A 288,358-nucleotide genomic window follows, 5' to 3' on the forward strand; every position below is an offset into this window, starting at 1 on the left:
GGCGTGCATCTTTGTGCATATGTGCGACTATATCTAGAAATGAAGCTATGGGTTTGGGAGTAAGAGCCCTGTAATTCTTACAGTCATTGCAACTGATCTTCCTCACAGAGTCCCCTGCTTCACCTTCTCCCACTCAGCTTCCGTTGTGCATCCCGAGGATCACTGATGGAACCTGACTCGAGGATGCTATAGGTGAAGAGCAAGTTGCGAGGCTGAAAAAGGAAAGGACCAAGTTTGTGCTTTTCTGTCAGCTTGCCCTTTATGAGACTCCCAAGTGCTTCACCAAAACTCCTGGCAAAAGCAGACCAATGTCAGACCTTCCTTGCCAAGAGGAAGCATGGCACACGGAGGAATGAGAAGTCTGGGAAGAGCCTGCTGTCGGCTAGCCTTGCCACTCAGCCCAGCCTCCTCTCTTTGACCTCAGTTTCCTTATTTGTCAGATGAATGTTTGGAGAGATGACCTCAGAAGAATGCTTGGGTCCAAAATTATTTAATCTTCACCAGACTCCTTTTGTTCTTTACCATACAATAGAAAGATCTGTATAGGAATATCTATAGAATTTGTAGGTCCCTGTACAAAATGATAATATAGGGGTCTCCATTTGGAAGTTATTAAAAGTTTTGCAATGGCCACAGAAGAGTATTAGGACAGGTATTGGTCTTCCAAAGGGTGGGACTTCTGTGCAACTGCCCTGGTGACAGGTCCATGAGGTCAACCCTGTTCCCATACAGATTCTTTCTTCTATTTCCTTCTAAGTATTTAGTGGTGGTTTGACAAACACTCGTCTGATGTGGGTGGACTTATTGCTGTGACAAATACTCCCGAGGACAATGTAAGGGAGGAAAACTCCTTTTGGATCACCATGTCAGAGGACTCAGTACATGGTTGTTTGCTCCATGGTTGAGGCCTATGGTGAGGTAGAACATCACAGCCATAGCAATGTGTGGTGGAGCAAAGTTGCTCCCCTCATGGGTACCAGGAAGCAGAGAGAGAGAGAGAGAGAGAGAGAGAGAGAGAGAGAGAGAGAGAGAGAGAGAGAGAGCCAGAGAGGGACCAGGACAAGATGCAACCAGCAAAGACAAGTCTCCAGTGACCCACTTCTTCTGGGACCATCTCTATAGTTTCCAGCATCTCCCAGCATGCCATTATGTTATGACTCCATGAGTAGATTTGTTTAGAACAGCTCTCCTGACCCACTCATGTTTCATTGATTAGTCTTTCGGGGGGGGGGAGGAAGGGGGAACACTTAGTAATAAGTCATAACATGCACAATAAGTCTGCCTTGGCCCACAGCCCCTTTTGCTTCAAGAGGCTGCCCTAACCCATACCTTGTCTAAAGGACACCTGCTGATTGGACCCTAGGTATACACCTCATAGAAGGACAGCCAGTTTGTAGGATGGTGAAACGCTTTCAGGAGACACTCTGATCAATGACCGTTAAGTGGTTAGCCTGGCAAATAGGCTTCCAATGGAATTTAATCCAAGGTATGTATATGTAAAGAATTAGCCAGCTAGATTGAGGGCCAGGGGAAGGTAGGGTGGAGGTGAAGAGGTAAGGAAAGGAGAGATAGCAGGCGTATGGTGATATGCACCTCAACACGGAACCCTTATTTCTTCAAGTAGCTTAATTTACTTCTATCCTTGGCAACCTAAAGAGCATAATTAACCTAGCATTATGCTAGACCATCACTTCAGCCTGTTAATGATTAAGCCGTCTAGGGAGTGTGGATTAAGGACAATTAGAAATGGGAAAATAGCTCTAAGCCCTTCATCTTTCTCTTCATCCGCCAGCTACTGCACTGGCATGAGTTGGCTGACTCACTTGTGTTGGCCGAGTGGGGGTGACCGAAGCCCTTTGAATGGGACTCCGCTATTTTTTTTTTTTTTTTTTGCTTTATTTATTCATGTGTTAGTCAACTTTATTATATATCCCCAGGGCTGTTTTATTTTTATTTTTTAACCTCCTAACTTCTCTTACGTTATGCTTGGCATCTTGTTCTACTTCCAGTGGGTTAGCCCTAGGGGGGAAAATGTAGCTGTCAAGTGTGCAGCAAGACACATATTTTCTTGGTGCGTATCTTTGTCTTTTGGTTGGGTTATGCTAATTGATCCCCAGAGTCTGCAGCAGGCTGAGGCAGGAGCTAGGCTAAATGAACTTGGCAGCCCTTTTTCAGGTGAGTCATGTTAAGGAAAGACCTTCAGATAGCTGCTCTCCAGCAGCTAGCTCATTATAAAACACACACAATGCTGGATACCTTCCCCTTTTCCCTTCATGGTTCACTACAGGCTGAATTTGTTGGTCTTTAGACGCATAGGCAACTAACTTGGTCAAGACTGCTGAAGAACACCATCCATAGCAATCTGTGCTGTAGGATGCAGTAAAACCTGTGGTGTGGGGTGTGTTGTGTATATTGACATATGCTGGCTAGAGTGACATGCTTTGTGGGCAGGGTCATGTGAAATGGGTCCCTGACTTGAATGGGTCCCTCTGTTGCCTCAGTACCTTGGAGAACATGGGCTAGGCCTCAGTGGCCATCTTCACAGCTGTCTATGAGTAGGATAGAGTGTAGCTGTGCTCATGGGGTGCATTGATCCAACAAGTGCTCCATTGGCATTAAACATGGAGACAAGAGATGTTTCGGTTTGCCTTTGTATGAAGTGACGGGCTTAGATGTTCTGCCTTGACAGGATTCAGGCCCAGAATGTAGAATAAAGGTGAAAAAAAAAATCTACTATTCCAAGTTCATTTTTTGCCTTAGGTACACCAACCATCAGGGGAGAAGGACTGGCTTGAGCCTGGCAGTTTTGGTGTAATTCCTATTGGAATGTGCTCGAGACAAATATGGCTGACACTTCTGAAAATGGAAAGGGGAAAACGAATCTGCCATGTTCCAGGTTCACTGTGTGGTGAATTTCAGTGAGCTAAACCTTCCCATGAGGGCCACAGTGTTAGCCAAGCAGAGGGTGGGGCAGGCGGATGTCACTTCTTTAGGCATTTAAAACATTAACATGCTTTAATTGAAAGCAGTAACTGTTTCTTAAGAGTCACAAGTGTAACCTGGCAGTGGGAGATGTGAGGGAGAGAACGCCTTGGTTAAAGCCTGAGTAACCTCAGGAGATCCAGGGTGAAGGGAAAGCTATTGCAGGAGGGTTAGCGGGACAGTGATACCCAGAGAGGCGGTGTGGCTTATTTATCACTTCTGTTTCCCATTTGGTTATGGAAACATGTCATACACTTTCATAGGTCACGCCCCATACTAAGTGCTGAAGCAGCAAGGCCATTTAACCTAAACTGAGCACAGACCTGTTACTGAACATTACCCGTTTTAGCTACTTTTCCATTACTATGAAGATGCCCTAGGACCAAGGAACCTTGTAGAAAAAGAGTTTATTGGGGGGTCTTAACTGTTTCAAAGGGAAGTCGGGAGGCAGGCATGGCAGTGGAGCAGTACCTGAGAGCTTACATCTTGATCCACAAGCACAAGGCAGCGGGAACTAACTGGGATCGATATGGGCTTCTGAACCCCCAGTCTGTGCTCCCTGGGGGGCATTTCCTAGTTTCACCAACTGCAGACCAAATATCAAGATATGAGCCAATGGGAGGCAATTCTCATCCAAGCCAACACACTGTGTATACAAAGTCGTAGTTGCATCTGGAAAGTCCTCAGAAAGAAGAGCTCGAATGCAGGCATAGGACCCACATTTTTCTCCCGTGAGGAGGAGTCACCTTCTTTATGTCATTCAGAGCCTTCTGTTGATGACAGATACAGGTCCCTGCCCCCTAGAGGCAAGGCACCTGATGCCCACATCAAGCCCTAAATCCGCAGCCTCTGGTGTGGTCTAAGGAAAAGCAAGCATACAATCTGAAGATTAAATAAAATGCCAGTGAACCGTAGAGTTTAGGCAAAATTGCAAGAGTTTCCACTGGTTAGAGTGATAAGGGGACTGGGCAATATGGAAGAAAGGTTTTCTCTTAAAATTTTGCCTTGGTCCCCTTAAGCCTGGTCTCAAAATGCTTAAGTAACATAAAATAAAAAGTCAATGTCCTCACTTTTCATTTCTCCTAGATTTTATTTCTCTCTTCATTGGCAACCACTGTTTGGTGATTTCTTCATATCCAAATGTGTGCATGGATTCAAGTATATAGGTTTTTGGTTGTTGTTGTTGTTGCTTTAAGTAAGTGGGATACTGCTGCACACGTGGTCATACTTGGCAACATGCCTAAGTGCAAATAGTCTATGACTTCTTTTAAGTTGCAGCAGTATTCTCTTATAGGTGGGACTTAACTTTCTCTTAAGCAAACAAAACTGCATCCTGAGTGTGGTGGCAAGTGTCATGACGCTAGTGCCTGTGAGCTGGAGGCAGGAGAATATGGCGTGCAAGTTCACCTTTGGCTGCTTAGAGAGCTTGAGGCTAGCATTGACAATGTGGAAGCTTGTCTCCCAAAACCAAAAACCAACTAACACAACAACAACAACAACAGCGACAACGACAACATACTTTGGTAATGCTCTCACTAATACCCTTTTAAGTAGAACTGGATGCACACACTCAGAACTACTGTGCTGTCAAGTTGCCACCTGAAAGAATATTCATTTTCATTCTACTATAGTGCATGATGGTGTCTATTTTTCCTACGTCTTTGGCAACTCTGGATATTATCAATCTTGCTAATTTTAGTCAATCTGGGAGACAAAGAAGAATGAGATAGTTGTTTTAATTTACACTTCATTGATTAGGAAATGTCAAATGTATTTTTCTGTACTAATTAAGGATTTTAATGTATTCTCCTGTGAATGTTTCTTATCTACATTTCTTGCATTTTTTGTTTTATTGATTTTATTATTTGTATATTAAAAAAAATATCATCATTGTGGGGTGTGGGGGATGGCTCAGAGGTTAAGAGCATTGCCTGTTCTTCCAAAGGTCCTGAGTTTGATTCCCAGCAACCACATGGTAGCTCACAACCATCTACAATGAGATCTGGTGCCCTCTTCTGGTGTGCAGGTGTACATGTATAAGTAATAAATAAATAAATCTTTAAAAATATCATCATCATCACTAATGTGTGTGTGTATGTGTACATGCACATGCATGTGTGGACCATAGTGTGCATCTGCAGGTCAAAGAACAACTTTGAGAAGTCAGTCCTCTCCATCTGCCTTTATGTACATCCTGGGGATTGAACTCAGATCATCAGGCTGAGGCAGCATCATACTGTCCCCAAAAGCCACTAATCGTGTATCTCCTTCGTATAATTTACTTAGACTTGATGTATTTCACATGCTTTGACATTTGTCATTTTCCTTCATCTTCTGTGTCTTATGAAAAGTACCTGTTGTCATCCTGTTCTTTTATGACTGTGGCATGTTATAACTGCCCTACCATAAGAATATTCCCCCTAAATACTTTTTAAGTAAAATTTTATTCACGCTTTCAGTGAATTTGATTTTTATTAAAATAGTAGTTTTGTATAATGTGTAATGCAAGGAAAATTTCCTTCTCTTCTTTACAGTCATGTGTCCTCTGATACCCTCTCTACTCCAAGCTGTTTCTATGTTAGACCCAGCAGTATGGATCCTTAGGATGTCTGTGGATTTAACCCTTTGAATCAAATATGGAATTTTGCATATAGGTATACACTTTTTCTTTTGTGGAGAAAGCACCTATGTTTTCATCAGATTCTCAAAAAGGTGCTTGATTTAATAAGGTTGGAGAGACTGGGGTCACATCATCTCTTCTGCCTCCCACCAGAAAGCCTTGCATCTTCATCTTTTTCTGTATCTCCCCTTTCATTTTTTCTGTTACTCTTAGCTAATACAAATAGTTGTGGTGGTTTGAATAAGGATGGTCCCCTAAAATTCATCTATTTGAGTGCCTTGTCATCAGAGAGTGGCAGTATTTGAGAAGGATTAGGACGTGTGGCTTTGTTGGAGAAAGTGTATAACTGAGGGTGGGCTTGGAGGTCTCAAAAGCCCATCTCTCTCTCTTTCTCTGGATCAAATGTAACCCTCAGCTGCTGCTCCAGGGCCATGAGTACCACCATGCTCTGGCCATGCCCTTGCCATAATGACAATGGCAAATAAAACAGGAAGCAAGCCTCCAATTCAATGTTTCCTTTGATAAGAGTTGCCTTGGTCACGGTGTCTCATCATGGTAGTAGGACAATGACTAAGACAGTAGTGCCCCCTAATTAATTCATTCAACAAACACCGAGTAAGCACCTACTACATAAGCTATGGAATTGTCCAAATTCACTAAGATGTGAAAGTTGTTCCCACCTGGCTGATAGTCTGGACTGGAGAAAAATAACCTAAGACGTAAGAGCACACTGTAAGTGGAATATCACAGATAGAGCAGCTCTTAGATTTGTGAGTGTTTGAGAATTTGTATGAGTAGTTTTATTTCGGAACTATGGAGAGTCAGGGGCAAACCAAGAGCCCAGTTAGACGCCAATGGAGAAGCATCAGGGGAGAAGCATTAGGGGTTACACTGTGGCTGGGGCTGTAGAGGAAGGAGTGGGAAAGATTCAGAACATGCCCAGAAGGAAAAACAGATTAGAATTCCTTACTGAAACACTGACCATGAGGACTCATGGGGAACTAGAAGTCAGAAATAACGGTCCGTTTCCTGGCTCAGGTGAGTGGTTGCCCGGTGGTGTCATCGCTGAACTAGGAAACAGAGCCAAGCACCAGATATTAGGGAAAATTTAGATGTGCACATTTGAAGTCTTGTGTATAGATGCAGAGCTAGAAATGTACATGACCATCCTGAGTCGGAATACAGGCACAGCAAAGACCTCGGGAGTGCCAGGGCTTTTGGAGATCACTGAGGAAGGAGAAAGTTATCTGGCTGAGAAGAAGAGAGATGAGAAACAGAGTGAAGAGCTGCAAATTAAACAACTGAGGTGAGGGTGAGAAAGACACACAGGTGAAGCCAGCTGGGGGCCACTGGAACCTCCCCAAGAGCACTTTCCAGGGAACCTTGGAGTAGAGGCTAGTGGGACATTTGATGTGGCTGCAAGGAAGGAGGCTGGAAGAGTGGATGAGAGGGGAGGTGGCAAGGATCCTGTATGTTTTACCCACAGCTTCTTGGTGAACCGTGATGGTAGCTAGAGTCTATGGATTAGTGGGTCATTTCTCATGTAGTGGAGACTATTTCAAGTGTTCATGAAGTTCTATGATGCTAACCCCCAAACCAATGAATTTACGTATCTGGTAGTTATATTTTAATTAACTTTTAATATAGTTTTAATTAACTTTTCTTTTTTTGAGACACCATGTCACTATATAACTTTTGCTGGCTTGGAATTTACTATGTAAGTCAGGTTGGGCTTGAACTCACAGAGATCCACCTGCTTCCGCCTCCTGAGTGCCCTTACTAGAGGTGTGCATCACCATGCCTGGGTACATTGTACAGTTTCGAAAGACTTGTGTTCTAGTTTTCTTTCTGTTTGCTGAGATAAACAGCACAATTAAATGCAACCTGGCATGAAAGAATTTATTTGGCTTATATATCCCAGGTCACAGTCCATCGCTGAGGGAAGTTGAGGCAGGAACTAAAAGCAGGAACCTGAAGTCAAGAACTGAAGCGGAGACCATGGAGGCATGCTGCTTACAGGCTTGCTCTCCATGGCTCATTTACCTCGCTGTTTATGCAACCCAGGACCATCTGCCCAAGGATAGCACCACCCATAGTGGGCTGGGCCCTCCCACATGGAGAAATAAGAAAAGACAGACTTGTCTACAGGGTAATCTCCTGGAAGCACCTTCTCAAATAAGCCTCTCTCTTCTTTAATGACTTTGTGTCATGTTGACAAAACAAAAACAAAAACAAAAACAAAACAAAACAAAAAAACCAACCAGCAGAACTTGATGGCTAAAATTGGCAGAATTCCTTTGTTGAAATGCTCAACATCCTTAGCCATCAGGGAAATGCAAATCAAAATGACTCTGAGATTCCATCTTACAGCTGTCGGAATGGCTACAATCAAAAAACTCAAGTGACAGCCCCTGCTGGTGAAGATGTTGGGTAAGGGGCACACTCCTCCATTGCTGGTGGGAATGCAAACTTGTGCAACCACTTTGGAAGCCAATCTGGTGCTTTCTTAGAAAATTGGGAATAGTTCTACCTCAAGATCCAACTATAACCACTCCTGGGCATATGCTTAAAAGATGCTCCACCACACAGCAAGAACATTTGCTCAACTATGTTCATAGCAGCTTTATTCATAATAGCCAGAATCTGGAAACAACCGAGATGTCCCCGTGGAAACTGTGGTACATTTACACAACGGAATACCATCCAGCTAGTAAAAGCAAAGACAGCATGCACTTTGCAGGCAAATGGATGAAACTAGAAAAGAGCAACCTGAATGAGGTAACCCAGACCCAGAAAGACACACTTACAAGCAAATTTTAGCCATATAGTACAAGATAACCATACTACAATGCACAGACCCAAGAAGATAAGTAACAAGGAGGACCCCCAAGGAAGGATGCTTCTCATGCATTGTTCACTCAGAAGTGACATAGAATAGACAGTGGTGGTGGATGAAGGGACCAGGTAGGAGAGGGAGTGCAGAGAGAAATGAGGGAAGAGACCAGACCTGGGGTGAACAGGGGGCAGGAGGACAGAGGCATGCAAAGAGAAACTGTGATAAACAATAAATTGTGATAAGCTGGAGACCTAAGTCAGGGCAGGCTTCTGGGAGGATCTGGAGGTGACTCTAGCTGAGACTCCTAGTAGCAGGGGCCATAGAGACTGAAGAGGACAGCCTCCAATTAGACAAGACTCCTAGTAGAGGGAGGGGAACACCAACCCACCCACAAAACCTTTGACCCCAAAATTACCCTGCCTACAAGATATACAGGGATAAAAATAGGGCAGATAGAGCAGAAACTGAGAGAATGTTCAGCCAATGCCTGACCGGAACTAAGACTCATCCCATGGAAGAAACGCAAACTCTGTTATGCTTGCAGACAGGAGCATAGCAGAGTTGTCCTCTGAGAGACTCCACCCAGCAGCGTTTCAAAATAGATGCTGAGACGCACAGCCAAGCATTGGGAAAAGCATAGGGAGTCTTGTGGAAAGGTTGGGGAAGGGAAAAAGGACCTGGAGGTGACAGGGGCTCCACAGGAAGACCAACAAGCCAACTAACCAGGTCCCAGAGGGGCTTGTGGAGACTGAAGCATCAACCAAGGACCTTGCATGGACTGGAGCTAGGCCCCCTACAGAGATGCAGTGAAAGGCCAGCTCAGGATTCATGTGGGTCCCTGAGTTAGGGGAGCAAAGGCTATCTCTGACATGGACTCTGTTGCCTGCTTTTTGATCACGTCCCCCTGGGAGGTCTGCCTTGCCAGGCCACAGGGGAAGAGGATGAACTCAGTCCTGATGGGACTTGATGAGCTGGCGTGGGTAGGTCATGGGGCTCCTCTTTTCTGAGGAGTAGGGAAGAGAGGATGGGGGAAGGGGAGATATGACCAGGATATAAAGTGAATAAGTAAATTAACTAAAAAAAAAAAAAAAAAAAAAAAAAAAGAGTTCCTTTGTGTATTCAGAGTGTTAAAAGGTATTTTGAAGCTGAGATGTCTTGGGCACTGGTCCACAGAAAAGAAGTAAAAACTTATCAGAACAGATGCTGGCTCTAAACAATGCATAGGGCAGTACCAGAGCAAACACGGCCTCTGCTCCTGTTGCCAGGTAACAGTCTAGGCAGATGGAGCCAGTTGGCTTTCTAAGGAGTACTTTGACCAAAGAGACTGATTTCCAGATCGAATTGGTTGGACTTCAGGGTCTCCAAAGGTCCAGATTACAGAATATTAACTATAGTTCAAAACACATACAAACACATCTGCTGAATTACATTGATGGCCACAATTATAGTCATAAAACTTAGGGGCAAAGTGAGCATTAAAGCGTACAGGAACAGTGGGAAAAATTTTTGGTTTTTATTCCTCTAACAGCCTAGGTTGAGCAGTGTACGACAAGTTTGAGAGGGAGAATAAAATGAACACAAGTCATTTGAAGTAGGGATTTTAAAGGCAAGAGAGATTTCACTTTCAAATTCTGGCTTCATTTTGAGCCGGAAGTAGGAACAAAGCAGGTGCCTTCTACAGCAGAGCCTGTGTGCGTGGAGATTTCCTTCCCTGATGGTTTCTCGGTGACTAGCGCTAGTGACAGAATTTAAGATGATGTGCTTTTGCAGGTCCTTGTATATGCTCTGTTTTTATGACAGGTCAGGGCAGAGGCCAATGGCTGAAAGTCAGTGCACTTTATCATTTTAGTGCACAGTGATGGTTCATTTTTTTTTTTCTCATCTGGTAAGTATACAATCTTGCATTATTCCAGGAAATGATTTTTTTCTCAGATAGGAATGGCAACACATCTTTTTCCTTTTGATGAATTGCCATATAGATAAGCCTCCCAGCAGAACTGGCTGTCTTTCAGGGCTTTCCCGGTGGCATATTTGTGGTGATATGTATGGTATACAAACTGACTTAATTATAGCTACTAAACTCTCCTCTATGCTTCTTGGTGATGGCTCAGAATATCACATCCCAGTGTGCTTTGAAGAAAAATTTTGGAGTTTAAAAGTTCATTTTTGAAAGGGAAGAAGGGGAAAAAACCCCCAAGATTTCTGTGGTATTCATAAAGCACTTAATGTTCTGTTAGTGAGGAAAGTCAATAATATTACCTTTCTTGAATGAAAGGAAGGGAGAGATGTGTTTGTTTACCTGGATTTTATGCTGTTGTCATTGTTATGAGTTTTTTTTGGGGGGGGGTCAATTTCTTTTATTTTTAACTGTGTGCTGATGTTACCTAGATAAACTAAACAAGAAACTATTCAATTGATGCCACTTCTTAGATGGAAACATTTATGTTGAAAGTATATAAGAAAAGAAATATTTTTCCAGGTGTGGTGACACACGCCTTTAATCCCAGCACTTGGGAAGCAGAGGCAGGCCAATCCTTGTGAGTTGGAGGTCAGCCTGGTCTACAGAGTGAGTCCAGGAAAGCCAAGGCTGTACAGAGAAATCCTGTCTCAAAATTTTTTTTTTATTTGTAGATATGTTACTGTTATTGATGGTGTTTCTAATTTTCTTTTTCCAGATCAGACCAGTCTGAGCAAATAGGCCTAGGACATCAAGACAGAGTGAGAGTCATGATCATTTTGACCTTGAGTATTTTCTGGGCAGTATTTATCAACGAAACCTCAACTCTCCTGCCTCCTCCACTTTCCAAAGTCTCCCTCTGTCTTGGTTTGGTTCCGACTGACCCAGGCAGCTTATCCGGGAAGACTCTCAGCTTCTCACAAATCCGCTCTGCTGTTTCCGGCTGCCTTGGCTCTGTGGGTTGCCTTCTTCAGTTGGGCTTTCACGGTCACCACATTGATGACCTTGCAAGTACCCGTACACTTTCCCCTTCTGCATTCCTCACCGTTTCTCCTCTGGAGCTGAGGAATATCCCAGAGGATAGTCTGCATCTGTCTGTCTCTCTAATGCTATTTTAAGCAACTTTACAGGTCCAACCCCTGGGATGAATCATCTTTCGACGTTAGTCAGTTCTCTGAGCTCTGCCTCTAACTCAGAGAGGCATCTGAATATTTGAGCAGTCTCAGCGCTCAGGAAGGGCTTTCTCTCTTCCTAAAGGGACTTCTGTGAGAAATTTGGGGCAGAGTCTCAGAGACTCTGCCAGTTGATCCCGTGGGCTAGGAAAGACATCAATTCCTCAGGTAAGAACATTGCTCGGGAGCTGCTCCCACTTCTCTGTAGCTCAGGAAACGGGGCTGCAAATTAAATTCCACTTCTGAAAATCTTTTGAAGCATTTTAAAAAGCAAAATTCCTCCATAAGTGTGCTGACCCATTATTTCACTTAAATACCTAGAGTCTTAATTAAACCATTTTTAAAAATCCATTTTCTAAGGCAATTCTCTAGGGGTGTCAATGCTTTCCTAACAGCTCCCTCAATTTTCTGCAAATAGTAATGAGATTATGTAAATGCAGCGTTTGTTTTTGAATTCTGACCATATCCCTGGTCTCTTGTCATAATATTTCTATCCCATCTTTGCTTTTGTTTTTAAAATTTTAACTCTGCAACACTAGAGTTTGCAATAAACAGTCCTAGATGTATAAGATGATTCGCACAGTGCCTTCCCCAGTCAAGGGCACCAGATGCCATTAAACACCCAGTCTCTCGGGAGGCAGAGGCAGGCGGATTGCTGTGAGTTCGAGGCCAGCCTGGTCTACAAAGTGAGTTCACCATAGTTAAAGCTACACAGAGAAACACTGTCAACAAACATACAAACAAACAAACAAAAAAAGAAGAAATCTCTGTGGCCGGGCGTGGTGTCATACGCCTTTAATCTTAGCACTCGGGAGGCAGAGGCAGGTGGATTGCTGTAAATTTGAGGCCAGCCTGGTCTACAAAGCGAGTCCAGGACAGCCAAGGCTAACACAGAGAAACCCTGTCTCAAACAAACAAACAAACAAACAAACAAACAAAACCCACCGAGTCTCTGATCCCAGACTTTCATAGTAAAGTTGACCCTGTTGGGGTCAGGAGGAGGCTAGGGTGTGTGGTCTGCAGGATATCAGGAGCCAGATGGTAGAAATGTTAAAATGCTGTAGGAATCCAGAATCCAGAATTCCAGGAGAGAGGTCCTGAAGCAAACAAGCATAGGGAATAGCATAGCAGTCTGGGTCTCTACTTGGCTTGGGCGATGTGTCTGCTCCTCTTCTAATAATGCATGTGCATCTGAATGATGGGCTTAGCAGCCTGTTGGCAGCTGGGACCTCCACCTGCATGGAGCTGCATACACACGCCAGTCCCAACAGCTTAAGGACTTTTCTCCTTTCTTAGTGTCCATTAAACAAACGGAGTCTACTCAAAATATATCCCAGTGCATTTGGGAACTATGGAACAAGGAACTATGGGAAAAAAAGGGGACGTGTATGTGAGAGAAATGGTTTCGTAATTCAGCCTGTTACTCAGCATAAGGAATCACTAGATATGCCCCTAAGCAACCGAACCCTTTCCTTACTTGAACTCTAAAAGGAAACCTTGAATAGTAGTCAGGCCTCTTGAGTACTTTCTCTCGTGTGGCCCATTGTCACTTCTGACCATGCTTATCTCTGAGCTCTGCTGCCACCTTGCTCTCAGTGAAGTTTCCCTGCTGTTTTACAATATGTGTGAACCGTTATTCTAGTTCTTTGAGTAATAGGCCAAGGACTTGGAACCAGCCACTCAGACGCTGATCACCGGTAGCAATACTGTGGTACAATTTGTCTTGCATCAGGTTTTCAAGTCAGCTGGAACTGGCCCCAAATTTACATTACTTGTTAATATGCATCTATCAGCCATGGGCTTTAGGAATGAATTTCTTTCTTTCCTTTTTTTTTTTTTTTTTTTTTGGTTATACTTCTTTTTAAATTGAAAACATTTTTCATACGGTACATTTTGATTATGTTTTTCCCTTCTCCCAATTCTTCCCAGATCTTTCTCCCAACCTACCCTCCCAACTTTGTGTTCATTTCCTGTCTTTCTTAACACACACACACACACACACACACACACACACACACACACACACACACACCCACCCTACAAAAACAAAAGTCAAATATACAAGGAAATGACCAACCAACAAAACAAACAAACAAAAACAACCCAAACAAAGCAAATTAGACAAAAGTTCTACAAAAACACCACTACAAGAGTACCAATGAGTTCATCTTGTGTTGGCCTAGGCATGGGGCCTGCCCTGAGGTAAGACTCTATTGGAGAAAGCAGATTTTTCCTTTGCCAGACCTGCTTGCATCTTGGTGTCCTCTTTTATAAAATGTAAATGATGGTATGATAGCACTTATCTAGAGGACTGTGGTACTCTTAATCATTAACTTGAAATGACTTCTAAGGAGTCACCATAGAAACAGGGTTCAGGGTATGCCTATGTGTTTTTATCTAGATTAGATTTCTTGAGGTGTGAAGAACTAGCCTAGATGAGTGGGGATTATGGACTGAAATAAAAGAAGATTACTTGCCATAAACATTCATCTTCCTCTGCCTCATGATGGCAGATGCAACATGGCTGGCTCCCGCTGCTGCCGTTTCCCACCGTGACAGACTCGTTGAGACACTGAACTCAATTACGCCTCTCCTTCCTTAAACTTGTTTCCTGTCTGATAATTCTAATCACAGCAATGAGAAAAGTAGCCAATATAAGGATTAAATAAAAAAGTTTTAGCACAGAACCTGGAACATACTGCCTAGTAGGTGGAGGCCATTATGTTAAATAGCCCATTGGCATCTTCTTGGCATCTATTTGTTGTAAGTGTCCAAAGACTGGAATAACTATAGAGGTATTGAACACTCAGGCATTTTTTTCCTATCGGGAGCTACTGACCCCTGATAGAGAAGGGTCAAGGGAAGACCTTGTAAAAAAGAAAACCAAATTTGCTTTTGTCCTTCAGGGAAATAGAAAATATTGAGTTTCTTGGCGTTTAAGAGCAAGGAATGCAACAATTTACTCAATAAACACATTGAATAGATTTCTAGAACTTTAAGAGGCCTCAGAGACTAGCCGGTCTAATTTCTTTATTTAATAGGGGAGACAGCCGAGGGCCAGAAACACAGGCCAGCTTTGTCATTCCCCTTGGACCTCCCACAGGAATAAACACTTTCCTTCTAACTCCTAGCGTTTTCTACCATGTGTTGTGCCTCCTTGTTTATTAAGACAAGTGGCAGATGCCTGTGATTCCAGATACTCAGGGGTCGGAGGCATGGGGACTGCATATTCAAGGCATGTTTAAATATACTTATTTGGAGACCTTGTTCCAAAGTAAAAGAAAGGAAATTGGCCTAGCATGTGTGAGGCTTTGGGTTCAATTCCCATCACTGGAGATGGAGATAGAGACATAGGTAGATGCAATTGCCAACAGCATTAAGCTTTCAATAAGTGACTATCATGCCAAATTATGCTTCCTGATATATCTCTGACACTCTGAATAAAGAGTTTATTATAATAATCACTGGGAGAAATGTTGGTGACTTAGATGAAGGTGGATTCTAGAGGAGCCATGTGGGATATTAAAATTTAGAGACACAGAAGGATATTATATCATTAGATGTTAGAAGATAAAGTGAATGGAAGAAAAGAAAAAAAAGAATTCAAACTTGTTTTTTTCTTTTTTTGAGGCAGGGTCTTATGTAACCCAGGTTGATCGTGAGCTCACTATGTAGCTGAAGATGACCTTCAACTCTCCATCCTCTTGTCCTACCTCCTAACCGCTGAGGTCACTGGTGTGTGCTTCCGTGCCCTGTATCCAAACATTTTTGACTTGAGTAATTAGGTAGTTGGTGATATAATTAATGGAGACTGAGACATCTTTGGACCTACCATGTTTGGCACACTCAGGGAAATTCTGAGTGCGTGTTGGAAGCTTGATGCCGCAGCTCAGGAAAGAGAGTTAGCACGAAGAAATGAATTTGGGAATTGTCAGTGCAGTGATATTTATGGGACTCGATGAGATCATCTAGGGGATGGGATGGAAATAGAAAGGAGAAGAAGAATGCTGAGGTCTGACTCTGGAGAATTCCATCTTCTAGAGGGCTAGCTGAGGAAGCGTGCCAGCCAGTGGAACCCAGGGGTTATTACTTGGGGAGATTTTTTGAAGATATGGTTTATTGGTACTTCTTAGGGTATTTGGGTTTTTTACACAAGTAGTTCAGTAGGACGGTTTCTTTCTTTTTTTTTAAACACATTTTTATTGAAAAATAAAATAATTCATATTACATCTCATTTGCTATCCCATTCCATGCATCCTCCCATTCCTCCCTCCCTCCCACTCTCACCCCATTCCCCTTCCCTATGACTGTGACTGAGGGAGACCTCCTCCCCTTGAATATGATGCTAGTGTATCAAGCCTCTTCTTGGTAGTCTGCTATCCTTCCTCCGAGTGCCATTGGGCCTCCCCAACAAGGAGACATGGTCAAATACGGGGCACCAGAGATCGTGTGAAAGTTAGTCCCCACTCTCCACTTAACTGTGGAGAATGTTCTGTCCCTTGGCTGGATCTGGGTAGGGGTTTGATGATGACTGCACATATTGTCTTTGGTTGGTGCCTTATGTCGAGCAGAACCCCTGGACCCAGATCCACCTATCATAGTGCTCTTCTTGTAGGTTTCTAGGACCCTCTGGATCCATCTATTTCCCTATCTCTGATGTTTTTCTCACCTAGAGTCTCGATAGGATGTCCTCCCCTCTGTCCCACTTATCTGGTAAGTGAAGACTTTCATGGGACCTGCCCCTTGGGCTAGTGGTAGGATGGTTTCTAATGAGAGGGGGCCATGTAGAATTATGTGGGATGGATAGCAGGGAAGGTGAAGGAATCAGGACCGTGTGTAACCAAGTCATGTCCAAGAATGAATTAGTAGGGGGCTAAAGAAGACCTCTAGGAGACTATCTCAGGTCCTGCTATTGTCCCCTGAGTGAGGCTAAAGCTCCCTTGAATGGAAAGAATCTGGGTTAAACATGAAGAGGGAAAGACTATATTATGCATCAGAATGAGAGTGGAATTTGAAAGACTTGGCGAGCTATAGAAGATGCTCTCTCTTGAAGTCTGATGTGCTAAGGCAAAGTGGGGGTGTAGTGAGGATCTGGCCTGGAAGCTGTAGGAGGACTGGGCTCCTGAGGCATTTGAAAAGGAAGAGCTGGCAGGGTTCTGAGGCCGACTGGACATAGGTGGTGAGCAAAGAACAGAGGCCTGTGTGGTTTAAGAGCCAGGTAATCACTGTAGGGTGATTTTTGAACTTCTTCCTTGCTTTTGAAAAATTCACGCATGTATACGATAAAATATGATCATACCTCCCTCCCATTTATCCTCTGATCTCCTTATCTTTCTAATATGTCCCCCCCAAATTCATGCCCCCCCTTTTGAATGATCCACCAAGTCCAATTAGTTCTGACTGTATGTGGATGCTTGTTGGACCACTAACCATACTGTGGGAAACCTACCGGAAAGGATAACTTTAAAGGAAACCATGAACAAGTAAATCTTCCATGTAAATGACTCTCTCTCTCTCTCTCTCTCTCTCTCTCTCTCTCTCTCTCTCTGTCTTTCTCTGTTTCTCTCTGTGTTCCTGTCTCTTTCTGTCTTTCTCTGTCTCTGGGTCTGTCTCTTTCTGTCTTTCTCTGTCTCTTGGTGTGTCTCTGTGTCTCTGTGTCTGTCTCTTTCTGTCTTTCTCTGTCTCTCTCTGTGTCTCTGTGTCTGTCTCTTTCTGTCTGTCTCTCTCTGTGTCTCTGTCTCTTTCTGTCTCTCTCTGTGTCTCTTTCTGTTTGTCTTTCTCTGTTTCTCTCTGTGTCTGTGTCTCTGTGTCCTTGTCTCTGTCTCTCTGATAGAGTCTCATGTAGCCCAGGGTGTCCTTGAACTCACTATGTAGTAGAGATGCTCTCTTCCCCTACCTCCCGAGTGCTACAATCACACACCTGAATCATTGTATGCAGTGCTAGGAATCAAACCCAGGGCTTTGTGCCTGCAAGTTAACCACTTTGCCAAAGAATGGAGTTGCATGCCCAGCTCTGTGATGCTTCCGCCTTCCCCGCCTTTTTTCCTTTCTTCTTTGTTGAAGCGCTGAGAATTAGCCATAGGCCCCTGCACATGCCAGGCAAACTCTACCACCGAGCTAAACCCCCAGCCCCTTCACACATTCTTTACCACAATTGCTAAGGAACTGATAGTTTGATTTCACATACTTTGTTCTGTATATTGACTGGATAATAAAAAAATTTAACAAAAAAAATATAGCGAGTTGATGCTTCAAATCTTAAAAGATAGCTAATTAGCCAATTAATGTGTTTCTGTTTCTACAAAGGCCTGTAGCTGAAGCCAAAATGATCTAATGAGATCAGCTCAGACTGGGGTTTTGAGGGCTTGCCAGGTGAATATTGACATGACTGCATTTATTTATGAGGTTGCTGGTCATTTGAATTGCCCTGTGAGGGCTTGAGTTATTCTGTATCACCGTTCTCTCCTGCTGAACTAAATGGCATTAATCTTACCCTTCAGATAGCAGTGACTGTGGGCCAAGGCGAGATGTCTAAGAGCTCTTAGTGACTGGAGTGTGCTCATACCTTGCCTGAAAGACCTGGAGTTCTTCCCACTCTTCAGAGACTCGTAAGCTCCTGACTGGGGTTCATGAGGTGGAACAGTCATGCTCAAAATTGCTTAAGGAAAGAGAAAGACTGGGGAAAAAAAACCCTCCTTTCAGGCACTTATTTATAGAAGCTCTCATTACCATATAATCGCTTGCCTACCCTGGTTTGAACGGGTGCATTTCCTTGAAAGGAATGATTGTTACTGCTTTAAAAATTCTCACATTTGGACTTTGCCAGCACGCATTCTCTCTGATATGAGTCCAAGTTCAAAAGCCTTACTACACAGGTCATTTTATGTACTTTCTGAATTGCTATGCAAGAACACCAGCCACTTAAATCTGAAGAAAAGCTTGCCTGCTTCCTCCTTGCCAAACTCTGGTCAGCATGGCACATATTTAGGTGAGTTTAATAAATATTAGAATAGCAGAAATGTAGACAGTGTCCATTCATTTCCTCTCTTTTTCAGATGAAGGAGCAAAGTATAAGGAGGTGAGGTATTTGGCCAAGTCATAGCTCAATAGATGACAGTGATGCTGAGTTTTCACTAGGCTCTGTCAGGAGCTTTATTGTTGTTTTTTCCATTGTTAGTAATGCTAACTTTGTATGCTGGTTACCTTTGTGTCGTCTTAGTACAAGCTAAGGTTATCTGGCAGGAGGGAACTTCAATTGAGAAAATGCTTCCATTAGATTGGCTAGTAGGCACATCTGGTAGGGCAGTTTCTTGATTAATGATTGATGCGAGGGGCCACTATGGGCGGTGTCCCCTCGTAAGCATGTGGTCCTGGGTTAAATGAGAACACAGGCTGAGCAAACCACGGGAGCAAGCCGTAAGCAGCATCCTTCCATGGTCTCTGTTTCAGCTATTGCTTCCGCACTTCCACCCTGCATTGACTTCCTGCCGCAGTGTCCCTCAGGGATGGATTGTGACCAGGATGTATACGACTAATAAACTCTTTCCTCCCCAAGTTACTGTTAGTTAATGTTGTCTTTGTCACAATAATAGAAACACTGAGACGCATTGGTTACTTGATTAAAGGGATGTTTGTCAGAGTTTTTTCAATAAGGAAGTTGTTCTTTTCCTTCTGGGATTGTTAGGCACTCGGTAGGGAAGTGTTTTGGGACTGTATCTATTTTCTCTCTAAACTTTGACTGTTCCCTCTGGGCTCTTCTTGGTTGGATTAGTTTTTAACTATGATGCTTACCAAATGGCCAATTTTCTAATTCTCTCATGCCTTCTACAAAGATTGGTTGGAATTTCACTGAAAAAGCTTTTTTCCCCTTTCTTTAGACTCATGGTTTTCCATTTTTTAAATTAATTTATTCTTGTTACATCTCAATGGTTATTCCATCCCTTGTATCCTCCCATTCTTCCCTCCCTCCCATTTTCCCCTTATTCCCCTCCCCTATGACTGTTCCTGAAGGGGACTTCCTCCCCCTGTATATGCTCATAGGGTATCAAGTCTCTTCTTGGTATCCTGCTATCCTTCCTCTGAGTGCCACCAGGTCTCCCCCTCCAGGGGACATGGTCAAATGTGAGGCACCAGAGTATGTGAGAAAGTCATACCCCACTCTCCACTCAGCTGTGGAGAATGTTCTGCCCATTGGCTAGATCTGGGTAGGGGTTTAAAGTTTACTGCCTGTATTGTCCTTGGCTGGTGCCTTAGTTTGAGCAGGACCCCTGGGCCCAGATCTGCCTATCATAATGTTCTACTTTATCCAATGGTTTATAATGATATTATAATGTATGTCCAATGAACTTCATCCTCCTGAGTGCTGGGATTATAGGTATGTGCCACTGTGCCCAGCTTATGTGATGCTGGATGTTGAACTCAGGGCTTTGTGACTGCCATGCAAGGACTCTGTCAACTGAGCTATAGTTCCAGCCTTCATTGCTAATTATTTTGAGGAACTGTTTCCCACAAACACTGAGGTGTCTTACATTCCCACTAGCAGCATGCAGGAGTTTCAACTTCTTTAGAGCTTTGCTAAACCCCTGTTTCCCCCATCATTTTAAATTATAGCTGATCCTAGTGAGGGGGATAAAATATTTTTCCCCTAATGACTAATGCCATTGAATATCTCTAAATGTGCTTTTCTGATGTTTCTGAATATTTGTTGCAGGCATAAATAGCTATACATTTTTAAAAAGTTGGGTTATTAGTCCCTTTGTAATTAATCTGTAGTATTCTTCATAGAATTTGGGCATCAGATTCTTATCAGATACATGGCTTGAAAATTTATTTCTCATTCTGCAGGTTGTATTTTCATTCTTGATGGTCTTGGATGAACCAAGTGTTTTTTAATTTCAATCAAGTACAGTTTGACTATTTTTTTTTTTTTTTTGTTGCTATCATTTTAGTGTTGTATCCAAGAAACCACAGACAAATGGAAGGTCATAAAACTTGTTCTTGTATTTTCTTGGGAGTTACATTTTGAATTTTATCCATTGGGAGTTGATATTTTTCTAAGTTATTTGCTAAGGGTCTCACCTTATTCTTTTGTAAATAGATACTCATATTGAAGAGACTGGTAGCCCATCCTCTCCCCCCCTTCTCTTTTCCAGGAAATTTCTTAACATTTAGACTAGTAAGTACTTCTGGCTTTTTCTTCCTAGCTTTGCGAATAGTTTTTTTTTTCCAAGAGAGTTTGGTTTCTTTTATGGAAGAATGGTATTCAGAAATCTGTATTTGGATTGGCAGTGTAGTTAAGTGCTGAAAAATTTATTCTTTGCATTCAAATTATATCTAGCACTGCAAAAAATTTTTAGAGGAAGTGGTGTTGCATTATCACTTTCCTTCCAATGCTCATTATTCCTAATTTAATGTTTTTGTTGGGCTGTTTTATAAAATTAATTTTCCAGCTATCAAATGTAGATTGTTAATTTTTTTCTTAGCAACCAGGTCCTCTCATTTACCTCTATGGATAGCATTTTAAGAAAAGACTTATTTATCTTTTTCTTTATATGTATGTTTGTGTGAATATATGCAACTATGTTATGTGTGTGTGTGTGTGTGTGTGTGTGTGTGTGTGTGTGTGCCTATAAAGGCTAGAGGATGGCTTCAAATCCCCTGGAGCTGGAGTTACACGCAGTTGTGAGCTGCCTGGTATGGGTGCTTGGAATTGAACTCTGGCTTTCCAGAGCCTCTGACCAGCATTTAAAAGTATTTATTTAGGGGCCAGAGAGATGGCTCAGAGGTTAAGAGCAATGTCTGCTTTTCCAAAGGTCCTGAGTTCAATTCCCAGCCACCACATGGTGGCTTATAACCATCTGTAATGAGATCTGGTGCCCTCTTCTGGTGAGCAGGTGTACATGCAGGCAGAACATTGTGTACATAATAAATAAATAAATATTTTAAAAGTATTTATTTATCTTTGAGATTATAATCATATCACTTCCTCCTTCCCCTTTCCTCCCTCCAAACCCTCTCTTATACATTTCCCTTTCCCTCTTTCAAATCCATGTCCTTTAAAAAAATTTGTTACACACATATATGTATATACATATTTATTCATAAACATAACCTGGTCAGTCTGTTTAATGTTACCTATATGTATGTTTTCAAGCTTGAGCATATTGTATAATCAATTGCTGTACTCTTCCCTGGAGAAGATTGATTTCCACACTCTTTTTTTTTGTTGTTGTTATTTGTTTTGTTTTTTTGAGAAATGTTTTCTCTGTGTAACCCTGGCTGTCCTAGACTCACTTTGTAGACCAGGCTGGCCTTGAACTCACAGCGATCCCTCCCAAGTGCTGGGATCAAAGGCATGTGCCACCACCCCTGGCTCAATTTCCCTACTCTTAGCATTTTTCAGTTTCCAGTAGTTCTTTGTGTAGGCTTGAGAACTTGTGGGCTTTCTCCTGCCCACCTTGGCATGTCTGTAGTTGCTGTCTTTGTTTGGCTCATGTTTAGGTAAGACTTCACAGGTGTAGTGTCTGACATTACTAGGAGACACAATCTCACAACAAACTCCTTGACCCTTTCCCTCTTAACAGCCTTCCCAATCCCTCTTCCACAGGGTTCCTGATCCTCAGGTGTGGGAGCGTTTTATAGATGTGTCCATTGGGACTGGGCTCCACAATTCTGCTTTTTAATTGGTTGTGGTTGTGTTGTTGTAAAGAAAAGTTTCCTTAATGAGGAATGAGGGCGACACTTAAACTGTGTGTAAAGGACAAATATAGTTAGGGATTATAAATGTATGCGCTTTCTTTTCTCCAGCTTATCTTTTGTCAAATATTAAGTGGCTGAAACTATGTGTACACATAATTTGGCCTTTGATTTTGTTCCATTGGTCTGTGTGTCTGTTTTTGTGCCAGTGCCATATTGTTGTTATCACAATGTCTCTGTGATATATCTTAAGATCTGGAATGGTAATCTGTTTAGCATTGTTCCCACTCCCCCCCACTCCCCAGGATTGTCTTGGCTCTTTTGGGGGGTCTTTTGTGGTTCAATATAAATTTTAGGATTTCTTTTCTATTTCTGTGAAAAATAAGATGGAAAATTTGACTGGTGTTACACTGAATCTATAAATAGTTTAAAAAAACTTTTTTTTTTTTTTTTTTTGTGAAACGGTTATTTTCACAATGTTAATTCTATCAGTCCTTGAGCATGGGATGCCTTTGTGTTTTCTAGCATCTTTCCCTCCCTGTTTCTTCAGAGGTTTGAAGTTTTCATTGTAGACACCCTTCATTTCCTTGGCTAGGTTTATTCCTAGATCTTTTACTAGTTTTTGAGGCTACAGCGAATGAGAGTATGACCATGGTCTCCTTTTAAATTGAGAAAAGTCCGAATCAATTCCACTGAACTCAGGGATGAGTCGGAGATACCTACTATCCCCACCCCGTCCTTGATTTTTGTGCTAGAAATACAGGCTGGAGTAATAAGGCAGGAGAAGGAAGTTAGTGGGATACAAATAGGAAAAGGTGAGGTCAAACCATCCCTATGGATAGGATACTATACCTTAGAAATTACAAAAACTCTACCAGAAAATTTCTAGAAACGATGAAGAACTTCAGCAGTCAGCCAGAATACAGAGCCACCTTGAGCAGATCAGTAGCTTATCTATACCCTAACAACTCAGTTTAGGGTGGCGTTGGCTCTTGGTCTTTCATATGCAGTTGTGGTGGCTTGAGTGGGTATGGTACCCACAGACTCGTGTGAGTGACATTAAGGAGATGTGGCGTTGATGGAGTAGGTCTGGTCTTGTTTGAGGATGTGTGTCACAGAGGGGGTGGGCTTTGAGGTCTCCTATGCTCAAGCTCCTCCCAGTGTGGGATCCACTCTTATTCTGCTACTGTGGATCAAGGTGTAGAACTCTTTCTTGGCTCCTCCAGCCCTATGTCTGCCTGTGTGCTGCCATGCTTCCACTATGATGATAATGAACTCAACCTCTGGGATTTTAAGCCAGCCCCAATGAAATATTTTCCTTCATAAGAGTTGCCTTGGTCATGGTGTCTCTTCACAGCAACAAAACCCTAAGACAATAGCTTTTTATTATATTGAGGTTGAGATGACAATGCAAATTTTGTCAAGTCCATTTGTGTGGTTTATCGTATTTGTCGACTCGTTTGTGTCCTCGCATTTTAGGGATAAAGCCAAGTTGGTCACAGTAGATGATTTTTTTTGATGTATTTTTGTATTTCGTTTGCAAACAATTCATTGAGCATTTTGAATCTATGTTTATTAGGGATATTGGCTTGTGGTTTTCTTTTCTTGTGTCTTTACCTGGTTTTGGTATTAGAGTGCTAGTGGCTTTATCAAAGAAGTTTGTGAGTTCTCTTTCTTTTTCTATTTTTAAAAATAGTTTAAGAAGGATTGGGTATAGATCTTCATCTAGCCCTGGGTGCTCTTTTTTTCCCCCAGAAGGATTTTTATTATTTCAATCTCCTATTTGTCAGGGACCTTCTTAGATTGTTGGTTTAATTTTGATAGTTTTGTTGAACCTAGAAATTCATTACTTCTTTTTAGGTTTTCCAGCTTTGTGGTGTGTAGGTTTTAAAAATATTTTCTTGTAGATGGCTGTGGTGCTCATATCTTTATTTCTAACACTCAGGAAGCAGAGGCAGGCAGATCTTTGTGAATCTGAGGCCAGCATGGTCCACCTAGTGAGTTTCAGGATGGCCAGGGCTATATAGAGAGATGCTGTCTTAAAAATACACAAAAATTCTCTTATAATATTCTGAATTTCTTTCTTTTTTTTGGGTAATGTTTCCGTGTTAATTTATGATTCTGTTAATTTGAGCTCTCTCTTTCTTTTGGTGAGTTGGGTCAAGTGTCCATGTTTGGATTTGGTTTGTTCTTATTTTTCCAAATTTTTGAGTTGCATCGTTAAGCCGTTTATTTGTTCTCTTCCAAATAATGTTTTTTTCTGCTTTTCTGTCACATGTATTCCATTATTCTATCCTTCTCCTGTCCTTAAAATCTTTTCATTTGTTTTCTACTTTCATCACACACCACACACACATGAGAGAGAGAAAGAGAGAGGGGGGGGGAGACGGAGAGGGAGAGACAGAGAGAGAGAGAGACAGAGAGACAGAGAGAGAGACAGAGACAGAGAGAGAGAGAGAGATCTAGAATCCACACAGAAGATAAAAATGTATCATTGTATCATTTGTTTTTTTGAGTCTGACTTATTTTGCTTAACATAGTGACTTCCTGTTTAACTATTTTCCTACAAATTTCACATTCCTATATGGCTGAAAAATTCTATTGTATGTATGTACCACACATTCTTTATTTGTCTGTCGATACCCACCTAAGCTGGTTTTATTTCTTAGCTATCATGAATAATGCAGCAGTAATCATGAATGTTCAGGTGCTCATGATGTCTACCCAGGAAAATAGTCATTCTGTTTTTACTTTTGTTTTGAAGAAGCGCTCTCTACACTGATTTCCAGAGTAACAGCAGTGAATGGGGGCTCCTCTTCCCTGCATCCTCATCAGCATTTTCTGTCATTTGTTTTCTTGATGACTGCCATTCTGACTGGCATGAGATGGAATCTAAAAGCAGTTTTAACTCAGATTTGCTTTATGGCTAAGGTTGTTGAACGCCTCTTCAAATATTCATTGGCCATTTGTATTTCTTCCATTGAGAACTACCTGTTAAGTTCACCAGTCCACCTATTGATTGGATAATATGTAGTTTTGAAGTTCCTTACATATCTGAGATAGCTACTGTCATGTTCAGTGTCATACAATGGCTTTACGAAGCCTGTTTGAAAGTATTAATGAGCATTTAAAAGTATTATCTTGATTTCTTCAGAATTCCTTTGATTTACTTCAGGCATTTCTTTTCCTTTTAGATGCTTTCTCAGAGGGCTGGTGGTCCCCAGGAGGCCAGTGAATATTGTGGATGACACACAGAAAAGCGCATGATTACTTTTTACATGCTTATCTTACTTTTATTAATGTGAGGCAGGAGAATTTGAAGTTATATATTTAAATTTTTATGTTATGTTTCTGTCAGTCAGTGTTACTTCAAACAACTATTTGGAAATGTGTCTGCACAATCCCCCAAGTGCCTCTAGGAAAACTTGCTCAATAAAATATGAAGACGTAGTCTCTGCAAAATAGTGAAGACTATGCAAAACCGTAGATAAGGGAATTGGAAGGGCAGAGGCAATAACTGAAGCATATTTTGGAAGCAGTTTTAAAAATCTTTTTAGAGCAAGGGTTGGCAAATTTAGTTTTGCCTTTTGGGTCAGCAGGTCTGCCTTCACTCTTCAACCCAAGTACTCAAAACAGAGGTGAGCCACAGGCAGTCCATGTACCGACAGGCACGGTTGTGTGCCAGTGAAACCTTTCCTGAGACAGGCTTCTGAGTTTTATCTCTATCCTCTAGTGTGTCAGCTCTTATCATTGAGCAAAGTGTTAGGAATTCATGTTTCAAAATCCCAGAGAAAATAAAATTTAAAAGTACCTGGTTGGTTCCAAACAGTATCATTAAAGTACAAGAAAGGTCTGAATCAGCGAGAAGGGCAATGTTGCCTTATTTGAAAAAAAAGATATATTTCACTAAATGAGACAGAAATGAGAAAAAAAATTAAAAAAAAATTTTTTTTTTGTATCTGGGATGATTTCTCTTGAAATCATGAACAAAAATGGGTCAAAGATGACAAACAAACAAAATCCTTCTGACATTGGAAGCACCTTCTTTTTCCTTCTGGCACTGGAATTACCCCTGGTCATGAGCTGCATAGGGTGCTGAGGAGCATGGAGGTTCTGGCATTCTCCTACATGAGCAGTCTCCATTAGAAGTGCCTTTGTCTAACTTGACTGTCCTTAGAGGGGAGAGGCCTGGACAATAAAGCTGAACTACCTAAGATGACCAAGATGAACATCTGCTACATATGTGTAGGAGATTAGGTTCAGTCCACGCATTTTCTTTGGTTGGTGGTCCAGCCTCTGTGAGCCCCCATGGACCCAGGTTAGTTAACTCTTCAAGTCTTCTTGTGCCGTTCTTGACCCCTCCAGATCCCTCAATCTTTCTTCCCACTCTTCCACAAAACTCCTTGAGCTCAACCTATTGTTTGTATGTGGGTCTTTGCATCTGTTTCCATCTACTGCTGGATGAAGCCTCTCCTCTCAGAAGACAGTTATGTAAGTGCTTGTCTGCAAGCATAGCAGAGTATTGCTAACAGTGTCAGGGGTTGGCTCTCTCCTATGGGGTGGGTCTCAAGTTGGGGCAATCATTGGTTTGCCATTACCTCAGTCTCTGCTCTTTATCCCCTAAACTTCTTGTAGGCAAGACCAATTTTGGGTTGAAGGCTTTATATGGGTGAGTTGGTATCCCCCTCCCTACACAGGTAGTCCCCCTGGCTACAGGAGGTGACTACTGTGGGCTCCAGATCCCTGCTGCTAAGAATCTCAACTAGAGTCATCCCCATAGACTCCTGGGGGACTCCTCTTTCCAAGAGATATACCCTCATTGATTTCTGAATTTTCTCCTGGTCCTCACCCACTCACCACAGCTGATTCCCATACTGTTTCCTTCCCCACCCCCTCTCCCACTTGGGTTCCTCCCTCTATCTACTTCAGATGTATATTTCAAGCATCTTCTCTTGGGCTCTCCTTGTTACTTAGCTTCTCTGGGTCTATGAATTTTAGCATGGTTATCTTGTACTTTACTGTTAATATCCACTTATAAATGAGTATATACCATGCATGTCTTTCTGGGTTAGCTCATTCAAGATGATATTTTTTTAGTTCCATTTATTTCCCTGCAAATTGCATGACTCGTTTTTAATAGCTGAATAGTATCCCATTGTGTAAATGTACCATATTTTCTTTATTTTCCCTTTTAGAGATGTCTAGGTTGTTTCCAGTTTCTTGATATTATGAATAAAGCTGCTATGATCATAGTTATGCAAATGTCCTTGTGGTATGGTGAAACATTTTTTGAGTGTATTCCAAGGAGTGGTATAGCTGGGTCCTGAGGTAAAACTATTCCCATTTTTCTGAGATACCAATAAGTTGCACTCCTACGAGCAACGGAGGAGTGTTCCTCTTGCTCCACATCCTTGTCAGCATGAGCTGTCACTTGAGTTTTTGATCTTAGCCATTTTTATGGGTGCATTTTATATTATTCATGGCTATTGTGAAGGGCGTTGTTTCCCTAAATTCTTTCTCAGCCTATTACTGCTTGTATAAAGAAGGGCTACTGATTCTTTTGAGTTAATTTTGTATCCAGCCACTTTGCTGAAGTTGTTTATCAGCTGTAGAAGTTCCCTGGTAGAATTGTGGGGGCGACTTCTGTATACTATCATACCATCTGAGAATAGCAATACTTTGACTTCTTTCTTTCCAGTTTGTGTCCCCCTCTTGATCTCCTTTAGCTGTCTTGTTGCTCTAGCTAGGGTTTCAAGTACTATATTGGAGAGCTATGGAGACAGTGGACAGCCTTGTCTTGCTCCCGAATTCAGTGGAATTGATTTAAGCTTCCATTTAATTTGATGTTGGCTATTGGCTTGATGTATATTTCCCTTATTGTGTCTAGGTATGTGCCTTATATCCCTGGTCTCTTCAAGAGTTTTATCATGAAAGGCTGTTGGATTTTGTCAAAGGCCTTTTCAGCATTTAATGAGATGATCATGTAGGGTTTTTTTTTGTCTTTCAATTTGTTTATATAGTGGATTACATTGATGGATTTTTGTATATTTAACCATCTCTGCATCTCTGGGATGAAGCCTACTTGATCATGATGGATGATGTTTTTGATGTGTTCTTGGGTTTGGTTTGTGAGTATTTTATTACTTTTGTAGCAATGTTCATAATGGAAATTGGTCTGAAATTCTTTTTATTTCTTGGTTCTTTGTGTGGTTTAGGTATCAGGGTGACTGTGACCTCATAGGATGAGTTTGGCAATGTTTTTTTTTTTTCTGTTTCTATTTTGTGGAGTAATTTGAGAAATATTAATATTAGCTCTTTTTTGAAAGTCTAGTAGAATTCTGCTGTGAAATCCTCTGGCCCAGGTCTTTTTTTGGTGGGAGACTTTTAATGACTGCTTCTATTTCCTTAGGAGTTATAGGTCTATTTAAATTTTACCTGACCTTGATTTAATATTGGTAAGAAAACCATCTATTTCTTTTAGAGTTTCCAATTTTGTGGAGTACAGGCTTTTGAAGTCAGATTTAATGATTCTTTGGATTTCCTCAGTGTCTGTTGTTGTGCCCCCTTTTAATTTCTGATTTTGTTAATTTGGATACAGTCTCTCTGCCTTTTGGTTAGTTTGGCTGAGGATATGTCTGTCTTGTTGATTTTCTCAAAGAACAAGCTTTTGGTTTCATTGATTCTTTGTATTGTTCTTCTTGTTTGTAATTTATTGAATCAGCTCTGAGTTTGATTATTTCCTATCTTCTATTCCTCTTGGGTATGTGTGCTTTTTTTTTTTTTTAAGCTTTCACATGTGCTGTTAAGTTGCTATTGTGAGATCTCTCCAATTTCTTTAAGAAAACACTTAGTGCTATGAACTGTCCTCTTAGCACAGGTTTCTTTGTATCCCACAAGTTTGGGCATATTGTGCTTTCATTTTTGTTGAACTCTAGAAAGTCTTTAATTTCTTTATTTCTTCTAATCATGAGTAGAGAGTTGTTCAGTTTCCATGAGTTTGTAGGCTTTCTGTTGTTTCTGTTGTTACTGACGACCAGCTTTAATCCATGGTGGTCTGATAAAATACAGGATTTATTTCAATTTTCTTGTATTAGTTGTGATTTGTTTTGTTACCAACTATATGGCCAATTTTGGAGAAGGTTCCATGAGGTGCTAAGAAGAAGGAATATTCTTTTGTATTCGGGTGAATTGTTCTGTAGATATCTGTTAGGCCAAATGTTAGTTTCATTATTTCTCTGTTTAGTTTCTGTCTTGATGTCTGATTGATGAGAGTATGGGTGTTGAAGTCTCCCACTATTAATCTGTGGAGTTCGATGTGTAATTTAAGCTTCAGTTAATGTTTCTTTTACAAATGCGAGTCCCCTTGCATTTGGGGCATAGATGTTCAGAACTGAGATTTTTCCTTTGATTAGTATGAAATGTCCTTCCCCATCTTCTTTGTTTAATTTTGGTTGAAAATCTATTTTATTTGATATTAGAATGGGTACTCCAGCTTTCTTCTTGGGTTTGTTTGCTTGGGAAACTTTTTTTCTGGTCCTTTACTCTGAGGTAATGTCTATCTTTGTTGTTGAGGTGTGTTTTTTATATGCAGCAAAATGATGCATCCTATTTTCCCATCCATTCTGTTAGCCTGTGTCTTTTTATTGGGGAATTGAATCCATTGATGTTGAGACATATTAATGACCAATGATTGTTAGTTCCTGCTATTTTTATGTTGGTGGTGTTAGTGTGTGTGTGTTTCTGTTCTTTTGATTTTGCTGGTGTGGAATTTTTTACTTTCTGTGTTTTCTTGGATGTAGTTAATCTCTTTGGATTGGAGTTTTCCTTCTGGTATTTTCTGTAGGGCTGGGTTTGTGGATAGATATTTTTTTCCCTTGGAGATCTTGTTTTCTCCATCTATAGTGATAGAGGGTATGGTCATTTGCGCTGACGTCTGTGGTCTCTTAGAAGCTGCAAGACCTCTGTCCAGACCCTTCCAGCTTTTAGAGTCTCTCTTGAGAAGTCAGGTATAATTGTGATAGGGTTGCCTTTGTAAGTTACTTAACCTTTTTACCTTACAGCTTTTAATATTTTTCTTTGTTCTGTAGGTTTGGTGTTTTGATTATTATGTGGTGAGAGAATTTTCTCTTCTGGTCCAATCTATCTGGTGTTCTTTAAGCTTTTTGTATGTTTATAGGCAAATCTTTTTTAAGATTGGTGATGTGGTTAATTTAAAAGTATGGTCTAATAAATGTTTATTATTAGGCTATAGTTTTTACGGCTGTATTTTCTAACCCACTATCAATAAAAAACACAGACACCTGTTATATTTTAAAATAGCCTTAGTTCACCTAGGGCAGGGCAGATATTAATCCCTAAAACCACCTCCCATATCTCCCTCCCATCTGCTTATAATAATTTCTATTGAGCTACCTTCCATTTATAATCTCAAGTGTTAGCTAATGTTCTTCATCTGGTCCGAATCCTCCATCCACAGCAGCCATGTGCTGCTTCTCCACCTCATGCATGGTGGTGGCCTCCTTCCTTGTCTTTCCCAAGATCCTTCACTCCCCCAGCAAGAGAGCCTTTGGCATGCCTACTTTCTTTCAGCTCTGCTTATGTATCAGCTTTTTGTTGGTGAAACAGGGAGGCAAGGTTACAAACATCACTTTGGGGTATGTGAGTGTCTGCTCATTTGGGCAGCAACCAGATCTTGGGGGACAATAATTAGCCACAGAATACATAGCACCAAACCAACCCCCAACAGGTTGGGGAAAGTTTCTTCTTTGATTTTGTTGACAATGTTTTTCTGGTCCTCAGAGCTGGGACTCTTCACCTTCTTCTATTCCTATTATTTCCTGGATGTTTTATGTCAGGAATTCTTTTAGATTTAACACTTTCTTTGACTGATGTATCAATTTCTTCCACCCCTGAGATTCTCTCCTCTATCTCTTGTATTCATGTCTACTGTTCCTGTTCTCTTCCCTAGGTTTTCCATCTCCAGGCTTCCCTCAGCTATTGCTTCTACTTTCATATTCAGGTGTTGAAACAGTTTTATTCATTTCCTTCACCTATTTAATTGTGCTTTTATATATTTCTTTAAGGGATTTCTTTGTTTTCTCTTTAAAGGCCTTGCTTGTTTGATTGTATTTTCATGTATTTGTTTAAAGGATTTATTCGTTTCCTCTTTAAAGGCCTCTATCTTTGTAAGATTGGATTTTCAGTCATTTTTTTCTTGTGTTTTGATTGTGTTAGGATACGCAGGACTTGCCGTAGTAGGATAGCCATATTGCTCTGGTTCTTGTTTGTATTCTTACATTGGCCTTTAGCCATCTGGTTGTCCCTGGATGATCCTGGTGTAGTAGGTATTGGGAGAGCGGGTCTAACCTGAATGTTTGTGGTCCAGTAGGCTTCTGGTGGGCATCGAGTCTGGTGAAGGAATGTGGAGCAGTGGCTGGACAGTGGAGCTCCGGAGGGCAGCATGCATCTCAAGGAAGCTGGGTAGGCCCTGGGGATTTGGGGGTGAAGGGATGGGGGTGGAGGAAGGGATTTAATCTGGATATTCCTGGTTTCTCTGGTCTAGTGAAGGCTGGTGGATCAGTGGCCAGACAATAAGTCGTGGGAGGGCAACATGCAGCTCAGGGAAGCTGGGTGTGCTCCAGGGGCATCAGCCACTATTAGGTCCAGCGGTTTTATTATCAACATGGCCAGAAGCATCACAGCCTAGACATTAGACATGGTGCTGGTAAGGAGGTAGCTTGAGAGTTCTACCTCTAAGATGTATTTTAAAATAGATCTTTGGGCTATTGCTGGGGAGGGAAGACACTTTCAATTCTTAACTTCTTGAAGACAAGAACTCAGTCGAGTCACACAGGAAGTTTAAGCTGAAGTTTATTTAATAAAATAAAGCAAATAGTTCAAAGAGAGTAGTAGGTAGTTGTTGTAGGTATCATCTGTTTATGAATGTTTATGAGGTGGGAGGCATATTCATAGAGCAAGGTGATCCTTTTCTCCTCTCTAATCATGGCAGATTGGGTCTCCCTTGTAGGGTATTTCCGCACCCCCCCCCCCATGATCCTCTAGAAAAGCCTCCAAAGGGACGAGGTATCAAAACCCAAGTAATGAAGCTTTTGAGGATCCAGACCGTTTGTTAGTACACATGTGTGTGAGAACATCCTGGTACCTTAGTTTTTGATGTAGTGGGGAAAATTTATCAGAAGCCTCAAGGACACTTAACCACAAAGTGATATTCTGATGGTCAGGAGACAGCTACCAAGATACAGCTGCACTTTTCTTGGTTACCTCATATCTCACTGCTTCTTGAGACTGCTCTGGACCCCATAGTAGATCTCAAGACTGTTGGGTTAAGGCATTCTTTTATTTTCAAAATTGGGGTTCTTATCCTGAGAGCTGGGACCAGATTGATTTTTTTTACAATAGCTTATGGGACAGGTGCAGGGCTTGAGTTGTTTTCTAGACCTTTCTTTTTTGAGCTCATCTACTCATATGTACCTTCCTTTATGTTTGCTCCCACGAGACTGCCCCTCCTTAGAGCACACAGGTAATTGTCTGTTGGTAAGATGCTTCCATTGGTGAACTGTTGCTCTGTGGCTGTGCCCACCCAGGGCCTGATAAGCTAGTCGGAAGCCAGGCAGGTGTAGATGAGGCCAGTTGAGTGATAAACCCTGCCTTTAGATCACTGTACCAGGAGATCTGCTTGATGGGGGATCTCCCTATCTTAATAAGAGGACTTCTTTTTGGCTGTTGCAAACATGAACTCACAGCATCCATGGTTATGTGCACAAGACCTACTAAGACCAAGTCAACAAAATATTGCAGCATGAAAGGGGAGCAGACTCCTGAGGCCCCACCACCAGCCGAGGAGCTACTAGAAGTTAATGGCTACTGTGGAAGGGGGAACTTCTTTTAAAAATTCAGACTTTCTTTCTTTGCAGTGTTTGTGATTTTGTTTTTAAAAAATAATTTATTCAGATCACATCCTGATTGTTATCCCTTCACTTGTATCTTCCTGTTCCTCCTCCCTCCCTCTTTCACCCTATTCCCCTCCCCTAGACCTGTGATAGAAGGGGACCTCCTCCCCCACAGTATATATGATCACAGCCTATCAGGTCTCATCTGGATAGCCTGTTTGCCCTTCCTCTGAGTGCTACCAGGCCTCTCTACCAAAGGGAAGTGATCAAATGGGGGGGGGGACATCAGAGCTTATTTCAAAGGCAGTCCTCACTCTCCACACAACTGTGGAGAATGTGCTGTCCATTGGGTAGATCTGGAAAGGGGTTCTAGGTTTACTGCATGCATTGTCCTTGGTTGATACAGTAATTTGTGCAGGTCCCCCTGGGTCTAGATCCACCAGCCTTGATGGTCTTATTGTAGGGTTCCAGGACCCTCTGGGTCCTTCTATTTCTCCATTCTTCCATACCACTCTCACCTGGAGTTCGACAGCTAGTCCCAGCATCTATCTCAATCCCCCGCTGAGTGAAGACTCTCAGAGGACATCCATGTTGGGCTAGTATCCGATTATAAGTGAGTATATACCATGTGTATCTTTCTGGGTCTGGGTTAACTCACTCAGGATGATCATTTCTAGCTCCATCCATTTGCCTGCAGATGTAAAGATTTTCAAAGAACAATGATTAAGAAAAGAACATAGGTGGGAGATGATTGTAAATTGGTAAATTATAACTATTATGATTTTTTCTTTTCTTTTTAAAATAAAAACACCTTCACAAAAGGAATGAGAGAAAGAAAAGAGTAAAGAAAGGAAGCAAGAGGGTTCTGTTAAAAAATAATTAATTTTATTTTATGTGTATTGGTATTATGGTGTCAGATCCCTTGGAACTGGAGTTACAGACACTTGTGAGTTGCCATGTGGGTGCTGGGACTTGAACCTGGGTGCTTTTAACTACTGAGCCATCCCTCCATCCCCAGTAAGAGGGCTCTTTGCAGTGGAACTGCAAAAGAAGTGCCTTCTGTTTCCAGACTCCCTTGTAGGCACTTGAAGGAGTTGAGAAAGGTTTGCAGTTGAACCATTCCTGTATACTTTCAGCCACTGTATGTAAGTTCAGCCCCAAATCTTGATCTGTACTGCACAGAGCTTTGTATCCTCAAATTTGTGTCTCTCCCTTTAATTTCCCTGGGGGAGTGACTGTCAAGTCTCTAGCTGCCTGAAGTACTTTGTGGCTGATGGAGTTGAGTGTGGGGAGGAAGGAGGCAGATCAACACTTGTTACATAAACTTCCGACTTACCCCCATTGCTCCTCTCTTCACCTTGTCTGTTGCTGCCCACTGCTATACTGGAGCACCTCTGGTGTTTTTCATGCGACATTGTCTCCATGAGCACATCTTCCCTGCACTGTCTCTTCTTTAAGTAGTTCTAAACCCATAGCATCTTCTTTGAGTAGATCATTGGCATCTCTGACTCTCGATCCAATGCATTTGTTTTTAAGACGAGACTTTCAAGCTTTAGCAAGGTTTGCAGTGGCTAACAAAACAATGGAGTTGTTTCTTTTGACCAGAGAAAATTGTTCCACAGTTTTTTTTTTTTCTGGCCGACTTCATGTGCTAGTCATAATCACATACATGAACATTAAAAGAATACAAACATAAATGAAAGGAAGTCACTTATAGCTCTGTCACATATTTGGTGTAAGTTCTAGCTCAAAAATGTACCTATCTGTTTATAAATAATAAATAAATAAACAGTAGGGTGTATTTTTCTGCAACAAATATTTTCCTCAGTTACTAGTAAGAGGGGGATTGTTCTTGGCTCAATAACTATGGATCTACATCATATTTTATTATACCTGTCATCTATTTTTAGTGTTTTGGTTCTGTCCAGTGCTCTGCTGTTTTAGATAATATTTCCAAGGACACACTGCTCATAGTTTTGTTGGTTTGTGAGAATTCTTACACCAGAGTTCTAGAGGCTCTCTCATTATCTCTGGACATGGAACAGAGAGGTAGCTGAGGGAAGGGCTGTGGAGACCATGCCCTGGGGACGCCAGGCACAGCACAGGACTTCAGTAGATGCTGTCGAACGAACAGTGTTAAATAAGTACGAGGGGTTCTCGTGAGATGGGTGAAGAGCTCTGAAGATGCCAAGGAAAACAATTCAGTCCTTCTAACAGAAGGCTCTTGTGGGTCTTTGGAAACAATGGCGCTGTTTCTTTTGGCCAGAGAACATTTTTCTTTTTAGATAATTTTTTTAAATTTTATTTTTAATTTTTAAAATTAATTTATTCTTCTTACATCTCAATGTTTATCCCATCCCTTGTATCCTCCCATTCTTCCCTTCCCCCCACTTTCCCATTATTCCCCTCCCCTATGACTGTTCCTGAGGGGGATTACCTCCCCCTATATATGCTCATAGGGTATCAAGTCTCTTCTTGGCAACTTGCTGTCCTTCCTCTGAGTGCCACCAGGTCTCCCCCTCCAGGGGACATGGTCAAATGTGAGGCACCAGAGTACGTGAGAAAGTCATATCACACTCTCCACTCAACTGCGGAGAATGTTCTGACCGTTGGTTAGATCTGGGTAGGGGCTTAAAGTTTACCTCCTGTATTGTCCTTGGCTGGTGCCTTAGTTTGAGCGGGACCCCTGGGGCCAAATCTGCCTATCATAATGTTCTACTTGTAGGTTTCTAGGACCCTCTGGATCCTTCTACTTTGCCATTCTCCCATGCTTCTCTCATCTAGAGTCCCAATAGGATGCCCTCCCCTCTGTCCCAGTTTCCTGGTAAGTGAAGGCTTTCGTGGGACATGCTCCTTGGGCTAGTATGCAGATATAAGTGAGTATATACCATTTAAGTCTTTCTGCTTCTGGGTTAACTCACTCATTATGATAATTTCTAGCTCAATCCATTTATCCACAAATTTCGGGAATTCCTTGTTTTTAATATCTGAGTAGTATTCCATAGTGTATATGTACCACAGTTTCTTTATCCACTCTTTTACTGAGGGGCACTTAGGCTGTTTCCATGTTCTGGCTATTATGAATAAGGCCGCTATGAACATGGTTGAGCAAATGTTCTTGTTGTGTGCTGGAGCATCTTCTGGGTATATTCCAAGAAGTGGAATAGCTGGGTCTTGAGGAAGCCCTATTCCCAGTTTTCTGAGAAAGCACCAGATAAATTTCCAAAGTGGCTGTACTAGTTTGCATTCCCACGAGCAATGAAGGAGTGTTCCTCTCTCCCCACATCCTCGCCAGCATGTGGTGTCGCTTGAGTTTTTGATCTTAGCCATTCTGATGGGTGTAAGATGGAATCTCAGAGTTGTTTTGATTTGCATTTCCCTGATGACTAAGGAGGTTGAGCATTTCTTTAAGTGTTTCTCAGCCATTTGATATTCCTCTGTTGAGAATTCTCTGTTTAGTTCCAAGCCCCATTTCTCAATTGGGTTATTTGGTTTGGTGGTATTTAGCTTCTTGAGTTCTTTATATATTTTGGATATTAGACCTTTGTCAGATGTAGGGTCGGTGAAGATTTTTTCCCAGTCTGTAGGCTGTCGCTTTGTTCTGCTGACAGTGTCTCCAGCCTTACAGAAGCTTCTCAGCCTCATGAGGTCCCATTTATTAATTGTTGACATTAAGGCCTGGGCTGTTGGTGTTCTGTTCAGGAAGTTGTCTCCTGTGTCAATATGTTCCAGGCTCTTCCCCACTTTTTCTTCTAAGTGACTTAGTGTCTCTGGTTTTATGTTGAGGTCTTTAATCCACTTGGATTTGAGCTTTGTGCAAGGTGACAAATATGGGTCCAGTTGCATTTTTTTACACATAGACCTCCAGTTAGACCAGCACCATTTGTTGAAGATGCTATCCTTTTTCCATTGAATGGATTTGGCTTCTTTGTCAAAAATCAAGTGACCATATGTGTGTGGATTCATATCTGGGTCTTCGATTCGATTCCACTGATCAACCAGCCTGTTGCTGTGCCAGTACCAAGCTGTTTTAATTACTATTGCTTTATAGTACAGTTTGAGATGAGGTATGGAGATTCCTCCGGAGCACCTTTTATTGTACAAGATTGTTTTAGCTATTCTGGGTTTTTTGTTTTTCCATATGAAGTTCAGAATTGAACTTTCAATGTCTTTAAAAAATTGTATAGGTATTTTGATAGGGATTGCATTGAATCTGTAGATTGCTTTTGGTAGGATGGCCATTTTTACTATGTTAATTCTCCCTATCCATGAGCAAGGAAGATCATTCCATCTTCTCAGGTCATCTTCAATCTCTTTCTTCAGAGTTTTGAAAATTTTTTTCAAACAAGTCCTTCACTTGCTTAGTTAGAGTGACTCCTAGAAATTTTATATTGCTTGTGGCTAATGTGAAGGGTGTGGCTTTCCTAATTTCTTCCTCTGCAAGCTTGTCATTTGTGTATAAGAAGGCTACAGATTTTTTTGAGTTAATTTTGTATCCAGCTAATTTGCTGAAGGTGTTTATCAGCTGTAGGAGTTCTCTGGTGGAATTTTGAGGTTCACTTATGTACACTATCATATCATCTGCAAATAGGGATAATTTGACTTCCTACTTTCCCATTTGGATACCCTTGATCTCCTTTTGTTGTCTTATTGCTCTGGCTAGAACTTCGAGTACTATATTGAAGAGATATGGGGAGAGTGGGCAGCCTTGCCTTGTTCCCGATTTTAGAGGAATTTCCTTGAGTATCTCACCATTTACTTTGATTTTGGCTATTGGCTTGCTGTATATAGCCTTTATTATGTTGAGGAAAGTGCCTTGTATCCCCGATCTCTCTAAAACTTTAAACATGAACGGGTGTTGGATTTTATCAAATGCTTTCTCTGCATCTAAAGAGATGATCATGTGGTTTTTTATTTTCAGTTTGTTTATATGGTGGATTACATTGATGGATTTCCATATACTAAAGCATCCCTGCATGCCTGGAATGAAGCCTACTTGGTCATGATGAATGATATCTTTGATGTGTTCTTGTATTCATTTTGCAAGTATTTTATTTAGTATTTTTGCATCGATGTTCATCAGAGAAATTGGTCTGAAATTCTCTTTCTTTGTTGAGTCTTTGTGAGGTTTAGGTATCAATGTGACTATGGCCTCATAGAATGAATTTGGTAATATTCCATCCATTTCTATCTTTTGGAGTAGCTTGAAGAGTATTGGTATTAGCTCACCCTTGAAGGTCTGGTAGAATTCTGCACTGAAACCGTCTGGCCCTGGGCTTTTTTTGGTTGGGAGATCATCAATGATTGCTTCTATTTCTGTAGGGGAAATGGGACTATTTAGCTTGTTTATCTGTTCTTTACTCAACTTTGGCAAATGAAATTGATCAAGAAAATCGTCCATTTCCCTTAGATTTTCAAATTTTGTGACATATATGCCTTCAAAGTAGGATCTTATGATTCATTGTGTTTCTTCAGTGTCTGTTGTTATGTCTCCCTTTTCATTTCTGATTTTGTTGATTTCAATACTGTCTCTCTGCCTTTTTAGTTAGTTTGGCTAATGGTCTGTCTATCTTGTTGATTTTCTCAAAGAACCAGCTCTTGGTTTTGTTGATTCTTTGGACTGTTTTCTTAGTTTCTAATTTGTTAATTTCACCCTTGAGTTTGATTATTTCCAGACGTCTACTCCTTTTGGGTGTTTCTGCTTCTTTTTTTTCTAGGGCTTCCAGTTGTGTTGTTAAGATGCTTATGTGCGATGTTTCCAATTTCTTTTTAAAGGCACTTAGTGCTATGAATTTTCCTCTTAGCACTGCTTTTAATGTATCCCACAAATTTGGGTATGTTGTTCCTTCATTTTCATTGAATTTCAGAAACTCCTTGATTTCTTTCTTTCTTTCTTCCCTGACCCAGGTGTCATTTAGCAGAGAGTTGTTTAGTTTCCACGTACGTGTAGGCTTTTTGTTATTTCTGTTGTTGTTGAATTGTAGCTTAAGAGCATGGTGATCTGATAGGATACAAGGTATTATTTCAATCCTCTTGTATCTGTTGAGGCTTGCTTTGTGACCTATGATGTGATCAATTTTAGAGAAGGTTCTGTGGGTTGCAGAGAAGAAGGTATATTCTTTCTTGTTTGGGTGAAAGGTTCTATAGATATCTGTTAGATCCATTTGACCCATGGCATTGGTTAATGATGTTGTTTCTCGGCTTAGTTTCTGTTTCAATGACTTATTCTTCAGTGAGAGTGGGGTGTTAAAGTCTCCCACTATTATTGTGTGGGGATCGATGTGTGGTTTAAGCTTTTTTAGCAGACCTTTTACCTTTGATGAGTATAAAGTGTCCTTCCTCATCCCTTTTGATTAATTGTGGTTGAAAGTCTATTTTGTTCGATATTAAAATGGTTACGCCTGCTTGCTTCTTGTGACCAGTTGCTTGGAATATTTTTTCCAACCTTTTACCCTGAGGTAATGCCTATTATTATGGGTGAGATGTGTTTCTTGAATGCAGAAGAATGTTGGATGTTGTTTATGCACCCATTCAGTTAGTCTGTATCTTTTTTTTTTTAAAGATTTATTTATTTTATTTATTGCATATGAGTGCTTTATCTGCAGAAGAGGCTATCAGATTACATTATAGATGGTTGTGAGCCACCATGTGGTTGCTGGGAATTGAACTCAGGACCTCTGGAAGAGCAGGCGGCGCTGTTAACCACTGAGCCATCTCTCCAGCCCTAGTCTGTATCTTTTTATTGGAGTATTGAGACTATTGATGTTGAGAGATATTAATGACCAGTGACTGTTAAGAGTCTTAATTTTGATGTTGGTTCCAGTCGAGCCTTTGTGTAGTTGTGTTTTTGCCATGGGATAGTTATCTATTTCCTGAGTAGTTTTGGTTGTAGCTTGACCCTTTGGGATGGAGTTTTCCTTCTAGTACCTTCTGTAAAGCTGGATTTGTGGATAGATACTGTTTGAATTTGTTTTTGTCATGGGATATTTTGTTTTCTCCATCAATGGTTATTGATAGTTTTGCTGGGTAAAGTAGTCTGGCCTGGCATCTGTGGTCTCTTAGGGTTTGCAGGATCTCTGTCCAGGCCCTTCTGGCTTTTATGGTCTCTGCTGAGAAGTCGGGTGTAATTCGGATAGGTTTGCCATTAAATGTTATTTGGCCCTTTTCCCTTGCAGCTTTTAATATTTTTTCTTTGTTCTGTATGTTTTGTGTTTTGATTATTATGTGACAGGCAGTTTTTCTTTTCTGGTCAATTCTATTTGGTGTTCTGTAGGCCTCTTGTATGTTTATAGGCATCTCTTTCTTTAGATTGGGGAAATTTTCTTCTATGATTTTATTGAGAATAGTTTCTGGGCCTTGGAGACTGATATCTTCCCTTTCTTCAATGCCTATTATCCTCAGATTTCTTCTTTTCATGTGTCCTTAATTTCTTGGATGTTTTGTGTCAGGAGTTTTCCAGATTTCGCATTTTCCTTAATGGTTGCTTCAAGATCTGTGATTGTATCTTCTAGACCTGAGATTCATTCTTTTATCTCTTGGATTCTGTTAGAAAAGCTCACCTCTGTGTTGCTTGCCTTCTTCTCTGAGGTCTCATGTTCTCGTTTTTCTTCTGTCTGTGTGTTTATCATTGAATTCATTTTTGTCTTCAGATCTTGAACTGATTTTTTGATTTCTTTCATCTGGTTGTTTGCATTTTCCTGAAATTTTTCCAGTTCCACTCTATGTGCTTCTTTTATGTCTCTCACCTGTTTGGCTGCATCCTCCTGCATTTGATTACAAATTTTATTTGTTTCCTCCATTAATATCCTCATTACTAAGGATTTGAGGTCATTTTCTTGTATTTCCGTTGTATTTGGGTTCTCTGGGTTGTTTTCTTTGGGATAGCTGGAAACTGGAGACGCCATGTTGTTTTGGGGGTTTTTGCGTATGCTTTTACGCTGTCCTTTAGACATCTTGGTGTCTTTGTTTTTGTTGGGTAGCTTCCAGAGTTGGATGGAGGGAGTCTGATGATAGATTCACTTGCTTTCTCATGATTTCTGTAAGCTGGAAGCTTTGATATTTCACTGGTGTGGATGGCAGGAGGTTAGCCCTGTCGTTTTGGTTTCTCACAGCCAGTGATCCTCAGCTCCCCTGTGCTGTGGGTCCTGCAATCATTCTGGGTCTCTGACTAAGTGTTTTGGGTCAGGCCAAGCTATCCACAGTCTTCTGTGTTCCCTGCCAAGACCAGCCAGGGACACTGGGCCCGAACCACGCGCTGAACTCAGCTAGATTCTCAGGGCCTGAACTGTCTGCCGAGCTCAGCTAGGGATTCTGGGCACAAAATGCACACAGGGTCCAGCCAGAATTTCGGGGGGCTGGGACTGCGCACCAAGCTCAGCAAGGGCTTTTGGCCCAAAGTGTGTGCTGTGGTCAGTTATTGACTCAGGGCCTGAACTGTCCGCCAAGCTCAGCCAGGAATTCTGGATTCATACTGCACACTGTGTCCAACCAGAGTCTTAGAGCCGGGACTGTGCCTAAAGCTCCACTAGAGTCTCTGGACCTAATCTGTCTGCCAAGCACAGTTAGGGACTTAGGCCCCAAACTGCACGCCGAGCTCCACCCAAGTCTCCGGGGCGGAATCGTGCACCGAGCTCAGCCAGGGACTCTGGACTCACACTGCACACTGAATTCAGCCCGGGACTCCGGGCCTATACTGCATGGATAGTCCAGCCAGAGTCTTGGAGCCGCCAAGCCTATGCGCACAGCTCAACTAGAGTCTCTGGGCCCAATCTGCCCGGCAAGTCCAGCTAGGGCCTCTGGGCTGAATCTGCGTGCTGACCTCAGCCTGTGTTAGCGCCCCAGAACTGCCCACTGAGCTGTGCTAGTGTCTTGGGCAGTACTGCTCGTTGATGTGAGCTAGTGCCTCTGGTAGAGCTCAGTGCTCTGCCCAGGCTATGTCACAGCTGGACAACTGCGCTGTGGCTGCGCTGAGCTGGCGCCTAGGGTGGATTTGAGTGCTCCGCCCAGCCTGCATCACAGCAGGGGAGCTGTGGGTGAGTTGAGCTGGTGCCTAGGGCAGAATTGCTTGCTGCGCTGAGACAGCATCTCCATGGCACTACACCCTGAGCTGAACCCGGGACTCTGGGGCTGAACTGTCCACCGAGTCCAGTTTGGGTCACAAGGCACCACGCGACCCAAATCCCGTCCAGAGTCCCCTCTTCCGCAGCAACTCCCACCGGCCACCACACTAATCGCCTCCACCGGAAGGCTCAGAGCTGCAAACCTCAGCCACTGCCACCGCTGACGCTGGTGCCGCTGGTGCCGCTGCTGTTGCTGCTGCCTCTGCTACTGCTGCTCCGATCCGAGAAAATCCGCGCTCCTCCCATGTGCAGGGGCATGCAGGTCCTCCACACCCTTGGTCCCTCCGAACCATGGCAAACTCCCGCTGCTGTGGTGTGGGGACCTTGGTGTTCCTGGCTCAGAAATCTGTGCAATTCCCTGAATTGTCCACTGGAGGCTCCAAACACGGTCCATACTGCTCGCCGCCATCTTGGATCTGTGGAATTGTCTTTATACCCCCATTGCATTAACTCTGGAAGAACTTTCCGATTTTTCATCATGTACCCGAGTGGTCTTACTGTGTCATCTGGAGGACCCAGGTTGAAGTAAGGAGGCAAATGCTTGAAAAGTTGAAGCAGCCAGTCAGCTAGGGAAGAAAATAAAACATGAATGCTTTACTCCGGATGAGTCATCCAGAAGTTCAGTTCAGCATAATCTGGTTAGGAAAGCAGGGAACACAGACTTTAATGGAGATGGATTTCCATTGTAACTGTGGGTGGCACAGACGTTTCAATGCCAGCAAGAGTAGAGTCTGGCTATCTAGAGAGCTGGGCGTTCCCCCAAGGATTCTGGGTACTTAATTCTAGGTAGTTGAAGTGATTATCTTTTCCCTGATTGTAGAATTAAAACTAGGACACATGTGGTGAAACATGGGATGTTGGTCCTTTCCCAGAGAGGTCCTTTCCCACACCACACCATGACTGAGCTATATGGAAAGTGGCTGAGAGGGAAGGTAATGTGGCCAGTTGCAAAAAATTATGCAAGTGTAAAGCAAAGCGCAGGGATGCTTGGCATTAGGCTCAGAGTGGGCACTGAATACCTATGTGTATGTAGAATCAAAGGGAGCCACTTTCAAAAGTGACCCTCCTCCAGAAGTATCTGTCTAGAGAGAATGTTCTGGAATGGTTAGAGGGGGAGATGAAAGAGTCTGCCTGGGGATTTTGGGCAGTACAGGCTCTAAGTTGAAGTGCGCTGGAACAGAGGCTGCTGGGGGTAGTCTGCCTTGCCTGCATCACCAGGTCCTGTAGTTGCCCCACTTGCTCAGGAGCTTAGCTAGCCTGCAGCTCTGCCTGTGAGGTGGGGCTGCTCTGCCATCCCTAGCCCTTCAAGAGGTGAACAAGAAGTTCCTGGTTATGCCTTGTCCTTAGAGGCCAACTGTGTGGATAGTCCTAAGCTTATGGGTTTTTTGTTTGTTTGCTTGTTTTATTTTTCCCTCTAGACAGGGTTTCTCTGTGTAGCCCTGGGTGTCCTGGAACTTGCCCTGTAGACCAGGCTGGCCTCGAACTCAGTAATCTAGCTACCACTGTCTCCCCAGTGCTGGGATTAAAGGTATTAGCCACCACTGCGTGGCTTGAGTTTATGGTTTTAAATCTAGCTTCTATTCCATAACCCTTACCCCAAAGCAAAATTATTTAGGCTATTAAAGTAGATTTGAGTTTCTTTTTTTCTTGAATTATTCACAAGAATAATCTCATAACAAATTTATTGAATATAAGAGAGGCAAGCTTACTGTGTGTGTGTAGGAGTTCATGTGTGTGTGTGCACATGTATGGGTGTGTGTACACGTGGCAGTCAGGAGATGGCATCAGGAGTGTTCCTCACTTTGCTGTTATCCTTATTTTTTGACACACAAGGTCTTTCTCTGAACCTAGTGTTTGCCAATTTGACTTGCCTGGCTAGCAAGACAGCATTCTCCTGTCTCAGTCTCCCCAACACTGTGATTACAGGTACCTGCCATGGTGTCTAGCTTTTTCACACACACACACACACACACACACACACACACACACACACACACACACACACACACAGGATTGACTCAGGCCCTCTTGGTGTGCCTCAGGCACTTTGCCAATTGAGATGTCTCTCATTCCCAGCTTTTTTTTTTTTTTAAAGAAAAAGGGAATTTGTAGGATTTTAATATATAAATTTCACCAAAATGCCCTCTATTAGTTCCCAGGGCATTGGTTTCTCTAAAGTCTTTGTTGTAAAAAACTGCACAAAGGTCATGATCATTTTATTGTATAATTTAAAACAATTGCTTCTTATTTACAGTCAATATTTCTTCTTTCTCCTCTTCTTCCTCCTCCCGTTGTCCTCCTCCCCCTCATCCTGTCTTCCCACCTCAGCCTTCCTACAGGCCATTTCTTTCATTTCCCTTTCTTCTTACTTTATTTTAAGTTTGCCGAGGACAGAAGCCAGGGCCTTGAGCGTTCTAGGCAGAGATTATACAACTGAGCCACATGCCGAGCTCTGAGTTTTCTGAGACAGGGTCTTGTAATGGTAGCTCAGTCTGGCTTTGCTCTCTAGACCCTTCTGTCTCCATCTCCTAAGTGCTAGCTTTGCAGGAATGCACCATCATGCTTGACATCTGACAGCCATTTCTTACTGGAATAATTTTAACTGAAAGAGCTTTGTGTGAAAACTACCATTGTTCCTGTTTTTACAGATAAAGTGAAATAAAACTCCCAGGGTTGAACTTATTGGCTCCAACAATTGCCAGAGAAAACTTAATTTTCTAAAAAAGGAAGAATATTTTTGATAGTTTTTGCTTTATCTTCAGGAGAGGGGAAAGACTGGCATTGCACTTTTCTTTTCTGTAAAGACAAAATATATCCTTCATATACTTATTTTGTGTTACTCAATAGCTTCTGAGAATACATCTTTTTGAGACAGGGTTTCCGTGTAGTCCATACAAGCTTTGAACTTGATACGTAGCCAAGGATGGCTTTGAACTTCTGATACTTCTACTTCTGACTCCCGAGTGCTGGGATTACAACTGCGCATCACTATACCTGGCTTTTGTCCTCTTAGCTTCTGAGCCATCTGCCCAGCTCACAGCTCTTTGTAACTCCAGTCTCAGGAGAGCCAAAGCTCTATGCTGGCCTCCATGGGCAGTACGCTCACACATGGTACGCAGACACACGTTCAGGCAGACACCCATATACATAAAGTAAAAATAAATAACATCTAAAAAAAAAAAAGACAGCACTTTCATACATTTCAGTGGTTTTTATGTTATTCTGTTAACAATGGTGGCCTTCTGTCACTCAGTTCCCCCGCTCTGTGCACACTTGAATCTTTGGTACCGCAGATCTCTGAGATTCTAGGCCGTTCTGTCTCCGCCTCCTATCTCACCATGGGAGTGCTGAGATCACAGATACGCACTATGGTATCTTGGCTTTTTCAATGTGAATTCTTGGGACCAGGCCTGCTCAGCAAGCACTTTTACCCACCGAGCCATCACGCTGGCCCTGTGATTAATTTTTGTGTGTGGAATAACTTCAGAGGGAAGCCCGGACTTTGGTACCTAGTTATAGGCACCTAATCATAAAACAGTGGCACCACATGGATGGAAAATAACTTTTGCCTCCAATATTTGAAACATTATAGCAACATGAAGAGTTGGGGTGGCGATGAAGTGTTCAAGAGAGGTTCCCTTCTAAGCTGGGAGCACATCCAAGAGGGAATTCAAAGAATACATGTAAAGTGCCGCTTCTTATTCTTCTCTGAAAATATTTTGCATATAGAATATTCGCAGGTCATTGCTCCAGGCACACTAAATGGTTTACTGGCAGAACAAAATGTTGGTCTCACAGCGGTTAGATTTCTTCAAGGGTTGGCGAGGATATGTGCTTAATTCATCCTAAGAGGTTGTGCAGTTCCACGGGTAGATGAAAAGTTAGACGTTTTGTCAGAAATCAAATTGCATGAAACTGCTCACTCAGTCTGAAATCAGAGAAACTGGGAACAGAAGTAGAGCAGAAAAACAGTCTCTTCTTCTTAAGGGTCTGTGGAGGAGAAAACAAATCTTCATCGCCCGTAGTCCTAACTGAAAGACTGAATTGGACAATGTGAAGCAAGTTAGGAGGAACAGGCAGGTTGTATAGGATAGGAATATGGCACCCCGTATTTCAGTCTGGGAAGTACTGAGAATAGGTGAGAGAGAGAGAGAGAGAGAGAGAGAGAGAGAGAGAGAGAGAGAGAGAGAGAGAGAGAGAGAGAAAAGAAGGAGGAGGAGGGAGAGGAGGAGGAGGAAGAGAGAGAGACAGAGACAGAAAGACAGAGAGAAGAAGGAGGAGGAGGAGAAGAGAGAGAGAGAGAGAGAGAGAGAGAGAGAGAGAAAGAGAGAGAGAGAGAGAGGCAATAATTCTTAGCTAGAGTGTATACCAGGACTGACACTATGACCCTGGAGCCAGCCCCGCCCCCGCATTTTTGTGCTCTTATGACATGCACTCACACATGTGTGCATACGAAAGGCATGTTTGTCTGATCAAAGTGAATGCAGCTTTAAAATCACTAGTTAGGGTTCCCCCAAACTTAACAAGGTACACTTCCTGGATTGTAAATTTCTGACAATCTCTAGTGCCAACTTTGTTGTGCTGGACAAACCTCTGGAGTGGCCTCCTGGATCACAGGTATGTGTGAGCTTAGGGTCCTATTGGTAGAGGCTTTTTTTTTTTTGTCCCTTAGTTTCCTTGCCTCTGGATTGAGGATGACAAGAATAGTTTCTGCCTTGCAGTGTGGCTTTGGGCAGTCAGATATATAAGTTAATATGTGAGTTAATAAATGCAAGGCATTTAGCATGATTGAAGATACTGTGCCATCAGGTCTATGTGAAAATGCTTGGAAATATTTTAAATTACGCGGGTAGAAGCAAATAGAAAGAAGCCTCCTACTTTTCATAGAAATGATAGCTCACATATATAATGCATATATACATATGAACTATATAGTTTTATTTCTTTTTAAAATCTTTGAGCTTAAAGATACATAGATTTTTTCCCATATAAATAAAGAAATTTTCCATTTTTAGAAGTTGCATAGTATTCCACTGTTTGGATGTACCGTAACTCAGATGCTCTTTTCCTCTTGGTGGATATTTATTTAGGCTGCTTGGAATCTATTCTAAACTTTCTGTGTGATGTTTTGTAGTCTCAAATAATGGATGAAAGTCTCTGTGTGAAACATTTCTATATCTTGTTTCCCATAGTAAACTATAGCCAGCTGGTGCATCTTATGGAATTTGAGCTTTGTATTATCCGCCTCCACTGAATCACCTTGTTATCCGCTTCTGCCATGGTTGAATGGTACCAGAAAACAACCATTAGGGAGCAGCTTGGAGGCACAGTCCGAAGTGGAACCCTTTCCCAGCAGAGTGTCAACTCGCCAGTAGAGGGCGCTCTCCTTTTGGGAAAAATCATGTCTCTGGGAAGAAAAATTCAATTTAAAACCCAGGCATGGATGCTGGTGTTCCTCTTCTCTGTAGGTTACTGGTGTGCCATTCCGCGGAAGATCTAGGGATTAGCGCATTACCTACCACGTGAGTCTGTCTTCTGGCTGTGCCGATGTACGTGCAGCTGTCGGGAGGAAGAGAGTCAGGCATTCTCCTAAGGCTCGATTCAGACCAGGGCATTCTGGTCCTGGCCTTCTCATGTGTTGTAGCATTAGGAGTCATAAGCAATATCCCAGGTTACAGTCAGAATATATTCCATGGGGTATGCTTATAAAGCATGTTAAAAATGAATTTAACCCTGTTGGCGAGCCCCTCTTTACGTAAGCGGGTAAACTTGCTCCCAGCCCTGTGAAAAATTCTTCAGAGAGGAAGCGCTTAGCAGAGTCTTGGGGACAGTCTGGCGAGGCTGAGCCATTACTTTTCTTCACTGTCTATTGTTCTTTTTGCCTTCCTCCCCTCTTAGTAAACCAATACCCGAGGTGTGCAGGTCGCCCAAAGTCACTCAGCAAATGTCTACCCGCTCCCCGCCGGCCCCCGCCCCCCCCCACTCCCCGGAGGCTGGGGAGCGCACGGTTGTCTGTATGAGTGGAATATGGGCTGGGGCTGGTTCACCCCAGAACAGAGGTTCTCAACCTGTGGGTCGCAGCCCCTTTGACAAACCCTCCGTCTCCAAAAATATTTATATTATGATTCATAACAGTAGCCAAATTACAGTTATGAAGTAGCAAAATAAATTATAATTTTATGGTATTAGGGTCACCACAACATAAAAAAAAAAAACAACCCTGCATTAAAGGGTCGCAGCGTTAGGAAGGTTGAGAACACTGCCCTAGAGAGCTTCCGTGCCTGCAGGTCCCGACCACTTGTCCTTGACCTGGGAAGACCAAGCTAGGTCACTGTCCAGGGAGGACGTTTCCCCTCTACTTCTTAGTACAGTGTTCTCAGGATTGAAGGTTAATGAGGAACCTCAGTTCTCTACTCCTTAGGGCCCTCCATGGCTAATACTGAGTGAGGCTCCCAACATATAGAAGGCACACAGGCAAACAGTGTAGAGTCTCCTCGCAACTGGTCTGTTCTGGGCGCCGCTGGGTCACTGGCGCAGGTGCGCAGCTTCACCAGATGCTGGTCTGGTGCCATCCGGTGAACACGAATGGAAAGGCAGGGGGCTGGCTAGCATCCCTCAGGCGAGAGCTAGCTTTTCTGTCTTATTTCAGAATAAGAAAGAAGAAGCACAGAAGGAATAGAAAAGCCAAGGTCCCTGTTCAGACAGTAGGCAGCTGAACCCCATGGGAACTTTGAGCTGCTCTATGCTTAAGCTTATGCAGGCAGGGCGCAGGCTAATGGAACTGGTTAGGAGCACCCACGTTAGGTAACCCTTTTCTGTTCTTTTAAATCTCATCACATTGTTTTCAAACTCAACAGACGACCTTCCAAGATTTGTGTTTGAGGATTTTTTTTTTTTTTTTTGCATAGATTACCTCATGTCTATTCTTAGCGTTACACACCTGCTAAGCATTCACCAATGACATTTGTTTGTACAAATCTCTCCAGGGTTGCAATAGAATGGCATGCAAGTTTCTCAAAGAAAAGAAATGAATCACATAATTGACGTGACGAAGGGGCTTACAGCTGACCCATCCCCCAAACTTCACGACTCCTCATTCATAGCTGACTTGAGTGAAGATTGCATTTTGGCAGAATCATCTGGAAAGCTTGCTGACCCAGAGTGGAAAGCCCACCCAGGAGCTCCTTAGCCTTTATGTTGGGGTTGGCTCTGCAGTGTTTAACAAGTTTCCTGGGGCTAATGATGTCTCTGGTATGGGGATTTAAACAATTATAGGTTTAGTTATTGTGAGGGTGAAAAGCCCGAGAAAACAGAAGTATGGACTCTTCTCTCCCAGTTGGCTGGAGGAAGTAGTTACTCAGAAGGCCAGGGTCTAGATTCTTCCTTTAATGCCTCCAGTGACCCTGGTGAAATTCATTTGCCTCCCCAGCACCTCCATTTTCTTATCTGAAAATCAGGGATCATAGCTTCTAGTTCATAGGGGTGTGAGTATGCAATTGCATAATTGGCTTTATATATATATATATACATATATATACATATATATATACACACACACACACACACACACACACACACACACGCACACACACACATATATGTATAGTATACTATATTGACATATAGAATATCTATAATGAGTGCTTGTCTAACACATGCGAATATTTGTTCCCCAGCACCACATAAACACGGGTATCTGTGCTGCATGCCTATAATCCCAGCACTCAGGAAGTAGAGAAAGGAGGACCGGAAATTCAAGGCCATGCTCAACAACCTAATAAATCTGATGCCTGGCCTTGGCTACACGAGACCCTGTCTAAAGATAACCAAAACCCAAAACTAAAACAACAACAACGAAATCGAAAACCAAAAACCGATCGACCAAACACAAAAGGATAATGAATAGCTATTCTTTAAAATATTTCTTGTACATCTTTGAAGTAAGTTTATTATATTTACTAAAGGTAGATCAAAGTGAAAAATAAGTAAGTAGAAGGCACAGGCCCTGTAAGTAAGTGCAGAGTGGTAGTACTTTATTAAATAAAAAAATTCCTGAAATGAAATATAGCTATTGCATTATCAGCCTATCTTACTCTTGAGGTTAAGAGAAGTCCGAAGGCTCTGTGCACAACAGTGCTGAGGAGCTAAAAACATCAGAACAAAGATGGCACAGAGGCATGGCTGGTAGCTTTTAAAATCAGCTGTAGGAGTAGGCAAAGCTGCTTTGAGTTTTAACATTTATTCTTGAGATCCCTACCCTTTCTTTACAAAGTTGATTCCCTTTCTGACCTGCCTTTGGTTAGGGCTATGGGTCTCTAGAATGCAAATGGTATTTTCTAGGACTAATGGTGCATTAATCCGATAATATGCACCGGCTCTTTCAGATTAGATTATGTGAGATTAGCTAGGTGTTGTTGCCTTGGAAAATACAGTGCCTTGCCCTGAGGTAATGGGACACAGCTGTTTCTGAGGAAAGATCTGGGATGTGGGGCTCTGTGGGGACATGGGCTGCCAAGGGCACTTGGGGGCAGGAGAGAACTGCTGGTGAGGGACTTAGCTGACTGCTGTCCCAGTTGGGAGAGTTCCACTTTCCAGTCCCGAGACCCTCAGACCGCACTTGGTTTGTAGTAAGGTTGTGTTCTTGTGCACTGAACCGGAGGTAGACGGCTTTGGCTTGGGAGGTTTGGAAGCCTCAGTTGTAGCAGCTACTCTTTAGGCCTCTGTCCCCACTGTACACAACCACTGGCTGTGAGAAGAGATAAAGCTGAGCTCTAGCAGACAGGAACAATAGAGAGCAGCCTTGCTTTGGGCCTCGCAGCTAGCAATAATGCAGGGAGTCTCGGGAAGTCTGCCTCCTGCATTTCTAACGATGCTAAGTCACTTGAAGTAAACATGACATCAGCCTCATCCTCAGGAGACCACTGAAAGATAAGGCTTATACTGGAGAGCAAGCTGTGGCTTTGTTGCTTTTTCATAGTTTGTGCTGACTGGGAATCTTTAAAGCAATTCCACTGGATGTTTTTGGTGACATTTTCCTGGCTAACCTATCAGATGGATTAGCACGTGAGGCCTGCCTTCGCCTTTAACAGCAGCACAGAACACCATTGGTCCCTTTTCTCTAGTAAGTGGGAGGTCCAAGGAAGGAGTCTGGTGCCTCTTTCAAGCCCTTGGCTTTTGCTGCAGGCTGGCTATAACCTGACAGGGTTCCTGGCTCTTCTGCTGGCTCTGGGCAGCCAAGTGGCCTTTCCCTTTGAATGTAAAGTAAACTAGTGTCTGCTTGCAATAGCCTGTGACAATACAGTGCTGTCAGGTGGGTTAGTTGGTGTGACAAAGCACAAAGACAAAGCTAAGCTGGGGTCCAACTAGTCAGTCCTGCCCTGCTCTCATTTGGCAAATAGTGGGTGTAAATGAAGGGCGGACAATTTCCATGGCCTGGGCCCTGGACATGCATGAAGTCTGTGGAGGCTGAGATGGTACTGTGGCCTGGTGAGGGGATGCGGTGGCGAGGGAGATGAGGTGAGAGCATGCTGGGATTGTCCTCAAGGCCAAGCTCCACAATCCTGTGTCCTTATCAACCATATGTTTATAGAAACTACAGACTTTCAGAATAATAATTCTGAACTAAGAGGATCAGAGAGCTTGAAGATATTTGAAGAGGTTATTTAGCAGATTTTGCTGTTATATTGATAATATATGACATATCATATATGCTTATTTAGTCACTTAAATTATGTAACTTTAAAGTCAAGTAAAGGGATGCTAACGGTCACAAAATTACTTATTTTGTGGCAGAAGTATCCAAATTAATATGCTGTGTTAGCAGATTTCCATGACTACAGACTCATGCTATTCTCCCGGCTTGCTTATACTACCAAATACAACTTGCTGTCTTTGTCCTATGTTTTCCCATTTCTTTTACCTTTCTGAGGATGGTTCTCCTCTCTGTTTCTGCGTATCTGACTCTTTCTATTTGTCTTCTTCTCCCCTCCCTCCCCCCTTTCCCTTCCTTCAACTATACACAAGATTGGCCCCCATCTTCCTTTCTGTGTCTGGCTCGTTTCATTTAACGCGATGTTTGTAAGGTTATCTGTACTCAACGGTGAAACCTGTTTAAGGAGCCCTGCAAGGACTTCCCGGAACTCACTCCCCAGGCCTGTCAGTGAAGCTCCTTGTGAACACTGGGCTGCGCAGTTAGAGCTGGTGTTTAGTGCTGTCAGTCAGTTGACAATGCTCTGGCTGACTCTCATTTTCTGCGTCATTTCCAGGCTTATGGGATAAACTTTTCTAGGCACATTTGCAAGTAATTCTACAGGTGATGTGGCTACAACTCACATTCATTCTTAGGTAGAACCCGCTTTGGTGCTGTAGAAATGATTATCCAGGGTTCTGTTGGATAAGTCTCTTAGAGCAGTGCTTCTCAACCTGTGGGTCACGACCCCTCTTGGGGTCTAACAATTCTTTCATAGGCAGGGGTCGCATATCAGGTATTTACATTATGATGAATAACAGTAGCAAAATTATATTTATGAAGTAGCAACGAAATAATTTTATGACTGGGGTCACCGCAACATGAGCATCTGTATTAAGGGGCCACAGCAATAGGAAGGTTGAGAACTACTGTTTTAGGGGACCCTAAGGCAATGCAGTTGAGGTCTTCACAGGCTTTACAGAGGTGACCCTTCTCATGCTAAGAAGGGTGTCACAGCCTGTTACTATTCCTTACTGATCCTCCCTCCAGGAGGGCTCTTTTTCATGTGAAGTAGAAAGGTTAGTTTTCCTTTCTTCAGAAGAACAAACATACCCGACAAATTGTGCAGCAGAAAAAGGTCAGTGGAATTGTTTCCTGTGTCCTTTTTAGAGTTGGAATTCTTACTGATGGAATAGTAGAATTCATGGAGTGTGAGGAAAGATATTTTTTTTCAAGATAGGCTTTCTCTTGGCTGTCCTGGACTTGCTTTGTAGACCAGGCTGACTTTGAACTCACAGAGGGAAAGTTTTTAAAAGTGCTTTTTAAAAAAATATATTTTTTTTTAATGTGAAAGAGGGGCTTATTGCAAACTCAACTATTATTCTGTCTTATCTTTCTGACCTAGTAAGATCTCTCTGTCTCTCTCTCTCTCTCTCTTTCTCTCTCTCTCTCTTTCTGTCTCTCATTCTCAATCCTTCAGCCTCATAAAAATCACTGTGAGTGACTGGACAGAAAGCCAGAGAAGTACCTTGTCCAAGGTGCTCTGGAAAGATGTGGTGGGTAGCCATTTCTGCTGCTGCCTCAAGCCTTTCCACGTAATCCTTTTGTGGTGACTCTTCTCCTCCTCCCATGCTCTGGCTATTCTTTCTTTCTTTTATTTATTTTTTATTTAATTAACTTACTCAGATTACATCTCAGTTGTTATCCCATCCCTTGTATCCTCCCGTTCCTGCCTCCTTCCCGCTTTCCCCCTATTCCCCTGCCCTATGTCTGTGACCGAGGGGTATCTCCTCCCCCACTATATGGTCATAGGCTATCAAGTCTCATTTTGGTAGCCTGCTTATTCTTTCTCTGAGTGCCACCAGGCCTCCCCACCACAGGGAAGTGTTCAAATATGGGACACCAGAGTTCATGTTAGAATCAGTCCCTGCTCTCCACTCAACTGTGGAGAATGTCTTGTCCATTGGCTAGATCTGAGAAGGGGTTTGATGTTTATTTACTGCAAGTATTGTCCTTGGTTGGTGCAGTAGTTTGAGCAGAACCCCTGGGCCCAGATCCGCCCATCATGATGTTCTTCTTGTAGGTTTCTAGGACCCTCTGGATCCTTCTGTTTCCCCATTCTCCTCTACTTCTCTCACCTAGAGTCCCAATAGGATGTCCTCACAACTATCCCAATCTCCTGGGAAGTGAAGACTATCATGTGACATGTATCTTGGGCTAGTGTCTAATTATAAGTGAGTATATACCATGTGAGTCTTTCTGCTTCTGGTTAACTCACTCAGTATGATCATTTCTAGTTCCATCCATTTGTCCACAAATTTCAGGATTTCCTTTTTTTTAAAATAGGTGAGTAATATTCCATGGTGCAAATGTAGCACAGTTTCTTTATCCATTCTTCTACTGAGGGACATCTAGGTTGTCTCCAGGTTCTGGCTATTATGAATAAGGCTGCTATGAACATGGTTGAGCATATGTCCTTGTTGTGTGCTGGAGCATCCTCTGGGTATATTCCAAGGAATGGAATAGCTGGGTCTTGAGGAAGCCCTATTCTCAGTTTTCTGAGATAGTGCTCTGGCTGTTCTTAACACAAATCTGCCGCCTCCTGCAAACTTCTTGCCAGCTGCCACGACCTTCCCAGAAGTTTGCTTTTTCAGATGTTGCATCTGCCCCTCCCTTCCTCTACAGGAAAAAGCAACTTCTCCCTAAATTGGTTGTGGCCCTTTTCTACCGGGACTTAACTATTCTCATCTGTGAGAGGTGGCCATTGGCAGGTGCTGTCTTTATTGTTGCTTCATATTGTTTGCTGATGCTTCTTCACCAGAGACTCTTGAAGAGCCAGTGAGGCTCTGGGCTGGCAGGGCACAGAGAGCCCTGGGCTCCTTACACACAAACTCTCACGGCATGTACCCTGAACCTATGGCTTGTCATTCCAGCCGGAGCACCCAGGGTTCTGCTACCCTCTCTTGCCTTGTTCCTGATTCTCATCTTCACCACATAGCCGGGGTGAGACTATGGATGAGAACATAACTTGTCTCTCCATCTGGCAAATTAGTTATGAAGAGTCAATTAGTTAATATTTTATAGAAAAGTACCAGATAAATAGTAATGACTTTGTTTAGGTTAGTTTCCATCTTTCTTTTTAAATTTAAAAATTTAAACCTAGTGTCTGTGGATCCACCTAGTATCTGTGGATGCCAAAGAGGGCATCATATCCCTTGGAAGTAGAGTTATAGACAGTTTTGAGCTGCTATGTGGGTGCTGGGACCATAACTTGGGTCCTCTAGAAGAGCAGCCTATGTTCATAACTGTTGAGCCATCTTTCCAGCTTGATTTTAAACTGAAATTTTATTATTTAGTTATTTTTTTGAGGTGTGCGTGCATGTGTGTGTGTGCGTGTGCATGCATATGTGTGTACAGGCACATGTATACATGTGTTTGTGTTTGTGCCTGTATAGAGGCCAATGGTCAACTTCTGGTGTTGGTACTGTCCACCTTTGTTTTTGAGACAAAGTCTTTCCTTGGCCTGGGACTTGCTGATTAAGCTAGACTGACTGTCCAGTGAGTCCCAGGGATGCTTCTGTCTATGCATCGCTGGGGCTGGGATTATAAGCACACTTACCCTTTTGTTTTTCCTCTTTCTTTTTTCTTTTAGAATTTTAGATCTGAGCACTATATCTACATTGCTCCTGCCCCTTTCTCTCCTCCAACTCCTCTCATCTCCACCCATTCATGACCTCTTTTTCTTTATTATCTATCTATCTATCTATCTATCTATCTATCTATCTATCTATCTATCATTATGTATGTATGTATGTGTGTATGTATGTGTGTGTGTGTATCTATCTTTTTTTGTTTTGTTTTTTGAGGCAGGGTCTCTCTGTGTAGTCTTGGCTGTCCTGGACTTACTTTGTAGACCAGGCTGGCCTCGAACTCACAGCGATCCACCTGCCTCTGTCTCCCGAGTACAGCCACCACGCCTGGCTATCTATCTATCTATCTATCTATCTATCTATCTATCTATCTATCTATCTATCTATCTACATGTGTATACAACTGACCAACTCCATTTATCATTGCTGATATGTACATGTGTCCAGGACTGACCGATTTGAATGAGACAACCTTTGCAGGAACTTCTCCCTGGAGGGAGTGATTCTCCTTTCAGAGCCATTGACCACTTGTGGCTCTTCATCTAGGTGTGGGACCTTTTGGAATTTTCCATGTTGGCACGTCAATTGATAGTGTGACCGTGCAGGTCTTGTTTGGTATGCTTGGCTTTTCAATGTGGGGTCTGGGGTATCCGAACTCAGATCTTCATACTTTACTGATGGAGCTATCTCCACAGCCCCACTTCCTATTTTTCTTGATGCTGATCTTAGAGACATTTAAAAAAGTCAATAAATAGCCAGTAGATAATATTTTAAACCTAGGCTACTCAATGAGCCACTCAAGCGTCTTCACATTTTTGCCTCCATGTGCCAAAGTACATAGCCACCTTGTATGGTCCTCAGTCCTGGATCTCCCCCCAGCTACACCTGCAGCCCTCAACTTGGTGCTTTTGGTTGTATTGGTTTGGGGACCTTTCCCTATCTTCTTGTGGTGCCTTCTCTCTTGCCTATAAGGATTACATCCATGGAAGTCTCACTTTCAATGCCACCAAAGCTAGATGCTGACTGTGGTAACACACTTCTTGCACCTCAGGAATTAGAGTGAGGATCCAAGGCCATGATTTCCATGATAAAGGTGCTGGGGGAGATAGGCTGCACCCACAAGTGTTATGACGATATGCTTATCATTCCTGGGCCGTCTTCAGATGACTAAAAATATCCACCAAGCCTGGGCCTTCTCAGCACAGTTTTATCTCTCTTGGACTTCCCCATGCTGGCCAAGAATCTTGACAGTTTAAGCAGCTGAAGAATTTGCTGGTAGACAGCACTGTTGGGGGTGGAGAATGCCTGGGTAATGAATTACCTTCTTTAGGGCCCCAACGGGAAATCTGGTACCCTGGAAAGCGTTAATTTACTTCACTTGAGTGAATGCTTTAGAACCAGCAAGCATTTCATTTGCCCAGGCAGCCCATTGTGATGATGACATTAAATAATCATTATCATTACGTGGAAATCCTGTCACCTTGGGGATTTAGAAAGCGTGTTTCTCAAGTCACACACACACAAGCAACCCAAAATGAGCGGAGTGTGAAGAAAACATTTGTTTGTAATTGTCAGCATTTGGCAAGGGCAGGAGATGAAAGAATGAAATGAACTATGGACCTGGATTCCTTCCAGTGTTTTTTATTTTTTCTCCAACCCCAAATCATGGGAGATGAGGGAAGGAAGCCTTCCTGTCCTGGACCATGATCTCTAGGGAGGAGGGAAGAGGCTTTCAACTCCCTTACCCCTTGGTCCAGGAAGTCATTTCAAAGGCAGCTGTCTCCAGGGAAAAGCAAGAGCCCATTGGCCAATATTTATTTATAGTCTTATACCCTGTAAACTTGTCTTCTTTTTAAAAATTAAGAGCAAGAAGTATTTCGGCTCTTGTTTGTTGCCTGGACCCTCTCCAAGCAATCCTATCTGCTTTCTTTATTTCTTACGCTGGTTGCTCAACATCTTTGGTCTTGACTGAATTGGTTTCATTCCTAAGCCCTCCCTTATTATAAATGGTCTTATTATTGGTTAGTTATTCTATGTTTGGAGTGTCCTTGACAATCTTTTTTTCTTTTCTTTTTATTAGCTGATCTTTACAACAGCTAAGTGAGGTGGACCAGCCTCACGGACTATTTATCTAATAAATTGTCCAACATTTTTCTTCTGTTAGGATTTATTGCAACCATTTTGTTTTTTCTTTCTGATAGCCATCCTTCTGCAAGAAACGACTTCCTGCTCTTCCTTGCAGGCCTCCATAAGCCAGGGACTTTTGTCATCTGCCTTTAATTCATTCTGGGTTTGGCTCCCTCCCCCTTCCTGGCATTCTCACCCTCCTCAAAGTTATTGTTGCTTCTCCTCTCAATGCAGTTGGACCCCAATTAATCTAAGGCAGGTGTGAGCCATAGCTTCCTCTTTGTTTTTTTGGCTAAGGGCATCTCTGAGTGGCCACAGACTGTCAGTTGCTGCTTCTGTGGCTGAGTGTATATTGGCTGTGTGGTGGACCATTGGAATGTCCGGCTTGGAACTGGCGTGGTGACAGTTGAGGGTACCGTTCCTGATTAACAAAGAACTAGCTAAGTCTTCTGAAAACTCACCATCATTGTCATCCCCAGCACCAGAAGTCCATTAACCACAGTGGCTGCCATTTTCGGTTTTTCTTACCACTACCAAACACATCTTAGCATGTTTCCAACTGGGCAAGCTTTCCTGCACATCCTTGATGTCTTGGAACTTACAAACAAGTAGGGTCTCCAGAAAACCATTTTAAGCGTTGAATTCTTTTTTTTTTTTTTTTTTTAAAAGCTTTGAATTCTTGACCTAGATACCAGTCTGTCATTCCATTTCTCTGTTGTGCTTCTACCTGTTACAGCTTGTTTTTCTCACAGCTGGCCTCCAAAAGCAGAGGTTGTATCTTATTGAATGTTCCTTTAAATAAACGAGGATTGTCTTTTATAAATTATAAATTATAAATCAATGAGGACTTTATAAATGTGAGTATAAAAACGATAATTATATTAGTTTATGTATACAACAATGAAGACTAGCTTTGAATCCTGTAACAATGGACAAGAAATACTTACCTTTCCCTTTTATTAAACAATAATGATGACAGTCCATATTTTAACATCAGCCATGTTATTTGACTGGTTTCTGATTTGTACTTGCTTGGCCACCTTTGGAAATTGATTGAGGTCAGCAGTAGTAGGTAGAAACATAGGGTTTGTAAACCATGCTCAGTGTTGTACCATAGGTAAGCCAATGGAGTGAGACTGGCTAAAACAACCGAATTGAATTTAGAGTTATTGGGTTGAAAGTGGCTTCATGTTCTAGAACTCGCTCTGCTGCCCCCATCTTATGGAACTGAGGGCTTCAAAGGAGGGTACAAGGCAGATTCTCATCTTTTTCCCCATGGACCCCTTCATGGCACACTGCTCCAAAATAGCAGGCTGGTTGTTTATTCAGAGTGAACATTAAAATGAACGAGTAAGAAGTAATCCGAGTTTAAACTGAGTGGACTTTTGACAAAGGTGGTAAACTGAGATTGTGATCTAATAAAGAATAAGCTGAGTGAGGTAATGTATGTATGTAATAGAACTGGGCTCTAAGACAGGAGGCTCATGAGTTTGAAGCCAGCGTGAAAGGCAGAGCAAGCCTCAAAGAAGCTGAGATACATGGTGTGGCCCCACCTCTTTCTCTCTCATAATGTGTGTGTGTGAGTGTGTGTGAATTTAGTATACTTCAGGTTTTAAATAAACAAATGTCGAGTGAATGAATGAATTTAGTCTTAACCCGACTGTCCAAAAGTTTAGTATTTTCAAGGGAAAAGGCCCCAGGAAGGACTTTATCAGCTTTTATCCAAGTTACCTGGAGATCAATTAGCCACAGGGGAAGAAATCTGAGCTAGTGCCAAATTCCCTTACAGGCAGCAGCTTGGGATTAAAGCTTCGTTCTGTTATCAATACTCCCTCAACTCTTTCCGCAACCCTCAAACAGGTTCTGAAAAAGCAAAGTGCACTGTAGGCAGGAGCTGAACCGGAAGGTCAGAGACAGGTCTCGTAACCATTGGGCAGCAAGAAACCCCTAGCAGTTCTTTGGTCCTTGTTAGGGGAATGGGTTTGTAGAAGCGGGGCAGCATTTCAGAGTCTATACATAGGAACTGTAGACACTCTGCAGGATACAAGCCAGTATACTGGAGTTGGTGTGTGCTAAATGAAGATGCCAGGAGGATGCATGGTACAATTCTGGCTTCTCATGGTTATATGCATCCCTGGTCACTGATCAGACCTGTTAGCCTTTGCTTGTAGTGATTCTCGTAAATCAGCGACTGCCAGGTCATGGAGCTAGCTGTTTTCCTTCCTTCCTTCCTTCCTTCCTTCCTGCTTGCCTCCCTATTCTTCACTTTCATTATTGATGCTGCATTGTTCATGCACCTGGTTTTTCATCTGGCATGGACTGGTTATCACAGGAATTTTCTTCTGCTTGTTTCTTTGGGTGCTGAAGTTTTAGCTAATTGGGAATTGAATGGAAGAAAGAGTCAAACAGAGGGATCTGGGGCATGGAATGGATTTTTTTTTTTGTCCCTCTGAGGATTTGTTATGAGCAGATATAAAGTGTCTTTCCCACTCAAACCACCTCTGAGCATTTTCATGAATCAATTAGCTGCTGGCAGGGCAGAGAGCAGAGGCAGAGGCAGAATAAGGCATGTGGTGACAGCTGGAGACCCTGGCTGCACACTCTCTCACAGGCATGCTGTCCCTGATCGTTAGATACCCGCAGTGACACTTCATCCCCTGGTGACTGTTCCCATTACAGTCAGAACTTGAGGCCAAGGGCGCAGCTCTTGGGGTCTTGTTCTACTCCATTAATAAATAAACACCAGTGAGAAGAGATTGGGGAAAAGGGAGACTGGCTGTCCCTTTGACAGGTAAAGCCAAGAAAAGAAAATGAAAAGGAATCAACTTTGATTTGCTCACTTTGACTCCAGGACATTTGGGTATTGTCTGGAAAGTTTTTGTCATTGGTTGAACCAACAAAAGCCTGTAGAAGATTCTTAACTCTGAGAAGATGGAGCTCTTGACAGGAACCCTCCTAAGCTTACAAAGTAGGTGTGACATGCCTCCTGCTAGATGCACAGCGGGAAGAGCCTTCAGCATATGCCTTTGGGGCCTGCCAGGTACAGGCTGAGGGTGGAATCAAAACACCTAAAAATTGTGTCCAACTGAGCTGTCAGATAGTCACTCTGCAGGAACAAACGGAGGTTCTAAAATATATGCATCATGCTAAGAACATTTTTGGAACTTAGAGTTTCAGTCTGTCAATGATAGGGCCCGATACTTAGACAGGCAGAGAGTGGGAGATGGGAGAACAGGGAGATGCTGCCAGTAGCTTCCAGGGCAAAGGTGAGCCTTGCCCATGAAGAGATTTGGAGACTTTTCCTCCAGCAAGAAGGAGGCTAGAGAGAGAGGTGCATCTTGCATAATTGCTGGGAGTTCTTATCTTTTTCCCGGGAACAAACTGGGGGTGGTGGTAACTATTCTGGTCTCTGGTTTTACAGTCGGCAAAGCTGAGGTGTAGCGAAGTGAGCCTGTTTGTCTTAGCCCACATAGCCAGATGTGCAGGTGAAGAGAGCTCCTCCATGGCCCCTCATCTGCCCTCCGCCTTGGTTATCTACAGCATGTACTCTGCCTATCCTGACCAGCTCCTGCAGTGAGAATTGGCAGTACCGCTGAGGTTGCCGGTCACATCTGGAGTTCCCCAAACCTGACCTTGACTTCTGGCCTATTAGTGGTTTTGGGAAGTTCCTTAATTTCACTGTTGCATCAGTTTGCTTCTCTTAAATGTTTGCCTCCTTAAGATGAGGATGACAACAGTCACAGCAGGCTGGGATGAGAAAGAAACATCAACATGTCACACACACGCGTACATGGCAGCTGGATAGCCATGATACCACACAACACAGACACACAATGTTCATATACACATCATCATCAACAAACAAAAAAACCTTTCAACACCTCAAAAACCAACAGGAGGCCGGGGTTGGGGGAGGAGGTCAGTGAGGAGGACAATGAGAAAGGGAGACAAACATGAGCAAAGTGCATAAAAAAATGCCATAATGGGGGCTAGAGAGGCAGTTCCAGTTTGTAAGGTGTTTGCTTTGCAAGCAAAAGGGCATGAGTTTGATCCTCAGAACCTGAGTGATAAAAGTTGGCCTTGGTAGGATGTGGTTGTAAACTCAGCACTGGGGAGACAGATACAGGCAGATCCCTGGGCTCCCTGGCCAGCCAGCTTAGCCACTTGGTGAGTTCCAGGCCAGTGAGAGACCCTATTTAAAAAAAAAAAAAAACAATGTTATCTGAGGAATAATGTTTCCATACCACACAAAGAAAATGCCATAAAGAAATTTTGTCTGGGAGATTCTGATCCATTTAAGTTTACTTTAAAAATTAAAAAATTACATTTATGGACGTGTGTATGTGCTGCAGCGTGCATGTGGAGATCAGAGAACAGTTTGAGGGAGTCCATTCTTTACTTTCACCATTCTCTGGGTACCAGAGACCGAACTCTGACCCATTTCTCTGGTCCCCCACTCAAGCTTTCTGATCACTGTCCAGTGCCAACTTCATAATGACTGGAACAAAACGTCTATGAAAAGATCAAGCACAGTCATCCTTGTGGTGTGGCTGCCCCAGCGTTGATAGCTTGGGCTTAGTTACATACTGGTTTATCCTCTGATCTGTCCTGTCTGTATTTGTTGAGAGGAGAAAAAGGAATTTGTTCAAGTTGGCCATCTCTCTGGTCTTTTGGAGACATCCTTTTTACCGCCCCCCTGTAAAATGGGCAAAAGGGCATCGTGGGTATATGGAGCTAGTAGCAGAAACGGCCAACTATGAACAAGAATGACAATGTTGGAGTGTGTAGAGTCAGAACTGGAGGGAAGCATGAAGAGAGACATTGGGGCTATGGGAGATATATGGACTATGGGAGATGCTAAATTCACTAGATATTCATAAGGACACTTAGAGTGTTGATATTGAAATGATATGGAAAATACTATGGGAGCTGCACATGTGGATGTGGTAGAACGTTTGGGTATTTTAGAATGTGGAGATCCACTTTCCCTTTTTTCAAAGAGAGGTAGGAGTTTTACTCCATGGCTGATCTTTCCTTTATACCATGTAACTTCATTGACTTGGGAGATCTGAGTAAGAATCACTCTATTTCCTACTCTCCATCCCCACTCTGTGCTAGGGCTCTCTAGAGGAACAGAACCGATAAAATAAACACACATTAAAAGGGGATTTATTAGATGGGATTATATGATTGATTTATCTTATCTGGATTAATAATGACTATCTCACCCCCTCCCCAATTTATTTAATCGCTTTGCAGCCTGATCCCAGGCCCCTCCCTCCTCTCCTCCCAGTCCCCCTTCTTCTCAAAGGGAGGACCCCCCCATGGGTACCAACCCACTATTAATGATACACTGCTGTGCTTGCAGACACTATTAATAGTGTCAGGGGCTGGCTCTCTCCCATAAGATGGGTCTCAAGTTGGGCCAGTCACTGGTTGGCCATTCCCTCAATCTCTGCTCCATCTTAATTTCTATACTTCTTGTAGGCAAGACAGACTTCGGGTTGAAAGTCTTGTGGGTAGGTTGGTGTCTCCCTCCCTCCACTGGAAGTCCCAACTGACTATAGGAGTTGACAACTTCAGGGTCTCTATTCCCCGCTCCTAGGAGTCTCAGCTAGAGTCACCCCCATAGACTCCCGGGAGCCTTCCCTGTCCCGGAGGCGCTTCCTCCATTTTTGTTCTCTCTCTTTCCTCAATCCCCAAGCTCTTCCCACTCCTGTTCCCCTCACTACTCCCTCTCCCACCCAGTTTTCTCCTTCCATCTACTTCAAATGTCTATTTTATTTCCTCTTCTGAGTGAGATTCAAGCATCCTCTCTTGGGCCTTCTTTGGCTTCTTTGGGTCTGTGGATTGTATCCTGTACTTTATGGCTAATATCCAGTTGTAAATGAGTATGTATCATGTATATCTTTCTGGGTCTGGGTTACCTCACTCAGGATGATATTTTCTAGTTCCATCCATTTGCCTGCAAATTGCATGATGTCTTTCTTTTTAATAGCTGAGTAGCATTCCATTGTGTAAATGTACCCCATTTTCTTTATTCATTCTTTGGTTGAGGGACATAGGTTGCTTCCAGTTTCCGGCTATTACAAATAAAGATGCTACGAACATTGCTAAGCAAGTGTCCTTGTGATATGGTGGAACACCTTTTGGGTATATGACCAGGAGTGGTATAGCTGGGTCTTGAGGTAGAGCTATTCCCAGTTTTCTGAGAAACCTCCAGATTGATTTCCCCAGTGGTGTATAAGTTTGCATTCCCACAGCAGAGGAGGAGTGTTCTACTTTTTCCACATCCTCACCAGCATATGCTGTCACTTGAGTTTATTTGTTTGTTTGTTTTTTGGATCTTAGTCATTTTGTCAGGTATAAAATGGAATTTTGGAGTTATTTTGATTTGCATTTCCTTGGTAAAGGAAAGGCCATTGAACATTTCTTTAAGTGTTTCTTGGCCATTAGAGAGTCTTCTGTTGAGAACTCTCTGTTTAGCTCGGTATCCCATTTTTAATTGGATCATTTGTTTTTTTGTTGTCTAATTTTTAAGTTCTTTATATATTTTAGATATTAGCCCTCTGTCAGATGTAGGGTTGGTGAAGATCTTTTCCCATTCTGTAGGCTGCCATTTTATTCTGTTGACAGTTGCCTTACAGGAGCTTTTCAGTTTGTTGTTGATCTTAGAGCCTGAGCTGTTGGTGTTATGTTCAGGAAGATGTCTCCTGTGCCAATGACTTCAAGGCTCCTCCCCATTTTCTCTTCTTTTAGGTTTACTGTATTCAGTTTTATGTTGAGTTCTTTGATCCACTTGGATTTGAGTTTTGTGCAGGGTGATAAATATGGATCTATTTGCATCATTTGTTGAAGATGGTGGTTTTGACTTCTTTGTCAGAAATTGTGTCCATAGGCCTGTGGGTTGATTTCTGGATCTTTCATTCAATCCATTGATCAACCCATCTCTTTTGATGCCAATGCCATGCACTTTTTATTAATACTGTTCTGAAGAACAGCTTGAAATCATAGATGGTGATCTCTCCAGAAGTTCTTTTATACATGATTGCTTTAGCTATCCTGGGTTTATTTTTCCATATGAACTTGAGGATTACTCTTTCAAGACCTGTAAAGAATTATATTGGAATTTTGATTGGAATTGCGTTGAATCTATAGATTATGTTCTGGTAAGATGGCCATTTTTACTATGTTAATCCCATGACCTTGGGAAATACTTTCATCTTCTGATATATTAAATTTTTCTTCAGAGACTTGAAGTTCTTGTCATAAAGGCTTTTCAGTTGCTTTGCTACAGTTATGCCAAGATATTTTATATTATTTGTGGCTATTGTGAAGGGTGCTGTTTCTTTAATTTCTTTCTCAGCCCATTTATCTCTTGTATAAAGGAGGGCTACTGATATTTTTGAGTTAATTTTGTATCTTACCACTTTGCTGACGGTGTAGGAGTTCTCTGGTAGAATATTAGGGGTCGCTGATGTACTACCACATCATCTGTGGATAGCAATACTTTGACTTATTCCTTTCCAATCTATGTCCTCTTGATCTCCTTTAGTTGTCTCATCGCTCTAGCTAGATCTTCAAGGACTATATTGAATAGACACGGAGAAAGTGGGCAGCTTTGTCTTGTGCCTTCTTTTAGTGGAATTGCTTTAAGTTTCTCTCTGTTTAGTTTGATGATGGCTATAGACTTGTTGTATATAGCTTTTATTGTGTTTAGGTATGCATTTTGTATCCTCAGTCTTTCCAAGACTTTTGATATGAAAAGGTGTTGTCAAAGGCCTTTTCAGCATCTAATGAGATGATCATTTGTTTTTTTCAGTTTGCTTATATGGTGAATTACATTGATGGATTTTTATACGTTGAACCATTCCTGCATCCCTGGAATGAAGCCTACATGATCATGACGGATGATATTTTGTTCATAGATTCAGTTTGTGAGTATTTTATTGAGTATTCTCTCATCATGTTCATAAGGGAATTGGTCTGAAATTGTCTTTGTTGAGTCTTTGTGTGGTTTTTGTATCAGGATGACTGTGGCCTCACAGAATGAGTTTAGCAATGTTCCTTCTGTTTCGATTAGTGGAATATTTGAGGAGTATTGGTATTAGCTCTTTGAAAGTCTGGTAGAATTCCTCACTAAAACTATCTGGCCCAGGGAAATTTTTTCAGTTGGGAGCAGTGGCTGTCTTTACATTGGAGAGACTAAGAACTGCTAGCTGATGTCCACATGGCTGGATGTCTCAGCTGACCCAGCCTGGCCCTGAAGGCCTGGAGATTTCTGGAGAGCCACTTGTGTTTAGTCCATGTTGGAAAGTCAAAGACACTGAGTTTTGATGTCAGTGAGTGAAGGCAGTGACCACAGCCTCAGTAGTCTCAGAAAATGGCAACCGTGGTAGGTAAGCTTGCCAACAAGAATATAAAGGCAAGCTGGCAAAAAGTTTCCTCTCACACCTCATTCTTTCTACTTTAATTATTGCAATTAAAAGTTCTTCATTTGAGTCTCCTGAGGCTTGGCTCATGAGTGAGTCTAGATCTATTAGCCCTTATACCATTTCTTTCCATTTTTATTGGGAAACACTGGATTAATTCTCAGTATATCAAGAAGCATAGAATAGTTAGGACCAAAGGCTTCTGGTTATAAGTCAGCAGCATTGCTTACTGATGACAAAGTTGAGGGTCAGAGATGCAGAGATGCAGAGATGAGTTTGATGCTTTTAAACTATTCCATCACTGAGAGTCTCAATCTTGGTATTCTTGAGGGTTGGTAATCAAGCAGGGACAAGAGTCATCAAAGATGGATTATCTTACCAATATAAACCTGTTAAAAAGACCACACAGATATGGGTCAACACTTAAGTTTTCTACTTTAGCTTAAATAAGAATTGTGGAGCTTGTTCCATTAAATTAAAAAAAATTATTTTATGTGTATGGGTTCTTTTAGCTGCATGTATGTCTTTGCACCACATTCATACCTTGGTGCCTATGATGGCCAGAAGAGGCATTAGAATGCCTGGAACTGGAGTTATAGAAGGCTATGAGCCCCCAGATGGGTGCTGGGAGTTTAACTTGGGTCCTCTGGAAGAGCACACAGTACTCTTACCCATAGACGCATCTCTCCAGCCCCCAACTGGTTCATTTTAAATTGTAGTCACCAGGGAACAGGTATAAGTAAAACAAACAAACAAACAAACAAACAAACAAACAACAAATCTTAAATAGCTTCTAATTATGTTTTTGCTGAACAGTCCATTATTGGCAAACCATTATTGGCTTTGAGTTGCTGTCAGTCATACCACTTGCATCAGTGGACAGAAGCAAGTGGCGCCTTTTCCTTGGCATCGTATTAATGTTTGCTCATCACAGTACTTGCGTTTCCAGGAAACCCACTACTTTCTCCACACAATGGATTTAAAATAAGACTAAAATGTTCCTCTTTGATTTTGCCATTGGCATATCAGGTGTTTCTTGCTATTCCTTAAATTTTGCTCAGTGTCCTCTATCTGACAGTTTGAAGTGCCCAGAAAATATGGCAAATGATTTCCTAGGTGTTGAGGGAACAGTGCATTCAGTCAGTCCTTATTTTTTCCCCTCCAGGATAATGGGAGAAAACCTTGGCTTCAATTTCTTTAGACCAGGCAGATCATCAGAATAAACAAAGTCAGGGTATGCGTGTGTGGGTGTGTTTTAGCTTTATTTCATTGTGACTTCTCTCTTTTGTGAGGGATACTCCGTGCTAAGAACATACTTGAATGTCTATTGCACATAAATATCAACAATCTCGAAATCTGCCTATTTGTTGGCCTGTGTTATGTGCCAGGTACTTTTTAATATCTCAGTTATTGTCCTAAACTCTTGGTGAAAGGAATTTCATCTCCATTTTACAGCCTTGGCAGTCTTCTGTAGTTTGTCACTGGTCATATGGGACGTAAGTGAAAAGCCAAGATTTAGACAGGCTGACTGGCTTAATGTTGCTTTTCAAGGCATAATTCTTTCCCTATGTCTTCCATTTGCCAGCAAATACAGAATATTACTACGTGACAAGATGGCCCCTCATCTTCATATAAATGCCACGTTATGAGGTTATTTAGTTAAGGAAAAGCCTGGGAAAGGTGTCTTCCTGGAAGCCAGATCAAAATGGTCACAGATGAGATTAATTACCGTTGGGAGAGCGAGGAGGGAAGCTCAGGGGGTCAGGTGGCTAAAAGCTGGAGTATCTCTGAGATGCTCAGCGTTAGCCTCTCTGAGACAAATGTCAGGATTGGTTAGCCTTAAACTACATGGGGCTTTGGGATGGATGATACCTCCACTTTGGGCTGCTAGCCTTCCAAGTGTTCTATACACAGCAGCAAGACTGATCATCTTATGCTAAGCTGTAAGTGCCCAGAGCATTTCAGGGCATCCTAGCATTTAGAGTAGAGCCTAGAGTCTTGATCTTTGTTAATTATGCTGTTGCAGGAACAACATGTATCCTGTCTCTACTGCCATTGAGAGTCACTCTACCCGAACACTTGGGCTGGTTTTCACTGCAGCCACCTGCAACTCTTCTTCAGGGTCAGCTACCAGCAGAACACCCCTGGGAATTAATGCCCCAGCAGGAGGTCCAACATCTTGGGCAAGAGTTGGTGGATATATATCCGACCATCTTGATCCTCAAGTGGGAGGGTACTCATGTGTTCTCTGTGCAGTTTCTAAAGCCCCCCTTGAGGGACCCAGTTACAGAAGCCTGCAAGTAGGTAAAGTGCTGACTAGTACACCCTGTGCTGCCTTCTGCCCCATCCAGTCTCATTTTTCTGCTTTTTGTGTATGTGTGTGTGTTTCCTTCAGAATATATTGTTTGCAATCAAGTCCTTGCTTATAGCTAGATTAAGGGGACCCCCAACATTAGTTAAGACCCTTGTTTGATATGGTCTCCTGACCCGGCTCGGGAGGAGAATTCTCCTGTATAGGGACAGAACACAAGACACGAAGAAGAAGAGCAAGTCTTTGATCAAGCTTTCAAACTTTATTGTTCAGGTAGAAGGCTTTATAAGGCAGGGGCAGGGAAGCATATTGCTACGGCAACCCAGCTGCAGGCTATCTCAAGATGTGAGGAATTCCAAGCAGGTCACAATATCCTGCCATACCGAATATTTTGCTATCTTTATCTAATCTAACTGCTAAACTACAACAGGGTGGCTCTGTCTAAATCTTATCTTTAGTCTAACTGCCGAACCACAACAGGGTCAGCTGGTTTCTGGTAAATGACAGACTGCTGGAGAAATAGGAACCTAGGCTCTGACAAGATGGCTGAACATTGGCCATATGGCCTGTCCCCAACAGTCTCCATATTCCTCTTCCACCTGTATATATGATGCATGAACATCTGTTCTACCCCACAAAAATGTTTCTAGCCACTCTGCATCCCTGTCTCTCACTCTTTTGCACAGAGCCTTGCCATATGACCCAGGCTGGCCTGGAACGTGCGGTCCTCCTTGCCTTCATAAACTGAGTCCTGCTGTTAAAGGCATGTGCTCATTTATGTTTTAACCACTTACTGTGGCATTTGTTCTTCAGAAATAACAAGCCTATTATTGTTTTGGAGGAGTATGCCAAGAGATGTCTTTTCTTTATTTTCTTCAGCATTCTCACCTGCCTGCTGCGTCTTGTTCTGTCCCACTGACTATGACTTCCCATGCTTCTCAGGTGTCGTCCCTTGCTGGGTTGGCTTTGGATTATATGGCAGCTCCTCATAGCCTGAAAATACCATTCGTCTCCTTGTTCTTTGGCTTCCAACAGAACAGTAGGAGTCGTGAGGTGACTAGTGGCTTTCCTGCCTTCGGTACATCCCTGGCCTACACTGTGCCAGGCTGTGTTCCTTCTCTGTGCAGTTTGTACCTCACCTGAATGTCATCAGGATTTAAATCAAGGCTAAGGCATTATGAAAGGATGGTGGCATAAGGGGGAAAATTGGATTCTGGGTATTCAGAAGGCCTGACAGATATCAGGGAAACCTTTGAAAAAAAGGGTGTATTTTTTAAAAAATTAAATGAATTTATTTACTTTACATCCCTTTTCTCCTCCCAGTCCCACCCTCCCACTCTTTTCTCCCTTCCCCTCTCCCCTTCTACTCAGAAAAGGGGAGCCACCCTCCCCCGTACCAACCCACCCTGGCACATCAAGTTGCATCAGGACTAAGCACATCCTCTTCCACTGAGGCCAGACAAGGCAGCCCAGCCAGGGGAAAGGGAGCCAAAAGGAGGCAACAGAGTCCATGTCAGAGACAGACTTCACTCCATTTGCTGTGAGACCCACATGAAGACCAAGCTACTCATCAGCTACATATGTGTAGGGGGCCTAAGTCTAGTCCATGCATGGTCCTTGGTTGGTGCTTCAGTCTCTGTAAGTCCTCATGGACATATGTTAGTTGACTGTGTTGGTCTTCTTGTGGAGTTTTTGTCCTTTCTGGATCCTTCTATATCCCCCACCCCAACTCTTCCACAAGACTTTTCAAGCTCCTCTTAATGTTTGGTTCTGGGTCTCAGCCTCTATTTTGATCTGCTGCTGGGTGGGGCCTCTCAGAGGACAGTTATGCTAGTCTCCTGTCTGCAAGCATAGCAGATTATCATTAATAATGTCAGGTGTTGGCTCTCTCCCATGGGGTGGGTCTCAGGTTGGGCCAATCATTGTTTGGCCATTCCCTCAATCTCTGCTCCATTTTTATCTCCACACATCTTGTAGGCAGGATACATTTTGGTTAGAAGGTTTTGTGGGTGGCCACTTCAGTCTCTATGTCTCTTGCTGCTAGGAGTCTCAGCTGGAGTCACCCCCATACCTTCCTGAGAGCCTACCCTGTCACAGGTCTGTAGCTTGTCCCAGAGATGCCTCCCCCCCCATTTCCTTCTCTCTCTAAGCCCTCTTGTGTCCCATAGTTTCCCCACATCTGCCGTGGACCCTTCTTGTTACTTATCTTCTTTGGGTCTCTGAATTGTGGTATGGTTATCCTGTACTAAATGGCTAATATTCACTTATAAGTGAATACATACCATGTATGTCTTTCTGCGTCTGGGCTACCTCACTCAGGATGATATTTTCTAGTTCCATCCATTTGGCAACAAATTTCATGATTTCCTTGTTTTTTCATTTTTTAAAATAGACTTTTCTTGTTTTAATAGCTGAATAGTATTCCATTGTGTAAATGTATGGCAATTAAAAAAAAAACCCATTCTTCAGTTGAGGGACATCTGGGTTGTTTCCAGTTTTTGGCTATTACATGTAAAGCTTCTATGAACATAGTTGAGCAAATGTTCTTGTTGTATGGTGGAGCATCTTTTGGGTATATGCTTAGGAGTGGTATAGATGGGTATTGGAGTAGAGTTATTTCCAATTTTTTGAGAACCCGCCAGGTTGATTTCTACAGTGGTTCTACAAGTTTGCACTCCTCCCAGCAGTGGAGGGGTGTTCCCCTTATTCCACATTCTTACCAGCATGAGCTGTCACTTGAGTTTTTCATTTTAGCCATCCTGACTGGTGTAAGAGTCATTTTTGTTTGCATTCCCCTGATGGCTGAGGATGGTCAACATTTCTTTAAGTGATTCTTGGCCATTAAAGACTCCTTTGTTGAGAATTGTCAGTTTAGCTGTGGATCCCATTGCCTCCCTTTTCTTTCTTTTTTAAAATGAAAAAAAAAATTATTCACTTTACATCTCAATCATAGCACCCTCCCTGTGTCTCCTTCTGGCCCTGCCTTCCCGCTGTCTTCCCCCCTATGCCCTCCCCTAGAGCCCTTCTCCCCTATCAACTGACCTCAGCCTATCAAGTCTCATCAGGACTGCTGTATCCTCTTCCTCTGTGGCCTAGAAAGGCACCTTTTCCAGGGGAAAGTGATCAAAGAGCAGGCAACAGAGTCCATGGCAGGGACAGCCTCTGCTCCCCTTACTAGAGGACCCACATGGAGCCTGAGCTGCCTGTCAGCTACAACTGAGCAGGAGGCCTAGGTCCTCTCCATGCATGATCCTTATTTGGTGCAGCCGTCTCTGTAGGTCCCCCCCCCCCCCAGGCCCAGATTTGTTGGCTCTGTTGGTCTTGTGGAGCTCCTGTGGCCTCTGGGTCCTTCTATCTTCCCACCCTCCCATAAGCCTCCCTATGTTCTGCCCAAAGTTTGGCCCTGAGACTCAGCTTCTGCTTCAATCCCCCTGCTGAGTGGAGTCTTTCAGAGGACCTCTGTGGTAGGCTCCCATCCAGTTCCCTCTCTTCAACTGCTTCCAATGTCTATTCTATTTGCCCTTCTGAACGAGAATTAAGCATTGTTTCTAGAGTCCTTCTTGCTAATTGTCTTCTTTGAGTATGTGGATTGTAGTATGGTTATCCTATATTTTAAGCTAATATCCACTTATAAGTGAGTACATAGCATGCATGTCCTTCTGGGTCTGTGTTACTTTGCTTAGGATGATCTTTTCCAGCTCCATCTGTTTGTCTGCAAATGTCATGACGTCCTTGTTTTTGATAGCTTAACAGTATTCCATCGTGTAGATTCAATTATGTAGTTTCTTTATCCATTCTCTCTTCATATGAGGGATATCTGGGTTGTTTCTGGTTTCTTGCTGTTATGAACAGCATGGCTATGAACATAGTTGAGCAAATGTTCTTGTTGTATGGTGGAGCATCTTTTGGGTATATGCCTAGGAGTGGTATAGCTGGGTCTTGAGGTAGAGGTGTTCCCAACTTTCTGAGAAAGTGTCAGATTGATTTCCAAAGTAGTTGTACAAGTTCCTGCCAGCAGTGGAGGAGTGCTCTCCTTTCTCCACATCCTCACTAGCCCCCTTTCTCCACATCCTCACCAGCATGTGGTGTTGCTTGAGTTTTTGATCTTAGCCATTCTGATGGGTGTAAGATGAAATCTCAGAGTCGTTTTGATTTGCATTTCCCTAATGGCCAAGAATGTTGAGCATTTATTTAAATGTTTCTCAGCCATTCAGTATTCCTCTGTTGTGAATTCTCTGTTTAGCTCTGTATCCCACTTTTAAATGGTATTATTTAGTTTGGTGGTTTGGTTTAATTTCTTGAGTTCTTTATATATTTTGGATATTAGCTTTTTATCAGATGTAGGATTGGTGAAGACATTTTCCAGTCTGTAGGCTGTCATTTTGTTCTGTTGACAGTGTCCTTTGCCTTAAAGAAGCTTTTCAGTTTCATGATGTCCCATTTATTAATTGTTGATCTTAGAGGCTAAGCTATTGCTGTTCTGTTCAGGAAGTTGCCTCCTGTGCCAATGAGTTCCAGGCTCTTCCCTACTTTTTCTTCTAACAGATTTAGTGTCTCTGGTTTTATTTTGAGGTCTTTAATTCACTTGCACTTGAGTTTTGTGCAGAGTGATAAATATGGATCTATTTGCATTTTCTACATGTAGACATCCAGTTAGGCCCGCACAATTTGTTGAAGATGCTATCTCTTTTCCATTGTATGGTGTTGGCTCCTATGTAAAAAATCAAGTGTCTGTAGGTGTGTGGGTTAATTTCTGGGTCTTCAATTTGATTCTATTGATCAACCAGTCTATTTTTATGCCATTACCATGCTGTTTTTATTACTGTTGCTCTATAGTGCAGCTTGAGATCAGGGAAGGAGATTCCTCTGGAATCCTCTTTTATTGTACAGTATTGTTTTAACTATTCTGGGTTTTTGTTTTTCCATATGAAGTTGAGAATTGATCTTTTAAGGTCTGTAAAGAATTGTGTAGGTATTTTGATAGGGAATTCATTGAACTTGTAAATTAGTTTTGGTAAGATGGTAATTTTTACTATTTTTGATTCTCCTGATCCACAAGCATTGGATAACTTTCCATTTTCTGATATCTTCTTCAATTTCTTTCTTCAGATACTTGAAGATATTTTTCTTTTCATATAAGTCTTTCATTTGCTTGTTAGAGTTACATTAAGATACTTTAAATTATTTGTGGCTATTGAGAAGAGTGTAGTTTTCCCAATTTCTTTCTCAGCCCGTTTGTTATTTGTATACAGGAAGGCTACTGGTTTTTAAAAATTAATCTTGTATCCAGCCACTTTGCTGAAGGTGTTTTTCAGCTGTAGGAGTTCTCTTGTGGAATTTTGGGGGTCAGTTATGTATACTATCATATCATCTGTGAATAGCAATACTGTGACTTCTTCCTTCCCAATGTGGTCTCTTCCCTAGTCTTCAGAAAGGGGAGCCATCCTCCACTAACATCTGACGTAAACCTATCAAGTCGCATCTGGACTGCCTGTGTTCTCTTCCTCTGTGGCCTGGCAAGGCTGCCCTGTCAGGGGGAAGTGATCAACGTGTGGGGCTTAGAGTCTATGTCAGTACTCCCTACTCCCCATATTTTAGGACCCACAAGGAGACTGTGATGCCTATCTACTACATCTAAACAGAGGGTCTAGGTCCTCACCATGCATGGCCCTTGGTTGGTGCATCAGTCTCTGCAGCACCCCCCCCTTCTCTGCACAGATTTGTTGGCCCCACTGGTATCCTTGATTTCTTTATTTCTTCCCTTGTCCAGTTGCTGTTGAGTAGTGAGTTATTCAGTTTCCATGTGTGTGTAGGCTTTTTTATTATTTCTTTTGTTGTTGAGGGCCAGCTTTAGTCCATGGTGGTCTAATAAGATATAAGGGATTATTTCAATTTTCTTGTATCTGTTGAGGCTTGCTTTGTGACTGGCTATCTGGTCAATTTTGGAGAAGGTTCCGTAAGGTGCTGAGTAGAAGGTACATTCTTCTGTGTTTGGGTGAAATGTTCTGTAGATATCTGTTAGGTCCATTTGATTCATAACATTGGTTTCATTATTTCTTTGTTTAGTTTCTGTCTTAATGACCTATTAGCAAGAGTGGGGTGTTAAGGTCTCCCACTATTAGTGTATGGGGTTCTATGTGTTATTTAAGCTTTAGTATTGTTTCTTTTACAAATGTGAGTACCCTTGCATTTGGGGCACAGATGTTCAAATTTGTGACATCTTGGTGGATTTTGCCTTTGATGAGTGTGAAGTGAAGTGTCCTTCCCCATCTCTTTTGATTAATTTTGTAGTGGATATAAATAAGTTTTTGTTTTGATCCCAAGTGTGGGATGGGGAACAGACTTGTGAGAAATCAGGTGATGTTTATCCACTAGAAGACGAACATCCTCATGTGGGGGTTGGTTTTTGCCAGCTGAAACATCTTAGTACAGACTCTGAGAGGAGATATATATATATATATATATATATATATATATATATATATATATATGAGTCTAAAACAGGAGGCAGGACTTTTTCGGTCTTGGACTTGTTTGGCTGTTTGTCACTCCACTTTGAGATGCTCCTAGAGAGAGTGCTCCAGAGAATGCTGGGGCTCTGGGTTCCAGCTGCTGTTCCAGGTTCCAGCAGCAACTTCGGTTGAGTTGCTGGTCTGTGGAAATCCTGCCTACTGTGCCAGGGGAATCGCTTCCAGGAACTGAGTTCAAAAAGGTCTACTTCTCCTGTTCCCATTAACCTCTTTTCTCTCCTGTCTAGGGTAGGTGGGTTGGAAGGGAGGTATAAGCATTAAAGAACATCAAATAAAGTAGGCTTGGAAAAGGTCGAAATCTATACATTTTGGTTGAAATTCTATTCTAGTAGATATTAGAGTGGCTACTCCAACTTTCTTCTTGGGTCCATTCTTTTGGACAACCTTTTTTTTTTTTTTCACCTTTTACTCTGAGGTAATGTCAATCTTTGTTGCTGGGATGTGTTTCTTATATGCCTCAGAATGATGGATCTGATTTCGCATCCATTCTGTTAGCCTGTGTCTTTTTTTATTGGCGGAATTGAGTCCATTGATATTGAAAGACCTTGATGACCAATGATTCATGTTATTTTGATGTTGTTGTTGGTTTGTGTATATGTTCCTTCTTTTGCTTTTTCTAGTGTGGAGTTATTTATTTACTGTGTTTTTGTTTTTTGTTCTTTTGGTTTTTTTTTTTTTTTTTTTTTGGTGTAGTTAACTTTTTGGGTTGGAATTTTCCTTCTAACAACTTCAGTAAGACTGGATCTGTGGATTGATGTTTTTAAAATTTGTTTTGTCATGGAATATCTTGTTTTATCCATCTATCATGATACAAAGTTTTGCTGGGTATAGTAGTCTGTATCTGCTGACATCTGTAGTCTCTTAGAGACTGTATGGCATCTGCCCAGGCCCTTCTGGCTTTTAGGGTCTTTGTTGAGAAGTCAGGTGTAATTCTGATAGGTCTGACTTTATATTTTACTTGGCCCTTTTCCCTTATAGCTTTTAATATTATTTCTCTGTTTTATACATTTAGCGTTTTGATTATTATGTCTTGTCCAGGCCCCTTGTAGGTAACCTCAGTTGTTGTGACTTCACAGCAATGTTTGTATAGAATTTAAAGGCTGGCATGTCGCAGCCTTTTACCACATCTCTTGGCTGTTGTATACTCATTGTTGCTCTTCTACAATGTTCCTTGGGCCTTAGTGGAGGTAGTAAGTATAAATGTCTTTAGAGCTAAGTCATCAAGATCTTCATCTTTGACAGTCTGGTAGAATGCTCCTACCCTTTTCATTTGTTTGCTTATTTGTAAGGGAAACTTCTTTACACATTTTGACTTTGAGGCATCTCAAGACTTGAAAACTTGCCAATAAACATTTTGTAAATTTTTCCAGAATTGTGATTATTTGGATAATGGGTACCAATACATATAATTGTCATGCTGGTTCCACAGACAACTGTAGTGATCCGTGGTAAAGACAGATGGTCCCTCTGATTTTTTAAAAAAAATTATTTTTAATTTATATATTCACTTTACATCCTGGTGGTAGTCCCTTCCTTCCTCTCCTCCCTCTCCCTTCCTCCCACCCTATTCCTCCTTTCCCCCTCCCCTCAGAAAAGGGGAGTCTCCCCCAACCTATCCCGTTATATCAAATCAAATCAGGCCTGAGCTTCTCTTTGTCCACTGAGGTCAGGCAAGGTAGCCCTGTTAGGGCAAAGTGACTGAAAAGTAGACAACAGAGTCCATGTTATAGACAGAACCTGCTCAACTTACTAGGGGACGCACATGAAGATCAAACTGCCCATCGGTTGCATATGTGTATACTTTTTGGTTGGTGCTTCCATCTCTGTAAGCCACCATGGGTCTAGGTTACTTGACTCTGTTGGTCTTCTTGAAGTGTTCTTGTTCCCTCCAGATTCTTCTATTCTTCCTCCCACTCTTCTACAGGACTCCCCGAGCTCCACCTAATGCTTGGCCGTGGTTACTCTGATTAAAAAAATATGTCTTTCATTTTTAATTATGTGTGTGTGTGTGTGTGTGTGTGTGTGTGTGTGTGTGTGTGTGTGTGTGTACACATGAGTTTGGGTGCCCAAGGAAGGCAGAGACTTTGGATCTTTATGGAACTAGGTTTACAGGTGGTTGTGAGCCACTTGATGTGGGTATTGGGAGCTAAGCTTGGCTCCTCTGCAAGAGCAGTATATAATTTTAGCCTCTGAGCCATCTCTCTAGCACCTCACCTTGTTTTTTCCTCAATTTTAATGAATAATAATAAACATATCTTATTATTATTAATAATTATTAGTGTGTGCATGTGGATGGAGATGTGTGTGGGCCATGCTATCTATGCAGAGGTTAGGTGATAACTCTAGAATTTTAATCCTGTCATTCTACCTTAGACTCCAGAGATCAGACTCAACCTTCAGGCTCATGTGGTAATGGCTTTTACCAGTTGAGCCCCCTCACTGGTTCTTGACCTCTTTTCAACACATAGTAGTGTTTCTTCCTTGAAGTCTTCAAACTCTTAGAGCTATGGAAGCGCGACTCATCGTCATTTGAAAATTCCTTTTTTTTGGCTAGGTCCTTAAATAACTCAGTGAGTAAGATATTTCTTTGAAAACAAAACAAGAAAAAAAAAACCCAAATCAACACAGTCTTTTTGAATAAATTAGCCTTTATAGAAGAGTGGTAAAGTGGGCATGGGTTAATGTCTGTAGGGCAGTTATTAAGTAATGAATGGATTCACCTTCTTTGGGTTCCATGAAATTGAGATTGAAATCTCTTCAACAATAGCTTATCTCCCCATTCTGTGGCCTCTACATCTCCCACTACCCACCATCTGCCACACATGACTGAAACAAAACACTGTCATTCATTTAGTTAATTATTAAATACTCATTGAATGCATATTCCGTTATGCACAGACTCATTATGTTTTATAATTCCAAGTAGGAGAGACTCTAAGAGCTTGCATGCAGAAACAACTTGTGTGAAGAAACGAAACCAGAAGAATATGACCTCTCAAATGAGCGTGGAAATCACCCTTCATAGAAGATGGTGGCTTATGTTTATTCCATTGTTTCTGTAATGGGACAGATGATTTGTGCTGAATAATTCATGCTGTTTTGCCCACATCTCTTGAAAGCACTGGCATTTCTCTGAGGGACAGCTGGCTGAGGTTTGGTACAAACTGTTGCCACGTACTTGCATGTTGCCAAATGGCCTTTATGGGAGGCTTTGGGAGAGTACAGAATTTGAGAATGCTGACTGTGGAATTAAGCAAGCTTGGGTTCAAATCCCATCTCTACTCTTTGACCCGGGCAAGTCACCTGACTTCTACCAGTCTCCATATCTTCACATGCAAATGAAAGCAAAAATTCATCCTTGTTGGGATTTATATTGTTTATATGTATATATGTTTATATTGTAGGAAAAAAAATACATTGCTGTAGTCAAAGCTCCTTGTTAAGGAGGGGACAAGCTGCTTGAAAGGGAGAGCCCCCTTCCTGGTTAATGCCTTGGATATGGCTGAGAAAAATCTAGGAACAGAAGTTGGGGATAAGTGGACCTGGGGAAGAAGACTAGAGTGAAAAGAGGCAGGAGGAACCAGTAAGCAGCAGGGAGTAGGGAAGAGTGAGGCTTTGGTACCTCATCTTTATTATCTACTTGGCTGGCTTTAGAGTCACCTAGGATACACACCTCTGAGTGTGTCTGAGAGGGTCTTCCCAGAGAGGCTGAACAAAGTCGGGAAGACATAACCTGAAAGTGGGCAGCACTATCTCACGGACTGGACTCCTGGAATGAGTGAAAAGATCGAAAGGAGAAATCAGGCTGACAAGAAAGAAGCGTCCATCTCTTTCTGCTTTCTGACGGTATGTACAGTGTGACCAGCTGCCTCATGCTCTCACTGCCATGTCTCCCCCACCACACAGTGGCCTGTGTGTCCTTTACAACTATGAGCCAGTATAAACTTTTTTACGCCTTAAGCTGTGATTGTCAAGTACTTGTCACAACAGTTAGAAAGGCTGACTGACACTGGTGGTGGTGGCCAGAGGACACTTAAAAATTGGGGTGGTTCCCAATTTAGTAAAATTGTCAGTGCTCTCCTCTGGGGAAGAATGTTTCTCTTGCTCTTAGCATTCTGTAGTTCTCTGGTGTGGGTTGAAGCCTCATGGGCTTTTTTTCCCCATCCATGTTAGTCCTGTCTGTGTTTAGCTCATGTTGGCGAGACTTCAAGGGTGTAACTTTCAGACATTCCCGGGAGACGTAACATCATGGCAAATTCCTTGTTCCTCTGGCTCTCACAGCCTTTCCGCCTCCTCTTCCACAATGTTCTGAGTTGTCCATGTGAGAGTTGGACCCTTATGAATGGGTCTCCACAACTCCGCATTTTTTATTGTTTTCAGTTTTCTGTGCTGATCTCTGTCTGTTGCAAAGGGAGGTCGATTATCTAATATCAGATAGCCATCCCTGAAAACATACATAGAAGCAATATTACACAGACTGAGAAGGTTGTGTTTATATAACTTAGGAATATGTATATTAGTACTTATGTAACAGCCGTTAATGAGGAAGGAATCTGTGAATTTGCAAGAGAGCGAGGAGGGGCACATGGGAGCGTGTGAAGGGAGGGAAGGGAGGGAAGCGCAATTATCGTTGGATGATAATCAGGGAGAATAAAAGAAATCATCAAGTTGTCAGCTCCACCCCGAGCCCTTCTTCATTTCCCATGTCTTCCTTGTCTATTTACTGTCGCTGTCCCTGGTTCAGGAACAGTTTTGGTCAATTCTGTGACATTCACTAGTGTTTTGTGACGGGTTTTTATGAGTGTTAGGCAACTAACGGTGAGATGACCCAAGTGTCAAGAGACAGAGACCACAGTGATGCACCAGGAAGCCAGTGAGGGCTTTCTAGATGTCTCCAAGCTGACTGTATTTCAAGGGGGACAGGTTTGGATGGCCATATGAATGTCACTAGACAATCTTTATGAGCTTTTGCAGGTGTGTCAGTCAGTGGGTTGCCTTGGTTGGCTATCCAGAAACCAGGCATTGTTTTGCATGTGCTTGTGAGGGTGAGACTGGGTGAGATTAATTTTTGTATGAGTAGATTGGTAAAAAACAGGCCTCCCTTCCCAGTGGGATGGGCTTCATCTAACCCACTGAATACGTGACTATAACAGAAAGGCAAAGAGAAAACTCACTTTCTCTTTCCCTGACTCTCTTTATTATGGGACATCAGTTTCCTTGCATTCCTTGCATTCTCCTAGGGTCTTTGGAGTGCAGCAGGAAACATACTTTTTTTCAATACTGGGTCTGCAGCTCTTCAACTACAAATGTGGAGTTTCTTAGTCTCTATTATTAATTAATCTCCCTCTCTCTCTCTCTCTGTCTCTCTCTCTCTGTCTCTCTCCCCTTTCATCCCTGCCCTCTCCTTCCTTTCTTTTCTCTCCTTCCTTCCCCCCTCTGTGTGGGTTCTCCAGGTGGTTCTATTTCTCTGGGAAAACCATGATTCAGCAAAGGAAAGGCTGAGCAGTGATGTAGTCTTGGTGTTGTTAGCTTCGGCTGATCCCTCCAGGAGCTTCTAGAGCATCCATTACAGTTGGTTCCACTTTGACTGGGTCAATTAATGGCTAAGGTCTGCTCCTATGGTGGGGTGGGGAGAGTGGGTCATCTCCCTGGAGAAAGGAGGTGTGATCTAGCTGTGGACACAATCAGTGGGAATGGAAGCAGTAGATGGCAAAGGGATCTGAATTGGATGCTAATAGCCTCCACTACAGTAGACAATTAGCAATTAGCGGCCATTATCATCTCTTATATTTTGATTTCCTTCTCATCTAATAGGTATAAAAAAACAGAAACAGAAAAAATGCTGATGGTCTATTCAAAATATAAATTACTTTTTTTCCATCCACGTGTTTGCATTGAAAAATGTAAGATGTGATAATAAAGTTCCAAAATTATTAAAAATGTAAAAGTGGGGCTGGAGAGATGGCTCAGTGGTTAAGAATACACACTACTCTTCCAGAGGTCCTGAGTTTGGCTCCCAGAACCCATCTCAGGTGGTTTACCATCTCCTGTAACTCCAACTCCAGTGAATCTGACACCTTTGGCTTCCATGAAAACCTGCACTTATATGCACCTAACCACACACAGGCATGCATACTTGCACTCACACACTCACACACACAATTAAAATAAGAAATCTTAATAAAATATAAAATCAGCAGTACTAAAGAATGTTTCAGAAATACAAATAATGCCTCGGGGGAATGTTTAGCAATCCCATCATGCCTTTTCTCTTCCCCAGATGTAATTAATCCAGTTAGCATTTAGTATGTAGCCTTTCAATGCTTTTATTCTATTTTCTTATATACACATGCGTCCCTATAGGCATCCTTCCAAAGTTAGACTTGGGGTTATCTTTCTTGGCATAGTGACCTGGGCACTTAAGTTCTGACTCAGCAATGTATCCTGAGGACCTTTTTCTAGAGGCACACGCCATTCTTCCTCATCCATTTGAATGGTACTGCGTAATTCCTAGCTTGTGTGTATCATAATGTCTTTCATTACCTGCCTCTTAATGACGTCTTGGTGCCTTCCTTATTTTTCCCACAAGCAGTGCAGTAATGAAGTAGAAAATTGGTACCGAGCATGAAGTTGTGTGTGTAGGGAGAAGGAGAAGATCTGGGAGGACTTGGGGGAGGGGAAAGAATATGATTAAAATATGTTGGGTGAAAAATTAAAAAAAAGTAAGATTTGTGATCCGCATTTTTCCTTTAACTCTGCATCATTACAGTTCTAATTCTATTCCTATTAATTTATTTAAAAATTTAAAACAATGTTTTTGAGACAGGGCCTTACTATGTGTTCTGGATTGGTATAGAATTTGTGATGCTCCTGCCTCAGCCCTTGAATGCTGGAATTTCAGGCAATCATTTTAAAGTTGCATCAGAATGGTCTACTGGGTTAAAAAAAAAAAATCATCATTTAATAAGTAATCCTCCTACTTCTGGTTGCACAGGACAGGACACAAATACTTATATTTTCTTTATATGTGTATTATACATGTATATATGATATATTATATAAATGCTATGTGTATATGTTAAGCATTTAAGACATATTTATAATAATATGGAGCCATATAAGCTATAAGATAATATGGACATTTATTATAATCATATGCATTTTCCCTACTTATTTTGGAGCGTGTTCTCAGAAGTGCGTCTAGCACATGAACTTTATTATAGAGTTTTCTGCACTAAGCCACGCAGTACTCGGCTTTCTCAGGAAACTCTGTTGCAAACGCAGACACTGGGTGACTGCTGTGCTACTTTCACAGTGAACACAGGTAGCTGTACTGAAAGGGGAACTGAACCTTTAGAAAACAGGTCCCGTGGTCACTGAAGGAGGAGCCAAAACCTGACCGTGAAGCTGAGTTCTCACGGTCTGACTAACACGCGCCATTAGCATTTGCTCTTCACGCGTGCAAATTCTGGTTGTACCAAGAGGTGCACAGAGATAGGATGTTCAGTACAGACCTTCCTCAAGCAGAGTCTGTTAAAATAAATTGATCTGTTTGGCCTAGGAAGCCGATAACTGACACAGAGACTGAAATGTACTTTAAAGCTGCAAGCACTACACCGGGCAGAATCTAAACTGATACTAATCTACTCGTAAACTAACATAAACTACTCTAAACCTCATAACATACATATATCCCAAGCACTTGCTAATCTGGTCCTTGGAGGCGGGTTTCTCCTCCTCCCATCAACTGTCAGCAGGCTTCTTTCCCCATCAACCGTCAATTCTTGGCTCCGCCCCTCTCTAGGAAGTCCCACCTTCTACTTCCTGTCCTTTTGCCCAGCTGATTGGCTAAACCGCGCTTTATTGACAGTTATTATATCCACTCAAGACATTCCTTCACAAGAGTCATTTTAGAAGTGCAGCAACCCATGTATTGAAAACCAGGAACTGGATGAGAGCAGAATAAAGTGGGCCCAGGCCCAGGCACAGCTGTAATTCCAGCTTCTCTGGAACATGGCAAACCTCTGTAGTATTCCTGGGCTACAGAGTAAATTCAAGACCAGCTTGGGGAACTTAGCAAGACTCTGTCTCGAAATAAAAATTTTAAATAGGGTCGGGTTATAGCTCAGTGACAGAGCAGATCCTGGTATGCATGAGGCCATTGGGTCAATCCCCAGAACCAGAAAAAAAAAAAAAAAAATCACAACAATTTCTATAAACATCCACGCAACTTACTTGACATTTTAATGATGTTATTAATGTTAGAGTTATAAAATATTAATGTTAATAGTACCACTGCTAAGGCTTGAGTGCTACTGCGTACCAGGTATTCTTCTGGGTGTTTAATCTAGCACTTCTTTGATCCTATAGCAATTCTTGGAGGTGATTTATTTATTTATTTATTTATTATTTACCAAACTAAAAAACATTATCAGCACAGGCAAATTTTGTGACACTAAATGTTGTGAAGACAGCATTATCCCCACAAGAAGCAAACCTCTTTTAAAAGATTTTTTTTTTACAAAATTGAAACTTCTTGTGACACTACACCTATGTAGAAGTAGGTGTACCCCCTGCTCATGATAGTAGGGTATCTCAGGGGGAACAGATAGGCACACAGTGGAAAAAGGTCATCATACTTTAAAAGAAACATTATGTGGCACCGTTAGCAAAGGATAGAAACACTCACATTCTACATCTAAAGAAACAAATGGATTTCTTTAATGTCAGAATCGTCTAAGAAACTCAAAATAAAGAATCAGTGAAGTAGATGCCCCAAAATAAATTGAGGGTTACATAGGAGTGTGCAATAGGAATCCTAGACATTGAAGGAAATGATGACTTTATTCCCACCGGATACATGCATGAAATCAGAACAAGGTAAATGGCCTCAGGCTCTGGGTATCCAGAAAAACCCCAACAGGACATATTCTCTTAGAAATGACTGATCAGACTTTTCCCATATGTGATGGTTTATCTTGTCAACATAATAGAATCTAGAATCACCCAGGAGACACACCTCTGGGCATGCCTATGAGGGAGGTTCAGGGTTGCATTAACTAAAGCAATAAGACCCACCCTAAATGTAGGCAATACTAGTGTCTGGGACTGGATAAAAACAAGAAATGAGTTGAACATGAGTGTTCATCTTTCTGCTTCCTGACCACATAACGTGAGGAGCTGCTCCACTCTCTTCTCACCATGCCCTCCCCACCATGAGGAAATGAGCCTTGGAGGTGATTTATTAAAGAAAATTAATCTGATATCGAAAAAATTATACTTTTTTTTTTTACTGAGTACCATGTGCTATTTCAATCCATGCATGTGTTTTATGTTTGAATCAGGGTAAACATGCATGCCTGTCAACACCCAACAGTGGCTACTTGCAGTGTGGAAACCAGAGGGATTTTTTTCCTGTTGGTCCTTGTTTTACAGACAACCCCCTGTAGTTTAGAGAGGTTTTAGAACTTTCCCAGGTCTTCCAGTGGGTAGGTGCCGGGCCAGAAGGGTGACCAGAGCTGCTTTTGTCTTCTGACCGCAATGTTCTACTACAGTTTGATGTTTCGTGATTGCCGTATAACTTCTCACGCTACAGATTTTCAACCACGTGACAATCATTTAAGAGAACAAGTAATGGGTAAGATGAGCTCAACCTTAATACTATAGCTGACGTTTCCCACTGTACGAAAGCAACTGCTTGTTAGACAGTTGCATCTGAAACCGTGGCTGTTGACCTTGACGGATGTGCTCACGGGGGCAAACTGGTGGGTCTTAGACTTGAGTTTCAAGGAAAGCAACAAAATCGCTGACGGGGCTGTATGCTTTCCAGAGCAGATGATTCAGATAGCCAAAGAGGTTTAAAAGCTAAAAGGACCAACCCTGTTTCACCAACATCAGGTGGGCAGGAGATTCCTGAGTGAGTCATGTCTTCCCTCACTCTCGCTTTCTTGATGGCTAGCTACCCTGGATGGAAGTGGGTAGGTATTGTTGGCTTGTCATAGCAAGAAAAGTTGTGGGTGGGTGGGCTAAGGATGCTTAAAAAAAATGCAGGAACTTGCTCGTTGAGGGCTCTGAAGTCATGTTTGAATTTGTGTAGGGGGCATGGAGGTTTTTGTGCTCATAGACATGTTCTAGGGGACCTGGAGTGTTGAGCACACAGGATCATTCTTTCATGGGAAGAATGCAAAAACCTGTTTTCAGCACTGAAGGCTGGAGTGGGCCTGTTTTCTAGCTGGGTGACCTTTGCACAATCTGTGTGGCTGGAGTTTTTCCTGCACTAGACTCTGCTCCAGACTATTACTGTAAATTGTTTTTCCTCCACCTATAGAACCTACCTAATGGGAAGTGTCACAAGTATTTCACAGAGTTTCAGTGTACTCATGTCTGATCTGTATTTAGCTCACTGTATTCCTCAAAGAGATTTAGGTATGCTTTGTTGTGCATACATGACTGAGTTAATAATTACAAGAACACCTTTTTCATCAGTTTGTGGCATTTTAAAATCAGCCTAAAATAACTTGGGGTCAGACACCCAAAGTGTTGAACCAATACTGGCTACTGAGTCATATTGCACCCAACTGCCTTCTTGCCTCTTGAGGCTCATGCTCTGTTGACCATGAAGCTCCCAGAGACTCTAGAAAATCTGGAGAAGGGTGAGACAATGCTGTACCTTTGAGAGATTCCAGAACAAGAAATTGATACTTAAAGTAGTGACCCTGTAGCTATTGGGCCAGGAATGCTTACACAATTAGAGGGCAGGTAGGATTGAGATGTCATTCAAAAGTGTATGCATGCATTCATCCTATTTAAATCTTCCCTTCATTTTCACTTTCTATGAACCCAAGGAAAAGATTTAGTTCTGCATAATAAGTGATAACATATGAAGCTGTTAGTAATGCTAGTCTAACACCCTGCAGTGCTCTTGGAAAGGAGCCCTCTTTCTTCTGTACTTGGGACCAGCCCAGACCTCTCTTTTCTCTCTTCCCGTGTGTCTGATTAACCCCCAACTTCAACACATCTCCCTCAGGAGGTTGGCAACAAGAGTTTTTCTTTTTTACCTTTGATCCTTTTCTTTATCTATCTCTATGTCTGTGTATCTGTGGTGGTTTGGATGAAATCAGCCCCCACAGGTTTATATATTTGAATGCATGGTCACCAGTTGGTGGAACTGTTTGGAAAGGATTAGGAGGTGTGGCCTTGTTGAAGGAGGTGTGGCCTTGTTGAAGGAGGTGTGGCCTTGTTGAAGGAGGTGTGTCATTCACCATTTCAAAAGCTCTTTCTCGGCCTCCTGCTTGCAGATAAGGACATAAGCTCTTAGCTTACTGTTTCAGTGCCATGCCTGCTGATCTGCTGTCATGCTCCCCAACTTTGATTCATGGATCCACTCTCTGAAACTGTAAGTCTCAATAAACTCTTTCTTCTATAAGTTGTGTTAGTATCCTCATAGAAATAGAAACATAACTAAGGCTGTCTGTCTGTCTGTCTGTCTGTCTGTCTATCTATCTATCTATCTATCTATCTATCTATCTATCTATCTTCAATTAATCTACTCATTATCATCTATCTATATCTATCTGTATATCTTTGTATCTATGTATCTATTTATCCATCCATCCATCCACTATCTCTCATCTATCTATCTATCTATCTATCTACCTATCTATCTATCTATCATCAAGCATGTCTCAACTACTTTTGGTTACACATATTTTCATTATTGTTTTTATTATTGCCACTGCCACCACCATGTATTTTTTTGCTATAGATTAGATAAAGATTTGGCATTCTGCTAAATACTTTATGCAGTTCATCACATTAAGTATGTCTAATTTGATACATTATAATTGTATTTATAGAATACAATGTGCTGTTTTGATATATGTATAACAACATGGAATGAGTAAATCAAGCTAATTAACATATCTATCACTTCAAATACTTGTTTTAGGTGGGTGAGAATATTTTGAATCTACTCTTAGCAGCTTTGAAATGTGCAGCAGACTATTATTAACTATACTTGCCATACTGCAGTAGGTATCAAATTCTTCTTTACTGAAACTTGATATTCTTTGAGCAATGTCTCTCTATTGTCCTCATTTCCTCACACCCTTTTCAACTTCTGGAAACCACCATTCTATTTTTTGCTCTAGGTTAAACTTTTTTTTTTAAATACTCTGTGAGATCGTGTGGCATTTGTCTTCCTGTGATTGGCTCATTTTATTTTGCACAGTGTCCTCAAGGTTCAGCTGTGCTAGTTCAAGTGAAAGACTGACTAGCATCATAATGACAATCTAGAACACATTTTCTTCATTCATTAATTGATGGAGTCTTGGGTTGACTCAATATTTCGATTACAGGACAATGAATAGGTAGGAAGATGTTCTGCAGTCAGGTCATCAGCATTTACTCTTTCTCCTTATCACAAATGAGGGAGCTACCAAAGCTTGCAGAACATGTACCGAGTGGGCTTTGTTCTTTGAGTGGTGCTCATTGGCTCAAGAGAAGCAAGATAAGTGAGCTGCTAGAGCAATTTCCAACCTAGAGGACTCCTTCAAGTATATATCTTTCCTTTCTCAATGTGTATCGCTCCTTCCTTCCCACTGTGCATCTCTCCTTTCCTACCAGTTTATGCCCTTTCTCCCTTTCCAGTGTATCTTCCCTTCTAGCGTGCATCTTTTAGTATTCAGTAGGGGTTTTGTTGAACTATTTAGCTGTTAATTAAGCTTTCAAGAAGACATTTTCAAAGAAGGAGATTTTGAACAACACCAACACATTTCCTCACAGGGTTCACAGTTCTGGATGTTCTGTGTATTAAGATAGGGAGTTCTGGGTGTTCTCTTCTTTATTGGCCCAGGGATTTCAGCTTTCCAGTAGAGGCAACAGTTCTTGAGTCAAGATGTCGAGCAGAGGGTGTCTTTGATCAGCTAGGATAATCCATCCACTCCAGTGTCTCCTTATGTGTGCTCTGTGAAAAACTAGTATTATTAGATAAGCAACAAAATGGACCGACTCCATGGACAAATCTACGTGGTACACATAAATTTCAGTGTATACATCTGGTTGTACAGGGAAAGCTTTCATTTCTTAATTTTCTGTACTCTGCCATCCTTCCAGGTCAATGGGAAATTTCCACTTGGAAGAACTTGGGTCCCCTCCAGTCTTCTTCCCCAGAAGGCTTGTGTCAAGACTCTGTGGGCTTACAGAACACTGAAGCAGTGGGAGGTGTTACCCACAGTTCCTGCTGTGGAGATGTTCAATAGCCCAACCTACACAGCCTGTGGGCGAGCTTCCTGCTGCTCCTGTACTGTGGGACACAGGAGCTTTGGTGAAGCTGGGAGCTCCAGTTAAAGATTTGACCCTAGGAGCTGTTAGGAATAGGGAATATTGTCTCTACTCTTGTGGCCCCCAAACTCTCTCTTTTGTAACTCTGATCTGGAAATGAAACCCAACTGGAGTTGGACGTGGTGGCTCACGCCTTTAACCCCAGCACTTGACAGGCAGAGGCAGGTGGATCTCTTTGAGTTCAAGGACAGCCTGGTCTAGAAAGAGAGTCCAGGACAGCCAGGGCTCTATGCAACAGAGAAAACCCTGACTTGGGGAAAGAAAAAGAAAGAAAAAGAAAAGAAAAAAGAAACCCAACTGATCTGTTCTTGCCGTGCTTCTCCCTCAAGGCAAGGAGTATAAGTCTGCTTTTTCCTTCAGTGGGGAAGAGAAAATTGGGAAAACGAGAAGAATATATACCTCTCATAGAGTCTTGTCATCTGGGATTGGGAAACACTGCACATGCAGTTCCACTTATGTATTTCTGTTTTAAAGGCTCCTGAGAAGCCTTTGATATTCATATTTATTTAAAGCAGAGATCCCCAAATTTATTTTCTGTAAACCCCTTACCACTTCTCCCTCCCAAGACAGTATTCCCAAGAGTGATCTTTAGTAAACCTGGGAGCTCTAGGCAAATCTATTATTGCCCATACTTTGAAGGCCATAGGGCTATATTCCCCCTTACAGAAGGACATTTGTTCCTGGTGTCTAAAGCTTAACTCACGCGAATTCTTCTCTCCATCAACCTTGATTTCGTGTCCATCATTCTAAGGCCTTCCTAGGCCTCATCATTGCCGCACACCAGGGTCTCTGGGCATCTGAATTATATTTGTAGAACTTAGTGCATAGGCATAGCTGTTTTATCCATACAGTGAGCTTTACTGAACCTGGGAGAACAATACAAATACTAGGATAGTTCTGGAAGGGTTTGTGTTCACCCCTGACTCCTGGCACACACAAGCCTGTTGAGTCTCTTTCTCCTTTTAGCAAGAAACATACACTGTGACTTTGGTTGCACAGCTAGCTGAGAAGGGAGATAAACTCTTGTTGAAGGGTGAAGACAGAAACTACCCTTTGCCTCTGCCTCCATATTCCAGAATATTCTTTTTAAGCAGTGTTAGTTCCTTATCTGCATTTGGGCTCTTGGCTTCTCTTTTCAAGGTCACCCAGTGAGTACTGCATCCCATCTTGGGTCCTGTTTTGGCTACATCTCTTTTCTCCAGAATGATTTCTCACCCATGATTCATACATGGGAAACCTATCAAATCTTCACTGCTGTGCTACCCTTAGCTAGCAAGGGGAACTAAGCCAAGTAGACAGAAGTTCCCTGTGGGCAAATGCCCGGGGCCTCACTTGGCATTCCCAGGGTACTAGTCTGGGAGCCCCACTAATGAGGAGAATTTCAGGGGAAAAACTTTAGACAGCAGGCTTTTCTGAATCATGTCTCTTGATGTTTTTCCCCAGAGTAGGTCTGGCTTCCAGAAGGGAATGTTGAAAGGAAGGCACAGCGCTTAGAAAATGGTTCTGGAAGCTTTGCTGCTGGCGGGAGGGAGGAGTCAGGCTTCTTCCTTTGTGCTCTTTCGGAGCTTCTAGTCTGAGGCCTGGGGTCTGAGCTAACCCTGTTGACTCTTTGTCCTTTATAGCAGAGAAAACCAAGTGTCCCTGTGAAAACCAGGAGGCATCATAACTGGGGACCTCTGAGGGAAGGCTCAGCTGTCATCTTGGGGCTCTCTTGAGGGACAAAGCAACAAGAGGCCCTACAAGGCAAGAAAAGACTTGAGGCCCTCCATGTTAGCAGATCCAGGGGGTTTTTAGTTGCACCAGCTAACTTCTTCTTACTCCACTCAACTGACCCTAGAAATGCTTGGCTTAACTGCAGAGCTATATCAATTACAGTCATTTACATGAATTATTTACCAATTATCTTTAATTACCAGGCTGCATGATAGTGATTATGCATATCATCAAATGTGTGCCAGATCAACTTGGTTGCAGGATTTATTTGGTTGTAATACTGATCATTGTGCACATCTGCTTACTGCTTGGGTGTCACTTAGTGGTATGGGCATTTTCTCATACCTTGAAAACAATAGCACTAACATGGGAAGGCACTTGCTATTCATGGACAGGTTGGAGGAAGAGAGAAAGATAAGCAGTGATAATTACTATCTGCTGCCAACCCCATAAATTTAGATGATTAGTTCCGGGGACGGAGCAAGGCCAACTGGACCTCATTAAGTTATGAGCTTCTATTCTTGAGGTCAGGAACTTGAGTCTTATTCATATTTCTACCTTAGTCTCCAACAGGTAAGATTTCCATAAATAGTGGTTGGGTTGAATTGAAGTGAAATTGAAATGGTGGCAGGCTTCATTTCGCGGCCAAAAATTTTTATACTGAGATTGTCACAAAATAGTGTACTGAGGCTATTTCTTCCACTACTCTGACAGCTCGTAAGATCACATCCATGGGATTTTATGGAGGCAAAAATATTATACAGAATGAAAGGCAATACTGATGTGCTTTGCGTTTATGACATCTGTGAGCTACAGAGCTAACATCTCATTTCCTGAGAGAGGAAGCTGAGCTCATTAATTGCTTAAATACACATGGCATTGGGTGAGGCTACCATTATCACAAAAGTCATGTGGTAACATTATCAAGTAACTTGTGTTTTATGTGTTCTTAATACAATTATTATTATTATATTTTAAATAACATATTCACATTGCATACATTGAAGCCATACAATAGTGAGAGGGAGTCTCTTTCTTCTACCTCATGCCCCCAGTTCATTTCTCAAGGACAAGTTTGCCCATAGTTTATTGTTAAGTCTTTAGAAAGATCTTCTGTGCAAAATTAAGTTTTTCTTGAAAATTAAGAGATTAGGTAATGGTTAAAATATGAAAAGCAGCTAGACACAGTGGCATATGCCTCTAATCCCAGCACTAGGAGAGGCAGAGGCAGGGAGAATGTCTGTGAATTTGAGGCCAGCCTGGTTTACAAAGTGAGTCCAAGACAGCCAAGGCTACACAGAGAAACTCTGTCTCAAAAAACCCAAAGACATGGAAAGTATAAATAATAACTCTGCAAATAAATATGTGTCTTACTGCCTTGTTTAATGAAGCCATTGTAGCCGGATCTTATGAATGCTCAGTTCCATGTCTGTGTGGCAGGTAACTGCTTTCTGAACTTGTTTCTCATGTGCACGCAAGATTTCATGATTCATTTATGTTTCCTAAAGCAATGGATAGCCAAACTCTCAAACAGTGTGTTTACAGAATGACATTGGTCATATACTTCTTCTTCCCCCTCCCCCCCAAGACAGGGGTTCTCTGTGTAACCTTGGTTGTCCAGGAACTCACTCTGTGCACCAGCTGGCTTTGAACTCATGGAGATCTGTCAACTTCTGCCTCCCAAGTTTTGGGGTTAAAGGTGTGATCCACCACTGCCTGGCTGTTCATACGCTTCTTTCCTGTGGTTTTGCACTCAGCATTGTAAGAACCTTCCCTGTAAACATCTATAGCTATAGTTCCTTCATTTTATAAATACACTGTATGATATTCTGTTATATAGATGTATCTCACTGTATGCATTGCTTCACCTTTTCATGAATAATTAGGCTGTTTTAGGTTTTTATTAGTGTGTGTGTGTGTGTGTGTGTGTGCGTGTGTGTGTCTGTGTGTGTGTGGTGTATGTGTAAGCCAGAAGGAGGGGTCAGATCCCTTGGAGCTGGAGTGATAGGGAATTTTGAGTCATCACACCTGAGTGTGGGGGCCCTCTGGAGGAGCAACAAGTGCTTTTGACCACTGAGCCACCTATCTAGCATGGCTTTAGTTTTGGAGACACAAATGATATCATAGCAAACAATCTTGTACGTCCCTCCAGATGAAAATACATCATATGCAAGCTTGAGTCATATTTTGTGTATGTGATTGTAGATAAGACTCCAGTGTCTGGCTTCCTTTCATCTTTCCTGGTAGTGTGGTTCAGGACATGTTCTCCTAAAACACATAGTCTTGGCGTTTGAGCAACAGGCAGAAACAGGAAGGTGTCACTGTTAACTTGGCCTGCCTTTCTCCTCTGAGGCATGTCATAAAACCTAGGTCAGGGCTTTTCCTCTTCCCCTGAAGCAGGCCATCACAAGATCCCCTCCCCCACATTGTGAGGAGAGAAACAGTCTTCTTTCTAAGCACGGGGGCACAACATCTGGCTGGCCTTGCCAAGCCCACGCCAGTGTATTGCTATTGGATCAGATCCATCAGCCTAGTTGTGGCTCTCTGAAAGTGACTGCTCATCAAATCTGCCCCACTAGTTCTGCATAGCGTTGCCTTCTCTTCAGGTCTTCGTTTCCTTATGAAGGCTCCATGTCACCTAAAATTTTACATTAAGTAAATTTATATATTTTAACCTGTCTAACCTGTCTTCTATGGGTTCCTTAGCCATGAGCCTGGGAAATAGGTGATGAAAGATTTCTTTCTCCTAACCCTGAGAGGGGCATTCCGCCCCCCCTTCTTTCTTCTAAACTTTAACTCAATTTCTTTGAGATTCATACTATATATGGCTCATATTGAATGTTTCTGATTCTGGACTTGAATTAAACATCCATCAGCCAGCCCCTCTCCCTCTTCCTCTCCCTACCCCTTTGCCTCCTTCCCTCCTTCCCTCCCTCTCCTTCTCTCCCCCCCCCCCCTTTCACACTGTAGCCCTGTCTTCCCTGGAACTCACTGCATAGACTAGGCTGGCCTCCAACTCACAGAGATCTGCCTGCCTTTACCTTCCAGGTGCTGGGATTAAAGGCGTGTGTCCCTATGCCTGGCACCCATCAGTTTCTTAATGGGTAGCCTTCTAATATCTTATGGGTACACTTTTGAGACTATGATAATCTTATTTCTCATCTAACTTTTTTACCTGCTAATTTTAACATCCATCAGTGATTACAGCTTAAAAGAACCAGGTTGTTCATTGGTGATATATAACCTATTTAAACCTGAAAATAATCACTAGAAATGGGTTCAATCATTATATTGTGACTGTAAATAAAACAAATTAGTGAACATGAAGGGATGTTTGTTACCACCTAGCTTATGAGTTCCGACTTAACATGCAAAAAAACGAGCAGAAACCCTAACAAATCTCCCTCCCAAATCCATTAGGATTTGGCTAGTTCACAATGTGATGGACTAACATTGGAAGTCTTTAAATTAAGAATTCTCAAAGAAAGATACAAATAAATGCTTAACAGGTATATGACATTTTTTTTTTTTAATATTACTGGTCATCGGGGACGTTCCAATTTAAGCCACAATGAAACACTTCTTCACACGGATTAAAGCGGTTGCTACGAAGCTGATGCATAATAACAAGCGTTAGCGAACATGTGAGAACAAAAGAGCCGTTGCACACTGTTGGTGGAAAGAGCGCAAATTAATACAGCCTTTATGGAAAACATGGCTCCTCAAACCTAAGTAGACCAGTTACTATATGATCCAGCCACCCGACTACTGAGTTTTCATCCAGCTATGAATCAGTTTGCCAAAATAGCTGCACTTCCATGATTATTATAGTAGCATTCACAGTGACCAAGATAGGAGATCGACCTGAGCGCCCATCAGTGGCCGAATGGACAAAGAAAATGTAGCATAAAAACAGAATAGATCCCGCTCAAACTAAGGCACCAGCCAAGGACAATACAGGAGGTAAACTTTAAACCCCTTCCCAGATCTAGCCAATGGTCAGAATATTCTCCACAGTTGAGTGGAGAGTGGGATATGACTTTCTCACGTACTATGGTGCCTCACATTTGACCATGTCCCCTGGAGGGGGAGACCTGGTGGCACTCAGAGGAAGGACAGCAGGTAGCCAAGAAGAGACTTGATACCCTATGAGAATATATAGAGGGAGGTAATCCCCCTCAGGAACAGTCATAGGGGAGGGGAATAATGGGAAAATGGGGGGGGAATGGGAGGATACAAGGGATGGGATAAACATTGAGATGTAACAAGAATAAATTAATAAAAAAAAAGAAAAAGAAAAAAAATATTACTCAGCCTTAAAAAGAGGGAAGTCCTGCCTTGGGGATATCACACAGTGTGGAGGACAGTGTGCTAAGTAAAATAAGCCAGGTGGACACTGTGCGATCCTGTTTAAATGTGAAATGTGAAAATATCCGACACACACACATACACACACACACACACACACACACACACACACACACACACACACAGAGGAAGTGATGTTTGCCAGGGCTGCAGTTGCAAGGACTGGGCAGGAGGTGATGCTGGTCAAAGGAATCAAACTATCAGAAAGCAGAGTAAGTTTCACGATCAACGATTTAGTGACTGTAGCTGATAACAGATATCACATATTTGATATAGTTAATAGTAGGTTTGTGAGTATGTTCATGTATGTGTGTGTTTGTATGTATGTGCATATGTGTAGATTAAAGGGAGCGACATTGGGTGTCTTTGTCAGTTGCTCTCCACCTTTTCCTTTTCATACATTTATTTAGTGTGTGCTCATGTGGATTCATGCCAAAGTGTATATGTGGGTGTCAGAGGACAACTTATGGGAGGCAGTTCTTTTCTTCCACCACGTGGGTCACAGGGCTTGAACTCAGGTCCCAGGCTTGACAGCAAACACCTTACTCTCTGTGCCACCTTTCTGGCATATTCACCTTCTGTTTGGGCCAGAGTCCCTCACTGAACTTGGGGCTTACTGATTTGGGTAGACTGTCTGGCTAGCAAGCCTCAGGGCTGCTACTGTCTCTGCCTTCCCAGATCTGGATTCCATCGCACTGTATGCCTGGCTTTATTTTCTTTTTTCAGGCCTCTGGGGGGGTTAAACTTAGATCCTCATGTTTGCGTAGTAAGCACTACTGACTAAGAAATATTTCCAGCCACAGAAGAGTAGATTTTAAATATTCTTGGGACTGTGCATGATATATAGTACACACAGTTTGATGTCGCTAATGCATAATATATATTATTTATAGCATACATCATGTTATATAACGTATACAATATGTTAAAGATGATAATTATATATAAAGCATATATATTATGTATAGCATATTGCATAATACATTTGTAACAAAATGTCATAATTTATATTATTAAGATGTTCAACTTCTACTCAATTAAAAAAAGAAGTGTAAATTACAGAAGGAATGCTAAAGTTCCTTTATCCGCTTCTAGGAATAAGATGCATTGAACTTTTAAATAAGCATACATTTTACTCTGCACCTTTAAAATACTTAGCCTAATTCAGAGCAACACAGTCCCAAGGACTTGTATTTCATCTGAAAGAATTTATTTGCTGAAGTTGCTAAAAAAAAAAAAAAAAAAAAAAAAAAAAAAAGCGTCTCTTAAGATGTTCTGCGGCATCAGGGCCTGTGGGCAGCTACTGGATCCAAGAACCAAACTCGAGAGAGCACAAGTTGATGTGTCATTCTAGCAGCGCCCGCGGGGGTCAGCGTCTCTTAAAGAAAGAAGGTTAAAACTTCAGTGTACATCCAGAGATGTGTTCCTGTTTCTAATCCTCATGTTTAAAAACATGTATATCAGGGGGGAAAGAATGCTTCACGGCCTTATCAAGTAGGGCATAACAAAATTGGAAATTGGTTTGTGATTTATTGCACCTCCGGCGACACACTGAAGTGTGCGGTGAAATTAACTTTGGGTGCATACAGTAGCTGCTTGCACAGCATGACGAAAGAAAGACCCAGTGAGTAGAGGAGGTCGCAGATGAGCGAGGGCACAAATGGAAAACTTCTACAGGCTCAGACAGCTTGGCTAACACTTGCATTCGCTCTTTGTGGCTAGTGGGAACCTAGTCACAGGAGGCTCTGCAGGTCCCCTCTGTTCTGTCTTCCAGCCACCTGGACCTGTGAGAGCCCATCGGACACAAGGATCTCTTTGTCTGTTGATGAGGGAGGCCTGCCACTGGTTGGTAAGCAAAGAGAGTGGACCAGAAGTCCAGACTACAGTTGCACAAGACCATATTGTTGCAGCTGTTGAGTTGTGAGGCATTTTTTTTGGCGAGCAGGGCACATTGAACACCCACAGGAGCCCGGGGTTGTGAACGTCGCTGTGGATAGGGAAAACATTTGATAGCAGGGTTTTCTGGAAATTCCCATGTGGCGAACAAGGATGTGCAGTGTAATTTTGGTTTCATATTAAAATTCCTTGAAGCAGGCCCTAGGTCTATATAGGGTCTCAGATCTTTTCCTTAATGAAATTGCCAAATACAACACTTTAACATTAGAATTGCATTGCAGTAATATAAACCAAAAGAAGGGCCTAATTTACATTTGTGCCCACACCATTAATGTAAATTGGTTATTAGCTGTTTCTGCTAAAGAGCAGCAATATAAAACATAAAGGTAGTTTTATTAACTGCATCCTGCCCTCTGAAATGTGCTGTGCGTGGGGTTTACAATCAGCGATTCCCTCTGCATGCCAAGAAGACATTTACTCTGCCTAATTAACATATTTATTAACAAATTACTGTCCCTTTCTGCGTTTTGCATTTTATAACACATCACCACAACAAAGTTAATAAGACAGTCCTGTATCTGCTTTTGCGACTCTACTGGAATACTGCATTGGCCTTTTTGTTGTTGTTGTCGTTGTCGTTGTCTCCCCTTGCCTTTCGGTAGGGGTAATTAAGAAATACGGTGTTTGCGAATAACGTGAATGCAGGAGTAAAGAGGACGTAGGTGTCTTGGCCATCATGGGAGTCATGCTTTCCGTGAGGCTATGGGTAGGAACAGACAGGGATGCAGAAGGAGATGAACCAAAGAGTGCATCTGTGTCCTACACATGTCTCCTTCAGACTAGCCTGGGGAGCTGTCACAGCTCAGTCTTTCACACTGACTACTTGAGGATACACAACTCTTAGGGAAGGTGTCAGGAGCTGCAGAGGCGGGAGACCAGTTTTTGAGAGATTAAGAGAAGACAGGTTTAAGTATATGTTTGTTATCAAAAAGCTTCTAGAATTGAGTTTTTTAACCTTCACGGTACGGATGCCCAGATCCCAGGCATCAATATGAAATAGAACTCTCTAGATTTGTGTCCCAGGAGAGTCCAAGACACAGATGGGATATTGATTGCTTCTCTTGAGGAATCCTAAGTACTTCCAAAATGTAGCAGCCACCCATTTTACATTTATTTTTAAAAAAATGATATCACTTAGCTGAAAGTATGTAAAACTTTAACATTTACTCCTAAAATTAAAATGGAGAAAAGAGAATTTAGTTTGATAATTGGGTATATAATTTACTATGAGCCTAATTGGAGTCTGTACCTGAAGGCCATTGACCCTGGGCAGGGACCTATCGTTTGATGAGCCTAATTCTTCCACAATGGCTCCTCTTCATGGTGAACCCTTAGCACTCATGAATCTGCGTGGGATTGCTGCTTCCGGCTTTCCCACTGAGCACTCTCCCAATGCCCGTTTCTCTAGCTCTATGCTTAAAGCTAATTTCTTGCCTATTTAGTTAACATTTCCTTGCAAATGGCTTGAAATTCCACAAAGATATATTCATACAACTCATTCGGAGGGAACTGGCGATTGAAAAGGAAGCCTGACAGTAACACAATAAAGTACTGAGAAATATTTACCTTGTGTGTAATGACCAATTTTAATTGACACTGGGAATACCTCAGATGTTCATTATGACACTCAAAATTCTCTCTACTCACTGCTTTGGAAATTCACTAATTCATGATTAGGCATAGCTCCTCCAGTATATGTAGAAAATTAAGATGTTTCCTCATTATAAAGAAGAAATTAAAGACAAAGGGGATTTCTCCTTTCCTTGTACCCACAAAGTGGCCCCTCTTGTTTTTCCTTCTTCATACTGTCCCCAGGCCCTGGCAGCCACTATTAGCTTCTCTACATCTTTGAGATCAACTTTTTAGCTTTCATGTGAAAGCGAGAGCATCAGCAGGGTTGTTGGACTGTGTGGTAACTTTAGTTCTAGATTTTGAGGAACTTTTTGTACCACTTTGCGTATTGGGTGCTCTAGTTTATGCTCCCGCCAACAATGCATAAGAGACTCCACTGCTCTCTACACCTTCACTACCACTTACTATTTTTCCCTCTTCCTGAAAGAGTCTCACTATGTAGTTCCAGATGGGGATGGAACTCACCATGTAGACCAGTCTGGCCTTAAACTCACAGACATCTGCCTCAGCTTCTACCTCTGCCTCTGGAGTGCTTGGATTAAGGCAGGTATGATTCATAGTGGGAGGAGATGGCAAGACTGTGGCCTGGTGACCATTCCTGTCATATCTCGCAGTCATAGTTAACTGTGGTCAGGGACACAGCCCAGGTTGAAGCCTATAGTCACATCCTTTCATTCTACCACCAGTGACTCATTCCCATGGAAGGATGATGGGAAGAGAACCGGCACGGGATGCTGAAAGGTGTACGTAAAGGCAAGATGTACAACAAAGGGTGATTCTATCATGGCTTGCCAGGGCTTCTTAATTCTGAAGGATGATCGAGTTAAGGCATCCCAAACTCATGTAATGGGGTTGTACTGACTCCATAACACTAAGGTACCATGAAAAATATAGATTCTTTTATGCTTTGAAAATAAAATTAGATAAGGTTATGTTTATTTCTCAAGAATGAACAGCATTTCCAGGCCTTCAGAAGATACTATTTTTTTGTATTTCTAGATGACAGGCCTCTCAGAGGATGTGCTGTTTATCCACGTGTCTCTTTCTCTCTCTCTCTCCCTCCTTTGCTTAAGATTACATAGTTGTAGCTATGTCAGGAAAATCCTGAGGACAGCCTATCTGGCTTCATCAGGAAGCACATTCTTAGCTGTTGGGTCATAGGTAATTCCACAGCACTAGTTTCTTTCTGTTCTTTCTTGATATAGGGTGATATATATATATCCTATATCAACTTTTAATCCCAAATATTAAGGAAAAAACAAAATAGCCATATTTAGCCTAGGATCAGTTCATAGACCCTCTGAAGGGTCTGGCTGGCTTTTAGTATGTTTGTGAACCTCTCGGAGTTAGATGAAAAAATTCAAATACTTTTGCCTGTGTTTTGTGAGAACTCTGCATCAGATTCTCCATGTTACCTGTGGCCATGAGCAGATTAATGCCTACTATTGATTTTGTATTTTAGGTTAGGATAAGGAGAAATGCGTGCCATAGCTGGGCAAGGCAGGATTCTTCAGCCTTTAAGCAAGTATTTGTAGCCACCATAGTGGTGCTAAATTGTAGAGATCTGGCTTTCTAGTTTCAAAGCTCTATAGATTCTTGTTCTTGGTGTCATGCCATGGTACTCAGGATGGGGACCCACCAGAGCCACACGGGTATTGGGTCTACAGAGAGGTAGGTGGGTATAGCAGAATCAGACAACTGTGCTGAAGCCAGGAGGCTCTCACGGGGCATGGAGAAGCTGCTGAGACCGGCGTTCTCATTTGTGGGAGTGGGTTTTTAGAACAAGGAAGCAGTGACTTCATCCCTTTGAAATAATGAACTCCAGGGTTTCTCTGAAGAAATATAGAGCCACATGGCGCTCCATAAATTTCATTACTCATTATCATCACTCTGATTTTAATTTGATTTAAAAATTTTATTGGTACTAATTGTAGCAGTTATGAATGTTGATGTTATTTTCTGCCATTTCTAATTTCTATAAAGAACAAAGATCTCTGCTTCTTAATAATTGAAAATGAGTCCTTAATGGATTCATGTGTTCATATGGAATTCCAATCTGTGGCTTTGACATTACGGGCTAGTGCACAGACTCTCAACTCTTTTTAAAATGATCTAAACACAGTAAGGTCCTATATGTATGTGTTAACAATCAGCTTTATTTCATTATGGAGGAAAATAAGTCAATTTAGCAAAACCAACCGAAATAAACATATTTTATGTGCAAAAAATAAGACTAGTACTTAAGTGTATTTTGTTGTTTGCTTTTGGTAAAGATTTTTTTTTTCTATTTGCATTACTGCCAGTTGGGAATCTCTGTAGAAAATAGATAGGGGTGTATTCCACTGGGCACCAAGTGCACTGTAAGAATGAAAGAGTTAATGTACACTTGGTCTCTTATTAAATAGACTATTATATATATAGAGGTCCTGTACAAATACTCAGGAAAAGCCTTGGAAAAGAATAACTTACTGTACTCTGTTTGTGTGTTATGGTTACCATATGCAGAAGCTAATTTTAAGTATTAAAACTCTAATTATAAAAGACCACTTCCTTGTGCCGCCACATCCTGCTCGGTACCAGATTTCTGGTGTAGTGTTGAAACCCTGTGCTGCAACTAAATAACTTGTATGGCTTTGGGGAAAAAAAAAAATCACCAAAACTCTGGGGCCATTTAGGATTTGCTCAAGAAACAAAGGGTTACACACACTAAGTTAATGTAAATCAGTTCTCAAAGGAGGCTGGTCCTATGTTATCATAGAAGTTGCTGCAATTTTTTTTATTAGAAATAATGTTATTTCAGCATTATTTTTAATTGAAAAATTTGATATTAAAATATAATTACATCATTTCCTTCTTTCCTTTTCCTGCTTCCAACTGCTCCCATGTTCACATCCTTGCCCCTTCTCAAATTCATGGCCTCTTCTTTAATTGTTCACACACACACACACACACACACACACACACACACACACACACACACACAGACTCTCACACACCCCTTAAATATATAAGCACAATCTGCTCAGGCTGTATGTTTCTACTTGAGCGCATGTGATTTCAAGGCTGACCACTTGGTACTGGATAGCCCACTGGGGGCTCTTCCCTGGGAAGAGCCTATTTCTTCCACTTTGATCATACCTTAGTTGATTGTAGTTCTTTGTCTAGGGGTGGCGCCCATCCATGTTAGCATGTCTGTCGGTGTTGTCATTGTTCAGGTCTTGTTTAGGCAGCCATGTTGTTGAGACTTTGTGGGTGTAGCTTCCCTAAGGACATATTTCTAGAGGACACAACCTTACCGCAAACGCTCTCTTCCTCTCGTTCTGAAGATGTCTCTGCTCTGTCTCTGTGGTGTTTCCTGAGCCTGGGTGCAGAGCTTATATTGCAGATGTATCTGTTGGAGCCGGGCATCTCAGAGTCATTTGTTTTCTGTTTTTTGATTGGTTGTGGTTTGCTTTAGTGGCCTCTGTTTGTTGCTAAGAGACATTTCTTTGATGCATCTTTTTAAAAATACATTAAGTTTCTTTTTAATTTATTCACTTTACATCCTGATTGTAGCCCCCTCCCTCATCTCCTCCTGGTCCCACCCTCTCTCCCTCTCCCTCAGGGATTAAAGCAGACGTTGATGCACCATTTTTAATGGAAGTGGAGTAAGATGTTTTATTGGGGACATGGATAGTGTTTTCCCTCCAGTCTTTACCTGATCTTGCATTCCAATGAGGGGTTGAGCACATCTCCTGTCTCAGGGAAGGTGACATGAATCACTCTCTTTCTTTTTGTATTATTAAATTTGTAAAAATTTAGTGTGTGTGTGTGTGTGTGTGTGTGTGTGTGTGTGAGAGAGAGAGAGAGAGAGAGAGAGAGAGAGAGAGAGAGAGAGAGGAAGAGAGGAGAAGAGGAGAACAATGAAGAGAGAACAAGAGAGAAAAAAGAGAAGAGAGAGGAGAGAAGAAGCGAGAAGAGAAGAGAAGAGAGAGAGGAGAGAAGAGAGAGAGAGAGAGAGAGAGAGAGATTACCTGAGTGCATGGTACACTTTTGGGGTGGGGGTCAGAAGATAACCCTCAGGAGCTCTTTCCTTCAACCATGTAGATCCCTGGGATTGAATTCAGTCTGACAGGCTTGGTAACAAGCGCCCTCACTGCTGAGCCATCTTGCTGTTCCATCTTCTTGCATTTTCATGAAATTCTAAGCTAGGACTACTGGCGAGAAGGCTCTAAGGGAGGAAGCTGGTGGGTGCTGGACCCACATAGATGGATGGGACTTGCAGGCTGCTCCCTAGGGAGGGTGTGGCTCCAGATGCTAGGTGGAGCCATGCAGGCATAGGCTCTTAGTTTGTTCTAAGGAAACTCATCTTTCTGGCTACAGATTTTAGGGTACCATGCACGGAAGGGGTGAGCTAAGGATGGACACAGTGGCTTCTCATCAGCCACTAACTGATACAGGGAGAGCAAGGATGGCCTTGGTGCGGCACTGGGAAGGAAAGGTCATGCTTACCTGAGACAGGCTTCCGCCAGTCAATTAGGACATATGCTAGGGGTTAGGCTTAGTTTGATTTAGTAAAATGATGATATTGACATTTTTTAATATGGTTGATTTTGGTTGAAATACATACCAACAAGTTGAATATCCCTAGTCTGAAATGCTTAGGACCAAAAGTATCTCAAATTTTGAGTATTTTAAGAATTTAGAATGTTCTCATCTGCATAATGAGACATTTGGGGGAACATAAACACAGAATTCACTTGTGCTTCTTACTCACCTTATATATTGCATGAAGGGGAGTATATGTACACCACGTGCTTTGCTTTTGACTGTGACTTGTCACATGAAGTCAGGTGTGGAACTTCATACCTGTGGGCCCTGGCACTCAGAACTTTCAGATTTGGAGCGTTTTGGTGGTGGTTTATTTTTAATTTTTAATTTTTTTATGAGTTCTCATTACAGAGCTACCTGTGCATGGACTTCGAGAGAATGAAAAAGCCATAGTGACCTGGTAGGGTATCGTGAGAGGATTCCTTAACAATCAGACACCTGGGAGAATTACCAAACATGATCAGGTTCTGTCTATGCAAGGAGGCCAGGCCAGGGCTCCAAGAGTATGGGATAGCACGGGATTGTACAATGCCTGCCACCAAGGTCTGTCTAGGTAAGGAGGGCTCTGAGCAGACGAGATGGCATGGGAATGGCAGATCATTTAGATCTGCAGCAGTGAGGATATGCAGATGTGCTCCTGGCATTGTGGTGTCATGTTTGTTTCCCATTGCTGCTGCAAAACGTTCACCACAGGTTAGTACCTTATGATAACATAGACCTATCTTGCTGTAATGAGGGAGGTCAGACGTTCAAACAGACCGGGTTATCCGCTGCACTAAATAGAGGCACCAGTAGGGATGCGTTTGCTAAGGAGATTCTAGAGGAAAACTAATTTTCTTGCCTTTTCTAAACGTCATAGAGGCTCCTTGTTGCTCCTCTTGTGTCGTTTTCTCTTCCTCGGGGCAACGGCTGAGATGCGAACAGTACTGCCCAAACATGGAGTGTTCTGGGTCCCTTGTCCATTTAAGTACTTCTGTGATTATGTTGAGCTCTACTGGCAATGTGGGATAATTGCTCTATTGTAAGGTCAACTGATAGCAATTTTATTTCCGTATCTTGCCTCAAGTCCTTTAGCTATCTGATATGACATAGTCCTACATTCCAAGATTAGGGTATGACCAATGGAAGGAGATTATTCTGCCTAGCACCAATGGGAATATTCTGTATCTGGCGTAAGATAGTATCCACTGTCCACATAAAGACCCCATCCAAGGGCCACAGCCACCTGGAGTTGTGAGGCACCATAGGGACAGTTCTGCTCAGGCAAGGTAGATAATGTCATCCAGGAAGCTCCTGGCTCTTCTCACCCTCTCCCATAGGAACAACCCCTTGAGAGTGGAGGAGCCTGCAGCATGGCATCAAGAGACCCAGGAAAGTCCAGGGAGAAGTAATTGAAACACCCGATTTCTTATTTTTCTGTGTGTGTATGCACGCACGTGTACAGGTGTGTGTGTGTGTGTATGTGTGTCTATGTTGCATGTGTGTGTGTATTTACATGTTGCATGTGTGTGTGTGGTATGTTGCATGTGTGTATGCAGGTTCACATGAGTGTGGGTACATGTGAACATGTGTACAGAATGTGTGCATGCCTGAGGTTGACCTTGGGAGTCTTACTCGATTGTTCTTTGCCTTCTTCACTGAAGCAAGATCTCTTAGTTGAACCAGAAGTGAACGGCATGGCTGGTCTCACTGGCCATTTTGCTCTGGAGGTCCCATTTCCTCCTTCCAGGTACCGGAATTACCAGTGAGCCTATCTGCCCATCCAGGATGTACATGGATCAAGGGGACTTAACTCTAGCTGTCAAGTTTACATAGCGAGTTCTTTCACCACTCAACCACAAATACCAGCTTTCTATTTCTTTTTTTTTCCTCATTAATTAATTTGTTCGAACACTTTACAGCCTGACAATAGCCCCCTTCCTCCTCTCTTTCCAGTCCCACCCTCACCCCTTTCACCCATTCCTCTATTACCTTCTCCTTAAAGAAGGAGAGGCTTTCCATGGCTACCAACGTGACCTAGCATATCAAGTCACAGCAGGTCTAAGTGCGTCCTCTCCCACTGAGGCCAGACAAGGCAGCCCAGCTAGGGGAAAGGAATCCAAAGGCAGGCAACAGAGTAGAGACAGCCCCTGCCCTAATTATTAGGGGACCCACATGAAGAACAAGCTGCACAGCTGCTACTTATGTGTGGGGGGCCTAGGTCCAGCCCATGCATGCTCTTTGGTTGGTGGTTCAGTCTCTGTGAGCCTCCACGGGCCCAGGTTATTTGACTCTGTAGGTTTTCTTGTCATGTCCTTGATCCCTCTAGCTCCCTCAATAGCTTCTTCCCTGTCTTCCACAAAACTCTCTGAACTTGGCCTATTGTCTCATATCTGTTTCCATCAGATGCTGGGTGGAGCCTCTCAGTGGACAGTTATGCTAGGCACCTGTCTGCAAGCATAGCAGAGTATTATTAATAGTGTCAGGGTTTGGCTCTCTCCCATGGGGTAGGCCTCAAGTTGGGTCAGTCATTGGTTGGCCATTCTTTTAATTTCTGCTGGATCTTTATCCCTGAACTTCTCGTAAGCAGGACAAATTTTGGGTTGAAAGTTTTATAGGTGGGTTGGTGTCTCCCTCCCTCCACTGGAAGTCCCACCTGGCTACTTCAGGTGGCCACTTCAGGCTATATAACCCTGCAATACCAGCTTTCTTTAGAGATGTCTACTGATTTTCATTTTGCCCAGTAATATACTTGATTTATTCTTATTAAAAAAGTATCCATGTTTCCATATCTTCAAGTAAAATCACCGTGTAGAAAAATATTTTTTTTTCTGGACTTCTGGCTGATCACTGTACACCGTGGTTGTGACGTGTATGGCAATGAGAGGTGGTCAGCTATGAAATTTTCTGGGCCTAGAGAACTATGGTCAGATTTGATGTGCATCCTTAAGATGCAATAGAAGTTTGGATAGTTCTGACAGGATGCAGCTTAAAATAGATCAAGTGAGAGGTTGGGCTGTAGGAGGGTAATTCCATAGCTTTGCCGTCTTGAATACATATGACACAGTGTGGCTTGAATTGGCCGATAAAATGAGAGCCAAAGTGATGTGTCCCTTTGGGGCAGAAGTTTCAAAAGTTGGTTCCTGCTTGGAGATTCTCTTTTCCTGTTTGCAGTGCTCGCCTCACCTGACTACTGTTTTAAGCGAGAGTGGCTCCGCCATCTGACGCCAGAGTGATCGAGCATGGCAGCTGGAGATAGACATGCAGTGTGAGAAAAATTAATTCACATTTTTTTTTTTTTTTGGGTCAGTGGATGAGATGTGGGGTTATTTGGCACCACATCAGAGCTCAGCATGCGGTGGTGCGTAGAGATAGTTCAGGACACTTGGACGACACACGCACTGCTTATATGAGATGTTTACTAAGAAGAATATTAAGTCCAGGTGTGGCAGCACAGGTGTGGCAGCACAGGTGTGGCAGCACAGGTGTGGCAGCACAGGTGTGGCAGCACAGGGCTTTAATCCTAGCAGCAGCAGAGGCAGGCTGATCTCATGTTGAGGGGTAAGGGCAGGCCTGGGTCGGTCGGTAAAGCACTTAGTACCTTCCTGTATAGCGACCTGAGTTTAATCCCTAGAATCTACATTAAAAACTCTTGATGTGGTGTGGTGGCCTAGGCTTGTAATCTCAATGGTAGGGAACAGGGACAAAAGGGTCTCTGGGACCAGTCATTCTAGCCTAATTGGTGGGCTCCATGCCAACAAGAGACCCTGTTTCAAAGGAGATTGGTGGCATATTTGAGGATCATACACACACACACACACACACACACACACACACACACACACACACACACACACGGGCGGGGGGCGAGGAGAGACCATTACACATACATAAAAACAAAGAGGAATATTGAATCATAATCATACTTATAGGGTATGGGTGAGCCTAAACATCAAGGCTACGTCTACTCTTTATTTATTTTATTTACGTACTTTTTGAGGCAAGGTCTTACTATGTAGCCCTGGCTGTTCTGGAACTCACAGAGATCTAGCTGCCTCTGCTTCCGGAGTGCTAGGGTTAAACACCTGCACCACCACACCTAGCCTGTGTGATTAGTTTTAAAAGCCACTCTCCCTTGCTTTGTTTTGTTTTGTTTTGTTTTTTCCAAGCTAAGATTCCTTATACTATTTGATTTATGCTTTTAGATAAATTAAATTATATAGTGCCCCAATCATCTTGTGATGCCACTCTTTGATTGGATTTGGACTGTAAGAACAGAACATGGAAATGCAATTTAGCAAACGTAAGTTTTGTTTTATTTTGTTTTTTCTGTGCACCGGACTTGTTGGAGATGGAGAAGACGTGTTTGCACCTTTTTTTGGGATACTTTCCTACCTGGTTTATTCCACTGAGCTGTCTTGGGTGAGAAATTGTCCTCCTAATCACAATAGAGTTTTACTGCTATGAGCCACCTTACTATTTAAATCACTTTGGAGGGATGTGTGGTGTTGTTTCTGACCTGCTCTTGTGCATAAATGAATGGAGCACTGGTGGGAGAAGCAGGATGTTCACGCAGTGGTGTGAGCTAGAGGTTTCTAATGACCAGGCTGAGGTCCGCTGTGTGCACTGATGGGCTTTGCTTCCTTTTCTGCTTACAACGATTAAAAAAAAAAAAAAAGTGTTTTGTGTCCTTCTTTGGCCAAAGTATACATCTTAAAACACATAGGAGCTATAATTCAAGGGTTTTTCTCATGGCTCCTTAAGTGACAGTGGTGAGAGAGGGTGATGAGGGCAAATAGGATTGGGGTACACACTCACCGGGGCCCCAAATACTGTAGAGCCACCTCTTTTCTTCTTCCTCATTCTCATCCTCTTCCTTCTTCCCTTTATCTTCCTATTGATTTGTGTGCATGCGTGTGTGCATGTGTATGTGTGTGTGCACGTGCATACGTGTGTGCATGCGTGTGCATGTGTATATGTGTGTGTGCATGTGTGTGTGAATGTGCATGTGTGTGTGCGTGTGTGTGCACATGTGTGTGCATGCAGTGGCTAGAACATTGGATATCTACCTCTATCACTCCCCACCTTACTCCCTTGACTCAGGGTCTCTCATTGGACCGGAGCTCATCATTTTTACCTAGGCAGAAGGTCAGCATGGCCCAGAGGTCCTGTTGTCTCCCTCCCTCCGACCCCACACCCTGAAGTTTCAGGTACCAGCTTTGTACATGAGTGCCAGATCCAAACTCACGTCTTCATGCTTGTGCTCTTACTTGGCCATCTTCCCAACCCTGGTTATTGATAGGGTGTCATGTAGCCCAAGCTGGTCTCAAATCCATTAATGTAGCTGAGTCTGGCCTTGAACTTCTGACCCTCCAGCTCCACCTCTGGAGTACTCAGATCACAAGTGATTCTATCTGTAGACTCTGCCAAACTCTTTTTTTTTTGGTTCAGGGAAAAAAACATCAGGGAGGACAATGCCAGTACCCCCCCCCCCCCGCTTTTTTTTTTCATTCTTAGGGCATTTGTGAAAGAGGTCATGGACATGGTCATACATTTACCAATCCTAGTCATAGTCAGTCATAAACTATATATTTTGGGGGTACACTATTATATAGTCACTCTTCACTCAGTGCCTAGAACAAAGCTGACACGTATTTCACCTGACAAAGGAATTTTTTTATTTTTAATCAATAGAAGCCTTTATATGCGATGAGCAAAAACCACACACGAAGCTGAATGTCTTACACTGTTGTGAGGTGGTTCATCTTTCCTTCCAGGAGTTATATTAAAATTTAAGATAAAAAAATGAAATGTTGATAATAAATAAGTCACAGAACTATAGATATATCATACATGAAAGACACAGGCTGGACTTGAGTAATAATTTAGATGGTAAATTAATAAAAGTAGTAAAATTGATATAAGTCCACAGTGGAGGCCAATGTAAGGCATATGTAGGAGATTAGCAAACTTATGCATCATGAATTTTGTCCCAAAATTAATGATAGTTATAACAAACATTGATTAAACATTAAATCACCCACAGTTTTACTTACCTCCTTGGGAGAGATTTAAGTGTTCTGGGTTTTTAAAGGAGGCAGTCCAGTGAAGTTTCAACCAGTATTCTCTTTTTCCTGTACAGTAAATTTCCATGTGGAGGACAGATACTGTTGACCTCTATCACAGATCTTAAAATAGTAGGTATCTCAAAATGAGTGCTATTGTTGATCATAGGACTTCTTCTGAAACTGTTTTCCTAAAATGAGGCTGATTTTTTCCCCATTCACAATTATACAAAAACGTGGAATAATCTTGGCAGAAATACTCCTGTCCAATATGCTAAAACCCTTATGCTTTGCTGAAGAAAATGAGAAAATACCCCATGTTTTGTAGCAAATAGCTTTGAGCCATGAATTTTGTTAATCCTTTTCAAAATAAGTTAACAAATCCCCAATTGTTTGCTTAACTTATTTTACAAACTTAATAAAATTGTGTTGGGATAAAAACAGAGACCCCCAAATCTTTGCCCGGGTGTCACAGTGGCAGAACACTTGTCTTGTCATGCACTGCAGTGTTTTACACCATCAAAAGTCATTAATCTAGATTATAGGCAAGACTCAGAAAACCAGTGTGGGTGCGTGCAAACGTAGAGGAGCTGAACTCTTAGCTCTGATGGCGAGAGTGTTATGTGCTATAGTTCTACTTAAAGTGACACAGCAGCTCCTCAAAAATGGGATTTCTTTTTTAAAATTTAAATGTATTTTTAAAAAATCTATTCACCTTACATCCTGATCGGAGCCCCCTCCCTTATCTCCTCCCAGTCCCATTCTCTCTCCCTCTTCCCTGCCTATGCCTCTCTCCTAGTCCTCTGAAAGGGGGAGCCCTCCTCCCCTACCAACTGACCCCAGCCTATCAAGTCTCATCTGGACTGCCTGCATCATCTTCTTCTGTGGCCTGGCAAGGCCATCCCACCAGGGGGAAAATGATCGAAGAGCAGGCAACAGAGTCCATAGCAGAGACAGCACCTGTTCCCCTAACTAGGGGACCAACATGGAGACTGAGATGCCAGTTGGCTACATCTGAGCATGGTTCTAGGTCCTCTCCATGCGTGGTCCTTGGTTGGTGCATCAGCCTCTGCAGTGCCCACCCCTGACCTTCAGGCCCAGTTACATTCTTTATTTTAAACTTACAAGATAAAACAAATTTGTCACTTTCATCATGCTGGATATTTTTTTTTCTTCCCATTAAAAAGAAATTCAACATAGAATTATTCTTCAGCCCAGCACTTCCACTGCTGGGCAAATATCACACACAGAGAATGAAAAAACAACATATGGTATATCCATACAATGGAATATTATTCAGCTTTAAACTAAATGTAGTGAGAACACAGATAGTTTAGAAGCTGAAAAAGGAGAATTGCAAGTTTTAGGGTATGTCCGGCCTAGTGAATGAATGTGAAGGGAGTCTGGGCAGCTTATCAGTACTGTTTAAGAATAACATTTAAATAGAATAGACACCAGAAGCAGTTGAAGGGAAGGAACAGCAAAGGAACCTACCATGGAGGTCCTCTGAAAGACTCCACCCAGTAGGAGATCAAAGCAGATGCTGAGACACACAGCCAAACTCCGGGGTGGAGCATAGGGAGTCTTATGGAAGAGTTGGGGAATAGAGGGACCTGGAGGGGACAGGAGCTCCACAAGAAGACCAATGGAGCCAACACATATGGGCAGAGGAAGGGATGCTGCAGACTGATGCACCAAGGGCCATGCATGGTGAGGACCTAGACCCTCTGCTCAGATGTTAGTTAGATAGGCAGCACAGTCTCCTTGTGGGTCCCATAATATGAGGAGTAGGGAGTACTTCTGACATGGACTCTGGTCCCCACATATTGATCACTTCCCCGGGGTGGGGCAGCCTTACCCAGGCCACAGAGAAAGAGGATATAGGTAGTCCAGATGAGACTTGATAGGCTGAGGTCAGATGTCAGGGGGAAGGAGGGCTCCCCCTTTTTGAGGACTAAGGGAGGGAGGGAGAGAGTATGAAGGAGGGAGGGTGGGATTGGGAGGCAGCGAGGGAGGGCACTTCAATCTGGATGTAACATAAAGAAAAAAAAAAAAAAAGAAAGAATAAAAAAATGGCTGGAGTAACTGAGGGGAGCTGATGCAGAGACCCACACCCAAACATTAGGGGGAGCTTGGGGAATCCTGTGGAAGAGGCTGAGGAAGGATTATAGGAGCCAGAGGGGTCAATGACACCGTAAGAAAACAGCCCACAGAATCGACTAATCAGGGCTCATAGAGGCTCACAGCTTGAACTGACAACCAGGGAGCCTTTATGGCTCTGACCTAGGTCCTCCCATGTGTTATGGTTGTGTAGGTTGGTGTTATGCTGAGACTCCTAACAGTGGGAGCTGAGACTGTCTCTGACTCCTTTGCCTGCTCTTAAGACCCTTTCCTCCTACTGGGTTGCCTCATCCAGCCTTAACAATGAGGGGATGTGCCTAGTCTTATAACTTGATATGCCACGTTTGGTTGGTAGCCTTAGAGGCATGCTCTTTTCGGAAGGGAAAGGAGGAGGAGTGGATCTGGGGGAGAGAAGAGGTGTGTGTGTGTGTGTGTGTGTGTGTGTGTGTGTGTGTGTGTGTACGTGGTGTGTGCGTATGTGTATGTGTGTGTATGCATGTGCATGTGTGTATGTGTGTGTATGTGGTGTGTGTATGTGTATATGTGTATGTGGTGTGTGTATGTGTGTGTATGGATGTGTGTATGTGTGTGTGTGTGGTGTGTGTGTATGCATGTACGTGTGTGTGTATGTGGTGTGTGTATGTGTATATGTGTATGTGGTGTGTGTGTATGCATGTACGTGTGTGTATGTGTGTGTATGTGGTGTGTGTATGTGTATATGTGTATGTGGTGTGTGTATATGTGGTGTGTGTCTGTGTGGTGTGTGTGTGTGTGCATGTGTGTGTATGCATGTGTGTGTGTGTATATATATGTTGGGTAAGAACTGGGAGGAGAGAATGGAAGGAAACTGGTCGGGATGTAATACATGAGGGAAGAATAAATAAAGAAAAAAGGACTAAATGGAAAAAAAAATGGCTGGGGATATAGTTCAGTGACAGAGAGTGTCTGTTTAGCATGCCGGAGATCCTAGGTCCAGCCCTGCCAGGAGAATGAAACAAGCTCTTAAATAAGACAGGAGAAAATAAAACAACAGACAACGAAACACAGCATAGCACAAGTGAACCGTCACAGAGGCAGGATTCTTCTCACAGGAAAAGGACAGATGGAAGGTGGTGTTCAGCAGCTGTGGGGAGAGTAGAGTTATTGTTTCCTGGATACAGTTGTAGTTGGGAGGTTGAATATGTGCTGAAGTTGGATGCCACGATGCCCAGACAGTGATAGAAACACATTCAATGCTACTTTAAAGTAGTTGAATGGTAGCACTTCTCATCTTCTGTATATTTTAACCACGACAAACAACTAAATGCTGTATTGTTGAGTTGTTTTAGCTAATTTTTTTCTTGTTGCTGTGACCAAATACCTGACAAGAAACAAGGGAGAGATGGTTTATTTTGCCCACAGTTTGAGGGTACACAGTTCATCACAGGGTGAAGGCTTGACAGCTGGTGGCTCCATGTGGCAGGAGTGTGCAGCTGGGACGTGTAAGCTCCTCATAGCTTGTTGGAACAGGACGCACAGGGGCCTGGATACTGGGACTCTACTCAACTTTGTCCTTTTTATTCAATCTGAGATACCAGCCCAAGGAATGATGGTATCTTCATTCAGGGAGAGTCTTCGCTATTCAGTTGAACCTCTTTGGAAACACCCTCATAGGCACACCCAGAGGTTGGTTTCCTAGGTGATATAATAGCCTAAATCCAGCAAATTGATGATCAAGACTAGGTTATCAGAGTCCTAGAGGGTAATTCAGAAGAGTGATTGCTGAAGACTGACACAGTTCAGGATATACAGTCAAGGAGATGCTATATGTTAACGAATTAATACCTAATGAAGCCATCATAAGGAATACTGGAAAAGAAATATTTAATGAATACTGGGAAAAATCATTGAACTATTTTTGGTAAAAAGACATACTTAAGTCCTTACTGTAGTCTAAAATACCAGGTGGATCAGGAGGCACCATTCACAAAAGAAATAAGGATTTGTCTCATCTCAGGATGGAGAGCTACAATGAAATACTTGATGGATTTTATGCATAAAATACTTCTGTGCATAAAATATTTCTGTGTATGGAGATCATTATGAAGAGGCAAGTGATAAAACTGAGAAAAATATTCATAGACAAAAGGCTTATGAACATTATTCTATCAATAGTTTGTATAAAGATAGAGAATTTAAAGAAGGGCGGAGATGAGCTAATACTAATGTTCAGCCTCCATGGAAATCCGAATTCTGCAAGTTCTGGAACTATCTCTGAACAAATTAATGAGTAAAGTAAGATGTTGTGGCACGGGAGGGTTCAGGGAGGTGGACACCCTCATTCACAGCTGGTGGCAAAACAAATCTGGAATGCTTTCCAGCAGAATTCTGAGTAAGGCAGAGGTGTAAACTAGTCTAAAAGAAAGAAGGGCTTTGAGAGCCAGGGGAGGGGGAGAGGATTACGCAACTGAGAAGTTCAAGGATGCCAGTGGCCCTGTTGATCCAGGAGCTGAGTGGCACAGACTCAGTCTCAGGTTCTCCTTGTGTCTCACATCTCTGGCCTGCTTGTCTTTGTTCCTAGTAAGGTTCTTTACAAGGTGAAGGGAGCTGTGGGCAAAGTCCAAGTTTATAGGACCCTTCCCTCTTTTTCTCCCAGAGAATGAAAGAGCAAGCATTAAAAAAAAAAAAAAAAAAAAAAAGCTTTACTGAGATATAATTTGCATACCGTCCAATTCACCCACTTAGAACATACAATTAAGTGGTTTTAATATATTCACAGCCCGTGCAGCCATCACCGCAATCAACGTTAGAGCATTTTCATCACCCTGAAGGAAACCTCATACCAATTAGCAGTACTTCTTGTTTCCCCCAACACCTTAGCACTAGACAAACACTAATCTACTTTCTGTTTCTATAGATCTATCTGCCAGCAAGCCTCTTTTATGGTCTCTCTAGCCAGAGCCCCACGGGTCTCCTGCTGATGGAGCTAAGTATTCACTTCTGGCTCAATGTCTGGGTCAAGGGGATTGGCCCTCGCATTGCCTAGGGTGGGTCACCATCTTAGCCTTAGGGTGAGAAGGCTGGATCAGGACCCTTTGAGCCACACGCTCGGAGTCTGATGATTATGGGATAGGAAAGGGTTCCCCAGGGGCTGGGAATAGCCTCTCACCAGGGACAACCTGAGAATCTGCATCAGATCTTTAAGATGAGACTTCTTCCTAAGAAGAGACCAGAAACTGACTTTCCTTCATGCTGTGCCCATGGTGACCAGGTGAGGAGCTGAGAAGAACAATTGCTCCGCCGGAGCAAGCAAGGAGTAGAGGGGAGCTAGAGCACCCCACTCCATCAGGAAGTATGTCTAACCCCTGGGGACAGCTTCTCCCAGGGCTCCTGTGCACCCATAATAATGCCCAGCCACAGGGGCCACGGCAGAACTTCCGTTCTGAGGGAGCAGTCTCCGTTAGAGCTCAGGGTAGGGTTCTGAGCTGCAGATTAATTGCAGCTGTCAGGTGTGTAGGGTTGCCCTGGCTTCGTCTGCTCGATGTATCTTTTGCCTTTTAAATTTGCCAGGCCTGGAGTGAGGGGTCCATTTGAGTTTCCTGCATTCATAAAGGACCACTAATCTGTGGGCAGGTCTCCTAGGAGGAATGCCATATAGCTGTGCTGGCTATTTATGTCATCCTGACACAACCTAGAGTTATCCGAAAGGAGGTAACCTCAAACAAACAAACCAAGCAACCTCTATAAGATGCAGCTGTAAGGCATTTTCTTTGTTAATGATTGATAGAGGAGGGCCCTCAGCCCATTGTGGGTGAGGCCATTCCTGGGACGGTGGTCCTGGGTTCTATAGGAAAGCAGCTGAGCAAGCCACAAGGAGCAAGCCAGTAAGCAGCACCCCTCCATGGCCTCTGCATCAGCTCCTGCCTCCAGGTTCCTGTTCTGTTTGAGTTCCTGTCCTGACTTCCTTCAATGATGGACAACAAGGTAGAAGTGTAAGCCAGATACACCCTTTCTTCCCGGGTTGTTTTAGTCATGGTGTTTAATCATATAGCAATACTGACTAAGTCAATAGCCTGCAGACTCTCCTTTCTTATTTGCATGTCTGTGCGCGCATGCGTGTGCACGTGCATGCGTGTGTGTGCGCGCGCACATGCTCTTGCACACATGTATGCATGGCTTTTCTCACCCTGGGGGGCTCTGACAGGTCAGGACCTTTGACTTGTGCTTGTTCCTTGTCACCTGTTCCCCTCTAGTCCCAGTTCCAGAGGGGGTCAGTCTCAATAATAGAGTCCCTCTCAAAGTGCCGCCCAGCCTCAGCCCTCCCATGGCGTGTGACAGAATGAAACTTCTTTCTACTGTTGACCCATCACATTGGAGGACTCACCATCTTACTGAGCCCTCCACCAGGGTTAGAGGCTTGAGGAACTGCAGGCGTGCCCTTATTCTGTTAGTCTTCTCATGGAGGCTATCGCCTTCCCTGTGGAAGAGGTGTTCGGTTCGCATCCACCCACTGCTGAGCTGCATGTTCCGCTGCTCTTGGCTGCACTGCCCTTCTGTTCCTCTGCACTCCGTAGCTGCCCCATTATCCCCTCTGTGGCCTCCAATGTTCTCCCAACCCTTCTCCCTTTGAAATAGAATTATTCTGTTATCCAACTCTTCTCATTCACGGTGCCTCATGGAAGCGATCCATCCTACCTCCGATCTCCCCAAACTCATTTTTATGTGCTCTGCTTTGGCACGCACAAACACCTCCCTGCTTTCTCTCTCCCTGCTCAGGGGCGTTGGTGGGTACGTGTGCCATGCTATAGCCAGAGCAGTGGTAGAGATATTCCTGCTGCTGCTGTCACAGAGAGACCCACCTTTGTCTAAAGGGAATCAAGGACGTGACAGGATTTAGACTGGCCTGCAGAGACTGTGTGTTTACAGATTAAGGATTATTTGGGGAAAAGAATTCTCCAGGAAGGCAAGAGGAGCTGGCATAATTTTAGCCTAATGACCAATCTTAGAGTTAAAAAAAAAATGGCAGTTGATTTGTGCTTACAATGTTTTCCCCTTCTCAGAGAAACTCTCTCAGATACTCTGTTTAGATGGGTCTCTCTCCGTCTTGTTATCTTTTCTCTTTCTCCAACCTTTAACATCTACCTTAGTGTACTTACTGTGTCTGTCATGATCTCTCCTTTTGGTTATTTAGCTTATTGAATTGCCTTCTTCCTCAGGTGCCACGAGCACCTGCACACAGTAGGTGTATCTGAGAAAACGAACATTTACCTGCAGTTTCCTTCAGCTTTGTGGACTAATGCGTGTGTTCTCAGAAAGGAGAATTGAAGGACTAACTTCACAAAAACTAGATCAAACACTGGCGTCCGTGGTGCACATTAATAGATCCGGCTAATTCAAAAGTGGCTTGTAAGCCCATTGTGAGTGTGATACACCAGAAACATAGACAGACAATTCTGTGTCCCTCTACAGTCTCAAGGCTCAATGGTTTCAATGACGACAATTTGTTACATGATCCAGCCTACCTTGGTAATCTGACTGAGCCAGGTTCCTTTATTCCGATCTTAATCGCTAATATGGGCTCTTACAGCATGTATCCGTGTATATGTGGGTTATAAAGTGATTCAAGTTAAAGGCACAGCAGTAGGCTTGAGAAGGTCTCAGAAGTCGGCTGAAAGAGTGTCTGCAGTGGAAAGGCCGAGAAGGAAGCTGCAGCTAGGGCTGCTGGAGTCAGGAAGAGTGGAGCTGCAGAGTTCAGCTGTGAGGTGAAAGAGCAAATCAATTTCAGGGATCAGCTGGTTCTGGTCCAGGTCCACATGGGTGACCTATGAGTGGGTGGGTAAGCAGTCAAAAGGCCACATCAACACTGAGGGAAGCTTAAGGGACAATCAGAAACCAGGGAGTCCTCTGTTTCTTAGTCCTTGATGTGACCATGCCATTGTAACTTTATGGGTCCAGATGAGCGGCTATTTCCTTTTCTCAGTCTGGTGTAGCTGACAAGTTTTTGGGCCTGGGTTCCCTGATATGACGATTTCGCCACACCCATGAGTGCCAATAGTTTCAAGTCATCCCAGTAAATTAATAGGCTAGCTCTCTTTCTACTCCCAGGTGTGTTATTTGTCAGTCTGTGCTAGATGAGTGTTGGGTGACAGAGGTGGTTTGTGGGTCCCTGTAGGGGCTTCAGTAATCCTTCTCCCTCAAAATGGAGTAAAAAGTCAATTAAAAAATGGAGTCTCCTAGTGTAAGATACAACCTGAAAACACACACACACACACACACACACACACACACACACACACACACACACACACACACACACACCCCACACATGCTAGTTCTTCTATTCTTCTATTTGGTAGCTTTGGAATGAGCTCAGGATGCTTAACTTTTCAGCCTCAGTTTATCTATCTGTCAAATGGGGATAATAGTTTGTTATGGTTTAAATAAGAAATCCCACCAGGCATGGTGGTGCCCGCCTTTAATCCCAGCACTTGGGAGGCAGAGGCAGGTAGATTGTTATGAGGTCAAGGACAGACTGGTCTACAAAGCGAGCCCAGGACAGCCAAGGCTGACACAGGGAGACCCTGTCTCAAGCCCCACCCGCAAATATGAAATCCCTCTTAGGTTTATCTGTGGTATACATGGTTGCTAGCTGATGGGCTTTTGGGATGTGACTAGATCTTGTGAGCTTTAACCTAATCAGCAGGTTAATTTCCTTTTTTTTCTTTAACATACATACATACACTTATGTATTTATTTGTGTGTGGTGTGTGTGTGTGTGTGTGTGTGTGTGTGTGTGTGTGTGTGTAGGTCTAAAAGACAACTTTGGGAGTCAGTTGTTTTCAGTTCACTACGTAGGTTCTGGGGATTGAACTCAGGCCATCAGGTGTTATGGCCGGCTGAAACACCTCACCAGCCCGGGACTAATTTCTCCATGAATTTTAATGTGGTAGGTATAAGTGGGAGGTAATAAAAAAATAATATATAGGGGCTGTTTGGAGGAAGCATGTCACAGTGAATGTGTTCCTGGGTTGCCCTGGCTGTGTCCCGGCTCTCACTCTGTCAAGAGCCAGGAGGCCACCCCTACCTGCTTCCTAGAGTCCCACTGCACATCCCGGATCAAGTGAGCCAAGAGCTGTTGGTTGAAACCTCTGAAACCGTGAGCCCACACACATCTTTCCTTCTCTTGGCTATGCCAGGTATTTTGGTTACAGCAATCTGAAGGAATTTATGCAGTACCCGTGGTCGACTTGTGGTGATTTTACAGAGTTGATAGTTGTGCCATCATCTTACTTTCCCTGCTGTTACTGGGGCGGTCTAATTGTGATCTGGGACAGCCACTGACAGAGAGCTGTGGCTCTCTCAGCTGGTGCGGATGAGAGTCTTGCCCAAGACAGACAGATCCTCTTCTCTCCTGAGCACCTGGCTGTGCCCACCTGTCCTCCCAAGGTCTCCTTAGTGACACTTGTATTCTTTCTTGCTATTAATGTCTGCGTCAGGCTGTTGCATTTCATGTCAGAAAAGGGGTGGGGTTTAGTCATCTGTTTATCCTCGGTATGCAGTGAGGAGTTTCCCTTGAGGGACATGAGCTGAATACTTGGCTGGGTTATTTTCTAGTTATCATTTTCCTTGGACTTTGTGCTTTTTTTTTTCCCTTCCCAGCTTCCCATGCACCATATTGTCTGACATTTAAATAAAAGGGAGGTAATAAATAATCCACACCTACAACTACCCTTCACCTGCATTATTACATCCTTAGCTCTCCGTTGGTGTACCTTACATAAAATACTTCTAAAACATGAAGCCCTTTAAAGGTAACTCGCCTTACCTATGTATGTGCTATATATAAATTCCTTTTTGGGAATTTCATTAGTTGCCTATCAAGATGGACCGTGTCTGAGTGCCAGAATTCTGATTTAAATACTTCTGGGGTCTTTAGTATTTTGGAGATTTATCTCTAAACTTGGTTTCAGAATTCCCATGCTTTGATGACTGGTCGATTTGGGTGTCTGTCATAAGATTGCTGGCCATTTCATCACTTCCCCTTGGTGAGGAGACTATGCGGGCACATGGAGGAAGAGTATGCAGGCTATCTGGATGACACCTGATCCGCTGTATTCAGATGGTAGGGGAGGTGGGCCTTCCCTGTCAGAGGTCTAGGGGAGGGGAATAGGGTGGAAGAGGGAGGGAAAGTGGGAATGGGAAGATACAAGTGAGGGGATAACAATTGGGATATAATATGAATAATTAAAATAAATAACAAATGAAAAAATTTGCATAATACAATCAGTTCTGTGCTGCCCTTTGCCTGTGTGACAACTGTTTTAGTGTACAGCTTCCTAACTGCTATTGTCAGGGAACACTGTTGGATCCTCAGTTTGTGGATACATAAAATACTAGTGATTCTCTTTTGTTTTAAGCAAAAAACAATGATTTTCCCAATTAAAAATTTCTTTTATTTGATTATACTGTTTCAGTAGTTACTTTTCTGTTGTAGTGATGAAATCCCTTGACCAAAACAAAACAAAACAAAACAAAAAAAAACAAACAAAACAAAACAAAACAAAACAAAAAAACAGAAAACCAAACCAAACCAAACCAAAACAACAACAACAACAAAAAAACAAACCAACAACTTGGGGGAAAAATGGTTTATTTTTCCTATGGTCCCAGAAGCATGCAGTCCCTCACGGCGGGGAACGCATGGCAACAGGCAGGCGAGCAAGAGCATCATGGTGAAGCCTTCAGTGATCTTCAGGTTCCACCTTTTAAAGATTCCATAGTCTTCCCAGAAGGTGGTGCCCAGTGGGGATCAAGTGTTCAGATACAGGAGCCCACGGTGGACATTTCTCATTTGAACTACCATGATTATTCTGCTGCTACTAGGGGCAAACTGGTGAGTGAGGTACGCAAAGGTAAAAATGGGAAGTGTATCTGCAAAGTGAGACCTTAAAAGGTTAGTACGTAATACATCTCTTAAATATAAGAATATGTATAGATCTTACAGTTAGATCTTACCTACCGTTAGCTCAATTATTTATTTATTTATTTTTCTTAAATTTTTTATTATGTTTCTTTTTTTTAACATATACATTTACGTTATTACACATGAATGAAATAAACTACACACAGCAGGAAGAACCATGAGACAATCAGAAGTTGTATAAATGTTACATTCATAGTGATTTGGCTCTTTGCATTTGTCAAACTTGAAGTAAACATCTTTCCTATCTTGTTGGGTCTAAATTTCTGAATGAAAATCAATATCTAGCATATCTCATTTCCATTAACTTAAAACATCTATCTTGATCTAAAAACATCTTAACCTCTAAACAACTAAGCTTAATTGTAAGACTAAACTATCTGGTCTTCAAACCCATCAGAGACTTGAGAAGGAATAAAACTTAAATACCTGAGTGAATCAGAAGTTCAGGTTATCAGCTTCCAAAATGAAAAAAATGACTGAGACAGTTTACTGCCTGAACAGTCACCTAACACTCTCTGTGAACGTTGGAGCACCATCTTTGACCTTCTAGCCCAATATCTCTGACAGACATATTTGTAAGGCAGGAGCTATTGAGAACTTGCTTACCCTGTCTTGGCAGAGTTCAGCCATCGACTCTGCCTGCATTTAAGTGTGCCCATTTTTAGGCAGAATTATGTCTATGGCAGAAATGAGGACATTTTGCCCAGTGGCTGATTTGCCACCTTTAAAGCCAACTGCACACGTAGGTTTTTTGATAGTGATCATTTCTTTGAGGTAGGCTGGGTGTCGCCAGAAGTTAACTTACTTTGTCAAACAAACTTTAGAATAATAAAAACATCTTTAAATGTCATATTCTGTAGGTCTCTTAGGCTTTTGAAGACATTATTTAACTATTTTGCCTTTTATATCTACAGAATCATATCTATCTGTTAGACCTAGGATATATATGCTTGTGATAAAATTAGACTAGTATTTGACATGACCATGATTTGCATCAATATATGAAATTCTATACCAATGAATTAAAAATAACCTTATTTGTGAGTAACGATTAAGGCTTTGAGTTGAGGAGTAGATTCAATAACCTACCTTTTGTTCTATCCTCCCTCTATATTTCTATATCCCCCTTTCTTTCTTTTCAGCTCCTATCTCCTTACCTATGAAAGAAAGATAAAAGAAAAGAGAGACGTCCTTGAGTCCAACCTAGTTTTTTCTCTGTATAAGACCAATAATAACTTATAACCACCTCCTGATGAAAATACACATCTTTAGACCAAAAGAGCAAACAGAAACCTATCCAACTCTGCTTAGAGGAAATGGGATGTCATTCTCTTAAGGTTTCTTCAGGCTGATTTAGGGCAAATAATACCTTTGAATGAAGGGGCCCAAAAAATTTGGGGAAAATGGTTAAGCAAGTCAGGGATAACATTTGTGGTGCAGTTTCTTTCTTTCTTTCTTTCTTTCTTTCTTTCTTTCTTTCTTTCTTTCTTTTTTTGGTTTTTGAGACAGGGTCTCTCTGTGTACCTTTGGCTGTCCTGGACTCACTTTGTAGACCAGGCCTCGAGCTCACAGCGATCTGCCTGCCTCTGCCTCCCAAGTGCTGGGATTAAAGGCGTGTGCCACCACTCCCGGCTCGTGGTCCAGTTTCTATGTGTTGAGAAATTCCAGGCTTAATAGGAGTCCTGAGTGGGACAGACTGAAATGCTGGACCAATTGGGATCAGAAGCTTTCTACAACGCTGTCCTGGAAGCTGTCCAATTCTGATGGGTAACAGCAACAGAGGTGCCTGGGGCTGGAACATGGAGGATGGAGGATGTCAGTGTGCAGCTTGCTGAGAGGAGTGAATCCTGTCAGGTCTGATCCAGCATCAGTGTCTGGTTCTTTTGTTCTGAAAACATAATTTCTCACAAGCATTATACAATTCTAACGTTATAATTGTATGAGGTGTGTGGAATGCGCAGAGCGATTAAGGTTCTCTGCCCACTGTATGAGCAGAAGTAAGACATCTGCAAATCTTCCTGCATGCCATACTAAGAATGGCTTCTAATAATAATTCACAGAGAATCTGTCACCAACATGAAGCCTTGTCTATGCATAGACATTTGTATCTCAGCCAGTCTCAGAGCTACTCCCATGTAGTGGGATTAGTAATATAACTCATTTGCTTGTTCTGCAGTTTGAATTCTTTACATCCTGATTGCAGCCCCCTCTCTCATCACTTCCTGATTCTACCTCCTCCCTTATCACCTCCTAATCCCAGCCTCTCCCTCATCCCCTCTCCCTCCCTCCCCTAGTCCTTAGAAAGGGCAGCCCTCCTCCCCTAACATCTGACCTCAGCTTATCCAGTGTCCTCTGTACTACATGTAATGTCTTCCTCTGTGGCCTAGCAAGGCCATCCTGCCGGGGGCGGGGGGCGGTGAACAACATGGCCCAAGTCCATGTCAGAGGTAGTCCCTACTCCCCACATTGTGGTACCCACAAGGAGACTGTGCTGCCTATGAACTACAATTGAGCTGAGTGTCTAGTTCCTTGCCTTGCATGGTCCTAGGTTGGTGTATCAGTCTATGCAGCCATCCTCTCCTCCGTTCAGATTTTTTAAGTGTATATTTTATTTATTATATTTAATTCACCTCACCTCCTGTTTGTTATCCCCTCCCTCTCATCTTCCCATAGCCACCCTCCCTCCCTCTTCTGCTTACTCCCCGCCCCTCGCCCTCTGGGAACAGCCTATCATCAGGGCAGTCTCCATCCCCTCCCACGGTGTGCCCACTAGGCCATCTTGCCATGGGGCAGAGACCAAGTAGTGGGCCCCCGAGTGCACGGCAGAGGTTCAGCAGCAGTTCCTCTCTTCCCCCATGCAGAGAATCTTCAGTTTGTTGGCTACATCTGAAAAAGGGATCTTGGTTCTTTGCATGTGTTGTCCTTGACTGGAGCATCAATTTGTGGAGAGCCTCCCTGTGCCTCGACCCGTAGGCCTTGGTGGTCTCCTTGTGGAGCCCCTGCTCCCTCCTGGACCTTCCATTCCCCTACTCTTACCTACAACTCTCAGCACTCTGCCCAGTGTCCACCTTCGAGTCCCAGTAACTGTCCCTACATCCCACTGACTGGAGTCTCTCAGAGGACATCTATGTTGGGCTAAAATCCACTTATAAGTGAGTATAGACCATGCATATCTTTTTGGGTCGGGGTTATCTCACTTAGGATGATCATTTCAAGTTCCATCCATTTGCCTGCAAATTTCAAGATTTCCTTGTTTCTAATAGCTGAGTAGCATTCCATTGTGTAGATGTACCACAGTTTTTTTTTTTTTTTAAATCCATTCTTTGGTTGAGGGACATCTAGGTTGTTTCCAGATTCTGTCTATTACAAATAAAGCTGCTATGAACATAGCTGAGACCATGTCCTTGTAGTGTGGAGCATCTTTCAGATACATGCCCAGGAGCAGTATAGCTGCATCTTGGGGTAGAACTATTCCCAGTATTCTGAGAAAGCACCATATTGATTTCCAAAGTGGTTGTACAAGTTTGCATTCCCGACAACAATGGAGGCGTGTTCCTCTTTATCTGCATCCTTGCCAGCATGTGTTGTCACTCGAGTTATTGACCTTCGCCATTTGGATAGGTGTAAGATGGAATCTCAAGGTCGTCTTGATTTGCATTTCGCTGACGTTGAGCATTTCTTTAAGTGTTTCTCAGCCATTCGATCGATATTCCTCTATTGAGAATTCTCTGTTTAGTTCTCTATCCCATTTTAAAAATTGGATTATTTGGTTTTGGTGGTGTTTAATTTGTTGAATTATTTATATATTTTAGATATTAGCCCTTTGTCAGATGTAGGGTTGGTAAAGATATTTTTTTTTCTAAACTTTAGGCTGTCGTTTTGTTCTGTTGACAGTCTCTTTTGCCTTATAGAAGCTTTTTAGTTTCGCGATGTCTGATTTATTAATTGTTGATGTTAGAGCCTGAGCTGTTGGTCTTCTGTTCAGGAAGTTGTCTCCTGTGCCAATGAGTTCTAGGCTGTTTCCCACTTTTTCTTCTAACAGATTTAGTGTATTTGGTTTTATGTTCAAGTCTTTAATCCACTTGGACTTTAGTTTTGTACAGGATGATAAATATGGATCTATTTGCAATTTTTTACAAGTAGACACCCAGTTATACCAGCACCATTTGTTGAAGATGCTGTCTTTTTTCCATTGTATAGTTTTAGCTTCTTTGTCAAAAATCAAATGACCATAGGTGTGTGGTTTTATTTCTGAGTCTTCAATTTGATTCCATTGGTCAACAGGCCTATTTCTATGTCAGTACCATGACGTTTTTATTACTGTTGCTCTACAGTACAGCTTGAGATCAGGGATGGAGATTCTTCTGGCAGATCTTTTAATCATACAGAATTGTTTTAGCTATCCTGGGTTTTTTGTTTTTCCATATGAAGTTGAGAATTGATCTTTCCAGTTCTGTAAAATATCATGTTGGTATTTTGATAGGGATTGCACTGAATCTGTAGATTACTTTTGGTAGGATGGCCATTTTTACCAGGTTGATTCTCCCAATCCATGAACAGGGGAGATCTTTATTTTCTGATATCTTCTTGAATTTCCTTCTGCAGAGACTTGACATTTTTTCATATGTCTTTCACTTGCTTGTTAGATTTACACCAAAAATACTTTATATGTATTGAGGCTATTGTGAAAGGAGTGGTTTCCCTAATTTCTTTCTCCTCCCCTTTTGTCATCTGTATACAGGAGGGCTACTGACTTTTTCAAGTTAATTTTGTATCCTGCCACTTTGCTGAAGTTGTTTATCAGCTGTAGGAGTTTTTTGGCTGACTTCTGGGGATCGCTGATATATATATTATCATATCATCTGCAAATAGTGAAACTTTAACTTCTTCCTTTGCTATTTGTATCCCCTCAATCTCTTTCAGCTGTCTTATTGCTCTAGATAAGCCATCAAGTACTATATTGAAGAGCAGGGGAGAGAGTAGACAGCTTTGTCATACCCTGATTTTAGTGGGATTGATTTAAGTTTCTCCTCATTTAGTTTGATGTTGGCTATAGACTTGCTGTATATTGCCTTTACTATGTTTAGGTATGTGCCTTGTATCCTTGATTCCTCTAAGACTTTTAACATGAAAGGGTGTTGGATTTTGTCGAATGATTTTTTTTTCAGCATCTAAAGAGATGATCACGTGGTTTTCCCCCTTCAGTTTGTTTATATGGTTGATTATATTGATGGAATCCCGTATATTGAACCACCCTGCATGCCTGGTATGAAGCCTACTTGGTCATGATGGATGAGATTTTTGATGTGATCTTGGATTTGGTTTCCCAGAATTTTATTGAGTATTTTTGCATCTATGTTCATAAGGGAAATTGGTCTGAAATTCTCTTTCTTTGTCGGTTCTTTATATGGCCTAGGTATTAAGGTGACTGTGGCTTCATAGAATGAATTTAGTAGAGTTCCTTCTGTTTTCATTTTATGGAATAGTTTGAGGAGTATTGGTATTAGTTCTTCTCTGAAGGTCTGGTAGAATTGTGCACTGAGTTCATCTGGCCCTGGGCTTATTTTGGTTGGGAGACTTTTGATGACTGTGTCTATTTCTTTAGGGGATATAGGACTATTTAATTTGTTTGCCTGATCTTGATTCAACTTTGTTAAGTGGAATTTATCAAGGAAATTGTCCATATCATTTAGATTTTTAAATTTTGTGACATATAGGTTTTTCAAGTAAGACCTAATGATTCTTTAGATTTCCTCAGTATCTGTTGTTATGTCTCCCTTTTCATTTCTGATTTTGTTAATTTGGGTACTCTCGCTTTGCCTTTTAGTTAGTTTGGCTAAGGGTTTGTCTATCTTGTTGATTTTTTCAAAGAACCAGCTCTTGGTTTTGTTGATTCTTTGAATTGTTTCTAATTGATTTCAGCCCTGAGTTTGATTATTTCCAGCCATCTGCTTTTCTTAGGTGTGTCTGCTTCTTTTTCCCTCTAGAGTTTTCAGGTGTTCCATTAAGTTGCTTGTAAGCGATATCTCCAATTTCTTTATGAAGGCACCTAATGCTATGAACTTTCTCCTTAGCACTGCTTTCATTGTGTCCCGAAGATCTGTATATGTTGTGACTCCATTTTCATTTAATTCTAGGAAGTCTTTAATTTCTTTATTTCATTCCTGACCCAGTAGTCATTGAGTAAAACATCGTTCAGTTTCCATGTGTTTATATGATTTTTGTTAATTTTATTGTTGTTGAAGTTCAATTTTTTGTAGCTGTCAAGGCTTGTTTTGTGACCAATTAATATGGTCAATTTTGGAGAAGGTTCCATGCAGAGAAGAAGGTATATTCTTTTTTGTTTGAGTGAAAAGTTCTGTGGATATCTATTAGGTTCATTTGATTCATGACATCTGTTAGCTTGATTATTTCTCTATTTAGTTTCTGCCTTGAAAATATGTCCATTGGTCAGAATGGGATGTTGAGGTCTTTCATTATTATTGTGTTGGGATTAATGTTTGATTTAAACTTTAAAAGTATTTCTTTTACAAATATGGGTGCCCTAGTATTTGGGGCATAGATATTCAGGATAGTAGTGTCCCCTTGGTGGATTTTTCCTTTGAGAATGAAGTGTCCTTCTCCATCTTTCTTGATCAATTTTAATTGAAGGTCTACTTTATCAGTTATTAGAATGGCTATTTCTTCTTTCTACTTTATCAGATATTAGAGTAGCTACTTCTGCTTGCTTCCTGGATCCATTTGCTTGGAAAATCTTTTTCTAGCTCTTTACTCTCAGGTAATGTCTATCTTTGTTGCTGAGATGTGTTTCTTGAATGAAACAGAATGATGGACCTTGTTTTTGCATCTAATTTTTTTTTTTTTTTTTTTAGTCTTTGTCTTTTTACTGGAGAGATGAGGCCATTGATGTTGAGAGATATTAGTGACCAATGGTTATTGGATCCTTTTATTGTGGAGTTGGTGGTGCTTGTGTGTGGCAATGTCTGTTTTGGTTTTGCTGTTGGGTGTGGTTGACCTCATTATGATGGAGTTTTCCTCCTACTATCTTCTGTAGATCTTGGCTGGTGTGTAAATATTGTTTAAATTGGGTTTTGTCATGGAATATCTTGTTTTCTCCATGTATGGTAATAGTAAGTATTGCTGGATATAGTAGTCTGGGTTGGCATTTCTGGTCTCTTAGTGTCTGGATGACCTCAGCTCAGGCCCTTCTGGCTTTCATGGTCTTTGTTGAAAAGTCAGGTATAATTCTGATGGGTCTGCCTTTATATGTTACTTGGGCTTTTTCCATTGTGCTTTTAAAAAACATTTATTTATTTATTAATTCATTCATATTACATATCAATTGTTATCCCATCCCTTCTATCCTCCCATTCCTTCCTCCCTCCCTCCCACTTTCACCCTATTCCCCTCCCCTATGACTGTGACTGAGGGGGACCTCCTCCTCCTGTATATGCTCATAGAGTATAAAGTCTCTTCTTGGTGGCCTGCTGTCCTTCCCTTGAGTGCCATCGGGCCTCCTCATCAAGGGGGGCTGACCCAGTGGGGAACCCAGGGTGTGAAGTAAAGTCTTTAGGAGCCCAAACCAGGGTGGTTGCCTCTCTCAGGGAATAGTTTCCTGACCACCACGGGCAAAGGACTTCAACCTAAAAGTACTCATCCATTGTGCTTTTAATATCTCTTCTTTGTTCTCCAGATATAGTGTTTTGATTATTATATGGTGGGAGGAATTTCTTTTCTGGTCTAGCCTATTTGGTGTTCTGTAAGCCTCTTGTATATTCAAGGGTATCTCTTACTTTAGGTTGGGGAAATTTTATTCTATGATTTTCTTGAAAACATTTTCTGGTCCTTGGGACTTTGAATCCTCCTTTTCATCTACTCCTATAATCCTGAAGTTAGGCTTCTCATGGTGTCCTTGATATTTTGGATGCTTTGTGTCATAAATTTTTCTGTTTTAATATTTTCTTTGAGAGAGGTATCAATTTCTTCTGTTGTATCTTCAGCCCCTGAGATTCTCTCCTCCATATGTTGGATTCTGTTGGTTATATTTGTCTGTTGTCTTCCTTCTTTAATTGTTCCATTTTGAGGGTTTTCTCAATTTGAGATTTTTTAATGGTATCTAATTCTGTTTTCCTGTCTTAAACTGTCTTACTCTTTTCCTTCACCTGTTTTGTGGTTTTTTGTTTCTCCTGGATGGCCTCTATTTGTTTGTTTGTATTTTCCTGAAATTATTGGAAGGATCTAGTCATTTCCTATTTAAAATTCTCAAGTAACTGTATAAGCATAGTTTTGAGGTCATTTTCCTGAGATTCAGCTGTATTAGGGTATCTATTGATGTCTGGGCTTTCTGGTGGAGGTGTGTTGTCTTGGCTTTTGTTATTTGTCTTCTTACTCTTTCCTTTAGGCATCTTCTGAGAGGGTTTGGGATTCCTAATCTGGCAGTCATGGGGGTAAGTACCTTTGGAAAGCAGCTGCTTCATATACTGGCTTGGCAGACACTGTCTTCCTGTATCTATATTCATCCAAGCTCTGCCACCTAGGATCTGTGATTTTGTAGGGTTCCTCTGGCTCCTTGTTCTCCTCAGAGGAATCAGCCACAGTGTAGAACAGCGGCTTGGATGCCAGATGCTGTGTGGCTTCCACTGTGTTAAACCTTTGTTCCACAGGGGGCCTACACTGTTCCAGTACTCAAAAGAGTGCAGTATGCTTGGAGCTTCTGGTTTCCAAGCCCAGTGGAAGTCCAGCCACGGTGGGCATGGGGGATAGGGGTGGGCGTGAGGGGCTTCTTTTTATCCTCCTCACTTGTTTAGACTGAGGAGTCCCCAAGTCTGTTTTGGATAGTGCCCCATTTCCTTGCTTACTTATTTTGTTGTGCTGAGCCACCACCCACCACTTCCCCCACTGCTGCAGCCACCACAGTGGACCCTTTGTTCCTCAGAGGGTGCGTGCTCTTTCCCATATTCAGAGGAGTGCAGGGTTCAAAGTTTGTGCCTTCCGAACTGCGAGTTGCCCAGCTGCAATGAGTGGGGAGCTTGGTGCTCCTGATTTGTTCCCTTTAGGTTATTTCCCAACCTCAGCTGCTCTGCCTTCTAGACAAGGTCCGTACAGTGTGCCGCCATCTTGTCCTTATTTTGGTTTTTCGAGACAGGGTTTGTCTGTGTAGCCTTGGCTGTCCTGGACTCGCTTTGTAGACCAGGCTGTCCTCAAACTCATGGCGATCCACCTGCCTCTGCCTCCCTGAATGCTAGGATTACAGTTACGCACCACCATGCCTAGCTAGCTAAATGATTCTTTAGGCATTTATAAATAATGTGACTTAATATAAAAGTATGCTTAATATATACATGTATTTATGAACATTCATTTACATATCCCATTATTTTTGGTAACATGATAAATAAAATGAGTCTTTACAGTCATAGATGAATGTGCCATGTGAGTTTTTGGTCCAGTGACTCAACTAAAGTGGTGATCCAGTGGCTTCAGGTGAGGCAGATGCCATGCTAGGTCTAGGTGTAAGTATAATTCACTGTATTGATTAGGTGTCCTCTGGACACATGGTAAAAGTCACTTTACACTTCATAGTGTTCATCTTGGTGGCTTAGAGGGCAAAAAGTTCAAGCCAATCAATTCCCACCAAGTCTGGGGATAACCAGAGATGCTCAGAGGCCAGATTTGAAATGACAGTGCTGGACTCTTTGCTTCTTCTCTGCCTGTAGGCTGGTTCTGTGGTCCACACCCCCAATTCCAAGTCAATGGACTGAGATTTATGAAAAGATTTACTGTCAGTGGTATGAGCTTGGGAAAGTGCCTGTTTTTTGGCTTCATTGCTGCTATAGTTTGGATCTGAAGTGTCCCAATGGGCCCATGTGTTAAAGGCTTGGTCTCCAAACCACGGTGCTATTGGGAGATGGTGGAGCTTCAAGGGGTGGGGCCTAATTATAGGGAAGTAGGTCAGTGAAATCATGCACTGGAAGGAGCTATTGAACACAGCCCTTCCCAATCCCTCTCTCTTCGCCTCGTGGATATTGAAGTGTGGACTTCCACTGTGAAGTGCTGCTTTATGTAGGCCCCAAAGCAACAAGCCAGACAATTATCGAAACTTCCAAAACTGTCATCCAAGATAACTCTTTTCTCTTCATTAATTGATATTGCCCAGGTATATGTTACAGAAACCTAAGGCTACCACAAATACCTTTTCTAAGTGTTGGGAGACAAAGCTCAGAGGTCTCTTCTGGCTTTTTAACAAGAAGGGATGGCTTCGATGGTCTGAAAGCCTGCAGCATAGTTGTGAGATCTTGTTGTACTTATGAGAGTTATAGGGCCTGTATCTAACCTGAAATACCTGTATCTATTTGCCACTCTTCCTTTAAGTTTTCCAGCCAAGAGGGCTGTTTGCCAGTGGTAACTGAATGGATATCAGAACCATGATGTATCCTTGGCTGCCCAATGAGTACCGACTTCCACAGAGAATGTCCCTGGTGGAAGCCGAGAATCCGTCCGAGACCAGAGGACTTCCACGAGGTGTCTGTCTTCTCATCTTTGACTTTAAGATGGCCAGACTGGGTGTAGAGTTGGCCCCGCCTTAACCTAGTTGCGTCTGAAGAATGTGCTAAGCATACTAGAGAGAAAATTTGGTGAGCTTATTCTTTTCAAATCGGCTTAGGCCTGCAATGAAGGGCGTGGTGGGGGTGTGAGAGTTTAGGTCAGGTTTCTAGAGGTAGATGTGAAGGATGGCAGACTGCTGCAAGTGATTTATTAAGGAAAGGCTCTTAGGGGAAAGCCTGCACAGCAGTGGAGGGAGAAGACAGGCAAGGTGAAAAAGCCAAGCCGAGGTGTAGTTCCAGCTGCACGCAACAGGCTTCATCTTGAAAGGAGCTGGAGGGCAGATTTGATTGACGACGTCGCTGAACTGGTTTAGTCTGTGAGGGAGTTGTGCTTTTATTTTTCCTGCACGTTCAGCCACTGGTGAGGGCCTGACCATGGCAGGGGAGTGTGGTAGGACATCAGCTAGGGGACTGGTAGATATCTATGTCTCTGTGGCTGTTTGGATGAAGTGTCTCTAGCTTAGTCTGAAGGTGGAAGAGGAAGGCCCATCTGTTGGGAGCAATGCAGCTCTGAGACGCTGGGGGCTGAAGCTTGGAGCTTCACCAGGGGATCCAAGAGAGAGTGCGCAGTGGGATGGAGCCCACACATAGTAAAGAAGAAGCTTCCCCTGAGGGGAAGTGAGAAAGAGTGAAGAGTTATGGTTCTCACCTTTCACCAGAGATGGAGTTCTCTGTGTTCTGACCCACATGGGTGCTTCTCCTTTTTCAGGAGAAGGAAAATCTATGGACAGGAAGGAAAAGAGGCAAGCAGAGAGCAGAATCACATGATATTTGTCTCTTTGATAGTCCCCCGGCCCTTCCTCAGGGAGTGGCTGTTGGGCGCCAAACCCACGAATGTGAAATCCTAAAAGTCCAACTAACATAAGCTGTTGTTAATAAATGGTCTGCCCAAATTACATAAGTCTGGCGGGGGGTGGGGGGGGGGGAAGGTCAGCTATCATGACTGGATGTTTCTCTTGAACTATGTGATCTCCTCGTAGTTAGCACAGTTTTGTAATCCAGGATAAGGAAAATAAATGTCACAATGGTTATTTTATGATGTAATTCCATAGCTACTCCACCCCCTCCAAGACTTAAATAGTTTCTGAAAAGCTTTAGATTTCATTGCAAATGGTGCAATAGCTTTTCCAGAGTATAAACAAATATAGTTGTTTAATCAATCTTGGCTCTGTGGGCTTGAGATTATTCTATGTGAGAAGTGATACTCACTATTCCAGGGACAGATGATCAAGACAGGAGATCTCTGGTTTATGATTGGAGGCGAGGGTAGTGTTGTTAGTGACACTAAAATATTTGACATTAGGACCACATTTTCTGAGTCAGACATTATCTCATATGCTCTGGTAGAGTGACCACCGTTTGAATATTTGAAATTGGAACTAATATAGGATATATGTTATATATAATCCCCTTAGATTTATATTCACCACTTTTCACAAATATAAAACCCAGTGTAAGAAATGTAAACAGGATACTTCAGTAATTATGAATATAGAGTGTAACCTGGATTTCCCGCATCCGAATTCTATCACTGCTCTTTGCTAGCAGGATAGCCTTGGCTACACTGTATATGCTTTTTGTGTGTCAATTCCTCCAACTATAAAACTGGCATAATAGTAGGTCTACCTCATGGAATGATCATGGAGACTGAGTTGATGTATGTGAAAGCACTTGGTAGACATTATATGCGTGTTAGCTAGTGATATCTTTCTATTTGATTCTGTATACATAGACTTATACATTGAAGCAGACATTATCATCAATAGTCACACAGATATATTCCATTTCATTATTCAATTAAAAAACCTACTTAGCCAACTTTCAACTTTCTTAAAATTTATTTATTTTTATTTTGTGTGTGTGTATGTGTGTGTGTGTTTTGCCTGTATCTATATCTCTGCATGTGTATACCTGGTGCCTTCAAACAGAAGGCATTGAGTTCCCTCAAGTTGGAGTTCTAGATGTGAGCTGCTGTGTGGGCACTGAGCCATCTCTCCAGTTCTGTTTTTCTTTTTTTTTTTAAACTGGGGTTTTGAACAATACTGTTAAAGCAGCATTTCACTGAATATGTGGTTCTTGTTTATAATCCCACCACTCAGGAGGCTGTGGCAGGGGGATTAAATTGGGTTTAAGAAAAGCCTGGGTACATAGTGAGTTCAAGGCCAATGTGGGATATATAGAGAAACCTTGTTTCAAAAAACAAACCCAAACCTAAACATTGGCATTCTCAACGATCATCCAGCAGCAACGCTATGGCAAGGGAGGCTTTATTTAAATGTTTATAATTTCACCTGTTCCTCTCACTCAGTAAATTAACTCAGACTTCTAGAATCAAAGGAAGAAAGGGACTAATGATCACATATTTGGAAGCTTTAGAAATGGTGTTACTTGATTCCTGGAACTTTGGGTTGGGGAATTTCTGAAGGTCCGGAGTGGAGAGGAAGAAAGCGAGGCTGTGCAAGATTCCTGCTCTGCCTGTTGAACTCTTGCTCTCAGGGTGAACAATGAACCCATCACTCTACAGTCTCTGTGTCTCCTACCCTTTCCTGAGGAAGTGTGCTGTCCGCTAGGTCTCAGTGATGGGAAATGGCAGACAAATGAGGAACTTATTTGCATTCTCCAGGCCCCAGGTAAATTATCTGAGGGCGAGTGAAATGCTCGTGTTTGTTAGAATTGGATCATTTGTTTCCAAATGGGAAAGAAGTTATTCTCTCACTGTGAAGTGTCTCTTGTGTTTCCCATAATGATTGCAAGTGTCTCCAGAGATGAGATGAGTCTACAGACCTAATTCACAACCAGTGCACATCCACAATGAAATTATGTGTCTTTAAAAATGGGTTTCCCCCTCGTGTAATTGTTCCGATGCAACTGCTATAAACTTTTGGCTTGAGATGTTAAATGGGTGAAAGGGAAGCCACGTCACACTCAATCAAATGTGTAAGACTGATTCGAGATGAATTTCGAATGAGGAGGCTTGCCAGTCAACTCATAATTAACACGGTGCTTGGAGTGAGCTGCTCTTGCTCTTATTTTATGTTTTCTTGCCAGAATTTCCCAGAAGGTTGTGACGGCACGTGCTAAGAATGGGAAATGGAGCCATGAAGATGAGGTCATGTCCAAGTGGGTAATAGGCAGTCACCATCGGCAGTCCAGCAGCATTTGCTTCCTATGCTAATGATAGCCCAAGGGCTGACAGAAGACCCATTAAAGTCTTTGTAGAATCCTGACTCAACGCCATCTGCTCCCAAGCAGTGCTGTATAAACGGGCAGTGCCGTATCATCTGGGATAAAGTTTTCTTCAGTGCATTCTGATTTGAGGTGCTCAAACAGGTTCAATCTGATTAAAAATTGGCTTACAGCTGCTTATTTCTTGAGACTCTCCTTCTTTTATGTACCCAATTAAATTTTCGTTTGCTAGTCTTCTGTTTCCCCCCTCCCCCCCACTGGAAAGGCGATGTAGTTTGGAGTGATGTTAGTTTGAACTATGGGATCACTATACAGTTTTTCTTCATTTTGAACCTAAGGAGGGTGTTCATTCATTCATTCATTCATTCATTCATTCATTCATTCTTGACTATGTCTTCAACAAATATTAAGCATCTGCTCATTCTCAGGATTGCATTGGGCTGAATAAGCCGGGTGAAAGGGTTCAATGATACCCAATCCCTATGTGGATAATCTAAATGGGGATAGTGGATAGCAATGAGCAAATTATATGTGTATATGGATGTATTTTTGGTTTTGATAAAACTGTGGAAGAAGTAAGTTCATTGGTTAGAGAGTTTTGGGGGTGTTGGGGGTTATGCGTGGAGTAATGAAGTCCCGTTTTAAGCGAGGTGGTTAGGAAAGCTACAGGCTAGGATGGTCAGGTCATTAACTGTCAATTCCTCAAGAGAGGCTTCATTTTGTGGCTCAATTCACTCATGGACTGATTCGCCTAACCTGATTTATGTCATCTGGACTACTTAGTTTTGGCTTTCATTTTGATTTCTTAATGGTATTTTGAGGGCTATTTGACAGCTTTTTTTTTTTTTCCTAGTCAGGCTTAATAGCCTGGGGGACAGGAAACAGGGGAAACTGAGAGGCGAGGAGAGGGTCCTGAGGACTGTGAGAAAAATATATCCACAAAGGTACATATTCTAAGAGGAAGAATTGTTAGGAATACATTTTTTATTGTTATTATCCTTCATAAGGAAAATGCATTCATACAAACTCTTCACATTTAGGGATATATGCAAGAAGACACCATTTATAAAGAATATATTCATAAAACAATATATTCATGAGGAGAATATATTCATGAGGACACGTTTAGTTTTTCTCTGCCCTGCTCCCTGCTGCCCAGCAGGAGGATGAGAGATAGAATTAGAGGCAGAGGAGGGAGAGATCGAGGTTCCAACAGAAAGAAAAACTCAGAGGTTTACATTTCTTTTCTAAAAATTTTATTTTTATCAATTTATTTCTTAATTGTTTTATTGTTTGATTTATGTATATACCCACATAATATATACATAATGTATCTTGATCAAACCCATCCCTCATTATCTTTCTTCTATTTCCCCTTACTGCTATTCCATCCCAATTTAATGTGTCCCTCTTCTGAACACACTGTGCCTACCCAGTGCTCCCAGTATGCGTGTGAGTGTAGGGCTACCCACTGGAGCATGAGTAGCTTCTCGGGGGCTACACCCCTAAAGAAAACAACACCTGCTTTTCTCAGGAGCTGTCAGTTTCCTATAGCGACTCCACTAGGGATGGGACTGTGTGACCTCCTTCCTAACCATGCTGGCATTTCGTATGGCTTGGTCTTCCACGGGTCTTGTGCATTCTGTCACAGCTGCTTTGAGCTTATGTGTGCAACTTCTCTGTCATGTCCAGAAAACATAATTTCACTGTAACCATCCACTATGTCTGTCACTCATAATCTTCCTTGTCATCTTGGTGCCTTGACCACGAGAGAAAATGATCTCATACAGATCACTTGGGGATGAGCACTCTGAAGTCTGCTACTCTCTTCACACTGACCAGTTGTGGGTCTCTGTGTTTGCTGCCATCTCCTACATGGAGAAACTTCTCTGATGGGGCTGAGAGGTGCACTGATCTATGTGTTTAAAGATAAATACATGGAAGGTGACTAAGTATTATATTCACGTCGCATGATAATAGTAGGAGTTCTCTCTTAGGCCATATGGCCTACTCAGCCATGGGTTCTTGGCCCTGTTAATGGTGCCAGGCATGACTTCCATTTGGTAGAGAGGCCTAAAATCCAAACATAAAGTTGTTGGCTGCTATCTTAGTTACTTTCTTTTGCTGTGAAGAGACACTATGACCAAGGCAACTTGTAGAAGAAAACATTTAACTTGAGGGCTCATAGTTCTGGAGGGTTAGGGTCTAGGGCCATCATGGCTGGCAACATAGCAGCAGAAAGGCATGGAGCTGGAGCAGTAGCTGAGAGTTTGCATCTGATCCACAAGTGTGAGGCAGATAGATAGATAGATAGATAGATAGATAGATAGGTAGATAGATAGAGGGAGATAACGGGAAACCCACCCCCAGTGGCAAATCTTCTCCAATAAGGCCACACCTCTTAACCTTTCCCAAGCAGTTCTACCAACTGGGGACCAAGTAGTTAAATATATGAGCCTATGGGGGCCATTCTCATCCAAGCCACCACAGTTACTCTCATAACATTTTGCCCCTTTTGCACCACTGGGCATATCTTGCCAGGCTGGCCATTATTGTAGCTTGAAAATGTCACAGCTTGGGAGGACTTGGTCACTTTACAGCACCGGTAGCAGGCATAGCTCCTTCCAGGGCTATGAAAGATAGCTAGGAGGGATGAAACTTCCAGGTCAGTACCAGCTTGATTTACATTTTTGACCCTTTTCTCAAAGGTTTAATTCTAGTATTCTGTATGTATCAAGACATATAGGGTGAAAGAGGGAAGGAGGAGGAAATGGGAAGATGCAAGTTAGGGGATAACAATTGGGATGTAATTTGAATACATTGTTTAATAAAAAAAGACATTCACCCATTTCTTTTGGATTTTCCAGTTTGGTGGAATAAAGGATTTAGAAATTTGTCCTTAAAATTCTCTGGATTTCATTGAGCTATCTTGTTGTAGCTCATTTTTCATCTCTAATTTTAGTAATTTGGGCCATCTCTCTTTTGGCTAGTGTGGCTAATGGTTTCTCAATCTTCTTAGGCTTTTCAAAGAGCCAGCTATTTCATTGGTTATTTTATTTCTACTTTGGTAATTCTTTTTTTTTTTTTTTTTTAAACTTTGGTAATTCTTCTCTGGTTTGGATTACTAGGTTGTTTTTTTGTCATCTACATTTTTTTTTGGGAGTTGTTGGTCTTTGTTCCTTCAAAGCTTTAAAGTAGATCACTAAGGCATTCATTTCAGTTCTCCCTGGTTTTTTGAAATAGGCATGTAGAGCTAAATTTTTTCTTCCCAGGACTGCTTTTTATTGCATTCCATAAATTCTAGCAAACTTTATTTTCATTCAATTCTAGGGCACTTGTAATTTTTCTTGTTGTTTCTTCAATGGAAGAGCAGCCAGTGCCCTAAACTGCTGGGCCGTCTTTCCAGCCCCCTACTTTTTTTTTAAGTTTCTTTGTGTGTGTGTGTGTGTGTGTGTGTGTGTGTGTGTGTATGTGTGTGTGTGTACCTTTGTGGGTGGGTGGTATGTATGCGGAGACCAGAGGCCAACTTTGGGAAATTTTTTTCTCAAGAACTATACACCTTGTCTTTTGAGATAGTGGCTCCTACTGGGCTAGAGATTACAATGTAGGGTAGGTTGTTTGGTCAGTGAACTTCAGGAATCTGCCTGGCTCTGTCTCCTAGCACTGGTGTTACAAGCACGTGCCCACACGCCACCACTCATAGCTTTTCTTTGTGTGGGTCTTTAAATTGAACTCAGGGCCTCATGGTTGCACAGAAAGCATTTTAATGACTGACCTAGCTCCCCAGTCACTGTTTAAACATTTTCAAAGTGGTGTTATGAAAATAAAATAAAAACTGACTAAAACTAGAAAGTTAAAGGACATGACATTATGTAAATTGGTCATTTGGGGAATGGCTCATTAAAGAAATTGGCTATTTGGGCAGTTTGTCATTTGAAGGAATTACAGAATGACTAATTTGTCATTTGAACTGGGGTGATTTGGAGAGTGAATGGGGCATTAATAACGATGCTGGACCATAGAAAGGACCATAGAAATAAGCCAGCCAGAACTGTCTGAGATGTGAGTTCAGCTGCTCTCCAGCCTCTGGTGCCTGGGCCTTGGGGAGACACTGTGTATACACCTCAGGAAGCCGTCTGGATCTACCCACTCTAGCAATGTGGCTGCTCAGTTGACCTTGAGAGAGGGAACATGTGGGCTCTCATTGTGAACACCATCTTTCGCCTAAAAGCACCAAAGCCGGAGGGCACTAGGCTGAGGTCTAAGGAAGCTAAGGCTTCTTGGATCACGTTCATGGCAAGTATTAACTTCCTGTGGGAGATTTCCAGTTCTCGATCTCAAGATGAAGCTCTGGGTTCAGCTTTCCCGACCTAAGGTTGAACAGGCACTTCAAACCCAGCAACACATGCCCAAGTTGAACTGCAGGGAAAGTGTGTAGAGAGGCACAAGTTCAGGGATGTGGTTCCCATTGATTTACATGTTTAATGACCTGAGAAGACTTTCTCCTTCCCCCTTCTCACTTAAAACCCACCTGCCATATGAATTGCTGCCCAAATCTCATCCTCCTAGACCATCACCTTTGAGGTAGCCATGTTTCTCTGTCCTTTATCTAAATCCAGTGAGAACTGTTGATGATCATTTAGAGCTGTGATCGGTGCCATACAGTTTGGAATTGTATAGTCTTCTAAATGTTTTACAATATTTTTTTAAATCTCCAAACACATTGCTGAGCAGGTAACAAGGGCCCGTTTGACCATTCAGTCATTGGAAGGGCCTGTTCTGAAGGCCTATTGTGAACCTGGCGCCATACTAGGTTCTGAAATACAGGAATGAATGAAACAGAGGTCTTGTTGTCCAGGCAGTGCATTTTAATGACGAAGTTGGCCTATGAGCAAATAAATACATATATAATATTATAAATATTGCTAAATGCCATAACAATCAATTAGTTCAAATGACCTTGTCTCATCTTGAGCTAATTGTTAGTATCATCTCGGTCTATCTTCCACCAAGTCTGTGTTTGCACATTAGTTTTTCCGTAAGTAGGACTTCAGAGAGCCTTAGGACATACAATTTAACTCATGGAGGTAGAGTGGTCTCTGTTGGAGAGGGACAGGGATATTTGGATATCTATGGGGTAAGCTCCAAGCAGCATATGCAAAGGCCTTAAGGGGAGGCTCTGTCACTAAGTGACAATGTCCACCTGCAGACATCCACAAAGGATGACAGCAGATGAGGTAGAAGCGGAGTCTAAGGGTCAGATCACCGAAGCATTGATTTAGGAAGGCTTGGAGCACCAGACTGATACAGTACTTTGATGTGTGTGTTTACGATTTACTTTATTTTAAGTCGTGTATGTGTGGCTGTGTATGAATATGTGCATGTGAGTGCAGGTGTCTGCAGAGCTTATCAGATCTCCTGGAGCTGGAATTATAAAAGTTGTGGGCTGTCTGATGTAGGTGCAGGGAACTAAACTTGGGTCCTGTACAAGAGTGGTAATCAGTCTTAACCCCTGAATGACCTCTCCAGCTTCTTTCATGTATAAACAGCAAGGGCCACTATCGCTGGGGCATAGAGAAAAGGCTATTGGGAGAAAAGAATGTGAGCCAGGAGATCGACAGATGCTTATTTCAGTGATCTGGGCAAGACATAAGGACTCTGCAAATACGTGTACATTTTTGTAGCCTGGTGGATATTTTGAATTGAAGTCTTTTAAGAAAAGAGAAAAGGAAAGAGAATTTGGCAAAGGCCCGCGGTTAACTTTTCTGAAACCTGTTCTGTAAGATTGGAAAATACCAATCATGTAGCCTAGGCCTACAAGCCCTTTTAAAGGCTACTGTTTGGGAAAGATAGTGTTTGCTGTCTACTATCTGTGGGTTCTGAGAACATAGCAATGTTAATGGCTCTTGTCATGAGTGATGCTGGGTTCTCTCCTGAAGGACAGCGTCCCAGTTTTGTTCTAGACCCAAGCATTTCTATTCCCTGTGGGAACACACATGAACCAGTTCTCTGGAACTTGGTCCCAGGTTCTGTGAAACCATCATTGAAAGTGTTCAGAGTCTCCATGTGTGGCAGGAGTACCTGTTCTCTGTATCCTGGACCTGCCCTGGGCATTCAAGTTTGCTTTGATTCCGAGGTTGTCACAGTTGCTTTCTTTTGCTGGTAGTCAAGGTGCTATAAAAACCCCTCGGATATTTACACAGGCTCAGGATTTAGGGGACCCTGGCACTGCCATGGCATTCCTGCCCGCTGTTGCTTCGGTTTGCCTGTGGATTGCAGAGAAAGTTCTCTGGCATGTGAAATAGTCATAAGCTCTGTGAGAGGAGTTGCAGTTCTTTCCACACAGGGCCAAAGACTGAGTTTCTTTCTTCCTCTGACATATAACAATTATATATATTTATGGAATATGTGTGATGCTTTAATATATATTAACAAATATCCATACACATATATTTTTTTTTCTCAGCAGTTAGGAGTCAGGCTGTTGTAATAAAGCCAACTGACATCTTATTAGCCAAGGACTAACAGCCACTAAAGCACATTATTAAATATCACTGAGCAAATGAATCAATGAATAATGAATGAGGCATCTAGAGTGCTGAGTTCCAGTCCTTGCTTTATCATTAAGTACTTATAAGAGCCTGAGTAAAATGTCCGGGTGTTCATTTCCCTACCTGTCAAATGGCCTTACTATTACCTGCCTTCTAGGTTTGTTTGCTTGTTCTGTTCTGGTCTATTTTGTTTTGGGACAAGGTCTCAGGTGCCACAAGCCAGCCTCCAGCTTACTATGTGGCTGAAGGTGACCTTGAAGTTCTGTTCTTGCTTCGTCCTTCTAAGCGTTGGGATATCGTAAGTGGGCTGCCATGCCCTATTTTATGGGAGGCTGGGGTTTGAACCCAATGCCTCACTCATGGCAGGCAAACATTGTGCCAGCTGAGCTTTATGCCAAGCCTTTGCCTTGTAGTTCTCATAGGGTTCTGAGTAGATTCTGCACAGACATATTTAAAGGGACATGGTGAGGTATGGAAATACATTGACATCTCAGATGATTGAGCAAAGATTCGAGCAAGGGATAGATTTACACCGAGGACAGTCTATACCCCAAGTGAAGGGAAGTCTAAAGATAATCCAGGCTGACACGGAGCCACCAGTCACATTCCACACGTGAAGCTTGGGAATGAGACCGACCTGCAGTAAGATCAAAAGACACATGAGAAACAACAGGAAGCCGAGGGTGCAGACGCCAGCGCTAAATCAAAGCCCACGGCACAGACAGGCCTGGCTCTGGCAGCTTTGCAGGCCTCGCTCATCAGATCATCAAAGGCCCTTTCCTGGCCATTAAAACAAGAGAACCCTCCAATCAAAGAATGCCTCTGGCCTCTCCCTACTGTTGATCACCTGGTTCTGAGCATCCTACTTCCTTGTTGCTGTGATTTTTTTTTTTTAAAGCAATTTAAGGAAGAAAGGGCTTATTTTGGTTTATAGTTTGGCTTATAGTCCCATCCTCATGGAGAGAAAGACACTATGATGACACCAGGCAGGGAAGTTATGGTAACGGGAGCAGAAAGCTGACTGGTCACATTACATCCAAACTCATGAAGCTGAGTGTGAGCAGCATGTGGGGCTGGGCTAGGAAGCCTCCAAGGCCCACTTTCAGGTGAGCCACTTTCTTCATCAAGGCTCCACCCCCTAAAGAGTCTCCAACCTTTCCAATAGCACCACCAGCAGGGGACCATGTGTCCAAACGTTGGAGCCTAGGAGGAACAGTTCACATTCAATCCACTATCGTAGGTGATTTACAATGACCCGAAGTTTATTTAACCCAAGTCCAAGAGCGCAGGACTGACATTTGCTCAGCATCTAGAGAGGGCCTTCCTGCTGTGCCATGTCATAGTGGAGGACAGTATAAATGTGGGACAAGACCACCAGAGAGAGTACACTTTTATAATAAATACACTGTCATTGTAATATAACTCATTAACCATAAATGCATTAACCTAGGGACCCACCAATGGTTCAGATCTTAAATACCACCGACATAGAACTTTGGGGAGTAAATTTCTAACACAGGAAATTTGCGGGACATATTCAAATCTTAGCACCTCTGGTTGCCTGAGGCTGTTTCTCATATATGCACGCTGGTACTTTTTTTTTTTTTTTTTTTTTAGCTTATACAAAATCATTTATGAACAGAAAATAACTTGAGAAGTCCTGTTCACAGACGCTGACCACAACGACCTCCCTTCCTTCGAGTGCTGTCAGAGGGAATGGGAGTGACATCCTCAATCCGCCCGATCTTCATCCCTGAGCGCGCAAGAGCTCTGAGGGCTGACTGGGCTCCAGGTCCAGGAGTCTTGGTCCTGTTTCCTCCTGTGGCCCGGAGTTTGATGTGTAGGGCAGTGATGCCCAGCCCCTTGCACCTCCGGGCCACATCCTGGGCAGCCAACATGGCTGCATATGGAGAGGACTCATCTCTGTCAGCCTTTACCTTCATTCCACCAGTCACTCGGCAGATGGCTTCCTTGACAGAAAGATCAGTAACATGGACAAAGGTATCGTTGAAGGATGCAAAGATGTGACAGAACCAATACATTCTCTCCTTCAGCCACTTGGGGTCCAAGGCTGATGACTTATTCTTCCTTCTTTTCCTTCCCCTTGCGAGGCGCCATTTCTGACCGTAGCCGTCAGACTCCTACCGCTGGTACATTTTTTTTTTTTGAAGAGATTTATTTATTATGTTTACAGTGTTCACAGTGTTCTGCCTGCATGCCTGCCTGCAGGCCAGAAGAGGGCACCAGATCTCATGACAGATGGTTGTGAGCCACCATGTGGTTTCTGGGAATTGAACTCAGGACTTTTGGAAAAGCAGGCAGTGTTCTTAACCTCTGAGCCATCTCTCCAGTCCCCCCCCCCCTTTTTTTAAGAAAGTGTGTGTGTGTGTGTGTGTGTGTGTGTGTGTGTGTGTGTGGTACAGTGTGTGTATGTGTGTAAGCTAGAGGAAAAATTGTAGAAATCTTCCATTTCTTTCTTTCTATCATGTTGGCAACAGAGATCAAAGTCAGGTCATCCATATTGGTGGTAAGTGCCTTTACCTACCAAGCTGGCCCTGGTACTTCTTTTTTTGAGCTTTGGAGCCATTTTCATTGTAATATAATTCAGCTTATTTTGCTTTATAACACACAGGCTCTGATGGGAGCGGCACGTGCGGATTTGTGAAATTGAAAACATCAGACATGTGCAGGATGAGCCTTAGAAAGAATTAGTGATGCACCAGGAACTGTTTGCCAATTTCTGTAGTGTAAATATTCCCATCATAGCCATCTTCAATCTACTAGTGATTTAGAAAGATTCTTGAAAAATTTATCATTATTTAACTATCGGCTCTTGTGAGCTGGTGTGAGCAGTACATACTATGGAAGTGGCTGAAATGGAGAGAGACAGACTGGGGATGGGAAGATTTCCTGCCTGATTGATTAATTTGTATTCTTTCTCATTTTACTTTTATTTTTATCTATTTATATTTTCATACTTTATTTTAAGTTGCCCATGTTCCAGTAAATAACCTGTGCTCACAAAAAAGCAGCCCTAGTCAAACCCAGTGAGTCACAAAGGCCATAGCAAAACAAAGACACAGACGCAGGAAAGGGACTTGTTGGGAAGAGGCTCAGTGGGAGGGCGGCAGGGAGAAGAGAGCGAAGGATAATGGGCGAAGATCATCTGAGCACACATGGACCCATCAAAGAGAAAAAAGAAAACATCTAGGGCACGAAACAGTGTTACATAACTAATTGACAAATAGAACAGATGATAAACGGCTGACACAGAGGCGGGGATGGTCATAACAGAGTGGGATGTCTGGCTGGGTCCCCTCTGGTTGAGGTTGTGAAGGTTGACTGTGATAGATATGGCAAAAAACCTTCTTCTTCCTCTTTCTCCTCTTCTTCCTCATGCTCCTTTCCCTTTTCTTCTTCCTCTTCTTGCCCCTCCTCCTCATCATCGTTGACGTCCACTTCCTCTTCCTCCTCTTCCTCTTCTCCATATTCTCCCTCTCCTTCCTCTCTTTCTTTCTCCCCTTCCTCCTCTTCCTCTACTGCCATGCTGCTTGGTTTCAGTGACAGTGATTAACTTTGGCTTTTCAAATCTCAGCGACTCATAGAGGGGATCTAGCTTAATCATCGAAAGAAGAGAGTGGTGTTTTGGGGGAGCTGTGGTTGCAATAGCTTTGTTCTTTAGCCTCTCCAGTGTCTTAACCTCCAACCTCCTCCACAATTCTCTGCCCGTGTAGTTTGGACCAGGCTGAACCTGTCTCCAGGAAGCAGGGATGGTTTGTATTTGAGGCTTAGATAATTGGATTATGACCGCAGACAGAGATCAGTGAGGCAAGATCCATTTAGCCAGTTTAACTGGATGCCTCTGAGACTAGTTCAGTCATGGTGTTTTAGGGCAGGAGCTGCAGGTGCCTAGATAAAAAGAGTCCACTGGAAACTTGAAGTTTGGAGATTAGGGCGATTCCTGGTGATGTCACTTCAATGCTTGCATCATACCATGCCTGAAGCTAGTCTGTTACAAAACGCCTTTTACAATAATATTTAAAACAGTGCTGGAAGCAACAGGGAAAGCCAATAGGGAGTTGCTGGTGACTTGTAGTACATCCCATTTGGTGGATTAAAATATAGCCATTAAAGAGGATGTTATAAAATTATAAGTGTGGAGATATATATATATATATATATATATATATATATATATATATATATATGTCTATATAAAAGTAGTCATAATAATGATGATGAAATACAAGCTGAGCTTATTTTTATTACAGTAGTTTGTGTGGCAATATAAATAAAAATCTAGGAGGCCAAAAGTAAAAATGCAATGATTAACTCTAAACGATAGGATTCCTTTTTCCTTTCTGTCTCTCTTAGCTGTATTTTCTGATTTTACTAAATAGGTATAACTTAGGAGATATAATTTATTAGCCAGGCTTCTCTGGAGGATCAGACTGAGAATATGCATGTGTGTATATTATTATGTATTGGTCATAAATATATACCGAAGGGGGCTTGGTTGGCTGGATAGGGGCTAAAGAGTCTGACGGTGGCTATGCACATGTTGGAGAAGCTGAGAACCTGGCAACTGCCCAGTTTACAAAGGGGGATGTCTCAGCTGCCCCAGTCTGGTGCTGAAGGCCTGACCTCCCCAGAGAGCTGCTGGTGTTGAGACCATGTTACAAAGTCACAGAGGCTGGAGTCTCGTGTGAATGGAAGACGGAGACAACAGCAATAGTTATGCTCATGCAGAAAGAAGTGCAGGTAGGCAGCTGCACACTTTCCCACTGATCTTCTTTATGTCTGGGGAGTCCACTGGAAGATGTCTCCCCCATGAGAGTAGGTCTTCCTCTTTCTGTTAACCCCTTCTGGAAATGTCCTCATAGAAGTACTCAGAGATGTATCTCCTAGACCACTGGTTCTCAGCCTTCTTAATGCTGTGACCCTTCAATACAGTTCCTCATGCTGTGGTGACTCCTAACCACAAAATTATTGTCATTGCTACTTCATAACTGTAATTTTGCTACTTTTATGAACTGTAAATGTAAATATCTGTGTTTTCAGATGGTCTTAGGGGACCCCGTAAAAGGGTCATTTCACCCGCAGCTTGAGAACCACTGTCCTAAATCATTGTAAATCTTTTCAAGTTAATTACCAAGACCTACTACCATTGTGGCTTTCCCTTGTTCCTGGGGTCGCTGGCTACTGGTCCTCAAGAACAAAGGAGCAGAAGGGAGGAACTGGGGATTTGGTGGCCGGTGAGCGCTGACAGAAATGACCTTCCAGGATCAGCTTCAGGGAGGCAGATCAGCTTTATTCGGGGTGAAGAAGAACTTTGGGGAGTGGGTAAGGATATCCTGTTTGGTCAAAAATCACTAGCTGGAGGACTGAGGTCCTGAGATGGCCTCATTTACATGGAGAGGCTTTCCCAGAATCCCAGGTGTTTGCTGAATGGGGGAGTTGGAGCTGGACCTGGACCTGGACCTGTCATTTCCCTAAGGACCACATGACATTTGTCAGGTAGATGGTGTGGGGATCCTGGGATCCCCAGCAGAGAAGAGGAAGCCTCACTGACAAAGGGAGCCCTCCACTGTATGCTGAGCTCTGAGCTTTCCAGTCATGGCAGACTACAACCTTAGCAGCAGGGTTTCTCCAACACACCATCACAAAACAAGAGTTAATTGAACATACAAAAATAATTGAAACCAAAGGGGGGGGGGGGAAGCTATCCTGAAAGCAATCTCAATTCTCCTGCCTGTTTTTCTCCAGTTAGAAGCTTGCTTGTGTGGCTCCAAGGCCACCATCTGGGCTGACACATTTCTCTGGAGTTCAGGGGAGGCCTGATCATTCTTCCACATCTGTGAGAATGCTAATTGTGGGAGTCAGGTGGGTGGTAGAATCAGCTCTGCCGAGACACTGCCAGGACTACTGCTTGTTTACAGTGGCTGTGGCTGAGCCCAAGCAGCAGGGGCCTGGAGTGGAGTGTTTGCCTCTGGGTGCTGGTCTGTGCTCCTTAGGGGAGGGGCCACACTGGGTTTTTCAAGGCTATAAGGAGACCAGATTCTCAATTGTGATGTTGAATGACCATTATAAACCTAAGTGGGGGATCCTTTCTTAGGAAGACTCAGAATCCACCTTTTCTCCCATGCTTGTAAGACAAATTTCTGGTGCTTTCTTGGGCTTGGAAAGAAGGGGTCTGACTGACTCATATCAAGGAGGAAGAGAGAAAGCAGACTTGGAGAAAAAGGGATGCATAGCATCAAGGGTGTGATGCAGGAATTGAATCCCCATGTGCCTTCCCCAGTGCCGCATTATTTTGCAACTCACTACACTGAGCATGTTCTAACAACATTCTAGAGGGTGCACTCCACATGGGGATTTGTGGGGATGTTTGTCCTGTGCTGCCCAGGGTGGATGTCAGTAAGTCAGGAGGGAGCTGTGTCAGGCAAGAAGGTTCTCAGTTCTCTGCACCCCACTCTGTGCATTTGCTGAGAGAGAGAGAGAGCCCAATATCTGGGAAAAACTGGAGTGCCCCACACATAGCAGCAGTAAAGGGTCCTCAGCTTTTGTTTCCTTCTGGGACGGAGGGTCATCTTACGTTGTATCTTGAGGCCCTCAGGCGTAATGCCACAACCTTCCTGATCATTTCTAATATTTAGAAGAGGTATAGGACCTGACCCATTTCATCTGGTTCATCTTCGGTGAGGTCCTCAGGGTGGTGAAATTCATAAAGTCACAGTAGGATGGTCGTCAGGACCTGGGGGAGAAAGGAGGGATGGAGACTTACAGCGCTCCAATTTTGCAAGATGAACATTATGTACACATAGAAAAATGTCATTATGAAGCTCATTATTATTTCTAGAAATTAAAAGCTAATGAAAACATTAAAAAAATAATCAAAAAGTGAAAAGAGCTCAGGACTCAAGGGCATTTTTCCAGCTCTTAGCTGCTCACCCGTATTCAGGTGGAAGGAATACTGTACTGCACTTCTGCGACAATCCTCAGCTCTGTGACCTGGCCCTGTTCCCTGCATGTGTAGTAGATTTGTTTGCCTGGCTACATTTCTCTCTGTTTGTTGTTAAGATCCCAGGACCTATGCATGCCTACCACATATCAGGTCTTCAGCACATGTATGCCAATTGACTGAGGGTTGGTAACTTTGTGTGGATCCACGTTAGAGGAATTCAGAGTGGCTAAGGTCACAGCACAGAAACGAGTGGGAAAACAGTGCCAACCTACCACAGTCTCCCAAGCCCACATAATTAGACACTGCCGTCAGAAAATATGGTTGTGTGACATGCTTCCTTTTGAATAAGAGAATTGAATTAGCTATTTGCAAGTGTTTGTCCTGAAACATAGCTGGCAAGGGATGGGGATGGCTTTTTGTTAGGAACCACTGTTAACTGCTGCCTAGATGTGTTTCCTTTTTGGGCTGTAGGGTGCTCTTTCTGTCACCCCATTTTTATTCAGTGACATTCCACGGCTGCTTCCCGCCTTCATCTTCCATTAAAAAATACTTTATAAACTCCTTTCTTTCCTTCACCCCCTTCGATCCCCATTGTCCACTTGTCTTTTGTACATTCTAATGCTTTGTAAATTGCAGCAATCACAGGTAATCCACAGAATTCGACCTTATTAGCAGCCCAGCCAGGGGCTAATCAGAGCCTCCATTTGTCAGATAAGAGTTACAGCCCCGAGGAGTGGCTGAGCCATCTCCTCCACCTTCCTTTTCCCTCTGTGTTGTTTGCTCAGTCTGAACTCATTTGGGTTTTGTTCAACTTTTTGGATCTTCCCCTTTGCAGTGATAGGCAGCATCCATGTACGTTGGCTTAGACTGTGTTGTCTGGCATCACCGTCCCTTTAATTAATTATCTGGTCAGTTCCATCAAACACATTAAGGTTTTTTTTTTCTCTTTCCTTCTTGGATGACATTGAGCTGTGCGATCGATTTGATTAATGAGTTCAGCCTTAACAGCCGTCAGTGTTGACCTGCCTGCTTTCTCCCTCAAGGAAGTTTACTGTGTCTCCTAGTCATCCTTCCTTCCTCTTTTGTTCAAGTCGTTGAGGTCGCTTTGCCTCATGAAGTCACATGCGTTTCTTTAATTTTGCCACAGATTATATTCTGGACTCCTTTGCTTGCAGGGACAAATAAGAATTTTTCTTGTTCTTAGTCCTCTAGCAGAATTGACTGGGGCAACGAAACAAAACAAAGTAAAAAACAAAAAACAAAAAAAACCCAAAAAAACAAAACAAAACAAAAAAACCAAACCAGCCAACAATAGCAATAACAACATAATGCTACACGTGTCTTTATGTCTCATTTATATAGTTTCATAAACACAGTTCTTACCCTTGAGTGACAGCTGTTTTGAATAATCAAATTAAGGTATGTAGTCCAGTTAGCTTTACATAACTAACTGCTAGTAAACGTTTTCTTCTGTTAAAAATTGGGAGTGATTAATTAAGTAATAAATATTTCTGCTTTTTGCTGTAGCCCTGTCCTGCTTTGGCCCTTAAGTTAGCTACTAGTGATTACAAGTCACAACACAGTGTTGCTAGAATTCTAAGTCTGGAAATGGTGGAGATTTCCGTATGAACGCCTGTCAGTGGTAATGGAACCCGGAACAATTTCCCGACTTTACTTCTTACACCTTCCTGTCTCCAAGTCAAGACATAGAGCCACACAAAACAGCACACCCTGCACATGTGCTCCTGGCAATTTTGAACATTTCTTCAATAGGACTATACCACATATGCTGTGACACACACACACACACACACACACACACACACACACACACACACACACACTCATATATACCACATACATGTATATGCATATCTCTATCTATCTATCTATCTATCTATCTACCTATCATCTATCTATCATCTATCTGTCTGTCTATCTATCTATCTATCTATCTATCTATCTATCTATCTATCACTGGTCATTAAGTTTTAATAGATGATTTTTTTAAAGCAGGGGTAGAACATACAAACATTCAGACCATAAAATTATTGTTTTGAGTAATTAGATGTGAGTAGAAGAAGCATTTCCCCCTTGCCTTTGTGTTAAATGAGAATTTTCTCAAATATACACAGTATAGCTTAGTAATTAGAGCATATAAAATATTGACTTTTTTTTAAAATTAATTTATTCTTGTTACATCTCAATGTTTATCCCATCCCTTGTATCCTCCCATTCCTCCCCCCCCTCCCATTTTCCCGTTATTCCCCTCCCCTATGACTGTTCCTGAGGGGATTACCTCCCCCTGTATATTCTCATAGGGTATCAAGTCTCTTCTTGGCTACCTGCTGTCCTTCCTCTGAGTGCCACCAGGTCTCCCCCTCCAGGGGACATGGTCAAATGTGAGGCACCAGAGTACGTGAGAAAGTCCTATCCCACTCTCCACTCAACTGTGGAGAATATTCTGACCATTGGCTAGATCTGGGAAGGGGTTTAAAGTTTACCTCCTGTATTGTCCTTGGCTGGTGCCTTAGTTTGAGCGGGACCCCTGGGCCCAAATCTGCCTATCATATTGTTCAACTTGTAGATTTTTTTTTTTTTTTAAAGACAGAGTTTCTCTGTGAAGCTCTAGCTGATCTGAAACTTTCTTTGTGGACCAGGCTGGCCTCAAAATCAGAGATCCACCTGCCTCTGCCTCCCGAGTGCTGAGATTAAAGACCTTTGCCAACATGCCTGGCTAAAATAGTGACTTTTTGTTAATGACACAGGCCATCCATTGAAAAACACTGGTGGGGTGTGCAAGCCTGCAGGTGTGCACTTGTGGAGCTGAGTTTAATTTTCTCAGACTTCTTGGTTATAAGCCACAGACATGGGATCTGCATTAATTAAGGACAGAGGGGCTTGTATACATGTATAGAAGGCTGAAGGCACCCAGTCTTGAGGGTAATATTCCAGAAATAAAGCTCAAATACTGGCCTCAGGCCTGGACTTGGACTGCAACATCACTGCTGTAGTCGCTGAGGACTGAGTAAGACTTAGGTAGTTGTTTCGTTTGTTTTTGTGAGTCTACAGGTTGAACCAGAGACTTCACGTGCTGGGAAAACCATCTACCCCTGAGCTACCACTCCAGTTCAAGGCATTATAGTTTTATTTAAAAATTGATTTCTCCCAGCTGTGCTAAAATATAACCAACTTTCTTAGTTAGGGTTTCTATTGCTGTGAAGAGACCCAATGACCATGGCAACTCTTATAAAGGAAGACATTTAAGTGGGGTGGGCTTACAGTGTTAGAGGTTTAGTCCAGTGTCATCATGGGGGTGTCCAGGCAGACATGGTGCTGGAGAAGAAGCTGAGAGTTCTACGTTTTGATCTGCAGGCAGCAGAAGGAAACTGTGTGCCACCCTAGGCCTATCTTGAGCATATATGAGACCTCAAAGCCTGCCTCCACAGTGACACACTTCCTCCAACAAGGCCACACCTCCTAACAGTGCTACTCCCTATGGACCAAGCATTTAAACACGTGAGTCCCTATGGGGCCATTCCTGTTCAAACCACTACGTTGGCTAATAAAAGTTGTTATTTATCTATTACATAAATATGATTTGATATGTGTACGTGTTATAAATAATTAAACCAAATGAATTAACATACAAGTCCCCTCACAAACAACACCTCAGATTTTCATCCACGTTCACCCTGCTGAATAATAGACTTGGAACTTTCCCACTAAGTGTGACTGAGCGCTGTTCACTTTTACCAACACCTCCATGATCCTCCATGACACAATCTCCTAACCCAACACCTAGCCCATGACAGCTAGCACTGTGCTTGCCATCAGCTCTTGCAGTATTTACCTTCAGTGCCCAATGTGTTTCACTTGGCAGAATGTCTTCTATCTTTATCAGTGCTGTTGCACATGACAAGATGTCCTCCTTTTCAGACGTTGAATGGTATTTCAAATTTGTGCCTATGTATGCATGTATCTGTTTATATCTGTATGTGTATGTCTATGTAATATTTTACTCATTCATCCATGAATGCACACTTGGCTTGCTTCTGTATCTTGACTGCTGGCAATAGTGAATAGGTGGATTATGAACATGGGATGCAGTTATTTCTTCAAAATACTGGTTTAAATTTCTTTGGATATATTCAGGATTGCAATTGATCATATGGTCACTGTATTTTTAACTTTGAAGACTCTCTGTGCTATTTTCCATTATAGGTGTACTAACTCATGTTCCTACTAACAGTGTGCATGTCTCTTTTCTCTTTATGCTTGCCAATACGTGTTATCATTGACTTTTCTAATAATGTCATTCTAAAAAATGTCAGGTGATATATCATGGTTTTGATTTTTCATTTTGGTGATTGGCTGAACATATTCCATCCCCTTTGGCTATTAGAATGTCCTTTTTGTATATTTATCTGTGATGTCCTTTGTCCATTCTTGATTGGGTTTGTTTGGATATTAATTTCTTAAGTGGTATCTGGTTTATGAATATTTACAGTGATATGCAGTTTCAAACTTCAGCACCACAAGCTTTGCCTTGTAGCTCCTGCTCCTGCCTTTATCACAAGGGAGGGAGAATAGAGAAGAGAGGTATAAGTACATAGACAACGAAGTGAAGAAAGTGATTTCAGTGGGAGAGAGTGTTCTATATTAAGTCTAGTGTGATTTTCTGCCTGGTGAAACTTATGCTTCACAGATGTGCCCTTGTGATGAAGGACTGTCATTCTCAGTTCCCATAGCAGGGAAACTGTCATATCTCTCTTCCAAGAGTTAAAGGGTTCAAAGTGTACTGGTTGGGAACAGCAAAGTGAATCTCATGTGTCTACTTTAGGTTAGATACTGTGTTAGGGTCCTCAGGAGGAACAGACGGATAGATTCATATATGGCAAAAGGGCTGTTTGATTGACTCCCATGGTGCCGTATGGGTGGTTCAGCAATGGCTGACTTTACACTGGAGAGACACAGAGTCTGGTTGCTGCTCAGTCCATGAGGATGGATGCCTCAGAAGTGCCAGTCTAGGGCTGAGGGCCTGAAAATTCTTGAGAAGCACTTGGTCTTTGTTGCAAATTGAAGAAGATGGATTCTGATGTGAACAAATGATAGGGCCATCATCATCATCATCATCACCACCACCACCATCAACATCACCATTGTTGTCATCATCAATGGTAGTGGTAGCAACAGAGTTACTAGCAAGATGCAAAGGCAAGCAACTAAAAATCAAAAGCTTTCTTCCTCAGACCTCTTTATATATGTGCCTCCAATACAAGATGCTGCCTACTTTGGGGAAGGACCTTCTCCCCCAGTTAATCCTTCCAGAACAATCCCTTTCACACATACCCAGAGACATGTCTCTTGGTTAAGTTCAGATCCAGTCAAGTGGACAACCAAGGGTAATTACCGCAAATGTATAATATTCTATGGCAAATGCTAGCATTTACTTTTCGGGGGTGGGGTACATGTTCTGAAATGAGATAAAAAGGTAGAGTGTGTGGGTCAGTGAGATGGTTCAGCCACTAAAGATGCTTGCTGTGTGAGCCTGGAGACCCGAGTTCAATCCCTAGCACCCCTGCAAAAATGGAAGGGACCGTTCAACCAGTTCCACACAGTGATCCTCTGACCTTCATATGCACAGCACAGCATGTGTGCTATCCCATAAACACATCATGTGCCTTCCAATGCACTAGAGAGGAAGTGGAGTCACCTGTGCAACTGCCAGATGCAAAATAGAGTTTTGTTCCTAAAAATATGACTCTGAGTAGGAACTAACAACTCCTCAGGTGCTTGTTTACAATAAAATCTTTCAATATTATTATTATTGTTGTAATTTGTATTTTTTTTTGGCACAGTTAAAATGTTTTCTTGTTTTAGAACCCAGAGCTACTTGCTTTAGGTCTATGGGGTTTATTAATCATTATTATTTTTGTTGGTGCTGTAGAATATAAAGATATTTTACCCTAGATAAGGTGTTTTTTTCCCCTCAGACTCTGACATCCATTTTTGAATTTTCTTAAGCGTTAGATAGTTGTGGGATTTAGAATTCTGGGTATGGGTTAATTTTGGCTTGTTATCTAGTTACTAAGAAGTTGGGATAGCACTGAGTATACAAATCTGGAAAAATTACATTTCTCTGTTTCATTTTTTAAATCAATGGTTGTATTCTTTTCTGATTGAAAAGACGACTACAGGACAGGGGCAGAATGAAAGAGGAGCCAGAGTTTCCTGGCTGTGAGGCTCTGGTCTTCCCTCCCCTCTCCTTCCCTCCCCCTCCCCTTCTGTCCCCTCCCTTCCCCCTCCCTTTCCCCTCCCCTTCCTCTACCTCTTCCTTCCCTTCCTTTCCTTCTTTTCTTTCTTTTGTGGGCTACTTCTTTTTTCCTATTTATTTATTTATTTGCTTTATAGCCTCCCTCCTCTCCTCCCAGTCCCACCCTCACATTACCCTCCCCCTCCTCCTCCTTAGAGAAGGAGAGGCCCTCCAAGGGGTACTAACCCATCCTGGCACCTGAAGTCACAGCAGGACTAAGTACATCCTTTCCTACTGAGGCCAGCCAAGCCAGCTTAGCTAGCAGAAAGTTATCCAAAGGCAAACAAAAGGCTCAGAGACAGCCCCTACTCCCATTATTAGGGGACCCACATGATAACCAAACTGCACATCTGCTACACATGTGTAGGGAGTCTAGGTCCAGCCCATGCATGTACATCCTTTTGTGGTTCCTTGACCCCTCTGGCTCCCTTAATCCTTCCTCCCATTCTAGCATAAACCTTCCTGAATTCATCTGGCCTTCCTTTTTATCTCCCAAACCATCATCTAGATATGAGTTCCCTAAATTCTTGACTTCCAGTCTACATTTATTATTCCTCCTTGAAACTGGCTATTTTTTATGATTCTTAAAAGCATTGCAGTAGACACTGATAGGAAAGATAAGGGGGCTTAAAAACATCTAAGATTAAAATGCTATATGCCAACTTGTGCAAAGTGGTTGTCTTTTTTGATCTCTGATGTTTTTCTGTGCAGGGTGGGAACAGTAATGCTTGTTTAGTCTTTGGAGATTAAACGAGATAGAAATGTAAATATATAAAGTAGCCTGTGAACGAACGCCGGGCCTGTTCTTCCACAGCTTTTTTATTTATTTTTTTTTATGTTCGTCATCCCTGTCTCCTTGTGATGAGTTCAGCATCTTTGTTACGGTGATGCTGAGAGAGAGGATGTCGTCAATCCAGAGCTTGACAGCCTTTCACTCCTGTGTAAGTCAAATGACACTCTTGGAATCATGATGAACTTATCAACTTCTTGTTGCATAACTTGAGGGGGCTAGGGGAATTACAAGTGTAATGGGGACACCCCAGCGTAGAAGCTATCTACCAGAACCAACACGATTCTGGCAAAGCAACCCCTTCAAGGAATTACTTCTGATTTTGAAAGACTGGCATGTGTATTTTGCTTTGCATCATCTTCACATAGTATATTTATATTTTAAATTGTGAAATAATGTAATAATTTGAAAGTAAGAACCATCTTGGCTTAGTTTTGCCCATAAGGACCATAGCTTTCTTCATTAGGATTTCTGATTCGAAAAGTAGTATTTCTGTATTCTCTGTCGACCTTCTGAAAAAAAAAATTCACTGCTGGGCTGAAGAGGCTGATAAATAAAAAGTAATTTGTTCATAAAATTTATAAGCTGCTGGAAACGAGGCCCCAGGAAGAAAGTGCCAACTCAGCGTTAAGTAGGAGATAATAATCAAAACAGCAATTGTGCGAGTGCATTATGGCAAGAATAAATCAAACAGCAAGGCTTGGTGTAAGCAGCGTGGAAAACACAGCCAAGCGAAGAAATGTCAAGTGAGGGATTATCTTTATTCCTGAAGTTTCTACTCAAGCCATAAATTCAAGCTAGGATTTTATCTTCCTAAGACCGAAGGATCTCTACTGAGTAACAGCAGTACAGGTGACAACAAAAGTGTTGTTTTTCTACCAGCTTCTAGCAATTTTGTGTGTAGAGGACAAGCTTTGTCTTTCTTTCTGATGCAGGGTTATGTAGTAGAGGCTGGCCTAAAAAACATGAACATCCTCTGCCAGTGTCCAGAGTGCTGTGGTTTTGGCCTATCATGCCCAGTGGACAGGCTTCTCTACTGGACTGCACACTTTTCCTTAACCCCAAAACAAGGGCTCTCACAAGTTCTGCATAGGGCTGGTGGTGTACATCGTCAACGAGACACAAACTAGCTTTGTTTACCTGCTTTCCCATAGAGAACGCTTGCTGACTGCTCCAACCTTGACAATCTCCAGGCAAGTGTGTCATCGAACAGGCATGGTTTTATTACAACAAACTCGCTCAATCTTGTTTTCTTTTGCTGTCTTTTATGATCCTTCTCCTCCTCCTCTTTCTCCTTCTTATTTTGATTTACTTGGAGGAGCTAGGAATTGAGGCTAGGGGCCTTGCATAGACAAGCGTCAGATTTCTTTTTATCTTCTATTTTGAGAAAGAGAGAGAGAGAGAGAGAGAGAGAGAGAGAGAGAGAGAGAGAGAGAGAGAGAAAGAGAGAGAGAGAGAGAGAGAGAGAGAAGAGAGAGAGAGAGAGAGAGAGAGAGAGAGAGAGAGAGAGAGAGAGAGAGAGAGAGAGAGAAACTTATTGGTGCCTATGTTGGTCTGGAACATCATCAGACCTGAACTTTCAATCCTCCTGCCTCAGCCTCCTGGCTAGTTGGAATTACAGGTATGTGTCTGCTCTAGCTATGTGTATTTAATGGATCCATTCTTTCCCTACATCTGAATGAATGAATAAAATGTAGGGTAAATGGTAACTTGTTTCCTAACCTTTAGTGAGCAGGAGGTCATCTGTTAGCATAGGCAGGCTGGTGGTTTCATAGAACATGTATTCTATTTGATTAAAAGGGAATGTTCCCCCTACCTTGGTTCAGGCATGCTGTCAGCTGGCCATCGGCACTGGACATTCTTACAAGGACATTATTCTTTTGCGTCATCAAGGCAGAAGGTGTGAGCACCGGGGGATAGGGATTCAAGTCAGCTCAGGGTTACATGACGAGTGCTGTTGGAAGGCAGCAATGAAACAGGGATTTCCAAGCTTCAAAAGCCTGCTTTCCTGTGGGATGTGTTTCTGGGATCTCTTGGTACTGTCCCCTGTCTCCCCCTCCCCCAAGAACTCCTATTTATTATCTTTTAGAGTAAATCTATCATTTCGTCTTTGAAGGAATATCTTGAATCTGAGCAGGGTGTCTCTTCCACTACCCTCTATGCCCCAAGTTACCCCCAGCTGCCCTCCTCCTACCTTCCTGCTCTGGCTTTCCTCCTGTTGACTGCCCTCTCTCTGCCCATGTCCACTGTCTTGGTAACATACTGGGAAGAGGTGCTTCTAGCGTAGAGTTCAGATCCTGCTTCTTTGTTCACACTCTCTGAGGCTTTTCTCATCTCACGCAGAGTAAAACTCACAGTCTGGTGGATGGGCTGCAGGCCGTAGGCTCTACCCTTCTCCGGTCTCATATGTTATGGTTACCAGTCTCCAGAATGTTGTGGACAAGTGTTTTCCTCAGTCCTCCTAACCCCTCTATCTGGAACGCAGGTCCCCGCATGGGTCATACCCTCACCTGCTTCAAATCTTTGGACACATCTCTCTCAGTAAGTTCTCTGCATCATTCCATTGGAAACAATACACCTTTTCCCCACCAGGGCTCCTGTCCTCCTCCTCCTCTGCTTTGACTTTGTCTACTTTATTTCTTTATCTATCTATCTATCTATCTATCTATCTATCTATCTATCTATCTAATACAGCATATGGATTCAAATAAAGGTGAAAGCATTAGTCACAACGGCTCAAACAAAAGCCACAAGAAGATTTGACAAAAGCTGCAAGCATCTTTAGTAATTAGAGAAATGAATTTTAAATCACGAGATAAAAATTAAAAACCTGATAGTTTCCACCTGTGGCACTGGGGACAGAGTCCAATGTTTCATGTATGTTAGGTGAGTGCTCTGCCACTGGACTAGCCTTAAAATGTTGATGCTTGTTTTGGTTCTGATTGAATTTTTTTTTCATACTGTTTTAGAGACAGAGTGTTACTATGTAGTCTTGGCTAGTCCAGAACTTGCTATGTAGACCAGCCAAGTTGCCCTAGCCTGCATAGCTGGTCTTACAGTCACAGATAAGCCTGCCTCTGCCTCTCAGTTACTGAGATTAAAGGCATGTGCCACTATGCCCCATGAAAAAAAATATATTTTTAAAGTTGAAATACAAAATGATGGTTTCAATAATGATATTCCCATGAATATCATGAGATAGTCTATATTCTAATGATACTCTGTTTTTTTCAGAGCTGAAGACCAACTCAGAGCCATGGGCTTGCTAGGACAGTGCTCTTTGCCACTGAGCTGAATTCCTGCTCCCACACCTTCTATTTTAGTGTCATATGTATTCTATTACCTTGTCTTTCCTGTCTCTTGACTCTTTTAACATCTTTTCATCACCATTGGCCATTTGTCTATTTCCATGATCTATATACAAACATGTGCAGATATTGGACACATAGACACATATTTAAATCTGGATTCTGTATATAAGAGGAAACAGGCATCATTTGGCTTTCTGAGTCTGGCTTAATTTGCTTAACTGATCTCCAGTTGCATCTATTTTCCTGCAAATGCCACGATTTCATTGTTCTTTATGGCAGAAAAATTCCGTATGTGTATAAATCAGATTTTCAATATCCACTCATGTGTGGATGGACATCTAGGCTGGTTTCATTTCATAGCTATTGTGCATCCTGTAGCAGTAAGTGTGGATTTGAACATATCTCCATAGACTATTTATGTAGGTCTTCTGGGTCATAGGAGTCTGTAGCTGGGCCATTTAGTAGTTCCATATTTCTAGTGTTTTACAGAGCCCCATGGTGAATTGCGTATAGGCTTTCCAAGGTTATATTTACAGCAACAATATGAGTTACTCTTCCTCCATGTTCTTGCCAGCATCTGTTGTCACTTGTTTTCTTGATGATAGCCATTCTGAAGGGGTGGGGGTGGGGGGAGATGAGATGGAATCTCAAGGCCAATTTGTTTTTAAGGAGAAGATTTATCTAGGCTAATGTTTGGAATCTCATGGTACATCATAGCAGGAAAGGGGTGGGGACAGGACTGTGAAATAGCCAGCTGTGTTGCCTGTGTAGTCAGGAAGCAGGGAGAGAGAGAGAGAGAGAGAGAGAGAGAGAGAGAGAGAGAGAGAGAGAGAGAGAGAGAGGGAGAGAGAGAGAGAAGAGAAAGAGAGAGAGAGAGAGAGAGAGAGAGAGAGAGAGAGAGAGAGAGAGAGAGAGAGAGAAAAGAGAGAGAGAGAGATGCATGTGAATACTCATCGGAGGTCCTGATCCTTTCCTCATGTTCTACTCAGCCTGCGCTGATGGTGATTCCACCTGTTGTTAACTCTGTGTGAAAACATCATCATCAACGAGTCTAAAATTATGTTATCTAGACAATGCTAAAATCTGGTCAGATTGACGATGATGATTACTCACCATGACTCTGACCTTTGTCAACTTGATATCCCAAACACATCTCTATAGCACTCTGTCCTGACCTCCAAAAACTTATGGTCACCTCATAATGTAATATATATTCAGTCCAATTTCAGGAGTCCCATAGTTTTAACAGTATTGATAATGTTTATGTTCCTAAGTCCATTGTGAGACTCCATACAATCTCCTAACCGCGAGCCCTTGCGAAACAATCTTGCAGTTCCAGTATACAATGGCACAGAGTAATTACTTCTATTCACGGGGCATAGAAAAATACTTACTGAAGCAAAGCCAAAATCCAGCTCAACAAATCAAATTTTATAGCTTCAAGCCAGGCATCCAGCTGGGGCCTGTTGGTGACATCATTTTGGCTCCCACAGCTTTGATTAGTGCTACCCAGACAGGTCTGCCACCTGCAGCCGATGTAGCCATCTCTTAGGCAGTCCTGACTTCATGCCTACTGCTTTCCTCGGTTGATATCCCATATTCCTGGTATTTCCAGGATCCCAGGATCTCAACTGCAACGTAAGCTTTGCCACCACCACAGTTTCATGCAATGGCTGTTCAGGGCTTCCTTGCAGGGAATCTGATCCTGTCACATGCTGCTTGGCCTCAGCAGCTTTCTAGAACCTTGATATTACCTCTGTGACCTGGTAACCCTTGTGTTTTCCATGACTACGAAGGCAGTACCGTGAATAGCGCTGCTAAGTCCTTCTGCCAGAGAGGTGCCCTTTATCATAGCTATAGTGGCCCTTGTGTGCTTTAGTGAAGGAACCTAGGAAAGCATTGCTATAAGAGGTTGTTTCTGATCAGAGAACTCATTCAGAGGCATTCTCGGTTCAGTTGCTTTCCTTGAAAAGAGATGTAAATAAATTTACATTTGTACAAGCTGGAGCCTTTGATGGGGAGACTTTTGCCTCCTGCCCCACAAATGCTTCCTGCTGTTCCAGTACAACTAAGAGGTTCTTCCTTGACCATCCTCATCCTAGTTAGCAGCTTCAAACTTGTCCACATCCCTTCCCTCCCTAAGCTGTGCATTTTCCATCTTGCCTCTCTCTCACTGCAAACCTGGGTGAGGACAGGGAAAAGTAACAATGGCTCAGCCTCCATGCAATGCTGAGATTTGCTCCATCAAGCGTATTGCTGCCACATACAAGTACTCAGGACATGCATAAAATGGTAGAATGTAGTCAGATTTTTCTTTTCTTTTCTTTTTCTTTCTTTCTTTTCTTTTCTTTCTTTCTTTCTTTCTTTCTTTTTTTTTTTTTTTTTTTTTTTTTTGCCAGAATATAATAGGGACATTTCTAGTTCAAATCCTAATGAAGTTGCCATTCCCTTCTGAAACTTTATGAGCCAGAACAGAATGTCTACATTTCTGTTGGCATTCTGGTCTCCCATACTGCCACCAGGATGGCCCATTTAAGTTCTGCTTATAGCACCTTTCTGCTGCTTTTTCTATCTCTAAGGTCTCTAACTGAACCAGGACTTGTTCCTTTGGCTAAACGTCCCTAAGTTTATTGGCTTCCACCCTACCCTGTATTGGGCTTAAAGATGCACACGGCCACCCATTGCTTTTACATAGGTGCTAGACATCAAAACTCGGGTCTTTATCCTCAGTGTGTGTGTGTGTGTGTGTGTGTGTGTGTGTGTGTGTGTGTGTATGTGCATGTGTGCATGTGTGTGTGTGTGCTTGTGTGGCTGCATGTGTGTGTAGGGCACAGGTTTCTCCAGAGCCATTTACCTCTTTCTATTTTTTTTTTTTTTGGCTTGAAACCTGCTGAATGGTTTAGGATGTCTGGCCAGTGAGCCCCAGGGATTCTTCTTTCAGGTTCTGGGACGACAAACACCATGTCACCACACCTGACATTTTCCATGCCTGGAGTCTAGAGATGAAACTCAAATCTTCCTGCTTGCATGGCAAGTACCTTACTCACTGAACTCTCCAGCCTTTAGTGATCTTGTGAGTTAATGAAGGATCATATTCTTCCCGTTTCATTGGATAATGAACTTGGGTGTATACTGCTATCTATCTCATTAACCTCTTGAAAACAAGGGGTCGTTTTATGTTCTCTGTATCTGTGTAGTTCAAAAAGTAAACTCTCAATAAGTATTTATTGAATGTGTTAAAAAACAAGGAAATTGGAAAGATTGTTGGAGTATTAAAAATGAAATAAACTATCATAGAAGACAGTTTCCAGGCATGCTGGCAGAAGTCAGATGTTACAGGGTGTCTTAGTCTGGGTTCTATTGCTCTGAAGAGACATTACAACCACAGCTACAGTAACTCCTATAAAGGAAAACATTTAGTTGGGGCTGGCTTATAGTTCAGAGGTTTAGTCTATTATCATTGTGGTGGGTGGCACACAAGCAGACATGGTGCTCGAGAGGTAGCTGGGAGTTCTATATCTGGCTCAGCAGACAGCAGAAAGAGAGAGTGACAGTGGGCCTGGCTTGAGCTTCGGAGACCTCAAAGCTCACCCCAAGTGACACGCTTCCCCCAACAAGGCCACACCACCTACTAGGGCCACTCCCTATGGACCTGTGGGCCCACTTTCATTCACACCACCACAAAGTAAGAGGAAAATTTGGGATCTGGAATGAGGGAAAGTACCGGACACATTTGAGGAGGAGTAAAATGGAAGACGGGACACAGTTGTAGTGGGTCAGTGCTGAGCAAGAGTGACTGACCAGATGGTGAAACTGGGGAGGGCACTGCCCAGAAGAAATGTGTGAAAGAATAAAGTGGAGTCCGGTTGGAGGGGAATCTGGATGGAGGAACTGTACTTGTTTATTAGTATATGGGAGGAAGAGATTAAGCATACATGAAAGAAACGATGGAGCGGGAGATAGCGAAGGATGCTGTGCAGCAGGGTCAAGAGAACAAAGGAAGGTCTGAGTGATGACTCAGCAAGGAAAGGCACCTGCAGTCAAGTCTCAGGAGCTGAGTTCAATCCCAGGACTAGCATGGGGGAAGGAGAAAATGACTCCTGCACATTTTCCTCTGACCTCTACGTGCACCTCTCCCCAAATAGAAATAAATGCAATAAAAACTGTATTAGAAAGAGAACGAGAGGGGCTGAAGAGATGGCTCAGAGGTTAAGAGCACTGGCAGCTCTTTGAAAGGTCCTGAGTTCAATTCCCAGATACCACATGGTGGCTCACAACCATCTATACTGAGATCTGATGCCTTCTTCTGGCCTGTAGGTACTATATATATAATACATAAATTGAAAAAAAAAAAAAAAAAGAACAAGGAAAAAAAAATCTCATGGTAGAAAGAAGCAACAGTAGTTCTGAGCTGTCTTTGGTCACTGCTTGGATTTACATGGAAAGGGGAGACCTGAAGAGGAAGGTCGCTGCTTTCCTGCCTGCCTGCTCACCTACCTCCTACCTATTTGCTTGAGTTTCTACCTGCTTCCTCTCTCCATCTGTTTGTTCCTGCCTCCATTTTTCCATGCAGGTATGCATCCATACAACAGTGCATTTTTTTTTCTTAGCCTGTGATATCCTGAGGTGAGACCAACACATAGAAAGCTTTTCTTAAGTCATTTTTAGTCTTCAAAGGCAAATGGGGAGTATTTTAGTTTTCAGATTGTCTAGTGCAATGATGATTTTTTTTTTTTTTTTAGTTCTAGCTTGAAATGACCTTGAGGTCAGTTATAAACAGTGCAAGATGAAAAATAACAGCGTTTTAATGCTTAGAACTTTGTACTGCTTGTGGTCCTTCACCATTGTAAATCTCTGGCTAATTGTTGGTGTACACATCCTTCTGTTGCAGCCTTGGCAAAGTGGTCAGAGGCAAACTAGTTCTACTTTTCCCTACAATATGCAGGAAAAGACTGGGAAATGATGTACCTTGCACCCACCCCTGTAATCACCTCTTCGGTTTATGAACAAGGGAAGTGAATAAAAATAAAGAGTAAATGGAAGAAATGGAAAAAAAAGTACACCCACCCTGACTTGACTCTGTCCAGTTAATGAACCCTACAGAAGAGCCACAGTAACACTGCCATGGGTTTTAATGATGTAATAACTGAATGTGCTCACTCACCCAGGGCATTTATGGATTATTAACTGCTCCATCCACAGCCGTCAGCTTTTGCATGTAATTACCCCAAGTCTAACTTCCCTCACTAGACCAGAATTCTAGACTCACTGTGCAAGTCACTCTGTGGGTGAAGCACCCAGACATAGCTCTATGCCACCTGAAGTCATGTTGGGAAAGCCCATTTGGTCTCTGGCTGGAATAGCCTGTGCTAAATACCTGCTTTAAAGTACTGTCTTTGGGGCAAAGGTGCTTGTATTTACAGACAGGACATGGGAGGTAGATAACAGGGATACTGATTTTGGAGACCCAGGGGACATTTTTTTTTTTTTTTTTTTTTTTTTTTTTTTTGCTATCCTTGACTCTGAATCTGTGCTTAGAGACAGTTTAAAACTACTGAAACATAACAAGAATAAATTAATAAAATAAAAAAAATAAAACTACTGAAGCAGAAGTCGGCTGAGCAGATAGGCTGTAAGAGGCCAAGTGTGTAAGCTGATGGGAAGCCAGGGTGGCCACTTGGAAACCAGGACTTCTTTGGGGGGATTATATTCTTGTTCATGGATGTGACGCTGTTATTGTCATAGCAATAAGGCTGACCTTAAAAGGAAACTGTTTCTGATACCAGAAGATTTTCATCTGACTATTTCTCTTTCACTCAGTGGCTTTGCTGGGGTGTCCCCAGGGCAGCACCTGGAGATGGAACATGAACAGAGTTCTTTCTCTCCCCACAATTCAGTTTTGGAGTACTGTCTTATATTTCTGATTAAAAATATAACATGTGTGCTAACTATAAAATATAGTTCAGATAAAAAGAGAAAGTCCCATTTATTGTATCTTACAGATAGAATTGTTTATTTTTCTGGAAAAGTTTCTATGCATCTATAAATGCAGGTATTAGATCTGTTTTTAGTACTTTTCAGATAAAGGGGTGTTACACCCACACATACACAGGAATTTTTGTTAACATTTTTCACAGGTATCTTTCTATCTTTTTGAGCTTATACGCTTAGTTATTCACCCATTTTTAAAAAATGCATAATTTAGTTATATGGCAATGGCTTATATAATTGGTCACTTAATTTAAAAAAGTTATAAATAATTCTGCAATGAGATAGCATGAGCATTGATTTTTGCCTATGGGCTTAATTATTTTCTTTGGACAGATTTTGGATGTCTAAACAGGTATGAAAAGATATATTTATGTAAGTTAAAAATTTGCTTCACATCATTCAATTTATTATCTTCAAGAACCTTATCCAATAATTCATGTTATCAGTATCGCATTCTATCTATCTATCTATCTATCTATCTATCTATCTATCTATCTATCTATCTATATTGTTTTTAAATTTACCTGTATTATCAGTACTTCAGTATGTCTGGTATTGTAGTTAAATTACCATTATTATTAGTATGCCTGGCTAGTAATCAATTAAGACACTGACATTTGTTATATTTTAAAATAGCCTTAGTCTCTCATTTAGAGTCCCAGTAGGATGCCTTTCCCTCTGTCCCAGTTTCCTGGTAAGTGAAGGCTTTCGTGGGACATGCCCCTTGGGCTAGTATGCAGATACAAGTGAGTATATACCATTTGATTCTTTCTGCTTCTGGGTTAACTCACTCATTATGATCATTTCTAGCTCAATCCAAAGGATACAGAGGGTCCTAGAAATCTACAAGTAGAACAATATGATAGGCAGATTTGGGCCCAGGGGTCCCGCTCAAACTAAGGCACCAGCCAAGGACAATACAGGAGGTAAACTTTAAACCCCTTCCCAGATCTAGCCAATGGTCAGAATATTCTCCACAGTTGAGTGGAGAGTGTGATATGACTTTCTCACGTACTCTGGTGCCTCACATTTGACCATGTCCCCTGGAGGGGGAGACCTGGTGGCACTCAGAGGAAGGACAGCAGGTAGCCAAGAAGAGACTTGATACCCTATGAGAATATACAGGGGGAGGTAATCCCCCCCAGGAACAGTCATAGGGGAGGGGAATAATGGGAAAATGGGGGGGGGGGGGAGGAATGGGAGGATACAAGGGATGGGATAAACATTGAGATGTAACAAGAATAAATTAATAAAAAAAAAAAAAAAGGAAAAAAAAAATAGCCTTAGTTAACCTGAGGCAGGGCAGACATTAATCCTCTAAACTACTTCTCATAGTGGGGCAGGTATGGGATCCTTCCCTCAATCCCATGCTATCTGCTTCTAGTAATTTCTATAAAGCTACCTCCCATCCATAATCCCAAATACTTGCTAATGTTCTTTATCTGGGCCGGATTCTCCATCCATGCCAGCCATGTGCTTCTCCTTCAGCTAACCCATGACGGCCTTCCCCTCTTCTCTTCTCGGGGTCTCTCTCCTTCCTCCTTGTTGTGGTCTTTCTTCTCCTTCCCTCTTCTCAGAGCCTTTCTTCCCAGGATTCATTTCTCTCTCCCTAAGCCCGGAACCTTAGCCCTACCTATCTCATCTGCCCAGGTGGGATGGCTTTTTATTAATCAAAAGGTGGTTTATGGAGACAGCAAGCAGTAATGAGCAACAAATACATTAGAACATACCCCAACATATCTATCTATCTATCTATCTATCTATCTATCTATCTATCTATCTATGTATCTATCTATCTATCTATCTATCTATCCTCTATCTATCCTCTATCTATCCATCTGTTTACTATCTATCTACCTATCATCTATCCATTTATCTATCTATCTATTCATTCTTCATCTAATATTTATCATCTATCCATTTACCTATTTATCTATCACCTATCCATCTATCATCTACCCGTTTATCTATCTATCATTATCTATCTATCTATCTATCTATCTATCTATCTATCTATCTATCTATCTTCTATCATTATCTATCTGTCTATCTATCTATCTATCTATCTATCTATCTATCTATCTATCATCTAACTATCACCACCCATCTGTGTGTGCACATGTGCCACATTGTATGTATGGAGATCAGAGGAAAGCTGTGGGAGTTGGTTCTCTTCTGCTACTTTTACGGGGGCTCTGGGCATTGGACTCAGACCATCAGGATTGTACAGCAAGCTCCCTTACCTGCTGAGCCATCTCTCCAGCCCAGGATATAGAATTACTTACAAGCTTAGATTTTTATATATAATTCTCTGTTAATACAAAGAGATTTATAAGAATTCTACCTGTATAAACTTGCTGAGATATTTTGTGGCCTGTGAAATACATTTTTATACATTTAAAATAAATAGTCAATGGACATTTGAAAACAATCTTTTTTAAAAGCTAGATCATTATTTGCCATGAAGAGACAATATTAATATGTATTGTTTATATATTACACATATACATATTTTCTATTTGACAAACATGTTTTTAAAGTTGGTTGCTAACCTTTCTGTTATCCCTATAATGGAAAGAAAGATAGGAAAGAAATGAAGGCTTGACAACCTTTCTTTCTGTTTCTGTTACTGCTTTTTACTTTTTGGAGAAAATACAGTTAAAAAACAGCCCTAAGAGCACTGACGATGGCCCCAGAATGCCTGGTGTGGATATTAGTTCTTCCTTCACCATCCATGGACCCTGGGTGAACTGCACTCATCTATAATATCCCACCATCTTGGGAGGAGGACGTGAGTTGATGCAGAGCTGTGCCTGGCCCGTGGTGAACACGTCACTACTCCACGCATCTGGCTCTATGACTGTCAGAGTCACAGGGCCCATGGCTGCTACATTTTTGACCAGTGTATTTATCAATATAGAGCTTTCTTTGTCACGCATAGCACTTTTTGCCTTGAACTCTGCCTATGCTGATGTTAAGGTTGCTGTTCTGCTTTCTTCTTGTTTGTGTTTGTTCAGCATCATCCATTTGAGTCGGCCATCAGTATCCATTATTAGTTCCAATAGACCCAAGGATAAAGAGGACTACAGATGCTCAAGTTCCTTGTATAAAAGGCACAGTATTTACATGTAATCATACATTCTTCTATATCCCTCAAATTACCCCTAGATCAAATACACTATCCAAAATGAAGTTAATGCCATATAAATTGTTGTTATATAGTATTGTTTAGGAAATAATGTCAAGAAAAAAAACTGTCATAGGTATAGACAGTGTATTTGAGCATTTTTAGCCCTTGGTGGAACTCATGGTTAAGGGACTCATCTATATATGGAGGATTGACTTACTATGATTTGCATGGCTTTTACTCAATTTTAATATTGTTATAATAGAAAACTGTTCTGTGCATTTATTATGTACAGTGTGATATTTCAAAACATGTACATTATGGAATGTCTAAGCTTAACAAATTAACATACACTTTACCTCACATGTTTACTGCTTTGTGTGTGTGTTGGGAAAGTTGAGTGGCTTATAAACCACAGGAGTTTATTTCTCATAGTCTGGAGGTTGATAAATCCAATATCAAGGTTTGACAGATTTAATGTCTAGAGAGGCCTGTTTATGGGTTCCTAGATCGCTGTCCTTTTGCTGTGTTCTTATGTGGCAGAAGGGACAAATGAAATCCCTCAGGCATCTTTTGTAAGGGTACACTAATCTAACTCAGGAGGGTCTCACCTCACTACCTAATCATCTCCCAAACTCATCTCTACCTAACAACATCACTGTCATTTTAGGATTTTATCTTATGAATTTTGGGGGCCATACAGACATTCAGAGATGCTCCTGAGGAATTGTGCACATCTTGTAATGTGTGACCCCCTTTCCCACTGTGCATCCATGAATCTGGAGACTGCATTGTTGGGGATGATGGCCAGGGTCACCTAGTTTGAGTTTCTAGTCTAAGCTGGTTGTTCTGGAGTAGACATTGCCCTGTCAGTTTGCTTTCACTACGAAAGGCAGTGAGTTTAACTCAGTGTTGAGCATCACAGTGTCTGTTTTATTTTGTTGCTGTCTTTTGCAGGCACTGGTTTAGGAGTTGGGGGCATCTGTGCTTGCAACTGGCATAGGTTGGGGGAGGGCTAGGCTTGTGCCTTACCTATTTTTATGTCTCCAGTGCCGTGAAGACTGCCTGATCCCTAGCAGGTATTATTTCTCAAAATGACCTGAGCTCAGAGAGGGAAAATGGTCTTGCATTAACGTTTGAGTTATGAGGCCTTAGGAAAAGGCTCATAGAATAGAAATGCATTATCTTAAAATTAGGCTCTCCATAACCCCTGCAGTATTATGTATAAGCAATAAAAAAATAAAACGTGTTTATTGCACTTTCAAGAGCTTACTCTGGACTAGAGCAGCATGCTCCTTCACTAGGAGAAAGTCTGTGTCACAGTGGGAGGGTTGACTAACACTGGTGTGTGAATGGCTGTTTTCACTGGTAAGGCCGATGGGGACATGCAGCCAGTAAAAGTGCTTTGGAGGCAGCTGCTGGGGAGGCCTATAGCCCCTGATCTCACTGGGATTTCATATTTGAAAAACAAAGTGAAAACAAGAACAAACAAACAAACAAACAGAAAACCCTCAATCAACTCGCTCGAACCACGCCCCCCCCCCCCCCCCAGCTTATATCAGGGGGCACTGCTGCAGCTCTAATGAGATCCCTAGGCGGACCGGGCCTCTGATTTACTTATTTATTTTTATTTTAATAAGGACCTGTTTGACTTCCATAGATACCCGGCTAGACCTTGATTGATTGTCAAGCTTTTTAAGTAGCATTGATTTTTCACTGCTGCTACACTGGGATGATGAGGTCATTGTGTTTTGCTATGTTATTGAAATTCTCATTAGAAAAACTTGGAGGTTGTAATAAGTCCGTCCAGGCCCTGGCTTCCTGATTTGTGCTAAGATTGAAAGGCTCGAAACGCTGACGCATGTTAAGATGATAAAGGCAAAATTAACAAGGAACCAAAGAACTTCAAGCAACAGCAACACAAAAACCCCAAACCCTGTTCAAGGACAATAACAAAAAACCCACCTCTTTCCCTCTCTAATTCTTAGGGGGAATTTTAGAACTTTCTAGATTTTAGAAATTGGTGGCTATTGATCAGAGCTTGCTGTTTCTTCTAAGTAACAGCTACCACGGCTGAGCAGAGAGTCCCATGTAGACCAGGGACGGTTACATGTCTTATACACACGTGCACTTTCTTTGTGCTCACTGCCCCTCTGCAAGATAAGTGACTGGTAGTGACTGTTTAAGGGGCTGCGGTTCAATCCGACTGTGCCTGATTCCAGAGTCCACCGTTGTAACTGGTAATTAATTGTATATGGTGGCTGTTTGAGCCGACTAAAGTTCCCACTGTGGAAGATCAAAAGGCAGCCTTTGAGGCCACAGTGTAAATGATAAGCCTTCTCTCCCAGAATAGAGTCCTAGAGAAAATGACAAACAACTCAGCACCTTAGGACGCATCTTCTTTTTTTTTTTTTTTTTTTAAATTTTTTTTTTTATTAATTTCTTCTTGTTACATCTCAATGTTTATCCCATCCCTTGTATCCTCCCATTCCTCCCCCCCCCATTTTCCCATTATTCCCCTCCCCTATGACTGTTCCTGAGAAGAGACTTGATACCCTAGGACGCATCTTCTTGAACTTCCTCATCTGTGGGAAAACAGCCCCCCTGGGTCCCCCTCCCACTTGAGTGAGGCTGTGCCCAGGGAGGGTGGGAGGGAGGGCTCAGGAGGACTGTGCACAGGGTGGGATTCCTCCAGCTACCATCTATTGATTAGCAGTGGCCAGAAGCTTTAATCCTGTTAAGAGTCTGTAAAACCGGTTTCCACCTCTGGCGCCTGACTCAGGTTTCAGAGCAAGGGAGAAATGTATGACATCATCCCTGCCTGCATCTGTGCTGGGTGGCTAATGAAATTACACAATGGGTTTGAAGACTATTAAAGTCAATGTTGATTCTTCTTATTATTAAGAGTACTTTCAAATTTACTGCACCACGAGGCAGTTTTGAAAGCATCATTTTTCATAGGTGTGTTCATTGCTCCAGATTTTAGTGCACATCTCCGTGGGATATTGAGAACAAGAGCAGCACAGACAATCAATTCCAAAATCTGCAGGATGAAAGTGCCTGTGGGTCTTTTGCTGGAGGGAGGAAAAGATTCTGGGATCTTTCCATAATGAGGCACCATGATGACCCTGGATTGAAAAAGAGCCACAAAACATGTTCGCCAAAGAAATATAAAGCACCATTGCTGCCATTAACAGTGGAAACACTTTATTAATAGTTAATGATATGCCATTTAAATAGTGTGCAAAAGGAGAGATTAGTTCAGGAGTACGGAGCAAAGACAGTGAGCCAGCGCCAGGCTTGCATTCCACGGGGGAAGGACCATGCCCACTGTGTTCATCAGCTATCTCCAGAGCCCAGATTAATGTGAAACATTCAGGAATTATTCTCTTAAAATACATATGCATACATACATATATAGTGTTTAGTTTATGTATCTTAATTGTACAACTCACTGGATTTGTATACACGCACACTGCAATATACACATGCACAATGCATTCTCATGCAAACCAAGATGGGGGACCCGCCCCTACACTTTTAAAGAGGCTTTCCCATGCTTCCCTTATCCAACCACACTCACTATTTTGACTTCAAGATCTAAAGTTAGTTTTATCCACAGCTAGTATATTTCACACAAATTCAAGGGAGTTGAATATTCACGTAAATGGGACCACACAGTATGTTATCCTTTGTGTGGGGCAACTGTGATAACCTGGGAAACCCTGAGAGCATGTTAGCCTTTGTATCTGGCTCCTTTTGTTAACATCCTGCTGTGAGGCCTGTCCATGCTGTTCTTCCCTGGTGAGGTTTGGGTTCATTGTCAAACAAAGCTGATCTGAACACCATTGTGCATGGCATTTGATAGACTTTTCCACTTCCTACTGGTTTTCCCGTGGAACCAAAACGTTTGGGTTTTGGTTCTTGGTTCTTAGAACGCGTTTTATTTTTCCATTAATTATTTTTCTTTTAATGTTTTTATTTATTCTTTGAGAGTTTCACATATTTTAATTATATTCTCACCTCCTCCTCTCAGATCCTCCCTACCTCCCTAATCAACCAACCTTATGTTATTTTTCTTATTTAAAAAACAACCCCCCCAAAAACCCAACACACACACACACACACACACACACACACACACACACACACACACACACACACACACCCCAAACAAAAACTAGGAAATCCGATTTGTGCTAGCCAACTACTCCTGAGCGTGGGGTCTGCTGTAGAATGCAGTTGATATACCCAGTGTCACTCCACTGAAGAAAACTGATTTTTCTCACCCAGCAGCTACAGATTAAAAATAGCTTTATTAAGGGAGGGGACTTTGTGCCCATTTTCCCTCCTCCAGTTGGGATTTTGTCTAATTCGGGCTTGCCCAAGCCTTGTGCACGACGTCGTCAGAGTCTCCGTGAGGTCATGTGTGCATTTGTCCTGCTGTGTGTGGGAAACACCATCTCTCTGAAGTTGTTTACCACCACTGCTTCTTACAACCTTTCATCCCCCTCATCCTTACAGATCCCTAAAAGCAGTTTTGAGACATGCTTTTACTATGTAGCCCAGGCTGGCCTGGGATGCATAGTCCTTTTGCCTGCTGATGTATGCCACCATGCTTGGCTAAACGCTCAATTCTTCACTGTCACTGAGTTCCTTTCCACCCAGAACAGGTGGCACGTTTGTGAATAGAGCAGTTAAAAATGACCAGTTGAGCTAAACTACATCCTATTTGCTGAAAGTGACTGCAGAGCTGCCTTGAGATCTTGCTCAGCAAAAGGGGGTCCATAAGATCTGCAAAAGTAAGACTGCCAGGGTTTATTTTGAACAGAATGAAAGCTTCAGTAAGCTCAATGGACATTTTCAACTTAGAAATTAGTGCTAACCCTAGCTCAGTAGGTCACTAGTAAGTAACAATAGATTGTATGTAGAGGTGAGACCCGGTGGAAAGTGTGCCATTTCTGTATGCCCAGAAGAAAGACTTGCATTTCAGGATCTGCTCACAACTGGAAGAACTCTCCAGATGCCCGAGGTCCACTCGGAATCACTGAACTGAGGCAAAATAAGATACACAAAGAAAATTGCTGAGCAGCATTCCAAAGCTGCGGCTGCTGGTGTAATTTCAGGGTTCAGTGATGTCTAATACATAGCATCCTCGTTTCCTTCCGGAATCCTGAACCAACTAAGAGACAGCGAGGGAGTCAGATAAAGACGGACACATCACAGTTGTTTCTGAATTAGCTGAAAGGGAGTGCTGTGGGAGGAGCTAGACTCAGCACCCAGGCCCCAGGCCCAGGCAGCAGTGGGCAGGCAGACTTCACCCAGGGCTGGCAGTGTGACATGAGTGAACAGGTATGGCAGGTAGACAGGTAGGCAATGGGTAAGAATGTCCTAGCCCACACCAGGTTGCTTCATGTCCCTTGGGAGGAATAAGGACAGCACAAGGCCAGAGTTAGGATCACATAGCTTCCTCTGCTTAGGAGGGGGCGTGAGGCTTTCTGGAGCAGCTTTGCTCCACCTCTAAAATGTATATTGGTATCTATAGAAATGAGAAAGTAAAGAAATGGTACCTGTATTCAGAGGTGGGAAAGAGCATGTTCCAGAAGAGAAATGGCCGAGTCTTTCAGGAAGCAAGACGAGCCTGGTCTGGAGACTGAAGAGAAAAGATGCCTTAGGGCAGGGTTTGGCAAATGCTGATGCCAGCTTGTGACCTGTTTCTGGAAAGATAGATTTATCAGAGCAGGACTGTACTTATTTACTCCCCAATTGTGCCACAGCGGCAGAATTCAGCAGTTGGAACAAAGACCACCTGAAGGCAGAAATAATTGTTTTTCTGGACCTTTACAGAATAGATGTGCTGAGCTCTGTCATAGGCAGAGGGTAGCACACAGCTGCGTATGGGAGAGAGTGGCAGTGTGCTGAGAAAGCGAGGCTGGCAACTACAAATGATTTGATGATGGTGGAATGTAAAACAGGCACAGCGTGGTTGGCATGGGGTGGGGCAGAGTAGGGTAGAACCTTGAAAGATTCTGCTATGTTCATCAGGAACAAGTCCCAGGCTACCACGATGACAACCTTGGGTGATGGGGGTTGAACAGCAGGATCCTGGGGTCTGCAGAACTTTCCAGTCTCTGCAAAGCAGTTTTGCAGGCAGGCAGAACAGTTCTCTTAATCACCTGCAGAAATGCATGCACACTGGCTAAACAGAGGTCTTAAACTGGTGAGGAATTTCACCTACAAGCTGAAAAGATCCGGGTGCAAGAGAGAGAGCTGTTTGAAAGGACAGCCTTCTCTTGTAGCTTGGGAGAGGGTTGGAGAGGAGGGCAAAGGGCAGCTGCCGCTGAAAGGGGGAGTGGAAGGAAAATTAGGAAGATGGCTATGTCAGGAACAGAGGTGACAATCAGAGGCTGAATGGAGGTAAAGGTGCTTGCTGCCAAGCCTGATGACCAAAGTTCAATCTCTGTTACCTATATAGTGCAAAAAGGGAACCAGTTCTTGCTAACTGTTCTCTGATCTTCATATGTACCATGCGCTCCCCACACCTAGTAAATAAGTACATGTTTAATACATGCTGCATGAATTAAACAATTACAGCATGGATGATCTTCTCCACACTACTCCTTCTGACTATATATATATATATATATATTTTTATTTTATTTTATTTTTTTATTTTTTTATTTTTTTAAGCTTTTTGGCTTCTGGAGTTTAGATTACACTGCTTAAGATCATGAATGGAAAAAATACCGAGTTAGAAGTGGGTGAGGTTTGGAGTTGAGAAGAAATTCAGGTCCTAGGTGAAGGGCAGGATGAAACAAGGCATGCAGGATTTAGACAGGCTGACAAAAAAATGGGCAATGACTCTGGGCAGTCTCTTGAACAACGCCGAGGAAGAACGGGGTTTGGCGAGTTTAGGAAGAGAAGGAAGGGGTATTCGAGATGACTCTCAGCCCCTGTGTGAAGGTAAAAAGGTGTTTACTGTAGGTTTTGAGTTGAGTTCTATTGGATGCTTTGCAGCAGCCTCAGTAAAGATTGAAACTGTTGTCCTTTAATTCTTGGCTGTCAAGCAGTTGTTTACATATGGCACTGTGTAGAGATTCGACCAGATATGATTAATTCTTATTCCTATATATCTTTGTTTGAGTTTTCAGTTTTATTTGAACAGTTTTGTTTAGGCATAATTGATGTATAAAACACTACACATATTTAAAGTGTACACTTTGAAAAATGTACACCAGTGATATCATAACCATCAAGGCAGTGCATGGCTTCCATACTCGTAAAGGCTTTCTCTCATCTTTTTACTTTTCCCATGCCACTGGCCCCAAGCCATCATTGCTGTGCTTTCTGTTTTTTTTTTTTTTTTTTTTTTTTCGAGACAGGGTTTCTCTGTGTAGCCTTGGCCATCCTGGACTCACTTTTGTAGACCAGGCTGGCCTTGAACTCACAGCGATCTTCCTGCCTCTGCCTCCCGAGTGCTGGGATTAAAGGCATGCACCACCACGCCCGGTTTGCTGTGCTTTCTATAATTATAGATTAATATTCCCTAGAGTTTTATATAAATTAAATAATATAACATATATTATTTTTTCTTTTATAATTTGAGATTATAATTATGTAATTTCTTCCTTTTCCTCTCTTAAAACTCCCCCACATACCCCTCCTTGCTTTTGCAAATTATGCCTTCTTTTCTCATTACTTGTTTTTGCATGCATATATATATGCACATATATATTCCTAAATATAACCTGCTCAGTCTATGAATGTTACTTGAATGCATGTTTTCAGGGCTGACTATTTTGTATCAGAGAACAATTAGTGTGCTCTTCCCTGAGGAAGACTATTTTTTCTACTCTCAGCATTTTTTAGTTGACCGTAGCTCGCTCTTTCTTTCTTTCTTTCTTTCTTTCTTTCTTTCTTTCTTTCTATTATTACACATATATACAGTAAACTGCCTATAGCGAGAAGAACCATGACACAATCAGGAATTATATAAATGTTACATTCATAGTGTTTTGGCTATTTGTATTTGACAGCCTTGAAGAAAACATCTTTCCTAACTTGGTGCATCTAAAATTCTGAATGTAAATAAATCTCCATCATATGTTGTGATTATCATCTTAAAACATCCATCTAGACCTGAAAACATCTTAATCCCTTAATTCCTGGCAACATCCAGTCTACCTCTAAGAGGATGATGAGCATCAAAGAACCTTCTTATGGAAATGGCTTCAAATGTGGCAAACAAGCCACTGGGAAAAATGTCCTCATTTCTACCATAGACAGAATTCCGCCTAAAAAAGGGCAAACTTGGGTGTAGGCAGAGTCGATGGCCAAACTCTGCCAAAACAGGGTAAACAAGTCCTCAACAGTTCCTGACCCACAAATATGTCTGTCAGATATATTGGGCCAGAAGGCTGAAGAAGATGCTCCAACATAGTAGAGAGTTTTGGGTGACTATTGAGGTAGCAAACTGTCTCTGTCATCTTCTCATTTGTTAAGCTACTAAGCTGCACTCCCGGAATACTCAGGCTATCAAGTTTATTCCTTCTCAAGTTTCTGATGGAATTGAAGACCAGGTAGCTTAGTTTTACAATGAAGCCGGCAGTTCTTTGCGTAGGACTGAGGCCCCATGGATGTTCTGTCCACTTTAGCACGTCCGTTGGTGTCATCCTTGTTTAGCTCATATTCAGGCAGTCATGTTGGTGAGACTTTATGGGTGTAGCCTTTGACATTACTAGAAAGCGTAATCTCACAGCAAACTCCCTGATCTTGTTCTAACAGTCTCCCCATCCCCCTCTTCTGCACTGTTCCCTGAGGCTTAGGTGTGAGAGTTGGTTTGTAGGTGTATCCACTGGGACCAGGCTCCACACACTTACATTATTTATTTCACAAGGGAGATTCGTTTTTTTTTTTTTTTTTTTTACTTAGAATACTTATTTTGAAATTCCTCCTTTTTTTGGGGGGGTATGTATGTATTTATAGTTTATTCCTTTTCATTTTTGAGTATTATTCCACTGTATAGATAGTGCACAAGGTACTTTTTCACCCCCTGATAGATGTTTGAGTTGTGTCCAGTTTTTTTTTTAGCCATTATAATAAAGCTATGTGTAAGTTCATGGTCATGTCTTTTAGTTCGGCTGGGTAAATATTTTGGAAGTAAATGGATGGATCATGTAGTGGATGGATAGTTAACTAGCTAAGAAATTGCCAACCCGTTTCCCAAAATTATTGTTCCATTTTATGTTCCGCATTTGATGTGCATGCGTGTTGGCTTTGTGTGACTTTCTCACTAACACTTGGTCTGCTCAGACTTTTCCAGTATGTAAATATGAGCAAAAGTGCACCATGCCTTTATTTCTCTGATGATCAGCTGTGTTGAACACATGCTTGCTTGATGCCAGTATGTCTTTGGCGAGGTATCTGTGTATGTCCTTAGCCCACTGATAACTGAACAATATCTATGCTCCTGTAAATGATTTTAACAGGTCTTCATGTAGTCTACACACAAGCCCTCTAACAGATTTAAAAATGTATTCTCCAGTTTGTGTTTTAAACTTTGATAAAGTCTAGTTTATTAATTTTTATGAATTATACAAGATTTAGCTCAGAAATGTTGATATAGTCCAAGATCACAAAGATTTTACCATATTTTTTTTTAATTGAAAAGTTTATAGTTTGAGTTTAGTTTCATGTAGTTTTAAGCCTGAAAACCTCAGCTTTTGCAAGAAGTATGATGTATGAATTAGGGGTATCTTTCTTTTTCTCCTTCCTCCTTTTCCTCCTTGCTTACAGTTATTGAGAAGTTTCAGCATCATCTATTGAAAAGGCTATTTTTCTCTACTAGATTGCTTTCACACATTTAAAAAAACAATCCATATCTTTATGAGTTCATTCCTGGTTTCTTTATTATGCTCCATTGATCTACTTCTCTGTCCCAATACCTCATACCACAGGGTATTGACTGCTATAGCTTGAGATGTCTTTAGGAGTTGTTAGCCTTCTACTGTGTTCTTTTTTTTTTTCAGACTGTCTTGGTTATTCTGTCCCTCGTGCTTTGCATACATTTTGACACTAGGGTTTTGACTTGTGTTGCATTGACTCTGTAGATCAATTTGGAGGGCATTAGCGTCCTAGTTGTTACTGGTCTTCCAACTCATGAATATGATTTTTAAGAATTAGTCTTGTCAGTGTTTTATCATTTTCCATGTAGGTCCTATATAATCTTTGGTCAGGATTACTTGTAAATACTTCATTTTTTTTTTTTTTTTGGCGTGGCATTGCAAGTGATAGCATTTTTAAAACATTTGTGAGTGTAAGGAATCCTATTCTATACAAAAGGAATTGATTTCCACATATTGATCTTAACTCCTGTGACCTCAATAGCTCCCTTACTAGCTTTAATAGACTAATGCATCTATTTATTTATTTATTTGATCTTGGAACTGAGTCAAGAGTTACGAACATTCTATTACTTATTCTACTACTAAGCTGTGTTCCTTGCTTATCAGGGTAACATTTATTTTAGTTAATTTTTGGTTAGTATACAAAGAAATGGGTTCATTATGATATATATACATATATATATAGACATACACACATACATACATACGTATACACACACATATATATACATACATATATATACGTTTGATATCTATTAATATTCAGTTTTGCTCTTGTCTCCCTCACCCCCTTTTGCCTCTTGTCGGTCCACTCCTTTCTCTGGTCTCCCTTCCTGTTTTCATCATGGATTCCGTTGTCCTATCTCCCCCTCCACCCTTTTAGGTCTCTTTCTCTCTCCTCACAGTCCCTCTTCTACTTTTGTGTCCTATGAATTTTCATTATTTATAAATCTAGACTTTTATATATGAGAGAAAGTGTGATATGTGATTTTTCTGAGTCTGGCTTATATTGTTTAATGATTGCTTAACTCAGTAATATCCAATTTTATTCATTTTTCTGCCAATGTCATAATTTCATTGTTCGTTACAGCAGAATGAAATCTAATGTGTGTCTGGAATTTTCATTATTCATATATCAGTTAATGGGTATACAGACTGGTTCCATGTCTTTTTTCTTTTACTTCATTGATACAAGGTCGGTTGGTGCCTCCCAGCCTCCTCTGTTTTTTTGAGGTGGGGTTTTTCTGTGTATCCTTGACTTTCCTGGACTCACTTTGTAGACCAGGCGGGCCTCAAACTCACATGATCCACCTGCCTCTGCCTCCCTGAGTACTGGGATTATGGACATGTGCCACCACGCCCAGTGAGACAGGGTCTCTTTCTATGCAGCTCTGTCTAAACTGGCACTCCAGTACCAAAGTCTATATCAAAGCTTGAACTCACATCAGCCCATGTGATGATGCCTGACTTGGATATGTAAATGTGCAAGTGTCTCTATAGTAGGCAGACTTAGATTTCTTTGGGTACACACCCAAGAGTGGGATAGCTGGCTCATGTGGTAGTGAGGCTTTTATTTTTTTGAGGAACTTCCATACTGGTTTCCATAGTGGCTGCGCCAGTTTACACCTCACCAACAATGTTTAAGGGTGTCCTGGTTTCTCACATTCTCACCTGCATCTGTTGTTCATTTTCTTGATGATTGCCATTCCAATTGGGTGAGATAGAATCTCAAAGATGATCCAGTCATCATTTTCCTACTAGGTAATGTTGAACATTAAAAAAAATCAACTTGGTATTTTTTTCCTTGGAGAGAGTCTATTCAGTTCATAAGCTGACTTATAGTTTGGATTTCTTGGTATTTAATGTTTGGAGTTCTTTATAGATTCTTGATATGAATCTTCTGTGAGATACAGTTGGCAAACATTGCCTCCCAGTCTGACCTCTGATTGTTTCCTTGGCTAGTAGAACGTTTTTAAGTTCATGCAGACCCATTAATCAATTCATGTAATTCCCAGGGTCTTGGAGTCCTTCTCAGACCGTCCTTGCTTGTGTCTCTTCGGCTATTTTAATCTAGTGGTATAGGAGCTTTAGCTCTTACCTTAAGGTCTGGATCTACTTTTAACTGATGTTTGTGCAGCGCGAGAGCTGTGTGTCTAGTCGCATTCTTCTGCGTGTGCTTTTCCAGTTTTCTCAGCACCACTCATTGACAAGACTGGCTTTCCTCCAATGTATGTTTTTTTGCCACCTTTGTTGAAGACAAGGTAGCTGTAGCCGGGAGGTTTATTTTTGGTCTTTTATTCTAATTCATTGGCCTGTGGCCTGTGGCATTACCATGTGAGTTTTTGGTACGATGACTCTGTAGTTAGAGTTTGAGAGTAAGCTTTATAATTCCCCCAGAATTGCACTTTCTTCTTAAGGTTGCTGTGACTATTTGGAGTTTTATTGAAGGCAAGCATTTTACCATCTGAGCTATCTCTCTAGCCCTAGAAAAAACTTTTAAAGAGCAAACTTGACAGGCACATGCTTACAGGTGAAAGCCTGTCCCCACATTGGTCTTGAAGTTACTTTTTGAATTTTTGATAGAGGCTGCCCTTCATATTCTGGGAATGAGTCTGGGGTAGCTCTTCTGAACTCAAAGGTCTTTAGTGGAGAAAGAATTTGGGTAAAATGAGGAGAAATGATTATTTCCATACATACAACATGTTAAGAGATATCATACGATGAACAGGAAGGACAATGATTAGAAGTATGTCCAAGGACCCTCCACACATGCCAAATGGGAACCTGGCTGCAGGAGATACACACCACTGCTTGTGAATTGTCATAGTAACCACCGCTTGTGAATTGTCATAGTAACCACCGCTTGTGAATTGTCATAGTAACCACCGCTTGTGAATTGTCATGGTAACCACCGCTTGTGAATTGTCATAGTAACCACCACTTGTGAATTGTCATAGTAACCACCACTTGTGAATTGTCATAGTAAATTGCTCTTGTCCTCTGTGGTGAGAGTATCTCATGGACCCCAGAGAGGAAGGATGAAGTGGGAAGTGTGTTGGCTATGTCTGTGTGAAACTAAACATCTGGGCAGTAGCTAGAAAATTTAGCCAAAGCATCTGGAAGTTTATTTCCATTTGTGGGTTATTGTGCTGGCTTTGATGGCACTGTCTGAAGTGCCTCGGCCTGCTTTTAGCTGCTTATTTAATGTCACAGAGACACAGAGACTAAAAAAATCACATGCTATGATGACAGGTTGGTTATGGTAAAAGAATATTTTAAAAAGTGTTTAATATCACTTAAAACATGTTTATGCCCTATATAACAATAAACTATTTTAGCACATATGAATTGTGGACTTTACTGTGATATTTCATACATGTATCAAATGTACTTTGATAATATTATTTTCCCCCTCACCCCGTTGTTCTCTCTTCCCTCTAAATAGCCACTCTTCTGTGTGATTTTATTTGTGTATGTTAATTATGGATAATGTGTTTTCTTACATTTCCAGATACATAATGTACTCTGATCATATTTACTTCCCGATAGCACCCTGCTCTCTTTCTTTCACTTCGTCAGTTGTCTTCCTCTTCCCACGTGCTTTCTAGTTCTTTCATCCCTTTGTGTGTGTTAACATTTTTCATATAATATATTTTGGTTATATTTTTCCCCTCTCTCAGCTCTTCTCAGATCCTTCCCATCTCTTTATCCACCCAACTATATGTTTTTCCTCCCTCTTTTCTCTCTCCAAAAAGCCCCAAAGAACAAAAAATGAAAACCTAAATAGTTGTTAGGTAGTTAACTTAGGCTTGCTTACAGGAGTATGTGTGATGGATTGTTCCCAGCGCATGGGAGCCTTACCAGTGACTGCACTATTGTCTCTTCTCAGCTTTCACTAGCTGCATATAAACCGCCCCCCCCCCCCCGCCGCCACAACCCTTTATGGCAAGATGCTGGAGAGGCTCAACGTTGTGCAGATAGCCCCAGCTTAAGGGTGTAGCTGCGATGTCATATTCAGCCACGAAGGTTCTACATCATCTCCTGCTCTCTGCCCCTTCCCCTGGCCCTTCCATCATTTCCTCTTCTTTGTCTGTGATGCTCCTTGAGCCTTGGAGTGGTGCTAGAGATGCTCAGTTTATAGCTGAGCATTTGGCTGTCACTTAATCCCATCACACCGACCAGTTGTGAGTCTCTACAGTTACCACTACCCAGTGCAACAAGAAGCATCTCTGATCAAAGCTGATAGTAACAGTGACCTACGGGTATAAACATGGTTATTTAGGTGACAATTTGATTGACATATCATATCTACCTAGCAAAATAACAGCTTTATCTTCCTTCTAGGGTCCATAGTATCCCCAGACCTAGGTGTTTGGTAAATTTTACAGTACCCGATGAAGATTGTCTCCTATAGAGTAGACCTCAAATCCAATCAGAGTCCAGTTAGTCACCCTTGTAACATACTTGTCAGTATTGAACCAGTAGGAACATCTTGCCTAGCTTGTCGGCAGTGCTATATGTAGGGTCCACAGCTGGAGAAAAGGGTTGAGGACTACTCTCCCTTCACATCCTAAGGGCACCTTTTGGCACTGTGAGACTATCCTGCAGCAGGGAAGCCACTCACCCAGTTCCAGCTTGGTTTCTGTATGCCCCACAGTCAGAGTGTCTGGTGTCTGCTGTCTTCAGCAACAGGAGCTTACCATTTGGCTCAGGTGCTAATTGCCTCCCTGACCAACAAATGCAAGAAAAGAGCCCACGTCTATCACTGGAGGTTTTATTTAGTAACATGCTTTCTGAGAGCAGGTTTGTCCATTCATACGACGTATGTACCTACATCCCAAATTGTGTGTGTGTGTGTGTGTGTGTGTGTGTGTGTGTGTGTGTGTGTGTGTGTGTGCGTGCATGTGCATATGCATATGCATATGCCTGCACTTGTGCATGGGCACATGTATGCATTAGTCTCTCATGTGGAAGCCAGAAATTGACTCCAGGTCCTGTCCCCTGTCACATTTATTTATTTATTTATTTATGAGACAAAGTCTTTCACTAAACCTAATAAAGCTTGCTGTTTGCTAAACTGGTTGACCAGAAAGCTCCCAGGATCTACCTGTCTCCATCCCTGCCTCCAGTGCTACAAGTTGCAGGCATGCACTGTCACACCTGGCTTTTACACAGGTGCTAGAAATCCAAACCCAGGTTGTTTTCAGGTCCATGTGTTTGCCGAGCAAACATTTTACCCACAGAATCACCTCTTCAGCTCTTTGTAATTAGCTGATGAAGTTTCCTTAAGTCTTTTTCATACATACTTTTGGTTTGCCCTCCCTATTCGTGTCTTTTCTTTTACTTTCCCCACTTTCTCCACTTTAATCGTTCTTCTCAGCTTTCTTCTTTCACTTTCATATCTTGTGCATCAAACTCAGCATCTCAAAGCTTCCTCTCCCTCTCTGATCAACCCCTCTATAGTTTCCTAGATGCTACACACACCTGCTCCCCCATAAATACATATATTAAAATTTGAAGCTAGAATTTATCTATGAGATAAAACATATGGCGTTTGTCTTTCCAAGCCTAGGTTACCTAGCTTACTATAATATCTTCCAGCTCCAAACATTTTTTCCTGCAAGTTTTATAACTTTATTTTTTTTCTTTAGAGAAGAATAAAATTTCACATGTATTTGTACCACATTTCGTTACCCTTTTATCAGTTGAGGGCATCTGTGATGATTCTGTTTCCTTGCTATTGTGAAGAGAGACAAGAAAGATGAGTGAGCAAATATCTTTGTAGTAGGATACAGAGTCCTTTGGGTAATTGTCCAGGGGTGGTCATATGATTATTCAAGTCTTAGTTTTTAAGAAACTGACACCCTAATATCCACAGTGGCTGTACCAGTTTACATCCCACCCAGTGAATATAAGGATTCTACTCACTCCACATCCTGACCAGCATTTATTGTCATTTGGTTTCTAGCTGAAAACAATTATGATTAGAGTGAGCTGGAATATCAAGGTTGTAAATGTAACTTTTATTCTTTGGAAGTAGCTGTTGTCTCAGATGCTCACTGCCTCTGTCTGCTAACCTAGACCTAGATCTGGAAGCTTTGAGCTTTCTTATAATCTAAACTAGGCCTAGAATGTTTTTAGCCTCTGAGACTTACTGCTGAATAAGCCCTCCCTCACCCTTCCTAGCTCTTCCTGAACTCTGGCTGGTTGGTTCGCCTCAGCTATTCTGGTTCAAACACCTCTCTGAGCTGACTGATCCAAACTGGCTTCTCTCAGCTTCTGACTGAATTGCTCTGCTTGGCCTCAACTGAACTCTAGCAATTTGTTCTAATCTTCTGACTTCTTTTTATTCTCTGGCTTGTTATGTCTTCACACGAGTCCAGCTTGTTCTCTCTTTAACCTGTCTCTGTAAAACTCTCTCGGTAAAATTGCCTCTTTCCTCTCTCCTGCTGCTCTCTTAAGTTGCCTCTTTCCTGTCCTCATGTGAGTTGGGCATATTTTTTTTTCTGTCAAATCTTTCATTTGTCACTTTGCCTCTCAATTAGGCACCACTTCCAAACATATGTGCTTCCTTCTACAAACTAACCTTACCTATATTGTGTGGGATTAAAGGTGTGTGCTAGGGGCCTGTACTCCAGGCTAATCATAGAGACCTAGAAGGTCTGTATGTGATCAGAGCAGCCATGTGGCTGCATTAAAATTACTCTAAACAAAATAGTTTTAATAAGCATATTTCTTCTATTGAGAATTCTGTTTGATTCCTTAGCTTTTTTTGGGGGGGGGGGTCTGGGTTGTTTTCTTGTTTAGTTTTCTGTGTATTTTGGTTATTAATTCTATCTCACGTGGCAAAGGCTTTCTCCCATTCTATTGGCTGTGTCTTTACCCACTTCACAGTTTACTTTGTGATACAGAAGCTTTTAAATTTCATTAAGTCGCATTTGTCCATTTGTCCCACGAGGCCCCTCATTTCAATACTGGAGTCCCATTCAGGAAGTCCTTATGTATGCCTGTGCATCGTAGTGTTTTTTTTTTCCTGTTTCTTTTTTCTCTACCAATTTCAGACTTTCAGATCTTATATTAAAGTCTTTGATTCAAGTGGATTTGAATTTTTTTTTTCAGGTAAGAGATACAGTTCTGGTTCTTCTTCAATATGAATATAATGTTTTCTCTAGCACTGCCTGTTGAGGATACTGTCTTTTTGCCAACGTGTACTTTTGGCATTGTTGTAAAAAAAAAACAAAACAAAACCCCAAACCCTCAAAACCAAAACCAAACCAGGTAGCTATAGCTACATGGGCTTTTATCTGAGTCCTCTACTCCAGTTCATTGGTTTCCATGTGCCAGTCCCATGTTGCTTTTTTGCATTTATTTATTTATTTCCAGAGCTGAGGACTGAACCCGGGGCCTTGCGCTTGCAAGTACTCTACTACTGAGCTAAATCCCTAAGCCCCAGCCCCTGCCATGTTGCTTTTATTACCATAGCTCTGCGGTGCAACTCAGATCAGGAAGAGTGGTATCTCTGGTGGTATTCTTTGCTCAGGATTGCTTTGGTTATCTGAAATCTTTTGTGTTCCCATATAAATTTTTTTTTTTTGGTGTCTGATTTCTTTTTTTTTCTTTTTATTAATTTATTCTTGTTACATCTCAATGTTTATCCCATCCCTTGTATCCTCCCATTCCTCCCTCCCCCCCCCCATTTTCCCATTGTTCCCCTCCCCTATGACTGTTCCTGAGGGGGATTTCCTCCCCCTGTATATTCTCATAGGGTATCAAGTCTCTTCTTGGCAACCTGCTATCCTTCCTCTGAGTGCCACCAGGTCTCCCCCTCCAGGGGGCATGGTCAAATGTGAGGCACCAGAGTACGTGAGAAAGTCATATCACACTCTCCACTCAACTGTGGAGAATATTCTGATCATTGGCTAGATCTGGGAAGGGGTTTAAAGTTTACCTCCTGTATTGTCCTTGGCTGGTGCCTTAGTTTGAGCGGGACCCCTGGGCCAAATCTGCCTATCATATTGTTCTACTTGTAGGTTTCTATGACCCTCTGTATCCTTTTATTTTGCTATTCTCCCATGCGTCTCTCATTTAGAGTCCCAATAGGATGCCCTCCCCTCTGTCCCAGTTTCCTGGTAAGTGAAGGCTTTCGTGGGACATGCCCCTTGGGCTAGTATGCAGATATAAGTGAGTATATACCATTTGATTCTTTCTGCTTCTGGGTTAACTCCCTCATTATGATCATTTCTAGCTCCACATGATCATCTCTTTGGATGCAGAGAAAGCATTTGATAAAATTCAACACCCATTCATGTTTAAAGTTTTAGAGAGATCGGGGATACAAGGCACTTTGCTCAACATAATAAAGGCTATATACAGCAAGCCGATAGCCAAAATCAAAGTAAATGGTGAGATACTCAAGGAAATTCCTCTAAAATCGGGAACAAGGCAAGGCTGCCCACTCTCTCCATATCTCTTCAATATAGTACTCGAAGTTCTAGCCAGAGCAATAAGACAACAAAAGGAGATCAACGGTACCCATATAAATTTTAAGACTTTAAAAAATTATATTCCCTAGGCAGTGGTGGTCTACATTTTTAATTTCAGCACTTTGGAGGCAGAGGCAGTTGCAACTCTGTGAGTTCAAGGCCAGCCTGGTCTAGAGAGTGAGTTCCAGGACAGCCATGGCTACACAGAGCAAACTCCGTTTTGAAAAACATGCATATACATATATATGTATATTTTATTTGATGCTAACCTGAAATTCAAATTTAACTGGATATCCTGTGTGTGTGTGTGTGTGTGTGTGTGTGTGTGTGTGTGTGTGTATATACACTCCTTGAAGAATGGTATTGGAATTTTGATGGAATCTTTATTTTTGTTAAAAAAAAAAAAAAGAATTGAACCAATAGACTCACAGTTTTCCTTTTAGAAATGTAATCTTTTTAATTGTAAAAATATTATATCTCCTCTCTCCCTCTCTCTTTTCTTTTTTGGACAGGGTCTAACTGTATAGCCTTGGCTGGCCTGGTACTAGCTATGTAGATCGTGCTCTCCTCGACTTATACACATCCTCCTGTCTCTGCCTCTAAATGCTGGGAGGAAAGGCACGCACCACTATGCCCAGCTTCAGCATTTCCTTTCTTCGAGTTGGACGGTAATGTTTGCAGTGAGAGGAAAGCCTGGCATGATGAGAGGATTTTTTTGACATTATGGATATAGGCAAGGCTTGGGAGATGTCCAGAATATTAATATTTCATTTTTGTTATGTAGAATTCTGTTGTTCTGGGACAAAGATGATAGGGAGTCAGTAACAAGAAACATAGATTCCCCTTCTCCCCCTAGCTTGCTTTTTATCCTCTCCATCCAACCAACCGGAGTTTGCTATTTTCTGAGAAAAAAAATCTGGATACAATATTAAGATTCAGCATTAGGATTTGTTCTCTCTTAAGAGCTTTGTGTGTGTGTATGTGTGTGTGTGTGTGTATTTGAAAGCTACTGGACTGGATCAATGGACCTGATCAATAGAAAGCCGTCTTCAGGAACAAGGAGTAAAAATGTCAAACAGAAATGTGCTCTTGGCCAAACAGAAGGGGGGGAGGGTAATTTCTTTTCTAGCATCAAGTCCTGCTAAGGTGACTAATTATACTTAACAGATATTGCCTGGGACATACATTAAAGTTTTATTTGATGCTAACCTGAAATTCAAGTGTAACTGGATATCCTGTGCTTTTATTTGCCATAGCTGAAAACCCAGTCACATATACTTTATGACAAAATCGTGAATGGATTCTCCAAGATAATGATTATTTTTCTATACACAGGAAAAAATTCTCACATCTTGGCTACATTCATCAGAACATATGAGTCCCTGCCAGTCCCCTCTTTAAGTCCCTACACAACTTTCCCCTTAGCCAGCAATCTTTTCCTGCTGCCACCTATAAAAGGAATAGTCTGGAAGGGCCCAGTCCTCCCCTCAGGACATTGAGAACAAATTAGTGTAACTCCTGTCATTAAGCTAACTTTTCCAATTCTTCTTGAGACAGGCTCTCATGAGCCTTCTTTTTTTGCTTTTTATTATTATTGTGTCAATACTTCCCAGACCTTCACAGTGAGATATTGGAGAAAGAGCTGCAGGGAGTCTAAAGGTGTTGATTTACTGTCATCACTCAGGGAATCCGAGAGAGGCCTGGAGAGGCTGGACACTCTATTGTGTCACCTCTACTCACGCACGACATGTTGGACCTTCTCACCTCACTGTGTCCTGCAGAAAATTACTTTCAATACTAAGTATAAAAAGATAATAATAAGATAAAAAACATAGCAATGAAATCTTGCTCTATTACAATACTTAAAGAAACACCACTAATCTCTTATTCATTTCTCTATTTTCTTTTTCCTTTTTTTGTGGGTGTGTGGCATATATGGTCATGTGAGTGTGTGTGTGTGTGTGTGTGTGTGTGTGTGTGTGTGTGTGTGTGCGCGCGCGCGCGTCTAAAGGTTAGAGGCCTTCTTCAGTATTTCCTTATTTTTTTCTGGGGGACATGATCTCTTGTTGGATTTGGAGTTGGCTGGCTGGCCAGCAAGCCCCGGGGATGCTCCTGTCTCTGCCTCCTAGTGCTGGGATTAGAGACAAACAGTGCTTTGTACATGGGTGCTACAAAGCATGTTGCCAGCTGAGTCACCTTCCTGGCCCAGATCCATCCATTACCTATTCAATCAGGCAGTAGGCTTCATGAAGGCAAAGTACCTTGTCTGTCTGTTTCCTTGTAGCATGTCTTCCACTTAGAATAATGTCAAAGAAAGAGTCTCAATAAATTATGCGTGCATAAATGGAGTCTGACAAGCAGTGCAAGGCTGGTATCTTGCATAAGACACTGTACAACCTGAGGCGCATCTATACAACTTTTAGTCTATTTTATCTTTGTGTTTCACATGGTTTCCAATGGAATCTTCCAGTGACCCAACAAAGAAATTCAGTCTCCAGTTATGAGTCTCAGGCTCAAGTTAGCATAAAAAAAAAAAACCTGTTATCAAAAATGTCTTGGAGTGTTTCAGTAATATCCTATGTTGCTCGAGTGTCCATTATCTGAGGTGTTTGAGGCTAGAAGCTAAAAACCAGGATCAAAAGCAACTTAGGGGGAGGAAAAGATTTATTTCACTTTATGTTTTCAGGTCTTAGTCCAGCACGGAGGGAAGTCAGGACAGGAACTGAAGCAGGAGTGAGGCAGAAACCAGGAAAGAATGCTGATTTCTGCCTCCCTCCCTTCTTTGTTCTCAGACAGCTTTCTTATTCAGCAAAAAACTACCTGCTGCAGGGTGCCACCAGTGGTGGGCTAGGCACAGCTGGCCACAACCCCATCAATCAACAATCAATCAACAATCAAATAATTCCTCATAGACATGGCCACAGGCCAATCCGATCTGAGAAATCTCCCCAGTGGAGACTCTCTTGGATCACTCTGGGCTGTGTCAAGTGGACAGACGAGGCTAGGATGCTGGTCTTTACCATCGGAATTTCATAAATGATAAATACAATTACGAAAAAGGTTTCTAGACAGTTAAAATGAAATCCCCATCTTGGATGATTTATTACATGAAGGTAAAGGCTAACAATAGTAGTCCCCTGCAAGTGTATGCTCAGTGTTGTACTTTCATCATCACCTCCGGTTCTCAGAAACCCGAAAGCTGTCATAGCTTCACTTCATAGAGGAAGACAACACAGAGACCTGAAAAACAGAATAGTAACAACAAATGGGAAGGCAAAGTAACCTGCCTAAGTCACACAGCTGGAAACTTGAGGAGCGGGGATATAGACTTACAGTTCTTACATTTCAAAAACGATTACTTATAGTGACCACAGTGGCCATGTAATATACAATACTTTGGAAGGAAGACATTTTTGGTTAGGTTTCAACCCATTACACACAATAATGATCGGGTACAGTTACTCCCCATCTATCAGTCCCTCTAATGATAGAGTAAATTGATTGTGTGCTTCTAGAATTATGGGCAAGAGTTTTTCTGGCAGGTTTTTTTTTTTTTTCTATTACAAGTAGTTTTCTTTCAGCAACTTAAAAAGTATTTTGTTAAAATTTGAAATTATAATATATTTACATCACTTTCTCCCTCCAACCTTTCTCATGCACCTTCCTTCCCGCTCTCTCTCAAACTCATGGCCTCTTTTTCTTTAGTACAAGGAGACAGTCAGGAACATTTGCTCTCAATGAGTAAAAATTAATCAATTAGTTCCCAAGTAAGAAAATAATTTTTGCTTTGTGGCTTCTCCTTGAGTGTTTTTAATTTAGTCCTAGGTTCTAGTGCTACCTTAGTATATATGTACACACACACACACACACACACACACACACACATACACACACACACACACACACCCTTACCTCAGTCTTTATAGTGCTACCTCTGTGTATGTTTCCAGGCCTGACCACTTGGTATATACAGTTCATGGTAGTCACCTGGGGGAGGCTCTTCCCTTGGGGAAGACATTTTCCTCACTCGCAGCATTCCCCCATTACTCATAGTTCCTTGTTTAGGGTTGAGGCCCCACGCCATACAGTAATTCTTATTCTTCAACTAGGAGAACTATTCTGCAAATAAATCTTTATTTATTTTTCTGCTAACTAATCTTAACAAACAAACAAAAAACAAAACAAAATCCAAACCAAACCAAACAGTAGCAGCAAGGTCCTGCACCCAAGGAGGACGGGGTGATGTATGCGGTTATGTGCGTATGACCTTTTACTTTTTCTTGCTGGGCTTCATTTCTTGTACTTTACTTATAAAGCACCGGTTGGATGGTAGCCTGCTTTCCCCCCACAGAACTCTCATTTTAAAGTGTGGTTTCCAGCCATGTGTTAATTTTAGTACCGTTTTACTTCATTAAAATAATTGGCAACTTCCTTGAGTTCATCACAATGGGAGTTTACCTATTTTTAACAGTCTAAAGCTCAATGAAGTGGTGCTATTTTTAACTTGAAAAAATAAGCCCTCATGAGTTATTTCTGAAGACTTTCCCCTATAAAGGTGGGTACTTACGTCACTTCCATTTCACAGTAGAGAAGAGTCAGGGCTCCAAGAAGTTAAATAACCCGGGAGGGGCTTCCGAACACCAGTCCTAGCTCCTGCCTCAGCTCAGTGTTCTTGGTCACAGAAGAGTCAACCTTATGATGTCTGTGACCTCTTGGCCCTGCCTCCTATTTATAGGCAGCCGTCATCCTTCACAGCATTTAGAACATGACCACTGGTACCCAGGGTTACGTTCAAACTCTGTCATCCAAAAAGAGCTGTGATTATGACTGGGTTACCTTCTATCATGGCCAGTTCTGGTTGGGAGTGGCTGTTAAAGTGATGTCACCTCTCTTTTCCAGTGAACATCTAGGAGTAGCAACACTCCTCATCCCGTATCCCTGCATCCTCAGCATCCCTAGGTCTGGGGAGTGGTTTTTGTTTTTGTTTTTGTTTTTGGCTCCTTCATGGCATTTTCTGTTGGTTTGGCTTCTTTGAAAGCCCCACTCCCAATGCTGCTTGCTAAAGAGCAGTAAACAGACCCTCAGAGAAGTAGACAGAAAGGTAAGCAGTTGATGTTGAGGAAGAATCAGCAGCATTATTCTTGTTGTCTTCTATTCAGAAAGTCCAAGTTAAAGTGTAAATAGAAGGCCTGGGAAGGACAATATCAGGTGGTATTTTATCTAGAGCTGAGGCCTGAGCCTCTCCTTTGTTGGTCCTCATATCTTGCCCCGTGTCTTGAAATACCTTCTTTGGCAACCTGCTGTCCTTCCTCTGAGTGCCACTAGGTCTCCCCCTCCAGGGGACATGGTCAAATGTGAGGCACCAGAGTACGTGAGAAAGTCATATCCCACTCTCCACTCAACTTTGAAGAGACTTGATACCCTATGAGCATATACAGGAGGAGGAAATCCTCCTCAGAAACAGTCATAGGGGAGGGGAATAATGGGAAAATGGGAGGGAGGGAAGAATGGGAGGATACAAGGGATGGGATAACCATTGAGATGTAACAAGAATAAATTAATAAAATAAAATTAAAAAAAAAAAAAAAAAAGAAATACCTTCTTTGTACACATTCCTCCCGGCTTCTCTTCTGAGGTTCCAGTGTGTGCAAAATTTGCATAGGCAGCTCTACTCAGCATGCTCAATGCACACTCGACCTTCTTCCCAGACTCCTCTTCTCTCAAACCCCCCCCCCCCCCCCGCCCCACTCTTGGTAAGCATCTGCTTTAGTCTCTCAGTTAACTCAGGTTAGATGCTCAGGCCTCACCTGTCACTCATTTTGCTCACAGCTCATATCTAATCAGCTCTCACATCTGTCACAATATGCTCAGAAATCTGACCACTCTTCAAGCTTCATGCCCATCATCCGAGCCTAGAGTCCCTGCCTGGCTCCTGAGTTGCTGTACTATTCTTCCTTCACCCTTGCTTTGTAGTCTCTTCTCCACAGGCCAGCGAGTACAATTTAAACATTTTTAATTTTGTTAATTTATTCAGATTACGTCTCAATTGTTATCCCATCACTTGTATCCTCCCATTCCTCCCTCCCTCCCTCTTTCACCCTATTCCCCTCCCCTAGGTCTATGACAGAGGAGGACCTCCTCCCCTACTATATGGTCATAGGCTATCAAGTCTCATCTTGGTAGCCTGCTTAGTCTTTCTTTGAGTGCCATCAGGCCTCCCTACGAAGAGGAGGTGGTTAAATATGGGGCACCAGAGTTCATGCCAGAGTCGGTCCCTGCTTTCCACGTAACTGTGGAGAATGGACTGAGGACAGTCAGTGCAGTTTAAAGATTGCAGAATTATGACCATCCTCTGACTGAAACCCATCAATGGTCTCTCATTTCCTTTGGTGAGGGATCCAGACTCCCACATGATCAAGCTTCCTTCCCTGACCTCTGACCTCACCTCCAGCCACCTTCTCCTTGTTCCACTGCAGCCCAGCCATAGTGGCCTTCTCACATGGAACTTGCCAGTCACAAGTACTTTGCTTCTTCATCTATCCAGAACACCGTCCTCCCTGGACTCCGTGACTGTTTTACCTCTCTGCTCAAAACTCTCTACTAGACAGTTTCCTGCAATCTATGTAGAACAGTGCTATTACCTGGGAGCATGTTTTCCATGTAGCCCCATTACCTCAAACAGTGCCATGACCTGGTACAAGGAGACAGTCAGAAACATTTGCTCTCAATGAGTAAAAATTAATCAATTAGTTCCCAAGTAAGAAAATAATTTTTGTTTTGTGCCTTCTCCTTGAGTGTTTTTAATTTAGTCCTAGGTTCTAGTGCTACCTTAGTGTATATGTACACACACACACACACACACACACACACACACACACACACACATTCATCATAGGGAAGAAAATTTGTCCCAATATATTCACCTATAAAATTAAGGGTTTCTCTAGCTAGTGTGTAGGGCATGTGAGCACATTTTTCTGAGACCATACACGTATAGCATTTCTGAGCATCCTGTGTTGAGCCTCTTCTATGGCTCTTCCTGTGTTTGCAGTGCTGGAGACAACATTTTTCTTCAGCATCTGAGGATCCTTGCTCCTCATCCACACATCATGTACTTGTGCAAATATGAGGAGTAGTTGTGTGATATGTTGCCAGGCATGGGCTAACAGTGACAGAACATAAAATTGTTATTATAATGTACACTAAAACATCAGAGCAGACTTAAGGTTATCTATAAAATAATCTGGCCTCACTGATCTTCATTTGGCTACATTTACCTGAGTAGGCAAGATGTACAGGACTATGGTGGGCATTATTATAACCCAAGGAATCCCTTTGGGGAATGTCTTACATGTGAATTTCCATGCTTTCATAACTGTGTTGGAAAATCGAATAGTTCAAAACCACTGATGCTAGGACAGCAGCTCTAGAGGTCAGAAATGTGTTCTGTGCCTTTTGTGGAGTTTGGTGTAGGCTGAAAGAAAGAACTGCGAGTCCACACATGCGTGTGGTAGATGCTGGCTTGGTGTCTTAGTGTTTTATTGCTGTGAGGAGACACGGTGTCCATGGCAACTCTTATAAAGGAAAGCATTTAACTGGGTCTGACTTACAGTTTCAGAGGTTTAGTCCGTTCAGTCCATCATCATGGTGGGAAGTATGGCGGCATGCAAGCAGACATAGGCCGGAGAAGGAACTGAGAGTGCTACATCTGAATCTGCAAGCAGCAGGAAGAGACAGTGTGCCCCTAGGCCCAGCTTGAGCTTGTGAGACCTCAAAGGCCACCCCCAGTGACACACTTCCTCCAAAAAGGCCATACCTACTTCAACAAGGCCACACCTCCCAAGAGTGCCACTCCCTGAGAGTTGATGGGGGCCATTTTTATTCAGCTCTCAGAAGGCTGTTTATACAGAATGCATTTCCTCTTCATGTCTTGACCTGGTATGATAACACCTTGAATGGTACTGAGACTCAGATGTTTGTGCTATTCCTTGTGATCCCCCTTTAGAACTGAGCCCCCCTTGGAATCATCCTGTTTCATATGAGTCATCTATTTCTGGTTGGGGTGTGGCATAATACAGCCACATAACACATTCTACTTTTAATGGGAACACCTATAGGTTATGGCTGTTTTGGTCCAGCAAGGTTGCTGCACTTTTTACTAAAAGTTGGACTTGATGTCTGACCAAAGGAGATGAAGTCAGCTTTCTAAATTCTGAACCTTTTGGTTAAAGCCCCTGGACTTGGAATCTTGTTTGCCCATCCTTGTTACTGCATAGTTGCCCTTAGTGTCCTAATAGGTCACTTGACATTATGGTATAGTTCCCAAATTAAGACATCTTTGGGAGTGCAGAGGTACACTGTGATTAAGTGATTCATGGACAATTTATATAAGCCATGACTGTGGAAGGCAAACATGACCTAGTGACTGTTACAGAGGTGATGTGAAGGGGTGCTATACAGTGGTCTCTTACTCTCGGTAGGGAATGGCTTCAGGTACCAAAATCTGAAGATGTTCAAATTACTTACATAAAGTGGTTTGGTATTTGCATATGACTTACACACACCCACCCAAATTTAAAATAACATACCAGTTGTTTACAATGCATAGTATACATGGTAAGTTCTCACGCTGTATGATTTGGGGATTTTTAAAAGAGCAAATTCTGTACAAGCTCAGAACAGGTGCGTTCTTAAACATCTGTTGTTTGTTCTCAAACAGGTCCTCACTGTGTAGGTCAGACATCAACTCATGATCCTCCTGCCTCAGGCAACTGAGTGCTGAGAATAGGTACATGATCTCATGTTTTGTTTTTGTTTTTGTTTTTTTTTTCCTGAATAATTTTGATGCAAGTTTGATTGAGTGCAGGATATAAAACCTGTAGCTTAAGAGAGCCAACTACATTTTTTTCCTCCATCAATTTGAAGTTATGATTCTACCACAGAGGGTAATGAGCCTCCTCCTGTTAGCTAGACCTATCTACCTTTTTGGTCCTCTTTGGGGGCCCTGTCCTAGGCCATAGGGAAAAGTCTCATTGTTATCTTTGGCAGTTCCTGGATGAAGAATGTCCGATCTAGCACAATTTGGATGATTGAAGTTTCTCACTGCCAAGCTGGGTAGCAATGTTGGTAGCTCCTGGCTTATTCCTAGCATTGTCTTTAGTTAGGAATTAGAGTCACATGAAAGTCCTTGAGAAGATAGTCTCTTAGTGTCTTCAGATTCTCTCATTGTCATCAAAAGAATTAGAGCATGTCTAAGCTCCCAGAAGAGACTGTAAAAAGTATAATACACTTGGAGTGAATGAGAAGACTACAGATCTGTGGAGAGAAAAGGCAGGCACACTTCAGCCTAGCCTGTGAACAAAGGCCACGGGCACATCAGGGCACCAGCTGCTGCACAGAGCAAATGAAAGGTTTGAGGCACATCACCAGCGCACACGTGTGTTTGAAGAAGTGGGTTTACTTAGTGTGATGCATTCTCTTTATAAACCTTTTATCAACTAAAAATGTGAAGAGATGCTTCAAAGCATCAGGACCACCCCAGCGGCCGGGGTTGTGCCTGGAAGCTGCTCCCTCCTCATTTGGCTTGGAGCTTTTTGGCTTGGATGTAGTGCATCGGATTAGCCAGCCGATTACCGAACTGATACTCTATCTGCCCCTCCAGGGATTTCCCTTCAGATGCTCACAGAAACATTTTGTTTTCCCTGGAAGAACAGTTCGGTCAGCCTTCGCGTAACCACCTTTTGTAGCCTATGCCAGAGTTTGGATTGATTTCTATAGCCTGACCCTCCTTGATGTTCTAGTTCAGGGTGTTCCTGCTGGCGATTTATGGGGAGCACTTTTGGCCCTCTAACCTGGTGATCATAATTACCATTATTGAAAACAAAGGTGTTCCTCCAAGTGGATGCCTCTTCCTGCACATTCAAGAATGTGTGTGTGTGTGCATTTTTACTTTGTGAAAGAACAGGGAGCTACTGGTTGTGTGTGTGTGTGTGTGTTTGTGTTTTTGTTTTGTTTTGTTTTGTTTTTCTCTCCTGAGAAGCCTCTTCTAGGATTAAGTGATATTCTTATGATTCTAGTTATAAGCCCCAGCATTTGAACTTATTTATTGCTTAATGGCTCAGATTGGCACCTCACTGATCTGGACTTCCAAGGCAAATGCCACCAGAGAAGAATTATGCCTCCGAGTCTGATAGCTTCTGTAGATGAAAGGTTGTGGTTGAGATCATAGGGCTAGTGCTTGGCCCTTCCTAAGAACGATTGTCTCGGAGAGGTCAGATAAGTAGGCACATGACCTCAGCTCAGCTTTGCAGGATTTCGGAGGTCTTACCAAGTGAGAGGTAAAGTACGAACCAAGACTAAAATGCACCTCTACTGCCATCTGCACTATCCCCACTGCCACCCACTTTCCTGTACTGAGGAAAGAAAAGTTCTCAGATTGCCTTGGTGGCGGCGTATTGTTCTTTTCTGTTGTTTTGGTCTGTGCTTCTAGACTCTTCTTTGAGATGCTCTTGCTAACAAACCAAGTGGCTGCTTGGAGTGATGGATGCTGTGGTAGTAAGACCCATGTCAGTTACGTTTGGCTGCACTGATTAAACACTCTGGCCAAAAGACCTTAAGGAATAACAGCTTACAACTCCGTAGGGCTAGAATCTACATTGTCAGGAAATGCATGGCAGCCTGGTGGTGAGAGTGAAAAAAACTGGCCAATCACATATTAACAGTATACAGGAAGCAGAGAGAGCAAGCAGGAAGTGATGCAAGCATATAGTGTCAGGAAATGCAAGGCAGCATGGTGGTGAGAATGAAAAAACTGGCCAATCACATATGAACAGTATACAGGAAGCAGAGGGAGCAAGCAGGAAGTGATGCAAGCATATAAACCCAAATCCCACCCCCAAGGAAGAAGTTCTTCAGCAAGGCTGCACTTTTAAAGCTTCCACGACCTCATCAAACAGCATGGTAGACTGCAGGCCAAGTGTTCATAGAAAGAGCCCGTGGGAGATTTTTCTCATTTCCACAGTAACAAGGCCCTGATGCTCCTTTGTGAGAGCGATCCCTGATCCACCTCACTCACTGAGTCATCAATTCTATTCTTCATTCATTTTTGCAGCATTTATGAAATATCTGTAACATAGTGCTCAGGGCTAGAAAATTGTGATGAATGACACCATCCCTTTTTGGCTAAGGGTATAATAGCATACCCAGAAAACCTCAGAGGCACAAATATAAATTCATAAGAATAAATGAGTTTTTGTAAGATGGCTGGATCATTAATAATTTAAAGTGAAAAGCTTTTTTCTTTCTATCCTAAAAATTAAACCTAGAAATGGAAACAGACAACAGCATTTTAGTCAATGTAATAACATAATGTATAATTATACATCATTAAAAAAACTATGAAATCTTTATGCTATTAAGGAAGATTAGCTCCTTTTGAGGAGTATGGAATAAATTCAAACAGATAGATACACATGCCATAGTTCTAGACAGAGTCATATAAACACCTAGAATTGCCCAAAGTTATTTTATAAGTTTATCATAATGCCAGTAGATTCCAACTATTTCTATTTGGATAAAATCATTAAAAATTCATATGAAAATAAATGCTCTCTTTGAAATGGTGAGAATAGAGAGGCATACAGAAAGAATAATAAATGCTTTTATTATTAGATGTAAATATACTTGATAAAGCCACTACTTAAAAATAACACAATATGGTATTGACACAGAATAAACAAATCAGCAGAAAATAGAGTCTAGGAGATTTTTTGTCATATACGATCAGTTATTGTATGGTGAAAGTGGGGCTGCGGTACATTAGAAAATGAGTGAGGTATTTAATAAGCTGGCACACTATCCTTCTGCATGATATACAGTGGAATAGATTATGAAAAGTATGACAACATATATGATGAGTGGCTTGAAAGTTTAAACATAAACAAGAAGGTAATTGATATTATAGAAGAAAATCTAAGTGATTATAAGTGCCCAAAGATTAGGAGAGACCACCCATTATAACCAGTTCAGGAAAGCCTGAAACCATTATACATTATAGATGATCTGACTAGGACAAGCACATAAGTTAGGGTATGTGGAGCTAAAAAAAAAATCCACACCATGGTAAGGATGACTATAACATTCAAGCAGGAGTGAGAACCAAAGACGATGAAGTGACCTCCCCCTAATGTAGTCTGGGATGGGAATGGATAATATACTGAAGAACAAAATCTAGTAGTTAGAGAAACGAAAGTTAAGGTAACAAGTGTCATATTATACATGTTCGACTTGAAAGTACTAAGAAGTACAATAACATCTATTCCTGTAGAGCAGGCAGGAGTAGGGGGCGGGGGCTCTCATTTCACTTTGTTGGTAAAAATGTGAATTGGTGTATGTGTGTGTGTGTGTGTGTGTGTGTGTGTGTGTGTGTCTGTAGTCTGTATGTACACATGTGTATAGTGTGTGTGCATATGTGTGCATGTGTGTATGGTGCATGTGCATATGTGTGCATGCATGTGTGTGTGGTGCGTGTGTGTATGCATGTGTGTGTGGTGCCTGTGCATATGTGTGTGTGGTGTATGATGTGTGTGTGGTATATAATGTGTGTGTGTGTGTGTGTGTGTGTGTGAGAGAGAGAGAGAGAGAGAGAGAGAGAGAGAGAGAGAGAGAGAGAGAGAGAGAGAGAGAGAGACTGATTTGGGCATTGCATGTACTAGGCAAATGCTTTACCACTCAGCTGTACCTCCAATCTCAGTCTTTTTGAAAGCCTTTTGGCAGTATTTATAAAAATTAAACAAATGGTCCCTCCTACTCCATGTTCCCTTTCTACTTTCCTGGCTTCTGTGATTACCTCAGGTTATATATTCAAATCTAAAGATTCAGAGCTAGGAGCCACAAATAAGCAAGTACATGTGGCATTTGCCATTTATCTTTCTGGGCCTGGGTTACCTCTCTCAGTATATTTTCCAGTTTCATCCATCTTCCTGCAGCGTTCTTGACTTCATTTTAAAACAGATGAATAGTGTTCCATAGTGTATGTGCTGCCCTTTCATTATCCATTAATCAGTCGAAGGGCATTTGCATTGTTTCCATTTCCTAGTTATTGTGAACAGAGCAGTAATGAAATGGCTGAATAACATCTGTGGCTTTGGGCATCTAGTTCTTTGGGCATATGCCCAGGCATGCTATAGCTGGGTCATATGGTAGATCTGCTCTCAGCTTTTTGAGAAGTTCTCCGCACCGATTTGCATACTGGCCTTGCCAGTTTACGATCCCAACAGTACATGGCGATTGCCCCCTCTTCTCATCCTCACTGGCAGTTGTCAGTTGTTTTCTTGATCTTAGCCATTCTGACTTGGGTAAGAGGAAATCTCACAATAGTTTTAATTTATAATTACCCAATTGCTAAGGATGTTGGACATGTCTTGAGATGTTTATTAGCTATTTTTGTTTCTTCTTTTGAGAACTCTCTGTTCAGACCATACATCAGCCATTTCTCAACTGGGTCATTTACTTTTTTGATTCTTCTTCTTCTTCTTCTTCTTCTTCTTCTTCTTCTTCTTCTTCTTCTTCTTCTTCTTCTTCTTCTTCTTCTTCTTTCTTCTTCTTCTTCTTCTTCTTCTTCTTCTTCTTCTTCTTCTTCTTCTTCTTCTTCTTCTTCTTCTTCTTCTTCTTTCTTCTTCTTCTATCTCCTCCTCCTCCTTCTGTTCTTGGAGCATTTTAGATCTTAATCCTGTATCAGATATATAGCTGGCAGAGTCCCACTGTGTGTTAGGGAAGGAGAGGGAAAGGGAAAAATGATGTAAATGTATATTTAAAATGTTTGAGCTTCTCAAAAATCAACTTAAGCTCATTTAAAAACAAACAGCAACCTTTTAAAGTGCTTCTTGAAGTACTAGAAACTTAACAGCTACATAGGAGAAAATAGATGAAATCAGGTTTGTTACAATGTTGTTCATATTGCAACAAAGAAAAGAACAAAACAGGAAGCAGGTGGATGGGAGCCAACAGGCAAATGATCAGTTTTGTACTGAAACATCTCTTCCACAAAATATTATGCAACAATTTAAATAATTAGGGAGTGATTGGCTGGAAGTTTCACAGAGGACAATCAAGAGTCATAGACATAATAAGGGGAATTTGTAGTAAACATAGGGAATGGGGATAGCAGTGGGGAAGACGTGTGTGTGTGTGTGTGTGTGTGTGTGTGTGTGTGTGTGTGTGTGTGTGTGTGTGTATAAAAGACCTTGGGCTGAGCATTATGATGCGCTCCTACCATCCCAAACTAGAGAAGCTAAGGCAGGAGGACTGAACTGTAAATTTCTGCCCATCCTGAGATACACAATGAGGCATGAGACTTTTTCTTGGTAACAGCAGCAGCAGCGGCGCGGCAGCAGCAGCATCTGCAGCAATAGAAGACAAATAAAAGAAGGGGAAAGGAAAATAAGGCATGTTTGACTGAGGCAGTTTTGAAACTGATGGTTTTGGAGATGGAGCGGTTTCCACTTGATGAGAAAGATGATGTCATCATGGCCAAGGGTGGTGAAGGGATGAGAAGTAAAAGCCCTGGGGTCCAGGAGGAGGAAGAATGCTCAGAGCCAGGGGATCAGGGTGGGATGCTAAATGCAACTAGGACGGAGGTCCCGACTTTAGCTTTAGTGTTGAGACTGTGAGCCAGATTGGAAGGTTTGAGAGAAAAATCGAGGTCAAGAATACTGGACTAGTTGTGGAAGGGAATTTATTTAAAATGAAAAGAATCGCAGCCAATCGAAAATTTGGAAAAAGCTGACAAGTATCTCTAACAGCACAGGTGAACTCTGTGGCCTGCTACACTTTGATTGCCTTTCACTTCCTTTGTGCCACTGGGGACTGAACCCAGTGCCTCGCGCAGTGTGTCATCACTGAGCTCCATCACCACTTTTTCACGTCGTATTTTTTGAGACAAAGTTTCACTAAATAGTAACTGAGGCATGTCTTCAACTTATGATCCTCCTGCCTCAACTTGCCAAATAGCGGGGATTACAGACTTGTACAACCAGGCCTAATGATTGTCTCTTCAAAATTATTATTCTTGTGCTGTGCGTATGTGTATGTATGTATGTGTGCATGTGCATGTATATAAAGTTATACACATGGTTCTTTCCTTCTTCCTGATAAATTTAGTTTACCAGGATTGCTCAGCAAGCACCTTTACCCACTGAGCAAATTTGCCACTCCTGACTTTTTATATAACAATAATGGTATAATATATTTAAAAAAAACCCTGAAAACAAATAATTTTCATACAATATATTCTGGTAATGGTCTCCCTTCTGTGGACTCCTTCCAGATCCTCCCCACCTCCCCACCTCCCCACCCACCCAAATTCACACCGTTTTTTTTTTTTAATCTCTTATTAGAAAATGATGGGTAACAACAACAAACAAAATCACCCAAAGGCCAAAGAAAAGGCCTAAGAAACACACAGAAGCAGACACACACATCCACTCACACAGCAATCCTATAAAAACACACTATTAGAAACTATAATATATAAACAAAACCCTGTAGGGTTAAAAAAAAAAAAAAAAAAAAAAGAACCCCCCCAAATGTTGCAATATATCCTTCATAAAGAAAATAGTTTTTGCTTTATCATGTTTATTATTATTTTTTATTGTTAGAAAAATTATTTTAGTGTCATGCTTGCTTGGTTTTTATAATATTTAAGAATTGTGAAAGTTTGGGAAACTTTCTCTACGTGAGAGAAAGCTTTCATTTTGTGGGAGCATCAACGATATAGACATACCTTGTTTTAGTGGATCTCTTGGCTAGGAGTGTTTGTCCAGAGTGAGTTGCTGCTGGGCACCAAGTTCAAGGTCACATGAGGTGGGAGCCCTTGCTGGGGCCCCCTCTCCTACTCAGAAGCCACGGGCTCCTAGAAGCCATTGCTCCACCTGGCTTCTAGCAACACAGACAGAGAGTGGCCGAGGGCACGTATGCTGTTTTCCTACTAATAGCAAGAGACGCCTCCTCAGCTTAGTTTTCTCCTAGCTGGGCCCCAAATATTGATGGCCTGTTTAATGATGACGGATATAGAAAGGAAAATGGAGTACTGAAAGACAGCAATTTTAAGCATTTTTGGCTAAATAGAGCTTACTTTTGCAATTTGACCAGAGCTCCCACAATCAAGGTACTAAATTTTTTTTTTTTTTCTAGGGCTTTCCCCAGGGCTTCCAAACTTTGCCTTCATTAGTTGACTGTGCTATATTCTCTCCTTTCTTAGCAACCGACTTGGAATTCTATTGGACAGAACACAAAGTTCATTGTTAAGTTGGCGTCCTCCAGCCCCACCCCACCCCCACATTCTCTCAGCATTTCTTATTTCCTTGCAAAAAAAAAAAAAAAATTTTTTTTTTTTTGTCACATTACAGCACAGGTCCAAATAAGTCAGCCTTGCTTTTCCTGGCTTCAAATCATTTTTTTTAAAGCCTAGATTCCCAACACAGGGGCATTAAACATAGGAACTGCAGTGATTTGAGAGTCAATGTTCTGAAAATGAGAAATCCCACCCAAATGATGAACTGCAGAGCCTCGTCTCCTGCCCCCGAACCATCATTGGAGCTTTGCATATATTTCCCTCCTTCATTTTCATATATATTATATTTACCATCAATCTTGTGGCAAGTTGCAGAGCAGAGAGATTGGGTGACATGGTTCTCTGATGGGGAGATCAATCTGTAAACAGCCCTTCGCTGCTCTGGGTGAAAATAGGGAGAGCATGGCATTGTCGCTTATTGCTACTGTTAACTGGGGTACAGACTTCAGTTGTACGCACAGTAGCAAGTCAGCCAAAGGTCTGAAGAGCGAACTCATAGGGACGAAGGGAAAGAACAGCCACAAGATGTGATTGTGCGGTCACTTGGGAACAATTTCTTTTTCTGATGAGTTTGAATATAAATGCAAGAATTCCAGAAATGTCAAAAGAATTCCAACCAATTTATCTGAGGGGAAAATGTTTTTATTTATTAGTGGCCGATTTAAAAACTTTTTCATGCTTCTCATAAGATTAGTCCCCTGCAGATAAAGATTTAGTGCAGCCATTTTAAAAAATATTTTCCATTTTGAAATTAAAAGGCTTAGAACTCAGGCTGAGGTCTTTAACTCTGTGTTTTCTTTTTTCTTTTTTTTAATAAAAATTTTTTTAATTATATTTCTGCTTTTTATTTGTAATGCTGAAGTGAAACCTAGGGCCACCTGCCTGTTAGACAATCTGGCTACAAGTAAGTAAGCATATCCTAACTCTGTGTTTTCAAGAGATGTGGTCATATCTCTGTCCAGACATGACACAACTATGTGAAGTGTGTTTTAAGCCGCTTCTCACATACTTACTCACATACATACATGCTCACATACTTCTCACATACTTTTTTTATTTTTATTTTTTTTATTTTTAAAGTATGTTTGCATTTAAAAAAAAATTTTTTTATTAATTTATTCAATGTTTATCCCATCCCTTGTATCCTCCCATTCTTCCCTCCCCCCATTTTCCCATTATTCCCCTCCCCTATGACTGTTCCTGAGGGGGATTACGTCCCCCTATATATTCTCATAGGGTATCAAGTCTCTTCTTGGCTACTTGCTGTCCTTCCTCTGAGTGCCACCAGGTCTCCCCCTCCAGGGGACATGGTCAAATGTGAGGCACCAGAGTACGTGAGAAAGTCATATCACACTCTCCACTCAACTGTGGAGAATATTCTGACCATTGGCTAGATCTGGGAAGGGGTTTAAAGTTTACCTCCTGTATTGTCCTTGGCTGGTGCCTTAGTTTGAGCGGGACCCCTGGGCCCAAATCTGCCTATCATAATGTTCTACTTGTAGGTTTCTAGGACCTTCTGTACCCTTTTATTTTGCTATTCTCCCATGCGTCTCTCATTTAGAGTCCCAATAGGATGCCTTCCCCTCTGTCCCAGTTTCCTGGTAAGGGAAGGCTTTCGTGGGACATGCCCCTTGGGCTAGTATGCAGATATAAGTGAGTATATACCATTTGATTCTTTCTGCTTCTGGGTTAACTCACTCATTCTGATCATTTCTAGCTCAATACTTACACACACGCACGTGCACACACACACACATATACACATATACCACACAACGTATTCACACACACCACATACCACAACCCCCCCCACCACACATGCACACCACACACAACCAAAACCACACATAGTAGACATCCATTCACACTTATTCACACACATACCACACCATACTACACACATACACACCACACACACACACACACACACGCCACATACACTCACATACACACACCACACACACACCCCATACACATTCTCTCTGTCTCTGTCTCTGTCTCTGTCTCTGTCTCTGTCTCTCTCTCTCTCTCTCTCCTCATACCCCACATACACGTCCCGCACATCACATATAACCCCTCTACATACTCCCTCTCACCCCTCCCCCACTTTTGGCGTTATTGGCTTTAACTACACTGCAATTGCAGTAATGAAAAGCAGAGCCGTCAGAAGCCCAAACAGGCACTGGGTGTGTTTTCCAGAATAGGTTACAAGAATCAGCAAGAAAGAAATAGCTCTGTGTACAGAAAAGTTTGGGAACAAATACAAACCAGATGGAGGAGCCCAGAACCAAGGAGGAGGAGGGAAGGAAAGAGGGAGCTGGGTCTGGCGAACAGCGGGGGAGGGGTGAATTTACCATGTCCACCCAGGGAAGCGCAGTGTGGATTTCAGACTACGATGAGGTCTCCGTTGCTCAGAAGCCAGGGGATATATTAATATGCTTCTGTAGATTGCCCACATCCATCTGCCTCTGCATCCTGGTCACTTGCGCAGTGGAGAACCCTCAGCTACCCTTACCCTCAAGTCTTAACACTGCCAGCTGTCCCAGACTCTTCAGGGGGATAGTCCTGCCTTTGTGTGGTCTCACTCTGCCCCTTGGGTGGTAACTACAGCAATCCCACCCTTTGATTGTTCTGGCGTGTCTGAGTTTAGATGTGGGGGAAATAGCATGGGCTCTACACCCAGCAGCTGATTGGAGAGGCAAGGCAACACTAACACACCAGTTGTAGTGGAGTCAACCATGCAGAGGCACAGGGCATCCTTTGACCACCAGCAGACAGGAGACTAGAAAGACCCAGCAAATCAGTCTGTTCCCCCTCTTTCCCCATGAGCTATGCCAAGGTGCAAGTGTCCCATGTGGCTTGTCCAGATGTCCTAAATATGCTTTCTCAAGGTGCTGTGGCCAGCTCGTCCTTGCACTGCCTTGTATTTGCTTCCATGTTGCTCAGACTTCTTTGCTTTTTTTTTTTTCTCTTCACTCTTGTACTGGTCTTCTCAGTTGCGCATTGATACACAGCTTTACTCCAGCGCTCTGTTTTCTAGGAAACTTGGCCTAAGGTGATAATGTCTAGCTCACAGTGAAGCTATGAGCTCTCTTCTAATTTTCACCTGCTCTGTTATGTTTTGCTTTTGAGGAAGAGTCTCCCTGTGTAGTTAAGGCCGGCCTTGAACTTAGGATCTTCCTGCTTCTGACTCCAGGGTGTGGGGGTTCTAGAGGTGCCGTCACACTTGGCTCACCTTGCTTACTCATTTGCAGGAGCAAGCATACCTCAAAAGAGCAATGCTTCATACAATTAACATCTGAACCCACACTGTGATACTGATACAGACTTTGAATTTGACAGTGTGGAGATAGTTGTTTAAGAAATACACAGAGAAACCCTGTCTCGAAAAACAAAAACAAAAACAAACAAACAAACAAAAAGAATTATGCTGCTAATCTAGGCACCAGCCCCTCTATGTTAGTTTACAAAGAACAGCATAGGAAATTGCCATGTTGTTCACAAACAGTTGTGATTTAAGGGAAGAGGTCATTATGAATTGTAAGTGATTGCTTTGCATAATAACAAGTAATTTGCGAAACTCTTGAATGTATTCATCTAGGGATACGAGACAAGCTGATAAGAAGGCTTTTGCAGTTAGTTTATTAGGCATCCTGAACTTGATGGAGGTGAAAAATGGTTTACTTTTCTCCAGTTATTGCAATGAAACGTACTGCTAAACATCCTCTGGTTACTTCCCCTAAGATGGCTTTGCCAATTGCTTCTAGATGGTTGGTCTGAGAGCAGCCAATGGAAAGCATGCTCTGGGCTCAAGCAGGTGCTTTGCCAGCACTTATGTAAGTGTACCATGCATGTGCCAACTAGTGGAGGCCATAAGAGGGCGTCAGAGCCTCTGGAACTGGAGTTGCAGGTTCTGAGTTGCCTTGTGAATGCTGAGAGCCGAATCCTAGGCTCTCTGCAAAAGCAACGTTTTTTTTTTTTTTTTTTTTTTTTTAAAACAGCTGCGCTATCTTTGTAGAGTGGGTGTGTGCGTGCATGTATGTGTGTGATATACTTTAAATTTTCTTTACAACGTAACTTTTTGCTGCTTACAAAAATAGATCTGTTCTACTATAGTGAATTTGGCAGTATGCGCTCATTGTATTACCTAGCAATAACATTTGTCATTAGCACTGTAATCCTTCAAAATAACCCTATTTGTATTCTTTTTTTCAACTGACATAATATGAGCCTATTTTTATATTTAAGAAAGGTCTTAAAGGTAGTAGTTGAAATAATCACTTATGTCTCTATATCATGGATTCTCCTGTGTCTCTCCAGATGACTATTTTCATCTTTATAGACAATTCTGTGACATGCACAATTCACTTTTCTCATTTTCTTGGTTTAGATGCCCCCAAAATGCAGACACTACACCAAAGGTGATATCTATTTTGAAGGATTTTCATTAGGGGATCGGCAAGCTGCTTTCTGGAAATGTACCAATTTACAGTCTCATCAGCACCAAGCGAGATGCTTTTCTATGACAATGTCCCCTGCTCATCTTGGTTTCAATCCCCAGGTGGTTTCACTCAGCTTTCCGTTTCTTTATCTACGTGAGCTCATTGCAAGATATTCTCAATGGGGTGGGTGGGGGTCTAGTTTCTCTGGCTGCTATTCGCCTCTGCTATTGCTCCAATTCATTTCTCACCCCTAAATTTAGAAGCTACAAGTACATCCATCTTCCTTTTGTATCTACATGACAGTGACTTGACTATATTTTCCTCTGGATTGCCTTAATCATAGGGTTCTTTCTTTCGTTTTCTTTCTTCTGACTCTATTGCTTTTCATTTCTCTGTTTTCTCAGTGGGTATGTGTTTCCATCTTGTTCTTCCTCTGAGGCCTCTGACTACTTTGTTCTAGAAACCGACTCTTTTTAAGACTGCTTCTGACATAAACCTTCAAGTGACAGCATCCTCTCTAAAGCAGTAGGAAATGAAACAGAAAAAATTAGCTGGCTTCGCATGTTCCTGGTTACAAAATGTCTGGCGAGGCTTACAGGTTTAGCCTTTAATTATGGGGTAGGATTTTCCCCTGTGGGAAACTGTCTCACACACTGCTCAAGGCTTGGCCTTCCTGGCATCGGCAGTAACCAACAGGAAGTTCGAGCTTTGCTTGGATGAGACTTAGGGACCTGTTCATGGTTTTCTCTGAGATCTAGTTCTGTACCTGGGATTTCCAGCCTTGGGCTAGTGAATCATGGTACGGGTGATGATGTGAGCAGGAGACAGACTGCGTGCAACAATCTAATCCAATTTTTACTAATGTCTGGTGCCCATGTAGACAGGAAGACACATTTTCCAGTCAAGTTTCTGTCAGGCACACATCACCACCAGTGTTCTTTAGTCAGGACCCAACTTCTCTTCAACACCAACTTTTTCTTTTTCCAGGGGCTTTCATATGTTCTCACAATATACAAGGAAGACATTTTTGGGGAATTTTCATCCCAAATGTGCTGTCAGTCAGTCCAGTTGACATAATGGAGAATGAATGATGCATCTTAGTGCATTTTCACTTCAGCTCTAACAGCTCTGTCCTTATAACTGGGAAGTGGAGACATTTCACTGGGGCTCTGGTCACATGAACACCATGTTTGCTGTGTGGCCTAGAGTGAACCATGGTGGGCACATGGATTATTTAACTCCCTCCCTGATGGTATCTCAGGTGTAGGCTCTCACACTCACCCATGCTACTCACGGACAGAACCTAGTGCTGGCCCCAGACATGGTCACCTCTGTGCTAACAGAATGCGTTCAAATAAGAGCTCTCTTACTTAGAGATTACATGTTTTTCCACCAAACATATTTTTCTTTTGCTCTCTGTAACATTTATTTTATGAATTAAATATGTTATGGACCTGATAACATACCATACACATTATTTAAAAATATATATGCATACGTATACATATATGTGTATATATGTATATTAAGAGTCCAAAAAAAAAAAAAAAAAGAGTCCAGTTAGATATCAGTGACCTGATACACACACACACACACACACACACACACACACACACACACACACACAATCAATTAGACTATGGAAGAAGAAAATGAAGGGCACATCTTATTTATTTATTTATTCGTCACTCATAAAGGATTAGATTTGGAGCTCATGTTTTCTAAATGAAAGTAAAAGAAAAGGATTAGTATGGGATTAGAAAGCTTGATTCAGGATTCCCTATTAGAGTTTTCTGTGCCTATTTTTAGCCTATAACATGAACAAGTCAATACAGGCAAAGCAGTGGTGTAGCACAAAGGGACCAGAGAGCCTGGTCTATACATAGTCTGTACCTAGCCAGTAGGGAGTACTAGGTTCTGAGACTGAAACAATGATTATTTTCAATTTCTCTAGACCCCTTACTTTCTGTTTTTAAATAAATTCAGGATAAATCTCATTTCAAAATCACCTGAATAAATGGCGGGGTTATGGTCTTGGGTGAAAAGCCTGTGGGTATATAACTGGATAGGAAGGAACAAAAGAATAGGTTAAAATTTTAAGTAAGGAGTAACTTGGAGGAAAGTATGATGACTTACCGGATATCCAACTGACTAATACTAAGACCTGGACAGAGAGGAAGAAAAAGCATGTTTTAAAATAAATGCATTACAGCCACATTGCAGACCCTTCAGCAAAAATTAGAAGCAGTCTTAAAAAACATAGAATACAATTATAAATTAACAAACTGTGTCCATCTTAACAGCTAATCAAGCCAGGAAGCAACACAATTGTGAACCATTTAAAAAGAAGTCTCTCTCTCTCTCTCTCTCTCTCTCTCTCTCTCTCTCTCTCTCTCTCTCTCTCTCTCTGGTGTGGTGTGTGTGTGTGTAACAAAGGAAGGAGAACAAAGGCTTGAAATACCAACATGAACAAAAAAAGCTTAAATATGTGTATCAAGTGCCTTGAGGAGACTGGAAACATTCCAAAACAAGACAAAATGAACAGTGAATGAGAAATGAGGAGATTGTCTTTTATACAGAAGTGTTTTGCTGTTTTTTATATTTTAAGCACCACAAAGAAACATTAAGAGACAAATTCTAGGAAATATTTGATTTTGGAAGTAGCATGACCCAGATAAAAACAAACTAAGATGCAGAACACTGTTTGAGGAGTACCTTTGTATCACGTTCTGGGAACCTGCAGAGACAAAAACATGTACTTTAGGCATTGATAAATACTTTAAAATTTACAGTGATCCCTTGGTTACATTTTTTAAAAGACAATTAAAATGATACAGGCAAAGAAAAGGTGTATTCTAAGTTTCTGTCCAAAGAATTTACCAGAAAGTATGACAGAAATAATAAATTGGAATGGGACTCATTTTCTCAGTTAAGAAGTATGTTCCACAAATTGCTTCCTATTCTTATGCTTACTTTTGATCAGGAAGCTTTGCTTTGAGTTTAAAATTTCTAGTGTTTTAGGCTATTGTCATTGCTCTCATTTGCCTGCCAGAGTTTGAGGTATCAGGACCTCATTGCTGAAGACATAACAAACAGTTTTGTCATAGGACTTCAGGGGAAATCAAATTAGTACTGACCCGCAGGCCCCCTCCTTGAGAACTAGCTCTTATAATGGTGTTATGTAAACTTCCAGGGCAAAAAAAAAAATGCTATCAGCAGATCTGTCTAGCTATAAATACTGCAAATCACAATAATGACTACACAGGCAAGACATCACCAGTGGTGCCACAGTGGCCCTAATATCTCGGGGGTAACCGACAGCAGTCCTATTGGACTTAGGCCCATTCAGTAGGCGCAAACTCATGCCTACAACTGTAAACCTAGCCAAGCACCTGTAGTTAGAGTGGCCGTAAGAGGAGAATCTATGCAGTAGCTTGAATGACAATGTCTCCCTTAGGGTAGAACATTCTAACTCTTGGTTCCCAGTTGGTAGAACTGCTTGGGAAAGATCAGGAAGTGTAGCCTTGTCAGAGGAGGTATGGCATTAGAGTCAGGTTTTGGGGTTTCAAGATACAGCCTTTCTAGGACACTCTGCCTCTCGTTTGAAGATCAAGATGTGTACCCTTAGCTGTTCCTGCCACTTACGTCTTTGTTCTGCCACTATGGATTCTTCTTCTTCTTCTTCTTCTTCTTCTTCTTCTTCTTCTTCTTCTTCTTCTTTAGAGAGGAGTTTATTTTAGCTCTTGGACCCAGAGGGTCAGAGTCCATCATGGTGGAGAATTAAGGGCCTGGCAGTCAGGAGTGAAGAGTTCACATTTAATCCCCACACAAGAAGCAAAGCAAATGAACAAGAAATAAGGAAGACTATAAACCAGCCCACCATGGATTCTTACGTCGTTGAGACTGTAAGACTAATTAAACACTTTCATTTATAAAGTTGCCTTGAGCGTGGTGTTTTGTCACAGCAACAGGGGGAAAAAAAAAACCTTGACACATCCTACTGCTATCGTTGTGTTAAAATAATATAGTTTTCCACAAATGTGGATATTGTCTTTATACCCACAGATAAGGACAACTCTTACCCCTAATCAAAGAAACTTCTTTTTCCATGAGACAAAGGCGGCTACAGAGAATCACAATTGGGCAAGACGCAGAGAATAAATGATTACGGAGTGCCCAGTCCCCAATAGGACATATGTAATACAACCTCTACACCTAAGGCTCAGGGAACATTTGGGAGGAGAGGACAGGAACATCTGTAAGAGTCAGATGACTAGGACTGATGTGTAGGTGTTCTGAACAGGCAGAGATTTCGCAGCTATGAGCTGTCAATAACATGACTTCTTGCACAAGACCACACCAACTAATAAGCCAGTGTGGGTAAGAGAGCCATTCATGAAGCCTGACCCTAGTTGAAGATGTAGCTGTAGTCAGGCAATAGCTCCTGAGGGAGAGAGAATCAACTTTTAATTTCTTCTATGGAAGAGTTCCCTGGTAGGTTACACAAGCTTATGTGGTCAGCCCTAACCTCATATACATATGGACAGTGCTAACTGGACTCAGCTGGTGTGTGTGTGTGTGTGTGTGTGTGTGTGTGTGTGTGTGTGTGTGTGTAAACAATAAAAATTATTAAAAAGGTCATGAATTTCAGGTTGGGATGTGTGTATTGGGACACAGGAAGAGTTAGAGTATGGAAAGGGAAGGTAGAAATTATACACACACACACACACACACACACACACACACACACACACACACACACACAATGTATTTCTATATGGAATTCTCAAAAAATAAAATACAAATTTCTAGTATTGCTATTTCCCTTTTAATTTTTGTGGTGATAAAATGCTCCTGAAATTAAAATGTTCTACTCTTCCCACCCTTCAAATCTCCATCTGTTCTCTTGTGAGCACCAGACCTACATAGCTGGTCTCAGATGTGGCCGCATCCATGTTTGTGGAAGAATATATTCAAATATGAAGTCTATAAATGAAGACTTAGTTATACAAGATACCTCAAAAGTGCCAGGCAGTATTTCTAGGAGCTAGAAGGATACAGATAAACATAGTAAGGTCCCAGCCTTCAAGGAATCATGACATAGTAAGTAAGAAACATCACAAGATGTTGAGCTAGAACTGTTTAGTGGCCGGGCTTTGGAATTTTGAAGATCTGGGTTTGAATCCCAGGTCTTCCACTTTCTATTTTAAGGGTCATTAATGCTACCCAAGGCTTTGCCACCCTGCCTTGTCATACCCTTCGATGGCATTCCATGCTGTATAGAAACAGATACTATTATCCTTCTGGGCACAGATACACTGAATGTTGTTTTTAATTATTTCTAGCCACAACAATGGTTTCAGGGATGGACTCAAGATTTATTTCATCAGGCCAATCCTTCCCTGAGAGGTGGTTTTTAAAAAATTTTTATATCTGGAGCTATAAAAAGGAAGAGGTATTTTTTGCTTATGCTTTTTTCTTTTATGATAAAACTGTAGGAATGCCTTGTTTCAGTGTTGTGGGAAAGAGTAAGGTGACCAGACACATTATCTGAAACAACAGTCTATAAATATATATGCACAAACACAATCAACTTTTATTGAGTGTTCCTTTCTTCAAACTTCACAAAAATAAATGACTATGTTTTCTCTTCATCTCATGAGATGGGAAAATTTAAGAATTTTAGCAATCTCAAATTATTCCTGGGCATTTTCACTGGTATATTGGAAAGCAGTTTAGGTAATTGATCCTTTTAGATCTTAGGTGTTGTACAAAAGCAAGTTTAGAATTTATTATCTGTATATGACACCTTCTCAAGAATTATATTGTAAAATAGAGTCTATTTATCTAGTATAAACGAATGGTCTACATTTCATCTCAGTCCATAATTATTAAGACTGTTATACTCAGCACTATGGAGTGGAAGTCGAATCCTGTGGATTTTTAGTGTCTGGTATCTGGTAGGTGAGGGTGTGGGTATGGGAAGTTCTGAACAACTCTTTCCCTTGTACCATCCAACTATCAGGAAGAAGTTCTGCTGGAAGAATGGAAAGCTAAGAACAGAAGAGACTAAAAGGAGCGCAAGGAGGGAAGAGAGGGAGGGACAAAGGGAAGGCTTCCATGCTTTCTTAAAGCCTGCTGTGTCTTTCCTTGGGTGCCTTGAGTTACATCCCGGAAAGTTTGTTTCCCACAGCTAAAGAATCTCGTATTAAAACAAGCATTTGGTACCCTACTTAACAGCAGTGCTCTGTGAACATTCCCATCTTATTACTGTGCTAAGGGATTTCGATTCAGTGTCATATAATAGACAAGGAAAGCGAAAGAGGTTAAGGACTTGGTTCTTAGCTGGGCAACTGAGGAGGGCTGGGAAGGGTGGTTAATATTTGTACAGGTGAAGGTAGGAAGTCAAAGACTGCACTGAGGAGATGTTCCTTGGAGGCAGAGTATGGTGGGTGTCTGTGAGGTGGGGCAATGTGTAGCTTACATATGAAGTTAGGCAGTTTGGAAGGGAACTCAGAGACCCTAGGAGGGGATTCATACTGTATTCCAAAAGGCATGTATTTTAAAACCCGAAAAATGATAATGAAAGCTCCCTGAAGCATCTTATTCTGATGTAAGGTGTAGTGGAGAGGAGGGCACCTGTATTGAGAGCCTATAGAAGCTTGAGATGAGGGGAAAGGGAGAGAAAAGTGAGGTATCAGTATTCTGTCCTTGTGTGTCAGTAAGTGGCCTGTGCCAGAATGAGCAGATCCATTCATCTGGGTGGGAAGCCTCAGAGTGACAGCCACAGATGTACAGTTACCTCACCTTCTCTTCTGACTACTTGATTAGCTGGTGGGTTGTGTCATTCCAATCTGTTATTCATGCTTTCCACACATCTATCTTCTTTCTTTCTCATTCTGGGACCCTTTACCTATATACAAAGAGCAGATTTCTTATTTCTTTCCGGTAGTGCTGTGTATCTTACTAGATCATTGAAGACGTGTGTGTGTGTGTGTGTGTGTGTGTGTGTGTGTGTGTGTGTGTGTGTACAGAGAGTAATATGCAAAGAGCTTAAAACTAACAACTTATATTGTGTGAGCTGAAAACTCTCTTCCCTTTACTACGATGTTTTGACAGCAAGAAAAATGACAGGAGGATAACATTTATTGAGTCACAAAAGGCCTTCTTTGTGGATTTGGATAAAGATCCATTTGTACATTCTAGACAGATCTATGTCTATTTGGGAGGTAAAATCTGTAGTTTTGTAGATATTGTCATAGAAATTGACCCAATGGAGAGACTCTGCTCTCCCAGTGGACAGCGTGAAAATAATCTACAGACATAGTTGACTCAATAAATATGCTTATAACTAACACAGAGGATGGTTTACATTTGAGGGAATCATTCTTATACATTAGAAGTAGGTGAAAATAACTTGGGAATATACCACTCAATTCTGGCTATGTGGTTATTTTAATAACACTATAAGCAGTAGAGATGGAACCAAAAGTGCTCCTTTATGAAGACTGGCTGATGACTCAGTTCTCTAAACCCGGGATGATAAAGGCTGAGTGGAGTGTGATAAAAAATTTACCATGCAGGGAATGAATTAATTGAGTACAAACTCAGAAAAATAAGAGCAAGGAAAGCATAATAAATGTAGTTTCAAGAAAAATAAAAGTATATTGTCAGACATCAAAAATAAAATCATGACAGTCATTATATCAGGAGCTAGAGCAAAGTGTGATGGCTTTGGAATAGATTAACAAAGACAAGGGTGTTTATTCCACAATGCTCACGGGTAGAATATATGACCATGTTTTTTGTTTAAGTCACAAAATAACATCTACTCATTGTGGAAACACTAGACAAAACTATATAATATATAATCTTTTGGAGAAATTTTGATATTTTTATATATAACTTTAATTTCTTCTATTTATATATTTAATTTACCCAAATGGACTTAAGCATAGTTTTTCAGTTTTTAAGATTAATTTAATACTTTGTAATCATCTCTCCATGTTACTTAGATCTCTATATGCACCTTAAATGGTGGCAGAACGTTGCTTTCTATTGAACAAATTCCATATTGCTACTCTGGAATCTGTGCCATTTGTCTTTTAGATCAATGATGTTGTCAACTGAAAAATGCCTCATAAGATTTTAAATGCATTAATTTTATAGATTAATTTGGATGGGAGATTTATAATTTTATGTTGAAAGAATATATATTTTCATTTATCCACATCTTTTATGTTCCGTAAAACTTAGCTGTTTTCTGTATACTTGTGTGTAGCTTATTAGCTTTACTCTCAGGTCCATAGCATCATCATTTCAGGATCATCATCTCAGCATCAGCATCTTAGCATCAGCATCTTAGCATTAGCATCTCAATATCATCATTTCAACATCAGCATCAGGATCACTATCATCTATTCTTACTCTACATGATTTTTCTTCATTAATCTGCTCACTTAGCATATATAAGAAAACCTTTGCTTTTAAAATTGTTTTATTGTTTAAAGTACCTTCTTACAAAGTGATCTAACTGTTGTTTTCAGTTCTTCTAGTTTAATAATCAAGTCACTCACCAACAAAAATAATTTTGTCTCATCTAAGGGTTATAGTTCCCATGAACGGTCTAGTTGGGTAGTTCTAGAATGAATCCCTACAGTAGATGTATGCATGCCTTATTTCTCATTATCATGGATTGGACTTATTGTTCTCAGCTTGGTCATCATCCTGTGCTGTTACTTGGTGGTTACTGGTAGAGTCTTTAAAGCCTTAGGGTCTGGTGGAAGGAAGTTAGGTCATTGGGGAATGCCCTTGAATGGAACGTGGTGGCCTTAGTCTCCTCTTTTTCTATTTGCTTTTTGGTTCTGTAGATGACCAGATGTCTCTCCTGCACACTGTCACCACATGCCTGGCTTTGCCACAGCCCTCAAATAAAAAAGCCAACTGAGTATAGACTGAAACTTTCAAAACAGTAAGTACAAAAATAAAGCTTTCCTCTTTATACTTTAATAGTTTCAAGGCATTTTGTTTTAGTAATAGAAAACTGATACCATATATCAGCTGACATCAGCTGAACAGAAAGTTTCACCAATAGTGAATTTTATATTTTTCTACTGTAGAAGGTCCATAACTATTTTTTTTTAAACAGAATTTTTTGCTACGTAGGCTAGGTTAACTTTGAAATTATAATTGTCCTGCCTCATCCTTCTAAGTGCTAACATTACTAGTTTGAGCTACCACACCTTACTAAAAAGGTCAGAGTTGTCAAGATTTCAAATGAAATCATTTAAGGTTATATAATATATTTATTTTTTGAATATTCTTAATCTAGAGCTTAACTAACTAATCTTTGTTCTTTGCTATTTGGTAACACAATGTTGAATTTGCAGATTTTCCTTTGTAGATTGTATTCATATTTGTAACTGTACCTTTGGCCAGACAGTACACACATTGAGTGACTGGGCTCTGATACTTGTGACATTTTCTTTTTCTTTTATTTTAAAGTGCAGTGAACTTTATTGATGATATTCAAGAGAGTAGGGCTCCCTGGGCCCCTCCCATTATTCTGGGAGTCTAGGATGAAATCTGTGTGGGGAGATGCTCAGTGTCAGGGCCTGAGTTGGAACAGGGACTCCTTAGTAGCTGAGGGTCTCTCTCTTGCTCTCATATCCTTTCTGAGGTGGGTGGTTCAGGGCTTCTTACTCCTTAGAAGCCATGTAGGCCATGAGGTCCACTACCCTGTTGCTGTAGCTGTATTCATTGTCATACCAGAAAATGAGCTTTGCAAAATTGTCATTGAGAACAATGCCCCAGCACCAACGGTAGAAGAGGGAGAGTTTCTGCTAAAGTCAGAGGAAACAACCTGGTCCCCAGTATAGCCTAGGATGCCCTTTAGTGGGCCCTTGGATGACTGCTTTACCACATTTTTAATGTCATCATACTTGGTGGATTTCTCTAGTCGCCATGCCAAATCCACAATGGACACATTGGGGATGGGAGCACAGAAGGCCATGTCAGTGAGCTTCCCGTTCAGCTCTGGATTGACCTTGCCCACAGCCTTGGAGGCACCAGTGGGTGCAGCACCATGGCCATCACACCACAGCTTCAAGAAGGGCCATCCACAGTCTTCTGGGTAGCAGTGATGGCATGGACTATGGTCATGAGTCCTTCCACAATGCCAAAGTTGTCATGGATGACCTTGGCCAGGGGGACTAAACAGTTGGTGGTGCAGGAAGCATTGCTGACAATCCTGAGTGAGCTGTCATACTTCTCCTGGTTCACGCCCATCACAAACATGAGGGCATCAGCAGAAGGGGCAGAGATGATGACTCTTTGACCCTTCAAGTGTGCCCCATCCTTCCCCATGGTGGTGAAGACACTGGTAGATTCCACAACATACTTGGCACTAACATTACCCCATTTGATGTTAGCGTCATCTAGCCCCTGGAAGATGGTGATGGGCTTCCTGTTGATGACAAGCTTCCCGTTCTCAGCCTTGACTGTACCATTGAACTTGTCATGAGTAGAGCCATACTGGAACATCTAGACCATGTAGTGGAAGTCAATGAAGAGGTCATTGATGGCAACAATCTCCACTTTGCCAGATAAGACACAAACCCTGTTAACCAGGCACTCAATATGGCCAAATCGGTTTACTCCAACCTTCACCATTGTGCCAAGGGACAAAGCTGGCACTGCACAAGAAGATGCTGCTGTCTCTGGAGCAGGGAGGAACAGAGAGCCACAACATTTTCGTTATTTGTATCATTTTGTTTTGATGATAGAGATTAGAGGAATGCTTTCTACACTCTAGGGTTTAAAAAATATATTATTTATTGTGTTTTTAATTTTTAATACTATAGGTACATTATTTAACTTGAAAATATTCTTATTTCTCTTTGACTATTTTATCTGTCAGTGGAATATGTAATCTACTTTAATAATCTTGTTAACTTCTTGCATTTTTAAACAGCTTTAAAATACCACTTCAGTGCATACTTAGTACTTATATATTCATTGTGGATTTTCTTTTTTTGGGTGATGGTGATTTTGTCTAATTTAGTAACTTTTCTTATGCTAGTGCTGTTTTGTCCCTTAATATCATCTCTCCCATTCTCTTTGTTTGCATTTCTCTGGTATATCCCTGCTAATCCATGTTGCTCTTAGCAAAGCCCTTTTCTATCATTTTCCTTCCAATGAATGTCTTATTAATAATATCACCTTATAATTTGTTACTTGTCTCATGTTTCTTTATGTTATTGAGGTCCTTTGTCCTATGCACATATATTAATTAGTCTTATTTCTGTCATTCTAATTTATGCATTTTTCCAAACTTCCAGTCTCAGATTCTCCAACATTATTCTATTTAACCCTATCTTTTCTCCTTTGTAAATAAGGTATTTTTAATCTCCTAACAGCTTTATTTTCTCTTAACATATTTATTTGTTTATGTTGGGAGGAATCCTATAGAATGCACATGGAGGACAGAGAACAATTTACATAAGCTGGTTCTTTCTTTCTATCATGTGAGTCCTGGAGATTCAACTTAGGTTACCAGGTTTGGTAACAAGTGCCTTTATCTACCAAACCATCTCACCAGGCCATGGTTGAATTTTATTTGAAATTTAAATTCAAACTTATATACCAGGAAAGAATTCTCAGTGACGCCCTATTAAGAGTGACGCATCACATCTTCATTCCTTCTTTCACTTCATTAGTTTTTAAAGATCAGTATTATGTTTATGTAGTGGGTTATATCGGGTTTCAATGGACCTGGAATCACTAAGAAAAGGAGCTGAGCCTCTGAAGGGCTGGGATTAAAGGGGTGTGCCACCATAACCTGCTTGTGAGTTCAAAGGCAGTCTGGTCTATAAAGTGAGTCTAGGACAGTCAGGGATGTTGCACAGAGAAATCCTGTCTCAAAAAATCTAAAGAAAAAAAAAAAAAAAAAAACCACCCCAAACCCCCCTTTTTCCTTTAAATTGTTCTTGCCAGAGTATTTTGCCACAAAAGTGAGAAAAATAATATAGTTTAAACTTTTTTGTTTGTTTTTCGAGACAGGGTTTCTCTGTTTAGCCCTGGCTCTCCTCGAACTCAAAGAGATCCACCTGCCTTTGTCTCTATATGGGCCACTGTTCCCAGCTTAAACTTATTTTCTACTCTGGAAAAAAAAAATTAAAAGTCATAGGGACACTTGTATTTGTGGTAGTTACTTTCCTGTTGCTGTGATAAAATGCCATGACCAAAAGTAGCTCGTGAAGAAAATGTTTCTTTTGACTTATGATTACGGGTGGGGAGAGACCATAATGTTGGGGAGACATGGTATCAGGTAGTGTGTACAGGAAGCTAAGAGAGAACATCTCAACCACACAAGAAGCCAACAGAGTGCACTGGAGAGTTGGATGAAGCTAGAAACTCTCAAAGCCTGCCCCCAGTGACGTACTTCCTCCAGCAAGCCCACCCCCAGTGACGTACTTCCTCCAGCAAGCCTGTACCCGGTGACGTACTTCCTCCAGCAAGCCTGCCCCCAGTGACATACTTCCTCCAGCAAGCCAGCACATCCTAAAGGCTTCATAACCTTCACAAACAGCACCTGTAGCGGGGTGTATAAACATGTGAGCCTGTGGGGGATGCTTTACACTCAGACCTCCACCACATTGCTTCAAAGCTTTCAGCAAATTGATTATGCAGGTTTGAAAGATAAATGGTCAGAACTTGGTTTCACATCAGTGGTCAGAGGCTTTTACTAAGGCATATTTTATATCTGAGTCTTGTTTATGAGTTTAAACATTTATGAATTCTCAGCCTGTTGGAGCAGTCTAACAAATATTTTTCAAGAAGGGCACAGGATTGATCTTCTTTCTGAGCCCATGTGTGTTTGTTTACCTAGCTGTTTGAATAGTATTAGGATTTTGACATTTAAATTATCTTCAAATTTCTATAGCTATGACTTCATTTTCTATTTGTGACACTACTCAGAAGTTGATGAAAAATGATTTTTTTCCTCTTGTCTGTTATTTATCTAGATTGGCATGTTTGTAGTATTATCTCTAATTTTTTCCAGACTATTTGAATGAGTTTATTTGGAAAGATAGTATATGATAGTTTTGATGGTAGATCCTGTCTATATATTGCCATAATGGTTTTGTTACTGATGATTGAATCACAAAATAGGAGTAGTTCCCTCTTTTTAAGAAAAATTCAACTTTTAGTGATGACAAGTTTCAAATCTATAGGATTAGATCTTCCAGAGATTATGCTAGCTGTCCCCAGGAAGCGATAGTAGAATTGAACATATACTTTTAATTATTTGGAATTAAGTTGAGAATCCAGGGCATGAGGCTGGCAAGATGGCTCAGTGGGTAAAAATGCTTTCTCTAAAGCCTCATAGATTTTGATATCTAGATCCCACATAAAGGTGGAAGGAGAAAACTGATTCCATAAAATTGTCCTTTGACCTCCCCACACATGCTGTGGTATAAGTCTTCCAATATTACTACTACTACTAAACCAAAAATAGCAGTAATAATAATTCAGAGCTTCCCAAGGTGTGATGTTATCTTTCTGCAGAGTGTAAGGGGACAATTGAAAAAGCAGACCAAGCCAGGCCCCCAAATTCCAACAAACTAAACAAACCTGTCTTACGTTATGAAACAACCATCGAATCTCTTCAAACTCTCTGATAGTCTTCTGTTTGCTAGTATGAGCCTCCTTGAACTACAGTATTCCTAGACCACGTTGTTTTGCACGTCAGCAAAGGAGCATGCAGGAAACAGAGTACAACATTGCTCAGACCTACAGGTTTATATGGAGAGGGGCCAGGCATTCCTGTCTTGATTTTTACACCTTGCACTTACATTCTCAGGTTCCCATGGCTGGTTGTAAGGTTGGACACTCAAATGCCTCTGAATACGATTCATTACCTTCTGTTGAAAGCCCTACATTACTCTGCCTTTTCTGTTCTTCCCCAGGCTTGGTTCCTTGTAAGGTGCTGGCTTGTATGCTTTCGTTCCAGGGGACTCACATTCCATCCATCACTCTCTGGGTTTCCTATGCTCTTCTGTGTGTCTGCATTCCTTGAGGGTAACGTCCTCATCTCTCACCTCTCATAACCCCCACTCTTTCCCTATGTGGCTCTGGTTCTGGTGTTTGGCCTGCCCTCCCTGCAGCTACACGTGTGTTTGCATCTTCCTTGACTTTTCAAATGATGTTGGTATTTTCAACTTCTGAGCTTTCAGAACTCCTTACAGCTCCCATCTTCCCTTTCTGGGTCTCACTGTGGGTTCTTAACATCAGATTTACTTCTGGATAGTGGGGTGTTTTCCCAGGATAGCTGGCCCCTTTTGCCTCTCCTTGCAGCATAAATTTCAGAATCTTTCCCACGGACTCACCACCCATTTGCTTCTGCTTGTCTGGAGCTTTAGTTTCTTTTTGTGCCCTTAGTGAGACAGATGACATTCCACTGTTAGGAAACCTCTCCAGGACTGGCAGGCATGGGACAAGGGAGACAAGTACTATGTCAGTCACTCCTAACTCTCCTCCCAGACTTGTTTTTTTTTTTTTTTTTTTTTTTTATGGTTTCTCTCATAATCTCAAGGCCCTACCCCCTTCAAGGGGCTTTCTGAACTATGGTTCCCACTCTGTGCAGATTCTCACCAGAAATTTATTAATGGACACTTATTAGTGGAAAGGTTCCTGCAACCCACATGGTCCACACACCAATCTTCTCGTTGGACTTGATCATTGGTCAGGTATCTGAATTTGCCATTTTAGGACTAATCTTTTTCTCCTGGCTGTGGGCTGACTATATATATATATATATATGTGTGTGTGTGTGTGTGTGTTGGCTAAGCAAGGCACTGATTTATGAATATAGCAGAATGTCACTAGGAGTCATTTTATTGCTATGTTTCTTTAGTAGAACAGTAGTGTTTGGTTTCCTGCTAGTTCCCTGGCCTATCTGTTCTCAGATTCTTGGCTACAGGAGCAGGTTTGGGAATGCGTTACATCTTATGGAGTGGGTCTTAGCTTAAATCAGATATTGGTTGGTTACTTCCACGAGCTTTGTGCCACTATTGCACTAGCATGTCTTGCAGGCAGGTCGCCATTGTAGATCAAAGGGTTTGTAGCTGGGCAGATGTTTACCTTTTTCCTTTGGTAGCATGCAATGTACTTTCCAATGCCATGAGCACTAGTTCATAGTGATGAAGGATATAGGTAAACATCAGCTTGGCTTCTTCATGTTCAGTGAGTTGCACAGCTGTTGTCTTCAACAATAGTGCCATGCCATCAGTTTGTGGGAAGCAACCAATAGCCTTGGCAATAAATAGCCTGAGTTGTTTAGAGGTTCCAATAGGACCCCTTTGGTCAACAACTCAATTAGATGTAATTTTGAATACTGGAATCTTCATTTGGTGATGAGAGATGTGTGGCTTGGCCTCTGTCTCCCTGTTATTTGGGGATTACATTCAGGCTGACTTCACATATATATTTATATAAATTTAGGAAGTTTCTACTGTATTAGATTTCCATATGACCCCCCCCCCCAAATGGCTCTTAGTGTTAGCTGTTCTTCTCTGTATTCCCTTCCTTGACTCCTCTTACCTTCCCCTCCCATTTTGACCCTCCAGTTCCAGCCTCACTACCGTCATCCACCAATGACTCTCTATTCTGTTTCTCCTTCCTAGAGAGGTTCATTCTTGCCCCCTAGTCCCTTACTTTATACCTAACCTCTCTGGTTACATGGACTGTAGCTTCCTTATCAATGATTTAACAGCTACCATCCATATATAAGTGAATACATACAATATTTGTCTTTCTGGGTCTGGATTACCTCACTCAGGAAGATTTTTTTTTTCTCTAGTTCCACCCACTTACCCGAGAATTTTTATATTTCTTTTTTTTTTATTAACAGCTGAGAAATACTGCATTGTGCAAATGTGCCACATTTTCTCTATGCATTCTTTGGTTGAGGGGCATCTAGGTTGTTTCCAGTTTCTGGATATTATGAATAAAGCAGTAATGAACATGGTTGAGCAAGTATTTCTGGAATATAATGAAATGTCCTTTGAGTATAGGTCCAAGAGTGGTATAGCTGGATTTTGAGGTATATCAATCCTAAATTCCTAATAACTGCCATATTGATTTCCATAGTTGAAGAAGTGTGCACTCCTACCAGCAATGGATGAGTGTTCTCCTTACTCCACATTCTTGCCAGCATGAGCTGTCATTTGTTTTTATTGATCTTGGCCATTTTGACTGGTATAAAATGAAATTTTGATGAAGTTTTGATTTGCATTTCCCTGATGAATAGGGATGTTGAACACTTCTTTTTTTTATGACTTCGTATTTATTTATTTATTTTTTAATTACATTTTAAAATTAATTTATTCATATTACATCTCAATTGTTAGCCCTTCCCCTGTTTCCTCCCATTCTACCCTCCCTCCCACTTCCCCCCTTCTCCCCTCCCCTATGTCTGTGATTGAAGGAGACCTCCTCCCCCTATATATGCTCTTAGACTATCGAGTCTCTTCTTGGTAACTGCTATCCTTCCTCTGAGTGCCGCCAGGCCTCCCCATCAGGGGACATGGTCAGAAAAGGGCACCGAGTTCGTGTGAGAGTCAGATCTCACTCTCCACTCAACGTGTTGAGAATATCCTGTTCGTCGGCTAGGTCTTGGTAGGGGTTCGAAGCTTACTGCTATATTCTCCTTGGCTGGTGCCTTAGTTTGAGGAGGGACCCCCAGGACTCAGATCTGCCTGTCATAAAGTTCTCTTGTAGGTTCCAGGACCCTGTGGATCCTAATATTTCCCCATTCTTCCATGCTACTCTCGCCTAAAGTCTCAATAGGATGTCCTCTCCTCTGGCCCACTTTTTTGGTAAGTAAAGTTTTTCATGGTACGTATCCCTTGGACTAATGTTTTGATATAAATAAGTATATACCGTTTGTCTCTTTTTGCTTCTGGGTGAACTCACTCATTATGATAATTTCTAGATCAATCCATTTGTCCACAAATTTCAGGAATTCCTCATTTTTAATAGCTGAGTAGTATTCCATAGTGTAAATGTACCACAGTTTCTTAGTCCATTCTTCTACTGAGGGACACTTAGACTGTTTCCATGGTTGAACACTTCTTTAAGTGTTTCTCAGCCATTTACATTTTCTCTTTTGAATTCTCTGCTTATAATTGTACCCAATTTTCCCATTGGTTTACATTTTCTTGGTGTCTAGTGTTTTGTATTTTGGATATTAGCCCTCTCTGTTGGATGCATAGTTGGTAGAAATCTTTTCCCATTCTGCAGGCTTCCACATTGTCCAAATGATGGTGTCCTTTGCCATATAGAAGACTTTCAGTTTCATGAGATCCCATTTATTAATTGATCATCTTAGTACCTGGGCTACTGGTGTTCTGACTAGGAAGTTCTTTCCTGTGGCAATGAGTTCAAGACTTTTCCCCCACTTTCTCTTCTATCAGATCCAATGTATTTGGCCTTATATTTGGTACTTTGATCCCTTTGTAGTTTTGTGCAGGGTGAGAAGTATTGATCTATTTGCATTCTTCTATATGCAGTTTGACCAACACCATTTGTTGGAGATGCTGTCTGTGGTTCTGCATCTCCCGAGAGGCTGCTGGGCACCAAGCTGGAAGATGCATGGTATCTCAAATTCTGCTTCCCTCAGGAACTTCAGGCTCCAGATGAGGAAGGGTAGAATGAAGTCTGTGTCACAGGATTTCTGCTCCAGCTTGCGATGAGATGAAAGCCTGACCACAAGTTGAGTCCCAGGTCTGGCAATGAATTTTTGGGGGAGAAGGAAGGGCCTTTCTTGCCCTAGTGTTACAGCTCAGAATAAACAGCCAGTCTTAGACAATCTTTGGTGAAATAGATGGTACAGAGGTGCTTGTGCTTTATTTCATGTAACACAGGGGCTTACAAATGTTGGTCAGTGGGGAGGACCTCTGAGGATGAATGTGTCTCATGGCTGGGACTAGGATGCTGGCAATGCTTTATTTACATGGGGAAAGATAACACGTCACAAGCTCATGTGATTCACCACCTGTAACCACCTTGGGGTTGTGTCACGTCCTCTTGAGGCAGGCATGGAAATAGGAAAAGACCTTTGTCCCACACCTTCCATTCTCAGGATGAGATTTTATTTTATTTATTTTTATTTGTTTATTTTTTAACTTTTATTGAATGTCTATGATTTACACATCATGCACCAAAATCTCTCTCCTCCCACCTCAGTAAAATAAAACAAACAGACAAACAAAAAAATCTTGTCACAGGAGCTGTAGTGCATCACGCCGTATAGCCTTTTGTCCACATATGTTTACTTTCAAATGTTCATTGCTATGAGCCATGGGTCTGGTTTGAGGCCTACACTATCATAACTGGATCCTCACTAGGACTGCTGTCGGATATCCTGTTGTTGCCATGTGTCAAGGAGATTCTTAATCTTTTAATCTGCAGGTCCTGTCCCTTCATGTGTTCCAGCAGGTCATACATGGGGTAGATGTTGGGGTGAGGTTCAATCAGAGCCCTGGATCAAGGCCTACTCCCTTGTCTTCTGGGCAGGGCCTCCTCTCCTGCTCCATGTCATCATGACAGGACCTGCTCTTCCACTCCAGTGTCCTTGGGACAGGAACAGCTCTCCTGCTCCCTTGTCCTCAGGGCAGGGCCCACTCTCCTGCTCCTGTGTTCTCATGACAGAGCTGGCTCACCGGCTCCCGTGTCCTCAGGGCAGGGCTGGCTCACCAACTCCCTCAGGATGAGATTTTTAAATCCCTTTCTCCCTCCCATCTTTTCTCCTTGTGTGGTGCTGGATATTGAGCCTAGAGCATGGTAGGCAGGTACTTTATCATGGAGCTACAAGATCAGCTCTCAAGACTCATTATCTTCTAGAGATCTTTTTTGTGCTTCTGGATGACATAGCTACTAAAAATGTCTGTATTTTAAAGCATGAGTCCCAACTTACAGATGTTCTTTTTACTTTGTTTTAATTTTGACCCTCTTACAACGTTAAGCAGTGGGTTTTATTACATTCTATGTTAAAAAATAAAGAAAAATAAAGAAAAGAGGATCTACTGGAGGTAGAAGCGAAACAGGGCATGTTCTTGTGCATTGTTGAAAACACCATCTCACATTCCAGGATAGGCTCTCTCTCCCCTCTCTCTCTCTCTCTCTCTCTCTCTCTCTCTCTCTCTCTCTCTCTCTCTCCCTCCCGCCCCCAATTGGGAAAAGTCTACAAATGTTGTATGTGGCTGCAAACAAAATCTCTTCAGTGATATTATGGTCTCCTCAATTAGAATGAGTTTCCTGAGAAAATAATTATGTCCCTGTAGCTTTTATAATACCAGCTAGAAAGCCAAATCACCAAATCCAAAGGACTCTTAGTAATCCTTCTTCTCTTTAATGTCTCCACAGCATTGATGGTGTTGAAAGACTTTGGCAATGTCCCCTATTTTCCTCTTGTTTGCTGCTTCCACTACTTTCCCTGGGCCTGAGTGAGATTTCTGTCGACTGGTGTCCCTAGTGTCAGTATTATCTTCTACCTCCTCCCCATTGCTTCTTTCACGTTTCCATCAAAGGAATCTTTGATTAGTACACATCCTGTCTTAAAATAGCTGAGCAATCTGTATCTAGTGGATGGAGGATACTCAATTCACTTCTTCCTAATGGGATCCAGTCTTATTTTACTTTTCTAAAACTTACACAATAGTGTCAGGAGACAACAGGTGGCTCTTCAAGCACTTACTATGGCTAACTTGGGTCTTTGAAGAACATTGTAGCTCTGACCTTGGAGACCATCACATCAGCTGCAGCAGAGAGCAGATGAATGGGGAGGAGAGATGAGGGCCTTTATGAACAATTGTGCTCTCAGCTGTCTGGGTAACGTGTTAATTTACCACTTGAAAACAATACTGTTGTTTGTGTCTAGTGACCTAGTGGAGAAATTCCATGAGTTGAGAGTAGAATGAGGTTGACTGGCTCATAGTCATCAGCTTTGCTATGTTGTTTGGGGATGGGAGAGGGTGGTTGTTAGCTGTGAAGAGGCCAGAGGACAAAAGTGCAAGGAAGTGACAAAGGTCGCCATTTGTCTGAACTGACTCTAAACCACCGTAATCATAAGAATCAAGTTTCCTGGAGAACAGGTTCATGGGTGAAAGGCAGGCTTTACAGAGGCTATTTTTAGGATATTTTTTGATGCTGTTACTCCTAGTTTGCCTTTGTGTGTATCATAGCCATGGTGACCATATGCTTTCCAGGTTAGCATGGGTCAAAGTGGTAACTTTAATGTTTATTTAGGAAAATGTTTAATATTTACTTTAGATAATATTTACACAGTCACCATAGCTATGAAGGAGAGATTCTCAGATGACCAGACCATGGAGTGCCTTATTAAGCAAACAGTAAAAATGGAATCTACTGAAGGAAAAAAAAAAAAGCACAAAGTATAAGGTGTAGAGGAGGAGCTCTGGCAATGACAGAACAAACATATCACTTGTCTTGAGTCATCTCCAGTCTTTAGGGGCATCCTCTTCCTCCCCACCTTACCTTAGGAAGGCTAGCCTCAGTGGATACAGCAGTGGGCTCTTGTGCCTGCACTTCTGTTTGGGTGTCATGGTGGAACACACTGCCAACAGGTGGAAAGCTCAGCGGAGAATATGGTTCCCCAGGCATTTACTTCCTTTACTCTCTTCCCTTGGCATGCTTGCTGTCCCCTTTATCTGGAGGTCTAGCTGCTATCAGGTCCCCCAAACTTCTGAGTTCTGCCTCTCAGGCCTTGACTGGGAACAGTTTTCTGCTATTACTAGCTCTGAAAGATCATCCTGAACTCTACGCATACCTTCGTCAAGAATGTCTTAACTCTTTTGACTAAGGCTTGAGACCATCACCTGTTTTCTGTTGGACCCCCTAACTGATGGGGATGTCATTCTTGAGTAAATAAAGGGTTAGAAGGGTACCTGAGGGCTTTATTGGTGACCCCTAGTGCAGGCAGTTCAGTGGATATTCTATAAGTTGTGTTCAGGTCTTGGGATGAGAGTCAAAACTCTGCTTGTGTGAGGTTTGTGTTGCTGCATTTTGAGATGTCCTATGCATCACTAGCCTGTGGCCCGAGCAACATTGCTCCACAGCACTGGTTTTTATTTGGAACCTGGAGAGAGGAGGGGATAAGTGTTCTCCATGAGCACCGCTGGCCCAGAAAGAGGTTTCTGAGTCAGCAGACAAGAGCAGACAGTTCCTCTTCAGTGACATTCATCTCTCCTCTAGCACCAGTAGCTCAGATCCATCCTGGCATCAGGCTGCAGTGAGGAGAGCTGTCCTGAAGTTTCCAGTCTGGTGCCTCCTGCAGTCATCTCTGGCATCCTGTCCCCTTGCAAAGCACAGTTCCATTAGCAAGTGAAATGTCCTGTTTTCAGACCAACCCACCAACCAATCAACTGTCACTGTCCGCCAAGTCTTCCGGATGAAATCACAAGGAAACCTCAGTGTCTTGGGTCTCCTTTTGGCCTTCCCTCTGGGGACACAGGGATCCTTTCATAGTTCCAGCAGGACTTGCTTTCTTTCTAATTGCTTGTGGGTGCCCATCTCCAAAGCTGCGATGTTTTTCTAACTAGTGATGTTGCCTGATCCAGTCTGGTGAGATGCTAGGAGCTTGCCTAGCTACTCATTGTTGTTTATGTGAACTGCCCATAGTTTGAAATTTGATCAGTTTTTATCTTTGCATCCCTTTCTGCCCAGCTGTTCCCTAAGGGAATCCTTCTTCTTCATTTGACTCTTCTTGGCCAGTTCATCAGGAAACAAACAACTAAACAAACAAAACCCAACAAACCCAGATACTGTTCAGATTAAAAAAGTGATTAAGGATAATTTGCCCCACCCAATGACGTTACTTTGATCAAATTCAGACAGGGCAGGAGTGAGGCAGAGGCACATAGAATTGAGTTCCCCGGCAAAGAAATAGTAAACAGAAAAACAGCTATTTCAGAGGGCAAACTATTTGCCTCACCAAGAAAGCACGGCTCGTGATGGGAAATAACTCAGAAGAAAGTAGGAAGCAAATGGATTGAGTTGCTATGGGAACACAGTTGGGAAAAAAAGCCCCACGAAATATGTAAATACTGTAATTTGGTATTTTAATGTACTTCTTTTCCATGAAGAAAGTTCCCTGACAACCAAAACTAACAGCTCATTCGTCTGATTGACAGAGGATGGGCAAATAGGGGTCTGAATTCAGTTCTGCCCCAGGAGCCAGCACATCTGGATTTTCAAGCATAAAAGTCAAACATCTGCAATAGTAGCTCTCAAAGTGGGGTACATATCAGGTGTACTCACTCTGGGGAAATTTTACAAACTCAGCCACACCACACGTCATTGAAATCAGATTCTTGGAGGGGTGGGGGGGGGGCTGAGCCTTTTGTTTGTCTTTTGTCTGATGTTTTGAGACAGCATCTTGCTTTGGTCTTGAATTTGTGATCCTCTTATACCTGTGCCTTCCAAAGTATTGAGATGACAGAAATAAGATACCCCACCTGTCCTGTGCTTGAAAACTAAACACAACACAACACAACAATACAAAACAAGATAAAACAGAGGGGAACAAAAGACCTCCACCTGGGAACTGTGGCATGAACTACTGGTTTCAATCCTCGTTTGATAGATTGGTGGCCATTGATTGCTTATTTTGCTGTATGCCTTTCCTAGTTTTTATTGTCCCCACTTCTAGCTGATTTGGACATTTAAATGCTGATAATGGGAAATGATTAGCAATCATTAGTCTTCCATTATTAGTGCTATTATCTTCACCATAATAGATTCGTGCTTCTCCGAGTTGGAGAAAACATGTGATACTCTATTACGAACCATTATCATTTCGCCGCAATTATAATAATGATTAACTGCTGTTATTTTTAAAGTTATAGATTAATAATCATAATTTGGGAAGTTTGGATGTTGCTCTAAATGTTGATATCAATCTATATTTTTTATAATTACCATCATTAATTAGCATTAGTTATGTGGTAAATCAATAAGAATGCATATAGACATAGTTATTCAACCTGCTTAATAATAGTCTACACCAGAGTTAGTAAATGGTACAACCTCTATTTTCCCAATGGGAAAAGTATTGCACACAGGGCCACGCAACTTTCAGTTGTTTGTATGTTAAAGTTCTGACATATTTCTTTTTCTTTCTGCCTGGCTCCTGCTTCTTTAACTCTGTCCAGTGTGCCCCATCCCACTCTCCTTACTGTGGTATCACTCTAGGCAAAAATGAACAGACTATTATTTAGTCCAGCATTTACTGCTATCTAGCAGAATTTGAATGGATGAAGGATATGGGTTCATGGTAAAGGTCAATATTATAGCAAGCATGAATGCATGGCGAAAATTGCATTTAGTGTAATCTAAATTCAGGTGTTCTCTTATGAGGTGACGACTGGCGAGCTCACCCCCAGAGAGCTCTCTTTCTTATGAAACACCCTGATCCTTCTTACCTGGAATGCTAATGTTATACAGTGCAGCTTTGGAGTCAGCCCCTAGGTGCAGGCTGACTCCATTCAGGTCATTAGTCTATGTTGTGGGTCACCTGCCTGGGTTCTTTATCCTCTGGTGTCCCTGAGATGACCTCAGACTGCCCACCCTCCAGGCTCTCTGGTTTTTGTTGTTTTGTTACTATTGATTCCTACAATACCATTATTATTATTATTACCAGAAATAATTAAGTAAAAATTATTTTTAATGTGAGGCTTTTCCCACACACAGATAGCTCTATAAGAATGGGAGCTAATGCTACTCAGTCTTGTGTCCAAGTGATCTTTGCTGGTTGCCTCCCCCATTCGTATCAGAAAATCGATATGACTGACTAATATTTTCTATTTCTGACTTTTTTTTGAAACACATCAGATCCTTACTTACAAAAAAATCAAAACAAACTTTTTTGTTATAGAAATTTCAAATACACCCCCAAAGTATGATCCTATGAATCATATAGTTTTTATAATCATCATATTTGTCAATGCTGTCTTAACTATTTTCTTGGCTCAAACTGACTTTTGTTCTTAGATAGAAAATCATCATATCATTAAAATACCTTTAAATTTATATTTTATTAGTTTGTTACATAATTGGAATTTTATACATGCATATAATGCACTGTTTATCATATTTACTTCACACAATTTTTATCAACTTCTCCCAGATCATCCCAAGCCCCACCTCCCAATTTTGTGTCCTTTTTTTACAGCCCCAATTGCTCATTATTTCTGATTTGTACTGCTTATGTACTCCTTGGTGTGGGACCATCCACTGTGGTGTGGTCAGCCTCCCGGTGACTACACTGTTAAAGAAAAGTGACTCCTGAATCTGGAAACAACCTAGATGTCCATCAACTGAAGAACGGATAAAGAAACTGTAGTACATTTACACAATGGAATATTAGTCAGCTATCAAAAACAAGGAAATCTTGAAACTTGCAGGCAAATGGATGGAGCTAGAAAAGATCATCCTGAGTAGGGTACCCCGACCCAGATAGACACGCATGGTATATACTCACTCATAAGTGAATATTAGCCCAACCAAGAAGTCCTTTGAGAGACTCCACCCAGCTGAGGGTTTGGGACAGATACTGGGACTTGCAGCTTGACCTTCGTAGGAGAGCTGAGCATTGTATGGAAGAGTCGGGGAGATGGGGGGACCCAGAGGGGTCAGGAGCTACACAGGGAGACCACCAAGGTCAGTGGATCTGGACCCCGGGGGCCTGCACAAACTGATGCTCCAACCAAGGGCAATGCATGCGGAGTACTTAGACCTCCTGTTCAGGTGTAGCTGATGGACAGCTCCACTCCATGTGTGTGGGGATGTGGGAGAGAGGGGACTGCCTCTGACATGAACTCTGGTGCCTGCAATTCGATCACTGGCCCTTGGTGGGGTGGCCTTGGGGGTCACACAGAGGAAGGGGAGACGGGCTACCCTGATGAGACCTGCTAGGATGTGATCAAATGGTGGGGGGGGGGGGGGGGGGGAATGTGGCAGAAGAGGGAGGGAGGGAGGGAGGGTAGGGACTGGAAGATAAGAGAGAAGGGATAACAATCAGGATGTGATGTGAATAAATTATAATAATGAAAGAAAAAAAGAAAAGTGACTCTTTCTTCCCCCAGATGCCATCAGCGGTGAAAGCTTCTCAGCTAGGCATGGGGCTTGTGAGCCTGTTCCTGCTTTAGGTGAGAATGCAGATTGTCTTGACGTTGATGTCTTGAGCAGGGAGCCGCAGCTGCTGTGAGTTTCAGAGTGCGGCAGTCCTGTCCGTCATGTTCAGATGACACTGTTTTTAGCCTAATCTTCCCTCACCTCTGGCTCTTGTGGCCATTCTGCCCTGCCCTACCATCTTGGGCTCTGAACTCTGGGCAACCAGGAGCAGTGGCAATAGCCTGTATTGTGTGATATAGATGCCCCTTTCGTGGTTGAGCACCCCACTGGCACTTACTCTCTGCGATTTGGACAGCTGGGAGTTTCCGTGTTAACCACCAAGCACTGCACAGAGAAACTTCTCTGAGTGGTATGAGAGCTGGGCTAATGCAAGTAGAGATATATAAAATTTAGAGGAAAGTTGGTTCTTCTGAGCCTTAAATACAATGAGAGATGGGTGGTTAGCACCCTAACTCTTGTACTCATCTTGTATCCAGGGCATATATCTTGCCAGGCTGATTGTGACTGTAGCTAACATGTACTCACTTTACAGTTGCTAAGGTCCTTGATGACTACTACCTGTCTTCAGGAGGCTGCACAGCACTTTACAGTGTATAAAAGTCAGCCAGCAGCTCACTAGAAGCTTCCTGCCCAGTACCAACTTGACATCTCCGTGTCCTTTCACAGAAGTCTGGTGTTTTTAGCAGTGGCATCTCATCATCAAGTTTTGGTGAGTAACCACAGCAATGAAATAGCCTGTATTGTTTTGGTGGTCTTTGAGAGCCCCCTGACTAAACAACACGAGGTGAGGTATCCCAGGTCTGACACCGGGTCTTTTGTTTGACAACCTATGGCTTCTGTGAGGACCATTGTTCCCCGTGTCAGATACTTCTAGTTAAGCACTTTTATAGGGAGAATGTATTTAAGAAGCTTATAAAACAGTATGTCTCCATAGAGCCCTTTTAAGCATCTTTAGTGTTACTTGTCCTTTTCCTGCATCCTCCTCTGCCCTATCCTTCCATTCCTCTCCCCACTTAAACCTTCTTCTCCATTCTCCCGTCTTTCTCCTTCATATCACTTGTGCTCTGCCATCCCCACTTCATTATGATTTGTCTTTCCTTTCCCGCCAATGGCCCCTTTCTAGTCTTTGAATTCTACAGGTACTCCAAGTTAAAAACACAAATCTAAAGGTTTGATATTATGATCCATTTATGAGTGAGAACACGTGATGTTTGTCATTTTGGGTTTAAGGTTACCTTACCCAGAATGATTATTTTTAGTTCCATTCCCTTCTCTGAGATTTCCATTTCATTTTTCTTTACATCTGAGTAAAGCCCCATTGTATATAGGTACCAGGTCTTCATTATCCCCTCATCAGCTGATGGACATCTAGGCTGTTTCCATGTTCTAGCTATTGTGAATAGAACAGTTATGAACATAGGTGAGCATGTGTGTCTATTGTAGGGAATGGAGTCCTTTGATTATTTGCCTAGGAATGTTGTAGCTTGGTCATATGGTAGATCTATTCTTTGTTTTCTTAGGAATGGCACATACAGTGGCTTGCACTACATTTTATTCCTACCAACAGCACATGAAGGTTACAATGCTCCCCCCCCCCACAACATTTATTGCCTTTTATGTTCTTAATCTTAGCTGTACTGAAGAGGGCAATTCTTTGAGGCTTGGATTCCAGGTGTGTTAATTCAGAAAGAATTTGATTTGATTTGCATGGCTAATTTAGGGCCATTTTAAAGGAAGTCTTTCAGACTTTATATATTCATTTTATGCTGTAAAGAATGTGAACTTGTATTTAGGTAAGTTTTAGGGGTACACACACACATACATATATACATACATGCATTCATACATACATGCACACACAGATACAAGACACACACAGACCAGCACACATGCATGCACACACATATCCAGACACACATACACAGACACACACAGACACACACACACAAAACAAACAAACAAACAAAAAGCCCTCACCACTTCATCCAGGATCTAGATTGCATTGCATAGTATTTTTACTTTCTCTGCACATAGCTGATTCTTCCCTTCCTTTGAGGACTGTCCGTTTTGCTCCCTGACTCTTCTCAGTCTTCTCAGATCTGACCTTCAATCCTGCTTAAGCCTAAGACTTGTTAACAGCCAGGTGTAAGCTTCCAAGAATTGTTAATTCCCCCATGGCTCCTGTGCTTGTTTACCATTTGGATCTGCTTTGTATGCCTAGTACAGATGCATATGTCAAACTGAACTGCATAAGAAAGAAGTGCGGTTCATTCTATATAATTTCTGAGTGCAGGCAAGGGGTTTAGCTTTGTCTAACATCTTGAGATGTTCATGAGCTGGTGAGCTTCTTGACTACTTAAAGGACTCAATAGCAGCCTAGAAAACCACAAACTGGGGAGCTGGCAAGGTGTGGGGAGTGGGGCGGTGTAGCTATGTCTAGAGGGTTTGCTTGATTTGAATGCTTCCATATTTTCTTTCATACTTGCTTGCCTTAAGCTGCTCTGCCTGGCAGAATCAAAGCTGTGATACACTCAAGCAGAAGTCTCGCTTTACTGGCCACACTGAAGTTGAACATGTTTCCTTGCCAGGTTTGCTCCCTGCTTGCACATGGCTCCTTGACACCTGGCATTGGAGCCTTCAGGGGCCCGTCAGGCTGTGCCAGAGCAGGCAAAGCCTGGGTCTGCTGTTCACATCACCATGTCTCCAGGCCCTGTCAGGTGGTTGTGGTTTATCTTGGCTTCACTGCTGTTCAGGGGGAAATAGACTGGGACACAAAGAGTGAACAACAGGTATTACCAGGAGTCTAGACAGAAAAAGGACTTTACACTCATAGCAACACTTGTTTAAAATAGCTTGCTCCCCAAGTATTTCTCTGATGGCATTTGCCTGTCCAGGCTGTGGTTTGAGATTATTTGGCAACTCTGCTCTTGCAGCCAGAGACTGGCTTCCGGGGCTCTAAAATCACGAGTGAGCTAAGCCAGTCCGGTCAGCCAGGAAAGTATTTTGCACCCCAGCTTTGGTCTCTGGCAATTCATACAAATTGATTTCCCAAGTTTTTGTGTTCCTCCATAGCCTGCTCTCCTCTGGGGCAGTGTCAGCTTAACCAGGACAAGGCTCCAGCGGTGATGTCTTTGGTGCATTTTCAATTGCCCATGAAGAGTATTCATACTGTCATGCTCGGCAAAGTAAGCAGAGGAATCCAACTGCAAACTTGGATGATCTGTTGCTATGGGGAGGGAGAACGGTCCCTAGCGAAAGGTCCCTTTCCTCTCAGGGAGTGGGGATTGGATGCTTTGGCAAAACTCAGCAATGGGCACTGGGATAGGACCCAGGATAATCGCAGGGTCAAAGCCAGAGGTGAATTCAGATGCTGGCCAGAGGGAGCCTGTACTATGCTGGCACACACTAGTGCTTTGATTACACGTAGGATTAGAGGCAAATAAGTTCATGTTCACATGTCACACAATAGCTAGAAATTTCATAGGTGGCCCTGGGAAGCCACCACTCAGCTTATAATGGAGTATCTTCTCTGAAATCGTTACTTTTGTGTCTTGGTCCTTGTTATAATAACACTTAACCCTCCTCACAGAAAAAAGAAAATATGTAAAAAGAAAAGAGAGAGAGAGTGTGTGTGTATGTGTGTGTGTGAGAGAGAGAGAGAGAGAGGGAGAGAGAATGTGAGAGTGTGTATGTGTGTATGAGAGAGAGAGAGAGAGAGAGAGAGAGAGAGAGAGAGAGAGAGAGAGAGAGAGAGAGAGAGAGAGAGAGAGAGAGAGGAGAGAGAGAGAGAGAGAGAAGAGAGAGAGAGAGAGAGAAGAGAGAAGAGAGAAGAGAGAAGAGAGAAGAGAGAAGAGAGAAGAGAGAAGAGAGGAGAGAGGAGAGAGAGAGAAAAGAGCAGAAGAACATCAGAGTGAATAAAAAAATTACCATGGCTGCCCACCCAGAGAAAACTATTCATAGCATATTGACAAATTTCTTTCTAGATCTGGTGCTATATGAAATATATATGCTATTTGGTGCTATAATTCTTTGTTATATGCTTTTCCTACTTTTTAGCTGAATTCAATAAGTACATGTTTAGCGAATACCTTCTGAGTGCCTTGTCCCTTTCTGGCACTGAGGTTGTTCTGGTGGACAAAGCAGGGCCTTTGTCCTCATGCGGTCGTGTACCATTGTGAGTCTGTAGTCAGTGTATACTCATGTCCATAGCCACATTTATGAAACAGAATTTTTAGTGTCTCCTGTTTGTCTGCAATATAGATGGCATTTAATTGTCCTATTGCTGGACATTCAGATCTCTTGTAGCTTTCTGTTATCAAAATGATTTGATAAATAGTCAGACGGCAGCGTTCAGTGCAATTAGAGACAAAGGCTTTAGTGAAAAAAAAAAAAAACTCAGGAGATGAGTTTTCTAAGGTAGGGAGCATTAATGGGCTCTTTTTGTTTGTGGCCTGCAGGCAATTAGTCCCAAAGACACTTGAGATGAGAGAATACCCTGATGCTCTTGAGAGACTGGGTGGCTTGGGTTGGTGCAGGCGGGCTGTGTGTGGCTGTGTGTGGCAGATGACCCAGCTAGACTCTCAGCAGTACTTGACCTTCAGCTCAGTTAGGGACATTTATGGGTTTCAAGAGTTGTTACGGGCCCAGCTGCTCTCATTGTGTCTTAAAAATGACAGAGTGCTGCTCTGTGAGGACAAGGTACTTGGAATTACATTTGAGTAACCAATAAAAGTCCCACACAAGCACGTACACAGCAGTTGGGCACAGCCTGCCTTGGTGCAATGAGGATGGATGAAGACTACGGAGCATGCAGAAGGGCTTTCTGTATGCTGAGGCCTCATGAGCAGGAGGTGAGATGCAGCTGAGGGAGTAAGAGTCGATTGCCTGTGGCCTCCTGACCTTGTAATCCCTATGTGTCACCATGCTGTGCCCTTTCACTCACAAGAGGAAACGCGCCTTTCCTTTGATGGACAGGCATCTAGTATGTGAGCCCCACATACTGCCTCTTCTGGTCCTCCCATTCCCAACGCTGGCAGCGTTCCCGACAAAGTGTCTGGCATCTGTTGTTCAAACACCATTCTCTCATTTCATCAACTGCGGACACTCTGGTGAGCCTTTCGTTTTTGATTCCTTCCAGTTTCTCCACAGCATTGATCTAGATGGTCTTTAGGACATTTTGGGCATGTGCTGTATTGACGCTGGGTTAAAAATCCTTCACTGGCTTCCGATTGCTCAAGAGGTGAAAGGGACTCTTTAGAGAGTAAAGGGGGGGGTGCTCCTGTGGCCCTGGCGTTCGAGTAGCAATGCCTCCTGCTGTTTCATCTGGGAACCACTGGCTGTTACCCTGTAGTGAAACATTTATTCAGGCCTCTGCGTCCTTGAATATGTTCTTCCTTTCTGCTTGGAGTGTCTCTTGGTATGAGGCACGCCCTTCCTTATGACCTCATTGCTTTGGGTCCATCCATCTCTGCATCATTACTGAACATGTTACCCATGTGCTTGTCTGCCAGACCATAACCTTTATGGGGCTGTGAGCTGTTTGAGCAGGAGGGCTGAATCCTATTAAGTTTTGTATCTCCAAACGCATTGCAGTGCCTAACATATATTTATTGCAGAATGGGTGTTTACTGAATCATAAATATTAGGAGGATAGGTACAGTTAGGTTTACAAAAATATTTTCTTTGATTCAGACCTAACCATCCTGCATTCACAGCTCTTAGTACAGATTTATGTTTTTTGAACATCTTTAAACATTTTATTGTACAGCTAATCTTTGTTGTCACACAAATGTAAGACTAAAAGTTGTAAACACACAGGCATACCCACTCACATGTGTGCACACACATTTACACATATGTACTACCCAACTCTAAGTGGTGTTTTTAAAAAATAATTCATTTATTCATTTTACATGCAATAAGTGGTGGTTTCTTACATTCTATCTTCTGACTCTGTACTAGGCTTCTAACTTTTATACTCTTTTTGAGGCATCTGTGGATCCTGATATTTTGGATTCAGCAGAGAAAATTAGAAATGTAAAGAGAGAAATGTGAAAATGTAAAACAAAAACGAAATCTACCAAAATCACCCTAAAAATGAAAATGAGAACCAACAGGGTCAAGATTATCATGTATTTATAATACATTGAAAAATCAGTTGTTTTCTCTTTCATGTGGACATGTGTTTCTGTACTTTCCAAATATGAGCAACAATATTCTTCTTTATACAAAAGCAGTTATAAGGATTTGGTGAGACTTTCTATTCCATATAGAAATGCCAAAAAGCAGCCATTCTCTCTGTTTTCCAACAACTACAAGTGGGCTCTGGGAGAACTAAATCTTCCTGGAAGGAAAGCCCAATGTGGTGAGAGATGAGAAGTCCATGCCTTTTAAACACGTGCTCCAGAGTCCCGCCTCCTGCTCTACCATGTTGTTATTTACTCCACGAATGCCACATGCAGATTTCTTCTTAGGTCAGGCTCTACATAAAATCTGTGGGGGTAATATCCCTGGTAGAGCTGACAAGTTAGAACTTTCACTTTGTACTTCTGTGGGAGTGTGATGTAGACTTTCCCTCTTAGAACAAGTTTTTCCTTGTCAGGGGACCTGAGGAAAAATTTGAGGAAGAGCCATTTGGTAAAGAAAAGATTAAGGAAATGAAATGGGATGAAGAAAGTATCGCTGATGCTCTGTTTGGGCTTGGCTACCCAGCCTCCTTTCATATTGTTCAGGATTGCCCTTCTGAATGATTTATTTTATGCTCTGGGTCAATGTTTTAATGTGAGTCTAATGGCCAGTCACTTTCCCTTTAGGTGTGTAGAGAGGAGTTTTATTGGAAGAACAGAGAGAGGCTCATTTGGCTCAAATGTTCATTCTGAAGAAACTCAAGTGAATCAACTCATAGATCCAGGTCAGCACACAGTGTAATTGCTAGAGGACAAGGTGATTTCTGTTGCAGGATATTTGATCCCGTTGTGAACCCTGAGATTGTGAACTGTAAAAACCTGTTTCTTGTTTGGTGTGGCTCAGCCTAATGCATATCTTTAATGCAAGAACTTTCTGTTTGTTGTAAGCTGGTGATTATGGTGTGGCTCAGTCCCAGCACACACCTTTAATCCAGGAGCCTTCTGTACACAGGATTTAATAAAGTTAACCCTAGGTCAAGAGGCAGAGCAAGAAGCCAGGTAACGGGGATTAAGTAGAAGGGAGGGACTTTGAGAGAAGGGTATTTAAGACAGCATGGAGAAGGAGGAGGAGCTCTTTATCTTTAGCTCTTTGACTTTTAGCTTTTGGCTTTTTCTCTCTGGGACATGAGCTGAGCCAGAAACTTAGCTGGACACTTTCTCTGATTCTCTGAGCTAGCAGGTTTTCACCCCACCACCTGGCTCTTGAGTCTTCACTAGTAAAAACAAACAATTGGGACTTTCTCCCCACCCCCCACCCTTTTTTTTTCTTTTCATAAAAACAGATTTCACAGCATGGAGATAGGAATGGTTGGGAGTGTAACGTCCCATAGCCACTTAAAAATACATATAGTAAATCATACTTTTTAAACCATTCTTAGGTATGAAGTTCAATGTTCACACTGCTATATAGCGTCCCCATGCTCTATCTCTGGGATTTCTTTCATCTTTCCAAATTGAAACCCTATTGATTAAAAGCTCCCTACCCTACCTACCATTCTGTCTCTATATTTGACAATTCTAGATAGTTACTTATGAAAATGAACTCTTAAGAGCATTGTGCTCTTCATTGGCTCATTTCACTTGACGGTCTTCAGGGGCCATCCATATTGCAGCCTTTATCCGCTTCGAGAGATTGCATTGGAGGTAGCACCATGAGCAGGTTGCTTGCTTGTTGGAGAATGGGTGCTTGGTCATTTACCTTTGAAGAAGTCCATGATAGCATTGATAGCATTCCTTGATACCCAAGAGGAAAACATGTTCAGGCCATTCTCTATTCCTGTTGTCTCTCTTCTCCTGGGGACCACTCACACCCAAAGCAGCAGGTTACTTCTTCCTGAAGGTCTATGTAAACATGGCCTTGTTGCAAGCCAGAGAGGATTGTGCTCCTTTGAAGGAACTAGAACACAATTTGTCATGTTTGGTTCCAAGTCATATTCTGAGATAGCCTTTTCATATGTCCAATGGCTCCTGTCCCACCATGTGATTCATGGCTCTAAGTCATGGGCGTTGGGCTGGTCACACTGACAGCTGTGTAAGTGTTGGCATGGCTGGCCAGTGGCTTCTTTTTCCTAGATGCTTGTCTTACATGCTTCTTGGAAGCCTTGTCATATCTGATAGGGCAGGGTCTGGTTTCTAGAGGAAAGGTTCTTTGGGGTTTGGATGAAATCTGGCTCATGCTGTCCAATTCCCAGAAAAATCTGAGCAAGCAGCCGTTGTAATTAACACTTGGCAAATCAGGCCCAGTGGAGGGCTTGCTCCTGACAGTCCAGTGATCTGAATGGGTGCAACACATGGTGTTGGCTGGGTGCTAGCCATGCTTACTAATAGAGAGTTCACTTGACTTATTTTGGCCTTAGGGTTAGCCAAGGACAGAAGCCCTTAAATAAAGCAGTGCCCCAGGTATTGCCCCACATAGCTCTGATTGCGTTTCTTCTTCTTCCTCTTGGTGATACGCCCCCAAAATAGTTCCTTCTGTAGATCTTAGCTTCCGAGTAAGACAACACTTTAAAAAAACTATCAAACTGATACAGGATGGATGCGCTCCATAAAATCCATGTAATAGCTAGATTAAGAAGTGGGGTATTCTGAGAGTTAAGAAACCCACTTTATGCAGCTTCAGGCAGTATTCCAAATTCTGACATCCTATATTAGCACTGGGCTGCCTTGGAACTTGATGTAAATAGAATTTCTAGTACCCACACTTTGAGTTTGGCCCTTGCACTCAGCTTCCTATATATGTGACTTGTCCATGTAATTGTGTGTTGTAATTCATTCTCATTGCTGTCAGGCATTCCAGGGTGTATGATCACTGATGGATTTACTCTGCCACTTCCATGCTTTGCCATCTTGGAACCCAAGACAGGGAGAAAAATTTAGTAATGCTGATTCTGCCATTATTTTTTTTTAAAAACTGATTATGTCCTATTCATGTACTTTTAGTATTAATTTTATTTTAAAATAGTTCATTAAAATATTACTTATCCTGACTAAAGGTTTTAGACCCTGCTTCATTTCCCCCCTAAGGCTTTAAGTATTAGACATGTCTACTATAGCTAGAGATGGGAGAGGCATATAGATTTTTTTCTATAGTTTCTTTTGCGCGATATCCTATTTTATCATTTCAGTATTTTAATTTTATTTATTTTGGTCAACTTGGCAAAAGCTAGAGTTGTTTTGGAAGAGGGAACTTCAAGTGAGAAAAATCTACTCACCAGGTTGGTTTGTGGGCAAGCTTGTAGGGCATTTTCGGGATCAATGATTGACGTGAGAGGACCCAGCCTGTGATGGGTGGTGCAACCCCTGGGCAGCAATACAAACCTGAACCAAGGTCATTTATGAACAGTGTTTCTGTAAGCACTTGAGGGTGTGTCCTGTGGTGAACATATGCATGCATTTTTGTTAATTATTTACTGACAGGTGATACATCTTAATGAAAGGACTGAGTGCAGAGGAAGGAGGTATTTAGTTTCTTTTCTCTGTACCTGCCTTTCTCTCTAGAGCATTTGAGAGTGTACCTGACCTTCACTTATGAAGCTGAGTAAGCCTTTCTGTAAACAAGAGAAGCCTGAGGAATTCAAAGCACTGGGTTCATGGACATTACTTATCGGGGGAAGTTTGGGGTTCAGTGATGTGGACAGTACAATATAAAACCCTTCCTAGGAAAGAGTCTTTCAGAGTCCATAAGGCAGGTCGGGGCCATCACATTTGCATACTTACATATTTTGATATTTGTCTGTATACAGAGATAGATATGATTCAGATTATTACGTTCAGATTCTCTGAAACATCTTTCCAATTCTATCTCCTAGAGACAAAGGAAAATGTGTTAAAGTTTCTTCCTATAATGATGACTCTGTAGGCTCTCCCTTAATTAACCAAATATTTTGGTCTCAGTAGCATATGATTATGAAGTAACATCTCATGTAAAAATTCCCATTTCTTTCTATGAGATTAGCAGGGAAAAAAAGTCCATGATTTTTTTTCTTATCACTTTTACTTAGGATTACCTCAGGAGTGCCTACCAGGGCAATAGGACAAGAAATGAAGGCATGGCATATATAAGGAAAGAAATAAAACTATTTCCATTAGAAGATTTTGTGATTTTCAGAAAAATCCCAAGAATGAACTAAAAAGATTGCAGAACTCTTAGTGAGCTTAGTAATGTCATCGGATACAAGGTCAGTGACTAACAGTCAATTGTATTCTATAGGCTAACAGTGATATTTGGAATTTGAGAATTAAAAGATGAAAGTTTTTTGAATAGCACCAAAATATTTATATATAAAATTGACAAATATATGCAGGATCTATATGTTGAAAACTGAAAAGAAAAATAATGAAAGGAAAAAAAAATCTAAGATCCAATAAGCAGGGAGATCTGCTGTGTTCAAGACTTAGAAGATTCTTGAATGCATTTAATACAATATTAATTGAAATGCCTTTTCAGATTTTCTAATTGACATTGTAAACTGGTTTTAAAAGTTGTGTGGGACAGTGGACAGCATGGCATGCATACCATGGGTGCAGTAGTGGCACACATATCTTGGCAGTAACCAGCAGCTCTCTAACTTGACTTGAAGTCTTTTCAACAGGCAAAACCATGGCCTGTACTGGAAACTTAGTCAACTACCCAGGGGGAGTGAAGTCATACATCTTGTAGGAGAACCTGTAACTACCATTTCACTAAACCAGCACAATCCTGACTCCATTATAAATATTTAACCCTATACTAACAGGTGAGTGTAGTCCTCACCCCTCATCAAAGAGCCTTCTCCTGGCAATAGATGGAGATCATTACAGAAAACCACAACTGATCAAAATGCAGAGTTGTGCAGCCCAGTCACAATGGATAGATGTACAATACAACCCTGGGACCTAAGGCTTAGGAATCATTGTGTAACAGTCAGGGGGAAAGAATTGTAAGAGCCAGGGGAACAGGAAGTTTGCTTTGAGATTATGTCTTCTACTACTGTCAGAGAAGCTACACCTAGGAAGTCTCACCAACATGGCTACCTAACTTAGACCTGGAAAAGGAGGACACCACAGACGTGCCAGTGTAGGAGGGAGAAATCTCGGAAAGCTTCAGCTGTAGACAGTGAACTACATGCAATTAAGGAATAGTGAGAGCAAGAGAAAAAGTCTTCCCTAGCGAAGGGCACACCAAGTGATTATTCACTATCAAACAGTCAGCCTGTAAGCAAATACAAGTAACATTATGTGGACAAGTCAGGTTGTAGTTTTACATTTAGAAATATATATGCATTTATATATACACATATGCACATATAACAGAAATTAAAGGAAAAGAGGCACTGAATTTGAGAGGAAGCAGGTCAAGATATGTGGGAAGGGTTGGATGGGGAAAGGGATGGGAGGAAGTGATGTAATTATCCTCTACACATGTTATAAGAAGTCCAAGTAGTGTGGGTAAGGAAGCACACTTGACTGTGAACCAAGTCTGCAAAGAAGAGCAAAGTTAGAGGATCTACATGGTTCACTTCAAGACATGAAGTTATAGCCGTGGAAGCAGTGTGGAATTACTAAAACAGTAGATGGCTGAAGAAACAGAGCGGAACTGGGAGCCCGGAAAGAGACCCCTCATGAGTGTAATCAATTATTTTGGGATATATCAATGGCCAGTCATTGAAGAGTAGATAGTCTTTTCAGTAAGCAATTCAAGAACAACTGAATGCCCAAATGCAAAACAAAGAAAAAGAAAATATACCAACTTGACACACATGGCTCAGCTTTCATGAAAATATACAACTTGACCTAGAAACGTTCAGAAGAAAATCTGGAATTTTCCAAGGGAATTTTGGGTATGACATTAAAGAATAAAATTAACACCTGTGAATATAGGCTGATATAACTAGCTAACTAACTAAATAAATGTATGCAGGATAAAAATAACTCCTCCATACAAAATGATTGCAATTATTAAATGTGGATGGATAAAGGAAACTGAATAACCACTGTTAGAACACAGAGGTGGTAACTGATGGCGAGATGTGCATGTGAATGGTCAAGGCAGGGATCAAACTTTAAAAGCACAGGGTTTCTGTTGTGTGGATGTTGCCCATGCAAGTCCTTAGTGATCTAGTGTCTTTAACAAATGTCCACAGTTTCCATATGCCTCCACCCAGAAGGTGCAGTCTAACTTCTCTGTTCTTGGGTGTGGGATAGATTTATGACTTCTCCTCCTCCTCCTCATCCTCCTCCTTTTAAAACACATCAGGCATGGAGAAGGACAAGTGTTGGCTTCACAGTAGAACAAGTTTGCAGATACCAGCTTGCCCTAAGGACATCATTAGACATACTGATGCCCTGCACAGCCTCCTCCAGTGTGATGACAGGCACTTTAGCTCTCCTGTCTTCCTCCCTCAAATCTGCAACAGCAAGTTAACCATAGGGAAACATGAATTAAGGGGCACACAGAACTCTCAAGGTTATGAAAGCAAGACAAGGTTGTGAAAGAGCTGTCACAGGTTGGAGAAGAAGAAGAAGAAGAAGAAGAAGAAGAAGAAGAAGAAGAAGAAGAAGAAGAAGAAGAAGAAGAAGAAGAAAGAAAGAAAGTAAGTAAGTAAGTCTAACCTGTTAGCATCCTGGACTTGATCCCAGAACAGGGAAGGAGCATTAGCGGCAAAATTATTAATATCTTTTTAGGGCTCATCATTTAGTTAATAGTTTTGCCCCAATATTAATTCTTACTTTTGATAGCTGTACACTGGTTATGCAAGATGATGAACATAGAGGAAGCTAGGTAGAAGCTTATAGGAAATTCCTATTCTACACTTATGGAAAAGGTAACTGTCTATTTATCTAAAATTGTTGAAATATATAAAAAAACAATTAAAACCCAAAATAGCCATTTCCAGAATATACGGAATATAATATACGGAATATACACACTGGACTTATACTAATGTACACCCCTGCTGGTTCTTTTATTAAAAATAGACCCAGAACAGTTCCCTCCAGCCTTTCATGTGGGTTCTGTCAATGTTTTCTAACATTTGCTGACCCCATGGCTGCTGCAACTGCAGATGATGGCTGCTGGTTCTTCATTTGACTAGACATGCCACCCCTCTACCCAGATAATCTTGAAGGAAGGAAGCTCGTTTCCCAGTCCATAGCTTTAGACTGGTCATAAAAAAAAAAAAGACAAAAGAAAGAGCTATACCAACCACTGCATGGCCCAGAGGTAGAAAGATTGTAAGAACCAAAGACTGGTGAGAGATAGTGTGAAAAGATGTCTTCTTAATATGACATGGCCATTGCAGTCATGAACAGACAGCAACAAGATTTGCTTATGTGTACACACACACACACACACACACACACACACACACACACACACACACACACCACAAAAAAGAAGGGAAAGGCAGCAAGATGGCTTAATTGGTAAAAATTATTACTGTGCAAGCCTAGAGAGATGAGTTCAATCCCTGGAGTGCATGTAAAGGTGAAAGGAATGTACAGATGCCACAAAACTGTCCTTTGACCTCTACACTTGCACTGTGGCACTCATGCTCCCCAGTGATAGAAATAAACTAAAATAAATCTTGGATATTGGGAGGGGCTAGTTAGGACGAAAGGAGTCATCAGGAGCAGGAGAAGCATATGACCACAGTAGATTACATATGTATATGAAACAGTAAAAAAAAACAGTGTTAAAAAACATGCAAACTTAAATAAGGGGACAGCCTACAGAGCACGCGACCACATAGTTTACTCTTCTGTAAAAGGTAAGGGAAGTGGTGCTCTCTGGGGAATAGGAGACACACAGTAGGGATGCTGGTTCAGCTCAAGAGCACCTCAGGGTTTGACCTTACCTGCCACATTACATTAGTCTATGTGCTGTAATTTTTAATGAGCTCATGGATTATTAACTAGAATCAACAGAAGAGCAAATGCCCAAATGTAGGTACATCCCAGTATGATTGGTAGGTTTCTGATCAATGCTTTTAGCCACCATGTCACAGGGAACAGCCCTTCCAACAAATGTTGCTGGGAAGACTGGAGAGACACATTGGTGAAAAAGAAAACCCACCGTTTCTTACTGCATACATAAGAAATGTCTTTTGGTGGCTCTTAGTTCTGAATATAAAACACACGTCATACATCTCCAAGAGAAAATGGAAAGATGTCTCGGTGTCATAGGCAAAGCTTCTTGGACAGGGTGTACAAAGAACGTATCCTGATAAATTGCATTTCATTGAAACTGAAAATTGCTGATGCTCCAAAATCTCTGTTATGAAATTGGATACATATATTTATTTTTCTTATTGGTGACGATTATCCAGCCTCTTTCACATATAATATATTGTTGCAGTTGAAAGAATAAAATGGGGCCTGATGGAATGAAGTTACAGGAGAGGCACTTCCCGACAAACCTGATCACCCAAGTTCAATCCCTGGCTCACATAAGGTAGCATGAGAGAACCAACTTCCAAGGGTTGTCCTCTGATTGGCACATTGGCGTTATGGCGCGCGCGCGCGCGCACACACACACACACACACTTTTAAAAACATATTAAAAAAAGGATTTTGCATGCATGTGTTGATGGTTGTATATGTGTGCATGTGTCTGTGTGGGTGCATGTAGCTATGTGTGTATGCATGTGGAAGCCAGAGGCAATGTCAGGCATCTTTCTCAGTTGTTCTCCATACTGCTTATTTAATTTTTTAAAAGATTTATTTTATATCCATTTGTGTGTGTTTATATATGTGTGTATATATGTGTATGTGTGTCTATTTGCATGTATGCATTACATATGTGTATATGTATATCTATGTGTGTATGTGCATGCATGTATGTGTGTGTGTGTATGAGTGTGCATGCATGTATGTGTGTGTATGTATGTGTGTCTATGTGTATGAGTGTGCATGCATGCATGCGTGTGTGTGTGTATGAGTGTGCATGCATGCATGTGTGTGTGTGTATGTGCATGCATGTATGTGTGTGTATGTATGTGTGTCTATGTGTATGAGTGTGCATGCATGCGTGTGTGTGTGTGTGTGTGTGTGTGTGTGTGTGTGTGTGTGTATGTGTGTGTGTAGGTGCCCACAGAAGCCAGAGGAGGGTGTCAGATCTCTTGGATATGGAGTTGGCATTGGTTGTAAGCTACTTGATGTGAGCTATAATAACCAAGCTCCGGTCCACTGTCGAGCCACTTGTCCAGCTCCCTATTTTATCCTTATTTTTTTATTTTGGGACAGGGTCTCTCACTGAATGTGAAGTTTACTTGTTTTACTAGACTGGTGGACCTGTGCAGCGGGGATTATAGGGCGTTCACTCTGTCCATGGCTTTTACATAGGTGCTGGGGAATCAAAGTCAGGGCCTTATGCTTGCATAGTGAGCATTTTACTGACCAATCCCTCTCCCCACTCCAGCATGCTTTAAATATGATCTCTATAATTAAAAAAATTTGGAATCTTCATAAAAATGGAATGTTATTTTAAAAACCCCCCAAAATAAAGAAAATGAATAGATAAGTCAGACTGAGAAAAAGTATTTATAGTAGACATACAATACAGAATATGGCAGAATATCCCAGGCAGCATTAAGTAATGCTTAATCCAGAGGCTTTTGGGTAAAAATGGCAACTTAGATACTACCTCTGTGTAACTTGGTGAGGGAATCAGAATAGTAAATAAATAAATAAATAGCTGGACATGGTGGCGCACGCCTTTAATCCCAGCACTCGGGAGGCAGAGGCAGGCCAGCTTGGTCTACAAAGTGAGTCCAGGACAGCCAGGGTTATACAGAGAATCCCTTTCTAGAAAAACAAAAACAAACAAAACAAACAAACGAACAAAAAAAACAAGCAAAAAAACCCAAACAGATATTCTTCCAAAGAGAGGAAGTACTTTGGAAATCCGCAAAACCAGTGACAGGAAACCTGGAAACTGCCGAGCAGTGCCAGCTAGGCGAGTCACTTGTGAGGTGAGGGAAAGGAGAAAAAGCGTTTCAGAAAGAGAAGCCACCGAGAGGCAGGCAGCCCTGCCTCAGGATGAGCTCAGTCTTCACAAGCCTCAAATCCAGTTGTAGCTTTTGTTGAGACCATGATCCTGCTGGTAGATGGTGACTCAGCAGTACAGGGGACTCCTGTGTGACACTTTATGTGACATAGAGAGCAGTGAATAGGCGCCATCTTTATTTTTTAAAGATTTATTTCTATTTTTATTTTGTGTGTGTGTGCATGTGCACGTGGCTCTCTCTCTCTCTCTCTCTCTCTCTCTCTCTCTCTCTCTCTCTCTCTCTGTGTGCGTGTGTGTGTGTGTGTGTGTGTACGCCTTGTGCGTGAAGTTGCCCACAGAAACCAGGAGAGGGCATTGGATTCTCCAGAGCTGGGTTATGGGTGATTATGAGCTGCTTGACTTGGGCACTGTCAACAGAACCTGGGTCCTCTAATAGGAACAAATGCTCTTAACCACTGAGCCATATCTCTGGCTCTCCCAGAGACATATTGAAAGATAATCTGTTTTGTAGAAAATGATCTATATAGGCAGCCTAAGAATAGGGAACCATCACAGCCCAGGGACACTCATTTTGGCCTGCAAAAGCTCCCAGATGAGAGAAGACCCAAGGAAGCGCTTGCAGAGAGCGGAAGAGCCAGATGCTGACAGAATGAGTGCAGACAGCTTGACCCAAGCAGTGAAAAGAATACAGAAAGGCAGCTTGTTCTTCATGGCGGTGAGAAGAAGATCTCAGCAGAGTAAACAACCCTGGAGTTTTTGATATGCCTGAGGCCAATGGGTGGATCAACCTGTTGAACCACTTACCTACCATTCGCTATCCCGAGTCCCATAATGTATTTGATACCCACAGCCGTTTCCCACCAGCAAGGTGACTAGTACTGAGGGTATCTTGAGAGTACGGAGATAGGCTTTCTGCTTGTGCACATCTCAAACCCGAGGTATTTTCCCACAGTCACAGCACGGTTGGGAAAAAATCTCTAGCAGCCCAGTCATCCCAGATGGTTTGGATCCGGGCTTTCTCAGGAGGGTGGGAGAACCCTGCAAAGCTGCATGTGGCCAGCAGAGGCCTCTGGTATGCAAAAGGACACTTCTACAGTGAGTACAGCTCTGGCAGACATCAAACGCCTGTCCAGGACACACTCAGCATGAACCACAGGAATGTCAAGGCCCGTAAGTTCAGTTGACATCTACCTCTGAGCCCAGTGAACATCACTGGCACTCTTTAAATTTTTAGGACCCAACTGCTCCCCCACTTCATCCTATTTGTCTCTTCACCTTTGATGGGCCCTTGAGGTTCCTCTTTCCTCACTATTTATTACATGTTAATACATATTTTTACATTGTATTGAGAATAACATTCTGTTTTATTCCCATTCATGCATTCGTCAAGTCTTGTTTCCACATTGCTCTCATTGTTGGTCAGCCTTTTTGCTTGAGTTAGTTGCGGCCAGTGCTTCCTTCTCGTCCTCCTCATCTTCCTCCTCCTTTTTCTCCTCTTCCTCCTCTTATTTCTTCTGTTTTCTCTATCTCTGTAATATTTAGGTATATTTTGACTGTGGCATATTTCAAAAACTGCCCTTCTTATATTTACCTAAATTTATATTTGAACTTTTAATAAATTAGTGACAAATCTTTATTTATTTTCTCCTTATTCTTACCTCTTTCTTTGTCTCTTGCCTTCCCTTCATAACACCTTTTTCTATACTTATTCTAAATTACTTTAAGCTTTATTGTAGTTTCTTTTGCTATTTTATGTTTTAGTGGTCATTAATGATGTATCAGTGGACTTCTGTCAGTTTTCAATGTACTTTTTTTTTTCTTCTGGTTTTTCGAGACAGGACTTCTCTCTGTGGCAGATCTATGGCTGTCTTGGACTTTCTTTGTAGATCAAGCTGGCCTTGAACTCACAGAAGTCTGATTGCCTCTTCCTCCAGAGTGCTGGGATTAAAGGCATGCACCACCATACCCAGCCTTAAATGTACTTTTATATCTTGTGTAATTTGTTTTCTCTTCTGTGGATGGTTTGGAACTTGAGAATTCATTAATAGGTCACTCGTTGAAGACTACCAAGTAAAACTGGAAGAATTAACCAAATTAATAGGTATGCAAATTTCAGCATGGAAATACAGGAAACAAGAAACCAGAACATGGCACCTCCGAAGGCTCATACTCCAACTACTGGAGTCAGAGAAATTCAAATATATAAAGTGCCAATAGAGTTTCAAGAACATGGATACAATTGATTAAGGGACCTCCAGCACGATACCAAAACCAGATGTATTCAGTTGCAGATCACATGAAAAATGTCAGGAGCATAGCCAGAGAGAGTCAGTAGAGTTGCTGAGAAAAATCAGCAATGTGGAAGAAAAAGTTAGCAACATGGAAGAAAAACTCAGCTAGCAAATCGAGAGTTTGAAAGGAATCAACTAGAAATATTAGAAATGAAAGACTCAATGAATAAAATAAAAACCAGTGGGAAGCATTATTGAGCATAAGAAGCTGAAGGGAACTGAAATCAAGCTGGCGGTAGCCAAAGTAGTCAAGCTAGGTTGGTGTAGCTGGAGTTGGTCAGGGAACACATCAGCAGTGATACAGGTGGAATTACCATTAGCACATAGGTTTTCTGACTTGGAAAACAGTGCTATTCATCTATTAATTTCTCTATCACTTTCTAGAGACTTGGGCAACAATAGTAATGAAAATTTAAGAGTCCAGGTGAGCTTTCTTAGCATTTCATTAAATGATAAACCTTTGTTTAGAGACTTGGGTAACCATAGTAATGGAAATTTAAGAGTCCAGGTGAGCCTTGCTTAGCATCTCATTAAACGATAGATAAACCTTGGTTGTGCAATTGTCACAGGTGCTATGAAAACAAAAGCAGGTCAGACTGCAGGGCATCTTCTGTTTAAAGAGATCTAGACAAGCAAGCGGTACTGATAGGACCTGGAGCAAAATGGGGCTCACGGCCTCACAGCAATGAAAGAAATCTTTGGATCTGGGTTTCCCCCTCATGAAGACTTTGAGAAGAAAGTTTATTTAGGATCAGATTCCAGGAAGCATGTTGAGGGAGTAGAAAGGAGAGGGGGGCAGGGAGAAGAGAAGAGAAAATACAGCTGGTAAATTCATGAGTAGGTTTTTGCTGTGGCAAATAACACACAGTCTTCCTGGAACCTCACTAAGGAACTGTGTGCTACAGAACTCAGGACTCTCCAGCTGAGGGGAAGGCAAGCTGGATACATTATCCAGAAATGTCTGGCCCTCACTGCTTCAGAGTTGTCTCTGAGATGCTGAGGCAGCCAAGAACCATCTCCTGACTCAAGTTTACCTTTAGTTAGTGAGATACAGGCAGTTCCCGGTATGTATGGGTGACAGCCTATAAAGAACTGGGGCTGGGTGGGGGGACATGAAATTGGGGAACATTGACAAGGTTTACCAGTAGGCTGAGTTTAAGTGCTAATTGACTGGTTGCAAGTGGCTGCAAAAGACTGAAGAGTTTCAGACTGAAGGAACTCAACAGAGATAAAAGATAATACAGTGACTTACAAGGGAGGTTTTGGGGGTTGCAAGGCATGTGTTGGCGGGGAGAAGGCAAAGAGGAGACTGGCTAGAGGAAAGTTTGGGAAAATGCGTGTGCTGAAGGACAAGAGCCTTATATAGTTCCATGGTAGCGTTGAACATCACCATTGTCATCCTGAACCACAGTTGCTCTGATGACATACAGGAGATCTTTCATCAGAGGAGGCATAATTAACACGCCCTCATGGATAGGGAAGAGAAGCTCAGGACAAAGTACAGAGTTGTGTTTGTGAGAAGAGGAGGAAAATATCTGTAAAATTGTGAGCCCAACCAGGCTGCCACTAAAAATGTGTGTTGCTTTTTCTTCTGCCTGTGAATGAATCCCCTGTTCCTTAACTTTCAGAAAATGCATGCTAAAGGTGGGTAGGAAGCTGCACGTGTGTGTGTGTGTGTGTGTGTGTGTGTGTGTGTGTGTGTGTGTCAAGCCAGCATCTGCTGATTAAAGCCCTCCTTTGGGCTGTGGTGTTACACCTGTGGCTGCGGTTGACATGGCCATTTATTTTCAGAGAACCTTTCAGGAGAGGCTGATTTTTTTTTTTTTTTCTTATTTCTCCACCGGTCCAGCCCTTGTGCTATAATATTTGTGTTGGCCACTGTATTTTTCCTTCACCAGTCGAGAAGAGCTGTATTCCTGTAATTATTTGTCCCCTCTGTTCGAGAAATAAAAAATGGAAATGCCAGGGCTAAAATACAGCTTCCCAAGAATGTGACTTTCTTTTGGTGACATTAAAAAAAAAAAAAAAAAAAAAAAAAAATCAAGTCCACTTGTGACAGAACAGCCTCTTTTAAAACCTAATTGTACATTGGCTGCCCTGACTATGGCAGAGCAATGATGGATCCCCTTGGTGGGGATGTAATCACACCAGGAATACTAGCTTTGTGCTTCTCTTTCTCTAGCGTTACTGCAGGTTGTGAGTTATTAGTAGCCTCTCCAGAGCATTTTGCTGGTGGAATCCAGTTTTGCCCTCTTGAAATTAATTTCGATTCTTCAAATACAGAAGGAGCTTTGCATCCAGGTTAATTCTTTCTTTCTTTCTTTCTTTTTCTCTTTTAAATAAATTTTATTTTCATATTAAACAGAAAGTTTATTCTCTACATATATGACACAAAGCTTTGTTGGTAAATTAACTTTATAGTTTGGGGTAAAAATGGAATTTAGTGATATATTTTACAAATTCCTGGCTTTAGTAATTAGAGCTGAAATAGTATGAACAATTTATTTTATTTTTTAAAATTAATTTTATTAATTTATTCATGTTACATCTTGATTGTTAGCCCTTCCCCTGTTTCTTCCCATTCTTCCCTCCCTCCCACTTCCCCCCTTCTCCCCTCCCCTATGTCTGTGATTGAGGGAGACCTCCTCCCCCTTATTTGTGCCCCTTTGTGAGTCTTCAACTACAAATTCGAAGTAGTTCATTCAATTTTAGGGAGAATTTCTTTATTGAAAATCCTCTTCTTACCTACTCCTAATCCCTTCATTTGGCATCCTACGATTATGCAGAATAAATCTAGGGCTTATTCCAGAACACAAGCTTTCAAATATTTAAATCCAAATACTTAAGTGTTCCTACAATGGTAGCTTCCTGAATTTCTCCTCCTTTCCTGTCGGTCCAAAGTTCCCCTCAGTTCTCTTTTACAAGATTTCACATGCACCATATAGGTTAGCCATTGTTTTGGAGTTAAATCAAGTTCAGTTTTTTTTTTCACTTTAGAATTTATTTTTTTAATGCAAAATTTAATAAATTGAAATGACTTGCAGTTATCTGAAGAAGACACTGGAAGCTAACTATTTGGAGATTTACTTCTCTATAAAATGTAGTCTGTGAAGCTGGGTGTGGCACTCAGGGAGGCAAAGGCAGGTGGATCTCTGTGAGTTTGAGGCCAGCCTGGCCTAGGAAGCGGGTCCAGGACAGCCAAGGGTACACAGAGAAACCTGTCTCAAAAACAAAACAAACAAACAAAACAAAACAGTCTGTGGGCCAGGTTTGTTTGTTTGTTTCTTTGTTTCTGATAACCACTTCACACTTTTGCCCTCTATTCTGTTCTCTAATAAAGCTGAGTGCTATTTTCACGAAACATACTATTTTCCATATCCTACAATACTGTGAGGTGCTTGATTTCTTCCTGGTAATGTACCTTCTCTTTCTCAGTCTTGGTTCTTCGTGCAAACCTGCGAACCTTAGTGACTGATCTGAAGATCTTCATGTGCACATCTGAGCTATTTCCTCCCTCAAATACGCTATTGAAAGAAGAAAAGCTGGTCAGAAAAACATGAAGGAAGAAAAACTCTACAAATTAGCTTCTTGGGCACCATTACCAACATTAATATTACTCTATTTGTTATTAAGTTTGGTTAATATACATCTTAGTGAAAATTTATTTTATTCTGTAGTTACAAGTAATTACAAATAATTGAATGGAGACCCTTACAGAAAACCACAGCTGATCAGAATGCAGAGGACAAATGACCTTGTGGTGCCCAGCCCCACCTGATGCATCTACAACACTACTCCTGCTCAGAGAACATCTCGGAAGATGAGGCAGAAAGACTGTAGGAACCAGAGGAGCTGGGCATGGTGGCGCACCCCTGTAATCCCAGCACTCAGGAAGCAGAGGCAGGCGTAGGCTGTGAATTTGAGGCCAGCCTGGTCTATAAAGCAAGTCCAGGACAGCTAGGCTACACAGAGAAACCCTGTCTTAAAAAACCAAAACCAACCAACCAAACAAAAAACCAACCCATCAACCAACCAACCAAACAAACAAAAACACAAAAACAAAACAAAGCAACATAGGAGCAGGATGTCTACTGTGAGGCTATGGTCTCCTAGAAATGTCAGGGAAGCTACACGCATGAAGTACGTGGAAGTACATGGCTGCTTGAATAAGACTTTAATGAGGGTGCCACCAACAGACATGCCAACATGGGGCCTCAACTCCAGACAAAAAGCTAGAGGCAGACTGTAGCATCCTCTCCTTCTGGGGATGGGGATGGCATCCTTTTGCTATGGCTGGTGGGTCTTGCAATCTGCTGCAGACAAGGTAGGTCAAATAATTTCTAATTTTTTTTATGGTCAGACTCAAGACAGAAAGGTGGGGGAAACTGGAGTAATATGTTTAGGCTTCATGCCTGAATTTGGGGGAGGGGAAAGATTGTAGTTGGTATGATTTACTGGGGAAGGGGTGAGAGGAGAGAGAGAGAGAGAGAGAGGGAGAGAGAGAGAGAGAGAGAGAGAGAGAGAGAGAGAGAGAGAGAGAGAGACAGAGAGAGAGAGACAGAGACAGAGAGAGACAGAGAGAGACAGAGAGAGACAGAGAGAGACAGAGAGAGAGACAGAGAGACAGAGAGAGAGAGACAGAGAGAGAGAGACAGAGAAAGAGGGAGGGGGGAACAGGTCAGAGACAAATCAAGGGGAAAGGAAAGTTGGTATCTGAGGATGCGCCTTAGGCCTTCACTTTGGGGTATTGTTTTCTGAACTCCAACATCTTGAATTATTTCATTTATTTTTATGTATGTAGGTGTTTTTCCTGAATCTTTATCTATGTACCTGTACCTAGTGCCTTCAGAGGATAGAGGAGGACATCAAATTCCCTGGGACTGGAGTTACATGTCTGTAAGCTACCATATGGATACAGGAAGAGCTCTTAACTGCTGAGCCATCTCTCTAGCCCCTAAACTCCAAAATTGTAACTGCAAGGCTAGAAGAAGGAAGGACAAATCCCAGCTGCGATACACCTTTTTTCATGTCAAAGGGAGGGAAAAAAGGGACCTCTAGCACACAAACAATAGTTCCATCCTACTCAAATGTAAATGTGTACCATCTCCTCATACACTATTGTCCAAAGCAAGTCACATGACTAGTCATCTCATCAAAAAGATAAGGCCTCATGCACCTGAAGGAATGGTCTAGAACAGAGCTTCCCAATCTATGGGTCATGGCCCCTTTGGGGATCACATATCAGATATCTTGCAGGTCAGATATTTACATTAGGACTCAGAATAGTAGCAAAATTGCAGTTATGAAGTAGCAACAAAAATAATTTTATAGTTTGAGGTCATCACAACATGAGGCACTGTTTTAAAGGGTTGTAGCATTCCAAACATTGAGAACCATTGACCTGGAAGTATTGGCAGCAAATGACAAGGCGTAATGAGAAACAGCCGAACAATCTTATTTCAGTTTTCAAATGTTTTTCCATCCTTCTTTGACAATCCTCATTACAACCTAGAGACAAGGGCTGCTCTCTGTTGATCAAGTGGCATTCTAAGTGATGACTTGTCTTGTTATTACTACTGTGACAAGTGAAGACTTAATTCCAAATCTTCTGAAGCCTACATGTTCTTTCTAACAATGATGGTGATGACGACGACGAAGATCACAAATACTTCCTGAGTGAACTTTATATGGCAGACACTGTGTGAGGAATTCACTCTCCTATGGGTTAGGACAATTCGTTTTCACTGCATCATCAGATAAGCTTCAAAACCTCAATGGCTTATCTATTTCTCAATCACATTATTTTCCAGTGTGGCCTGGGCACAGTTCCAAAGCACTGCTTTCCTCCAAGTGGGAGTCAAGGCTGCTTCCGTCGGGTACCTAGAACATCTGGCTTCAGTGACCTCGAAAGCTGCCATTGCAAAGGGTGTTGGGCGTGCGGTAGTGGAAGGTGGAGAACCATGCAGTGAATGTTTTTAAAGCCAGAAGATAGGGGGTTGGCTCACATCCCTCTACCCGCGTCCCACTGGCCTTTGCTAGTTGCACATAGATGCGTACAGTTGTTAGACACGATAGAGCCTAAGATAGCTTGCTGAGTGCCAACCGTTCCTTTCACTACCTTGAAATTGTCATCATCTCCCTTTCTAGATGTAAGGTGTGCCTGTGTGTGAATGTTTGTGTTCACTCATATGAATGTGGACGTGCATGTACTACAACGCATGTATGGAGTCAAGAGAACAAACTGCCGTACTGGCTCTTGCTTTCCCCCTTGTTTTAGATGGAATCTCTTTTTCATGTGTGCTGTACAGACTGGGGTGGCCCACCTGTGAGCTTCATGGGGTCTTCTGTCTCCTCTTCCTATGTTGCCCCTGGGATTGCAGGTTAATGGTGAAGTGCCAGCTTCTTCCATGAGCGCTGCCGTTTTGAACTACTGTCCTCAGGCTTGCACAGCATGCACCTTCTTACTGACCCACTTCTTCCGCTCCATTTCATTTTTACATAGAAGGAAACCCAGGTTGAGAAAGCGTAACTCTCATTATGTTGGGCTCATCTAGTAGAGATAGATGCATTTGAAGGCTAGAGAGTGAGCCTGCAGGATACACACATAATTAGCCAGATAATGAATATATTGAATATGCTGGTACCCTGACAACACCTATCAGTTTTGTCAAAAAAAAAAAAACAAAAACAAAAACAAAAAAAAAAAACCAACCCACAAAACCCTTTTAAAGTACTGAAATGTTGGTACACTGGACAACAGTATGGCCACAACACCACTTAAAAACATGAAATTAAATTGCTGCTGTAGGACTATGAGTGGTTATGAGGTTTTTCCTCTTCTGACCAAAATAGCGACTGGGTTTATCAGAGGAAATGAGGGTGCGAGAATTTCCTGCCTCACCTGTGAGTTACACCACCTGTTTCTTACATCTTGCTGTGGAGAAGCCTAGAGACAGGGGGCTATCTCAGGAAGGACTGTGGTCAAGTTTCTGTCCACCAAAGACTTGGAGCTCAGGTTGGAAACAGGCGATTACAAAGAATGTTCTCTTTCTCATGCGCTTTCCTCTGTAGCTGGGCATGGTAGGCCACTGTATTAGGGCACACCCATGCACCATTGCTGTGCGGTGGCTGAATTCATAATTTTTTTGTTTGATTGATTTTGTTTCTTTTCCTATCACCTGGTTTGTCTTTTCTGTGTCAACCCAGTGATCACTGACCTTTTTTTTTTTTTTTTTTTTAAGTTTTCAAGACAGGGTCTCTCTGTCTTGGCTGTCCTGGACTAACTTTGTTAGCCAGGCTGGCCTTGAGCTCACAGTGATCCTCCTGCCTCTGCCTCCAAAGTGCTGGGATTAAAGGAGTGTGCCACCACCGCCCGGCTAGATCACTGACCATTTTATTTAAAGATATTTACAAGCTAAATATGAAATGTATGGGTACTGGTTTGTAGCTGATATCTCATGGCTTCTTCATTTAGATTGGGTTTTAAGTTAAACCTTCTCAATAAAACTTATGCCACCACTTTCAGAAGACCCTTTCTTTTAAAAAATAAATAAAATTATTGTTTCATAGTTTTATGTGTGTGGGTGTTTTGTCCTCATGTATGCCTGTGTACATGTGCATGCCTGGTACCCACAGAGCCCAGAATAGGGCACTAGAATTACAGATGGCTGTGAATAGTTATATGGGTGCTAGAAATTGAACCCTGGTCCTCTGGAAGAACAGCCAGTGCTCTTGACCATGGAACCACTTCCCTAGCCCTGCTTTATTTTGAATAAAAGTATTTTTTAAAATAAAGGAACTAGAAGAAAAATAGGAATAAAAGAGTTATGGTTTTTCACTCCTTTCAATGGTGTAGCAAGAATCAGAGCTTTACTCTAAACAGCAGTCGTTCCATAATTAGGTGTGAGACTGTAGAATACTGGGAGTCAGCGCAGCAATGCCGCTGTATTCCAATGTCTGTAGACCTTCCAGGGACCGAATTCCATACAGAATAGTAGGGAATGAGGGAGGATGCCAAGAACTTGGTCCAAGGTTATTGGACCAGATATTTTATAAAATGGCGATCTGAACATTGTTCAGCAAGTATCATTCAATTGTCTTCTGATCTATGTCCAATGAAACCAGACTAGCACTGTGCAGACCAGGGGCTGTCACAAAAGGTGGTATGTGTTTTAATAGTAGGTCTTCAGGACACTGAGGGTACAAACAGTGGACAGTGATAGCACTGCCTACAATACAGAGGTTGACGATAGTCTTGCAATATTGTAACCAACAACCTGGCCTTCACCTTCTATGATGACCGTAACTTGACTCTTCTACACAGGGAGTTGGATTAGAGCAGAACATACTGACAATGGTAGCCACAAAATGAGATGGCTTGGTATTTATTACTCTCAGGGATTCCCAAAAGGCACAGGAAAAGAACTGTGGTGTGTGGTAAGTGTGCACAGAGAAGTGTGTGCATTCGAACTCTTCCAAAATGACTGGGGTTGAAGTCAGAAGATGATTTTGAGTCCACTATTATTTTCCTGCTGCGTTCCTTGCTTGCGTGGCTAAGGAATCCTGTCATAGTAGAGTTAACCCATTTGCACAGAACAGTGTATGCATCAGTCTTGCCCTTCCTTGTCTGGCTGAACGTAAGAAAAATGGTCCTTTCTCTTCAGTCTTAAGCAGCATTGACCTTCAACTTCTTGACCTTGCACTGTAGGCTTTTATACCTATCTTTAGCTATGTCCTCTTCTCTTCCTCTTTTGAATTATTTTGAAAGGCCTGAGTGTATTAGCAAGGCCCCTTTGTATCCAGATTGTCCTCTGGAGGGATCTCTATCTTTTTTCCCTCTTTCTTTAAAGGAAAAAAATTCAATTTGAGAACTCTTCCTCCATGCTTAGTACATAAATCTTAACTTTACAATGTAGAATATTTGAAGATAGACTCATCAGGGAACAAAATATTCTCTTAACTCCATGTCCGAGGTATAATTCATGTCAATTCTTTTTTTCATTTCATTCTATCCCTTTTTCTAAACATGTGTTATAATGTTATATATATATATATAATATTGTGTATATATATATATATATATATATATATATATATATATATATATATATATATAAATGTCTGTAAGCATGCTCCTGTCATTACTTGACATTTTGTAAACTCTTTTTATTTTTATTTATTTTTTTTATTTTTTATTTTTTATTTATTTTTTATTTTTTTTTATTAATTTATTCTTGTTACATCTCAATGTTTATCCCATCCCTTGTATCCTCCCTTTCCTCCCCCCCCCCATTTTCCCATTATTCCCCTCCCCTATGACTGTTCCTGAGGGGGATTACGTCCCCCTATATATTCTCATAGGGTATCAAGTCTCTTCTTGGCTACTTGCTGTCCTTCCTCTGAGTGCTACCAGGTCTCCCCCTCCAGGGGACATGGTCAAATGTGAGGCACCAGAACACGTGAGAAAGTCGTATCACACTCTCCACTCAACTGTGGAGAATATTCTGACCATTGGCTAGATCTGGGAAGGGGTTTAAAGTTTACCTCCTGTATTGTCCTTGGCTGGTGCCTTAGTTTGAGCGGGACCCCTGGGCCCAAATCTGCCTATCATATTGTTCTACTTGTAGATTTCTAGGACCCTCTGGATCCTTTTATTTTGCTGTTCTCCCATGCGTCTCTCATTTAGAGTCCCAATAGGATGCCTTCCCCTCTGTCCCAGTTTCCTGGTAAGTGAAGGCTTTTGTGGGACATGCCCCTTGGGCTAGTATGCAGATATAAGTGAGTATATACCATTTGATTCTTTCTGCTTCTGGGTTAACTCACTCATTATGATCATTTCTAGCTCAATCCATTTATCCACAAATTTAGGGAATTCCTTGTTTTTAATAGCTGAGTAGTATTCCATAGTGTATATGTACCACAGTTTCTTTATCCACTCTTCTACTGAGGGACACTTGGGCTGTTTCCATGTTCTGGCTATTATGAATAAGGCTGCTATGAACATGGTTGAGCAAATTTTCTTGTTGTGTGCTGGAGCATCTTCTGGGTATATTCCAAGGAGTGGAATAGCTGGGTCTTGAGGAAGCCCTATTCCCATTTTTCTGAGATAGCACCAGATAGATTTCCAAAGTGGCTGTACTAGTTTGCATTCCCACCAGCAATGAAGGAGTGTTCCTCTCTCCCCACATCCTCGCCAGCATGTGGTGTCGCTTGAATTTTTGATCTTACCATTCTGATGGGTGTAAGATGGAATCTCAGAGTTGTTTTGATTTGCATTTCCCTGATGACTAAGGAGGTTGAGCATTTCTTTAAGTGTTTCTCAGCCATTTGATACTCCTCTGTTGAGAATTCTCTGTTTAGCTCCAAGCCCCATTTCTCAATTGGGTTATTCGGTTTGGTGGTGTTTAATTTCTTGAGTTCTTTATATATTTTGGATATTAGACCTTTGTCAGATGTAGGGTTGGTGAAGATTTTTTCCCAGTCTGTAGGCTGTCGCTTTGTTCTCTTGACAGTGTCTCCTGCCTTACAGAAGCTTCTCAGCCTCATGAGGTCCCATTTATTAATGGTTGACATTAAGGCCTGGGCCGTTGGTGTTCTGTTCAGGAAGTTGTCTCCTGTGCCAATATGTTCCAGGCTCTTTCCCACTTTTTCTTCTAAGTGGCTTAGTGTCTCTGGTTTTATGTTGAGGTCTTTAATCCACTTGGATTTGAGTTTTGTGCAAGGTGACAAATAAGGGTCCAGTTTCATTTTTTTACATATAGACCTCCAGTTAGACCAGCACCATTTGTTGAAGATGCTATCCTTTTTCCATTGAATGGATTTGGCTTCTTTGTCAAAAATCAAGTGACCATATGTGTGTGGATTCATATCTGGATCTTCGATTCGATTCCACTGATCAACCAGCCTGTTGCTGTGCCAGTACCATGCTGTTTTAAGTACTATTGCTTTATAGTACAGTTTGAGATCAGGTATGGAGATTCCTCCGGAGCACCTTTTATCGTACAAGATTGTTTTAGCTATTCTGGGTCTTTTGTTTTTCCATATGAAGTTCAGAATTGAACTTTCAATGTCTTTAAAAAATTGTGTAGTTATTTTAATAGGGATTGCATTGAATCTGTAGATTGCTTTTGGTAGGATGGCCATTTTTACTATGTTAATTCTCCCGATCCATGAGCAAGGAAGATCACGCCATCTTCTCAGGTCATCTTCAATCTCTTTCTTCAGAGTTTTGAAAATTTTTTCATACAAGTCCTTCACTTGCTTAGTTAGGGTAACTCCTAGATATTTTATATTGCTTGTGGCTAATGTGAAGGGTGTGGTTTTCCTAATTTCTTCCTCTGCAAGCTTGTCATTTGTGTATAGGAAGGCTACAGACTTTTTTGAGTTAATTTTGTATCCAGCCAATTTACTGAAGGTGTTTATCAGCTTTAGGAGTTCTCTGGTGGAGTTTTGAGGGTCACTTATGTACACTATCATATCATCTGCACAGAGGGATAATTTGACTTCCTCCTTTCCCATTTGGATACCCTTGATCTCCTTTTGTTGTCTTATTGCTCTGGCTAGAACTTCGAGTACTATATTGAAGAGATATGGAGAGAGTGGGCAGCCTTGCCTTGTTCCCGATTTTAGAGGAATTTCCTTGAGTATCTCACCATTTACTTTGATTTTGGCTATTGGCTTGCTGTATATAGCCTTTATTATGTTGAGGAAAGTGCCTTGTATCCCCGATCTCTCTAAAACTTTAAACATGAATGGGTGTTGAATTTTATCAAATGCTTTCTCTGCATCCAAGGAGATGATCATGTGGTTTTTTACTTTCAGTTTGTTTATATGGTGGATTACATTGATGGATTTCCGTATATTAAACCATCCCTGCATGCCTGGAATGAAGCCTACTTGGTCATGATGAATGATATCTTTGATGTGCTCCTGTATTCGTTTTGCAAGTATTTTATTTAGTATTTTTGCATCTATGTTCATAAGAGAAATTGGTCTGAAATTCTCTTTCTTTGTTGAGTCTTTGTGAGGTTTAGGTATCAATGAGACTATGGCCTCATAGAATGAATTTGGTAATTTTCCATCCATTTCTATCTTTTGGAGTAGCTTGAAGAGTATCGGTATTAGCTCGCCCTTAAAGGTCTGGTAGAATTCTGCACTGAAACCATCTGGCCCTGGGCTTTTTTTGGTTGGGAGACCATCGATGATTGCTTCTATTTCTGTAGGGGAAATGGGACTATTTAGCTTGTTTATCTGTTCTTCATTCAACTTTGGCAAGTGAAATTGTTCAAGAAAATCGTCCATTTCCCTTAGATTTTCAAATTTTGTGGCGTATATGCCTTCAAAGTAGGATCTTATGATTCTTTGAATTTCTTCAGTGTCTGTTGTTATGTCTCCCTTTTCATTTCTGATTTTGTTGATTTCAATACTGTCTCTCTGCCTTTTAGTTAGTTTGGCTAATGGTCTGTCTATCTTGTTGATTTTCTCAAAGAACCAGCTTTTGGTTTTGTTGATTCTTTGGACTGTTTTCTTAGTTTCTAATTTGTTAATTTCAGCCCTGAGTTTGATTATTTCCAGGCGTCTACTCCTCTTGGGTGTTTCTGCTTCTTTTTTTTCTAGGGCTTCCAGTTGTGTTGTTAAGATGCTTATGTGCGATGTTTCCAATTTCTTTTTAAAGGCACTTAGTGCTATGAATTTTCCTCTTAGCACTGCTTTCAATGTATCCCACAAATTTGGGTATGTTGTTTCTTCATTTTCATTGAATTTCAGAAACTCCTTGATTTCTTTCTTTATTTCTTCCCTGACCCAGGTGTCATTTAGCAGAGAGTTGTTTAGTTTCCACGTACGTGTAGGCTTTTTGTTATTTCTGTTGTTGTTGAATTGCAGCCTAAGAGCATGGTGATCTGATAGGATACAAGGTATTATTTCAATCCTCTTGTATCTGTTGAGGCTTCCTTTGTGACCTACGATGTGACAATTTTGGAGAAGGTTCCATGGGGTGCAGAGAAGAAGGTGTATTCTTTCTTGTTTGGATGAAAGGTTCTATAGATATCTGTTAGATCCATTTGACCCATGGCATTGGTTAATGATGTTATTTCTCGGCTTAGTTTCTGTTTCAATGACTTATCCTTCAGTGAGAGTGGGGTGTTGAAGTCTCCCACTATTATTGTGTGGGGATCGATGTGTGGTTTAAGCTTTTTTAGGAGATCTTTTACATATGTGGGTGCCCTTGTATTGGGAGCATAGATGTTCAGAATTGTGATGTCATCTTGGTTGACTTTACCTTTGATGAGTATGAAGTGTCCTTCCTCATCCCTTTTGATTAATTTTGGTTGAAAGTCTATTTTGTTCGATACTAAAATGGCTACGCCTGCTTGCTTTTTGTGACCATTTGCTTGGAATATTTTTTTCCAACCTTTTACCCTGAGGTAATGCCTTTCATTATGGGTGAGATGTGTTTCTTGAATGCAGAAGAATGTTGGATCTTGTTTATGTACCCATTCAGTTAGTCTGTGTCTTTTTATTGGAGAATTGAGGCCATTGATGTTGAGAGATATTAATGACCAATGACTGTTAAGAGTCTTAATTTTGATGTTGTTTCCAGTCGAGTGTTTGTGTAGTTGTGTTTTTGCCATGGGATAGTTATCTATTTCCTGGGTAGTTTTGGTTGTAGCTTGACCCTTTGGGATGGAGTTTTCCTTCTAGTACCTTCTGTAAAGCTGGGTTTGTGGATAGGTACTGTTTGAATTTGTTTTTGTCATGGAATATTTTGTTTTCTCCATCAATGGTTATTGATAATTTTGCTGGGTAAAGTAGTCTGGCCTGGCATCTGTGTTCTCTTAGGGTTTGCAGGATCTCTGTCCAGGCCCTTCTGGCTTTTATGGTCTCTGCTGAGAAGTCAGGTGTAATTCTGATAGGTTTACCATTAAATGTTATTTGGCCCTTTTCCCTTGCAGCTTTTAATATTTTTTCTTTGTTCTGCATGTTTTGTGTTTTGATTATTATGTGGCGGGCAGTTTTTCTTTTCTGGTCAATTCTATTTGGTGTTCTGTAGGCCTCTTGTATGTTTATAGGCATCTCTTTCTTTAGATTGGGGAAATTTTCTTCTATGATTTTGTTGAGAATAGTTTCTGGGCCCTGGAGTCTGATGTCTTCTCTTTCTTCAATGCCTATTATCCGCAAATTTCTTCTTTTCATGGTGTCCTTAATTTCTTGGATGTTTTGTGTCAGGAGTTTTCCAGATTTGGCATTTTCTTTAATGGTTGATTCAATATCTGTAATTGTATCTTCTAGCCCTGAGATTCGTTCTTCCATGTCTTGGATTCTGTTAGAAAAGCTCACCTCTGTGTTGCTCGCCTTCTTCTCTGAGGTCTCACGTTCTCGTTTTTCTTCTGTCTGTGTGTTTATCATTGAATCCATTTTCATTTTCAGATCTTGAACTGATTTTTTGATTTCTTTCATCTGATTTTTTGTATATTCCTGAGTTTCTTCCATTGCCTCTTTATAGGTCTTCAGAGCTTGAACCGTTTTACTTATTTCTTTCATCTGGTTGTTTGCATTTTCCTGCAATTTTTCCAGTTCCACTCTATGTGCTTCTTTTATGTCTCTCACCTGTTTGTCTGCGTCTTCCTGCATTTGATTACGAATTTTATTTGTTTCCTCCATTATCATCCTCATTACTAAGGATTTGAGGTCATTTTCTTGTATTTCCGTTGTATTTGAGTTCTCTGGGTGGTTTTCTTTGGGATAGCTGGAAACTGGAGACGCCATGTTGTTTTGGGGTTTTTTGCGTATGCTTTTTCGTTGTCCTTTAGACATCTTGCCGTCTTTGTTTTTGTTGGGTAGCTTCCAGAGTTGAATGGAGGGTGTCTGACGATAGATTCACTTGTTTTCTCACGATTTCCCTAGGCTGCGAGCTCAAAGCTTCACTGGTGTGGATGGTAGGAGGTTAGCCCTGTTGTTCTGGTCTCTCACAGCCAGTGATCCTCAGTCCCTCTCTGCTGTGGATCCTGCAATTGTTCTGGGTCTCTGAATGAGCGTTGGGTCAGGCCAAGGTATCCACAGCCTTCTGTGTTCCCTGCCAAGTCCAGCCAGGAGCACTGGGACCGAACCACGGGCAGAACTCAGCTAGATTCTCAGGGCCTGAACCGTCTGCCAAGCTCAGCTAGGGATTTTGGGCCCAAAATGCACACAGGGTCCAGCCAGAATTTTTGGGCTGGGACTACGCACCAAGCTCCACTAGGGCCTTTTGGCCCAAAGTGCGTGCTGTGGTCAGTTATTGACTCAGGGCCCGAGCTGACCACCAATCTCAGCCAGGAATTCTGGATTCAAACTGCACACTGTGTCCAACCAGAGTCTTAGAGCTGGTGGAACCGAGAGCTCTGTCCAGCCTGTGCCACAGCAGGAGAACTGCGGCTGCTCTGAGTTAGCGCCAGTGGTGGAACAAGTGCTCCGCCCGGGCTGTGTCACCGCAGGGGATCTGCCGCTGAGCTGAGGTGGTGCCTAGGATGGAACCGAGCACGTCACTAAGCCTGCGCCACAGCAGGAGAACTGCGGCTGCTCTGAGTTAGCGCCAGTGGTGGAACAAGTGCTCCGCCTGGACTGTGTCACCGCAGGGGATCTGCCGCTGAGCTGAGGTGGTGCCTAGTGTGGAGCAGCGAGCTCAACTAAGCCTGTGCCACAGCAGGGGAGCTGTGGCCACGCTGAGTTAGTGCCTCAGGCAGAATTGCTTGCTGGGACGGGCCAATACCCAGGACTCTGGGGCCGAACTGTCCGCCGAGTCCAGTCTGGGTCCAAAGGCTCCATGCGACCCAAATCCTGCCCCGAGTCCCCTCTCCCGCAGCAATTCCCACCAGCCACCACACCAATCGCCTCCACCGGAAGGCTATGAGCTGCAAACCTCAGCCGCCGCTGCTGGTGCCGCTGGTGCTGCCGCCTCTGCCGCTGCCGCTCCGATCAGAGAAAAACCACGCTCCTCCCGTGTGCCGGGGCACGCAGGTCCTCTGCACCCTGGTCCCTCCGAACCGTGGAGCACTCCCGCTGCTGTGATGTTCGGACCTCGGTGTTCCTGGCTCAGAAATCTGTGCAATTCCCTGAATTGTTCACTGGAGCCTCCAAACGCGGTCCACACTGCTCGCCGCCATCTTGGATCCACTCTTTTTATTTATAAATATGTCATGCTCCTCCCATGTCATTTATTAATAGTTACCATGAAGTATTTTAATTTTTTTCTGTTAGTTTGCTTTCAAAAATGAAGATGGTAACACACATGCCCTGCCTCCCATTCGAGAACACCATCACTGATTTTCTTGCTTTTTAAAATCAGTATATCTTAAAATTTTCTGCCAATTGTCTACATAAAAATAATGTCTCCTTGCTATAGTTTACATTCCTTTGATTGCTAATAAGACTGGACCATTTTTGATGATATTTGTATTTTTCTTTCACACTTGTTAGTTTATTGATTATGCATTTGAGATTGTCTAGCTGTGACTTAGCTTTTCGGTTATTTCCCGGTCTCTATTCTCCATTTTCTCTGTTGAGATCCTCAGACATTCTGTTCATGCTGGTATCTTACCCGAGGCTCTTGAAATCTGCTTTCCTAAAGCTGCTCTCGATGCTGCTCCCAGGTGTTATCCTTGCGCAGCCACACAACTAAATGTCACAGTCATGGCCCTTGAAGTGCACCTTGCTTCCAATGCTTAACTGTACACAGCAGAGCCTCTGCCCTCATCCATTCAGTGCCGTAGTTACTGTGGGGTTGAAATCTTTTCCTTAATGGAGCGACAAGACTGACCGAAGGAGAGGGGGTTAGATGTGGGTAATAAGCTGCGTCTCGGTAGAGCATGGGGAAGGGCATACTCTGTGACTCTTTTGAATCTGTAAGGTAGTGCAAGGAGCCCTCATGGTGCACCATGGGAAAGCAGGCAGAGGTCAGCCTTTCGATGGTTGGATGTAGGATCATGTTATAGAGGCATCTCATCAGAGACCAGGATCATATCCTGGGAAGGAAGACAAGGAAAAGTTGTTGGTACTCAGGCTGTGATGGAAAGGCTAAGGAAGAAAGGTGAGTGGGGAACAGGATTCAGTGCCCGTGACTGTTAGAAACAGGGCTAAGACGGGGCTCGTCGCCAGGCATTTGGAGGAAAAGAATCCTTCCTATCTAGGCCAGGAGGTCAAGGCAGTAGAGTGGCAGTGAAACTGGCTATGGGAGGGGGCACTCCAAAGAGAAAAGCCATCAAGGACCAACTTCAGCATCCTCTTCTTGGTCCTCAGTTCATTACAACCTGATTTCCTCCTGCAGAAGCACGTGAACACATCTCTCACAGTCTACCACTGAGCCATTACCATATTAACATAGTAAGTAGATTTGTTTTCGTTTATATTGTTTTTCTCTTATATCTGATGCCATTGATTATTCTTTTATGTGGACATGTTTTCCATGGTTTTACTTCTTATTCTTCTCGAGTCATGACCCTACTGCTACCTTTCCTCTCTGGTGCTGCTTTCAAAGGCCTAGCATTTGCTCGCTTACCATTTGATACCTTCTATATGTGAGGCTTCTGGCATCTCTATGTGTTGTCAGCTCTCGGTCTCTCCTTAGACCGGAGACTCGGATGTCTAGCTGCCCACAGGAAAGCTACTTGATACCTCTCTGCTACTCAAGCTGACAACGATGCAGAACAAACAACTGTTTTATATAGATCAACTCGCCCAGAACTCGCCACAGAGTTCGTTTGTTCCAATCTGCTTCTCTTCCTGGTTTAACTTTTTCTCTACCTGAAATGATAATGGAATCCTTAAGAGTATTATGAGGAAGAGTGCGCTTTTGTGTTTGGCAAAGTCCCCTCTATTTTATCAAAAACAGAAGTAGGGATGTTTGGATGGTACAGGTTTTTTTTTTTTCCTTTTTGTTTGTTTGTTGTTGTTTTCAGTGTTGGGGGTTGTTCACATACATGGAAGTCATAGGGCAACCCCAGTGTTACCCTCAGGGATGCTATCTACCTACACAATGCTGAGATTTCAAGTGAGTTATAAGCACATGCCACCATGCCTGGTGTGTTCACAAGAGTTTTGGGACCTGAACTCTGTCACTAGATCCTTGCGCTCCCAGGGCAAACGCTTTACTGACTAAGCCATTCTTCCTGACCTGTATGGCTATAGTTTTGACTCAGTGGGACTAATCTCCCTCTTTGCTGCTGCCTGCACCCTCCTCTACATTGCTTGGATGTGAGAAGCCTAGCACCCAAGCCTGAGCTGGTGCCTATGCTTGCATGATTCAGTGTTTCTCAAACTTTGGAGTGTGAATTATTCACCTGGAAAAGGTTATTGTTTGTTCCTGGACCGCAGGGATGGCACCTAGGGATTTTAGCACAAAGGGATGGTGTAGAAATTGGGGTCTTCAGAGGACTCCTGGGTACTTATGATAAAATGGCTTACACAGCATACTTTGAAAAACACTGTTGTGTGTGTTGGAGCTACTGGCTGCTTTTGCTCATCTCTACTTCTGAAAAACCCATTGAACCAACATGCTAGTGTATTCTGCAGCTTTCTTCTGTGACATTGGTGGATGTAGATGCACTGGCAGCCACTTACATGACCAGCATGCAGTGGGCTGTGCTTTAGTTTTCTTATAGGCTATTTTGGAGGGAAATTAAGTCCAGAGTTTGGATGAAGTGACTTGGATGAATAAATCCACACATCTTATTCACTGGGAGGATGGAACTTTTTATTTTTTAATTAATTAATTGTTTTTTTAAGGACTAGATACACTGTTTGGGTTTTGAGAGCAAGGACATTTTTGTCTCACAATCTCATTATAAAATATCAAACCAGAAATGTGCAATCTTTGTTTTTTGTCGTTTGTCTCTTTTTTTTTTTTTTTTTTTTAGCTAGATGTTTTCAATCTAGGGCAAAGCCATCTTCTTTAACTAGTTTTTTAATACTGGTGGCTTGTCTTATTCTGTGTTTTGTGCTTCTGAGGCAATGTCACCTATCACTGGTACCCTGGCCAAGGTTGTATTCAAGTCTTCCACTTTTCAAAAACTCAGCATCTAAAAGATTCTCCTCTTTTCCAGAGGTAGAATGTGTATCAAAACAAACAAACAAATAAACAAAGAAGAGAAATTATTTATGGCTTATTGTATTTTTGCAGGCTATGCAGTCAAGACATTCACATGTGCTGAATAGCTTCATTGTAATAATAACATCAATGCAAGTGATTCTCATAAACTTTATATGACATCGAACATGACAACACACCGAGCCACTAATCGGCCTCCAGGATTTAAAAAAAAAAATTTTTTTTATTAATTTATTCTTGTTACATCTCAATGTTTATCCCATCCCTTGTATCCTCCCATTCTTCCCTCCCCCCCCCCCCATTTTCCCATTATTCCCCTCCCCATGACTGTTCCTGAGGGGGATTACCTCCCCCTGTATATGCTCATAGGGTATCAAGTCTCTTCTTGGCAACCTGCTGTCCTTCCTCTGAGTGCCACCAGGTCTCCTCCTCCAGGGGACATGGTCAAATGTGAGGCACCAGAGTACGTGAGAAAGTCATACCCCACTCTCCACTCAACTGTGGAGAATGTTCTGACCATTGGCTAGATCTGGGTAGGGGCTTAAAGTTTACCTCCTGTATTGTCCTTGGCTGGTGCCTTAGTTTGAGCGGGACCCCTGGGGGCCTCCAGGATTTTAATGTTTCTTTTCATTTGCTTGTTTCCTTCTCCCAATACAGGATGACTTTCCCCATGACCACCCTTTCATGACTTTGGTGAAATCTAAATGACAGTTGGTCACTTTTGCTATTTGTTATTTGGTGATTATGAATAATTCTGGGTTTCAACTGGGATCTTTCAAATATATTGCATGGAGCAAGATTATCTTCTGTTTTCTGCCTCCAGTGAAGACTTTGTTTTTTTTTTTCAGTGTATCCAACTTTACTCCTAAAGATAAGAAACATTTGTTATTCAGTAGTTGAGACATTAAAACAACAACAACAACAACAGCAACAACAACAACAAACTTGATAATTTGAACCATTAGGGGAAGAGTACATACAACGAAAGACTGGCCTTCATCATTGAAGGACAGGTGACAAGGCAGAGAATGGGAAGAGGAAGCCAAAAGGACCTTTTTTTCCAGCCTCCAGTTCTGTACATTGGTTTATTTGTAAGGGTCAGCAGGAGGCAACTGCGGGGGATAAATGCGCTGTGACAGAGATCAGTGAGATTTCCCATTTGTTATAGGATTTCCCATTAGGGACAATTTATGCATCATAGAATGGGAGGTTAGATGTGATTGCTGTTTGAGGCATGTAATTAGGAGCCGGGCAGGAATTGTAAGCATGTAACTCCAGTCAAGGGAATTCTTGGAAAAGTCTAGTGTTTGAGAGAACACGATTTGGTATAAAATAAAAATAATTTGCCTCTGCTACTGTCTATCTAACTCAGGCATATTAATGAACTGCTCTGTGCTGCTATAAAGTGAGATTAACGTTCTTGTGGATATTCAGGGAGAATAGTGCTATCCGTCCATGCGTAATTTAGAGTCATCGGGAGGCTCAACAACAGCTAGCACTTTCATTCATGTATTCATTCGATAGGTTGCTGTTTGTCAACCACTCTGTTAGGGACTAGAGAGAGAATGACTGGGCGTGAAAAATATAGACTGCCCAGTGTCATGGGATGAGGGAAGAAGGCAAACTCATTATGCTTCTTAGACTCTGTGATTCGTGATTGAAAGAATAAAGCACGATGGCAGGACAGAAAGTAACCCTGACGGGGAAGTTAATAGACAGTGGGTGGAAAAGGTAAAACTGGACTTTGGAATGGTGGGGCCATATGAGGTCAGGCTTCCACTGAGAAGGTGATTTAGGCCAGTATTCTGCTCCATTTTCACAAGACCCTGGAAAACAGATGGGTTGGGGTTGGGGGGGGGGTGTCTGTGTTTTCCAAATAAGGAAATTTAAGTTTAGAAGACTGAGTATGTTGCCCATTTCTAGTGAGTAGCAGGCTGGCAGGGCTGCAATTAGAACTCCAGTGCTCAAGACTGCTACCATAACATGCCAGGCACAGCATGTCTTGCAGGAGAGGAGGCTTAAAGACCACCCAGCTGGCACAATCCTGCTAAGGATGAAGACCGAGGAGAGAGAAGATATCGTGTGACTGGGGCAACGCCACTGGCAACCAGGTCTCCTCCTGAGCACACCTTCCTCTCAGGAAGTGTCTGGTCTGTCACACTGGCTTTCTGTGGCACCCTAAATCACCAAGCCAGACTCACCCTCTTACTCCACACTCCTATAACAGTTGGCTGGTTTGAACTTTCAGAGTGCATGGCAGTTTGTTGAACGACACATCAAGTTAACAGATTTTGTTCTAGCAAACATTCTTGTTTTTGTTTTCTCCTGAATGCATATATGCACACTATAAAATAAATCGAATCAGCATTTTTAAGGAGGGTCCTTTAAAGAGATCCCCTTTCCCCCTCTGAGAGGCATTTCCCTATCACTCCTTTGATTTTTCTCCAGAACCATTGTTTATACTTCTAGGAATATTCTGTGAATAGACAAGAATATGTATGTACATATGCCTTTTTATACAAGACACAACATGCCATGTTGTGTGTGTGTGTGTGTGTGTGTGTGTGTGTGTTAGTACTGGGGATTGAATAGATCCAATAATATCTGTAAAATATACTTACAGTAGAGTGACCATGCCAACTGCTGTGCGTACTTTCAGTTGATTGATACTTCTAAATGGTTCCCTGATGGGTGAAGCATGCCTAAAAGCCATATGTACGAGAGTCATCTTCAAGCTGAGTGACCAATGAACAGTCCCTTTCACTGGGAAGCTAGCTGGCGAGAGGGGCTGCTCCCAGAGGGCAGCGTCCACCTCCTCTGATCTGGCTGTCTTGAATTCCCTCATCTCTTGCCAGTATATGCATACCTGAGACCGTTGACACTGAAACTCCAGAAAAATACAGGATCTCCTTGACGGTCTGAACTCTGTCTTAGAGCCTCCATGTGACTCCTCTGACTTTAATTGAGTCTAGCTTTTCAATGTATATTTTCCTTATTTATACGGCATGGCATACTGTCAAGCCTTGGTCTGGATAGAAAGGGCAAAGGGCGAATGAAGCAAGCAGATAAAGAGGGAGGAGGAGGGGGGATTGAGATAAATGCAGAGTATCAACTTAGAAACAATTCTCTTTTTTATTTGGCATATATTCATTTTACCAAATAATGATGCACATCATATTTGTCGGCCATATTCATTCCTATTGTTCTCTCTTGTCCCCTTTCCTCTTCTCACTGGCCTGCTTTCTTTTCACAGGTAGTCTGTTTTTTTTTTTTGTTTTTTTTTTTTTAATGTCTTTTGTTAAAAAAAAATAGACTCTGCCTATGAGAGAACAGGTATTGTATTTGTGTTCTAAGTCAAGATTATTATGATCATTCCTGGTTTCACCTACTTTTCTGAAAATGGTATAATTTTGTTTTCTTTGTGTTTCAGTAATTGTCTGTTTTGCATGCTATGTATCCGTTTTCTATTCATCTGTTGTGCTGCAATCAATGTGACCATGCAAGTGCCTCTGTTCCATGCTGACTTCCATGCTGACTACACAGGAACAGGAGAGCCTGTTTCCCCCCCACCCCCTTGGGAGGGGGACTCTATACTTATTCCCATATTGGCTGTACTAATTTGCTTTCTTGGCAATTTGCATTATGGCTCCTCCCCACATCCTTATCAGCGTTTGTTGTTGTTTCTTGGAGTTAGGATTTCTGACTGGAGTGACATAGAGTCTCAGTATATGTTGATTTGTGCTTTCGTGATGCCTGAGTTGTTGATAAGTTTTCATATATTTCTTTGTCCCAAACTTGAGGTCCCTCCTGCTTCAATGTCCCAAGTGCCGGGTTCACAGAAACGCACTCCCACACCTGGCTAGGGGACCCAAGTTTCTGTTGTTATTATAAAACTTATCTTTTGGGGGCTTACTTTTTTTTTTTTTTTTTTTTTTTTTAAGATTTTTATTCTTGAAGGAGACTGTGAGGCACTCATTTCTAATTTGTGTGAATATATGGTCTTCGTTATCACGGTCTTTGGGATCAGCCACATCCTGGCTGCTTCCTTGCCTGTTGCCTGAGGAGGGTGGTTTTCCACAAGGTGTCTCAATTCCTGAGACAAGGGCCTTCTTAGAGAGTAGGGGTGCACAAGGTCTGGGCTACTCAGTTTACATTAATTAGGAAGATTAAAAAGAGTTAATTTACTTTTATTAATGTGCATGTGTACATCTGTGTGTCTGCTATGTGTGTGTGGGTGCCAGAAAGGGGTATCAGATCTTCTGATGCTATAGTTACTAGGGGTTGTGAGGTGCCCAATGTGGGTGCTGGGAACTGAACAGACCAGCAAGCCCTCTTAACTACTGAGCCATCTCTCTAGCCCCTGAGTGACTTTTTAAAAAAAAGATTTATTTATTTATTATTATCTGCCTGCATGTACACCTGCCTGCCAGAAGAGGACATCAGATCACATTATAGATGGTTGTGAGCCACCATGTGGTTGCTGGGAATTGAATTCAGGACCTGTGGAAGAGCAGACAGTGCTCTTAACCACTGAGCCATCTCTCCAGCCCCCTGAGTGACTATTTTTATCTGATATTAATTGTTAGACATTTTTGGTAATATATTTTTAAAGGAGATCTGCTTATCTAAGAAAAAAATTGTTAACAATAAAAACTACTGTTCTAATATAACTCCCCCTTTATATGTAAAGAAACCTCTTATGGAAAGAGAGCTGGCTTATCCAGGGTCTTCTAAATGTTGAAGCAATTAAATTTCAACCCCATTTATAAACTTCTCATTTAGTGCTCCTTGGAAGTAGAACAACGGACTGGGTAAGAGCTTCCAGCCAAAGCAGCATACTCCCTTAGTCTCCTAGCTTAAAATCAAACCAAACCTCTATCAAAATGTCTTCATTCCATATATATATGGAATTTTCACGTTTGCACTGGAACCATCTGGGAATAAATGTGTTGAAAGACTCTCAGCAAAGCTGTTCTCACCATGCATACTTATTTCTATCTAGAAAGTCAAGAAGGACCTGCCATATAGTGTGGCTCAAGAGAAAACTGTAAAATGCATTTTCTGATCATGTTACTTCAATTCCACCCACCTTCTCTCCAGAGGGCTTGAGGAGAGCCAGAAGCACCGAGGTTGGTTCCAGACCTTCAGGTCGGCTTAAGGCACTGATCATACCACAATGGTGGGTCCTTGGTATCTAATCTCTAAAGTAACCATCCCTAAGCTTACACATCCCCTACAAATGACGTGTTTAATTGGCAGAAGGGCTCAGAGGGTTAGAGTCCATGATGGTGGAGCAAAGGAACAGCTATGAACTCTCATTATGATCCACATCTATGAGGCTAAGACAAAGAGCCACCAGGAATGGCATGAGTCTTTTGAAACTCAAAGCCTTCACCCCCAAAGACACACCTCCTCCAACAAGGCCATGTGTCCTAATCCTTCCCAAACAGTTTGACCAACTGGGGACCAAGTGTTCACATATATGAGCCTATGGTGGCGGCTATGCTCATTCACCACACACAAATTAGACTGTAGATGCTTCAGCCTCTGGTGATGCTGGGAGCAGTCCCCTCTGCATAGCAGCCTTTAATGCAAGCACAGTTCCCTAATACTCAGACGACACTTTTCTTTCCTTTAGTTTCCAAATGTTACAACCATGTAGAGAAGTCTTTAAAAAGTCCACTTCTTGGTATTTAGTTACACCCTTCCAGTACACACGAATATTTGTATTCCCTTTAGGCATCTTTTGGTCAAGCTCTATATATTTAATTCTTTTAATTTTCTCATCATAAATTGATATTTATGGCTCTTTGATCTTCACAGGCCCATCCAGTAGCAAACCAAACTGAGCTACTGATGGACTCAGACCTCTTTTTTAACCATGTGACAGGGAGGAGGGTAGGGACTCAGCCTACACATATCCCTCTGTGTCTGTGCAGGTTTTCTTTGCAAAAGAACAGAGGAAATTGTGGTTCTGACATGTTATTTGGATGGAGTGATGAGAGACTTGCACGGGGATGCAAGGAACAACGCAACTTTATATCAAAGACTTGGCTCCTCGTATGGGGCCTTCTGGAATTTCCTTGCCTTGGAACCCCTCCCTATTCCAAATATGACTGAGTAAATAGATATGGAAAATCACATAGCCTGGATTGTTTGTCCTGGCTTCCTTCATCTGATTGCTTGGATATTAGAAGTCCGTAGCATTTCAGTCTCCTTCACAGGTGTGTGGAGAGGCCTAGGAATGTTTGCGGATGGAGGGAGCTCAGAGTCCATCATTATTCTCATTTGGATTTAGTATTTTAAATTCGTGTCTGCGTGAGCATTTATACTTGTATCTCATTATTCGGCTTCTGTGGACGTGCTGGTGGATGTGTGCTGTTGTGGACGTGTTGGTGGAAGCACGCTGCTCATTATAGTATAGCGGAGAAGAGAAAGGGTCTGCAATTCAAGCCCTTGTTTTGGAACATCTCAAAGTACATGTAAATGTCTCGCCTGTGAGTCAGAGCAGGATTTATCAAGGTTAGAAAAGCTGATATGAAGGATGCTTCTTGCTTATTGGAAGCAGCATCCCTTTCCTATACATGTCAAGGGTTACAGAGTACAGAATGGACTAAGAGCAAGGTGGAACTATTAAGGGTAGAAGGCCATGAAAGACACAGGCAACTCAATACTCAGGGACCAGACTCTCTCACCCACTCAAGTAAGACCCCAAATGACTTCTAATTCAAGAGATTTTTTCCTTCTAGAGTGTTGTTTGTGGTTTCTCTGGAGTTGATGTGAGGTTAAAACCCATACAGGAAGACAGGATGATATCCTGGGCCACTTGGAGTTTATTTGTCAGCCAGAATAACCAGTATGAGGAAAGGCCAGCAGAACCTTGGTTCCTTTACTGCATTTATTCATTTCTTCAACATTGGTATAGTTGTGTATGTGTTTAGTGTACATTATCACTGCTATGTAGTCAATGTGCTTTTTCCTTTCATTTTAGTCATAGACTCTGCTATGATTTTCAGATATTCATTCACTCATTATGATGGTTGGTATTTGCTGTCACCTTGACTTGATCCAGAATCATCATGGATATACCTATGGGTTTTCAGAAGACCCATCCTGAATATGGATGGCACCATCCCATTAGGTGGTATTGCCAGACTGAATAAAAAAGGAGAAAGTGAGATGGGCACCAGCATTCAGCTCTCTGCTCTCTGACTGTTGACCCAAAGGGATCAGCTGCCTTAACTGTCTTGTCCCCATGACTTTCCTGTCATGATTGACAATGCACATAACTTCCAATCCAAATAAATGCTCCCTTCTTTACATTTCTTTTGTCAGTTATTGTCCACCAATGAGAAACTTAACTATTGAGACTCATTCATGCCCATACTCTTTAATCTCTCAATATTTAACAAATATTTATTAGACATCTGCTACACTCATGGACTATACCTTAATGAGATGGTGACTAATACACCAATATCTATACCTTTAAGATTCTAGAGAGTATAGACCAAATCTTCAGATAGTTCCCTTCAAGGCTTTATGTTACAGATATTTTTTATATAATTGCATTGGTTTTTCTTAGTTTATTTCTTAACCCCCTATCGTACAAATAATTGAGATTCTTCCATATTTGTTTATAAGGCTTTACAACACAATCTTGAACACTTTAAGTCTGTTCTTAACCCTCTAGGTTATCTGGACTCCTTCTTTGCCAGAATCCCCAAGTTACTTGCTTTTTAGTTCTTTCTTTGCTCCAGTTGAATCCTCTTCAGCCTGTGGCTGAATCCCCTTACTTCCTCTTCTAATTCTTCCTCCCCTACCTGGAAGGAAGTCCAGCCCTATTCTCTCCCCTACTCAGTAACTAGCTGTAAGCTGTTTATTGACATAGAAGGGGACAATTGGAGAACAGAGTTTATACAACATTGAGACAAGAGATTCTCAGAATAAGGCCTGCAACCAGATATAGGGGATACAAAAATCCTCCTCATTTGAATTATGCCTACACCTCTGCCATGGATTTGGTGAGGAGTGGGGAAGTAAGGTAAAATGCACTGCACTTTGTGTCAAAAAAATTCTCTTTTCTGACTACCCAACTTGAACTTCTTATACGGACTAGAAGTGAGTTTAGCGATATTTCTTCTCGCTCTTGCCTCATAGGACTTACAGCTGGCATACAAAGCCCATTAGCTATTTGTATGCAAATGAAGGGCTGGGTTAATCTAAAGTCATTACAAGACAGACACTTTAATGAAGCTCAAGGGTTGGAGAACCTTTGTATTGACGTTTGCTTCTCAGACCATTTGGATTTGACTTTTATCTTGAGTCTTCTGTAGTCATGAGGATGCCCATAAACAAACAGAGCAGGGACCTATGAGAAGGTGAGAGACATAGGGGAGAGGGGGCCAATGCTGGCATCACAAAGGCTGGGCTTTTCGTTAGCATTGAAGTGAAATTGAGACAGCCCTCAGTATTGTCAGGGCCACAGCCGCTTTGGATAAAAACAGCCTGCTCCTGTGTGCTATGTGGGAAGGTTACACTTCCGCACTTTCTGCTGGAGAAGAGGAACTTCATCAGGGTGTCTTCACAAACATTGTTCTCAGCCCTGTCTGGCTTCCGGGCTTGTGAGGGTGTCAACAGCCAAGACCAGGGGTGACAAAATATGGCCCATAAAGTGGGATGAAATGAATGTCTTACTGTAGGAATGGGTCACTATATCTAGAGACTGATACTGATGACAAGCAGGCTGTCTATGGTGAGAGTTGTTGAACCATGTACCCTTTTGTTTACTTTGAGTTGAGTTCTCTGTTACAGTCTGTGCCCTTTTCTTTGGTACTCAGTGCTCAAGAATTATTTCTGAAATTGTGCAGATAGATGTGTTAATAGTATTAATTAAATAGGCATATGGGAAGCCTGAGAAAATCATAATGTCAATTTTTTTGCAACAAATTAGTTTTTTGCAGCAAATTGGGCAAATTTTTTATGAGAATTTTTTCAGTTTTAGTGCCTGGGAAAGCAGATGAAATCATAATGGGTCTTTTTTTTTTTTTTTTTTTTTTTTTTTTTTTTTCTTTAAAGCTAACTTGGGCCATCAACTGAGAGGTGAGCTGCTCAAGCTGGGAATGGAGGGACCCTTAGAAGAAGCAAAGCCAAGATTAGAGTGCCAGATTGATATGGCTGGCGTACCGACAGATTGGACCACTTATTTTCATGGGAGCAGAAACAAGAGTTTCCTCCTCTGCCTCTGCAGTTCTGGTCCATCTCTGACTGAGAGTAGGGAGCAGAGAACATGAAGGAGGGTGAAAACGGAGGGAGCAGCCAACGTCTGGAAGCTTCTTTAAGCTTTCTTCTTGGTGTTATTTGACATCTGTGTGTGTGTGTGTGTGTGTGTGTGTGTGTGTGTGTGTATGTGTGTGTGTGTGTGTGTGTGTGAGAGAGAGAGAGAGAGAGAGAGAGAGAGAGAGAGAGAGAGAGAGAGAGAGAGAGAAGGAGGGAGGGGGGGATAGGTTATATACCAGCTAATATCCATATCCCCTATTTCCCAAGGTCATGGCATACAAGGAGTCTAAAGAAGTTCCTGCCCACTAACTCAATTACAAGCCAGGTTGGAAGAGAATTATAACTAAACAATATTATTGGTTTATCAAACATATCCAGACAAAAAAAAAAAAAAAACAAAAAAACAAAACAAGATCCAGCTTCTTGTATTTCAGTGTCCTCTCCTGACTTCTTACTCTAAGGAATATTCCCATGAGTTCTTCAGCTGAGAGGCGAGAGAGTTCCACGCAGGGATCTTGAGCCCTGAGCCATCACATGGAGAGTGAAGAGGGCCCGAGACAACTGTCTCTAACTTGGCTGGCATCTCCCTAGTCCAATTTAATTTTGGTTCCAGGATACATTAGTCTTTACGGAGTATATTTCGCCATTGGCTTCCAAATGCTCCAAGTAAAAATGTAGCCATATTCACTGAAATCATGTTCTAGCTAGAATGAGAAGAGGGCTGGGGGAATTCTCAACCCTTTCTCATCAGAGAGCAAACATTCTGATACCCTGCCAAGGATTAGGAAGGAACTTCCTTGGGCGGGAAAGTGATTTATAGGAAAAACATAGCGAAGTGGAAAAGAGTGTAGACAATGAGTCAGAAGGCTCCGTTCAAATCCCAGCTCTGCCCTTTTCTTAGGATGGGATCATGGGCAAGTTATTTGCCATATTAAAATCTAAACTCCATCTTTAAAACGGGCAGCTATAGCAGCCTTCTGGGTGGTGGCGGGACTTGATGCAAGCAGGCATTTAGAGCATGCCTGCAGCACACTGAGTGTTGCACGTACTGTGCTCTTGGCCCCTTGCTTGTCAAAAAGGAATCATACAAGGCTGGAAGGAGGGGTTGAGCAGTCCCTGGCAGCCACAGCTGCTGAGAAGTAACATAAGTGACTCTTGGTCATCTCTCAAAATCCTTTGTCTACTATATCATTTGTCTCTCCCCCTACATCTGAATTCTTTTCCTGGTGAAAGGATTGGCTGCCATCCTGACGTTTCTTCTGGAGGTCAGATAGATGCCTGGGAGGAATTCTGGGGAGGAAGTATTAGTTAAACCATATTTCCCTTGCCACAGGCAGAACAGCAGGAGGGTAGAGACGAAGCTTATTCTTCCAGATACTGTCAGTCCCAAAGGAAGAGTCCTGTGGTTGCCAGCACCTCCTCCCCGGATCTTGTTAGTCTTGCTTCCTCAGGTGTCTGGTTCAGTGTGGTGTTCAGACCCCACAGGATCAGTTTTGAGGCTGTGATAAAGTGGGGGAGCTGGAGTGGCTGCTTCCTTTTCTGGTCAATTTAGAGGGTGGTGGAGGGGAGTTCTCAGGACCTGGGTGAGTGCTGAAGGCCTTTGAGAGACAACGGAGGCCAGGAATAGGGCTTCAGGCCTGCCTGATTTATAAAAACCAAAGAAAAGGTAGGGGTTTGCTAGGTTCTGAGGTGGCCTGAAAACACCTCAAACCAGGTTCAGTAGAAACCATCCAACACCAAGTAGACTGGTTGCTAGGATATTATGCCAAGGGACTTGACTATAGCACCTCTTACCCTTACATAATGACTGCAAGGGCATCACTACTATTTTACATGTGAAGACACTGAAGCTTGCGAACAGGGAGTGATTTCTTTAGTCTCAAGCCAGAATCCAAGATTTATATCGACTATCTGACAAAACACAGTTTGTATATTTGCTCCACAGAATGTTCCAGAATTATACCACTTCATTTTTTTTTTTTAAAGTTCCCATCTTACCAGAGCTTCTCCATCAAGTCTGAGCAAATGGTGGCTGAGAAAGAGGTCTCAAAATAGTGTCAACTGAAGACCCTCCTACTACTTAGTCCCCTCACAGAAGGTCAGGAGTGGGACCTTGGAGATGGCTGAGTTGAATCAAGAAAGTGAGTTTTTAGAGGTGGGATTTCCCTGCCTATGGAGGAGGATGGAGATGGCTATGGGGTCATAGTGGGGACTAGTTCCATCCTGATGATGTTATCTTCAGCTTTCCACTCTCTGTAGTTACTCAGGGGATCCTGAATGAATGTGGAGAGTTGGTTAGCCCTATTTCAGAAGAGAAGGCCCTTCTGAGAAGGGTGAGAGGGCAAGGTGACACAGTTAATAATTCTGTGAAGGACCTCCCACCAGCAGGTTGGGAGCACATAGCAGTAGGGAAAGTCTAGAAGGTCAGGGGTCAACTGGACAGAGCTGGGGCTCAGACCTTTGAGGAGGGGCCACCATTTTGCTAGTGCAGATGCCTCAGCAGCTAAGGGAAGAGGCCAGCAAGGTGGGCTGGGATAAGGCTGGGTAGGGACAGATTTGAAGGACACTGGAAGAGCTGTCACTTCCATGTTGAGTGACTATATGTCGATAAGAACGAAAAGAGGGAGATGTTGATTCCTTCACTTTCTACTTTGCAGTTTACTTCTAGTATCCTGTATTGATGGACAGAGCTGACTCTAGAACCACTTGGCAAAGGCAAAGTGTGGTTTGCAGAGCCTTAGCCCCTGAACCACAGAGAGGGCTGAGAGACAGTATCTTAAAAGTTGGTTTATAGGGTGAATAATTAAGTACAATTGCCAGTGTCAATAAATCATTAAATAAAGTTTCAACCTCAGGGTTTGAAGAGACTCTCAGAGTGTCTTTAGAGGGGTGCTCCTTAATTCTGCCTCTCTGTGGCACTTTTACTGTTGCACTGATGGTGGCAAGGATGGTAGGATGATGGTGGTGGTGGTGGTGGTGGTGTGTGTTCACACCTATGTGTGTGCACTTCTGTGTATGCTTAAGGATTAGGACGAGGCCCCCTTTTTACATCTGCTGGCCTCTACGCCACCATGTTGGGAATAAACACTACAGCTCTCCTCTGAGTTGTTAATGAGACTCCAAAATAAATGTTTTCCTTCAGATTACACCTTGTAATTTATGATTCAGTCTCCGAAAGGAAAACTGTAGCGGATTAGGGTTATGGGGAAAGAAGAGAGTGTGCTCAAAGAAACCTACCCCAGGCAGGAGTTGGAAGGAGCTGGAACAAGAACAAATTTAATTGCCAGTAAGCCCAGTGAAGCTTTGTGTCTCCAAGCCTTAGAGGCAAGCTAATGGCTTACATTTTTTTCTCCGCTGCTTACACAGTTCCAGGAAGACAGGCTGCTCTCAGCCCAGAAAGCTTAGTAACTGAACTTTACATAATACCTGGGAACAGCGGAGGAGAGTGTGTGTGGGGAAGTGATGATGGGGCCATTTGCAGGTTGAAGTTAACGCCTGGAAATTGTTCATCAGCTGCTCAGCATGTAGAGCTGCTGGGAGCTAAATGGATGGTTGATTGTGTAGGGGAGTTAAATGGGAGCCAAGTAAACAGCATGTGAAAGGCCTCATGATTATTGAGTGAATTAGAACCACATTGTAACCGTGCGTTTCTTGCCTGGGTCCCTCAAACATTGGCTTGAATTGGCTCTCCCAAGAAGAACAAAATGTGAAACTGCAAGTTCAGTGTTTGGTGCCCTCCTACAAGTGCCGAAATAGGTAAGTGCTAATCTCGGAAGCAACATTATCCATTGGCAGTACAGTCTTCTGATACACAGAGTACCCATGATAAGGAGAAATTACAATAACCTAAAACATTTCCAAGGGCTTAGCGGTTGATTTTCTGCAGGATTACTGCTAGCAGCCCTGAAGTTCTAATAGGGTTTTATGAATAATTATGCCCATTTATCAGATATGAAAGTAATAAGGTTTAGGATCTGAAATTCAGTGAAACTCTATCTCAACCTATTTTATGCTACTTATTATGTGTGTGTGAGGTTAAATAGTCATCTGAATCCTGCCTCTTGATCTTTAAGCTGAGACTAAATGTACTGCTATGCTATTGTTAATAAATCTTTATTGAGCATTCCCTGTCTATGATGGCTGCCAGCACCAAGGCTGAAAAGAGAGGAATTAGATGCAGTTCTTGCAATTGAAGAGTTCACAACCTGTAAAAAGAAAGTATTTAGAGACTCGTGTTTCCAGAGGCCATCCACCCCTGACCCTGACTGAAGCAGAACAGCCCAGAGACCTAGCATAGAGCCAAACATAGCTGGCAAAAATAAACAAAAAGTCAATGAGATAATTCTTAATGATAGTCTACTGTACTCATAGACAGGAGCCTAGCAAAATTGGCATCAGAGAGGCTCCATCCAGCAACTGATGGAAACAGATGCAGAGATCCACAGCCTAACTCAGGGAATCCTGTGGATGGGGAGGGGTCAGAGAGGGGTCGAGGACACCACAGGAAAACCCACAGAATCAACTAACCTGGGCTCGCAGGGGCTCACAGAGACCGACCGGAATGACAATTAGGGAGCCTGCATGGGTCTGCCCTCTGCTTATGTGTTATGGTTGCGTAGCTTGGTCTTCTTCTGGAACTCCTAACAGTAAGGGTGGGGGCTGTCTTGGACTCTTTTGCCTGCTTTTGCGACACATGTCCTCCTATTGGGTTGCCTTGTCCAGCCTTAATATGAGGGCAGGTGCTATGTTTGGTTGATTTCCTTGGGAGGCCTGGCCTTTTCTGAAGGAAAAGGAGGAGGAGTGGATGGGGGAAGGGAGGTGGAGGGTAGGGAGGGGAAACTGTGCTTGGGATATAACATATGAGAGAAGACTAAATTAAGAAAAGAGAAAGAAAAAGAAACCCGTGTTTGGAGATAATGACGCAACTCAGATGGGTGTGAGATGGACTCTCCCTGGAAGGCCATAAGCAGTGAAGGGAATATCAGGCCCTAATCTTTAAATTAGGAAGGAGACTATAGAGAACTCTGAAGTCAGGGTGGCAGTGTGGGCATGAGTGACTTCTGTCAGGGACCTGGGGAGCAGAGAAGGTGAGGTGAAACACTGCTTTCTGCGCCAACTACTCAGCCTTTGAAATCACAGGCTGGATCGAAAGGCAGGCCACACGTTCTCCAACTTGTGACTTGTATAAATAATGCATGATATTGAGTTAGTGACAGAGGCTCTGTTAGACATCATTAATGAAATGTGAACTTGTTGTGTCAAATCGACAACTTCTTGCTGCTAAATGACAATCCATTTCTCCCTGGACTAGATGGTCGAGAGCTAGGGTCAGAGCTCTGCATTGGAGCATTTGCCTAGCATGGCCAGAAAAGGCAAGATAGATTTTTTTTTAAAAGTTCAGATGTGAAACAGAATGATGACAATGATGACAATGATGACAGCGTTGGAAGGAGCAGGAACAGCGGTAGAGACTCTTCTCGTTTGGTCTGGGGACTGAGCAGGTGGGCCTCCGCCGGGCCTGTGGCAGGAGCTGATAGGCCCCTCATCGCTCTTGACAAACAGGCTTTCAGGATCTCCTGAGAAGAGAAACAGGGTGGCCTTGGCTATAAAAGGCCCCTTGAAGGATTTAAACGTGCTCCCTTGTAGAAGGCGAAGGGTGGCAGGACCCTGGAGGCCACAGAGGAAATAGCTGTGCGCTGCCGAGATTGAACACATCTTGAGGCTATTTTGGGGACCATCTATAGCTTGGTAGAAGGAAATAAAGAGATTGTCAATTAAGGGAAATAGTAAAAATGTCTATCCTGTAACAGAATCTTAAACCTCAGTGAACATATTTGCTTACTGCCTGGGTTTCCATGTGCTCCCTTCTTCTCACTGAGTCCCTTACAAAATCTGCAAGCGTTCTTGGGGCTGACAGGCAACTGCTAGTCTTTTTCACATTGTTATAGGATAAACCATCTGGAAAAAAAAATCCCATGAATTAACACTAGCAACAGAAGGCCATGGCTTTTAGGTATAAATTTTCTTTTTTATACAAACTGTGTTTCCCCCCCCCCTTTTTATATACTTTGCTATTTTTGGTTGACATGTGCAAACAGATGAAAGAAAGCTTAATCTTAAGGTTTTTGGTGTTTTTTTTTTTTTAAGCCACTAAATGGTTTATATTTTATTGAGCCAGTAAAATCCAGAAGTTTTCCCTCTGGATAAAATCTTTTTCCATGCAGCATTTCCAGAAAAAAACAAAACCAGGGTAATCATTCTCCTGTCCATCTTTCCAGATCGATTTAGCTTATGGGAAGTAAATTCAGCCATGGACACGGGCATCGGCTGTTAAGATATCACAGAACCCATGGCACAGGAACGCCAGGCTATAATACCTTACAACCAATTAGGCTTCCTAATCTTAAACTAGAAATGAAAATCTAGTGGAGAGCCAGGCAAGGAGGGGCACACTTGTAGTCCTAAAACTCTGCAGTTTGAGGAGGAGAATGGGTACTTTGAGACCAGCCTGGGCTACATAGCCAGATCATGTCTGAAACAACACCCCCACCAACAAGAACACAAAAAACAATCTCTAAAAGGCATACCAAAGCAAAACAATAACGATTAAATCCTTTGGAAGGAGCTCACCAAGAAGTGTTCCTGAACACAAACTCCGAGGCCAGTTCACCCAGAAAAATGGACAGACAGACAGAACCATTACCTAAGTCAGGTTCCAGTATGATCGTAAAGGCTCACCAGCATGCCACATGTCTTTACCATGGTCCCCACAGCCAGATCTCGAATTAGCTTGCATATGTTTTATTAGCACTAATTTAGAATCTCATAATAAGCAATAATCATGCATTTAAATTTTAATTAAAAACGTAAAAGAGTTTGAGGAAGGAGATGTTTATTAAAGAAGAATACTAGTTCTGCCATTCAGGAAAGGGAATGTGGCTCATCACCATCACCGTGTGCCCGGCTGTCTGGCTGGAGTGTTGTTCTGAGGAAGTTCCCTGTTCCTGACTCTTCCGGTGTGGTCATCTTCTCACTGCTCTTCTTCTGCATTGTCTTTCCTGTCCAGAATGGCCAATCGTCTCTTTTTCACTTCCTGGACTAATTTCTTTTCCTTCAGATTTCTTCTGCTTGGAACTCCTTATTTATTGTGAGTATGGGGGTGGGTGGGGGCGGGAATGGGAGTGGGTGGGGGTGGGGATGGGGGTTGGGTGGGGTGGCCGCTCTCCGGTGCGGGGGACCAGAGATCAGCAAGAGCTGTCCTCTTCTACTGCTCTCCACTGTATTTTTTTGAGGCAGGGTCTTTCAGCGAATCTGCAGCTTGCTATTTCAGCTAGCCGGGCTGGTAAGCAAATGCCCAGGGTCTGCCTATCCCTGATCCCCAGGGCTAGAGTTGCGAGTACACACTCCTATACCTGACTTTTATGTGCGTGCCAGTGATCTGAACTCACGACTTCATGCTTGTGCAGCAAGCACTTTAAGCCATCTCTCCAGGTCCTGAAATATATATAGATCATATGTTCTGTGTATTTGTCCTAACATGTTTGTTTGCCCAGGTAGAGGATGTAATAGATTGGAGAATGCAATGTGGGTAGAATGGTGACAAAGGGTATCCATGGGTTTAATTACTCAGTGTGTTATTAAAAGAAGGTTTATTAAAGCTATTTTATAATGGTCAGTGAGAGTAATCTGAACACACATCAGCTGTTGGAGAGTTACTACATTGACTGGAGTGCATGTATGCCGTGGAGCGCTGTATGGATGCTAAGAAGAGAGGCTTAACAACATATGGATTGGTCTGGAATGATGACCACGTATTTGTTTGGTTTTTGTTTTAGTTTTTAAAAAAATGCTGAATTTAAGCATTGTGGCTCATGCCTACAGTTTGGTAGCTAGCATGCTGGAGCAGGAGGATTCACATGAGTTTGAGGCCAGCTTGGGCTACATATTAAGTTCTAGGCAGTAAGCCTGGGATGCAGAATAAGACTGTCTCAAACCCAACCCAAACCAACCAGACAAACAAACAAAAAACAAACAAAACCCCCCAAACAAACAAACAAACAAAAAATCTAAACTAACAAAGGACAAGCCAAACAAAAATGGGAAAAGGTCACTTATAGACTGCTAGATATAATACAAAGAGGAAATGTAAAGGGCCCTCTCTTTAAGCTCTGTTTTATTTTCTTGCATAACTATCTTCTGTGAGCACAGGAAATGGTTTGAAAAGATACGTACCATACTTTATGCTGCTGAGGCCCAAGGACAGGCAGAAATCTGAGAGGAAGATTAAGAACTTAAAAATTCACCCCCATATTTTTAATTGGTTATAATAAATGTCAATCACCTTTGAAATTAAAAATCCAATCAAATTTAAAAGAAAGAAGTTAGCGATTTTATGTCCTCGTGACACCTAATGGATATTTAGTTGTTCCTATGGGAAATCAGTGGACTGCTCTTAAATAAATTATAATAATCTGAAGAACTCGATCAGTAAGTACAAGTCTCCCTATTTTCCAAGTGAGGAAATGAAAGTGAGGGGAAATAACCTGCCAGTTTCACAGACAGAAATTACTCTATCACCTATCCAAACATCTGGAAAACAGAGATCTTATAAAAATGATTTAGGTGGAAGTGCTAACAGACACAGGGTAGTTATTCCCAAAACATGGTTTTAGTACGTTACATCCATTCAGTGGAATGTTATTTGGCCTTAAAAAGCAATGTAGTACTGACACACACTGCAGTACTGGTGCATTCTGTAACATGGTTGAACTTTGAACACAATGTTAAGAGAAAAAAAGACAATCATCAAGGACAGTACAACTATATGACTCTACTTACCCATGATTCCAAACAGATAGATCTGTAGTGACGGAAAGAACATTAGTGTTTTCTTCAGGCTGTAGAGCAAGAGGATTGAGGAGTGACAAAGAGTGGGACACAATGATAAACAATGAGAATATGGTAAAAATGGCTGCATAACCCATGAACAAATTATACCCAGTGGATAACAACTGTACACGAGTTGGTTGTATAGAATGTGAATTACACCATAGGGAAAAAAATTAGGGGCAGAACAGACTTGTGAACCCTCCAGATTTTGTCTGATTCTCCTGGAATGAAGGACTTACTCTGACAACCTTCTGATTTTATGGAAGTTCAAGGGACCTCAAAAGACCACATCAGTGGTATAAATGCTCTCAAGGGGCTTAACTTTATCTTTCTGTGGTATAGGATGCCAAGTTCATGAACTTTGTGGTGCATGTATCACAAGGAAACCATTTCCACACTTCCGTCCAAAGATGTCCTCCTAGAGAGAGCTCTTCCATCGTCAGGGCTTGCTTTCAGTTGACGAGCTCTTCAGATTTCTCCTCAGCCTCCTGTGAGAAGTCATGGCCTGGGGCTCACTATTAATTCTTTCTTTAGTTAGATTTTTCTAATATAATTGACTATAATTAAGTTTGACTTCTCCACTACTGTTTTATAAACATTTAACTTATTTATTTATTTATTTATTTATTTATTTTCTTTCTTTTTTTCTCCAGCTCCTCTGCCCAAGCTCAACTATTAGTTTGCCCTAATACTGATGCATAGCAGTTATTGCGCCTTATAGCTATATTACAGTTTAATAAATTAAAAATAAAGTATTACTAACAACTGTTATTATTTTTCCCCAAAGATTTCTGTCATAATAGTCACTGTGACCATTTGGGCTATGGTGAGTCACAATGCAACTACTGAGATAATAGAAATAATAAAAATTTCAGTATGTTAGTGAGGGTGGCTTGGAAAAAATACCCAACAAATATTTACTAAGCGCAGATTGTGTTTGTGACACTGGGATATTTATAGGTGCTAGAAAACCTGTTAGGAACTCAAGCTCTTTTAGGAAAGACAAGGTATGAAGGACCATGTGATTGAATGAAGACACATGTGTAAGAGTGTCCAATGCTTTCTCTCACACAAATGCTAGAATGGCTGACTGTTCCAAGCATAGGAAGAGTACTTGTTAATTCATTCACCACAAACTATTTCTTCAGGGTCTGTAAGCAAGCTCTTACAGGTGAAATTGGCAGTTCTTACTTTCTAGGAAGTAGGATAGAAACCCTGGGGCCTCCGGGAGCTGACCATCCCAGTGGAGAGATGGGAAAGCGATCCTTGTTGGCAGGACGATAGCATCACACTTAGATATGGGCATGAAGTTTCCTGATATAGTCCCCCTCTCACAGGCTCCATCTCACTTCTCCTTATGAATTGAAGATTCAAGGATCCTTATGCCTTATATTAGACTTGAAGGTGAGATAGGAACACAGATTCTGCTTTGTAGGGAAGACTTTATTTTGAAGAAGTAATTTGTTGTTGTTGTTGTTGTTGTTTTCTTTTTATAAAGATCCAAAGTAGGCAAGGCTATCATAGGCCGGGAGATCCCAGAACTAGAAGGGAGAAGCTGGGTGAAGTGAAGTGTTAATTCTGCTGGGGTGGATGAGACAGTGAAGCAGCTGTCTTCACCTGTGTCTGTTGTCAGTGGGTCACGGGGAGGTAGATGGGGTC

At 42.0% G+C, this 288,358-nt stretch overlaps 1 long non-coding RNA gene and 2 pseudogenes across 1 annotated transcript; 1 reads left to right on the forward strand and 2 right to left on the reverse strand.

The window, feature by feature from the left end:
• Positions 1 to 11,604: 11,604 nt before the first annotated feature.
• On the forward strand, positions 11,605 to 214,755 carry LOC127212431 (uncharacterized). Its single transcript, XR_007833545.1, has 3 exons — positions 11,605 to 11,735; positions 86,327 to 86,424; positions 214,648 to 214,755. It is a non-coding gene; the product is annotated as an uncharacterized LOC127212431 (long non-coding RNA).
• Positions 141,753 to 142,215, reverse strand: LOC127212429 (40S ribosomal protein S14-like; annotated as a pseudogene).
• Positions 214,756 to 215,475: 720 nt separating the features above from the next.
• LOC127212486 (glyceraldehyde-3-phosphate dehydrogenase-like) lies at positions 215,476 to 216,448 on the reverse strand (annotated as a pseudogene).
• Positions 216,449 to 288,358: the final 71,910 nt, after the last annotated feature.

Source organism: Acomys russatus, chromosome 30 (genome assembly GCF_903995435.1).
Source record: "Acomys russatus chromosome 30, mAcoRus1.1, whole genome shotgun sequence".
In the NCBI taxonomy this organism is placed as follows: Eukaryota; Metazoa; Chordata; class Mammalia; order Rodentia; family Muridae; genus Acomys; species Acomys russatus.